The sequence below is a fragment of the Marmota flaviventris genome, chromosome 2 (genome assembly GCF_047511675.1).
Source record: "Marmota flaviventris isolate mMarFla1 chromosome 2, mMarFla1.hap1, whole genome shotgun sequence".
NCBI lineage: Eukaryota > Metazoa > Chordata > Mammalia > Rodentia > Sciuridae > Marmota > Marmota flaviventris.
In genome coordinates this window covers 96,670,323-96,931,201 of record NC_092499.1, presented here as the reverse complement: position 1 = coordinate 96,931,201, position 260,879 = coordinate 96,670,323, and the positions used below count along the sequence as shown (strand labels likewise).

Sequence of the window (260,879 nt, the reverse complement as noted above, 5' to 3'; positions counted from 1 at the left end):
AAATAAACTGAAATATTCACTTTTAAGTTATTTGTTCTCCTGTACTATCAATTGTTATCCCCAAATATTTCGTATGTGGTGCTGAGGATCGAACCCGGGCCGCACGCATGCCAGGCGAGCACGCTACCACTTGAGCCACATCCCCAGCCCATCCCCAAATATTTCAATATTACTTTGCCAATAGTATTTGGGGAAGTAGGGGAAGAAGATACATCCAATATAGGATGATGTGGTACAGAAAGAGAGCAGAACATTCAAAGAGTCAGACCCAGAACCAGGATCAAAGAATTCAGCAGAAAAGGATGATAGAATCAAAAGTGACTGGGAGAAATGCAAACACTGAAAGTCACTAGGAGGAAAGATGAAGGATGGTGCTCAGAGCTATTTGTACTTAATATTATGAAAATGGGCATGCCCAGAATGCTGGAAGACTTGGTGATATCTTCAGCTGGTATATTTTTCTAATTGCAAAATTAAAACCCATCTAGGTTTCAAGCAAATGAGTGCAACAATGAGGTCTAGTTGGTGAGCAGCAACCTCAAAGGAGATGCCAGACTTGACCCAATTAAAGGGAATGAAACTAGGATGAGTTGTATAAGCTCCAGTGTCTTAGGAAAAATGGTGGGAAATCTGGCTGATATTGAGCATCAACAACAAGGCCAAGTGTGACAACATGTGTATGTTGCAAACAGTGGAGGCAGAGTGACTGTGGGGGAGAATTGAGATGGAACATTATTAAGAGAATATGCTTACTCTTGGAATATGAGCCCCCACCTCCCAAGCCATGATAAGTTTAAATTGTTGATGTTTGGCTAGAGAAAACAACTCCCTCATCCCAGCAAGGATTTTTTTGTCAGTAACTGTGTAGCTCCACACAATAAGAAACATTATCTTTAGGTACAATCTGTACCTTGGTGCCAAGTGGCATCAGTGGCCAAACATAACACCAGTAATATAAGGAGAAGCAACCGTGACAACAGAGCTCTCTTTTTATAATAAATTAGCATGGGTTCTAAAATCCACCACTGCTTAACATTTTGAAAAGTATTGCCTTTGGGTAACAATTTTCATTTCCACTAGGAATAGAATAACTTAGGCTTTGGGGGAAGAAAGAATGAGAACAATGAGCACCCCTCCAATGCTTCCTTCAGTTGGACTGATTCGAAACCTATGCCTGTTCATAATGACTCTGAGAACACAATTGATGTGGCTCATGTTGGTACATGCACCTGATTCGAAGCAAACTTATTTAATAAGATAACCAAATTCCTTTTAGGTTTTTCTAATTGCAAAAATATACCCATCTAGGTTTCCAGTGAATGAGTGCAACAATGAGGTCTAGTTGGTGAGCAGCAACCTCGAAGGAGATGCCAGACTTGACCCAATTAAAGAGAACGAAACTAGAATGAGTTGTATAAGCTCCAATGTCTTAGGGAAAATGGTGGGAAATCTGGTGATAACGAATTCAATAAGACTTTCCTATGCCACAGCTGCTCTACACTCAGGTTCCTATATTCCTAGAAAGGACAGGACTCTCAAAAAAGGAGTCTTTGGAAAGATCAATTATGTGAGTACAGGAATGCTGAAGGTGTCCTGGATTATTTGATAATTCTGACAAAAACACCTCATGAAAAATATCATGAGAAAAGCCTTTGTTGATTATTGCAATATTATGCCATGCTTTATCCATTCACTCACTCGTTTACTCATTTATCCTGTTATACACTCCAAAGTATCCTAAGGCATGTATCCTCAATCTTCTGATACGATGCAACTCTTGGATCTTGGTGTCCTGTGAGTAATCCAGATCATCTGATATCAGGTGATGTGACCCTGTGGCATAAATTCTCGGCTTCCATCCAGCAGCATTTGAATAGTATGCTCTTTCAAGGTTGCCTTTCCTCATCCAGAGTCCACACTCCACATCTTTAGATCTGTGACTCACCACATCTTCCAAGACGTTAGCATGCCTGAAACATCTACAGTTCTTATAGAACATGCACTGTCTCAGCTGTCTCCATTTGTCAGTGTTTCTACCTACACATGAACTGAACAACCTTTAAGGAACACTTTGTCTCACTAGTTGAGTCCCTCCTTAAGTGTCAAATTTTAATTGCTGAGGTGGCACTACTGCAGGACTGGGAACTCCATGAATCTGGTGATCCCTTAACATCTCATCTAACTCTCTCCACTTGTGGCATTGAAATGAAGATCAGAGCTCTGCAAGATGGAGTACAGTAGGGAATGAATTCCTATTTTGAAATTCAAATCCCTAACTACTGACCAGTGGTGGTGATTAAGATGTGTCATGATAAACATCATCTTTCAATGAACTCCAGACTTGCTTTACAGTTGCCTACTTGGATACCTCAGGCCATCTCAATATGTCCAAAACTGAACACTGGATTTATTACCTTTCTCCCAAACCTCTAGGTTTTTGCTCAGGCTAAAAACCTAGAGGTGCTCTTGAATCATTTCTTTCCCTTATATCCAAATTATCATCATGTCCTTTTGTCTCTATCTATAAAATATATCACAAACAAGAGAGCCACATCCTCTCTTATTTTGACAACTCCAATAGCCTTCTACCTAGCTTTCCTTTTCCCACCCCTGCTCTCCTATATCTAAAATTTAACCAATTATGTTTCTTTCTGAAACACAAGTCAGATCATGTCACTCTTCTGCTCAAATCCTACCATGATTTCTCATCACATTGACAATACAATCCAAACTACTCGTGCACTGGGGATATAGCTCAGTGATAAAGCACTTGCTTAGCACACATGAGGCCCTGGGTTTGATTCCCAGGGTTACAAACAAACAAACGCCGAAATGTAGCCTGCTAGGCTCTGCAAATCTTTATGGCCACATAGGTTTGGCTTTCTTCCTAGTCTGTTCTAACCTGACTAACCTTGCTGTTCTTCAGACTCTCCAAGTCACTGCCATCTCAGGGCCATTACAATTTGCTATTCTTTCTATCTGGAACATAGTTTTCCCCCCAGTTGTTTGCACAGCTAATTACCTCACTTCTTTCAGGGTTCTGCTTAAATGTCACTTTTTTAGTGAGGCCATCCCTGACTATTTAAAAAAGCCTTCCGGCTTTTTTAAATAGTTTAAATCATTTTTCCATGTTTGATTTTTATTAATAGCTGATTATCACTTCTGACTTATTTGACTATGATTTACCAAGGGTGTTAAAGGTGATTTTTATGACCTAATGTTGCCCAACTTTGTACATAATATCCCTGCGTATTTCCCTCTGAATATACACTTAGAACATATTTTCCTCTGGCAATGAAAAGAATACTTTAATGCTTTTAAAACTGAGTCCAAACTAATCACATTGATATGCAATTTCAAGGACACAAAATTGAAAAAAAAATCCACCTTGATCTCAAGAAGGAATAAGAATAACAGCACTGAATCACAGATTCCCATAGCTTGCAAACGTCTTTCCTCTGCAGTAAGCAGTAGAATTGCAAAATGTTATACCATCAAAGGTTGCCACAGGGTTCTGGGTGGAGTAGGCAAGGACTCAGGACTAAGTTACATCACTGAAAGTGCTGCAGTGTTTTCAAATTCTGATCCAAGCAACTTGACCTCAGTGAGAATAAGGACATTGGAGTTCAATGTCTCACTGAATTCATTTCCCAGTACAACATAGTAGTAAGTCACACTATAGATCCAGGGTTAACAACTTTTTTTTTTTTTTTTGGTACTGGGGATGGAACCCAGGAGCCTCTTAACCACTGAACCACATTCCCAGCCCTTTTTTTTTTTGTTGTTGTTATTTTATTTAGAGACAGGATCTCACTAAGTTGTTTAAGGCCTCCCTAAATTGCTGAGGCTGGCTTTGAACTCGCAATCCTCTTACTTCAGCCTCCCAAGTTGCTGGGATTGCAAGCATGCGCCACGGTGCTCAGCAAGGGGCTAGCAACTCTTTTGGTGCTGCCTGCCCTGAGTAGGGCATTTACAGAGTGAGAAAATTGAGAGAAAAAGTGAATGATAGAGAGATGGATAAAAGAGTGGTAGAATGGGGAAGGATGAGAGGGAGAGAAACAAAGTGATACTTGAGCAGAGGTGGAGGAACAGGGAAGGGCAAGGGTATGTGGGGTTCTATTAGAATCCCCACCCTCAGCCACTGTAGACCATCCTGGTGTGGTCAAGCTTTGGTAGCAGGTTTATGTTGAGAATCAGGAGCATTTCACTCCCAGGGCCCCGGGTGCATCCTGAGGCTTCTCTTTTTACTCTCTGTACTTGATGTTCTTATTTCTTCTTTCCTTTCTTTGTTTTCTCTGCAAATCCCTTGCTCCTCAACTTTTTCCCCTCACAAAACAGCTTGTTTTTCCATCATTTGGAGTGGAGACATTAACTTCCTGCAGAGGAGACAGGGGTTTTCTTGCACCCTGGGAGAACACATTAACAGATACACAGACATCAGTGCCTCTTGAACAGCTTTGCTGCAGTGGCTGCTGCTGCTCTCTAATCCCAGTTGATCGGGCATCCAAAACCACTTCCTCATACTGTGAAGGGGTTTGTGAACTTGTCAGAATGACTTTTCCCCTAGATCCTTAGTTCCTCTTTCTGTCCCAGTTTGATCACTTCACTAGTTTGAGGTTCTGTCCTATGCCTAGGCATTTCCTGTTGGCATCATGAGCAAACAGTATACCACAAATCATGAATTGTGCTGTCAGGATGAGCTGTAGGGTCAGGGCACATGGAACAAGGTGAAGCATTTCAGAGGCCTTGCCCAGCTCAGGACATAATGGCCCAAGAGTTCCAAGGCAACCCACTATGTCCCTCACATTAGTTTCATCATCAGGAATGACTGGTCCTCTTCTGTACAAGATCCTTTGCTTGCTATATTCAAATTACAGTTTTGCCACTTCTAACTGAAAAGGAGTTTGTGTAAACCAATTAAGATTTATGTGTCAGTTTGCCCCTTCTGGGGGAAAAAAAGGACAATGATTCCTACCTCAAGAATTGTTGTGAAAGTTAAAGGAGATACCGTCTATAAAGATCTCAGCACTGTTTCTGGCAGAATTCGTAAAAGGCACTGTTATTGTTACTACTTGGTAAGAGGTCATTGTGAACAATCTCTTCCATTTGTTGTTCTTGACTGCCAGGTGCCACAGTTCCTGTTGTTTCTCTTTCAGAGATCTTTACTAGCTCAAAGCTTGTGAATTGTAACCTGGTGGAGCTGGGAATCCAGAGATCCTGTGGTCATCTGGCAAGCAGACAGCTCCCTCGTCGGTGGACATGAAGAAAGAGGGCGGGTCAGCCAGAAGCAACAAGCTAGGATTGCTACAGGAGTGTCTTTCTTAAGAGCTCTGCCAACTCTGATTGTGGAAGGACTGGGAAAGAGGCTGGGGGTTTTATAAGCAGATGTAGTGTCTTGTTGATTTTGTTGTTGATGGGTCTTGGATGAAAACACAACAGGGAAGTTTTGATGCTCTTCTCTGTCTCTCCCAATACAATTTTAGAATTTTATATTATTACCTTTTTCCCCCCCCTCACAATATTTATCTAATACTACCTTCTACCCTCAGACCCAGATAATACAGGGCCTAGAAAGCAAGGACTTTATAGAATTGTCAACATGAGATCCCAGCTGCCCTTTAAATGGATGGAAACCTTTTTCTGTTCTGGGGTCAATATTGGGTCTCTGGTCTTCCAAGTCATGCATCAGGCCGAGTGAAGCACATTTTGGGGTCTGTCATAGGCCTCTTCTCTCAGATTCCCCTAGGCTGTTTCAAGTTCTTCCCAAGTTCCAAGATCTTATTTGTATAGGCCCCAGAACTAGGAGCTGTGATTTCTTCCTACCCCATTTCTACAGAGCAGATACTTTGTTGTACAACAGGCCTGACACCTCCGTGTTACATGGAGGAAAAACTAAGTCATGTAGCTACCTATACATAGAGGTGAACAGAAAATGAGAAGTGGGGAGGGAAGTTATCCTCCTATTTGTTGCAAAAAACGAGTTGTGGGTGATTTTCTCTCTCTTTTTTTTTTTTATTCTTACTGCTGTGATGCTATTTATGTAAAAACATTTAAAACTCAAGAAAAGGAAAAACCACATTGTTATCTATAATGTATGCCTTTTGGGATGGCATTCTTTGGAGTGGGGATTTTTCAGAGGCGTTAGCTCTGCTGGTTTTAGTCATTTAACTGGCACTACTTATTTTCCCTCTGAAGCCAATGATCATGTCTTGCTCAGTCAGGTTAGTTGGAAGCCTTGGAGAAACCTGGTGATATGCCAAGGCTAACAAGAGTTATATATTCACAGGTAGGTGTAACTTCATAAGTTCCTGGTTCTGAAGATCAGGTCCTGCTGATGAAGTAAGTTCCTGTTAGTTCAGAAAGAACGTTCCAGAAAGTACCTAGATTTGGGGGGCTGTGGATATGAATCAATAACTTGAAAAATCTCAATGGATTGTTTACAAAGGCTTTTAATAACAAAGTGAAAAAACATGAACTTGAAAGAGATTTTTCAAGTCAGATTATGTGGCACTTCTAAATGAAGCTAACTATCAGAGATTTACTGTTTTCACTATCATAAAATAGTTTCCTATAATGAAAGATTGAGATTTGGAATAGTTCATGAAAACAATGCAAAGGCATAATAATAAATCTTGGAAGTTATTTCCTGTGTTTAGCTGGTCTGGCCTGATGACCTCACTGCCATAAAAAATGAATGCCCTGTTTAACTTTTCAACCTGGGTCTCAGAGTCCATTTATGTAATAAATCCATTCCAACTCACTGTTACCTAAACTAGATTATTCACAAGACGATTTTTTCTTGTGGTTGATCTTCATGTAGTTGATCTTTCTACCCACAAATCATTTTTGGATAGGATCATCTGTGTTAGTTAGCTTTTCATCACTGTGACCAAAATACATGTTAAGAACAATTTTGAGAAAGGAAGATTTATTTTGGCTCATGGTTTCAGAAGCCTTAGTCCATGGTCTACCCACTCCATTGCAGAAACATCATAGCAGAAGGGCATGGTGGAGGAAAGCTGCTCAGCTCCTGACTGCTGGGAAGCAGGGCCAGGAGGGCAGGGAAAGGATATCCCTTTTCAGGGCATGCCCCCAGTGACCTACTTCCTCCAACTAGTCCCACCTCCCAGTAATCCATTCAGTTATGCACTGATGGGTTCAGAGCCTTCATGATCCATCATTGCATAAAAGCCCCACCTCTGAACCTTGATCCATTGGGGTCCATGCTTTCAACACATGAACTTTTGAGGGGACATTCCATAACATCATTTTTTAAAAAAATTTACTCACACACAACCTGTATTCTTGAATAAGTCAGAGGGATTTCCATTTAAATTCACCATTTAATTACTTCTCTTTCTTCTGGTGAATCCACATCAGCTACCAAGGCAAGCTTATTCATTCATTCAACACTGTTAAGTAACAATGTTCTCAGGGAGTGTACACTCTTAGGAAAAAATTATATAAATAACTATACACAATACATAATTTAAGGCAGCATGTGACGCAACAAGCTAGAGGAATTTTGAGGATCCTTTTCATGCAGGAAATGGAGGAACTAATTTTTGATGTGGGAAGTGTATGCTAAGTAGTAAGAACTTCATGAACAGAGTCAAGGAGAGTCAAGAACATTTAAGGTAAGCAGTAACCCATCGCTGAAGTTTTTAGACTTGGTAAGGTGCATGCTCAGAGCTTCCATGTGGAACACCAACAAGAAATATATAGTAAAAACTTGACTGTATTAAGTAATGATCAGGCAGTGATCTAAGCTCTGGTAGTATCAAGCAGTGGGTTAAAAAAAAAAAGGAGTGCCTGCCCTCATGGAGCTTACATTCAAGTGGACATTGATAGTCAAGAAACAAAACAAAACATTTTAGATGGTGACAAGTGCCACAGAGAAAAAGCTGGAGAGGGAAAAGGAGTGTACATTTGTCTGCTGTTTTAAAGAGGGTGGTTAGGGAGGGCCTCCCTTAAAGTCACATTCAAGCAGAGGCCTCAAGTCATGATGGAGCCAAATGGGTTAACTGGGGAAAGAGAATTCCAGACAGCAGAAGCAGCAGGGCCAAAGGCTCCTAGATGGGAGTGTTCTTGGAATGAAAGGGGAATAGCAAGGAGGCCAGGGTAGCTGAAGCCCAGTGAGAGAGGGGGAGAAGTAGCAAATGAGGCTAGAGCATGGTGTGAACCTGATTATGGTGGCCTCACTGACTAATCTATGGACTTTGGCTTTTACACTGATATGGGAATCTCTATTGGAGGGTTTGAAGACAGGAGTGATATATTCTGATTTGAAATTTTATGGCTCACTCTGTTTGATTGGGAGATTTTTTACCTAAGGGATTCTGATTTAGTCTAAGGAAAGGCCTGAGCATCTTAATTTTAAGTGTCCCAAATTGGACTGGGTGTGTAGCTCAGTGGTAGAGTGCTTACCTAGCATACACAAAGACTTAGATTTGATTCCCAGCATCTAGGCTGGGGGCGGGGGAAGTACCCCAGACTGAGAGCTATTCCTCTGGAGCTTGCAACATGATCTTAAATTCATTATCTCAACTTGAACCTCTCAACAACCAACTGCCATGTGCAGATGGGGAAACTGGCCCAAGAGGCTCAAGTGACTTTCAAGCTTGCGTGACCTGTAAGGGGCATAACTAAGATTTAAATCCAAGTTGTAAACTCTTTGTCTAATAGTGCTCTTTCCTTCACATGATGATATCATCAGTGGGACTTTCTTTCCAATCAGTTTGCCACTGATATAAAGGAATTTTGTGATTTATTTTATATACTGAAAACATACAGGTATTACCTTTAGTATTTTTCCTATTTCACATTTTATTGGTGCATTACAATCATACATAATAGTGGGATATTTTGTTACATATTTGTACATGCACACAATATGACAATGTAATTTGGCCAATATCACTTCCCAGTATTTTACCTCATTTCTTCCCTCATCCCCGTCCCTGGTCCCTTTTCTCTAATTCATTGATCTCCCTTTGATTTCCATGAGTTCTCCTTGTCCTTTTCTTTTCCTTTAGCTTCCACATATGAAAGAAAACATATGATCTTTGACTTTCTGAGTTTGTCTTATTTTGCTTAACAATATTCTCAAGTTCCATCCATTCTCTTGCAAATGACATAATTTCATTCTTCTTTTTTGAACAGGGAGAAGAACTTTTATTGGGATTTCCAGAACACATTAGATTCAGGGGCTGATTGGAGCAGAAAGAAGGTGCTGTAGCCAGGTGCCATGACAAACTAGGAATGTGTCGTTTTCCAAAAAAATAGGAGAGTCAACACATGTTATGGAAGATGAGAACTAGTCACATGGCCTGTCAGCCCAGGAGTGGGCTCTCACCTCTAATCCTAGCCCAGGACGCTAAGGCTAGCATAGGGAGTTCCAGGTCAGCCTCAGCAGCTTAGCAAGATCCTGTCTCCAAGCAAAGCTCTTCCAAGGCTGCATTTGTCACAAGGTGTAATTTCATTCTTCTTTATGGATGAATAAAACTCCATTGTATATATGTATCACATTTTCTATCCTTCATCCACTGATAGACACCTAGGCTTGTTCCATTATTTGGCTATTGTGAATTATGCTGCTATAAACCTGGGTATGATTGTATTGCTCTTGTATGATTACTTTAATTCTTTTTTTGGAGGGGAGGGTTTCTGGGGATTGAATGCAGGGGCACTCAACCACTGAGCCACATCCCAAGCCCTATTTTGTACTTTATTTAGAGACAGTGTCTCACCAAGTTGCTTAAGGTCTCACAAAGTTGCTGAGGCTGACTTTGAACTTGTGATCCTCCTGCCTCAATCTCTAGAGCCCCTGGGATTATAGGCATGAACCACTGTGCCCAGTGGTGATAACTTTAATTCTTTAGGAGAGGTATAGCTGGGTCATATGGTGGTTGCATTCCTAGTCTTTTGTACCTCTAGTAATTTTTGATTAACATTATCTTTACTCATCTTTAGTATTTACCTTTAGTATGTTTTCCTGTTTCACATTTTATTGGTGCATTATAATCATACATAATAGTGGGATTTTTCATGGTCCATCACCTTAACTGCCCTCTTTAGATCATCTTATTCTCTCTCTCTCTCTCTCTCTCTCTCTCTCTCTCTATATATATATATATATATATATATACACACACACACACACATATATTCTTTTTCTCACACACACTCTCTCTCTATATATATATATATATTATATATATATAGAGAGAGAGTGTGTGTGTGTCTCTGTGTGTGTGTGTGTATGTATACACATACACTCAAGTTCAGCTGTGTTTTGGCATTTGTGATTAGCCAAAATCTACTCTTTCCAGCTTCAACTTCAGCCTTGACCTTTGGAGAGCCACATTGTCAAATTCCTATTTCACCTTCTAGCAACTCTAAAGTTGGTATGCCCCCCTCATTAGGTAAACTCATTGGGTAATCATTACATCTAATCAGTGTAACTAAATAAGTTATAAGAATAAAGTATGCGAGTCAGAGTTAGTGAATCTATGAATATGCACTTTCAAATAAGTAAGCATTTTGGAAGTAGCTCCTTATATTGAAACTCCATTAACTGTTTAAATATAGAGCAAGTTGCAATAATAATAATAATAGTTGCAAAAATTGTTATTTTAAGGAAATATTTCTGAATAGTTAAATAGAGAAATAATTAAAAGGCAATACAATTATAAGAAAGTTTGACTAAACAAATTTAGGAAGAAAATTATACCCTTTTGAGCCACAAAGTTACACATAATATAATTAATAATGAAAGTCATGCTGAAATAAATGCATATTAAATGTTAATTCACTAAGTGACAATAACAATCTTAAGTCTACATCTGAAAATATTTATAAAGGATCTTGAACCACAACACTAGCTTTAGATCCTAGGGGCTTTGGTGAAATTAAATCACCTCCATCAGCCAAAGCCAAAGGAGTTGAAGAGCAGATAAAACTTCACCTTATTCAATTTCTGTTAACAAAGAAGGGAAGAATAATATGTAGCAACATCACTATCTGAAGTATCCTATACTTAGCAGAGCTAGCCAAAAAAAAATCTTGCTCCTTATCTGACTTTAGCTAAAAGTAGACTTTTATAAAGATCACAGTATGCAGTATCTGGCTATAAGAACACCTAGGAACTAATAATGCTAATGAGTTGTTATAAGAACACCTAGGAACTAATAATGCTAATGAGTTGTTATTGCACTACAAATTTCTAAAGTTTGACTACTAAATATTTTTAATAATAAAATTATAATAATGACCCAATTCTTAAATATACATTTAGATTTATTTTTATATCCCAGAAGCATTAATTTTAACATTTGGTTCTTTAGTATTCAGACAAAATTTGAATTCAAAGCACCTATTCAAAGTCCTCCAAATGAGCCAGGTACAGTGACCCTTAACTGTAATCCCAGCTACTTGCAAGGTTGAGGTAGAAGGATCACAATTTTGAGGCCAGCCTATGCAATTTAATGAAACCTTGTCTCAAAATCAAATAAAAAGGGTTGAGGACATAGGTCAGTGGTAAAATACCCCTGGGTTCAATCCCCAGTACCAAACTACAACAACAAAAATCCTCCAAATAACTTTTTCCTTAAGATTAAGTTTGAATTCCTTATCATGGCCTAAAAATTCCTACACGATCTTGTTTAGTCTAGTCTCCAGTTACATCTATTCTTCTTTGCCTCTCACCATTTTTTCTTTTGTGTGTGATACTGGATACTGAATACAGGGCCTTATACATGCTAGGCAAATGATCTACCACTGAGTTACATCCACAGATCTTTTTATTTATTTTGAGCCAGTCTCACTAAGGGCCCAGGCAGGCCTTGAATGTGCAATCTTCCTGCTTTGGCTTCCTGAGTAGCTGGGATTGAAGCCATGTGCTACCTCGTCTGGCCCTCTTACCATTCTTTATTCACACTTGTGTCTTCTTTCTGTTCCTCCCATGGAAGATTTTCCCCTCCTGGGGTCTATGCTTTGTCTTTCCTTTTATATATATATATATTTATATTTATATATATGGTATTCAAATCAGGTATCCCCTTCTCATAGGTCAATCCATCTAAAGTATTCCACCTCCCTCTCCATCTGCAGCTATTTCATTAGCATATTTTACTTCCTTCATAGCATTCATTTTTACCTGAAATCATCTTCTTTTTTTATATGCTCAATGTATACCTCCTAGACTAAATTATAAATTCCATGAGAGCAGGAATATTGTCTTAGTCACAGCTGTATCCTCACTACTAAGACCTGTGCCTAGCACAAAACAGATGCTCAAAGTATTTGTTAATTAAATGAACATGTAATATGATATTCAATAAGGATGCTCTTAATTTTGAACAGGTACTCAAAAGACAATACATAGGTACCCCATGTTTATATCCTAAGCCAAATGTTAGTCTACCATGAAAGATAAGCTAAGAAATTGTGGTGTGGCATTAATCATCACTCACCTCCAGCCCATGGTAGCTAGTGGGGAGTGGACCTGATAACTCCTGAAGAGCATGGTTTTGGAGATATATGATACTTACCTAAAACCTCTTCTCCCACCATGGGGAAAAAGAGACTCCTCTCCTTACCTCAAGATATGTGAGAGGAGATTTCACAGAAACACTTAGAGAACTTGATAGCATATCTCCTGGAGTCTGGGAAGATAAAGGGACCAGGGATCTGATACTTTGCTGAGAAAACCAAAGGAGGTAGAAATATAAAAGAAAACAAAATTAAAAAGCCACACATAGTGGTACACACCTGTAATCTCAGAAACTCAGGAGGCTGAGGTAGAAGGATTAGAAGTTCAAAGGCAGTCTCAGCAACTTAATGAGACCCCATCTTAAAATAAAAAATATAAAGGGCTGGGATATAGTTCAGTGATAGAAGACAAAACAAAAGCAGATATGCCATATCCCTTATTTCAGGCATCTAGTCTAATGCAGAACTAAACTGGAGAAAAAGAAAAGCTTTGACCTGGAATAAAGTTTGTGTGACCTTCATCACATTTCACCCAGGGCAGAAAAAAAAAAAGAGCATTCAGAGTATGAGAAGGTACTGTGCAGTAAAAAATAATATTCTGTTTGCACCTTATTGAATCCTACTCAATCAATAAAATGCACATGCCTAACAAAACTCCAACCCTGGATGAAAAAACTCTGATTTGATATTATATCACATGATAATTTATTCAACATCTAGTGATTAAGCACCTACTACATGCTAGTAGGCATTAGTATAGGTAGTAAGAATACAATAGGTAGCAAAAATTAATTTAAAAAATAAATAAATAATATTCAAATGGAAAAAAACCAAATACATTAGAAATGCAATGTCTAACAATAAGGAGTGATTAAATTATGGTGCATTCAAATGATGCACAATTATGCAGACATTAAAATTAAGTTTTCAAAGACCATTTATTGATATAGAAAAATGATCATGAAAAGTTTTAAAACCTGAATTTTGAAAAGAATTTCATCTACCTAATTAAAGTGATATATACTATGAAAAACAAAACAAAAATAACAACAAAAGAATACAACAGTGTATAAGACAAACATTTGCTGTAAGAAGAGAAGTTTTTAAAATCCTTGGGGGTAATGGTAATATTCTGTGTCTTAATGGAGGCCATTTGAATTACATAGGTGTATGCATTTGTTAAAACTAGAGTTGGTTATGGTTTTTTCCTTTTATTGTAAATTTACACATGATGACATGTATAAACCTTAAATATGTCTGCTGAGTTTTAATAAGTACATGATCACAACTCTGCCTCCTTTCACTGTCAGCAAGTAACCTTGCCTCCCACTTCCTTTAGAGCACAGAAGTCATCAAACAGGCACTCCTCCAACTCTCAGCATCATACCTGTAAATGTATCTGCAGCCATACTTATCTTTTATTTCTTTCCTTCAATTTCAGTGGATTCCAAGTCCCTACTTTCATAGGAGGCCAATCTCTTCTTCTGACTTTTGTATTCTACCTCCTCCAAATTTCTCAGAGGACTTGCTCTATGACATCCTAAAACATGATGTTTTTCTCTTCCTGAAACAACTTTTCTACTACTTCTTTCACCCTTCATAACTCCCACTCCCCTTGTTTAGATGCTATTTATTCAGATGTGCCTTCTCTGACCTTCTCTCTATATACCTATTAAACTTCCTTTTTCATGATATTCACTCACTTCTAATTACTTGTTATAATGTGTGTCTTGCCCATAAGACAAACATGGCCTTTGCCCTCAAAAGTGTCTCCTTAACTGCTGTGTCTCCAGAACTTGGAATAGTACCTGGCACATTAAATACAATAAATATTTGTTGCTAAATGAGATAATTAGTTTTAATTCATTTATATGATCTGTAAAATGAATTATTAATGTCTTCATTTTCTTCATAGATTTAATTTTTTTTTAGAGAGAGAGAGAGAGAGAAAATTTTTTAATATTTATTTTTTTAGTTTTCGGTACAACATCTGTGTTTGTATGTGGTGTTGAGGATTGAATCCGGGCCGCACGCATGCCAGGCGAGCGCGCTACCGCCTGAGCCACATCCCCAGCCCCCATAGATTTAATTTTTAATAACTATTGCTATCCCTTTCAGGATTATATTAATAAATAAGGGCATTACAACGTTGTTTCTATAATAATTATAATTTTGGGGGGAGGGGTACTGGGAATTGAGCTTAGAGGTGCTTTATCAGTGAGCCACATCCCCAGTTCTTTTTTTTTTTTTTTTTTACTTTTTATTTTGAGACACTAAGTTGCTGAAGCTGGCCTTGAACTTGTGATTCTCCTCACCTCAGCTTCCCAAGTAGCTGGGATTATAGGTGTGTGCCACTGTGTCCAGCTTAATGACTATAATTTCTTATGATTCTCTTCTTATAATTTAAGTGAATATCTTATACATAAAAAATACGCTTTGAATAAAGTTCAGTCCTAAAAACCCTATAATGAGAAAGATTCTTGGATATTCTATATTTAAATGTCCTCAGATCATTCCTCAGAAGAAGGAAGAAACCTCAAAGTACTTTAGAAGTAGTATAATACTTTCATAACTGCATTATTATTATGCTTTTATCCATATGGGGGTATTTTATGGCTATTAACCACCAAATTTGGAGTTTGTTGTATCTTTTAATTGTGGAGAATGATCATCTGTTTACATAACTACTCCTTATAAACAGCTTAGTTTTTCTGAGCAATCTTAAATTCATTCAGCATTCATTGAATGATGACTAGGTGTGTAGAAGGCACTAAGGACTTAACATACATTAATTGCACATTTGTAACATTCATGAATATATGTGTAATTTAAATATATATATGCAGATAGATATAGTTATAAATCTTTTGCCTCCTCCTAAATTTAAGTAGAATTAATATAACCAAATGAGAGCTCTTTAGGTACAAGTACAAATCTTTCTCTTAAAAACTGTTTCTATTGCCAGTCTTGATATAAATCTTATTGATATCATATAGCTCCTTTTAACAGGCCAAAATAAAGTATCAACACAATTATAGTCAGGGATTTCACAGATCAGCCTCATTTTGGAGTGTTATTCAAACAAAATCAGACTAACAACCTAGACAAACTGAAAAGGCAATTCCAGTCTTTACTGACATTTCCTGAAGCATGACAGAGCAAATTTCTTACAATTCTCTTCCCCTTTCCAATCATGATTACCTCAGTAGTACCCAAAAAACAGTCACTCTACCCTTTCTTCACTTGGGTCTAATTTAGCTTATTCTGTTTATATTTCTTCTTCCTCGAAGAGCTTACCAGAAAGAAAGAACTCTTCAGGGAGGCTGTGTGTGTATGTTGAATGCTGTATCTGAAGAGATGCCCAGAAGGAACTGACCATCTTTAGGAAGTGGCTAGTTTAAAGGCAAGTTCTGCTTTCAAGGATATACAGATTAAAAGGAATAACCAACACGTGTAGTAGTGAAAGCAGCATACTTGCTGGGTAATATAACACAGATTCTGGATACAATTAGGGTTGTGAGATGGTCAACATCAGACTGGAAGCAAGCCTAGAGGTGGGGCTGGATCTAGATAAGGAATTAATTAATCAATAAATATTTGTGGAGCTTTCTAACAGGGCTTATTATCGATAGCAACCCTACGTAGGCATTTTTCTTGGGCAAGATTCCATTGTTTTCATTTCTTTCTAGTCATGACTGCTTTTATCTAGGTAACACGAAGGATGATATGTACAGTGGACGGCTAAAATCTCTTCTAACATCACTTAGAAGTGGTTTGGATCCTAAAGGGTCTCTGAGGTCCCCGACCACTGGCATCGGGTGTCCTGAGTCCTGAGTGGCCTGACTCTTCTCCGGTTTAAAGTCAGAAGAAGGAGCGTGTCTCGAGGAACCTACTCTTGTGCATATCCATCTGGCTTCAGCCCATAGGCCAGCCAGCGTTCTAGCAGCCCCAGCTCGGGTCATTTACGGCCATTCGGCCCACCTCCGTGCTCTGCCTTCTCCCTCCTCCCTGCCCTTCCGCACTCCTCCATTTCCGACTACGCCTCCGCCTGTTTCGGCCCTCCTCGGCTTCCGTCCCAGATGATCCCTCCCCGAGCTTGCCACCGCCTCCTCCATCTCCCGGAGCTGGAGCCGCCTCCTCGGCCAGTGGCGTAGCCGACTTGGTGTCGCGGATAACTAGATAGTGGTGGAGGTCCGGAGCACAGCCTGGACCTGAGCGGGGGGCCATGGAGAAAGCGGCCCGAGGCGCTCTTTATACCTACTAGAGCAGGCGTGTTGCGGCTGCAGGCGCCATGGACCGAGCCCCAACAGACCAGGTATGCGGGCTTAGGTTGGGCCCGCTTGGCTACGGGTTGAGGGTCGCTGCTGCTTCTCGGGCCAGGCCCGAGCCTCCGAACGTGAGGCCCGGCGGCTGGAGACCTCGGGCTCCTGCGGGAACCCACCCTGTCTCCGGCAGCCCGGCTGCGCCGTGCTCTTCTGCATTGTTGCAGCTGCTGCTCGGGTTCGGGGCTTTCCAGCCCTGCTCTCCCCGGGTCTTGGCCACAGAGGTCGGAGGGCTCCAACTCCTCCCTACCCTCCCGAGAAGCGGGGGTTGTAACTTCCAGTGAACCCCGCTCCTTTGCCTTCAGTTCTGGAATGCGTTTTCAAGGTGGAAAGGCTTTTGAAGGCTTTTCACCTAGGAAGACAGAATGTGCGGTAACTACAGATGAAGAGTGTCATGGGCCCTTTATGTCTGTGTTCAGTTGAGCGAAGCATTGTTTTTGTAGTGGCTTAGGGAAGTATTCTTTTTTAAGCAACGATAGCTATAGTTTCCCCATGTCCTCCTATATAATTATTTTTTTTAAAAAAATGTAATTAGTGTTTTTAAAAAATCAAGCTCATATTTTAAGGGTATAGGAAGATGAGTTCATTTCCAAGGCCGTTTTCATAGTCGCAAAATAGTACCATTAGTGTTCTGTTTTATTTTTAATTGCATCAGATCTATTATCCATGCTAGTAGGTGCTGGGAGGCAGGAACAGTGACAGTGTTAAAAAAAATTATCTAAGGTAATAGTTTTCCCCCCGGTATTTTCCAGTCTTAGGATCGCTTCGAAACGACTTAATTTGATGAAGTCTTAACGTTTATTCACTGTCCATTCCCTCTTCCAAGGTCTTGAACAGGGATATATTAGGCAAATGGATGAAAGAAGAAGAGAGGCTAGTGATTTGCTGTTTAGTTTACAAATTTTTAATTAGCAGTTGAATAAATGAGACAAGATTTCCTAAATTCCTGGTATATGTGTCTGGACCTAGTAAGAGCCAGTTTGACTTTGAAATCGAATTCTTAGTAGGCAAAACACAGCTTCTAAATTGTGCATTTTTTATTTTACACAAACTTTAATTTTTCCAAAAAAAAAAAAAAAAAGCTTTACATGAATCCAACTCTGAAAGCCCCAGAGTTTCATTAAATGGTGCAAGCAAAAAAAAAAAAAAAAATTGATGTGCTCTTTGCAAAAACCCCGGAGTTTTCTTTATATAGCCTGTATCCGATTTAATTTAAGGATTGTTTTTGTTTTTGAAGTTATCAGAAATACCTGAGATTTCAAAGTTCTACTGACCAACAGGAAAATTTCCTTGAATCATTTCCTTGTATGTCACTAATGAAAGGTTCTACATTTTGGTCCTTCACCGAGATGCTAGAACTGTAACCAGTAATGCCACCATATGTATACTTATGGTTCCTTTCATCCTAGAGGAAATGTAATTAACTATTTAGATGGTAACTTTTGACTTAGCTGTTTGTGTGTGATTATCTTAACAGCAGGTGTTATGAGCAATTTATTTAGCTCTTCATTTTTTATCCAACCTTCTTCTAAAGTGTCCAATCTATTAAAGCTTTATAGAAATATAAGATCTAGGGGCGGGGGTAGGGGGAAGTCATGAAGGAGATGAAAGTATTCTGTTGAAGATTTTTTTTTCTTCAGGGTCTCTTGCCTTTTCCCCAACCTAACCGTAAAGACATTAATTTGAATTCTCCCACTTACCTGTATACTCAGAAAACAGATCCAGAAAAGCGATGTGTCTTTGTTTAGTTAATGTATTAGGCAGTCAATTCCAGGATATATGGTTGACCTAGAAAGAGCACACTTCATTTTATATGCATTTTTCTGGGCAGGACTCCATTTTTTCTACCATATTCTCAAAAGGGTCTGTTCTTGAGAAAAAGGGTAAGAACCATTAATTGTAGATGAGGGGCTGAGATTTCTCAGCTTTGTGGAGTTCTTGATTCTTCTCACTATACCATACAGTAATGTGATGGCTTTTTCCAGATTATTTGGAATATACTTTTATGTTCCTACTATTGAAATTATAAATTGGGTACAAATCATTAAAAAGTTTATGTGGGGGCTGGGGTTGTAGCTCAGTGGCAAAGCACTTGCCCAGCATGTGTGAGACACTGGGTTCAATCCTTAGCACCACATAAAATAAACAAATAAAATAAAGGCATGCTGTCCATTTATAACTAAAAAATAAATTTTAAAAAAAGTTTATGTGGTATGTGCTGAATTCCCTTTTATTCCCCCCCCCCCCCTTTTAAACCAGTTTTGGCTTGTAGTGGTGAGCAATTTATAAAGCTTTATTATCTTTAAAGAAATTTCTTTGAGGTATTGGATATTGAACCAGGGCTTCATGCATGCTAAACAAGTGCTCTACCACTGAGCTACACCCCCAGCTAGATGTTTGATTTTTATAAAATAGTACTTAATGGAGACTTTCTGCATTTCATCTTGGTCTAATTAAGTCCTTGGAGTATTCCACAAAAATTACTTTTTAAAAGGTCTAATTATTTTGTGTCTGAGACATTCATGTTGCTGTTCTTGCAGATTTCCTTTTTGTATAAAATGTTTATAAAAAGGTACATTTTGTATAAATCGATCAAGATTATGAAAAGTAACTCATTGAGAGTACAGTGCTAGATGGATAATTTTAATTGCAATAATGACCATTTGAAAGAATGTTATAACTAACTAGAAGAGAATTTGGGGAGTATTCTCTTTTAGCAAAACTGTATTAATCGAAAAGGTAGCTAAATTTTAACTGCTAGAGTTAGATGTTCTAAAAAGGGATGTTACTTGGTATAATTTTATTTTTCTAAAAAGAAAGTTAAGGGATGTGAAGAATAAATCATTGAGTTCATTTTGTTTATAAATGTTTAGTGTCTCTATTTTTAGGAAATTTGGAACAGTGGTTGGAGATTTAATAAATCATGGGCTTAGAAGTGATAGAACACTTGCAGTTCTCTCCCTGACTCTTTCTCTGTTCTCTGGATACTGGGAATGGAACCCAGGGCCTTACACATGCTGGGCAAGCACTTTATCCCTGAAAGACATCCCCATCCCTTTATTTCCCCTCACATTTTTTTTTTTTTTAAGGGTGCATTATAGTTGTACATAATGATGGGATTTGTTGTTATACATTTGTACATGCACACAATATAACAATATAATTTGGCCAATATCACTCCTTCTGTGGTCCCTTCCTCTAGTGAACTCTTGCCTTTCCCCCAGCCTTTTAAAGAACAGTTTTATTTTAAAGACAGGGTCTTACTGAATTGCCCAGGCTGGCCTCAAACTTGCCATTCTCCTGCCTCTGCCTCCTAAATAGGTGGGATTAAAGCCATGTGCTACCATGCTTGGTTCACAGTCTCTTTTGTGTTATTACAAACAATTTAAATGTTGGCCTAATTTTTAGTACATTAATATTAGATAATTTTAAAATAATTTACAGAATTACTGATTTTACTTACATCTTTAATTCTTTTTTTTTTTTTTGAGAGAGAGAATTTTTTAATATTTATTTTTTAGTTTTTGGTGGACACAACATCTTTATTGTATTTTTATGTGGAGCTGAGGATCGAACCCAGCGCCCCGCGCATGCCAGGCGAGCGCACTACCGCTTGAGCCACATCCCCAGCCCATATCTTTAATTTTTAGAAGAACAAATATAATGAATACATGTAATATCATGCTATGTTGTTCACCAATAAGAATACAAAATTGTTTGACTTACAACTGTTCCCTTTAAATAATTTGTACACTTCAAATAATATCAGTACTTCAAACTTGTTGTACAGTTAGTTCTCTGTATCCATAAGTTTTGAATCTAACTTTGGACTGAAAAAATTGGGGAGAAATTTAAGTGTGTACTGAACATGGAGAGACATTTTTCCTTGTCATTATTCCCTAAACTATTTAACAACTATTTACAAAGCATTTACATTGTATTAGGTATTATAAATAACCTAGGGATGGTTTAAAATATACAGGAGAATGTACATAGGTTATATGCAAATGCTTTGCTATTTTATATAAGGGACCTGAGCATCCATGGATTTTAGTATCTGTGGTGAGGATCTTGGAACAAATCCCCTAGGTTATTGAGAGATACTGTATTCTAAGTAAGTTACTACAGAGCATGGTGGCCCATGCCTGTAATACCTGCACCTCCAGAGACCGAGACTGTGAAGTATTCCAAGTTTGAGGCCAGCTCAAACAAGCAAGACCCTGTCTCAAAATAAATAGAAAGGACTAGGGACGTAGCTTAGGATGTAGCTCAGTTGTAAAACTCTTCTGGATTTAATCCTCAGTATTAAATAACTAAGTTACTATAAAATGCTATTATTCAGTAATACTTAAACACTGTATATGGGTATATATGGGTAGATAGGTATAAATAATTGACCTATCTTAATAGATTTAAAAAATACTAGCTGGGTGTTGGTGCATACCTGTAATCTCAGCAACTGGTTAGACTGAGACAGGAGGATTGCAAGTTCAAGACCAGCCTTAGCAACTTAATGGGGCTCTAAGCAACTTAGTGAGACCCTCAAAATAAAAACTAAAAAGCACTGGTGACATCAGTTAAATCCCTGGTCCCCCCCCCCAAAAAAAAAAAAAAAAAACCAACACAAAACTTTTATGATCAGAAAGTAGATAAGTGAATACATGCTCATTTAGAGAAAATACCTGTTTTTAAATTTAAAAAGACATTTTCAAGTCTTAGGTCAGAGAGGAAATAAAAATATAGAATGGGGGCTGGGGTTGTGGCTCAGTGGTAGAGCACTTGCCTAGCATGCATGAGGCATTGGGTTTGATCCCCGGCACCACATAAAAATAAAAACAAATAAAGGTATTGTGTCCATCTACAACTAAAAGAAAATATTTAATATATATATGAAATATATATATTAAAACCTGTAGACATGGATGAAGCTATACTCTGAGGCAAATGCATAGTCATAAAATGCTTTCATTGTTAAACAGTTTAAAAGGAAGATAGAAATTATCCATCCATGGCAAGAAATTAGAAGGAAAGACCCATTAAAACAAGAGAAGATGATAAATATAAAAACAAATTAATAAATTAGATAATCTAAAAACTAATATTAAATCTAGAAAGCTGGTTGTTAGAAGGGTACCATCAAATTTTAACAGGATTAGATTTGCTCTGTTAAGGAAAAGGGCAAAAACGTGAATAAGAATGCAAATGAGCAGTCTGTTAAATACTTTGATTTTTTTTCCTCAGTATTTTCTGAAGTCTTGACAAACTGCACGATGGTTTGGCAAGTGATTTACTTTCAGTATGAGCCAATGCAATCATAAAACATAACCAACAGGTATCTCTTAAACATTAATTCTTTTTCCTTCAGAAGACATTTATTTTATCTTTGTGTATGGGATATAAAATATTTTAACATTTGATGTTTTTACCTTAACATAGAATATGGAGGGTTTCCATGATCATATTTTTTCTGTGGGTGTGTGGTACATATTCTGAAGTTTCGCTGTGGGAGAGTGTCGCATTATGTTCTACTTCAGTTTTAAGTGGGTGTCTTTTTTCTGTTGCTTAATCTGGGAAAATTATTTGCATTCTCTTGGAGGTTCTGTCTCTGAGAAGTTTAGTATGCATTGTCTGCTGATGTGTGTTTCTTAGTAATGTTTGCCCATTTCCCTTAAACTGCTCTAGTGCAGTTCTCTTTCCAGAACATGTGGTCAATGCATATCTGTTGAATTATATAATCTCTTGGTGATCAGAGTGCATTTGTCTAATAATCTCTTCTAAGCAAGGTTTTTATAGTTTAATGTTCTAAAAAAATTTATCGGATTTTTAGATTCACATCAAAGACATTTTATTTATTGACATTTGCTTACATATATACAAAACTAAAAATAAGTGAAACTGCTTAAATATGTGTTCAAAGATAGGTGTCTGAAAATACTTTAATTTTTTATTAATTTGGAAATTTCTGAAAGATAAAGATAATTTTACCATGTAGATAGTTGAAGCAAGCTAGTAGTACAATAATGACTAGACTGTATTCAGTGTAGTTTAGACTTATGCCATATTTATATTTTCTTTTCTTTAAAGAACTCCCTGATATAACATTTCTGATCCCTAAGAGAATAAATAGTTCATGGCAAAAGTAGATACTAAACATGGAAATTCAAACTGAGTAACTTGTCTTATATTTTTAAAACATTTTTCTGACTACTATGCAAAACATTTTTTCTCCATTTGTTCTAATGTCAAAATATTACCAGAATCTGTTTACCTAACATTATCTAAATGGGTTTTATTATATGGAATTTTAAGACTCATTTGGTATGTTACTATTGCTCTTCAGGTCTGAGAATAACAGATGGTGCATTTTGATGTTTTATAAATACTAAAGGCCTCAAAGTCACAATAAACAACTTTTGAGACCATACAGAGCTATAACTATAGGAGAAAGTTTGTCAGTCTGTTCCTACTAGTGACATCTTCTGTTTTTGTGCAGCTGTTGACTATAGCAGCTTCTCTCTCTCTCCACACACGCTCTCTCTCTTTTGCTAAAAACAAAGGGTCATTTCAGTGTTTGTTTTATTGCTGAACACTAGTATCTAGAATTGTCCTTAGAACAAAAACCAGTACAAACTTTAAAGATTTATGCTGTGTATATGTACAGACATTAGTTATAAATTACGCATTTCACTTTTTGAATTTGTTGCTACCAAAGTAATTGATAAATTGGGGATATTTTGGGGAAAAGGGCCCAGGAAAAATGTTATTTAAAAATTCATTTTGTTTCTATGGGTTTTTTTTCACTTCAGATTATTTGGTGTACTCACATTCCCCTTGCTTTAAAAAATGAATATAGTACAGATACTAGTCCAGATTTATAAAACTATTGAGAGAGTTTTCATATGTTAAAAAGAACTTTTTGATTTTTATAAGAAATCCTAAAAATTACATTTTTTAAAACTTTTTTTTAGTTATAGGTGGACACAATATTTTATTTTTATGTGGTGCTGAGGATTGAACCCAGTACCTCACGCATACTAGGTGAGTGCTCTACCTCTGAGCCACAACCCAAGCCTGTAAAAATTACATTTTTAATATAGTTAAAAATGTGAATTAAATTTCTTCCTTTTTTTGCATATGTGTAAATTTCATATAGCAAGTTTTCATTATCTGTGCATCATTATTGGAAGTCAATCTTCTTCCCAAATTGGGGAAACACTTATTAGTTTGATATAGTATACTCTATGCAAATAAATCTTGAGTTCTAATGAATATCACAGTAAGAATTACTAATTTATTAGCATTAGAAGGTGTTTTTTGTCTTATGTTAAAACACAAGGAGCCAACTTAATCTCACAAATATTTGTTATGACTGTAACTACTTCAGGTTTGGTTAATAGTAGAAATATAGACTTTAAAGTTATATCAGGTGGGGAGGAAAGATATTGAATCAATACTGCTATATTATTCAGATTTCTGTCTCTTCTTTCTATCCCCCTTTTTCTACAAGCATTTCTACATACAGAATGGTCTCTAGTATCTAGAATTGTGCTTAGAACAGAAACTGGTTTCTGTATAGATGATTTAATTTTTCTGAACAAAGGCTACATACTAAGCATATCAAGACTTGTCTTAAGTTTTCATGGATTTATTACTAACTACTTTTGTGAAAAATGAGAATTGTGCTTTGGTGGGTGCTTCTAATATCACCCTAGTGAGTTTATTGGGGAAAAGTTCTGCTTATGGCATTGCTTTTAATTATTTTAAGTGGTTAAAATGCTTGTATTTCACTAACTTGTTTCACTAAAAATTATTTAATATCTTTCTAGTATTTACTTTGTTTTTAACATTCTTATAATTTAAAATTTTAAATTTGTTAAAAATTTCCTGCAGAAAACTACTTAAAACCCTTATATGACTACTTAAAACTCCATACAGCTTAATAAATCATTGTAAGGTAAACACTTTGTAAGTTTCACCCCAGTCAAGGTACAGAACTTTGCTAGACACCCCAAAAGCTCTCTAGCTCCCTCTTTCCTAAGAGTAGTTCCAGTCCTGACATCTATGGATCTTATTTACTCTTCCTTATAGTTTTGTCATTCATATGTGCATCCCTAAATACTGTAATTTATATTTTATGTTTTTAATTTCTCTATAGATTTATAAAAAAGTAGAAAGGAAACTAAAATGGAGTACATTGTATAGTTTGCTCAGATGTCTACTGAGAAACTGAAGTTGTTCTCATTTTTTCCCCACTTAACTATGAACGAGGAATTTTTCCCCTTGTGTTAAGGTTTCTTTTGTTTGCTTCATCTTAGACATTTTCCTACCTTTTAATTTAAGGATACTAATATATAATTTCCTGAAATGGATAGAAATATGTTTTAGACTATTGAAACAAATATAATTATATTCAGAACTGTTTAATGATTTCTTTCTTCAAGCAAAATTAGTTAAAACCATGTTGTCCGAAGAGTTTAAAATTTCTTACTGTTAGCTTTGTTTTTTGATACTGAAGTATGACTTCCTTTCATTCTTGATTAACGGCTCCAGTTATGTAAGAAATTATTTCATTGAAATGTAGTAACCTATGATAAATTTTTCCTTATTTTATTGATCACTTTGTCTAAATAACTTTATCATTATTCGGTTATTTTAAATTGACATTGCTGTTCTTTTCTGATTAATGTTTTTAAAGAGGGATTGTTCTGTTGTTAAATTGTGAATTTTTATTAAGTTGTTTGCTTATTTGTTAATGATGTATTCTACCTTTTCTTTGAAGAATGTCAAGCTTTCAGCTGAGGTAGAACCGTTTATTCCCCAGAAGAAGAATCCTGATACATTTATGATCCCTATGGCTCTCCCAAATGATAATGGAAGTGTTTCTGGTGTAGAACCAACTCCAATTCCCAGCTACTTGATTACATGTTATCCATTTGTTCAGGAAAATCAGTCCAATAGGTAACTTATTTATTTTCTGTATTGTTTCCTGTGTGGGTTGGGGTCTAGAACTTGGCAAAACATACTCAGTTTTCTTTTGTAACTTTTAGACATTAATCCTTTGTTTATTTTTAAGAGGAATAAATAAAGCCAAATGATGTAGAAATTTTGAAAATTGTTAACATGAGTTATTTTCTCATTCTTTCTGTGAGAAAATGGAGTTTTTTTGATATGTTCCCTCTATTAAGTCATTGAAATTTATTTGAAATAAATTTCCCCAGAGGGAGGAATGCAATATTGAGAAATCTCTTTTTGAGATTAGGTATCTAATCTCATAAACTGGCAAATACAAGTTTTCATGGTTAGTTAGCAAATATTTCTAGACTCTGATTTTGGTTTAAACTTAGTGTTTGTGCTGTAGTCACAGGATGGTTTAGCAAAATGCCTGCAATTCAGACAGTAGTAGTTAGGATATAATTTGTAGTCATGATATCCTTGCTAGCCCTTCTGTGATGGTGTTTGGCACTTCATTGGAACTTCAGTTCATTTTATTGCTGTAAAGAAGTACGTTTAGTCTTTTTCAAGTTATATTACACACAGAAAACTGTATTTCCCCAGCACAGTGGGATAAATGCATGAGGCAACTGGTGGCTATGGGCCCTGCCTAGCTTTCCTTGAGAGCTGAAGCAATCAATATTTCCACACATCTATAACACATTGTGGCACACTAGTGTGCCAATGCACAATGTTTTGAGAAATTCTGGATGTATGATATATGAGGCCACTCAACTACCTTTTCAGATATTAAATGTTCATGTTAATATCCTGAGATTCTTAATAAAAAATCTTGAGGGTTGGACAAATAGTAGACACTAAAGGATCACTATTGATTAAAATTAGCATTATATTAAAAATCTTTGACCTACTGAAAAATGTGTGAGTTGATTTTGTAAACCAGTAATATTTTTCTGTTTGACAAAATGGTTGTATACAGTATGATAAATTTAACTGGTTTTCTTTTCTTGTCTTAGCAAGTAATCTGAGAATTCATGAGTAAGCCAGCCAGCATATTATTTTTAAATATTTTTAGAATTATGGTAGTGAACATTTTTCTATTTTTCTTTGCCATGACAGTAGTGAGTGAGGAAAAGCTTGTTTCAATTCTCCACTCTCAAGGATTCCTCATTCATCCACAGTGCCAGGGGGCTGTTGAGACAGGAAGAATTCTTGCTGGTTGTTTATAACAACTGCTCTACAAGAAGCTCTAATTTTGAGGATAAGATGTCAATGGAGAGTTTTGCCTCTTCTCTTTTTTGTACCTGGAGCCTGCTTCTGTCGATAGGGAGAAAAGCCAGGAAGACCTGGACTTAACCAAGAAGTTAGGGGAATATAGGAGTGGAGTTGGAAGCCCTAAATGGACATGAAGAATGAGAGGTGGAGAAAATCATCCCATGTAATGATCACCTTACACAATGATCACCTTACTCTGCATCTTGCTGAAGACTGTCACAGTTGTTAGCACTGGACAGGAACTTTGGACTGACATTGTTTACAGACCCAGTAGCTGGATGTTTAACTTTTAGCAGAAATGTCTTGACAGGGTTGAGGGCAGAGGTACAAATAATAATGGTATGTGGAATGTCATAACACTATCAGCATGGATTCCTTTCTACTGTCATTTAAATTGTTATAGGTACATGATGATTTCTATTTATAGCAAAGGAATTTATATGATTTGTCCTCTTTCTCAGAATTATTGTGAAGCCACATTTTTTTCTTTTATTAAAAAAGAGATGAAAGATTTGCTTTAGCATTACCTTTATACTTGTCAATAGATTTGTTCCTTTTTGATTTGGTTTTGCAGGCAATTTCCTTTATATAATAATGATATACGATGGCAGCAGCCCAACCCAAACCCTACTGGACCATACCTTGCCTACCCCATTATATCTGCTCAGCCACCTGTTTCTACAGAGTATACATATTATCAACTGATGCCAGCACCCTGCGCCCAAGTTATGGGTTTCTATCATCCTTTTCCTACACCTTACTCCAACACCTTTCAGGCCGCAAATACTGTAAATGCTATCACCACAGAATGCACCGAGCGTCCAAATCAGCTTGGACAGGTCTTCCCATTATCCAGTCATCGAAGCAGAAACAGTAACAGAGGGCCAGTAGTACCAAAAGTAAGTGACTGTCTTTGGCTTTTAAATTTGATATTTGGGCTGTTAATACTAGTATAAGTAATTTGTTACTTGGATTGATTGTCCTTTAATGCTGAATTAATGAAATTAACATTTCATTCACTAGTATAAAATGTAAAAGGTTCATGGTTTAAAAATTTATTTCTCCTGTGATAATTGTTTTTTAGACTTATAGTTATCTTCATGTTCCCTCAGAGTTTTATGTAAACATAATGCACAGTTATTTCCCAATTATTTTAATTTAGTGATAAAAATTACATAGTGATATCAATAATAATAAATGTATCTTGTACTTACAGTGTTGAATGGCTAATGCAGTTCAGGATATTCTAATCTTTAGACATCAGGAGACATTAGAAAAGAACATTGATGATTCATTAGATTCCTTCAACTTCATTGTTTCTATCCTGTGAATTTTTAGTAGAAATAACACTTTGTTATTTAAGAGGTGTTTTGCTATTATATGAACAAAGGATATCCTAGGACTGAAGAAAATGAAAGAAATATGTGAAACCACTTTAATTCAGGACCAGCCATTTGATTAAGTTAAAAAAAAATGAAGGCTTTGAAACTACAAGAGAATTAAGGTTTATTCTAGGCAGCTTTCCTGTTGAGGTCTTAAATATGAAAACTAAAAAACTAATAATAAGAAAAATCTCTTTCTAGTCAGCAACACAGCTGATGGACAACACATCTTGTGAGTATTACCATCAAGGAGTTGTTGCTTTTCTTAGATTCCCTTAGCCCAGCTTCTTCAGTGAAGTCTTTGCTGCTTCCTGCCATAATTTTTACAAATTAAAAAACAAACAATCAGCAGAGGTTACTTTGAAAAGCTTTTTGTCTTTGTTCATGGAAGCAGTTTGGGCCAAGGGAAATCCTTTTGGAACCTCTGAGAATGAAAAGAAATAAGTATTGAAAACAAGATAATAGTATATAATTTCCAGATGTTGAAAGAGTACGATTTCTCAAAATGCATTCCCAGTGGTTCAGCTTGGGTAGTTAAAGAAGTTAAATTCAGAATTCTATTGTGTAAATTGCTATTAAACAATAAATGCTCAAACTTTAAAAAGTGAAAAAAGGGATTAGCTTTTTAATGTTTTCTTTTTGAACTCCAAAGTAGAATTTTTTGCACATCATTGCTATCATGAAACTCAAATTTAGCCTTGGAGTAAGTTACCATGCTTTTTCTTGCCCTTTAAAGTAAAAATTTATGACCCTTTGTATGACATGATTTATACCCTTATTATTTATTGTTGATTGAGGAAATGAAAAATTCAAGTAACAGTTACATATACATTTTTTATTAAAAATAAAAAATGAACTAATAGAGTAGTATTAATAGTTATTTGAAAAATAGTATGTAAATGTGTATAAAGTAAATTATTTTGGCCAATTATGCTTAATAGCAGATAATTTCATGAAAACCTAGTAGAGTAACCTTTCCTCGTGGGTTCAGAGCCACTAATTTGTCAGATACATTTAGATGTGTTTTATAATGGATGTGTATTCTATAATGTTTAGTAAATTGAATAGGTTTCTTTTTTCTTTCTTTCTTTTTTGACTTAAATCAGCAACAGCTTTTACAACAGCACATAAAAAGCAAAAGGCCGCTGGTGAAAAATGTAGCTACTCAGAAAGAAACAAATGCAGCAGGTCCTGATAATAGATCAAAAATTGTGCTTCTGGTAGATGCCTCACAGCAAACCGGTAAGGCAGGGGTTCTACACATCACTGAGTTTTCTGCTTTCATGCATGGACTTTTTAATTGTGGACTATACTTTCTTCAGGGTTCTAGACTTTCATCCTTCCATTTGTCCTACCACTTTGTGAGAGTCTATAGGACACTAAAACAATCCAAGTTCTTAACATTCTTTAAACTACTTGCTGGCTTATGTACATTTTTGAACAGGGCTTAAGTTTCCCTTTCCCCTCCCTTGTCTTGTAGTAGAGGAACAGTTCAGAGATGGGATTTTGCAGGTCCTGGAGAAATTCAAGAAATTCATTTTGTTAGAAATCAAAATTGTATATGTTTTTATAACTGGGATTAAAGCTCTTCATAAAACATCCTAACTTCCTGTAACATCTTTATGTCAAGTTTTCTGTGCCATCTTTAAGCACAGATCTGGACCAAATCTATGCATGACACTTGTATTTTATCAAAAAGTAAATATTCTAGTCAAATTTTTAAACTAATTAGTTGAAAAATTTTTAAAGTACTGTGTAAGCATTAAATAAAAATGCTTTATCCTAACAATAGATAAGAATTAATATCCTCTCCCCCCCCCCCAATACTAGGGATTCAATCTGGGGTGCTGTACCACTTTGCTACATTTACATCCCCAGTCCTTTTTAATTTTGAGACAGGGTCTTATTAAGTTGGTGAGACTGGCCTTGAACTTATGATCCTTCTGCCTCAGCCTCTCAAATTTGTTGGGATTACAGATGTGCCACTGAATCCAACTCAGAATTAATATCTTGTAATGTTCTTATTTTCCAGTTTATATCATGAAATTCTAGTTTGTGTCTCTGAGCTCAGCCTATTGTCTATAGAGTAGATATGTATCTCTTTTTTACCCATTGTCATTGACACTGGTAAAAACAAGAAAAAAAAAAAAAAAGAAATCCTGTTAAGGATCCAAGGCCAAGAAAGAATTAGTTCTGTTCAAGGCACAGTAGTTTTTTTTTTTTTTTGCTTTTTCTTTCTTTCTTTTTCTGTGTGTGTTTGTGTGAGAACACTGGGGATTGTGGATGGGAGGCAAGTGCTTTACCACTGAGATATATCCCTACCTTCCACCTTCCAGTTACTTTTTTATCTCTTTGTAGTCTCTGATTGAAATGAATAAAATGGCTTACTTTTTTTTTTCATTTGGGTTATGCATTTTTTTTTAAATTAGTTATCTGTTCATAATATCCTTTTAAAATTACTTAGAACCCTTAGCAGAGAAAAAATCTGGGGATAGTTTAAAAGTATAGTTCTGGGGATTGTTATAGTATAGTTGAAGGGTTTGTAGGGCATAAAGCTGTAAGATTGATTAACAGACTCCAACAAATGCTTTGAGTTGCCAAGGAAAAGAATTATTGGGTAATGTATCCTGAAGCTTTCTGTATTAGTTGTTCTAGTCATAGTGATCCATTTCTACATCCTTTCAACTCTGGGAAGGCTTTTAAAAAAACAATTGTTATTGCTTCTTTAGTTTGCTCACTTAGTCACCATAATGGCAACCTTTTGAAGCTTAAAAATTTGAAAATGAGAAGATAAAGGCATCTGTTAACATTTTTATTCTTTAGTTTTTAATTTCTGAGCATTAATTGGTATCAATAAGATAATTAAATATTATAATTTGATGGGAAAATGGCATTATAGTTATAACAAATATACACTTTTGAATACATGCTTGTATTATCTGGGAAAAGTTTAATAAGATGGATAAATATATACAAAAGTTAAATGCATTTCAATATGCCACCAACAAATAAAACTCAAGAAAAAATATCACTTATAATAGCAAGAAAAATATAGTGTTTCTGGGAATAAATCTTCAGAGATGCATGAGACATGTATGCAGAAACTATAAGGCTTTATTATAAAATCTTTTAAAAAAGAAAACTAAATATCCTATTCATGAAGAATGATTTGATATTGCAAATGTCATTTTTCTCATAATTAGTCTGTAGAGTCAGTGCAGTTCTAGTAAATATTCCAGCAGGAAATTTTGCGGAACTGGACAAACTAATTCTAAAATAAAGGACAGTGGTCTAAGAGGCAAGATATACCTGGAAAACAACTTTTCTCTAGATATAAAAGACTTAAAATATCATTTTAATTTCTGTAGATATGTATTATCAGTGTAGTGTACAAGAATTTACAAAAAAAAAAAGAGCTCAGAAATGAACCCCACGTATATGTGGAAATACATATGTGGAAAACAACAGAGATCGCTTTGCAGATCTCTAATTTATATCCCTCCCAGATCTCTTCCAGGTAGATTAATGATTTAAGTGAGAAAACTAATGGTAGAAGAAAATACAGGCAGATCTTTATGACTGTAGGAAGAGAACTATTACTAAAATGAAGAATTTTAATTTTTTTTTAAATTGAACGAAAGAGCCATTTGCAGTGACACATGTCTATAGTCCCAGCTTCTCAGGAGATCACAAGATCTCAAGAGGATCACAAGTTCCAGGCCAACCTATTTCTCATTTTTATTTTCTTAAAACTTATTGACAATTTAATGGGAATTTATTCAGTCATCACAAAGAGTTGTCCCACTTTCCTTGCCTTGTAGATTTTCCATCAGATATCGCTAACAAGTCTCTCTCAGAAAGTACTGCCACAATGCTTTGGAAGTCCAAAGGCAGGAGGAGAAGAGCTTCCCACCCCACTGCTGAATCCTCTAGTGAACAGGGGGCTAGTGAAGCCGACATTGACAGTGATAGTGGTTACTGCAGTCCCAAACACAACAACAACCAGCCTGCAGCAGGGGCTTTGAGAAATCCCGATTCTGGGACCATAAATGTACGTAACATTGCCTTGATTTATCAATCATCGACGTCACTATTATTTTGTGTCCTTTAGTAAAGCTTAAGTATCTGTTTTCATTAGCAATTTCTATAGTAGTGAGATGTTAAAAATGTATTTGTATATTTTATTAGTAATAAAAATTTATAGAACAGTATTCTAAAATTGTAATAAGTATGCTTCTAACTGGAGTAAACTGTGAAATGTATTGCAAAATGTATAATCTCCACTATTAAGGAGAAAATAATTCCCTTTTTTGTTTCCTTTTTTTAGCACATGGAATCATCTGTATGTGCAGGTACTCATTTCTGAATATTGTTTTTGCTATATTTTCTTCTTTGTCCCTGTCAAAGTTTTCAAACATGAAGATTCTTGATGCCAGAAAAAACAAAAACAACTATAAATCTTTCAGATATTTAGATTAATTTGAAAGCATAGTTTGGCCCAAAAGAATTGGGAAAATGTCAGCTGGAGATATTCTGCAAGATGACATTTGGGTTACTGGAATACCACTTAAAGTTTATAGAAAAATTTTCAGTGTTACATTTATATTGCCTGGATTTCAGTGTGTGAAGTTAGGGGGCAATTTAGATTTTGGTTTCTTTTATAAGCAAATCATATCATTAAATATTTGTTGCAGGTGGTGTAAATTGGTCCAATGTAACTTGCCAGGCAACTCAGAAAAAACCCTGGATGGAAAAAAATCAGACGTTTTCCAGAGGTGGAAGGCAGACAGAACAAAGAAATAATTCACAGGTAATTTGAATTAGTTTGGAGAAATTTGGTTGTGAGGTGAATTCTTTTCCATTTGTTTTAATAATGGTGTAGTGATTATGAAGGACAGTATACTTAATTTTTGAAGATGCATAGTAAGTTATTTAGAAGTAAACTATTATAATATCTATAACTTTAAAGTGGCTTAGCCAATAAGACTTACTTAAATAATAAAACAAAACGATAAAATGTTGAATGAATGTAGTGAGTATATGAGTATATATTGTACCATTTTTCTACTTTTCTGTATTGTTGAATATTTCATAATTTAAAAAAGGATGCCCTCCAATACTGTTTTATCTGCCATGATTTTTCCTATCCATGTTAATATGTTAAAAACATTTTATGTCTTAAATCTTCTTTGAATATAAGGACTGGAACTTTGTTCATGTGTATGTTTGACTGTTAACACCCTTCTGTATATGGCATTGCCATAGTGATTGCTGCATTGTGCCATAAGGGAGAAGCTATAGACTGGGTTGCTTCCTGAAGGTCTTGAAGAGCAAGATTAAGCTGCAATATAGCAGAATGTGCTATAGACTACCACAGATTTCCAGTAACTTACATTGGTTGGCTATGAAATTAGGAAGTTGTTTATGGGTTGCTGTTTATCCTTTTTGTTTTTAGACAGCTTTCCTGGATTCCCTAAGTTAAGGATTTAAACCATCATATAAGTAGATGTGCAGATGGATCAAAGTAAGGGGCAAGTTTCTAGTGGATTAAATATGCCAACCACTTGCCTATTCTTTGCATCCCTGAAATGAAGTACTTCAGATATACCTTAACATTAATTAGGCTGTCAGGAAAACAGGCAGAATAATGTCCTCTTCTCTGTGGTTATTGCAAAAATGCCTTGCTCATTGCAGGTTTGTGAGGCTCTTTAGCTTTATTCGATTAAAAACAGAAGAACTACAGAGTCCTTGCACAAGGCCCTGGGTTCAATCCTTAGTACCACACAAAACAAAACAAAAACAAAAAAGCTAAAACATTTGTTTATATAGATTAGATAAAATCTACAAAATGTTTGTTTATGTGAGGAAATTTTTTGTTGATGCAGACTGCTAATCTTGCCAAGTTTGTAGCACTGTTATTTTTGGTATCAGTAGCTCACAGGAGTAGAAATAATCCCGAAATGAAAAAACATTTTATCTCTGTCTCAACTGTTGAGAAATGGTAAAAGAACAAAAAAAGGAAATTAAGCAAATACACATGGTATTGTTAACTTTGTTTATTTTGTGTGTCTCTTCATTCCTAAAGAACTGAACCAGATGTTAAAAATGTGTTTTCTTTTTACTTGCTGTTTTGTTATGTGCTTTTCCTAGGTTTATATTAAGTTTGATTTTTTGAGATGTAGAATCTTTTCTAAGTCAAAATATTTTCCCCTTTTGCAATTTCTGATTGTGTATAGGCTTTCACAGTCTTTTAGAAGTCAAATAAATATCTGTACTTTCTGTTTCAAGACATTTTTATCTGAGATTTATCTTGATGTTTGGTAAACATACTGATGTAAATTTTCAAAGTAGTTAACCAGTCGTCTTAACTTTATAACACATTTTCCCCTGTAGTTTGTGCTTCCATTATAGTAATATGATAACTTCTTTTTTCCTTCCTGGTACCAGGAACTGAACACAGGAATGCTGTACCACTGAGCCACAACCCCACCCCTTTATGTACTTTTTATTTTGAGACAAAGTCTTGCTAAGTTGCTGAGACTGGCTTTGAACTTGTAATCCTCCTGTCTCAGTTTCCCATGTCACTGGGATTACAGGTGTGCATCATGGTACTAGCTTAATATACTGACTTCTTATATCTTAGGTGCTGTTTCTCATCTGTTTATTCCATTTATTGATTTTTGTACTTGTACCATGCTTTTTAATTATAATTTTAAATATCTTTCATTTGTGTACTTAGTGTAGATTCAATTTTAAATTATGGAAAGGAGCTGGGCGCAGTGGAGTGTACCTGTAATCCCAGCAACTTGGGAGACTGAGGCAGGAGGATTTCTAGTTCAGTTCAGATCCAGCCTCAGCAATTGTGAGGCACAAAGCAACTCAGTGAGACCCTATCTCTAAATAAAAAATACAAAATAGGGCTGGGGATGTGGCTCAGTAGTTGAGTGCTCCTGAGTTCAATTCCTGGTACCCTCCCCACACCCCCCCCCAAAAAAAAAAACTTACGGAAAGGATCTAAAAATGTATATCTTTTAAAGTGGCTTTATGATCAAGTTGATAAATAAAGAAGATGAAAAAGATTGTACAATGAAATATCTCATTTTCAACTGTTTCTCCTTGTCTTTTGTCCTCACCTGTATCTGTTTCACCTTGATTCATTTTTTATATACTTCCAGAGTTTTTTCTTATCATTATAAGTATATACAAGTACTTGTAAGTATATACGTATACATTGTAAGTACATGCATATGAAACTTAGGCTTTGCCCCTTTCTTACACAAAAGATAGCATGCCCTCTCTTTTCTGTGCTCAGTAATATATCTTGGAGAGATTTTTATCATTTCCATATTACTACATAGTGGGCTTCCTTGCTTTTAATTTTTTTAAAAAAATTCCTAATACTGTATTCATATACCCTTGTTGATTTCTGTAGTTCTGTTCATAGGCACTTGAGTTGTTTTTTAACTATTGCTGTTATGAACTTGATACAATGTCATTTAGAAATGTGTGTACCAATAGAATCAATTCCTAGATAAGGAACTGCTGGTTAAAAGGTAAATTCATCTGTTGTTTTGGTAAATATCACCTGATCATACCAATTTGCTTTCTCAACAACCTTGAAGAGGGCCTGTTTCCATATAGTTTTAGAAATAATGTTTTCAGTATTTTGGATTTATGCCATGTATTTGTCAGCTATTTGTTACTGGAACAAAATACCTGAGACAGACTATTTTATAGAGAAAAGAAGCTTATTTAGTTCATAATTTTGGAGGCTGAAAGTCCAAACAACCTGGAAAGAATCTGTTGAGGGAATTCATGTATAGGAGAAAGGAATCACATCCCAATATAGAAAGCTAGAGAGAGATGGGGTCAAGGTTGTTGCTGGTGGAGGGGTAAGGCTTTTATAACAACTTTCTATTGTGAGAACTCACTTTAAGGAGACCAGTATTCATAAGAGCAGCTCCCTCAGTGACCTATGGACCTTCCTCTAGGCCTCCCAGTATTGTCACTCTGAGAACCAAGCTCCCAACACAAACCTTTGGGGGTGGGGGGGACAAACAATTTTCCAAACCAGTTAGCATGCCAATTAGGTAGAAATTTTATCTTAATGTAGTTAAGCATCTTTCCAGGTGCTAAAAGGCCATTTGAATTTCTCTTTCTGTGAACTTATCTGATCATGTATATTTTTTGAATGTTATCTACTTCTTTTCCCTTTTAGGGGTACATTTTAAAATACATTTGATCAAGGTTTATTTTTTCAAATTATTAAGGTTTCTAAGAGCCTTTAATCTGTAATTAAAGGTTTTTAATTAGGTTTAAATCTTTATTTTTTACTTTGCTCATTATTACTGCCATGCACAAGTTTATATTTTAAAAAACATTAAGAAAGTTAGTTTTATAAATTGACTTTTTAGTCTTCTTTTTTTTTAATGGCTTCTGAGTATTTATTTATTTATTTATTTATTTTTGATGTACTAGGCTTCAAACCCAGGGATACTCTGCCACTGAGCTACATTCCCAATTCTTTTTATTTTAAGAAAAAGTCTTACAAAGTTACTGAGGCTGGCTCAAACTTGCCATTCTCCTGCCTTAGCCTCCCAAGTGTCTGGGATTACAGTGTGTACCACCATGCCTGGCAGGCTCCTGAGTTTTAAATGAACTGAAAACAACTTGTCCTAACACCAGGGTTATAAAGGAATTTGCCTGTTTTTTCTCTAGGTTGTTGAGTGTCTCATTTTCTTACATTTAAAGCTAGCCAGGCCGGGTGGCACACCTGATCCCAGCTACTGGAAGGCTAAGACAGGATGATTGAAAATTGGGAGGCAGTCTGGACAATTTAGCAAGACTCTGTTTCAAAAATAAAAATTAAAAAAAGGGGGTGAGGCTGGAGATGTAGCTCAATAGTAGAGTACTTATTTAGTGTGTGTAAGGCTTTGGGTGCCATCTCCAATACTGGGAAGAAAAAAGATACAGAAAGCTTTATTCTACTTGGAGTTTTTCCACATATATGGTGTGAAATATGGATCCTATTTTGTATTTTTCTGGTAGCACCCAAATCTGCCAACACCATTTATTGAAAGATTCATCTTTTTCAGAGATATGAGACCGCTGTTTGTCACCTATTAAATTCCCACATGTATTGGAATCTACTCTGGTCTTTTCTCTTCTATTCCATCAGCTTCTATGTTAATCTATAAATTCGGGGAGAATGAACTACCTTGTGATGTAGCATTTTTCTATAAAATAAAGATATTTGTTCACCTATAACTAAAAAATAAATATTAAAAAATTAAAACCCCCAAACTAATGGAACCAACAAAGTTCATGTGACCCTAATATGCAAGTATTCCAATAACCTCATGATATCTAAATACTTTCTGTCAGTTCTAAGAAAGAGTTTTGTTGATAGAAACTGGGAATCATGCATATGTAAGGCATTGGGTTTGATCCTCAGCACCACATAAAAATAAACAAAATAAAGATATTGTGTCCATGTATAACTAAAAAAAATATTAAAAAAAGAAAAGGCTGGGTGTGGTGGAGCACACCTGTAATTCCAGTGGCTCAGGGGACTGAGACAAGAGGATCTTGAGTTCAAAGCCAGCCTCAGCAACGGCAAGGAATTAAGCAACTCAGTGAGACACTGTCTCTAAATAAAAATATACAAAATAGTGCTGGGGATACGGCTCAGTGGTTGGCTGCCCCTGAGTTCAATCCCCAGTACCCCCACCCCCCCAAAAAAGGAAAAAAAGTAATGTGCAGTCTCCTGAAGTGGTAATAACATCTTGCAAAACTGTAGTGCAGTATCATCACCTGGATGTTAACATTGAACATTTAAGTTATAGAAGTGATCCATCACAGGATCTCACTTTCTGTTATTTTGTTTTAAGAATGTTTTATGGATGGGCATGGTGGTGCATGTCTATAATCCCAGCAGTTTGGAGGCAAGGTGGAAGAATCACAAGTTCAAGGCCAGCCTAAGCAACTTAGTGAAACCCTGTCTCAAGATAAAAAATAAGAAGGGTTGGGGGATGTAGTTCAGTGGTTAAGCACTTCGGGTTCAAAAGAATGTTTTATGATTGTACTTGTATAATCCTTTGGGATTGGTTTTTTTCACTCATCTGGTTTTCTGGAGATCCATCATGTTGGGCTTGTCAGTAGTTCATACTCTTATGGCTGACTACTGACCAACTGTACTTTAGTGTGGATATACCATAGTTAGATTAACTGTTCACTCACTAAAGAACATCTGGTTTATTCTCAGTTATTGGCTCTTGTAAATAAAGCTGATATAAATAAATATTCATGTACAGGAAAAGGAAAGGTAATGATCGTTAATTGTCACATTTTTATATTTTCCTTTTAATTACCTTATTTGTCAGAAATTTTCAACTTTTTAAAATAAATTATGCACTTTGAACATTTATTGCATTGTACACTTTTGTATATTTTTCTGTAAGATGTTATATTTCAATAAAATATTTACTTAAAAATAATATTTTCTCTTTCCCTCCGGGGTTTATTTAAGGTTGGATTCAGATGTCGAGGCCACAGTACTTCCTCAGAAAGAAGACAGAATTTGCAAAAGAGACAAGATAATAAGCATTTAAACTCTAGTCAGTCCCATAGAAGTGACCCAAATTCTGAGTCTTTATATTTTGAGGTATTTTTTTCCAAAATCTATACATAAACTGTTATAGAAAATTTCTCATTAAGAAATTAATTTGTTGTACTGTAAATATTTCTTAGCATGTGACTCTACTATTAGATAGTAAATTATCCAGAAATATTGACTCATTTTTATTTGCCTTGGTTAGATATATTTAGTCTACATTAATTAACTTCATTAATGATTATTTTATAAATTTTTGTCATGTGTGTTCATTTTGAGATGGTATATTAAAGTAGAACTTGATTTCATTTGGATTTCATCCAGTATGAAACTTTTTCTCAAAATTTTTTGTTGTTGTTCAGTCCATTTGTAAGATTTTTCATATTTGAGTAGTTCAATCTAGTTGATTTGTGCTGCCATTCAGGTGAGTCTTAGAGAAGGAAGAAAAATGTACTCTGTAGTACTACTAGTACATGGCAACCTTCCTATGGAGAGTGTCCATCCACCTAGTAGAATGCAGAAATATAAACACCTAATACTTGGTTGAGTGTGGTTGGAGTTGAAAGTAGCCACAAGTCACTTTGGGTTTTAGGCAGGATAGGAATAACATTTGAAATGGATTTTAAGGAATCAGTATAATTTGCTTAAGTCATACATCCCTGATAATCCATTTGTATAACTCATTTTGGTTGGATCATAGATTCTATAAAATAGGCTAATAGATGGAGATTAAACTGGAATTCTTGAGGTTAAAGGATAAAGATGAAAAATATGATATATAAGCTTAAGTAATTTCCCCAAAGTACTTGAGAGTACATCTCAATTATTCTATGAAAAATAATTTTAGTGTCTACAAATATGGCAGTTTTTAAATATGCACTAAACTATGATTGGTTGCATTCTTATATTTAAAGACTTTAGATATATATTTTCAATGTAAAAATATATATTAAATATACATTTTTCAATATAAAAGATGATATTGATTAAGAATTAATTTGAGTAGAAAAATTTAAAAATTTTAAGCTTTTAATCTTGTAGTTGTGTATGTGGGATAGAGAATATATTAATAAAATTCATATCTTTTCCAAATGATCTGAATGTGATAAAATCCAATTTAATATTTTTTCAATTACCTACCTGTTTGGGATACCTATAATTACTAATTTGTAATTAGTAATCAAAATGGAAAATAGGTGCAGAAATCCAAGGATGAACATAATGTGGCTATGCTCCCATGCTTTAATAATTCATTTGGGTGGGATTTAGCATGTACAAAATGAGATTTCCTTTTTAAGGCTGATTTTAAGTAGTTCAATAGTACAATACAGAAAATTATTTCCCCATTTTTCATTACTCTTAGCCACTATAAAAAGTTTTTTTTTAAGAGTTTGCCCTCAATTGTTTTTATTAAAAATGTGAAATTATTTTAGGATGAAGATGGATTTCAAGAACTACATGAAAATGGAAATGCAAAGGATGAGAATATTCAACAGAAACTTTCTTCAAAAGTGGTAAGTGATTCTTTTTAGAAAAATAAGCAAATAGACTATCTTTTAAACCATGGCTATGTGAAAAGAATAATATATTAAAGGTAGATATAAGGAGAAATGGGCAAAGTAGTATACAGAAAACAGTATGTTTAGTATTTAACTTCAATGTTTCTTTTTGTATTTTGTTTTGTTTTTGGTACTAGGGATTGAACCCAAGGTGCTTTACCCCTGAGTAACATCTCATTTTTATTTGTTTTATTTATTTTTAAAACATTTATAGCCTTTGCTAAGTTGCCAAGGCTGTTCTCAAACTTCAGATCCTTCTGCCCCAGCCTCCTAAGTCATTGGGATTACTGATGTGGGCCACCATACCCAGCCTGAATGTTTCTTTTCTTTTTCTTTCTTTTTTTTTTTAATCTAATATTTTTTAGTTGTCAATGGTCCTTTATTTTATTTATTTATATGTGGTGCTGAGAATTAAACCCAGTGCCTCATACATGTTAGGCAAGTGCTCTACCTCTGAGCCACAATCCCAGCCTGTGAATTTTTTTTTAAGTTGTCAGTGGATCTTTATTTTATTTATTTTATAGGCAGTGCTGAGAATTGAACCCAGTGCCTCACACAAGCTAGGCAGTCTCTCTACCACTCCAGCCCCAGAATGTTTTCTTTTTAACATAGCCAAAACAAAGATATTTTCTTTCAAATCTACAGTTTCATTACAAGACCAGAAAATATCATTAATTACATAATGAAACATGTAACAATCTGTACAGAAATTTTCTCAATTAGTGAAAAATTTTACTTTGGAGATATTTTGTTTCATTTCAGAGGTCAAAGATCCAGACATGGGTCACTCATTGCAGTAAGCTGTTGTCCCTTTTTTCCAGGCTGAAATGGTCCACTTTCTCACTCTGTTTTATGATGTCAAATCCGTACGTTACAGAACATGTCTCATTCTGGATTTCTTCCTTATGATTAGACTTTTATGAGATCACTAACAAATGTTTTTCTCTGGTTATCAATAGTTGGATGATTTACCTGAAAACTCACCAATCAATATAGTTCAGACTCCAATTCCCATTACCACTTCAGTTCCTAAACGTGCAAAAAGTCAGAAGAAGAAAGCGTTAGCGGCAGCTCTTGCCACAGCTCAAGAATATTCTGAAATAAGTATGGAGCAAAAAAAATTACAGGTATATAGTGATTTATATGAACAATTATGATAATTTATTTTCTAGGTTTAATGGGATGGATAGGAGTAATAAGCATATAATAATGGTAACTTGTTATACTTTCATACCACAACAAAAAAATAAATATTTTCATATTCACTTTGCAGGAAGCTTTATCAAAAGCAGCTGGAAAAAAGAATAAAACACCTGTGCAGCTAGATTTAGGAGACATGTTAGCTGCTCTGGAAAAACAACAAGCAGCAATGAAAGCACGGCAGATTACTAATACCAGACCTCTGTCATATACAGGTAGTTATATCATTAGTCTGGGTAATTTGCTATTTGGCTTTGGCAATATATTTTGAATATTATTAATCTAAATTTATATTTATTTCTATATATGTGTATATACATGTATTTATGATCTAACTTAAATTGTATATATATATATATATATATATATATATATATATATATATGGATACATATACATATTATATATATGCAATTTTAGTTAGCACAAGCCACAATCCTCAAAATTGTCCATGTCTCTTCACTTTCCATATCAAGTCCAAGTTCTTCAGTACATCCTGTCTATTCTGTCTTCAAATATATTCATAATTTACTCACCAGATCCTTATCCTGTCATCCTGAGACTGTCCATCATTATATTATACTATTGTAGTTTCTGACTGCTCTCTACCCATCCCTCAGTTTCTCTCCCTCCCTCCCTCCCTTCCTCCCCCTTTCCCTTTTGGGTACTGGGGATTAAACCCAGTGGTGTTCTACCACTGAGCTACATCCCAAGACGTTTTTATTTTTTCTTTTGAGAAAGGTCTTGGTAGGTTTCCCAGGTTGCCCTCAAAGTTGCTATCCTCCTGCCTCAGCATCCTGAGTCACTGGGATCACAGGTGTATACCATCATGCCTGGGCCCCCCAATTTATCTTAAAAGAACTGGTCTTTTAAAGATATAATCCAGATTATATCTGGCTTCATCTCACTTAGAATAAAGCCTCATTCTGCCCCCTTTGCCTCTTCACCTTCATCACCATTCTCTCCTGACACATTCACCATCTCAGGTATACACAACATGCTTCTAGCTCAGTATCTTTGGGCTTGCTGTTCCCTTTTCCTAGAATGCTGCTTCCCTGGATATCAGTATTGTTTGTTCCCTTAGGTCCTTCAGATCTCTGCTAAAATGTCAATTGGGCATTTTGAACCAACCACATTTTTCTCTTCTTTAATGGTTAGAATAAAAATCACAAGTTATTTGGTTCTCCTGTTATATTATCCAGTTAAAATACCAAACAGAAGTTTTGGTCAAATTTTGTGTGTGTGTATGCGAAAATGATCTGATTTTCTACTGAAACAGTAATTTCTATTTTAACAAACTTTGTCAGTTTTAGAGCTCTCAGCAGTTCTAATGTGCTCCCTCATTTCTTTGTTATAGTCTTTGTTTTAGAGGGGAGGAATAGGACAAAAGGGAAGGGAAACGCATTAATAAAAAGCACTAAAGCTAAATGGTCGAATGAATTCTATGTGTTCTGTTCCAGTGGTGCTTATTAGAAGACTAAAAGATAAATAACAGTGTATAACTGTCATCTGTATGCAAAATGTTTAAACCTATAGCTAGTTACCATTCCAATATAAAACATTGCTTTGAGTCACTGTTAGTAAAAGTAATATTGAATGTGTGCTAAGCTTTAGAGTTACATGTTATTGAGATGGGGGAGTGGCAGTGACAACTCCCTGTAGTCTTTCCAGAACAAAGCAGTGTTGGGGAAGAGGCATGAACTTGTAGCTAAAAGCAGGAGCTCTGAAGTCAAACTGTCTGGGTTTGAATCCTGCTCTTCTACATATTTATTTGGGAAGTTACTGTGCTTCAATTTCTTTACATTAAAGTGGGGGTATTGATAATACTTACTTCAGGATTGTTTTGGGAAGTAAAGAGATGATGCATGTAAAGAGCTTAGAGAATTTGGATTATATCACTCAATAAATGTTAACTAATATTATGAAGAAGAGATTGTTAATCTGTAATATTTCAAATGAGTTATTACAACTTTGATTCATTTAGCAAATGTTAATCAATAGTAAATAACTTTGCAAAATATGCGGTCAGAAACTATTGGGATTACAGAGATGGTGAAGATAAACTTTTTTGTTCAAGAAGTTTAATCTAGTGAGATTAGAAAGACATACACAGCTAATCAAAAGCAGCACTTTAGGAAAGATACCAGCAAAGTTTTGTAAACCCTTGGAAGAGTGAGAGAGTGATGTATGTCAACGTGGAGATAGGGGAATGGTGTTATAAATCATTTCATATAAGATAATATTTGAACTGGGCTTAAAGAAGGAATAGCATTCTCTCTCTGTATTTTTTTACACTTTATTTTATTTTGTTATTTATTTTTATGATAGTAGGAATTGAGCCCAAGGGCAATCTACCATTGAGCCATATCCCCAGCCTTTTTATATTGAGACAGGGTTTCACTAAATTGCCCAGGTTGACCTCCAACTTTTGATCCTCCTGCCTTGGCCCTGGTGTTGCTGGGATATAGGTGTGCGCTATCATACCCAGCCAGGAGTAGACTTCTTGACAGATAGAAATGAGATTAACTTCTAACCAGTCACCAGTGTTTAAACTGGAAGTGTTGATTACAAAGAATGCTACTGGAAAGTTCAAGAAAAGAATGAGACTGCGGTAGTGATGAAAAAGAATTGTAAGGAATTGATAGGCTTTTTCAATGGTAGGATGTAGAAACAGATCAAAGATGATTCTTTACTCTGGCACAGAGTGTGTGGTGAAAAGAGCTATGATGGTAAAACACAAAGATCATGGAAGAATTTTGTTGGGAAGAATAGGCAGGAGCCTTGATTTAAAATGCAAGCAATAGAGGTCCTGTGGTTCTTATTTGACATGAGTTATGAACGAATAGTTTAGGTTAGAGATCAGTGACTTTCAAATAGAATTGTTGAAGCTATGGAAATAAGGTTGTTGGAGGAAGGGAAAATTGGGGAAAAGATGTTCAGGGATAGAGCCTTTGGAATGTGCAAATTTTTAGGACAAACAAAGAAGAACTAGAAAAATAGAATTGAAAAAGAGTAAAAAAAAAAAAAAAGTGGAAATCACAGAAGGCAAGGAAGAATTTTGAGGAAAACTATAATGGGCCAATGCCCAAGAAAATTAGAAGGGAGTAAAAAAAGAATTTTATTTGGCAATTGCAAGGTTATGTGTGATCTTTACAATAACAGTTTCAAGTGAGTGAGTAGGGCAAAGGCCAGATTGTAATGATTTGGAAAGTGATGATGGGAGAAAGACTGTTTCCAGGGAAGGAAAGAGGAGCTGTGGTGCCTTAGCTTGAAGGAAAGTTAGTCAAAGGAAAGACTTTGTCACCCTCAACAACCTTTTTTTTTTTTTTGGCTTGTTGTGAGGGGTCAGGGAAAAGAATCAAGGGTTAGGGAGGAAATTGAAAAATGCAAGGGGAAAGTGATAGAGCAAGATCCTAGAGGAACTGAGATGGAAGTAAGAACAGAAGTGGTTGGTGAGCCTTAGACAGGAGTGAGAATATCTGCCACTTCCTTTCTTGTGGTTAATAATTTATGTTAAATAGCATCCTTTCAGGGAAGTGGTAGAAAAGCTCTGCTAGAATAAAAAAAATGAGGTTATCATTTTTAAGGTTTAGGAATGTTAAAGGGTTGGAGGTAGTCATTGGAGAATAAGAGTATTGTTCAGTCATAAAAGAACTGCTATATGGTACCTAGAGTGTAGGCTGAGGGGGGAAATCAGCATTTTTGCTGACAGATTAAAATAAGGAAAGGAGCGATGGGCTACATAAGTTTCTTATATAAGTGTGAATAGGTGATTAAGTAGGAATGAGAAGAGGTTCAGTTTTGAAACTTCAAAGGTAGAATGGCTTTGACTGAAGACCGCTTGTAAAGAATAGCCGTGCATAAAGGTTGCTGCAGTAAGGTAGAACTAATTTATCCCTACTTTGGACCTCCAGATTGGCTAATTGCTTTGGCTTTATGCTTTTTATCTTATGAAAGCTAAAAATTTGGAGGTTTTTCTTAGGGACTCTGCTCCGAATATTATGATGTCTGTTTTTTTTTTCCTACAAGAAGAGGATGTTCTTGTTTTTGTGGATTTATTTTTGGAAACTTTGAAAGTATATTAAATTGATCATTATAGTAAAACTAATTTCTTTTTTGTTTTTAGTGGTTACTGCAGCTTCTTTTCACACTAAAGACTCTAACCGAAAACCTTTAACAAAAAGCCAACCCTGCTTGACATCTTTTAATTCTTTGGACATTACTTCCTCTAAAGCAAAAAAAGGAAAAGAGAAGGAAATTGCAAAACTAAAACGGCCTACAGCACTTAAAAAGGTAAACCAAAATCTGGGGATGTTTATTTTATGGGATGAATAAGGGATTTAATCTGTTTTTGTAAAATTAACTGTGATGTTTTAGCCACTAAATTATTGGGAAGTATTCATATTAATGCGTTTTTATAACTAGTTAATTTGAAGTCTGGGATATCACAATGATGATTGTCTTTCTGTGAGGAACAAGGCCCTAGAGAATGATTTTTTTTTTCCTATAAGATTTAAAAAAAAAAAAAAAAGTTGAATATCCCAAAGCATTAGACCCTAAGGATCAAAAGCCTGTGGGGTTTTTTGTTTGTTTGTTTTGTTTTGTGTGTGTATGTGTAAGTGTATGTGTGTGTCAGTGCTGGGGATTGAATTCAAGTCCTTGTGCATGCTCAGCAAGCTCTCTATCCCTAACCCCAACCCTGAACTTTAGTACTAACTTTATCTTAGTACTTAGTTTTAGGTAAACTTTTTTACTTTCATTTTCCTCATCTATAAATTGAAGGTGATATTTGCTTTGGTTAACTCTATCAGAAGGATTTGAATGACATAATCCATGTACAAATAATTGAAAATGGTGAAATGTAACTCAGTATATAAACTGGTTTCCAGACTTTTAAACTGAAGTTGCATTTTTGGAAACTCCAATTTATCACTCAGGATTTAAAGAATGAAGCAGATATAGTTTGATAGCTAAATGTTCTCAAGCACAATTGCTTCCCTTTATTTTTGTGTGCAGTATTTCCTTCAACCTATAGTGCATAAAATTATATTTACCTTTTCCCAGTTCATTTATATTTTAGCCATGTAAACACATAACCTACTAAAATCCTCATGTCCATGTATAAGCAAACTATATACCTCTGTTTTAGTGTACATTGTAATCGACTGGTATAATGACTTTTTTAGGTTATTTTGAAAGAAAGAGAGGAAAAGAAGGGACGTTTAACTGTGGACCATAATCTTTTGGGATCTGAAGAGCCAACAGAAATGCATTTAGATTTTATTGATGATTTGCCACAGGAGATTATTTCCCAGGAAGGTAAGGAGGTCTTTTTTTCTCCTCTTCTCATGGAATGGTCTAGAGCATTTTAATTGAAGGATGAGCTATTGCTGGTTATGTTCATATGTGGAGGATGTGCTCCATTATTTTGCATAAATTTCTTTGTTTGGGGGAGTGAATACCTTTGAAGATGTTTTTAGACTGAGGATAGCTGGAGGGTGGGGCAAGTGTTATAGTGAATCTATGACATTTTATTACAAATTTCAGAATTTGTAATAAACCCTCAAAATTAAGATCTCACTAGTTCTTCTGATACTGTCCCCTTTAAAAAATTTTCTCTTCTTTTGTATCTGAAACTCTATTGGTTATCTTTCTTCAAAGAGGTATTTTTCATTTTTGTTGATTTTCTTTTTGCTTTTAGGAAATTGCTATGTATGTGTGATAGAGAATTGCAGAGCAGAGCCCAGTTAGTCAATAAGATTCAGTCCCATATAATAAATACTGAACACATACGATTTTGCAGTACATTTAAATCTAACCGATACACAGATTAAGCATTAGTGTTTTATTTTCAGAGAAATGAATTTACTTCCATGGATTATTCATCTAGGGCATATTTGGTTAAGTTCCCCTTTATTCTCATATATCTCCCTTTGTATTTAGGATTATTCATCCATCTATTCATGCAGCAAATGTTTATTGAATCCTACCACATGTATTTTATTAACTAGCAAGAATAGGGAGGTTGGGGAATATAAAGAAGATACGTAGTAGGCAGGTCCTGTCATCAAAAAGTGATGATCCAGTAGGGAGATAAGATAGATATATGTGCAACTTTGCTAATGATTCTACTGGACATAGAAATATGGACTCATTTCCTGAGTTGTGAAGGAAGAAGCAGTAATTGAACAAAGGAAATGGTAGAGTCAAGGGATGGCATCTTAAAAATGCAGCTCCTTAAGCACAGAAGCAAATGCCATATAAGAGAATCAGGAGTGGGTGTGGAGAGAAAGAGTGAGGTAGAATTTATCATTGCCAGCAACAATTGGAACTTTAAAAAGAAAGATTTCTAAGAAATAGGTGGATAAGTAGAGATGGAGGATAGAGTAATATCTGAAAGTAAGTGCAGATTTTTGTTCTTTAATTTAAATCCCCTGAGAATACGTGTTTCGGATAATTTGGCCTTTTCTCATCTCGTTTGTGGAGACTTCAAGGCTGTGCTTAAATTTTAAGAGCATATTTTTATAGATAATAGGAAGACTTAATTTTTGTAGTTTTGTAGAGAATTTTTTTTTTGTGTGTGAAAGGAACAATGCCTAACTCATTAGTTTGCAGAGAATTAGGAAGTAGCCTAAAAGACAACTGCCATTCTAGATTATATAGATCAGTATAGAGCTTTTCAGCATTTGAGGTTTCTAAATTCTTTCCCCTCATTTCACATCTCCACAGATACTGGACTGAGCGTACCGAGTGATACTTCACTCTCTCCAGCAAGTCAGAATTCTCCATACTGCATGACACCTGTGTCACAAGGCTCTCCTGCCAGTTCTGGGATAGGCAGTCCAATGGCATCATCAACAATAACCAAAATCCATAGCAAAAGATTTAGAGAGTAAGTTTTTGTCTCTTTATTGAGGTTGAATAGTAGGATCTTTATTGTGGTTCCAAATCTAGTATTGTCATTGTTACTTCATGAGTTGAACATGCCAAACACCAAAAATATTTTTTTCAAATTTTGTTTAACAGCTGGTTTTGCTCTATTTGAAGCATTCCCTTTTGTCAGTGTTCATAGAGAGTGATGTGACACTAAATATATTCTGTTGATATCATATAGTGTTTCTACCCGGGACTACTGGCCTCTTACATCTTACATATATAATTTTGTGCTATGAGTTTTTCCCCTCCAAGTGCTTTTGCATATATACATACACACGTACACACACACACACACACACACACACATACACACATACACACGTGTGTGTGTGTGTGTATATGTATATGTGTATATATATAATTAATCCTTCAAAAATTTCTCTCATCAATCAATAACATGTAATAAAGTTCTGAAAACCCTATTTTGTGAAATTAATCTATTACATAAAGCTAATTTTTTCCGTTTTCAAAGTGCTAGAAATTGAACCTGGGTCTTGTGCATAGTGGGTAAGCGCTCTACCATTGAGATACATATCAAACACCACCTATTTGCTTTTGCTTTTAAGCAGATATTTATAGGTTTTTAGAATTGAAACAATTAGTGAATCACAAAATGATACCTTATCTGTGAATAACCTTAAACTAATGGTTATTGCTAGGAAACATTTTAGGGTTTTAACATTTACATAGGTGAACTACACAACCCTAATTACCTTTATTTATTTACTTACTTTTTGTTGTACTGGTAATCAAACCCAGTACATTGCACATACTAGGCAAATGTTCTACAACCAAGTTATATCCCCAAAACTCTTAATGACATATGAAAGAATCCCAGGGCAAAAGTATAGTCTGCAAGGAGCCAAACCGTATCAGTTTGTTCTTTTCCTTTTCCTTATTCCATTGTTTTTGAGCAAATACTTTTTGCCCAGCTTTCAGAAGTTAATTAAATGTCAGATAACAGATGTGGAGCAAAAGAACCATTTAGGAAATGTTACATATGTGTGAAATAACAGCTTGAAAGAAAAAAGAATGAAGAAAATTGTATTTTCAATATTCTATTCTTTAAATGCATTCCTTAATTTTAATATTTTATGATATTTAATCCTCCCACAGTGTGTCCAGTTTTATCTTCTCTTCTCAAGTAATGTTGTACTTATTTAAACATTTTTTATATATATAATAAAATTCCCAACACAAAAAATTTCTTTCTTTCTTTTTTCTTTTTGCACTAAAGAAGGGCAGCCCTGGATTTTCCCACTATATAACTTTAAAATAGAAGTCTTCTATTTTCCTTGCCTATTTATTACTAGATTAGAAGTTACACCAATTCTCATTAAATGCCTGCTTTTGGTAAAGATAAGGGATGAGAACTAGAAAAGATGGAAAGGGTATATAAAAAATATGTCTAGATGATTTTCTTATCCTAGAAATTAAGTACTATTGTGACATCACATTTTTTCCTGTTTTCCACATTATAACCATACATGATCTCTCAAAGAGCCTCATTCAGTTGCTTTGTCTGATACAAAGATATATGACTACTACCCCAAGGTCTGTTTGATTTTGGCCTCAGTTCAACTATTGAGTTTATCCTCAATAGCTGTTGATTTTCGGAGCTAACTGGGCCATAAAGGTCATCTCATCTGACTCATTTTTGTGGTTGAGAAATGCCCAGAGACTTATTCAAACTCAAAATTAATTGTTAGGACACTCATTTCTTGTAGAAGCATCTTTAGTATTCATTGAAAAGAAATAACTTTATATCTTTTCACCAGAAATATTTCATCTGTTTTAACCACATGGCAAGCAAACATTTGAATTTGATTTATATCTTTAGGAATTTAATAATTGGATACTTCATAGAGGTTATTAACCTATCCTTTACTAAAAGCCAATTTGTTGAAATTCATTATCAAAGATAGCCTATATCACTTTTATTTCTAGTTAACTGAGGGATTCAGAGGCTTTATTTATTTATTGGTTCTGGGGATTAAATCCAGGGATGCTTTACCCACACAGCTACATCCCTAGCCCCCCACCTTTTTTTTTTCTTGAGACAGGGTTTTGCTATGTTGTTTCCTACTTGTGATCCTCCTGCCTCAGCCTTCCAAGTCATTGAGATTACAAGCATTCAAACCACAATTCCCAGATAAGGATTTAAAAGTTTTGAAGACTTGACTTTTCATGAAAACTTTTTATTGAATATAGTTTCTCTTAAAGATATTTTCCTAATATAACTTTATAATTACAGAAAAATAGGGTGGAGTTTCCTGTTGTTTTTTATGTTTTTATTTATCTTTCCTTTATAGGTACTGTAATCAGGTTCTTTGTAAAGAGATTGATGAATGTGTGACCCTTCTTCTCCAAGAACTTGTCAGTTTTCAGGAACGCATCTACCAAAAGGATCCTGTAAGAGCAAAAGCACGAAGACGGCTGGTTATGGGTCTAAGGGAAGTCACCAAACATATGAAGCTAAATAAGATCAAGTGTGTGATAATTTCTCCAAACTGTGAAAAAATCCAGTCAAAAGGTATGTACACTTTGATTTTGAAGTGTTTTGATATTTATTTGGTATAATTGTAGGGTATTTAAACACAGGTCTTTCTCTGTAAAGCATACTATGAAACAAAATATTGAGCCTGAGAAAAGAATGAAGTATTTCAGAGCCTAAAATTAACTAGGATAATTGGGATTGAGTTACAAAGGAAATCCCCATGTATGAATAGTGGTAAAAGAATTCTCTTGGGCCCATTAAGTGTCCCTACTGTTGTGATGAGAATGGAGAATAGTCAGAGTGCATTGTGCCATGTCATGCTTCTTTACTTATCCTTTTTTGGTAGAAAAGCTGCTTTAGGTGGATTGGAATAGACAGATCTGTCCCAGTAGCAGTGGTAGGCAAATACACAGGATAGAAATACCAAATAAAATCAATAATGTGTTATCTGTCTCACTGCATTGTGAATAGGTCATTACTTGAGCTGAAAGATTGGAAAAAGGAGTTAGCTACTATTAACAAATAATTTCTTCATTAAAATGTCTGTTAAATTGAAATTTGATTCCTGCTATGCTAATCTGTATGGAGAGACAAAAATATTGGGTTTGAAGTAACTTAGAATTTAATTGGAGAAAAAGAAAATTGTGTGTGTGTGTGTTTTAAAAATATATGTATCCATATGTAACATAAAGTCAGATAGTATAATATGTAACAGTGTAAGTGCTATAAGAATTCTCATAGAATCCTTTGCTACTGTGTTTTATGCTTTTGCTGTTGCTTGCTAGATTAGCTCCATTTAGGAAATAACTAAATTACCTCCATATATGTTGATTTTCATAGGTGGTCTAGATGAGGCTCTCTATAATGTCATAGCTATGGCACGGGAACAAGAAATTCCTTTTGTATTTGCCCTTGGAAGAAAAGCTCTAGGACGCTGTGTGAACAAGCTGGTTCCTGTTAGTGTAGTGGGTATTTTCAACTACTTTGGTGCTGAGGTAAGAATAAGCAACACACACTCTTGTAGTTTTCCCTCCCCTCACATCCCCCAGATAGTACATTTTCTGTGGACACATACCAGAATTAAGTTTAAGCATATAAAGGAGTGAGTTGATGACTCTCAAAGAATATGTGGAAATTCTTGAGTATTACCTTTTCCTTTGAAATCAGTGAAAACATTTGTGTAGGTTATATTCAGTTTGAGAAGATCTTAGTATCTCTTCTGCCAGTGGTTTTTTCTTTTGAGCTCAGCTGTTTAATACTTGATTATTTATTCAACTGCTAGTTGAAGATATCCAGGATTATGCAATGTGAAATAGACACTGTGATGGCTATATTTTGTATACTAGGAATTAAGAGAGAAAAGAATCCTTTTTATTGAAGGAATTTTCCACTAGAAAATTAACTACCTAAACCAGTTGTCAGAATAGTTTTGCACATATGATACCTTCACCTCTGGCAGTTTCTAATACAGAGCTTACAATAGGATTGATAATATGAGAGTTATTAGTTTAGAATAATGCCTGTCAACTGATGGCATTTTAATTGTATATTTTATTTTTATGTGGTGCTGAGAATCGAACCCAGTGCCTCACAGGTGCCAGGCAAGCACTGTACCACTGAGCCACAACCTCAGCCCCCTGATGGCATTTTATGACTATCTTTTTATGGAGTTGACTCTTAAGTACTTTGTGATATCATGGGCAGATCATTTTCTCTTGCCAAACACACTATTTTTATGTATTTAAGTGTCTCCCCCTTTGTGTCCATTCACTGTGTTTGTATACCTCCCATTCCCCCTCCATTCAGTTTCTTTTCCTTTGCCTACAAAATTATCTACCCACCTACTTTCTATGAATATATCATAATTTGTGCTCTCAAAATTGCCTATGCTTTTCTCCCTTAGGTGTTATCGCATTTCTTTGCTATAATTTATGTGTGTTTCCCTTTAACTGACTTTTTTGAGGGTGAAAAGGCCCCTTGTCTTTGTGTGCCTGACATCTTTCACATTACCTGAGCGTGAGCAGGTGACAAATGTTTCTTGATAAATTGTGATAGATGTACATCTGCCTATGTTTAACTATATGAGGGAATTTGAGTGCTGAAAAAGAAGGGTCACATATAGATGTCTAATAAAAGTGTCCTCTTTTTAAATTCACTATTAAGAGTTTATCGAATAGGAACAGAGCTAGGGTCCAGAAAAGTGAATTTTTTAAAATTGTATCAGTTTCTTCATGAATTATATGTGTTAATTTATTTTTATAATTTTATATTATAAAATATTTGCCAGCTTTGCACATTTTTTCTTGCCCTCTAAAATACTAAGATAAGTAAATTATTATTTAAACTAAAATGTACTCTTAAAATAAAATTTTATAAAATATTGGCATATTATCAAGTATGTCCATTTGTGGTAATATGTACCTAAGTTATTTTTATTATCTGATAAAACCTTTGAATTAAACTTTTCTTATTCTCACATTTAAGACTTTTCATTCCCTGATCCTAGTTTTCTCCTTAATTTTTCTTCTCTTCCCTTATATTCTTTTATTCCTAATAACTTATGTATGTTGTAAAACCAATGTTAATCTCAAAATCATTTGTCCATATGCATATTTTCTTGTTATTGGTTGCACTCTAAATACATTACATTTGCATTTCTCTAATTGCTAGAGATGTTGAACTTTTTTTTATATATTTGTTGATTGATTATATGGCATCTTCTGAGAAGTATCTGTTCAGTTCCTTGGCCCATTTGTTGCTTGGGTTGTTTTGTTTTGTTTTTGATGTTAAGATTTTTTAGTTCTTTATATATCCTAGAGAGTAGTGCTGTATCTGATATGTGTGTGGTAAAAATTTGTTCCCATTCTGTAGGCTCTCTATTCACCTCACTGTTTCTTTTTCCAAGAAGAAGCTTTTTGGTTTGAATCCATCCCATTTATTGATTCTTGATTTTATTTCTTGCACTGTAGGAGTCTTATTAAGAAAGTCAGAGCCTAATCAGATATGATGAAGATTTGGGCCTACATTTTTTTCTATTAGGCATGGGGTCTCTGGTTTAATTCCTAGGTCCTTGTTCCACTTTGAGTTGAGTTTTGTGCATGGTGAGAGACAGGGGCTTAATTTCATTTTATCACATGTGGATTTCCAGTTTTCCAGCACCATGTGTTGAAGAGGCTATCCTTTCTCCAATATATGTTTTTGGCACCTTTATCTAATATGAGATAACTGTATTTATGTGGATTTGTCTCTCTGTCCTCTATTCTTCTATACCATTGGTCTACCAGTCTGTTTTGGTGCCAATACCATGCCGTTTTTGTTACTATTGCCCTGTAGTATAGTTTAAGGGCTGGTAAAGTCATGCCACCTGCTTCACTCTTCTTGCTAAGGATTGCTTTAGTTATTTTGGGTCTCTTATTTTTCCAGATGAATTTCATGACTGCTTTTTCTATTACTATGAGGAATGTCATTGGGATTTTGATTGGGATTGCATTAAATCTGTATAGTGGTTTTGGTAGTATGGACATTTTGGACAATATTAATTCTGCCTATCCAAGAACAAGGGAGATCTTTCCATCTTCTAAGGTCTTCTTTAACGTTCTATTATTTTGATTGTAGAGGTCTTTCACCTCTTTTGTTAAGTTGATTCCCAAGGGTTTTTTGTTGTTGTTGTTTTGTTTCATTTTGTTTTGTTTTGAGACTATTATAAAAGGGGTAGTTTTCCTAGTTTCTCTTTCAGAGGATTTGACACTGATGTACAGAAATGCCTTTGATTTATGGGTGTTGATTTTATATCCTGCTATGTTGCTGAATTCATTTATTAGTTCTAGAAATTTTCTGGTGGAATTTTTTGGATCTTCTAGGTATAGAATCATATCGTTGGCAAATAGTGAAAATTTGAGTTCTTTTCCTATCTGTAGCTCTTTAATTTCTTTCATCTGTCTGATTGCTCTGGCTAGAGTTTCAAGAATTCTGTTAAATTAGAAGTGGTGAAAGAGGGCATCCCTGTCTTGTTCAGTTTTTAGAGGGAATGCTTTTAATTTTTCTCCATTTAGAATGATGTTGGCTTTGGGCTTAGCATAGCTAGCTTTTACAATGTTGAGATATGTTCCTGTTATCCTTAGTTTTTCTAGTGTTTTGAACATGAAGGGATGGTGTATTTTGTCAAATGCTTTTTTTGCGTCTTTTGAGATGATCGTATGTTTCTTATCTTTACATCTATTGATGTGATGCATTGTTTGATTTCCATATGTTGAACCAACCTTGCATCCCTGTGATGAACTCCACTTAATCACAGTGCACTATCTTTTTAATATAGTTTTATATTCGATTTGCCAGCATTTTATTGAGAATTTTTGCATCTATATTCATTAGAGATACTGTTCTGAAATTTTCTTTTTTTCATGTGCCTTTGTCTGGTTTTGGAATCAGGGTGATATTGGCTTTATAGAATGAGTTTGGAAGTGTTCCCTCTTTTTCGATTTCATGAAATAACTTGAAGGTCTCATGGAACTCAGCTATGTATCCATCTGGTCCTGGACTTTTCTTGGTTGGTAGGCTTTTGATGGTGTCTTCTATTTCATTGCCTGAAATTGATCTGTTTAAATTGTGTATATCATCCTGATTCCGTTTGGGCAAATCATATGAGTCTAGAAATTTGTTGATGCCTTTGATATTTTCTATTTTAATGGAATACAAATTTTCAAAATAATTTCTAATTATCTTCTGTATTTCTGTAGTGTCTGTTGTAATATTTCCTTTTTCATCACGTATGTTAGTAATTTGAGTTTTCTCTCTCCTTCTCTTCATTAGCATTGCTAAGGGTTTATCAATTTTATTTACTTTTTCAAAGAACGAACTTTTTGTTTTGTCAATTTTTTCAATTGTTTCTTTTGTTTCAATTTCATTGATTTCAGCTCTGATTTTGATTATTTCCTGTCTTCTACTATTTTTGGTGGTGATTTGTTCTTCTTTTTCTAGGACTTTGAGATGTAATGTTAGATCATTTATTTGTTGACGTTTTTCTTCTTTGAAGTAATGAACTCCATGCAATGAACTTTCTTCTTAGTACTGCCTTGATAGTGTTGCATAGATTTCTATATGTCGTATCAGTATTCTCATTTACCTCCAAGAATTTTTTAATCTCTTTTTTGAGGTCTTTTGCAACCCATTGTTGATTCAGTAGCATATTATTTAGTCTCCAGGTGTTGGAGTAGCTTCTATTTTTTTATTTTAAAATTGACTTCTAATTTCATTCCATCATGATCTGATAGAATGCAGAGTAGTATCTCTACATTTTTGCATTTGCTAAGAGTTGCTTTGTGGCATAATATATAGTCTGTTTTAGAAAAGGATCTAAGTGCTGCTGAGAGGAAAGCATATTTACTCATTGATGGATGAAATATCTATATATGTCTGTTAAGTCTAAGTTATTGATTGTATTATTGAGTTGTATAGTTTCTTTGTTTAGCTTTTGTTTGGAAGATCTATCCAGTGGGGAAAGAGGTGTGTTAAAAGCCACCTAGAATTATTGTGTTGTGGTCTATTTGACTCTTGAACTTGAGAAGAATTTGTTGGATGAACACAGAAGCTCCATTGTTTGGGGTATATATATTTATAATTGTTATGTCTTGTTGATGTATGGTTCTCCCAGGCAGTATGAAATGTCCTTCTTTATTCTTTTTTATTAATTTTGGCTTGAAGTTTACTTTATTTGATATGAAGATAGACACCCCTGCTTGTTTCCACAGTCCATGAGAGAGGTGTTTTTTCCCCAATGTTTCACCTTCAGTCTGTGGATGTCTTTTCCTATGAAGAGGAGTCTCTTGAAGGCAGCATATTGTTGGGTCTTTTTTTTTTTTTTAATCCAATCTGCTAGTTTGTCTTTGGTGAATTTGAGCCATTAACATTCGGGGTTATTGTTGAGACATGATTTATATTCCCAGCCATTTTTGTTTATTTTTGGTATTTAACTTGACTTGGTTTCTCCTTTGATTAGTATTTCCTTTAGTGCAATACCTCCCTTTGCTGATTTTCATTATTGTTTTTTGTTTCCTTCTCATGGAACATTTTGCTGAGTGCATTCTGTAGTGCAGCCTTTCTAGTTGTAAATTCTTTTTAACTTTTATTAATCATGGAAGGTTTTTATTTCATCATCAAATCTAAAGCTTAATTTTGCTGGGCATAAGATTCTTGGTTGGCATCCATTTTCTTTCAGAGCTTGGTATATGTTGTTCCAGGATCTTCTAGCTTTCAGGGTCTGGGTTGAAAAATCTGCAGATATCCTAATTAGTTCCTCCTATATATAATTTGATTCCTTTCTCTTGTGGCTTTTAAAAATCTCTCCTTATTCTCTATGCTAGGCATTTTCCTTATAATGTGCCTTGGTGTGGATCTGTTGTGATTTTGTACATTTGGTGTCCTGTAAGTCTCTTTTCCAATTCATTCTTCATGTTTGAAAAATTTTCTGATATTATTTCGTTGAATAGATTGTTCATTCCTTTGGTTTGTGACTCTATGCCTTCCTCTATCCCAAACTTCTTAAATTTGGTTTTTTTATGTTATCCCATAATTCTTGAATGCTTTATTCATGGTTTCTTACCATCTTTACTGTGTGGTCAACATTCTTTTTAAGATTATATATTTTGTCTTCATTGTCTGAGGTTCTGTTTTCCAAGTGATCTAATCTCTAGGTTATGCTTTCTGTTGAACTTTTAATTTCGTTTATTGTTTCTTTCATTTCAAAGATTTCTGGGTTTTTTTTCAGAACCTCTATCTCCTTATTGAAGTAATCTTTTGCTTCCTGTATTTGCTTATGTAGCTCTTTATTGAAATGATCTTTTGTTGCCTGTATTTTCTCTCTTATATCATCCTTTAATTCACACAACATTTTAATTATTTACATCCTGAACTCCTTCTCTTCTGTTGTGCTGGCCATGGATCCTAATAATGTAGTATCTTGGTTTGTTGGCGGCACTTTCTTCCCTTTTTCTTTTTTTTTTTTTTTTTTTTATTGTTGGCTGTTCAAAACATTACATAGTTCTTGATATATCATATTTCACAATTTGATTGAAGTGGGTTATGAGCTCCCATTTTTACCCCATATACAGATTGCAGAATCACATCAGTTACACATCCATTGATTTACATATTGCCATACTAGTGTCTGTTGTATTCTGCTGTCTTTCCTATCCTCTACTATCCCCCCTCCCCTCCCCTCCCCTCCCCTCCCCTCCCCTCTTCTCTCTCTGCCCCCTTTACTGACATTCGTTTGTCCCCCTTGTATTATTTTTCCCCTTCCCCTCACTTCCTCTTGTATGTACTTTTGTATACCTCTGAGGGTCTCCTTCCATTTCCATGCATTTTCCCTTCTCTCTCCCTTTCCCTCCCACCTCTCATCCCTGTTTAATGTTAATCTTCTTCTCATGCTCTTCGACCCTACTCTGTTCTTGGCTACTCTCCTTATATCAAAGAAGACATTTGACATTTGTTTTTTAGGGATTGGCTAGCTTCACTTAGCATAATCTGCTCTAATGCCATCCATTTCCCTGTAAATTCTATGATTTTGTCATTTTTTAATGCAGAGTAATACTCCATTGTGTATAAATGCCACATTTTTTTTATCCATTCATCCATTGAAGGGCATCTAGGTTGGTTCCACAGTCTAGCTATTGTGAATTGTGCTGCTATGAACATCGATGTAGCAGTGTCCCTGTAGCATGCTCTTTTTAGGTCTTTAGGGAATAGACCGAGAAGGGGAATAGCTGGGTCAAATGGTGGCTCCATTCCCAGCTTTCCAAGAAATCTCCATACTGCTTTCCAAATTGGCTGCACCAATTTGCAGTCCCACCAGCAATGTACAAGTGTACCCTTTTCCCCACATCCTCGCCAGCACTTGTTGTTGTTTGACTTCATAATGGCTGCCAATCTAACTGGAGTGAGATGGTATCTTAGGGTGGTTTTGATTTGCATTTCTCTGACTGCTAGAGATGGTGAGCATTTTTTCATGTACTTGTTGATTGACTGTATGTCCTCCTCTGAGAAGTGTCTGTTCAGGTCCTTGGCCCATTTGTTGATTGGGTTGTTTGTTCTCTTATTGTCTAATTTTTTGAGCTCTTTGTATACTCTGGATATTAGGGCTCTATCTGAAGTGTGAGGAGTAAAGATTTGTTCCCAGGATGTAGGCTCTCTATTTACCTCTCTTATTGTTTCTTTTGCTGAGAAAAAACTTTTTAGTTTGAGTAAGTCCCATTTGTTGATTCTAGTTATTAACTTTTGTGCTATGGGTGTCCTATTGAGGAATTTGGAGCCCGACCCACGATATGTAGATCGTAGCCAACTTTTTCTTCTATCAGACGGCGCGTCTCTGATTTGATATCAAGCTCCTTGATCCATTTTGAATTAACTTTTGTGCATGGCGAGAGAAAGGGATTCAGTTTCATTTTGTTGCATATGGATTTCCAGTTTTCCCAGCACCATTTGTTGAAGATGCTATCCTTCCTCCATTGCATGCTTTTAGACCCTTTATCAAATATAAGATAGTTGTAGTTTTGTGGATTGGTTTCTGTGTCCTCTATTCTGTACCATTGGTCCACCCGCCTGTTTTGGTACCAGTACCATGCTGTTTTTGTTACTATTGCTCTGTAATATAGTTTGAAGTCTGGTATCGCTATACCGCCTGATTCACACTTCCTGCTTAGCATTGTTTTTGCTATTCTGGGTCTTTTATTTTTCCATATGAATTTCATGATTGCTTTCTCTATTTCTACAAGAAATGCCGTTGGGATTTTGATTGGCATTGCATTAAACCTATAGAGAACTTTTGGTAATATCGCCATTTTGATGATGTTAGTTCTGCCTATCCATGAACAGGGTATATTTTTCCATCTTCTAAGATCTTCTTCTATTTCTCTCTTTAGGGTTCTGTAGTTTTCATTGTATAAGTCTTTCACCTCTTTTGTTAGGTTGATTCCTAAGTATTTTATTTTTTTTGAAGATATTGTGAATGGAGTGGTTGTCCTCATTTCCATTTCAGAGGATTTGTCGCTGATATACAGGAATGCCTTTGATTTATGCGTGTTGATTTTATATCCTGCCACTTTGCTGAATTCATGTATTAGCTCTAATAGTTTCTTTGTAGACCCTTTTGGGTCTGCTAGGTATAGAATCATGTCATCTGCAAATAGTGATAATTTAAGTTCTTCTTTTCCTATTTTGATGCCTTTAATTTCTTTCGTCTGTCTAATTGCTCTGGCCAGTGTTTCGAGAACTATGTTGAACAGAAGTGGTGAGAGAGGGCATCCCTGTCTTGTTCCAGATTTTAGAGGGAATGCCTTCAATTTTTCTCCATTCAGAATGATGCTAGCCTGAGGCTTAGCATAGATTGCTTTTACAATATTGAGGTATGTTCCTGTTATCCCTAGTTTTTCTAGAGTTTTGAACATAAAGGGATGCTGTACTTTGTCGAATGCTTTTTCCGCATCTATCGAGATGATCATATGGTTCTTATTTTTAAGTCTATTGATGTGGTGAATAACATTTATTGATTTCCTTATATTGAACCAGCCTTGCATCCCAGGGATGAATCCTACTTGATCATGGTGCACAATTTTTTTGATGTGCCTTTGTATTCGAGTGGCCAGAATTTTATTGAGGATTTTTGCATCTAGGTTCATTAGAGATATTGGTCTGTAGTTTTCTTTCTTTGAAGTGTCTTTGTCTGGTTTAGGTATCAGGGTGATGTTGGCCTCGTAGAATGAATTTGGAAGTTCTCCCTCTTTTTCTATTTCCCGAAGTAGCTTGAAAAGTATTGGTATTAGTTCCTCTTTAAAGGTTTTGTAAAACTCTGCTGTATACCCATCCGGTCCTGGGCTTTTCTTAGTTGGTAGTCTTTTGATGGTTTCTTCTATTTCCTCAATTGATATTGGTCTGTTTAGGTTGTCTATATCCTCCTGACTCAATCTGGGCAGATCATATGACTTAAGAAATTTATCTATGCCTTCACTATCTTCTAATTTATTGGAGTATAAGGATTCAAAATAATTTTTGATTATCTTCTGTATTTCTGAAGTGTCTGTTGTGATATTGCCTCTTTCATCCCGTATGTTAGTGATTTGAGTTCTCTCTCTTCTTCTCTTCGCTAGCATGGCTAAGGGTCTGTCGATTTTGTTTATTTTTTCAAAGAACCAACTTTTAGTTTTGTCAATTTTTTCAATTGTTTCTTTTGTTTCGATTTCATTGATTTCAGCTCTGATTTTAATTATTTCTTGCCTTCTACTTCTTTTGCTGTTGTTTTGCTCTTCTTTTTCTAGGATTTTGAGATGAAGTATGAGATCATTTATTTGTTGGTTTTTTCTTTTTTTAAGGAATGAACTCCAAGCAATGAATTTTCCTCTTAGAACTGCTTTCAATGTGTCCCATAGATTCCGATATGTTGTGTCTGTGTTTTCATTAATCTCTAAGAATTTTTTAATTTCCTCCTTGATGTCTTCTATAACCCATTGATCATTCAGTAACCTATTGTTCATTCTCCAAGTGATATATTCTTTTTCCTTCCTTCTTTTATCGTTGATTTTCAGTTCCATTCCATTATGATCAGATAGGATGCATGGTATTATCTCTACTCCTTTGTATTGTCTAAGAGTTTCCCTGTGACATAATATATGATCTATTTTTGAGAAGGATCCATGTGCTGCTGAGAAAAAAGTGTAACTGTTTGATGTTGGGTGGTATATTCTATATATGTCAATTAAGTCTAGGTTATTAATTGTGTTATTGAGTTCTATAGTTTCCTTATTCAACTTTTGTTTGGAAGATCTGTCCAGTGGTGAGAGAGGTGTGTTGAAGTCTCCCATGATTATTGTATGGTGGTCTATTAGACTCTTGAACTTGAGAAGAGTTTGTTTGATGAACATAGCTGCACCATTGTTTGGGGCATATATATTTATGATTGTTATGTCTTGTTGGTGTATGGTTCCCTTGAGCAGTATGTAGTGTCCCTCTTTATCCCTTTTGATTAACTTTGGCTTAAAATCTATTTTATTTGATATGAGTATGGATACTCCTGCTTGTTTCCGAAGTCCATATGAGTGATATGATTTTTCCCAACCTTTCACCTTCAGCCTATGTATGTCTTTTCCTATCAAATGCGTCTCCTGTAGGCAGCATATTGTTGGGTCTTGTTTTGTGATCCATTCTACTAGCCTGTGTCTCTTGATTGGTGAGTTTAAGCCATTAACATTTAGGGTTATTATTGAGATATGGGTTGTTCTTCCAGCCATATTTGTTTATTTATGTTACTAAACATGGTTTGTTTTCCACTTTGATTATTTTCCCCCCTTTAGTGTCCTACCTCCCACTGTTGGTTTTCATTGTTATTTTCCATTTCCTCTTCCTGTAATGTTTTGCCAAGGATGTTTTGAAGAGATGGTTTTCTAGCTGCAAATTCTTTTAACTTTTGTTTATCGTGGAAGGTTTTAATTTCATCTTCCATCCTGAAGCTTAATTTCGCTGGAAACACAATTCTTGGTTGGAACCCATTTTCTTTCAGTGTTTGAAATATGTTATTCCAGGATCTTCTAGCTTTCAGAGTCTGTGTTGAAAGATCAGCTGTTATCCTGATTGGCTTACCCCTAAATGTGATCTGCTTCCTTTCTCTTGTAGCTTTTAAAATTCTCTCCTTGTTCTGTATGTTGGGCATCTTCATTATAATGTGTCTAGGTGTGGGTCTCTTATGATTTTGCACATTCGGCGTCCTGTAGGCTTCTAGGATTTGGGGTTCTGTCTCATTCTTCAAGTCTGGGAAGTTTTCTCGAATTATTTCATTGAATAGATTGCTCATTCCTTTGGTTTGAAACTCTGTTCCTTCCTGTATCCCAATGACTCTTAAATTTGGTCTCTTGATGTTATCCCATATTTCTTGGATGTTCTGCTCATGGTTTCTTAACAGTCTTGCTGAGCTGTCTATGTTCTTTTCAAGTTGAAATACTTTATCTTCATTGTCTGATGTTCTGTCTTCTAAGTGTTCTACTCTGCTGGTAGTATTCTCGATTGAGTTTTTAAGTTGGCTTATTGCTTCCTGCATTTCTAGGATTTCTGTTTGTTTGTTTTTTATAACCTCTATTTCCCTGTATAGTTGATCTTTTGCTTCTTGGATTTGTTTATGTAATTCATTGTTGAAGTGATCTTTCATTGTCTGATTTTGCTGTCTGATGTCTTCCTTGAGACTCCTGATCATCTGAAGCATGTATATCCTGAATTCTTTATCTGACATTCCATCAGCTGCAGCTATTACCTCTTCTAAAGTTGAGTTGACCTGCAATGCTTGTGGTCCTTTCTTTCCTTGTCTCTTCATACTGTTCGCGTTCCTTTCTTCTTGGTGAAACTGTTGTGCTATTGAATTTTCCCCCTATATATTTATATTGGTCTTGTATAGTTGCAAAGTCTCCCTCGCAGGCACGGGCGGCGGCTCTGCCCCTCCACCAATTGGGGCAATGTGCCTACCACGCCGGCAGGCCGCTGGGCCTGCTCTGCCAGTCGGTAGCAGGTCCGCCGTCCTTGCAGGCGCGGGCGGCGGCTCTGTCCCTCTGCGGGCCGCTAGGCTTGTTCTGTCGGTGGTCGCCGTTCTGCCTACTTTGCAGGCGCAGGCAGCGGCACTGCCCCTCTGCATGCCTCTGGGGCTGTACTGCCAGTGGGTCGCAGGTCCGCCTACTTTGCAGGCGTTGGGGGGGGCGGCTCTACCCTTCCTCAGGCCACTGGGCCTGTTCTGTCTCTCGGTTGCAGGTCTGACCTGTTCTGATGGTGGTCTCAGTTCCGATTACCTTGCAGGCGCGGGAGGGAGGGGGCGGCTCTGCCTCTCAGCAGGCCGCTGCTCCTCTTCTGCCGGTGGGTCGCAGGCCCGCCTACCTTGCAGGAGTGATTGGAAGCTCTGTCCCGCCGCGGGCCACTGGGCCTTTTCTGTCGGTGGTCACCCTTCCCCTACCTGGCAGGCGAGGGGGGTGGGGGGCGGCTCTGCCCCTCAGCAGGCCGCTGGGCCCGCTCTGTGTTTGGTCCCAGTTCCCTCTACTATGCCGGCGCAGGGGGAGGGGGCGGCTCAGCCTCTCAGCAGGCGGCTGCTCCTCTTCTGCCAGTGGGTCGCAGGCCCGCCTACCTTGCAGGAGTGATTGGAAGCTCTGTCCCGCCGCGGGCCACTGGGCCTTTTCTGTCGGTGGTCACCCTTCCCCTACCTGGCAGGCGAGGGGGGTGGGGGGCGGCTCTGCCCCTCAGCAGGCCGCTGGGCCTGCTCTGTGATTGGTCCCAGTTCCGTCTACTATGCCAGCGCAGGGGGAGGGGGCGGCTCAGCCTCTCAGCAGGCGGCTACTCCTCTTCTGCCAGTGGGTCGCAGGCCCGCCTACCTTGCAGGAGTGATTGGAAGCTCTGTCCCGCCCTGGGCCACTGGGCCTTTTCTGTCGGTGGTCACCCTTCCCCTACCTGGCAGGCGAGGGGGGTGGGGGGCGGCTCTGCCCCTCAGCAGGCTGCTGGGCCTGCTCTGTGTTTGGTCCCAGTTCTCTCTACTATGCCGGCGCAGGGGGAGGGGGCGGCTCAGCCTCTCAGCAGGCGACTGCTCCTCTTCTGCAGGTGGGTCGCAGGCCCGCCTACCTTGCAGGAGTGATTGGAAGCTCTGTCCCGCCCTGGGCCACTGGGCCTTTTCTGTCGGTGGTCACCCTTCCCCTACCTGGCAGGCGAGGGGGGTGGGGGGCGGCTCTGCCCCTCAGCAGGCCGCTGGGCCTGCTCTGTCTTTGGTCCCAGTTCCCTCTACTATGCTGGCGCAGGGGGAGGGGGCGGCTCAGCCTCTCAGCAGGCGGCTGCTCCTCTTCTGCCGGTGGGTCGCAGGCCCGCCTACCTTGCAGGAGTGATTGGAAGCTCTGTCCCGCCCTGGGCCACTGGGCCTTTTCTGTCGGTGGTCACCCTTCCCCTACCTGGCAGGCGAGGGGGGTGGGGGGCGGCTCTGCCCCTCAGCAGGCCGCTGGGCCTGCTCTGTGTTTGGTCCCAGTTCTCTCTACTATGCTGGCGCAGGGGGAGGGGGCGGCTCAGCCTCTCAGCAGGCGACTGCTCCTCTTCTGCAGGTGGGTCGCAGGCCCGCCTACCTTGCAGGAGTGATTGGAAGCTCTCTTCCCTTTTTCTTTTAATGATGCTCATGTGTCTTCCCTTCTAGCACTGTAGATCCAAGGCTTTACAGTTTTTACCCTATAGGCTTATAGTGTTTCTGCAGGTTTCCAATATCTCTCCTTTAAAGGGAAGAACAATGTGAACAGATCTCAATACAAATGATATACAACCTTAAACCAAAGAGCTGCTATTAAGACATTAACAGTTTTGTCACAATATACAGAAACGGTACCTTCAATTATTAGCTACAGTATAAACAGTAGGTTTGCAAAAGGGTCTTCAGTTTCTGTTGGTGGACAAAGAACCAGGGATGAGGTATAGGATGAGATGTTGGGGTGGGAAGTGAGGATATAGAGTATTAGATCTTAGAAAGCATGAAAGAGGAATCTAAAGAAGTTGGTGAATAGCAGAAGAGAGAGAAAGTGATTTGGGGGAGACAAGTAAGTGAGAAGACAGTAGAGTACAAAAGACAGACAAACATAAATATTAGGAAAAGTAAAAAAATGTAAAAATAGGAGATAAAAGAATATACAACACCACTGTATATGCTATTTAGACATCCGAGTCCTTAGTAGCCTAATTCATGAAAAGTACTTCTTTAATAAATGTTGGGGATGTGAGGACCAGAGGAGAGAGAGAAAGAGAAATCCCAAAGGAAGATACAAGGATTGTTTTTGTTGGAGATCAGTATCTTTCCAGCTTCCCTTCTCATCTAGTAGGTGAGGTTGTCTGTTTTTTGCTCTTATCTCCACCCTCAGGATGGTGAAGATTATTAGGGTGTGAGGATTGGTCTTGGGAGTGTAGCTCCTGGAAGTGGGGTATAGCACTTGCCAGTCATCGATGGGAGACTGTACCCCAAGGATCTCCTTTGGGGCCCACTTTTGTGATGTGGGTGCCTGGTCTTATCTCCTTATATTTCCTGTAGACCTCATTATTCCTGGTCTCTAATTTAGTCTCTAAACTGTGTCTCACCCACACCCTCCCTTTCTACTTCCCAATCAGGAACCTTTTTCTCCAGAGTCTTGTGGGATGTGCTCAGGGGACTGTGCACCTGTCTTAGAGAGCTGTTTTATATTGGGAAGTTCAGGACCTGGTTTTGCAGACTTCGGACTGACTGCATAGCCGCAGGCACTGTGCCAGGTTATCGGGCTGCTGGGAAGAGGGTGCAGTTGGGGACTTTTGGTACCTTGATTATGTTTCTAAACCTCAGCCAGTGTTCCAAGTTGGGAGTTGCCCCAACTAGAGATGGCGACGAACGTGTCCCAAGATGGAGGTGGCTGCTTTCAGTGATGGGGTATCAGATGAGGTGGGGCTGAACGGTGGTGTTGAGTGGTGTGTTCAGAGATGCAGCTCTGTGGCGTGCAGTATTGTGGCTAGCGGCTTTCATCAGACCCAGTGCAATGTCCCCAGGTGCAGGCTACCGCATGTAGAGAACTGTGGCAGTGGTTGCAGTGCCCCAAGATGAAGGAGACTGGAGGAGCCCATGTTGGTAGACATGGGTCCACACAGGTGTTACCGTCAGGACCTGCGCGGGTTGGTGGGCAGGAGTTCTGCATGGGTGCTGACGCCGGTGGTCCTACTTGGGCACCTGCAGGACCTGCATGGAGGAGTGGTCAGGAGTCCTGCATGGGAGCAGCTGTCAGGGGTTCTCTAATCATTCGCAGAGAAACGGTATTTCCACTACTTGAATCCCAGCTCCAGGAGTAACACAGAATGCAGCTTCCCTCTAGCACGCCATCTTGGATCTCCCCCTTGTTGTTAGTTTTTATTCATAATTATAAACTTAACTGTAATCCAAATAGAATAAGGAAAATATGGGAAATTTTGTTATTCATTTTTGTTCATAATCATAAAATTAATCCAGCTAAAATATTCTGCTTGTATAATTTGCCTTTGACCCAATAATCATGCTTACCTGTTTTGTAAATGTCATATTTTTATCATTTTCAAGGCCCTAGCTGACTTCCTTTTGGTCTTTTGCATGTTCTTCCAATAAATGAAATTACTGGGAATTTTTAATTCATGTGGAGACTACCCTCTTCTACATCTGCAAATGTCACCCTACATATAGTCATCCCTTAAATCCTAATCCACATAAGATTCCTCACTGCTCTCCAGATAAGCCCTGTGCTCTCCAGATAAGCCCTGTACTTTTTTTTTTTTTTTTTAATGTCTGTACCCTTATTCGTGGCTTTGTATGTTTAGCTAAGAATGCCCTATCTTTACCCCTCAAAATTGTATGGATATTAGGTGTCATCTTCCTTCATGAATTTCAGCAATTAGAGTTAATGTCTTATCTAAAAGCCATAATATGTTATACCTCTCAAGGGATTTAAGATATTGTGCCTGGAATTATAGCTGTTTTTTGTCTTTTTATAGCCACACAGAAAGTTCCACAAAAGCAAAGTTGGTTTTCCAGTCTTTGTACTCTCTGTGATAACAAACAAGACACAAAATGAAGTGCATTTAACTTGTTTTGTTGTTGAATTGATAAACTTGGGAAGAATTTTAAATATGTATCACAGTTAGTGGCTAGTGTTAGAATCAAGGAATTTTCTCAGACTTGTATAGTTCTATGGTTTGCGTACCATTCAGTTTTTTTTTTTATCTGAAAAGAAGGATAATAAAAAATGGACTAATTGGAATCTTCAGGGATTAATCAGAATCTCTGTTTCTTTTTAGAGCCTGTTTAATAAATTAGTAGAACTCACTGAGGAAGCCAGGAAAGCATATAAAGATATGGTTGCAGCAATGGAGCAAGAGCAAGCTGAAGAAGCCTTAAAAAATGTGAAAAAGGTACCACACCACATGGGGCATTCTCGGAACCCCTCTGCAGCAAGTGCCATTTCTTTCTGCAGTGTTATTTCTGAACCTATCTCTGAAGTAAATGAAAAGGAATATGGTAAGTTATTGCATACCATTTGAATGACTTAAACTTTAAAATAATTTAATTAATTAAAATAATTTTGTATGTAACTTTCCATTCTACCTTTTTTTCTTACCTTTATTTTTTTTAATCATCTAAACATTTCAATAACCCATAAATTTCTAAGTTTTCAATTCTGTATAGGACAATGGGACATAATGGGTTAAAACTCAGGAGAATTTTTGAAATAGGCATTCTATGAGACCCTGGAATTCAGTCACAGTTCCAAAATCTTAAAATAGCCAACGTAGATCTTAAAAGTAGAATGCATCATACATGTGACCTATCACTAAGTAAATATTAGGAAGTTTTATTCTAATAATTTATACTCAGTTATTGAATTCTATATTTACTAAGTAAACTAAAGAACTGAATACTGCTGAGTCCAATCTTATAAAACCTAGACACATGACATTTACTTTGAATTAAATCTAATTGAGATAAAAAAGAAATACAGACCCACAGTATTTGTGTTTAATGTTTAACATTATTTACTGCAGTCTGCATTTCAGTAGTCTCCTTGCCTTGTTTTATAATACTTGAACTCTTTAACTTCTCTTCCTTGAACTAGTTTCTGTTTCATGTATCCTGTCTTGATGTTCTTTTTGTTTATTGTTTTTTGGGTTTTTTTAAAGAATAACCTCCTCCTTCTTTTTGGCATCTTGCTCTTCTTTTTCTTATGTTAATCTTATCTAAGAGTTTACCAAATAGTTTGTTATCACCTAAAATTTAATATATAGAAATCTGAGTCCCCATTTTCTTCCCATTCCCTTCCGTGGCTTCTTGTCTGTGATTGTAGCTAAGTGTTTGATAAATCATCAGGCCAGAGGCAATTAACAAGTTGTTTTTGGTCTTTAGGAATCAGTTGGTCATAGACAGATGTTACTTGCTAGAGGCAGCCATGTTTCTTTTGCTGAAGTGATAGCTAGTTAAAAATAAAATGAAGTAAATAAGTTCACTCCTCCCTCTGTATATATATTTAGTAAAAGGCCAAGTCTCAAAAGCAGTCTGCAAGATAAATCTATAAAGCAAAGGATTTGGGCTAATGACAGATAGATAAATAATCTCCATATGGGGATGTATAGGAAAAAAACAGCATGAAAAGAAACTCTCAAAGATTTAGTATCAGATTTAAACTGTTCAAAGATTGAAACTTGGTTTTTCACTCTCTGCCTAGGGGATTTAGGTATAATCAATTAATTTCTGAACCTCAGATTTCTCTTTAGGATAAAAATGTTTGAAGGAAATGTAAATATGCCATAATATTTTAAGAAATTTAGTGCTTTTAAAGTTTTTTGCATAATTGAATATATCTATAAATATATTTGTAAACTTTTTCATTTTGAGTACCCGCCCCCTGTACTTAGTATATGGCAACCATAGAGGACATAGGATTGGGAGTGAGGAGAGTTGATGTGTGGAGCAGCAAATAGAACAAATGCTTTTTGAACTATGTAAAAAATGCTGTGGGAGTTCAGGTTAGTAAATGCCTCTTGTGGAAAAGTCAGGAAAGATTCACAAAGAAACTAACATTTAAGGGTGGATATCAAGGATGAGTAAGAGTCTGAGGGGTAAAAGAAAACACAATTTGAATAGAAAGAATGTTGTATGCTAAAGCATAGCTTATGCAGTGACTACAGGCAGCAGTGAGAATTCAGTGATACAAGATGACATGCATGGGTTGGGGTCAGGATGAAATGGTACTGGAAAGATAGATAAAGGTCTGTTTTAATCAACTTTTTTTGCTGCTGTGACTAAAGATCTAACCAGAACAGCTCTAGAGAAGGAAAAGTTTTATTTGGGGGCTCACAGTTTCAGAGGTCTCAGTCTATAGCACCTGGCTTCATTCCTCAGTGCTTGAGGTGAGGCTAAACATTATGGCAAAACAGTGTGGCAGAAGGAAGTAGTTCACATGATGATCAGCAAGAGAGAGAGTTCCACTTACCAGGTACAAAATATATACCCCAAAAACATGCCCCCAATGTCCACCTGTGCCAGCCACACCCTACCTGCCTTTAAGCTACACTTAGTTAATCCCACTAGGGGATTAATTCATTGCTTGGGTTAAGACTCTCATAACCCAATCATTTCTCCTCTAAACCTTTTTGCATTGTCTTACACATAAGCTTTTGGGGGACACCTCACATACAGACCACACAGGATTGGATCATGAAGGGCTTGGCTATGCTAAGCTAAGGGGTTTGAATCCTGTCCTAGGGTGATGGAAAGCCAGTTAGATAATGATATAGTCAATTCACAGAACCAGTTAAGAAGATATAAGGCATGAACTAAAGCAGTACTGATCAAATTTGGTAGTTTTTGAGCTAGAAGTGACAGGATGAATTCAGGGGAATGAAGATGTATCGTAAGGGAGAAAGAAGACAAGGATTACTCTGAGGTTTCTTCACCTTTAAGACTGTGAATGGTAATGTAATTAGCTGAGACTGAGAATCTAGGAGAAAATTTTGTTTTCATGAGGTAGAAGTGAGAATGGGAAGGATCTGTTCATAGGAAAGGCAGTTTTTTTTCTTTATAAACCATGTACCTGACTCAAAGTGCCATAAATATGGTCTGTGTCAAAGTATAGTCAGTCTATGGGTGATAATCAAATTGAATACATTAATATGAGTAGGTTTCTTATTTCACTACAACTTGATGAAAATATTATACTTATAAAATACAAGTCAGAGCTGGAGTGTAATTAAATATTTTTATTTAAAAAATAAAAATAGAGGGGTAGAAGAGCTGTGTTTCATTTACTGATTCCTGGTACATTTTTTGTTCTATATTGATTTCCTGATATTAAAAATAATTTTAGATTATCACCACTGTATTATATAATAACATTTGGTACTTCAGAATCACTGTGTAAGCCAAGCTACACATACTATCAAACAGATTTTCACAGTATTAGGAATACATGGACTGATTCATTGCTTATATATGGAATTACATTCCCCAAAATATCTTAGTAACTTGCTGACCAAATGTGATATAAACTCTTGAAATCAGAATATTTTTGCTGGATATTTTGGCTCTGCCATCTGTGAGTTGTGAGTACTTGAGCTTAGTATAACCATAACCTGCCAACTGCCCCCTTCAAAAAGAAAAGAAAAAAAAAAGTGTAGATGATCCATTGATTTTCATGAATATATGGATTTTATATATGAATGTCAGTTGGTTCCTGTTGGTGTAAGAGCTTTTGCTTTAATTTTTAGTTTTTCAATCAATTTCTGAGGCCAACAAATTTCAGTATTTTGTTCGTCACTCTTTTTGCATTTTAAGTGCCATGATTTTGAAACAGTGTTTTAGCTTTTAAAAATCTGTTTGCTATTTGTAGAAACAAATTGGAGAAACATGGTGGAAACTTCAGATGGACTGGAAACATCAGAAAATGAAAAAGAGGTTTCCTGTAAGCACAGCACTTCTGAAAAACCTATTAAACTTCCACTTGACACAATTCATGTTAGTAAGCAGCCATCATTAGTGTCTGTAGGCAGTACTACCTCAGCTACAGATCCTGGGAAATCTACAGCAGGGGATAAAGAGGAAGTGAAGCCAGATGACCTGGAATGGGCCTCACAGCAGAGTACAGAGACTGGCTCTTTGGATGGTAGTTGCCGAGATCTTTTGAATTCCTCCATCACCAGCACCACTAGCACTCTTGTACCTGGCATGCTTGAAGAAGAGGATGATGAAGAGGAGGAAGAGGAGGAAGATTATACTCATGAACCTATATCAGTAGAAGTGCAGCTTAATAGTAGAATTGAGTCATGGGTCTCAGAGACCCAGAGAACTATGGAAACCCTTCAGCTTGGAAAAACCCTTAATGGTTCTGAGGAAGACAATGTAGAACTAGGTGGAGAAGAGGAAGCAGAAGCACCTGAGGTGCTGGAGCCAGGAATGGATAATGAAGCATGGACTCCTGACCAACAAGCCAATCCTGAGCAACAGAAGTCCAGTAACTGCAGCTCTATGAACAAAGAACAATATGATTCTAATTCTGCACCCCAAAATATATAACTCAGGAAATGTCACCCATCTCCCAACCATGTAAGGGTTGCAGCCATCACCTTTTATGCTTCATCTCAACATTTAGCACTGTCCAGTAGTTATATGTGTTTAATTCCCAACAAATATTTTTGTAGCTTTTATGTATTCGTTATGATCAATAGCTTAGCTTTTAATTAGCATCAAAGTGTCTTTCTAAGGACTGTGCAGAAAATTCAGATCTGTTTCACCTTATTTTATAATGAAAATAATAATTAAAAGAGAAGACCAAGTTTTAAAGAAAATAAATTTAAAATGCCTATTTAAGTTCATTTTGAAAGCTTAAGATCAAGGTTCTAAGGATAAAAACAGCTGTCGGTGTTTGTTTCATGACTACAACTCCTTCACTCTTAATTTGTCTGATTAAAAAGTTGGGTTTTTTGTTGTTGTTGTTTTAAAAAGAGCTAAAGATAGGCTCAGAAAGCTTAAAGGCTGAGGTTAATGAGTCCACAAAGTGTATACATTAAGAAATGGATGCAACTTTTATTTGGCCCATAAATGCTTACTTCAGAAGTCACTGATCATTATAATCCATTAAAGTTGTGATGGGCTAAAACAGAGTCTCCAGAATTTAGCAGTGATGCCACCAGGATAGATTAGAACTGGCTGGCCTCATTTGTAAAAAGTGATAAATGTCATTTATGATAATGAATAGTCACCCAAGATAGGACCTGTCAGGTTCTATCATGAATTGCTTCTTACTTACCTCAGGAATGCTTTTGTACATAGTCTTATTTACATAAAGTTAGATAAATTTTGACAGGTGAATAACTGTAACTGATTGTATGACTGCATCACTTACATGTAAGCTATCCTGAAACGTCTATTCTGATATGTTCTCTTGCATGCTTGACACTCTTGATTTGAGATATGGATTTGATTGGGCATTCAAACTTGTCCTGAGTACAAAACCATTTCATCTTTTTTTAAATATACATTTCAAGCCTAGCCTTGAGAACCTTCCACATAGCGACCACCATAATTACTGAAAGGAAAGGGAATTTTGCACAATTCATAACATGTATCCTGATAATCAAGGCTTAGAAGAGGAAGTTTTAGAAGAACAGAGAAAGTTGTTCTAATTGTGCTGAACCTATTAGATGACTTATATACAGATATATGCAGGTATTTTTTATTCACTATTATTTATCTCTGCCCTTCTCTAGGAGTGTGTGTACTTGCTTGGGAGAAGTTACACTTACTGAGCTTAATATTTTATTTGCTAGTCAATCATCACCTGAACTTTAATGATATCTACAAGTTTATGTAATGGTAGGAGAATTACAAATTATTCATTTCTCTGTCTTCTCTCTACCGCCTCCTCCATCTCCAACTGGCTAACATGCACATGTTCAATCAGCTTTCTACTTAAAAGCTCCCATAGATGCAAAACAGAGGAGGGAGTGTTATTTCCCTACCCTGATTGTATGGGGCAAGGCATTGCCTCACAGAGGTGGGAGAGAAGAGTTGGGCAGATTCTTTACTGAACTTATTGGGACTACTGTGCTAGTGTTGATGTTTTATAATGCTGGCACTTAATTACTGGAGAGATTAGATTCTTGGTTGATAATATAGTACTTGTGGCTTACGAAAGTTTAGGAGCGTTGCTATATAGAAAATGTCAGTCTGTCAGCTTTATTAGTGTGCTAAAAGGGGACATTATTATATGTCCTGTCTACACTGTTCTCCAGTATAGACTTCCTAGGCACTAATTATTCAATACTTAAAGGAACACAGCGTGTAAGGAATGAAGCCTCTGAAATAGTTATCATGGATTTATACGTGGCAGATCTTACTGTCTCTACACATTTGGAAGTGTTAGTTTGTTTAAAGAAATGATAGAGGATTTGAACTACTGACAATCTTAAAAGTGAATTGAAAAACTTTTCATACTTTTTATGATGTTAATTTCCTTTATTCCATGTCAGTGATTCAGATAACTCTTGATCTTGAGGTAATGGCTTTTCAAAGGTTTCTTATATTTTGTATCTCTTCTGAACAGGAATCACCATTTTAGATTTTTGACATTTGTATCAAAAGAGAAGTTGGAGAAATCTTCAGAACACCAGTAATTTAATTTTGCTATAGACTTCAGAAGTATTTGATTATGTTTGATAAATGCTCTCACGCATGCAGTACCTCTTCTGCCAGCAAAACCAAGGGACCATAGCCTTTTTTATATGAGACAGGTCACTTCTAGAGGACAACCCAAGATTTATTAAAGAAAATGCTACTATGTTGAGAGTATACTTAAGTATGTATTAATGATGTCTTTATAATTTGTTTCTTTAAATTTTGAAATTTGTGTATATTGAACTATAGGCTTTGGATGAGGTATGAGAATCAGGAAAGTTTTATTTTTGGAAATTGTGTGGTTCACTCTTTGGAGACCTAGAAAGAGATCTCTTGGTAAGAGTAAGGGTTCATTAGCACAAGAAATAAAAACATAGTGACTTTTTTTCTTAGTGTATAGTTGTTTTACTGGCAATACTTAATGTTAGATTTCTATTTCAGTATATAAGTATATGAATTACACTCCCCAAATTAGATTTCTGCTTCAGTAGATTTGTTTGCTGTGAAGATTACTTCTCAAAAGACAAATGTTCATATTAGCTTAATTTTTTGGTTTAAATATGTTTGTAAATGATGTAATATATTTCTTTTGACTAAACATGGAAAAATAATGTGTGTTATATTGAAAAGTTTTTACAGGCTTTGACTGGAGGTCATTTTTGCAGAGATGGTATTTTATATGCTTCCAGTATTTGAAAAGAATTAGTCAAAAGGAATTCACATAGTTTAAATATTGATAAATTAATATCCAAATAATGTAATTGTTTGATTTCTTAATAAGCTAGGGAAGGTGGGTGGGGTGGGAATTATAATGTGCAAATGAGTAGTGATCTCTACATTAATTTTCAACTCTTTAACATAAAACTGCTAAACCGTAACACATTGTTACTTTAATATATGTATAAAAAAGTATTATTGTTTGTAAAGCTGCTGTTGGCTTTAAAAAAATAAAAAGAACTCATCATGTAAGTATTTTCTGTATGTTGTGCCAACAGGTTAGAACATTAATCTGCTAAAAATTTAATTAATTATCTTTTTTGATTTAAAAAATTTTTCTGTGAAGTAATTTATTTGTCTTCTTCCTCCCTTATCCTTTCAGTCTTTATACACACCACAATATCAACCAAATTTTTTCTAATCTGAAACTGAAATCTAAATCTTAATGATAAAAATTTAAAATTTGTTGGCACATCACACCTTAAAAGTATTTGTATTATTTTATAATGTAATTTCCAAATATACCATATGAGTTTATAATTTAATGTCTTAATTATAATGCTCTAATAAAAACTAGCAACATTAGTTGAGTTATAATATGAAGGGATTTTCATCTTGCTTTTTTGCTGTATGAAGAATAATTGTTATCACGTTGGGGGTAATAACAGCTTTTTTTGCACTATGTAAATTCTAGTGGGGGTTCTTCTGTACTAATAAAATGATTATTGAAAAGTAGTCTTATCATTTCAGAATAGGTACTCACCCAACATGTAGAGTAGTGAAAAAAGAAAAGCTTAATTTGTAGAGTTGTTCAGTGCTCACATAGATTTGCCAAAGAATATTGTAAAATCTCTAGGAAGGTATTAAAAATCTCCATATGGGATGGTTGGTGTGAGCTGTGGCAAGGGCTTAGGGCTGTAGCCAGAGACCATCCTATTGTTAGGAGGCTCCTGAAGAGTCGTCCTTTTTGTGAGTTCCTCTGTGCCAGACACTGTTCTAAGCCACTTCCCAAAAGTAACACATTTAGAGATGCCATTACTACTACTCACTTTTCAGAAGATGAAACAGTCATGGAGATACTGATTTGTCCAGGATCCCATAGATGGTCAGTAGCAGAACTCAGTTCCATTCCAGAGTGCTTGATTTTAATCACTGCTTTCTTGGGTCTCTGCACAAAGTGCTGAGGCTATACAAACTGAGCATACCTTCACTACCTTTAGGCATCTACTCGGTGTGAAACTTGAGGAATGAACTGATTGCTTTAGGGACTGGATTATTGAGCCTTACCTGATCACTTTCCCTAGAATAGTCACTGTCACAATGAAAGGGCAGGGAATCTGAAAGACTGGACTCTTCTCTATTCAGAAACAGTAAGATACTTAAACTTTCTTTCTTTTATGAAAATTTTGGTGATCACAAAGGAGGGATACATCATCAGTTGTATCAGAAATTTCCTTTCTTTTATTTTTAGTTATACATGAATGTATTTTGACATGCCATGCATATATAACTTCCCATTCTTGTGGTTGTACATGATATGGAGTTACATTAATCAGATATTCATATATGTCTAATTCATTCTACTGTCTTTCCTATTCCCATCCTCCCTCTGTTCCTCCTATCTCCCCCTGTCCTATCCAATGAACTGCCCCCCACCTATTGTGAGTCAACATCTGCATATCAGAGAGAGAACATCCAGCCTTTGGTTTGGGGGGAATTGGCTTATTTCACTTAGCATGATAGCTTCCAGTTCCATCTATTTACAACCAAATGCCATGATTTCATTCTTTATGGCTGAGTAATATTCCATTGTGTATATGTACCACATTGTCTTTATCCATTCATCTATTGAAGGGCATGTAGGTTGGTTTCATAATTTAGCTATTGTTTTAAGTCCTTTGGGTATATGCCGAGGAGTGGGATAACTGGGTCAAATGGTGGTTCCATTCCAAGTTTTCTGAAAAATCTCCATAATGCTTTCCAAAGTGTTTATACCAATTTGCAGTCCCACCAGCAATGTATGAATGTACCTTTTTCCTCACATCCTCGCTAACATTTATTGTTACTTGAATTCTTGATAGTTGCCATTCTGACTGGAGTGAGATGAAATCTCAGTGTAGTTTTAATTTGCAAGAAATTTCCTTCTTAATCAGTGCACTACTCCCTGTGTTTTTTTTTTTTCCCCTGATTATGATTGGTTTTTCTCGTAACTGACCAGAAGAGGGTGTGCATGGCACCTGAAAACAATCAAAAGCTACCATATAACATTAATTTTTTAATGTGGAGAAAGGAAGTGTCCTGAACTATAGGTCTTGCCATGAAAGGTGCTTAGTTCTAAGTTTATGCTCAGAGCTCAGGGAACATGTCCACAGCATATCTTTTTAGAAGCTTTCTAAAACTAACACTATCAAAAGCCATTTAGAGTAGTCAAGTTGTATGACATTTCTAAATTAGCAATTCAATCAGTTGTTTTGGCTCAATTTGAGTTCTGATGTTAAAGACACCAGGCTTATCCCATAATAGGCATCAGTGGCAGCCTGTGGATTGCTGATCCAAGGCATACTCCCCTAGAACTCTCAAGCAGAAGGTTTGGAGAACTGGGAGATGGTTCAGTTGGGGCTGCAGTCTCAGTCCCCACCCTACTCTTTCTATATTGACACTTGGAGTAATTATGTATTAACCCTGGGGCAAGAAAAGAAATGTTTACTCTTGCAGAAATGGGTTGGGTAATTCTTTGACTGTAACCAGTCTGTGACTCTACATGTTTCTAGTCTGGAAACAGGACTGGACCAGGTAAGAATGAGCTGCATAAAAGTTGGAGGTCATAGCAAGTGTTTTTTATAACACTGCCGAGAGCCAAAGAGAATGGCATTGCAACTCAGCAAGCTGTGCTCCTCGAGTCCTGTATAGTATAGGCTTCTATGGAAGGAAAGGCTGCTTTGTCTCCTTGGATGCATCAAGAACGGCCATAGCCTTGAATGACACAGAGGGGAAAGGTAATAACCACAGCCTTGCCTGGGTGGGATTCTTGATTTGAGGCAGCCTCCGTGGCACCCTTATCTACCAGGGATAGAGTGGTGTCAGTGAACCCACTACTTACTTATCATGAAGATTCTTTAGGTTATTGTTTCTCTGTTTTCTCTTTGCTTAATTGAATTGGAGAATTTAACTGTTTGTAAACCCTCAACTTGAGAAATGTATAATGAAGTTGAAATTTAAGCAGTTAATTTTGTTAACTCTAGATAAAAAGAAATGAGAAAGGTTTGAAAACAGGAGAAATGTCAGAGGTAATTCTCTTTGTCATTATTCTTTTTCCTAGCTTCCCCTTTTAAAGCCAGTATGGCCCACAAAGTCAAAAATATTTACTCTTTGGCCTTGTACAGAAAAAGGTTGTGAACCACTAAGTTGTGATGATGTCCACAACAATTTACACTCATGTGATTTTCCCCTTCAGTTCTTTTGTTTCTAGAGACGATACATCTGTTGTGAATTTACGTATTTTAAATCACATTCAGCTCTGCCAGCTGGTAGGTGTGTGGACACGTGGGAGGAGTGCCATCAGAAGCAGGCCTGGATGCTGTGATTGTACTGAGACTTGGGAAGCCCGAGTTCTCATTTCTCCATTCTTGCGTTAGCTTGAATGTGAACAAAACACCTGACAAAAACAACTTAGAGGAGGAAAAGTTTTATTTTGGTTCCGTTTCAGAGGTTCAATCCATGGTTAGCCAAACCCATTGCTCTGGGCCTGAGGCAAAGCAAAACATATGGCAGCAGGGAATGATGAGAAAAGCTGCTCAGATGATGGCAGCCAGGAAGCAGAGAGAAAGGGGAAGGAGCTACAGCAAAGATGGAACTCTCCCAGGGCACAGCCCCAATGACCCATCTCCTCCAGCCATACCCACAGGCCTATGATTAGTCCATTCAAACTAGGATGGACTGATTAGGTTACAGCTCTCTATCCAATCTCCCACCTCTGAATATTCCTGCATTAATAAAGAAGACTTAGGGGGACATCTCATATCCAAACCATAACAATTCTCTACTCACTCTAACATTAAGCAAGTTTTTTGAATCTCTAGTTCTTGATTTCCTCATCAACAAGAAACATACAAAAATTTGGCTTTTCCTTAGAGAAACAGGCCATTCTTTGGCCATGGGTGCTTATGAATTGGACCAGAGCTGGGCATGTCCCTAAGGCTGCCAGCACATTCAAGGTGAACCCAGTACCCAGCTCATGGTAATTAAGCCCATGACCCTAGTTCCCTCAAAAATTTGAACTGGAAGCCACTGAAAGCAGAATGAGTCGTTTGCACAGAAAGCAGTCTCTGAGGAACAATCCAACCATGGATTGAGCCTCGGAAACTGTGAGCCAAAATAAAACTCTGAGGAACAGTCTCTGTTCAAAGAGCTTTTAATGTTTTTGGATCCATGGGTACCTGGATTTTAAGAGAAATCTCTACAGTCATTGGTGGCCATGAGGAGGCAAAGTCTCCATCCCCTAGTGTTGAGCAAGTTTCCTTACTGTCAGACATTTTAGAGCTTCCAACATTCTAATGTATTTTTTTTCCTAATGCATTTTAACTTTCCACAAAGGGGTTTATTATATGTCGTTTTCCATGTCTTTGTAACTATTAAGCTGAATTCTACAGCAATGGTTTTGTATTTTTAGTCCATTCCCATGCCTTTGATCAACACTTCTCTAAATTGTGTAGAGCTTTTTGTGTTCTTGGATTATTTAGTTACTAAGAGCAGTTAAGAGGAACCAGCCAAACAAAAATGGAAGACAACCCTTTTTTATTCCAGCACTGACTTCACAAACTTCTCTAAGTCTGACTTCGACACATTGCCAAAGAAAACTAGTGGTAGAAATGGTACCAGAAGCCAGGCTTAAACCCTTATCCTGAACAATTTAGCAAATTGCTACTATTTGTTAAGTAGCCAAAAGCTACAAATATTATTTCTTCCCATAAACTAGAAACTGTCTCCCTTCTTCCTTCCCATGGCCACTCTTCACCTAGCCTAACCCTCTACCCCACAATGAGAATGAGTCCTATATATGACTTTTCCATCTGCTCATTAGCTAGGGCAAGATGCTTTAATCTTCATAGATTAATATTATGTTAACAACCTGAATATTTGGTTTCCTCAGCAACCAGAACACAATATTTAAACTGATGGCATCTCTGGCTCAGACTAGAAAGTGAATAAGCTTGATTGTGTGTGTCTGGTCTGCTCAAGGCTGCTTTATCTCTTCAAAGACTTCCTCACCTGATTATTCCTGGCAGCAAACTACTAAAGGGACTACAACCTGGAGTACAATCTTGGCAAAACCTGTGGACCTGCATCCAAAGCCAACTTCATCCTTGCCAGTTACATTGGTCCTTATCTTCAAGCCATGGAAATATTGATCTAATTGTCTCTTTTAATTTCAGTATTTAGGAAAATTTTTCCACGTCTTTGTAACTTTTGCAAAAATTTGGGTAAATTACCGCCAGTTTTCATGAAACCTGAGCAAGAATCTAGATGATGGAGCTGCCTGGGCATTTAGAAAAAAGCTTTTCAGGGAAATTACTATTAAGGAACTATTAAGTAGGAATCTGTTGTTTTGTCTGTCTATTTTGTCCCTTCTCTGGGAAACTGATTCCTGCTCCTTATATAATCTCTTAATCACAACCAGAGCAATAAGTTAACTGGTCCTAAGGCCATTGTTTAGTTTGGAAATCCTGAAACAGTTTAACCATACTGTGTCAATGGGTTTTTTCCTTGGGAATCTCAGACTTGGGGCTGAGAAAGAGTAGCTCAATTTGTTTTGGGTACTTGGATTTTTAAAAAATTTTATTTGTTTATTCTAATTTGTTATATCTGACAGCAGAATGCATTTCAATTCATAGCACACATATGGAGCACAATTTTTCATTTCTCTGGTTGCACACAAAGTGGAGTCACACTATTCATGTCTTCATACATGTACCTAGGTTAATGGTGTCCATGGGTACCTGGATTTTAAGAGAGAAACCTCTACAGTCATTGGTAGCCGTGAGGAGGCAAAGTCTCCATCCCCTACTGTTAAGCAGGTTTCCTTACTGTCAGACATTTTAGAGCTTCCAACATCCTAATGTATTTTTTTTTCCCTAATGCATTTTAACTTTCCACAAAGGGATTTATTACATATCGGGCAGCAGAAGGACCATGGAATATACATGAAATTCTCCAAATTTATTTGGTTGTGGAACACTTTTTCTTTGCAAAAATATGAGCATCCTGGGGAAATAGTTTTACATGTGTGCATCCAAACATGTTGCTTATACTGTGAAGGTCCAGAAGATCTGTACAAAAAAGGGACACCTACAAAAAAACTCAGAGGTTCTCAACCAGGAGCACCCCCTACACACACACACACACACACACACACACAGAGAGAGAGAGAGAGAGAGAGAACACTTTTTTAAATTTCTTTTTTGTAGTTAAGATGGACAGAATGTCTTTATTTAATTTGTTCATTTTTATGTGGCGCTGAGGATCGAACCCAGCGCCTCACACATGCTAGGCAGGTGCTCTGCCACTGAGCTACAGCCCCAATTCAGCTACAGCCCCAGCCCTGGAAACATTTTTACTGTTTCCATAACTGGAGAAGCTGCGGCTGTCATCTTCTGGCTTGAGACGATGGATAGGGCTAAACATCTTACAATGTGCAAGACAGTGTCACCCTCCCCAACAACAAAGAATCATTTGTCCTGAAATGTCTACAGTGCAAAGGTTGAGGCACCCTGCACTGACTCAATGCCAGGGTGCTGCATTAGACCTGTACACATTCAGGACCCCAAATAGGTGGCCATGTGTTCTTATGTTCAACGCTCTTGCGTTGTTTCTGGTGCAAGCTTAGACATTCTCTAATGTTCCACAGTGGGTTTAGCCAGACACATCCAGATCTTCTGGATAACACAGCCCCCCTCCACACACACACACACACACACACACACACACACACACACACGCTTCCTGGGGAAGAGAATGAGGAGAGCTTGACCTGGAGCTTCTGCTCACTCGCCAGTGCATCCTCCCACGTCTCCCATCTATTTTCTCTCATCACATGGGAAGGCCGGTGAAGAGGAAAAGGGCAGGGAGGCACCTTGGCAAGGCTCCCGAGGGAATGCTCCAAGAAAAGCGCCAGTCAAGTGCCAGGAGGAGGCCTGGGAAACGAGCTGGTCTGGCCTTGACCACACAATCTAATCAAGCAAGAGTGGCAAGGACTGCATTTTATAAGATCATAACAGAATCCAGCTATTGCCCTGGTAAGCAGAATCCCTGGGGCACACTGCAGTCCCTTCTCAGGGAAAGTCACTGGACTGAGACTTGGAAAGGCCTGAGCAACTCTGACATTTCTGGAGAAAGAATAGAACACAGAGCCCTGCCTATTAAGGATTAGCTCTCTTAAAGACATCAACATCCTGCTCTGCCCAGGAGGGAAGGGCTCCTGGTACACTGGGACTTAGTTTTAAAACTAGTTTTAAAAGACAGCTCTAGGTAATCTGGGAAGAATTGGACACCCTACTGTTCAAAGACATGGGAGACTTGCTAATCACAACATGAGGACCCTCTATCTCATTTTAATCAAATTCATGTTGGTTGGTGCTGATGATGGTAGAAAGAGGTGCCCTGGCAGAATCAAAAGAAACTCACACATGGCTGTGTCCTAAGACATAGGAAGCCATCGCTTGGAATGTGAAATGTTTTCTCAGAGAAATCATATAAAAATGTTCAGCATGGGCTAGGGATGTAGCTGAGTGGTAGAGTACTTGCCCAGCATGCATGAGGCCCTGGGCTCAATTCCCGCTTCTTATACTTCTAAACCTGGCAATCCTTCAATACAGCTCATATTGGAGTTGAAATGATAGGGAAAATTTCCACAACTTTAGGAAACAATGCTATTGGAAAAGTCATGTTTCAATTTCACAGGTTGAAACTGCTGTTGTGGGTTCCTTTGCTTCTAGGAGAAAATGTGTAACTCAGGACGGAGTCCCACATTGAAATCTCCTGGCCTCTCCTACAAATGTGCAGAACTTGAACACATACACACTGCATGCACACTATCTCCTACTCAGACTCCCACCCCAGTGGGGCAGTGTGCCAATCAAGACTTCCAGGTGAGGCACAGCTCATCTGCACTTTCCCCTGCTGGTTGCTGACCTCTTTGGACAGACACTCACCTGTCAATGGCCTCCAGACACCGATGACAGGGATAAGGAAACAGCACCCTCTCCCTGTCCAGCAGACACAGGGCAGGCAGCATGTGGGTAGGACCAACGAGAGGTGTGCCCAAGGCAGGATTCCCAGGATGTAGAAATTTTGGTATGAAAAGAACCACAGAGATGACTCAGTTCAAGCCCCAATGTGGGGATAATGGACGGGGAAACTAGGTCCAGGGAAGTGATGGGACATGCTCAGGATCACTAATATTTGGAGGAATATTAGGCTGCAACCCAGATCCCCCAGTCTCCACGCTGTCCTCTTACCACTCCATCTCAGAGCCTCAGGAACTAAATATCCCCATCCCTAATTTCACTTTCAAAACATACATTCTCTAAGGAAAGCTTTATTTTCAGGCCAAAATAGCTATACTTACTGAGTTAGGGTCATAGAATTCCCGTGACATGGGTTTGCAAACTTTGCCATCCATGACACTACAGATACCGTAGTGTCCCTGCACCTGGAATCTCCATTTTGTCTGTTTTTGCTGTGATGGTAATTTTTCCTCTTGTCTTCCTTCTTTCTTTCTTTTCTTCCCCCCCCCCCTTTTTTTGGTGCATTTTAGTTGTACATAATGGTGGGATTCATTGATATATATGAATACATCAATATGGCCACACACTTTAGCCAATATTATCCCCCTGCATGTCACCTTTCCCTCTTCTCCTCTCTCCCCCTGGTTCCTTTCCCCTTCTGTTTTCATGAGATTCCCCCACCTCTTTCTTTTCCTTTTTCCTCTCTAACTTCCACATATAAGAGAACACATACAATCCTTTTCTGAGTTTGAATTATTTCACTTAACATAATGCTCTCAAATTCCATCTATTTTCCTCCTGCACCTGGAATCTCCAACTGAGCAGCGATAGCAGTACCAACCACCACCAAACTTCTCCCATTCTCATCAGATTTCCCTCCACTAGTGGGAGAGGGGGGTTTCACTTCTGGCTATCTTCTGATCTCTGTAAATGTTCTTAAGTCCTCAGAGAAGTAAGATCACCTCACGTAGGTACATGATGGTGATGGAAACAGAGATCTGCTTCATTGAAAGATTTAATACTGATGCTTCTCCCTGCTCTGTGCACAGATGTCCAGGCAAGTAGTCAAACCTTACTTCTAATCTACAAATGTCAATTATCTCCCTCAAGACCATGCTTTTAGGTTCTCAGAGGACATGGATAGAGCTAAACTTAATGATACAACTAGGATCTAGTGATGTATCTTACGTATAGGGTTGTTTGAAACCCTCTAAGCATTTGTTCACAATGCTTTCCCACAGATGATCTCATTTGACCATGTGAGAAGGTAGGGCAGCTGGTATTCTTATACCCATTTTATAGATGAAGGAATTGAAAGTAAATTTGCCTTTCTTCAAATTCTTCCACTAGCAGAGAAAAGATCACAACCTCAGTCTCTTGGATCTTTCCACTGAAAATATAGGTCATTTGACCCTCATTGTGATTATATTTGGGAATAGGGCCTTTAACAAGGTAATTAAAGTTAAATAAAGTAACAAGGGTTATCCAATAGGACTGGTGTCCGGATAAGAAGAGAGGGAAAAGCAGACATCTCACCCTCTGAGTATGCATACAGGAAAGGTCATTGTGAGGACACAGTAAGGAGGTGGCTGTCCACAATCAAGGGAGGAAGGGCTCACCAAGAACCAAGCTTGACACCCTTGACACCCTGATCTTGAACTTGTGGCTTGCAGAAATGTAAGAAAATTAATTTTTTTTGTTATAAGCCACCCAATCTATGTTTTTTTTTTTTTTAATGGCACTCTGAGCAGTAACTAGCTGTATGAGTTCCAATGACCTCTACTTTCAGGCAATGAGCCTAGGTGAATTACCCAAGCCATACTCTCCAGCATTCTTCTGATTTACAGTATATTGCAAGATATTTACAGAGATATTGCAAATTTGGTTCCAGACCACTACAATACAGAAAATATTGCAATAAAGCAAGTTACACAAAATGTTTGGTTTTACAGTGCATATGAAGTTATGTTAAACCTATACTATGGTCTATTAAGTGTTCAATGGCATTATGCCTAAAAAAAAGTATGTACCTTAATTTTAAAATATTTAATTGCTAAAAACTGCTAATGATCATCTGAACTTCCAGGAGTTATAGTCACAAAAAGCTGGTAGAGGGTCTTGCCTCTATGTCGATGGCTGCTGATTGATTGGACTGGTGACTGCTGAAGGGTGGGATACCCGTAGTAATTTCCCAAAATAAGACAATGAAGTTTGTTACATCAGTTGACTCTTCCTTTTACAAAAGGTTTCTCTCTAGTGTATGGTGTTGTTTGACAGCATTTTACCTTCTACAGAACTTCTTTCCAAATCCTCTCAAACCCTGCTGCTGTTTTTCCAACAAAATTTACATCATATTCTAAATATTTTTAGTAGTATTGTCATGACAACAATGTTCAGAGCATCTTCCCCAGGAGTAGATTTCATCTCATGAAGCTATTATGTTGCTTATACTTAAGAAGCAACTATTCATCCATTAAAGTTTTACCACAAGATTGCATCATTCCAGTCACATCTTCAGGCTCAATTTCTAATTCTAGTTCTCTTGCTATTTCCACCACATCTGCAGTTATGTCTCCACTGAAGTCTTGAACCCCTCAAAGTCATCCATGAAGATTGGAATCAACTTCTTCCAAACTCCTGTTAATGCTGATATTTTGAACTTTTCTGATGAATCATAATTTTTAAACATTTATTTATTTATTTATTTTGGTGCTGGGAATTCAAATCAGGGCCTTATGCATGCTAGGCAAGAATTCTACCACTGAGCCATATCCCTAGCCCTTTTTACTTCTGATTTTTAGATAGGGTCTTCCTAAGTTGCTTACGGCCTTGCTAAGTTGCTGAGGCTGGCTTTGGACCTGCAGTCCTCCTGCCTCAGCCTCCTGAGCCCTGGGATTAAGGGTGCACACCACCACATCCAGCTCTATGAACATTCTTGAGGACATCTAGAATGGTGAATTCTTTCTGGAAGATTTTCTTACTTTGCCAGATCCAGAAGAATCACTCTCTGTGCTTTAGAAAATGTATACATTAGTCAGCTCTTTTGTCACTATAATGAATTAATTACTTATGAAGTAAAGAGAGGTTTATTTTTGCTCACAGTTATGGAGGTTCAAGTCCAAGACTGGGTGGCTCTATTGTTTTCGGCCTCTGGTAATAGTGGCACATCTAGTAGGAGTATACAGCTGAGCAAACCATTCACTTTTCCAATCATTGGGGAAGAGAATAGAGATCCCTCTTGAGGGCATGCCCCAATGACTTAAGGGTGTTCCACTAGGCCTCTCCTCTTAAAGATCCACAACATCTCCCAATTCATTGGGGACCCAGTCTTTACATGTCGACCTTTGGGAACACTCATCTAAACATTGCATTGTATTTCTTAAACAATGAGACTTTAAAGTTGAAATTATTCCTTTGTGAGCTGCAGAATGGACATCGTGTTACAAGGTATAAAAAGAACATTAATCTCATTGCACATCTCCATAGAGCTCTTGGTTGACCAAGTGAGTTGTCAATGAGCAGTAATATTTTGAAAGGAATCTTTCTCTTTTTTTTTCTGAGCAGTACACTGCCACATAGTAAGCCATGTTGTAAGCAGATGTGCTGTTATCTAGACTGCAATGTACCATTTACAGGCAGAGTAGATTTAGTAAAATTCTCAAGGGTCCTAGGATTTTGGGAATGGTAAATGAGCATTGGCTTCAACTTAAAGTCACCAGCTGCATTAGCCCTTAATAAGAGAGTTGGCCTGGGCTGGGGTTGTGGCTCAGTGGCAGGGTGCTTACCTTGCACATGTGAGGCACCGGGTTCCATCCTCAGCACCACATAAAAACAAATGAACAAAATAAAAATATTGTGTCCATATATAACTAAAAAAAATATTTAAAAATGAAAGAGAGTTGACTTGTCCTTTGAAATCTTGAAGCCACGTGTTGACTTCTCCTTTCTAGCTATGAAAGTCCTAGATATCATCTTCTCTCAGTAGAAGCTGTCATATCTGTATTCAAAATCTGTTCAGTGCAGCCTACTTTCATCAATTATCTTAGCTAGATCTTCTGGATAACTTCCTGCAGCTTCTACATCAATACTTGCTGCTTCACCTGACACTTTTACATTATGGAGCTTCTTTTGGCAAACCTCAGGAACCAAACTTCTGCTAGCTGCAAACTTTTCTTAGGCAGCTTCCTCACCTCTCAGCCTTCACAGTATTTAAGACAGTTAGAGCCCTGGATTAAGCTTTACCCTAAGGGAATGGTATGGCTAATCTGGTCTTCTATCCACAGCATAGCATCACTAAGGCTGTTTTACTTTTGTATCATTGGGCTGTTCAGTGGAGTAGCACCTTTAATTTCCAAGAAATTTCCCTCTGCATTCATAGCCTGGCTAATCACAGAGGCCTGGCTTTCAGCTTGTCTTGGCTTTTGACATGCTTTCTTCACTAAGGCATTTTGATTTCTAAGTTTTGATTTAAAGTGAGAGATATGGGCCTCTTCCTTTCATTTCAACATTTAGAGATTGTGGTAGGGGTACTAACTGGCCTAATTTCAATATTGTTGTGTCTCAGGGAATAAGGAGGACTCGTAGAGGGAGAGAGAGAGTACTAACTGGTTGGTACAGTCAGAAAACACATATTTACCCGTGTGAAGTTCTCTGTCTTATATGGGCACAGTTCATGGTAGCCCAAAATAATTACAATAGTAACATCAAAGATCACAGATCACCCACCATTACAAATATAATAATAATACAAAAATTTGAAATATTGGGAGAATTACCAAAACGTGGCACAGAGACACAGTGAATATACATGCTGTTGGGAAAATGGCACCAGTAGACTTGCTGAGCACAGGGTTGCTGCAGTCTGGCCTTCAATTTGTAAAAAAGTACAATGTTTGCAGAGGAAAGTGAAAGGAAATAAAACGAGGTATGTTTGGAACTGCTTACACCCTTTTGTCTCCTTTATTACCATTTTAGCTCAAATCCTTCACCCAGGATTACCTAAGCTGCCCTTATGTTTCTTATCAGCTTTTCAATGGCCCATTAAATATTATCATCATAAGGCTAGAGGTCTCTTACGTCTCTTTATAATTGCCCATGAGTTACTCAATGTTGGTGGCGCCAAGTATACAGGTGTGGAAATTTTTGGTTCAGAGTCTTGGCTCTGCCATCTTCTAGCAGTGGGCCTTGATGAAGTCACAGGACTGTGAGAGAATAAATTAATTAGTGCATGTAAAAAGGAAGTGCCAATTGTAAAGAATTAACTAAGCAGGGAGCAGTGCTTAGTTAACTCTTTACAAGTGAGGGTCATGGTTGTTGCTGACACTGTTAAGTGAGTGGCTTGGAGGCAGGCCCACATTGAGCTGTGCACCAGTGTTTGGCCATCTTGAAGGAGCATTAGGAAAAGTAACTCCATTCACCAGTACCATCAAGAAGAAAGAAAGAAAAAGTAATTCTGTGAAACTCATTCTGCTATTAAAGAAGGAGCATTGCTGACTGCATGTCCATGATGTAGTGTTTATCTTCACAAAAACTTCGTTCAAAATAAATTTCTAAAGAATAGCTGGTAATCCTAAGAACCAGTTTTGTTTTCACTAGTAAACTATGATTTATGAAAATGATCATATTCCCTCTTTGTCAGCCCTGCTTGGGAGATCAGAATTAAGTTGACAGTCTACTTCTAGCAAATTTACTTGTCCTTTGCCAAATACTTCATATACTATCACTACTGCTTTCTCCTAATTTTCTTTTTTTCCCTCTTTGCTTGGTTCTTAAATTCATTTATTTCATAAATTAATGGATTAATGCATTCTTGTCGTAAAAGAATTTAGGATTAAACAGAGCAAAACTTGAGAGCATTATTGTTTATTGTGGTACTCTATATTTGAATAAGTAGCCTCAAACTCATTTGGGACAATCTCAGGGAAAAAAAATCAAATTTATAAAAGCATAAGTAAATGGCTTTAATCATAAATAAAGCTAATTGCTGTGCTAGGAACATTCACACATGCTTTCTTTTTTGATTCTCACTGCAACTCTATAAGGCAGATATCATGCCCATTTAGAGATGAGGCAGTAGAATGAGACTAAGCTAGCTGTCCAAAGCCAAAGCTAGTAAGTGGCAAAGCTGGAATGACACTCTGGGGATTCAGACTGTTAGTTCAGGTCCTTGGTTTTTTGTTTGTTTGTGTTTTAGCTGTCTTGGTTGTCTATGAGAAAAAGCAGGATTACAAACCCCATGTGTGTGAATCACTCTTCATCACAGCTACTTTGCTGCAAGCCATTGGACTGACTTATCTTACTTTTCTTTTCTTCTCTCTCTCTCTCTCTCTCTCTCTCTCTCTCTCTCTCTCTCTCTCTCTCTCTCTCCCTCTCCCTCTCTCCAACAATAGTATGGCCCAAGACAGCTGATCTTTTGCCAACTCCAGAAGATTCAGCAAAGGTCAAGTGTAAGGACGGTAGCTTACTTCCCTCATTGACCTTCCCCTTCCCCTTCCCTGCTGGCCAGTGGACTGCAGCTATCAGGCCAGGGCACAGCATGGCTACATTTGGGGAAAGAGGCAAGGGCAGCACATGGGCAGCTGAAGGCTGGTTAGGGTCTAGTGGGAAGTAATCTGCACACCCCCTCTTCCCCCTTCCACTCCCCAACAGGGGCAGATTCTCACTGCTGTGTACCACAAGTGCGTGGGTCCCTTCTGGACAGACTGCAGTCATCTGTACTGGCTTCCCCCTTCTCCAGAGCCCTGGCCAGAGGACACGTCATTGACATACACTGACCGCTGTCCCAGCTAGCAGGCAAGCACATTTCTATTTTCACCCGAATTCCCAGCATCTTGGGGAAAAACTTGGCTTTTCCTACCCACCAGACCCCTGATAAGGGAGGAGAGCCTGCGGGCTCCTTCTGTAACCTTCCTTTGACTTAGACTCTGAAGACAAAGGTGAACTTGAGTGCTATCGAGACACAGCTTCCCTTTATGCTTCCACCAGGCCCCGGGGCCGCCTTCTCTTCAGCACTGAGGACCTTTTGTCCTGGCGGGAGATCCACGGCCTGACTGCCCACACTGTTCAAGCGCGGTTTCAGCGCCCTCTCCCCCTCCCCCGTGAGTCGTTGTGCCTGGAGAAGGGCTTTGGAGTTTCTCGAACGCACACTGGCCCTTTTCTTCTCCGAGTGCCTGCAGCTTTGATGCTGTGTGCCTGGCAGCCTGGTGTTCCGCGGGTCTTTTTCGGGAAGGCCGAGCGAAAGTTCGGAGCAGGCGCTCTCCCTGTCAGCGCGTCCTCCCGGGCTGTACCGGACTGTAGCAGCCGCGGCCAGCAGCTGCAGCCGGCGTGCCGAGGGGGCGCTGCGCGGGGCTGGGAGGCACCGCAGGAGCCGTCGGGAAGCGGATCCGCAGCTGCGCGCTTCAGTTCCCAAACCTGCAGCCTCTTGCCTAGCCACGCTGCTTGTAGGGTCGTTCTAATCAGACGTCTAGGGAGCGCTGCGAGGATATTTCAAAACATTTTCATCCAGATCTTATTGCAAAAATTTCAAACATTCAGAAAAGTTGAAAGAATGGTACCGTGGTCACTAGAATCTGCATTTTGTATGAAAAGATTTAGCCACGAGAGCTGTGACTGTCCTTTGTGTGTGTGTGTAGAAAGCTAATCCCCACCCCCCGCCATTTATTAAGTTGTGGCACAATAATACTTTAGTGACTTGGAAAAAATGCAGTCTCTCTGCTCAGTGGAAAAAAAAAATAGGTTAAAAAAAACTGTATATGCAATATTGTTATTTTTTGTTTGAAAAAAAATTATTTATGCATGGTTGTGCCGGTGGGGGCAGGGGTGGACACATCCTGATGTTTGTTTTTTGGTATGGAGGTTAGAACCCTGGGGCACTCAACCACTGAGCCATATTCCCAGCTCCTCCCCACTTTTTTTTTTTTTTTTTTTTTTAGATAGGATCTGGCCAAATTGTTGAGACTGGGTTTGAACTTGTGATTCTCTTGCCTCAACCTCCCAAGTCTCTGGGATTACAGATGTGCACCACCAAGCCCAGTTCCTGATGTGTTTTTTGTTGCTAAAATGTTAGCAAGGATTGTGTCTAAATTAGAGTATGGGCAAATTGAATTTTCATCTCTGGATTATTATTATTCTTTCTTTCAATGAGATACTGGTATGTAAAGTGAAGAAAGAGACTTGAAATGAATGGTCAACTCAAGAGGACAAATGGGCTTCCTGGGATTATTCCATCGGGTTTTACTTATCCAGGGGAAGTCCTGGGCTCTTCCAATCTGCCTGCAAACATGGCTCCATCTCTCTCCATTAGCAGCTCCACTGGCCCTACACAGGTTCCTGAAGCTGAAGACCAGAAAAATCCTCCTTTTTCTTGCGCCTGCTCATCTCCAAAATGTGAATTTCTCTCTCTTACTATTAGACCTGGAGAATCCTTAGTCTCTGCCGGTTGTTGGGGAGTGGGGATGGGGTTGACCATGGGACTTTCCCCCACTGGAAGTAAGTAGAATGGAAGTCCTCTCCTAAAGTTCTCTGACTTAACCCAGATGCAGCACTGATCAGGCCCTGAGTTCTCTCTCGGTGAGGCACTGTCCCTGTTAGTCTTCCAGGCGGAGCCTTCACTTTAATACAGGTTCTTCCAGAACATTTAGAAGTGACAGGATATTTTCATCACCATACAAAGGCACTTTGAAAGAGCACAGTAACCATAGCTCATTTTGTGCAGCACATATTTTTATTTTTATTTATTTAGAATTTTTTTCTTTTTAGTTATATGTAACGCTAGGATTCATTTTTATGCAGTTATAAAAGCTTGAAATATAATTTGCTTCAGTCCAGTCCCCAGTACTTTCCCTTTTCCTCTCTTCCTCCCTCCCTGGTTCCCTTCCATCTACTGATCCTTGAGATTTTTTTGTTTGTTTATTTTTGTAGTGTCTTGTACATATACATGATGATGAGATTCACTGTGGTATATTTAGATATGTACACAGGAAATTTAGGTCAGATTCATTCCACTGTTCTTCCCTTATCCCTCCTCTTCAACCCCTTTCATCTTGTCCATGAATCTTCCTTCTATTGTAATAGAATCCTCTCTCTTTTCCCCTCCCCATCTTCCCTCTTATTTTTGACTAGCATTTGCATATCAAAGAAAACATTCAACCTTTGACTTTCTGAATCTGGCTTATTTCACTTAGTATGATGGTCTCTAGTTCCATCATTTACCAGCAAATGCCATAATTTCATTCTTCTTTGTGGTTGAGTAAAACTCCATTGTGTGTGTGTATATGTGACATTTTCTTTATACATTCATCTGTTGAAGAGCACCTAGGTTGGTTCCATATCTTGGCTATTGTGAATTGTGATGCTATAAACATTGATGTGGATATATCCTATAGTATGCTGATTTTAGATCTTTTGGATATATTGAGGAATCTCCATACTGCTTTCCAGAGTGGTTGCATTAATTTGCAGTCCCACCAATAATATATGAATGTACCTTTCACCCTAATTCTTTTTTTAAATATATATATTTTTAGTTTCGATGGACACAGTACCTTTATTCTATTTATTAATTTTTACGTTGTGCTAAGGATCAAACCCAGAGCCTTATATGTGTGAGGCAAGTGCTCTGCCACTGAGCCACAATCCCTGCCCTCCTCCCTCATTCTTGCCAACACTTATTATTATTTGTATTCTTGATAATTGCCATTCTGACTGGAGTGAGATGAAATCTCAATGTAGAGTTTTAATTTGCATTTCTCTAATTGCTAGAGATGTTGAATGTTTTTTCATTATTTATTGGCCATTTGTATTTATTTTTTGAAGAAGAGTCTGTTTAGTTCTTTTGCCCATTCGTTAATTGGTTTGTTTCTTCGTTTTGTATTAAGTTTTTGAGTTCTTTGTATATTCTGGATATTAATAACCTTTCTGAGGAGCAGGTGGCAAAAACCTCCCATTCTGTAGGCTTTCTCTTCACTCTCGTGTTTCCTTTGCTGCACGCACATATTTTTAGTTCACAAAGTAAATCCACACACTCTTATATTAGTTCCTAAATCAGTACCAAAATTCATTTGTAAATGAATATAGGGTAAATAACTTTTATTTTGCCACGTAAAACCATTTAAAACATTACCACTGAGCTCAGTAACTCACACCTGTTGGGAGGTGTGAGATTCTGTCTCAAAATTAAAAAAGCACTGAGAATGTGACTCAGTGGTTAAGCACACCCTGAGTTTAATCTCTGGTTACCCCCCAAAAAAATCAAAATAAAAATCATCAGTATTTAAATATAATTTCTAAAATTATTACTCTAAGTTCCTCCTTTCTCCCCTTTATACTTTTAAAAAATGATACTATTTCTATACAAACAGGTGAAAACTTTTTCACAGACAAGCACTTGCCAGTAGGGAAACTGAGGTTCAAAGACCATGAGCTGAAAAATGTTTGAATTAGAAATAAAATTTAAATCTGTTTGCTCCAGAACCACTGGTTTCCCCCCATTCCAGATTGTCTCTGTGATTCTATGCAAGATGGTTAATAAACATAAAATAGGCCTGATCTGCTTTTCCGAGTCTTGTCTAGATTTGGGTCACCAGAGTATACCCAGTGGATCAAATTTTATTTTTGATCCAAAATCACTGAGCTCATCAGCTGGTATTAGCAGTTCAGGGAAATTCTTTCCTAATTTCATTTTTTTTATTAGAAAAGCTATCTTTATAGATGATTCTGGGAGAAGTATATATTAGGATTCTAATCTACCCATGTACACCTATTGATCAATGCCTGAAATTTCCTTCAGTTTGATCTTTGTGCCTGGGATTAAAGATGTGCTTTACTGTACCTGGCTCCTTCATTAATGTTTTTAAACATCATTAAAAACTTGGAATAAGACAAAAGGTAGACAGCATGTCTTTTTTTTTTTTTTTTTTTTAATTTATACTACCAGGCAACAAATCATTATTCATATTTCAAGTAGGTTCAGCTATTACCAAAACTGATAATGTCTAAACTTAAATTGGGGCAAATGGTTATAGTACATAGTAATGCAACCATTGGCACCATGACTGCACACTGAAGAATTAGAGCTGTCTCTCAGATGGAAGACCAGGTGCAAGGTCAACTCTTTGTGGGTGTTGTAGTCACAAAGAGTACAGCTGACCTCCAGCTATTTCCTTCTGAAGATGAGCCTTTGCTGGCCAAGGAGTCCTTCAGCCAGGCCCTTGGCCATCACATTCTCGGTGGTATCACGGTGTTTCATCTCCAGGCTGATGGTCTTGGTGGTGAGGATCTTCAGGATGATCTGCATTTTGGCCTATTATCAAATACAAAGAGGCTGCAAATCACCATTTACATGGAGTCACCCAAAAACTACCGTAGTGCCACTCAACAAGGCCACTGGCCCCTGAATCAGTGTATTCTTGCAGTGTCACATAGAAGCATTAACAGGCCTAGCCAAAAGCTATCTAATTATAGGGGGTGGGGGAATGTCACTGTGTTTGACTTTGGTTTTTACTATAATTAAGAGCTAAAACTCTGAAGTTACACGTTAACTTGTAGACCTTGTCTGGAATAGAGACAAATAATTTCTGTCTAGTAGCAAAGATAACCACTGGGTTATGGTGTTATCGCTCGGCAGAACACTAACCAATATGTTCCCTAACTTCACAAACTTATTTCATAATGACTTTCCTGGTAGCTTGTGGGACGCCACCTGTAAATTATTTAAGCTTATTTGAGCATCTTCATTCAACCTTGAGCCAGGAAGATTTAGGTTTGGCGTTGCAAACTATTTTGTGGCCCCTCCCATTCAATGGATTTTGCACAATGCACCTGACCTCTGTCTTCCCTGGGGTAGGAGACTGCGCTCATAGCTCTAGAGTGGGGCATAACCCGTTGGAAACTAGGCAGCTCACCTCCTACCTTATTTGGCAAAAGAACATTCCTTGGAAAACCTTTGATGCTTCCCCCAAATAAATAAAGCAAATGTGGGTTCTCGCTCTCTTCCCAGTATAGAAGATTGATTCCTAAGTTGGAAGAGCCATCCCATCCCCGCTTTCTAAAATTACTTCCAGTGTCCTGTGGTTTTTTCACCATTTTCTCTTTCTTAGCTTTATTTTGCAGCCAGCCCTTTATGTGCAGAGGAACCCTGGAATTTCATCACCTGCTTGGGACGTGGGCGAGAGTAGCCTATATAAACTCTTGTTTCTCTAATTCGCATTTAAACCAGACTTACCAGAGTACTGGTCCGTTCCCACTTTGACAAATTGAATAAAATGCATTTAAAGAAAGTCATGGATGATGTCACTATAATATGTTATCAATCATTTGACTTCGTGTGAATGAAGAATCCGGGAGCAGATCTTGAGAAGCTGAAAGATATAATATTTGAGATTTGAGAAAGAGGAGGAGGAGTTCATGGACTGAGAGTGAGGAGGATTACCAAACTTCTCAGGGCAGTTTGTCATATAGTTCCTTTGTCCTTGATCAGTGGTCAGTGTCATGATTTACTTGGTATGGCTTAATTATTCCTTGAAATAGGATTTTCAAGGAATGATGGGGGGAGAGATTGAAAAGCTATTTAGGGATAGCCTTGGTGAAGGATTAGAATTTTATCCTATAAATCTCAGGAGTCATCAAAAGTTTTAATCCAGGAATGGATGTGATCATATTTTTGAATGAGAAAGAAAAATAATTCTGACAAATGTATTGGATATGTGAAGTCTCACTGAGAGATGACCAAGGCCTGACCTGTGAGTGGAAAGTTCAGGATAAAATCAAAAGGCAATTCAAAGATAGAATGGACAGGTTTGATGAGTGATCAGATGTGGGGCATGAAGAGGGAGGCATCTGGGGTGACAGCTGGATGGGGGGAGGGGCACTAATGCTCTTAGTCAATCACAGAATGTCAAGGAGGAAAGCTCTAGTTTTGACCCTCTGAGTTTGAAGATGGACAGAAATTTGAATCTGGAACTTGGAGTTTGGATTACAAAGAAAATTTAAGGCTTATCAGTGAATTGGGTTTTCTTTCTTTGTTTACTTATATTTTTCTCTGTGGTTCTGGGATGGAACCAGGCCTGGAGTGTGCTAGGCAAACATTCTACCAGTGTACTTCATCCTCGGCGTAGTGCATCAGTTATTAATAAAAGCTATGGACATGTGTGTGATGGTTGCAGACAAACGTATCATGGGAAAATCTCCCCATGACTTTACTGGCTAAGGAACAGTGGTATGGTTTACCAAAAGGCATCTTCTTCAATTATAGTATATTACAGCCATGAATAATAATACCTCAGCAATATCCATTTTCCATGCCCATTTTACTGTTGTTAAATTGGAGGCTTAGAAAGGCAAAAAAAAAAAAAAAATTCTTAAATGTATGTTGCAGAAATGGAAGATTATATGGGAAACATCTGAAGCAAACTCTGCAGCCCTGACAAACACAAATGAGCTGTCTCAAATGTCATGCCCCCAACCCCATGTCTTCTTTTCTATTGACATGACTGACAAGGACCAAACTGAGTGTGGGATGACTTGCTGCTTTATTGTGTGCCTCTCCCCCACCTGACTTTTCTGCAGTGCCATATATATATATATATTTTTTTTCACACACACACATATACATATATGTATATATAATTTGTTGCTTGACCTCAGGTGGCATTTGTCGGATCACCGTTATTCCAAGGCTCTAAGAAAGTGGAGAGCAAAGTGCAATTAATTTTCATGCTTCCACCCTCCGCCTTCTTCCACAATCATCTACATGCCACCAATCTTGCTTCATTTGTGTCCCATTTCTCCCAACTTTTTCTCCTCTGCTTGATTACTGTAAATTTCCATAATCGCATTGCTTCATCCTTGAATAGTTCTGTATGTATCTCTAAAAGATAAAGATTCTTTCTCAAAACATAACTTAGGGAAACATTTAAAATGTTCTAGATCAGAATGTGTGGGCTCAGTATCCATTCAGCCTGGTGTTGGTTAGTTCTGCTCCTGCCTTGGGCCACTGTGCTACTGTTATGGTTTGGATGTGAGGTGTCTCCCGAAAGCTCATGTTTGAGACAATACAAGGAAGTTTAGAAGAGAAATGATTGGGTTATGAGAGTTTTAATCCAAGCAGTGAATTAATCCCCATGGGAATTAACTGAGTGGTAATTGAAGGCAGGTAGGGCATGGCAGCAGGAGGTGGGTCCATGGGGGCATGGCCTTTGGGGTTAAATCTGTCAATTGGAGTCTCTCTCACTTCCTGATCATCAGGTGAGTTACTCCCTCCCCCCACACTCTTCCACCATGATATTCTGCCTCACCTCAAGCCCCAAGGAACGGAGAATGCTGTCTATGGACTGAGATCTCTGACACGGTGAGCCTGCAAATATACCTTTCCTCTTTTACAATTGTTCTCATCAGATCTTTTAGTTCCAACAGCGAAAAAACTGACTAAAACAGCTAATAAACGTGACTGCCTCATAACGATGGCCTATTATGTGTCCTGTACTCATTTATTTCTTACAGTAACACTATATAGACATTGTTATCTTCATTGTACAGGTGAAGAGAAACTGGGGCTCAGAGAAGTGAAATAATTTGAGAAGGGAAGACACAGAGATAAAAACATTTTGAAAAGAAAAGTTGATGACCTCTTATGGAGGTTCTGCAAGGAAGCCCATCCTTTAGAAAGATCAGCTCACCCTACAGTTGGTATTTAAAGGAAAATCATGAGGTCACCAGGATTAGTACATGTGCAGTTAGTCTAGTTATGGCAGAAAAACAGCAGTTTTTCTCTCGTGATTGTCACATTTGCAGAGGTCAGCACATATTTTTCAGTTCAGCATCGCAAAACCGTTTGGTTAGGGAGTTTGTAAGTTTTGAGGGAGCTGGAGATGTCATTTCCTTTGGGGACTAAAATGAGCTGAAGTAGACTTATTCCCTATTTATCGATTCCCTTATTTATTTAGGTTTCTGTTGCTGCTTTGTTATCTTGAGCTGCAAAATGCTTCTTTCTCCCCCACTTGATTTGTAATACAGAGTGATCACTACTGTTGTCATAAAAAAAAAAAAAGCCACAAATTTAGCAACTTAAACAGCAACACAAATTTATTATCTTAATTTTGCATAGGCCAGTCCATCCTCTGGTCTCCAAAGATTCACATCTGTTTCACATGCAAAATAAGTTCACCTCATCCCAAGGTCCTTAAAATTCTCAATTTATTATAGCAATGACTCAAAGTCCAAAATCTCACTAAATCTTATCCTCTCAGACGTCCCAAATCTCATTATCTCAAGCATCTAAATTAGGTAGGGGCAAAGTACTGAGAATGTTCCATGTTCCATCCTGGGATAAAGTATTCTCTATCTGCAGATCTGTGAAACTAAACCAAATTATCTGCTCTCAAAATATAATGGTAGGACAGGCATGCAGTAACAGTTACAGATATTCTAGTTCCCAAGGGAAGAAAATTAAAAGCAAAAAAGCATTATTGGGTTTCAAGTAATTCACAAATATAGCCAGGAAAATATTCTAGGTTTCAAGGTCTCAGAATAATCCTTTGTGGCTCATGGTTCTATACCCCAGACTCATGGCTCTGTCCTCTGAGTCACCCCCACTTTCTCATGAAGGGTAGCATGTGGTTGCAGGTTAGTATTTCTCCAACTTGTTTTTTGCCCATAGGAATTTGGGGGTTTGACAGCCTTCTTTGGTTTTGTACTCTGTTGCCCATTTCTATTAAAGTTACTGGAGTTTCTGCTGATTTAACATTCTCAAGTACCTAATGTTGGGGCTGGGGTTGTAGCTCAGCAGTAGAGCACTCACCTAGCATGTGCGAGGCCCTGGGTTCGATCCTTGGTACCACATTAAACATAAATAAATAAAATAAAGGTATTGTGTCCAACTACAACTAAAAAATAAATATTAAAAGAAGTATCTAATGTGTCTTCCATGTATGTTATGGCAATTTACTCCATTAGACAAGAAGTGTATGCACAGATCTTCCTAGATATTCTGACCTCCATTTTTGGCTTTTCTTGCTGTAGCTAGAAACATATGCTTTTTAGTTTTATTGAGGGTATTTGTGCGTCATTCTGGTAATATCTTCTAAGAGCCTTTTGTGTGACTTATACCTTTTTATTTTTCTGAGGTGCCATGCCCCCTGGATTTTTCCTGTAATGCAAACTAGCCTGGACTCTTTTACTTTTAGCATCTTTCATCATCTGGATAATATGAGAGTTTTCAAAACCATCTAATCCTACTTTTGTTTTTTTTAATGTGTTTTCCCTCAATTTGTCTTTATCTCCCATTTTATTAAAACCAGCAAGAAGAAATAAGACCTTACTTTCAAAACTTTTCTTGGAACTCTCCTCTGCTAAAGGTCAAGTTTTATGTTGTACAAATTCTGCTTTCCATACAATTGCAGGACACAATTCCACTAACACTTTTTGCTTCTGTTTATCAAGGATCCTCTTTCCTCCAGTTTCAAATGACATGCTTCTCAGTTTTTCAGAGACCTCACTTGACAGCACCGGTTATAGTTTGAATCTGAAGTTTTCCCTAAAGCTCTTCTATTAATGGGGGAATATTCAAAGGCTAAATGATTACATTATGAGAGGAATTACCTAATTGGTCCCTTCTAATTAGACTGGACTGACAGGGTGGTAACTGCGGGCAGGTGGGGTATGGCTGGAAGGGGTGGGTCTCTAGGCACAGGGCCTGGAAGGGTGCATCTTCCCTGGGGCCCCCTGCCTTTCCCCTCTCTGCTTTCCAGCTACCATGAACAGAGCAGCACTCTGTCACACCCCTTCTCCCATGATGTTCTGCCTCACCTTGGGCCCAGAGCAATAGAATCAGCCCTCATGGACTAAAACATTGAAACTATGAGGCAAAATAAACTTTTCCTCCTGCAAATTGTTCTTGTTGGGTATTTTGGTCATAGTGACAAAAAGCTGACTAACACAGCAACTTTGATATCTGCATTTCTATTAATAGTCCACTTAGGCTTCTCCTGTTGTGCTCCTTCTAGCTACAGCCTGCTGACCAATTTCAAAGTCACTCCACCTTTTGTATTTTTTTATAGCAGTGTCACATTCCTGATGCCAAAATTTATATTAATTTTCTACTGCAGCCATAGCAAATTACCATCCATGTAGCTTTGAGGACACAAACTTATTATCTTCTTATGCTATAGTTTAGAGTAGAAGTCTCATACAGGTCTAAGTGGGCTGAAATCAAAGGGCAGGCTGGGTTGCATTCCTTTCTGCAGGCTGCAGGGAAGGATCCAAGGTCTTGCTCACTCAGGTGGTTAGTGGAATCGAGTCAGTGTTATGGTTTAGATGTTAGCTGTCACCCAAAAGCTACGTGTGACACAAAACAAGGTTTAGAGGTAAAATGATTGTGTTATGAGAGCCTTAACCCAATCAAGTGCATTAATCCCCTGGTAGTGATTAACTGGCAAGGTGTGGCTGAAAGAGGTGGATCCCTGGGAGCATGCCTTTGGGGTTTATATTTATTTTGCCCATGGAAAGGAGATCCTGATTCCCCCACCTTCCAGATGTGATGTCCTGAGCTGCTTTCCTCTGCCACATACTTCTGCATGATGTTCTGCTTCACCTTGGGCTCCAAGGAATAGAGCCAGCCTTCTATGCACTGAGACGTTCGAACCCGTGAACCCCCAAAATAAACTTTTCTTCCTCTAATTGTTCTTGTCAGGTCTTTTGGTCACAGCAGCAAAAAAAAAAAAAAAAAAAAAAAAAAAAAAAAGGAGACCCCTGTTCCTTTATTAGCTGTCAGCTGAGGGATTTTCCCAGTTTCTTCCTGGCCTCCTGCTTCCAACTTTGAGGCCAGAAACAGCAGGTTGAATTTTCTCATGCTTCAAATCTCCCCTTCTTTTTTTTTTCCTGCCTCAAATCTCCCAGCTCTTACTGCAGCTGGGAAATGTTGTCTGCTTTGAAGGACTCATGTGATTAGATTGCGTCCAATCAGATAGTCCACCATCTCAGGGTCTATAAGTTAAGGACATCTGCAGTATCTCTTTTGCCATGTTCCTGGGATTAGGGTATGGATGATTTTGAGGGCCTTTAATCTGCCTTCCATACAGCTATTGTTCTGACTTGAACTCAAGTCATTCTGATTACATTTGGATTCTTCCTACCAGGGTCCATAGTCCCCTGTCATAACTGGGCTTTATCTCATGTCTGGAGGGCCCCTCATCTCGTAGTCTTGTTCTTGCCACTGTATTTGTGTCAGATTAGTAATGCTTTGGGCTGTAAGTAACGGCAAACAGCTAAGATCTCCTTGAGCTCCTTGACTAAGTAGAAGTTTATTTTTCTCACATAACAACATGTCTGGAGGTGGTTGCTGGGCTCCGTTTAGTGATTCAGTGATGTCAAGCCTTTGGGCTGATAATTGTCGGTCTTTCTATCATGGTTGGAATGTGGCTGCAAGAGCTCCAGCTAGCACATCCACATTCAAGAGGGGAGGACATGGGGGATAGGCAGTGGGCTCCAGTTCTGTCTGCCTCTTTAATCAGGAAAGCAGATATCTTTCTGAAAGCCCCCATCAGACTTTCACTTGCCACCTCATGTGTTAGAACTAGGTCACATGTCCCATCCCATGCTATTATAAGGAGGTCTGAGAAAGTGAATCTTCTGCTTTTCCTGGTGGAGGTAGGTAAAGAAGCAGAAAATTGGAAATGAGGATTGGACCATCTGAGTTCCATTCTGGCCAGGATCCTGTCTTGGCTTTTTTTTTTTTTTTTTTTTAAAAAAAAAAAAAAAACAATTCACATTGGAATTGCCACCCTGCTCCTGAATCAGCTGCCTCCTGGTGATTGTGCTCAGACCCCCTGTCTGATCCCTACTCACTTTTCTGGCAGGATATTCCTGACCCCAACCATCTAGTTAAATTGCCATCTGCAGTGGCTGTGATATGCTTCCTGTCACTTTTTGCTGGCTCCTGGAAGCACCTAACCATCTTTCAGAGGTCAAGAGACTCCACCAGTCCCGGTTACCATGCAGAGGCAAGCTTTCATTTTGGTAGCACCTATTTTCCCATGGGTCTGTTTTAAACGCTGTGTGTGCACACTCACCCAGGGAAAAAAAGGGGGTGTGGGTGGTAGATTTAGGTCACATTGACCAAGGACATTCTTATCCTAACCTAGCTTTAAATTCTGAGTAGAAAATCTCCTGAAAATATCAACATGATATCAACATGATAGAGGTTACCATTGCCTACCATAATATGTAGTCTCCTCTTCTTCCCTAGTAACAGAACTGTGGTTTTATGTGCAATAGCCACACACCCAGACAAAAGATTTATTTATTCTCAGTTGAAGAAGACTTCTCTTACAACTAGGTACAGCCACGTAACTAAGTTCTGACTAAAGTGACATGAGTGGATGTTTCCTTACAGAGAGAGCATGTCCTTCTTTATTCTTTAATCTATTTTGCTATTTGGATTACTGATGAAATGGCTGGAAATCCATCAACCATCTTGGGATATGAAGAGGAAGGAATATGTTAGGGATGGCCAAGAGTTGACATTAGCCCTGTATTTCCCACCACCAGGTAAATAAACTTTGCATTTAAGCCACTATATTTTTAGATTTTTGTGTTATTTGCAACTGAACCATAAGTAATTACTGTGAGTAATTCATCTATTTTTTTTCTTCTGTGTGATATCTAATGCTTTACATGGCTCTGAAAGGTACAATATCTCATTTTCAACAGATGGAAAGATAGGCTTTTTTTTTCCTTCATTTCTAGGTGGTCATGGTTTCAGGAGAGCTAGTTCGGGCCAACAGCAGCCATCAGAGATGACCACCTAGCAGGACTGAAGACTGGAAAACAGAGAACATCCAGTTCAAGAGGCAAAGGAAAAGGTTGCTTCCAGAGTCAATAGTCAGTGACAAACCTGGAGCAAAATGGTCCTGCCTCCGCTTTTGTCAGATGAGACCCTGAGTCTCAGATTCAGCCCTTCTTCCCCATCTCACTTCCCCATTTTTTAAAAATCTTTATTTTATTTCTTTTTCTGTGGTGCTGAGGATCGAACCCGCACCTTGCACATGCTAGGCAAGCACTCTACCACTGAGCCACAACCCCAGCCCCCACTTCCCCAATCTTAAAATGGTGTTTTGGTCTCCATTGCAGAAGAGTAAAATATCCCACCTCAAATACATTTCCTTGGTATATTCTGAATTGTTTATTCAGAGAAATTATAGTCACAGGAATGGCTCTGAAAAGCTGTCCTTTTGTCAAAGAAATTGACATCTCTCTACACCAAAAAGTGTCAGATGCAGACAGAGCATTTCTTTTCTTTTAAGTTGTAGTTGGACACAGTATCTTTATTTTACTTATTTATTTATATGTGGTGCTGAGGATTGAACCCAGTGCCTCACATATGCAAGGAAAGTGCTCTACCACTGAGCCGCAGCCCCAGCCCCAGACAGAGCATTTCCATCTCATGTTCCCCTGTCTGCTTCAGAGGGACCTTTCCATGCACAAGAAGAGATCAGGGGTCTGACACCTGACCCAGACAGGTGGCTGTTCCCTGGGAGACTTCCTCTTCACACAAGGCCACCCTTGCTCACTGTATACATTGTCCTCCCTAGAAAAGAGGTAGATCAAGTTTTAGAATGATATGAAATAGGTGGGTAGTCACATTCCTGTGATAATCCCCCCAGACTCCCTCCTGTGACATGGCTTCCTTGAGAGGTGGGGGCAGATTTCTCTTTGCACTGTCAATCACTTTATATAAATATCGTTTCCAGGAGTTCTTCCCTCCTGAACTACAGCTTCAGCCACATTGCCACTGCTCACTGGTGGGCTCATCTTGCATATTGCTGGCTGGCCATGTGTGTAAGGATTCTCCATTGTAATGGAAATGCTGGTGGTGGGCTGGGGTGGCCTCTTTGTGCTATCGCATTCTGATGGCCCCTGTTCTACTTCATTCCAAAGTAGCAATCTGGCTACAGTCCTCCAGAGTAACTTCTGCTTTATTCTGCCTACACCTCCCCATACATTCCAATGCACCCTTCTTCCACCCCAAATTCCACACTAGATTAACTTCAAGCTCTGAGTGACATTGTGGGTTTTTTTGTTGTTGTTGTTGTTGTTGTTGTTTGTTTGTTTGTTTTGGGCCAGGTTCTCTTCTCTCCCACTACTCCTACCTGGCTAATTCTAGCAAGTCCCTGCCTGACCCACCTCAACCCACCAGAGCAGGCTGCCCCTTAGGAAACTGGTGTGCTGATTCACAGCAGGTACACAGGAGGGGCACATCTCAGAGCAAAGGAGGCACACCAGATAGCCTGAGTAATGCTGTCTCTGCCAAGGATGAGGATGTAAGGGGTTCATGGTTCTTTGGTCCTTTAATGACAATCACAGTTTTTCTTATCTGTGATTCATATTTTTCCTTATGAGGTATTTAGGGTGGATTTTCTTTAGGTCAGAGGTCCAAAGAGGAGAAGAGAGCAAAAACGAACATTTAGTGAACATGAAGCAGGAGTTAGGTCCTTGTAAACTCTGGACTGTAACACAGCGGTTAAGGGCCTGGGGTTGGAGTGAGTCAGTGCTCACATCTACCCAGATCTGCTAATTACTAGCTCTCTGACTTGGACAAGTCAGTGAATGATAAATAGCACCTGCTGCATGGAGTTGCTGGGAGGTTCACATATGAATTGCTTAGTTTGGGCCCAGCAGATATTATCTCTTACCAGGCTCATTTTACAGATAAGGAAACTGAGTGTCAGAAAACTGACTGAAAACCCTTCACCTACTCTATACCTCCTAAGCTCATGTTCTTTCTACTACACTATGCTGCTAGTACACACTGCTTGTGGGTAGTAGTCCAAGTACCAAAGTTTCTTGAGTCATTAAGTATCATCCTCACTTTGAGAGATTATCTTTGGGCTAAAAACACTTCCCCTGGAAATTGTGTGTGTGTATTGGTGGGGGTAGTGACAGGAAGAACAATAAGCAGGGGATATTCTGTTAGACCCCTCTGTCATTGATCTGTGAGGGCAGCATAAGGTTCTCAACAATCCAGGCACAGAGAGGTAAAGTAACTTTCTCAAGGTAGTACCTCATGAGATAGTCACTAGTGGCAGTGACCTCAAAGAACTCCCCAACTCTGTTTCTGCTCAATTGTGTCCCAGAGTCTTGGAAAACAGCAGGATGGTGTGGTCCTCAACATAGGCCCAGAACTTGGTCTTAGGCTCTCTGCTCCTGTGGGAGGCAGCAGAATGCAGAAGTTAGGACACTGGCTCTGCAGTGAGGCAGAGCTGCTGGAGGGGTCTTGGCATCATTGTTCAAAAGTGGGGAGACATGGACCAAGCATTCGTCTCAGCCTCATTTCCACATCTGTAAATGAACACAGTCACAGCCTCCAAGAGTTACAATTGGATAGGAATATAGGTGAACTGTCAGGTGTTTCATAAATAGTAGCTCTAATTCATATTATGTTTGTTATTACCTGTTGAAGAGGATGTTTTAATGTCCTGGAAGAAAAGCAAACCATCTACCTTGTATACCACCTACCTGGAATAGAAATCCACTTAATTAACAAGCATTCTCATGAGCTGTTGAGACATCTTTTCAGCCCTGTGTTTGGACTGAAAGCTGCCCAGCCATTCTGGCTGGCTGACTGGAGGCTTACCCCACTGCTCAGATGCAGATCTGAGCTCTTTCACTTTCATGAGCAGCCATGGCTGAGGTACCTAGGAGAATCAAGGTCTCCAAGGTTCCTGGGCAGTGACCTGCCTGCTTTCTTACTGTCCTGGTTCACCCACAGCTCTCCCAGAATTCCTTCTGAAGAATGGAGGTTGGTTTGGGCTCTGGAAGTCAATGAGTCCTACAAAAACAAAGTCCTCCATTAGGATTCACAACCAGCAGCCCTCTGGCCACTGTTCTCAGGCCCATATGATTGTTAGGAAAATGTTTCTTTGGACAAGGTTGGTTTTCTTGTTTTCCCCAATTTTGTGCCTTTTAATTGTTTAGGATGGTATAGGGTTAAGAATACCAGTTTTAGAGGGAGGAGCTTGGTTCCAGTAGTCTTTTAAAAATACTCTCTCTCCATCATGTACTTAAGTGAGGCAGCCATTCTCTGGAGCACTGTGCCAAGACCTCTCAGGGATTAGGATTGTCTCATAATCCCTCCTAATATCTCCATTAGATAGCTGCTCCTAACAGATGAGGACATCCAGGCACAGAGAGGTAAAGTAACTTTCTCAAGGCAGTACCTCATGAGATAGTCACTAGAGGCAGTGAGGAAGGAGCCTAGGGTAGGACAAGGCAGAGAAGGAAAAGACAGAAAAAGGAACAGGGAGGAATAAGAGATAACAATCTTATAGAGCCTATTTCCTAAGCCCCAGGGATATGACTTATTTACCTCTACCCTCAGCTTTGTCAGGAGGAGGTTTGGGGATGGATGAAGGTCAGCAAGGATTGGAAGGAAGATTCACAAAGATGCAGAAGGCGTTTGGGAGGATTGGGGTAGAGGTGGGGGGAGGACACTTAGCAGCAGACAAGATGCAAAAAGATTTATTCTTCCCGTGGAGGAGTAAGAAGCCCAAGAGGATGCCTTTCCCAAAGGGTCACCAGCAATCATCTAATTCCATACCTGTGTTTGCATTCCTGGTGAGCTCAGTCTATTAAAGTCGTTAATACCCATAAGCCTAATGCAGCCTGTGGTCAGTGAGACATCAAGGCACATCCCTGGTTCCCTTAGTTACTAGTTTGCTTTAATTTTTGAATTAATGAACAATTTCAGATACCAGAGCCTTGACCCACAGAGAAATGCAAGGTTTAGCCATTTTCTTATCTCTTCCACCAGGTGATTTTCATCCCCTCCCAGCCCTCAGCCCAGTGTCTCAGCACTTTCCTCTTCTCTGTTCCTGAAAGAACCTGCATTTCCTCTGCCCAGCTCCGGTCCTGGCTTCCTGTAGGCTAAGCCTCTTGCAGTTATCATCATGTCTTCAAATACATTTGATAGGTTCAGGAAGCTGCACCAGACGGAAGATGGAACCAGCAATCAATATTAAAAAAAAGGAACTATGTTTGTAAGAAAAATGCATCACTGGTTTCCAACAGGAGTTGTTTGTGTACCATATGCCCTAATATCCGGAACAATGTATCTAATCTTTATCTTTTGTGCTTGGATCTCCCCAGCCATCTCAACAAGAAAGAAAATAGATCTTTTAACCTGCTGTTACCAGCTTTCTGATATTCTATAGTAAAGACTGCCTTTCCTTTTAACCCATTCATTCATCAGACAGCACAAAATAAAACACACACCCCCCCCCCCCCCATCTATTTCTCCCGGCTACTAGTTTAGTATATTTATGGTGCATGAGTCATCGAGCTGCTGCCTGATTGGATAAAAACCAAGCACCCCTGAGACCGTCAGTCAATTACAGCTATTCTCAGCTTCATTCACAGATTTATTAGCTTGCACACACGGAGAGAAATTCATTCGGCAAAGTTCATTCATAAAAATTTCAACACTCTGCTTATCATTCTGCACATCTCAGCCTTCTGCTGCGAATGGGCTCCTGAAAGAAGCTCCAAGAGTCCGGGAGGGAGGGAAGCTCTGAGCCAGGGTGGGCAGGCTGGGAGGGAATCTGAGGAACACGGCGGGGTGGGGTGGGGGAGAATGGAGGGATCGGGAGTCAGTGAAACAATACGGAGCAGCGCCTGTCGCTAGTACTCCTGGCTTGTGGCCCAGAATGGGATGCAAGACCAGATCTTCCAAGAGAGGGCAGCCATCAGAATCAAAGAACCCAGACAGAAGGGCCTTTGACTCATATATACATTATATTTTTCCTCTTTAAATGAACAATCACTGGAACAGATAAAGGGTTAATAGGCCAGTCATTGCCCCGCCCTGTGGGAGCAGGTTTGAAAGTTCCTGTGAGCAGAAGGGGAGGCTGGGGGAAGGGGGGGGGGTGCGTGCTACATATTTCTGCTAGATTCCTGCAAGGCTAGAGATGCAGCTGGACCGGCTGGCCAGTGTTCTACTGGGTTCTGTTCGGAAGAGTTGGCGGTGAGGGATCCCTGTCGCTGGTAGCCTGGGTGCAGGCTTTCCCAGCAAGGAATCCGAGGCGAGAGCACCGGGCCCCTGCCTCGGTCAGGGAGGGACTGAAATCAGAGATGGGGAGGCGTTTCCCCCTGGGCTGTCATCCTTAAGCGTCCGGAGCCGAGGCGGGCAAGGGTTAGAGCAGAATTAGAGAGGTGGCTGCTACGGTTTGCGAATTGCACGGGGCGTTGAGGCATTTGATGTCCATACCGGTTATCTGCCAGACAACGAAGCGATTTATGCTACAATATCCTGTTTCAGCACTGCCAAGGCTATGCGAGAACGCGGCCAGGACAGCCTGGCAGGACTCGTGCTGTATGTAGGACTCTTTGGGCACCCCGGGATGCTGCACAGGGCCAAGTACAGCCGCTTTCGGAACGAGTCCATCACGTCTTTGGATGAAGGCAGTCCTGGAGTCTCTGTCGGGAACAAGGGCTCGCCGCAGCCACCCCACCCTGGTCTAGCACCTCACCTGCCGGCTGAAGATGCCACCTTGCCGACCCAGGAGAGCCCCACCCCACTGTGCACCTTGATCCCCCGCATGGCCAGTATGAAGCTGGCCAACCCTGCCACTTTATTGAGTCTGAAAAACTTTTGTCTGGGTACCAAAGAGGTGCCCCGGCTGAAGCTCCAAGAAAGCCAGGATCCGGATCCCAGTAGCCCGGCATCCCCTGAAAGCAGTCTGAATAAAATCGGGTCTGCACCTGCAAGGCAGCCGGACCTGTTGGGACACAGGGTGACCTCCTTAAGCCCTGATGCTTGCCCACTTCCTGGTCCTGGAGAACCAACCCCCAAAAGCAGGCAGGACAGACACTTTCTGCAGCCCCTGTTGGGGATGGGCATGAACTTCTGCGTGAGGGTAAGTCCATTTCCCTCTCTGCACTCCTGAGGACTCTGGGGGAAAGAGACATTTTCCCTGATTTCTGCAAGGGGCTGCACATTACCTGGCTGGGTTCCAGATTTGAACAAGACTTTGTGCAACTGGGCCAAGGGAGAGGGGAGCTGGCTTTACACATTTTCCAATAAATATCTGGCATGTATCAGAGTCAGAAAGACAACCTTTGGTTCAAGGGCATGAACTGGTGCAAACTTGTAGATAGTTGCTTGTGTAGGGACAACTTTTGATACAGACAGCTGAGGTGGCACCTTCTTGTCTCCATTGGACCTAACATTGTGGCAAAAAGAGTCAAGGATTTCAAATCTGAATAGTGATTGAGACTTGGTAGATTATAATGGCTGTTGTATTTTGGATGAATCCAATAGAAATTTCTGTTAAAGAGGAGCATGAGGTATATAAGGGAGCTTGAATTAGTTCTGAAAAAATTAATTCAACATTTAACAAACACTTCTCAAAATATGGCCGAGTCTCCAACCCTTGTGCTAGGAGGAGGTCTTAGCTCCTCCGTGCATATTTATTGCCTACACTGCAGCAAGTAGGCCTTGTCCATGGGCTACGTGCAAAATCAAGGCTCTCACTAGCCTTGCATCTGTCCTTGCCCAGTTAAGATCTGGCCCCTTGCCCTTTTAAAGCTTAGATCCCAATGAACACTTGTAAAATAATAAGAGAACAATGCTTACCTATTGATATCTAGTGTGATAATGCTGAGGGAATTCAGAAAAAGGGAAAGATGCTTGTGATCTGAGATTCATTCATGTGGTAAACCTTCAAGGGAAGGTGCATCTTGGAAAAAATATCATATCTAGAGGAGATTCCTGGAGGTGCAAGAATAGGAGCAAAGACATTGTGGTGGTGGCAGGGAACCCTACGTAGGACTTCCTTGAAGAGAAAGGAGGATGCTGGAAAGTGGAGATAGTGGGTGATAAAGAGAGTGGCTGGTATCACAGTGCTCAAACAAACATGAATAAAGACAAGTATAGATTCTGCTTAGTTTAGGGATGAGGGGCAGTTGTCTAAAGCTCTCCAATGCCAAATGAGAGGGTTGTAAACACTCTGAATGGTGAACAAGAACCCTCCCTGGTCTGTAGGCAAATCATGACTTGGTGGCAGTAGTTTTAAAAGATCAGACTATTGATTTATTGGACATGAATTGAAGCAGGGAAAAATTTGCGGCTGGAAGGCCAGTGAGAAATCTTGTTATTGCTTTTGTTTGTGAAGACTGAGGATGATTATTGTGAAGAGTGAAAAATTACTTTCAAATTTAAGTCATGGAATGACATTAGCAATGTCAATGAAAGAAAAGGAGTGAATTAGGGAGGGGGATTTGTGCTAAGTGTGCTTTTGAAAGATAACATTAAAATAATATTATCTAGTGGTGCTAATACATAGGTAGAGAGCAGAATAAGACTGGCACTAATGTGAGATTTTTGATCTAAAGGTATTGATTTGAGAACTACTGCAATAACTGGATCACAGACAGACAAGAGGGGATCTTGAGGAAGGCCAAATAATAAATTCTGGAAGGGTTGTAGAGGGAGCAGGCTCAGGGCATCCTCAACAGATGGGCACCTGCAACCTGAAAGATAAATGTATGGAGCACTCAGTTCTTGCCTTCCAGCACAGTGAGTGGCCCATATTGGAAACACTTTAATGTGTCTACTGAAAGTTCATTTGTCAAGCTTCAGTGCGTGCCAAATCCTCATAGGAAAACAAGTGACTCTCTTAACCCATGCTCTCTGCATCTGTCCTTCTGTGGCCTGCAGATCCTCTGCCCTCTGCTTCACCTTCCCTTCTGTCTTGTACCTCTTGCCACCTCCCCACACTCACACACCTGTACAGTTTTAAATGTGGAATAGTTGCTATGCAATCTCTATTTTCCCTGGGAAGTGATCTAGCTGGCATTTTAGGTTTTTAATGAGGTCACCAGCTGTCTTTTCATGACAGTGATAACTGACCCCAGGAAAAGTGCTGACCCCATGACCCAGATGCACACTAGATAATGCCAATAGCTGTGATGTGACTCCAGTTACTACCTCTCTTACAAAGTCACAATACATAGAAGAGCTTACTTGAATTTTTATACAATCCTAACTTTGCAATTTAGAAGGATCCTATTCACCAACTTATCAATATCAGTGCCTCTATGAGGAAACTGTACCCTAAAGAAGTAATTTTTAAGGCCACATGTTGAGTCCAAAGCAGATTGAGATTTGGAACCCAAGTCTCCCGTGTATCATTCTTGGTGCTCTTTCCCACAGGTTCTCATCCTGATCGATGTTCTTGTCCTAAGAATCCTTTTGAGACATGAACCCCTTTTTAAAAGCTGCAATGCCAACCTATTAATATACAGTGAAAAAATATCATACCAAGTGAACCACAATTGTGATCCATGTAACTCATCTGCAGGAAAAAGCACATAGGAAGATTTAAGTCAGTGCTTGCTTAATGATGATGTCTTTGGATCCAGAAGTCATGTTCTTAATGGCTAGTGGACTGGGCGGGAGGGGAGGGGCGGCAGAATTTTGTAGGCAAAATCTGCCTCATAGTCTAGTCTATATCCATGACATGTAACTGCTCCCCTCCCTGCCCAAACTTATTTGCCAACTCATCCACTCATTTATTCAACAAGTATGGACTGTGAAACAATTATGTGGTAAGAACTGTTCTAGTTTTTGTTCTGGGCATCCGTGAGCAAATCGGACCAGGTGTGAGCCCTAATGGAACTTTCATTCTAGTGCATGGAGTTGGGGCCTAATAAAACAAGAAAGTCGATTTTTCAGAGGGCAGTGAGTGCCACGGAGAGCAATGATGCAGGGTAAGTGAAATAGGCAGCACCTGGATGAAGAAGGCATATATTCCTTCTGGGTATAAAACCGGTAATGTTATAGCTTCTTTTCATTTTCTTGCATCTTTTCTCTTTGCAATAGGGACTGTACTTTTCATCTACTCTAAGTTAGCATTGACATTGGGTTAAATGTCTTTTTAGAAAAGGACTTCCATTGGTATTATGACATAAAATTAGTAACACAGTTAAGAAGCACTATGAATCCTAAGCACCTCCCACCTGCAGAGGGAGCAGGCTCAGGGCATCCTCAACAGATAGGCACCTGCAACCTGAGTAACTTTCATTTTTAAGCTTAGACTTTGAACCCCCTGAAGTCTCTCTGGAAAGACGTCCTGGCAAACCATTTTCTGAGAGATACCAAGCCAGGAATGAGACAGTCAGGCCCTGGTTTGGGCAAAGTAGTGAGGTGGCTGAAGTCCATTAAGTGGTGTCAAATGGTGACTTTCATTCTCATCATAAAAGTAAGTATTGTTTCTTAATGAGGTCTTCCCAAGGCACTTCAGTCATCAACAGTCACTCACTTAAAGGTCTCCAAGGTGCCCAACATAATCTGCAGTAAGTGTAGAAAATACATAATGTGATCAGCACTCTCACTCTAAAATGAGAGAATTTCCCTCTGTGTTCTTCAAAGTGTCTCCTATCATGAGTGTTTAATGACTCCAAGACTCCTTTTTTCACATGGGAGGTGTTTAAAATGTTTAGTTCCTTTTCCAACCACACCCCAACCCTGAACCTGCTTCAAAGACTAAATAAAGCAGAAGCAAAGAAACTGACTCTGACAGAGCTTCTCCAAGTAACCTCAGAGGTTCTCACAACAATGCTCTGAAGAAGACTGTATTCTCCAGGTCAGGACACTGACACCCCAAGGGTTTGGGATTTGCATTTACATTACAACTAGTAAGCAGTAGAGTGTGGATTCCTATCCAGGTTTGACTCCTGTGGTCTTATTCCTGCATTTCACCTACCTTTGAGCAAGACTGGAAGTTCATGAATGAAATAGTGTAGATGGAGAACCATACTAGGCAGGACAGCTTTGATGCAGAACCAGCCCATAGAACTTGGCATTTATTTGCACGATTCTATACTCTTCACTTCTACCCAACCATTTTCCCCAGACTGTATTAGTTTGCTATTGCTGCTATAACAAGTATCACAAACTGGGCAGCTTGCAACAACAGAAATTTATTTTCTCACAGTTCTGGAGGCGAGAAGTCCCAAGGCAAGGTATCAGCAGGGCCATGCTGTCTCTGAAGGCTCTAGGGGAGGAATCCTTCCTCACCTCTTCCAATTTCTGGTGGTTGTCAGCAGTTCTTGCTGTTTCCTAGCTTGTAGATGTATCACTTCATTCTCTTCTTGTCTTCACATAGCATTCTGCCTGTGTGTCCATGACCAAGTTTCTCTCTTCTTATAAGAACACTAGTCATTGGATTTGAGCCCATCCTAGTCAAACTTGACTCCATCTTAACTTGAATACATCTGCAAAAACCTATTTCCAAATGAGGTCACATTCACAGATTCTGGGGAGGTTAAGATCTGAACATATTTTTCCTGGGAGTTTTAGTTCAACACATAACAGTCCCCCAAAACATTTATTGCAATGTGTTTGCTTACATAGGTATCCTTGTGTTCATCAGCTTTGTGTGTAAATACAAATTTGTCTTGAGAGATTTTCTTACCTTCCTTTGTGAATATCACATTTACTCTGACAAATCACCTTGTTCTGTCTAGTGTTGTATCTTATTTCTGAACCAATAATCTTGTATTGTCAGTATTCTATTTTCAAGACTAGATATAGTTCACCAAACTAAAATGTTATGTCTACCTCAAATATCTTTTCCACAGGAGAGTGTAGGTCTAGAAGTCAGACAGGCTGGGTTAAAGCATGATGCTGACTGGCTGTGTGACCTTGGTGAGTCACTTCACCTCTTTGGGGTTTCATCTTCTCACATTTGAAATAAGAAGACTGAATAAAATGTTGTTTATTCTCTTGAGATTCCAAGCCTTCTTTTCCTCATGTCTGAAATCTCTTACTATTAGGATTTTTTTTTTTTTTTTTTTGGTTAGAAAGAGGTCTCTGGAAGAAATAATTTTTAGCATTATCTTGTGAACAGAGAGGATAAAGAATGTCCTTCAGTTACTCTTTGAGAAACACTGAGCTGGCTTCATTGTTAAGCCAGGAAGGGATGTGTTCTAATGGCATGGGTAAAGGTGGTAGATTTTAGAGGTGTGTGGAGAGGAGTCACATTGTGGAACAACACCCAGGTGTGGGACTCCAGGGAGTGGTGGAAGGTGGGCTAGTCTAGGGGAGGCCAGGGTTGGAAGAGGGGAGCGGTGGTGGCAGGTGTTATGGGAGTATGGCATTTCTCATGTGTTGGTCTACCAGAAGGACTGCAGGAGCAGCAGGAGTTAACCCTTCCCTGGTCTCTCTGGACAAAAGTGCTTAGAGAAAAAGGCCCTGCCAGACAGACAACCTGGTAATTCTAATCTTGAAAGAGGGAGGCTTGTAATTCCAAGAGACCCCTGGAGAGACAGTCCCATGGTGTACACACAGCAGGGCCAGGCCTGGCAGTGTCGCTCAGATGCCCACAGCTAAGGAAGGTGGCTTTCTGCCTCTGCCAACTTCCCACTTTTCTATGTGATTGGTGATTTAGTGGGAGGTGGTGAGAGTTGATGGAAATAATTCCAGCTAAACAGACAACTTGGCTTGAGGGTGTTGCATTTTCCTCCTGCTTCTTTGTAGGGTGTTTATGAAGTAGATTCTACTAGAACAATCTTAGGAAAATCCTGGCATGTTTGACCTGTATTTTCTTTTTTTAAGAACTTTCCATGTCCCTTGATCTGTCTAGTCCTTCCATACACCTTGACACCAGAGCAAAAAAGAATTTCAGATATCATTGAGTCCAAATGCTTCACTTTACAGTCAGCTCCAAGTTGTTTATTGACTTGCCCCAAACCATACATCTCCTTAGTGGTAGAGCCCAGAAAGTTTATAGTACTCTATTTTCTACTCCTATCATGCTTGTTTTTTTTCCATTCCCTGTACTCAATGTGCTATTCCAAATGTCAAAATGCTGGACATGCTTTTATAAAACCAAAATTCAAACTTTTTTCTAATAGGAAAATTGTCTTAAAATAGTAGCGAGAAGATATAAGAAAGAATTGGAGAGTGGCAAGGAGCCACTGTTTTCCATTGCTATTAGAAAATATCTGATGCTGGGTAATGTATAAAGAAAAGAGGTTTTTAGCTCACAATTTTAGAAGCTAAAAGTCCAAGATTGGGCAGTCCCATCTATTTGGTCTCTAGTGAGGGTCACTTGGCTGAATTATAACATGGTGGATAGCGTCACTGTGTGAGTGCATGGGAGAGGGCGAGATCACATGGAGACAGGAAGCTTGAAAGAGTCAAGGTCCAGGCTGAAATTTATAGCAACTCACTCTTGTGGGAACTAACTGGGACTCTGTGAGAACTACATTAATGCCTTCTAAGGGCACGCCCTTAATGACCTACTTACCTCCCATTAGGTCCCATTTCTTAAAAGTTCCACCACCTCCCAACACTGCCACACTGGGACCAAGCTTTCTACCTACCAGCCTTTGGGATACACACTAAGACCATATCCAAACTATTGCAGAGCCCTTAGAGCACTGGCTTTGACAATTTTTCCATTGTATTTAAGGAAGTTCCTGAGGGTGGTATGTGTCCATGTTGGACTAGGACTTGTACAATTATGCATGGACTGGCCTATTTCATTCATCTTCTATAACCTTCTGGGGGACATTTCTCCAATATGGCTTCTTTTCACTTCTGTTTCCTTCCTTTCTTTCCTCCTCCTTCTTTTCCTCCCTTTCCCTCCTCCCCCTCCTCCTCCTCCTCCTCCTCCTCCTTTTTCTCCTCCTCCTCCTCCTCCTTTCTCCTCCTCCTCCTCCTCCTCCTCCTCCTCCTCTTCACTGGGGATTAAGTTCAGGGATGCTTCACTACTGAACTACATCCACAGTCCTTTTCACTTTTTATTTTGAGACAGGGTCTCCCTAAGTAGTTTAGGGTCTCTTGAGATTTGAGCTAAATATTTAACTGTGGAGTTCAGACATTGGAGCAGAAGCACAAGAATGAAGTAACTGGAGGTGTGAAAGCCCACTTGTGAACCAATGCACTAACTTGGGACATTTGGCAATGCCTGGAGACATTTTGGAGTGTAATAACTGGGACAGGAGAGGGATACTACTGGCCATTAGTGGTTAGAAGCAAGGATGCAGCTGAACATCTTACAACACACAGGGAAGACCCCATAACAAAGACTCAGGAGGCCCAACATGTTAATAGTGCTGAGGCTGAAACCCCTTTTCAGTGAGATGAATTGCATAAACCTGGGATGTGGATCAGGAGGTAATGCTAATGGAAAAATAAACTAAATTCCTACAAATTCCTAAGTTGCTGAGGCCGACCTTGAACTTGAGATCGTTCTGCCTCAACCTCCTGCGTTGTTGGGACTTATAGGTATGCACCACCTTGCCCGGGTTATTTCCATTTTCATATTACTCTAAAGCCAATATTATGTAACCACATGGATGGGACTTAACCAACTCTGGAGAATGATCTAGATGATGCACACACACTCTTGAGTCAAGGCTGCTCTCTCACCCCTTCTACCCAGCTTTGCTTACTCACATCAGCTGTCTGCCCCCCGGGGTGGCTAGGTTTTCACACCTACCTGGGCATGGGAATGTGAAGAAATTTCTAATCCTTTGTCTTTCACTTTCCAATTCAGACTACCTGGTAGAGAAGTTGAGAATGTCTTCTTAGGTGAACATACTCTGGCTCCTTTCTTTTATGCAAAAGGACAAAGAGTACTGGGAGGGGGGTGCTGGGTGAGACCTCAGTGCATGAGACACTCTCAGCTGAGAGTGCCTTTTTACTATTCTAACAATGTTGCAGAGTTTTTCAGAGTAGGAGTACTCCAGGATTAGTACAGACTGTCTATAATTTGTGGGTCAAAAGTTAGTTTGTATATCAGTTCTTTGGACAATGAAATTTCCCAGAGAAATAATGATAAGACTTGATAAGCTTTCTCTTATGGTTAGAGAGAGGACCAAGCTAAGCACAGAACTTGTGTTATAATAGCTTCCAGATGGGGGGAGAAGAATGGATGTGGTCTAGGAGTGCTTTGGGGCACAGAAAAAAAATTTAAAAAGAAAAAAAAATTATGAAAGGCTAAATTTGACTTTGGCCATTCCCCAAGTCCCTTTGGCATACCTTCTCCTGGCCAGCCGTCCCACTCTGGTAGAGCCTTCTTCCCTAACCCTTTTCCATGGTCAGTAGGAAAGGCCTGCTTTCCTTTCTAAAGATGCCTAACATCCATGGTCAGCTCTCCTGTTCCCTCCATACAGAAGAATGAAAACCTTTGCATTTTGAAAAGATGCTTATCTACTTCACAGACTCTTCTTTGTAGTATTTTCCAAGTTTGCTGAGGAGCACCTATGTCAGTTAAAAATAATTATTAAATATATAAATTTCTAGCTTCCATCCTGGACTTATTGGATCATAGTAGTTGAGGCTTGGGCCCAGACATTTGTATTTTTATAAGCTATTTATGCAATTCTGATGCACAGAAAATTTGGGTAACTGCTGAACACAGTGCAGTGGTTCCCAAGTGGGGATCATTTTGCCAGTTGGGACATTTGGCAATGCCTGGAGACATTTTGGGGTGTCATAACTGGGACAGGAGAGGGGTACTACTAGCCATTAGTGGTAAGAGGCAAGGATGCAGCTGAACATCTTACAACACACAGGGAAGACCCCATAACAAAGACTCAGGAGGCCCAACAAACATGTCAATAGTGCTGAGGTTGAGAGACCCCATGTCAGTTGGATGAATTGCATAAACATGGGATGTGGATCAGGATCAGGAAAAATAAGCAACCACCCAGTAATTCCTATAAATCTAAATTAAGCAACTTCTAATTTTCTTTACCTTCTCCACCAAGACCCTAATATAGACCCTTTCACCTTCATCATTGTAGTCACCCTTAATGGGCTTCCACATTTCCAGTTACTTCTTTCTTGTGTCTTTGCTCCAATGTCTGAACTCCTCGGTTTGATATTTAGCTCAAATCTCAATATTATTATCAACCAATCTTTTTTAAGAATCTGGAATTCATATGAAATTATGTCCTCTTTTAAATGCATAAATTTTCTAAAGTTTATAGTTTGCCACCTGATTTTCCACCCCACCATACTCCTCTTGGCGTCCACTCAGGATCTCAAGCAATGGGGGTGAGAGTGGGGCAAAGGACCCTGAAGTTGCTGAGTCACCTGCAGCTCAAGACATCCATGAGCAGCAGATTCTACTTCAACTCAGGTGCACTCTGGGCTAAATGGCATCTATAGGCTAGCTGGCATCCCAATTGTGGCATTACACCATTATTGGTAGCTCATTTCAGCAGTAAGAATTTTAACAACTAACAAGTAAATTTTAAGAACAGAGCCATCTTGAGTTTGGAAACTTCTAGTTACAGGGGAACACATACTATGAAACCAGAGACTTGAGGAGAAAGACTAAGTACTGTGAAGATAGTTCCAGAAATTGGACCCTCCTCCACCATGTCTTTAGATAATAATTTATATGAAATATAATTATATGAGCTGGCTTGAATTCATTTAATTCAAGATCAAATATTTTAACCTACTATGAATTCTAGATTCTAAAAACATTATTGCTCCACATCTCCTCTCTTAACATTGTTTTTTAAAGGTGGGTCTCATAACTCATCTGTCCATTATAATATACCTTTCGGTTTCAAGGTAAATTCAGCTCTCCAAGGTCACAGCACTCATCGGCAGTACAGTAAGGACTGAAGTCCAGTCTTCCTGACTCTCACACCAGTGCTCTTTCCACTGTGTCATGGGAATAAGACAATTCTTGCATGAGGATGTTACAACAGTAAAGAAGAGCAAAGTTGTCCACATAAATTACTGTAATATGTCAGGTTATAATAAATGGCACCAGAGTGCCAAAGGAAAACATTCTGACTGTTCAGGGAGGAAGGGGTTGGAAGGCAAGACAGGGGTGCCAGAGCCATCCCAGACCCCTCACTCTTCTTATTCCACACAGCTTCTGTTGTCAAGTCCTGTTAATTCCACCTTTTGACGTTCTCCTCCATCCTCACGGTGGTTTCTTAGGTAAGGACTATAATATGCAGTGTTTCTAAACTTGTTCCATCAGCTTCTTATGGAACTAGTATTGTGTGAAACATGCTGGGAAACTGCTGTTGTAGCTTTCATTTGACACCAGAAGATGAATAATCATAATACAAGATAGAAAACAATATATGCCTAGAGAAGATAGATACATCAGCATCAGCGAAGTAGAAGTGACTTCTGGCTGGGTGGTCAGGAAAGCCTTTCTGGGCCTTTGAGATGGTCTCTAAGGACTGGATTGAATGTATAAACAAAGGGGTTTTCAGATGGGCAGGAAGTAGATAAGGAAATGTAAGTCGTACACAAGAGAGAACGTCACTTTTCATTTGGCCAGAGTAAAGGCTGCTTGGGAAAGACTGGTGGATAATAATACGAGATTTGAGCTAACTATCAAACTGAGGAGTTCAGATATTGGAGCAGAGGCATGAGATTGAAGTCACTGGAGGTGTGGAAGCTCATTAGGGTGAGTACAATGATGAAGGTGAAAAGTGTCTATATTAGGGTCTTGGTGGAGAGAATGAGAGAGTGGTAGAAGTATTATGGAAGAACAGTTTTATAAGGGGCACAAAGAAAGAAAGGGTAGAGTTCGCCCAGTAAACCTGAGGATTTGAGGTAGCTGGCCTAGGATAGGGAGAGGGAGCCAGTGAAAGACATGGGGACCCAGGAGGAGAAGCAGCTAAGTGGGACAACCAAGGGTTCCATTTTGAACAATTTGAGATCAAGGTGGCAGAATCATCCAGATGAGAGGGATGACCAGCAGGCAGGCAGAGATAGGAGAATATCTGGCCTGGTGTGTACTTTGTAGACCAAGCTTCTTTAGCTGACAGTATCTGACAACTATCCCATTAAAATGAGAGATTTCAGGTGTTTCTTAAGAGTGGTAAAAATTTTTGAGAGTGGTGTATCTTTTTTTAAAAAATTCTAATTTGTTATGTATGACAGCAGAATGCATTACAATTCATATTACACATACAGAGAACAATTTTTCATATGAGAATGGCGTATCTTAATACTAAATAATAGAAGTTCTCTTCTCTGTTACTATTGAGGCTTGTTATTATAGGATATAGAAATTACATATATAATTTTAACACTTAAGTTAAATTTGCCTAAGTGTGCTTTTGTTTTGTAAGGTCAAGGGGCCTTTATCTGAATTTTATACACAATGATTCTTATTCCTTTTCAACTTGGGCATAAATTCTACCCACAGTACCTTATCTACATTCCTCATTTCAGTATCTTTAAAGTGGAAGATGTCTTGGAGACATCTTCAGAGCAATCTTAGTTCTCAGTGAAGACCAGTTTCTTTTCTTTCTTTCCTTTTTAATTTTGTTGGTGGTACTGTGATTGAATACAGGGGTGCTCTATCACTAGGCTACACCCTCAGCTCTTTTTATTTTTATTTGAATTATTGAATGTCTTGTAAGTTGCTGAGACTGACCTTGAACTTGTGATCCTCCTGACTCAGCCTCCTCTGAGCCCTTGGGATGACAAGTGTGCACCATGTGCCTGGCCAAATTTGTTTTTTAAATCGTGTGTTTTAGAGTAGGTGTATCTACTTCTAACTTAATGTATTTTCAAAAGTAATTAACCTTCATAAAACTTTCCAAAGCTTTTGACTTATTTTCAATTGACTACCTTTTAAACAAACTTCTCACTCATGTTTTATCAGTGTGTTTAATATCTCCTTAGATTATGTGATTTCAGCAGCAATGATTTTCAGCAGCCAGATTCTTGGAAAGCCCACAGTTCAAATTATCATAGCAGGTGTGGACACACTGGTGGCCTACTGGTTAACAATCCAGCAACATGATGTGTTGATATGTTACACAGTGCATTTCTGATTTTCATCATCACATACTCCTGCTTGGTTGCATGGCTTTAATCCATGAACACATTTTACATTAGGTTTTTTTTCCCACTAAACCTGACAACATCTTACCAAGGATGAGTAGATAGCATTTAATGAATACTGTTGCATTTACTCTCAAAATGGTTTCTATTCAGGAAAAATGATACCAAGAGAGTGTCTCAGGGCATCCTAGAAAACAACCCTGCTAGGAATACAACAGACACCCTGAGAGCCCACACAGAATTCCATGCAAGACCCAGCTCCAGAGGTGAACCAAATCAGCAACTGTATCTCTTGGTATACAGATTTAAACTTAGAAACTTATCTAGAGATTTCCCCTTTATAAAGAAGACCCCAAACACGTCAGTTCTGAGTTCCCTCCACTCTTAATATTTTTACCACTAAGACTAAGTGAAGAGCCTTGGGTTTTGTTTTTCTTAAAAATAACTTTTCTGGGATACCCTTTTCATCTCTGTAGTGTTTTGTGAAAACTAAAGAAATTGTAGTAAAGTTTGCTACAAAGGGACATGTAATTTGTTGGCCATTCAGAGGAAATACATGTCCTTCTCAGGTGTGATGACATTAAATATTAGAAATCCACTCTACCAAAACCCAGTGTGGTTTTATATCTTTATTTCCCCAAAACCAAGACACTTTACCCAACACAATGGTTGTATTTTAGTTCTTATTTACCCTAATTTTCTAGGGACTCAAAGGCTTCCAGGTTCTTGGTGAAGGAGGTTTTTCTCTCATTTGGATTTTTTTTTTTTTTTTAGATAGAAGAGTCAGTTCTATTTAAATATTTAAATATTCATCACTAGAATAACAAGTGATGACTTTTCTAGTTGTTTTTGTCTAAGATAAGTTTTTCATTATTGTGTTTTCTGAAATGTCAAAGGTAATACATGCTAATTTTGGGGACAATTTAGATAGCACAAAGGGAAGTAAGTGAAAGTTCATTCTCTAGGGTAATTGAAACTAGTAACAGTTTGTTTTATATTCTTTCACACTATTTCCCCTGTACAATCCATATTTACATATACACACAAACAGAGCTGTGAACACAGGGAGATAATTCTGTGTGCTGGGGTTCACCATGTTTTTCCTCTGCTGACCCCACAGTGGTAATGCAGTGTCTTAAAATGGACCACACTTCTAGGTGTTCCTCTAGAGACCCAGAAATGCTAGAGGACCCTGACGGGAGGCTGATTTGTTTGGTTTCTGAAAGGATGTTAAAGATACATTTTCTGGCCAAATTAAGAAGTACTTGGAAAGCGTTTCTGATATCTTAGAAGTTCCAAACATTGGAAATAAATGTCAAAGACTTTTCAAGTTACCTCTATGCACCCCCTAACCTCAGATTCTCCCAGCATATCCATCACAGAAAGCTCATGGGAGCATGTCAACACAATGCTGGATTCTCAGGACCTATGTTATATCAAGGACCTCTTCTCAACCCTTCAAATACAGAGGTCAGTTTTTAAAACTATGTTAACCCATCTGAAATAGCTATAAGCGGTTCACTCAAAAACAAAGAAACCCTTATTCAACACCAAATCTTAATTTCTTTCTCTCTTATGACAAATAGCAGTAAGTTACAGAGTTTTGCAAAAAGACAGACAAGACTGCTAGTACCATATAATTGTGCCTAGTTCCATGATAGGAGAGTTTGGGGAGGGAATGTTCCGAATGTACTCCTCAGTGAGTAGAGAGGAGGGAGAGAGCCTTGCAGTGAAATTACCAACATGAAACAAATGGAAAGAGGTTTCACTTTGGAATGTGTGGTGGATTTCCAAATCTCCCTTCAGAAAAATGCAAGACTCAGATTGCCTAATTTAAGGCTGTCACCTATGGATAGAGAGAGGAAGAGGAGGAAGAAGGGGAAGAAGTTTGAGGAAGGGTAAGGCAAGATGTGGGCATAGCTCTGGGAGGCCCCTGGGCCCTAGCAGGGAGTGATAGTATGCATACTCATAGGTGATGTATTTATTTATGAGTTAAATCCTGACAGCTTCCAGAAAGGTCCTAGGTGGCCCACCTGCTAATGAGGTAATGCTTCCTACACACACTGAGCCACTCTGGGGAGTGAAAGAACAGAAATGTGAGTCACCACCCAGCTGTTTAAGAGGAGGCTGTTTCTTCTGAATAAAATGCCCTCAGATGCTACCAGCGCTCACAGCAGGAGTCCAGACAGCAGAAGGCTCACTTTCTTGACATTGCCAGCCAGTCATTGGGTTTTTCAGGTAATTGAAGATTCTCCTTTTAGAAGGCAACCTTTTTTGTTGTTTGTTTGTTTGGGTTACCAGGGACTGAATCAAGGAGGTGTTAACCGCTGAGCCACATCCCAGGACCTTTTTTTAAAAATTAATTTATTTATTTAAATTAGGTATATATGACAGCAGAATGCATTTTGATTCGTTATACACAATTGCAGCACAACTTTACATTTCTATGGTTGTACAAAATGTAGCGTCACACCATATGTGCAGTCATTGTACCTAGGGTAATGATGTCCATCTCATTCCACCATCTTTCTTGTCCCCATGCACCCTCCCTATCCTCACTCCCCTTTGTCCAATCAAAGTTCCTCCATTTTTTCCCATGCCTCCCACTCCCCATTATGGATCAGCCTCCACTTATCAGAAAGAACATTTGGCCTTTGGTTTTTGGGGATTGGCTTACTTCGCTTAGCATGATATTCTCCAACTTTATCTCTTTACTTGCAAATACCATAATTTTATTCTCTTTTAATGCTGAGTAATATTCCATTGTGTATATATACCACAGTTTCTTTATCCATTCATCTATTGAAGGGCATCTAGGTGGCTTCCACAGTTTAGTTATTGTAAATTGAGCTGCTATGAACATTGGTGTGGCTGTGTCACTATAGTATGCTGATTTTTATGTTTTATTTTGAGACAGTCTCTTGCTGAGTTGCTTAGGGCCTTGCTAAGTTGCTGAGGCTGGCTTTGAACTCACTATCCTCCTGTCTCAGCCTCCTGAGCTGCTGGGATTACAGATGTGTGCTACCATGCCCAGCCAGGGACATTCTTGTAGTATGTATCAGTACTTCATTTTTAAAAAATGATGAATATGGGTTGGGATTGTGGCTCAGCGGTAGAGCGCTTGCCTAGCACGTTCAAGGCCCTGGGTTCGATTCTCAGCACCACGTAAAAAAGGCCCTGGGTTCGATTCTCAGCACCACGTAAAAATAAACAAAATAAAACTATTGCGTCCAACCAAAGAATAAATATTTTAAAAAATTGCTCTATAATATGCCATTGTATGGATGTACCATATTTTGTTTATTTATTCATTCATCAATTGATGAACCTTTGGGTTATTTCTACTTTTTAGCTACTGTGAATAATACTGCAATGAGCATTTCATGTATAAGGTTTTTTTTTTTTTTTCACATTGTCGATGGACCTTTATTTTTTATTTATTTACTTATATGTGGTGCTGAGAATTGAACCCAGTGCCTCACACATGTTAGGCAAGCACTCTACCATGGAGCCACAACTCCAGCCCCTCATGTATCAGTTTTCATAAGCACATGTGCTTCTAACTTCCTTAGGCATATACCTAGGAGTGGATATGACTGAAATTTAATTTCCTTTTTTTTTTTTTCTGGTGGAAGTAAAACCTTTGTGCTGACAGTCACGGTGCTGTATCAGGACTAGGCAAGTCTTCAGGTGTGGAATGGATTTGTTGCCCCTGAACTTTGGGTCCCCCAAAGAACTGAGCTTTTTGAGTTTAAATATCTGCTTTTGAAAAGTTTTCAGATTTCTTCTGTTTAATCAGCTGTCACTTTTTGCTTTTGACAGTGAGTCTGTCTCCTGGAGGACCCAGCATTTCAACCTGGGCTTCTAAGCTCTGGAGTAAAAAAAAAACCTGTTACAACTGTTAGCTACATCAGAAGTAAATGGGAGTCTGGGGATGAAGCTCAGTGGTACCGCACTTACCTGGCATGCACCAGGCCCTGGGTTCAATTCCCAGCACCACAAAAAGAGTAAATGGGTTCTGAGTTAAGGGCTACGGTGTTTTCCTAGGAAAACACAAGCAGAAGCGTTAGTGTGGACTGGGTAGTGTTTTGGATGATTACTTTTTTGTGTTTTCTAGCATGCTTAGGACATTTGACATTGTAAGGTCTAGGATTTCCAGTAAGATTTTATCATATAAAGCCTCTAATTTCAGATAATCGGGATTCAACCGTTACTTCTGCTGGCACATAGGAAAGTCTGTGTAGTTAAGCTCTCCTTTGGTAGGAAAGGGAATGCAGAGATGTCCAGAAGTGGTGACTGCCATCTGCAAAGCACAGGTTAAAAATCCCCCTTATTATTTTGGATTAGGGCATCATAAAAGTTCAACTATGAAGTTTAAATCAAATAACTGGAGTTTAAACAAGGCAGAAGTTTGCCTTTTTGCTTGGTGAAAAAAAAAAAAAAGTCCATAGTTGCATGGATCAGGGGTGCATGATTATCCAGTCACCAATGACCCTGACTCCTTCCTTTTTTCCGTTTTGCCATCCTTAATGCATGGCTTACATCCTCAGGCTCACTCTAGATTGCAATATGGCTGCTGGAGCACCTTCCCCATGTTTGTCTTCCAGGCAGCAGGAAGAATAAAATACAAGGACAAAATGTTATACCTCCTGGCTGAATAAACCCTGTTTTCAATAGTTTTCCCTGAAGTCTTACCCAATGTCATCCTCTTACATCTCATTGGTCTTCTGGCTTCAAGGGAAGCTAGAAAAGGGTAGTTTTAAAGCTGGGTACATTGGGGGTTCTGTTAGTAAGGAGAAAAGGAATAAGGGGGAAAGATATTGGAAGAAAACCCAGAATCTCTGTCTTGGCTCCTTACAGCTCATGGTGTAAGATGGATGAGGCAAAGGAAAGTTATCGCAGTGTTATACACTGCACACACAGCTGTGTAGAGCTACTCAAGAGCCCATCCCAGGACCATTTCAAAGTTTGTAGGCTTAGATAGTTGAAAATGTAAAGAGACAGTTTCCCAGAGAAGACATACAAACAGCCAAAGGCATATAGACATCAACATCACTAGTCATCAGGGAAATGAAAACCCAATCCACAATGAGATAACACCTCACACCTGTTTAGCTGTTATCAAAAAGGCAAGCGGTAATAAGTGTTGGCAAGAGTTTGAAGAAAAGGGAACCTTGTATATTGTTGGTAGTGATGTACTTTGGCACAAGCATTATGAAAGACAATATAGGGGTTCTTCAAAAGATTAAAAAAAGAGCTACTATATGACCCAGCAGTCCTTCTTCTGTGTATGCGCCCAAAGGAAATAAAATCAGTACCTCATAGAGATCTGCATTTCTATGTTCATTATAGCGTTATTTAAAGTAGCCAAGATATATAAACAACTGAAGTATCCACAGATGGATGAATGGGTAAAGAAATTATATTATAGATATATGTATACGCACACACATATATGCAATAGAATATTATTCAGCCTTAAAAAGGAGATTCTACCTATTGTAACAACATGGATGAGCCTGGAGGACATTATGTTAAGTAAAATATGCAGGCACAGAAAGAAACAAATTGTATGACCTCACTTACATGTGGAACCTTTAAAAAATGGAATATATAGTAGTGGCAAATATAGTGGTGGAGAAGGCAAGGAAATCAGGGGGTGTATGTGAAGGGGTACAAACTTGCAGTTAAGTAGGATGAATAGGTCTATAGATCTAATAACCTGCGTGAGAACTAAAGCTAACAAGATTGTATTATATATTGAAAATTTGCTAAGGGAGTGGATTTTGGGCCCTCTTACCACAAATGCCAAAAAAAAAAAAAAAAGAAGAAGATTGTTGGAAGATGATTGAATTGTCCATCTCAGTTCTTCAGTGGGAGAATCACAGGATTTTCTGGAAGATATGAGATTTCAGAAGAATGTTAAAGGAAGTGATTCTGTGAATAAATCCCCTTAAGGTATAATGGGAATGGCTGGCTTGGAGCCAGGACAGTGTTACTTGCTCTTCTTTGTTCCCTTGTCATACTCATGAATGCCATTGGTCATGGGTAGCCAGGGCAATCGTGGGTGGTTCAGAGTGCAGTTGATAGCTGGGCAGGGAAGGAAGCTGCTTGACTTCCATGAGAATGTCAAACCTGAAACAGACTCCTCATTATTAGCTATAACTCCCTATCCTCTCCCTATCCCTAGAGTCTTATGTGAGCATTCTTATCTTTTTAATTTTCTTATGTTAAACTATAGATTCTTCTAGAAAGCTATTACTTAATGTCATAACAAATACTACTAGTAATCCACCTCATGCTATTGTATTATATCCTGAAAATTTGCTAAGAGAGTGGATTTGGGGTCCTTTTACTCCAAAGGTAACCACTTATATGAAGAGAAAATGTTATTTTTCACTTTGAAAGTTTCTTGATGTGGGCATTTGGGAGAATCTGACTCATTATTAACACAATTTATTTGAACCAGGACTTACATATCTCATGGCTATTTCCACTCCTACCTCCCCCAGAGACTGTGAACTCACCAATATTTCTCCTCCCTCCTGTTATTTTCAACCTTTTAAACACACAAACATGCTCAAGTCTGTTCCAGTCTTAAAATTACTTCTCTCCTTAGCTTGAATTTCTTCTTTTGTTAACATATAAATTCCTCAAAACAAAAAAAAAGCAAAAGCACTATACCCATTGGCTTGCTTCCTTGCCTGTATATAAACTTCTAAATCTCCTTTTGTCTGGCTTCTTCCTTTACTCCTCTATCACTAAAGCCAACAGAGAAAGCCAACAGTTGCTAGATTCCAGGGGATGTTTTCCAGGCCCTTGTCCTATTGGCCATCTGCACTGCCCTACATTCAGCTACCAGCCTCTTCCTCCAGGAGCTCTAGTGCCTTTGACTTCTCTGCCATATTGTGCCCTTCTGGTTCTTGTACATTTCTGGCTTTTGTTTTGTGTCTTTAGTAGACTTTACTCTGCCTACCTTTTAAATGCTGAGGGATATCATTTATTTTTTTTATCTATGAAAAGTAGAGGAGTTGGAATGAATAATTTCTAAGGTCCTTTCAAGCTTTAGTATTCTCTAAAGCCATATCAGGAGTTAGAATTCCCTGACTTGAATTACAGAATACTCTTGTGTTTCATGTAAAAAGAAATGTAGTGACAGATGACTTCACAATTGGGCTGTAATTCTGCAAAGGCATATTGTTGGCTGCTTCTTTTTGAGAGAAATCATAAAAGCTGGAAACTAGTATGGCATCATTCAGCAGTTTATCATCATGTGGGAGACTGACTAATGCAAGGCACAGTTTCACCATAATGAACACTGACCATTGTGTAGGATTTGAGTTCTGGGACTTGGAGGGAAGATGGTATGTGAATGAGTTCTTTGGCCACCATGGCCTCCAGTCATTGACCACACACAGGTCATGGTGAAATCCTAGATGACTGGGAAGATTGGAGCCACCATTGTACTGACACTCCCCCTGGAGGTATGATGTTTGACTAAACATGGCAAATGGTGACAAATATTTTGGCTTTTTCCAATTTGCCCTTTTCAATAAAGCTTAATTAAATGATAACTTCAGGTCTTAATAGTAATTTATTTATATATACTGCTATCCAAGATTTCAGATTGTTTACTCAAAGCAGGGTTTAATATGACAAGGAGGGGCAGGAGCAAAAACTTAAGGGTATTTGAGCCTTTTTTAAAGAGGGAAAGGTGTAGACACCTTGGAGGTGGGAAGAGGAATGGAAGACAGAGTTTGATGAAGCTTCTGTCATTTGTCTATCTTGCATAAGTACTTGCAGATGCTCTCATTTGTGAGTGTGCAAAATTCCTTCAGTAAGTATTTAATTCAGTCAGATACTCTAGATCCTAGGCCCTCAAGGCTGAGTTAGAAGTGTGTGATTTGGGGATGTAGGGTATAATTTTCTATTTTTGGAGTTCATGCAGAATTGAGATATAAGGTTATATAAAAAAGATTCCATTTTAAGTGAATTATGGGTTGTCATAATTCACTTAAAATGGACATTACCGTTATAGGTAATACGCACATTACCATTAGTAGGTTAGATTATATCCCCTACTTAATTAGACAAGGTTACAAAATATAATCAGTAGGTCATTCTCTAAGCCATGGGAGTGATTCCCTAAGTTGTGGCATTTCCTTGGCTACAGCAGAAACCATATTAAGGCTACAACCAATAAGATGGTGGACATGTTGGGCCATTGAGACTATGGACAGGGCTCTACTCCATTAGCTCTAGTGTACACCTATAGCACCCTTATTCAAAAGTGTTTGGGCCCACCCCTCTGCAGCTCTGTGATGAGATGCAGGGCTGTTGCACCTTGGCATCTCTTCCTGGAAGCCTTAGAACACCAGATGGGCTCCCAATGTAGGGTCTGAGAATTGCATTGGCTATCTACGCAATAGAGTTGCTGGCTTTTTGCCTAACCTTTCAGAGCAAAGGACATCCAGCAAGATTCTCCTGGGGAGCATATTAACTTCTGTGAGTCACTGCTTTTCCATCTCATTTATGATTCATGACTGAGGCTATATTTTTAGCTTTTATTTATTTGGGTCTGAGAAGTGGGCTGGGTGGCAGTGTAGTTCAGAATCTCACGGAAGAATGAGGAGAAATTGGCATTACACTTAAGCCAGGGTTGCATGAAATTTGGTTACAATACTCAGACATTCAGCAAACCTTAATTGAAAGCCTACTATGTGCCACAAACTGTACTGGACTCTAAGACTGTAAGGATAAATGAGAGAGACTCAGCTTCTGCCTTCCATGAGATCAATGAACTGTGTGGGCAGATGGCTTCCTGGATAATTAATGTAGTGTAACAACCGCCAATATGCCCAGCCATATCTCTAGACTTCATGTGTATTAAAGTGTTTGGAATTTTTGAAGCGCCCCTTATCCTTGCCCTTATTCTTGCACATGCTAGGTTCATTGCAGGGGAATTCCTCTTCCAACCTCTTGCTTGTTCTTCCTCACTCAGCATGCCTTCTGACAAATCTTCCCTGTCTCCCAGAAGCTGACCTGGAGTCCCTCCTATATAGTCCCATGGTCCCTTGCATCATGGCACTATCCCACTTCTATACAGAGTGCTCTTATTGAGGTCCCCTCAAAGTAGTTGAGGCTGATTCATCAGCTTCCCAAACTAAGGCAGGTGGAACTGAAGACAAGCAGGAAGAACAACATTGTCACCCCAATGTAATAACTACCATCTGCTGAGTCCTTTCGATATGCCAATCACCGTGTTTAACGGCACATGTTATTACCTTATTGGATCCTCATGATAACCTTAGGAGACAGATACATTTTTGTATCTGTATTACAGGTGAGGAAACCGGGGCTTTGAGATTTGTTGTTATTTGCCCTGGGTTTCACAGCTAGTCCATGCAAAGCTGAGATTCAAACCCAGGCCTGGCCGACTTTCAAAGCCCACGCTCCTAGACTCCATGCTGTGTTTCTTCTTCTTCCCTTTGATGGTTTCCATATCAGTCAAGATGGGCCAGGTCATTCTGTGTTAACAGATATTCTCAGCATCTCCGTATTTTTTGCTTTAGCCAAATGTTCTAGCACATTGGCTGGGACTCTGCTCTGTCATCAGTCACCTGGGCTCAGGACAGTTTCCCAATTGCAAGGAAAAGGAGATAGGCATGATCAGTCCCATCGTGATGTCATTGTCAACTGAGGAGCCTCGTCCAACTTCGGAGAGGCTAGAGAAGTGCGATCCTACTAAGTGCAGGGACACTAAAAAATTGGAAATATTTGTGGATCTGCACCAATGATTCCCACCTATACGAAAGAAAGGAGTGGGGGAAGTAGAAAAATGAAAATAAAAGAGAAGGATAAAGTGTCCAGAGGAATGAGAGCATTCCAGGAAATAAGAAAAGCCTCTTTAACCATAAGTCTCTGATTAAACAGCTGCTGGGATCAATTATTCAGTTGTTTCTCCTGTAAATAGCACTGTTAAGGCTGCCTCTCTTCTGAATGTATTAATGCTTTGACACAACTTGGGATTTCCCTGGGTCCATCAGGGGAGAATAGTCAATTGCTATCACAAAAGCAACTTAATCTGAGTAAGGCAAGCTTTTGCAAGCCAGTATTTCAGCTCTTGTTTTCATTATGAGGAACCAGTCCTACCAGGTTGGAGACTTTCCTCAAGAACAATAGAGAATATCATTCTTGGTCTCCTAGGATTAGGCTTCCACAGTGATAAAAATCTCTTAAAAGTTTACTTAGTTGAGTGGACATAGAACCCACATTTGCTTCTCCCTCAAAGACTTGAGTTAAGGCTATTAGTTGCAACTTTTGAATCTCAATAGCAACCTTAAAACTAAATATAAGATACCAGGCCCCAGGGAGTTTCTGCAAAGAGCACATTGAATATATTTTAGTGAGGGAGAGTTGACCTTTGTACCAAGCAGTTCCTGCTTTCCTAGAACACAAAGGGTGATTGAAGTAATTGGAACTCAAGACAGTATTTACTGTTTTAGGTGGTTGTCTTAGTCCATTTTCTATTACTATACAGAATACCTGAGGCTGGATAATTTATAAAGAATAGAATTTATTTGGCTTAAGGTTCTGGACTTTAGGAAGTCCAAAAGCAGGGAACTGGTATTTCTGGCATCCAGGTAAGAGCCTACTTGCTGTACCATAACACGGCACAAGGTGTCATGTGGTGAGACAGAGCATGTATGCAAGTGTGCTAACTTGTGTCTCTGTATCTCTTCTCATAAAGCCACTAATGCTATCATGGGGGCCCCACCCACTCTCATGACCTCATCTAATCCCAATTACCTCCTAAAGGCCCTACTTTCCAACACATTAACATATGAATTTGGATATTAAGTTTTCAATGCATGAACTTTGGGGGAACACACTCAAACCTGGAAATCATGGTTATAGAAATCTTAAAGTCATCCTATATAGTGTGAAAACATTTATATATATATGAAAACATTTACTACATCATTGATGTCTGGCTTTACCACTCTTCTTTCTCTTTACATCTATTTATCTGTCTATCTAACATGAGGATTTTGTGGGTAGGTAAATGAGAGACATAATGTAATATCTTTAATCAAGAAGTTTTTGGGTTCTTGAATTCATTTTCATTTTAAATATCTCCTCAGATTAAACCCACTGTGGTACATGGGGGAGTTTCAGGAGGGTATGCATCGCAAGGAAACCTCTTCTATCTAACCCAGGTGCTCTGGGGAATGCCTCTGGATCAGATGAAATACTCTTGAGTTTTAGTTAGGGCCCCCAAATCACTGTGTACTATCCTTTGTTTTTTCATAGATGCAAGGATTAAAGTCTCCCCTATGTGACAAACTTCTTCAGGGAAGGGAGGTAACATGGAATAGAGTAAACTTAAACATTGAAGGATCTGAGTTCTTCTGCATTTACCAACCCTGTGATCCTTTCTTCCCACTTTTTATTTTTTATTTTTATCTTTCCAGATTTTTTTGTGCACTATAATTGTACATAATGATGGGAATTGTTGTTACATATTTGTACATGCACACAATATCACAATGTAATGTGGCCAAGCCCTGAGATCTTTGAGTGGAACACTGAACCTCTAACAATCAGGTTTTCTATCTGTAAAAGGGCATCATTCACCTATTCAGGTCTTTCTTGTCCTAGTTCTACTGTTGGGATCAAGTCAAAAGTGAGATCAAAGTGAGATAACATTGATAAGACCAGACAGCATGTACGTCTATGTTTATGGAAAAGCAATGATCACACTGGGTGGTTTTTCTGGCCATGCTCAGCAGCAGAAAGAGCCACTTGTGGCTTCAAATACATGGATGCAAAGTTATTCCTTAGCCCTCCAAATGCTCTCAGTGTGATTTTTGCCACAAGGATAACCTCAAGCTGAGTGACTTTGTCTGTACGCAGGTCTGTAGGCAGAGATGAACTCTTTCTCAACTTAAAAAAAAAAAAAAAAAAACATGTGTAAGCTGTTTTCAATGGGAGTAGGATGTTGGAATGACACGGCATAGCAACCTCGTGGGGTGCAGATGGTTGTCATACTTTCCTTGCCCACAGACAACCAACTTTTTTTTTTTTTTCAGATGAATTAGACGATTTCTTTGGATAATTGTAGGCAGCCCATTTCCCAGTATAATACAGTGTCAACAAAGCACTAACCAGACCATGATCTTGATTGTGTAACTGGGTATCTGGCACAGAAGACACTTAATTTCAGGTTCCTGGGTTGCCCACTGTCAAAGAGACTTTTTTTTTCTTCAATCAGCTTAAAACTTCCCTCATTTAATTCTAAAACTCCCCAGGAAATTACACTAAGGCATTATCAGTTCTGCTTACATTAGGAGGACAGCAACAGAATCTCAGTGAGTAGAGACAATTGGTGCTTCTTCAGTGGCTGTGTGTGAAGGAGTGTACTTAGTGGGGGAAGGGTGTGGATGGAGACAGCTCCGGCCAGGAGCCACAGACCTTGCCCACTTCACAGCCCTGCCTTTTGGCATGAGCAGGAATCCCTGAGAGGGAAACTCCCTCTTGGAAGAACAAGCGAAGCACATAACTTACTTTTAGAAGGTTCCATCTTTGTAAACATAAGGATTTAGAAGGTTGAAATTCTCTGTTTGCCAAGTCCCCAGTTGTGAATGAATGAACAAATTTAGACTTTTAGGCTTTTGAACATGGACATAAGGAACAGCTTTTGGCTGATGTTTGGATTTTAAAAAAAATGTGTTCCATACAATCAACTCAACAGTATTTTGAGCGATACTGTGTGCTAGGCAGTATTCTAGGTGATCAGGAGAGAGCAGACCTGCCCTCTGCTGTTAACCTTTTCGTGGAAGACACAGACAGCAGAACAATAACAACAAACAAATAATATTTTCAGCAGTAAGAGTCTGCATAAAAACAAATATAAAAAGGTCAGGGATGCCTGTAATCCCAGCAGCTCAGGAGGCTGAGGCAGGAGGATGGCGAATTTCAAAGCCAGCCTCAGCAATGGTAAGGCAGTAAGCAACTCAGTGAGACCCTGATTCTAAATAAAATTTAAAATAGGCCTGGGATGTGGCTTAGTGGCCGAGTTGCCCTGAATTCAATCCCCAGTGCCAAAAAAAAAAAAAAAAAAAAGAAAGAAAGAAAAGAATGAATAGTGGAGAAAGCAGCTCTGTGCTGTTGGATGGGAGTTGGGTGTTTGCTATAAGTTCACTCCTAAGAGGAGTCAATGCTTGCCGAGACCTCCTGTGCCTTTTCCTTAGGGGCCTTCTTCTTCTCCTCTAAACTTGCTCCCCATTCCAGGGAAGGGGTCCCACTCCATTGTCCATCTGCCTGGGTTTTCATTTGATTGTTACACTAATAGGGAAGGGATTTGTTCATTCCCTTTTTACAGACCTCATTCCAACTCAAACCTGACATGAGGAAGGCTTTTGACCAGCTTGGCTTCAGGATTATTTTAACTGGAGATATATTCCTTTAAGAAGAAACACATTACAGATGGTCCAGTTAGGATGCAGGTTATTTTAGGACTTCCTGAACATCGTTTCTTGGCAATTCATTCAAATAAATCATTTATTGCACTGTAAGAGGTGCTGAGGATAATGATGAGTAAGATTCACTCTCTGTCCTTGAGAAGCCCATAGTCCAGCTGGGGGCATAGACATCAATACAGATAAACTGCACTAGATGAATGCAACCTGGGGGCATGATGAAGATGCTCTGGAACCCCAAAGAAAGAGCAGTGAACTCTGCCTGCAGGGTGCCGGAAAAGATTTCAAACAACTGTAATAATTTCTAATTCCTCATTGATTTATTCATTCATATCCATTCATACATATTTCCTGAACTTTTTACATCAAGGGTTACGTATTGCCTGTAGATATTGCTTATTTGGCCTCCTGTTGTTTCTTCTTGATAATTTTTTATCGAGGTATAATTCATATGTCATACAATTCATCTATTTAAAGCATACAGTTCATCTTTTAAAAAGTATATTTACAGAGTTGTGCAACCATCACCAATTTTAGAATATCTTCATCACCTCCAAAAGAAGCTCTGCACCCTTTAGCAATCACTCTGCATTCCCCCCCAAACTCCTCCTCTCCTTTTGCTATTGTTACAGATTTGTCTATTCTGGATATTTCATACTGGTTAAATTAGGTAATATGTGATCTTTTTTGGCTGTCTTCTTTCACTCAGGTTAATATATTCCAAGTTTATTTATGTTGTAGCATGTGTCAGTACTTCATTCCTTTTTATTGTCAAATACTGTTCCATTGCACAATTATACCACTTTTTATTTATTCATTCATCGGTTGTGGACATTTGGGTTGTTTTTCTACTTTTTGACTAGTATGAATAATGATGCTATGAATATTTAAGTGCAAGTTTTTATGTGGACATATGTTTTTAGTTTTCTTGAGTCTATATCTAGGAGTGGAGTTGCTGAGCCATATGGTAATTCTGTTTAACTTTTTGAAGAACTGTCAAACTGTTTTCCCTAGTAGTTACACCATTTTACAGTCTCTCAGCAATAAATGAGGGTTCAAATTTCTCTACACCTTTGTCAGTAATTGTTATTTTCTGTTTGTTTGCTTATTTTTAAAATTATAGTCATCCCAGAGGTTTTGAAGTGATATCTCATTGTGGCTTTGATTTGCTTCTCTCTAATGATGAGTGATTATTGAACATTGGCCATTTGTATATCTTTTTTTGGAGAAATGTCTTTTCAGATCTTTTGTGCATTTTTAAATTGGGTTATTTGTCTTTCTATTCTTGAGTTGTAAGGGTTCTTTATATATTCTAGATGCAAGTCTCTTATTAGACATATCTTTTGCAAATGTTTTCTACATTCTGTGAGTGGTCTTTTCACTTTCTTTTGTGAAAGTATTTAATTTTTTATGAAGTCAAATTTATCTATTATTTTGTTTGCTGCTTATGTTTTTGGTATCATATCCAAAAAATAATTGCATAATCCAAGATCTAAGGTTCTGATGATTTATGCCTGTTTAAGTTTGTAGTTTTAGCTCTTATATTTAGATCTTACAACCATCTTGAGTTTATTTTTGCATAGGTTATGAGATAGAGGTTCAACTTCATTCTTTTGAATATAGACAACTAGTTGCCCCAGCATCATTTGCTGAAGACTATCTTTTCATCCATTGAATTGCTTTAGTATCAAATTAATTAATAGTAAACTTGAACCTTTATTTCTGGACCTCTCAATTCTATTCTGTTGATTTGTAAATATATCCTTATGTCCAGTACCACACTGTCTTGACTGTGCAGCTAGCTGGTTAGTAAGATTTGAAATTGGGGCGAGTCATCCAACTTTTTTCCTTCTCAAGATTGTATTGTTTATTCTAGGTCCTTTGAATTTCCACCTGAGTTTTAGGATTGGTCTATCAATTTCTGTATAGAAACCATCTGGGATTTTGATAGTAGTGTGTTGAATCTTCAGATCAGTTTGAAAGCATTGCTATCCTAACAATATTAAGTCTTCTGATCCATGAACATGGTTTGCCTTTTCACTTATTTAGCTTTTGAATTTTTCAATAATATATTGTAGCTTTATAAATCTTTTGCATTTATTTTCTTAAATTTATTCACAAATATTTTATCTTTTTTTCTATTGTAAGTGAAATTGCTCTCTTAATTTCATTTTGGATTGTTCATTGGCTTTGTGAATAAAGTCTGACTTCTGAAAAACCAGAAGATCAATTTCCTAAATGGTAGTATAGGACTAGCGTGAGGAGTTTGGGCCTCATTCTTCTATAGGCTAGGTAGTTTCAAGTTAACTCTAACCTAGCTACTTTCTTAATATATGGATTAATTCACTCATTAGTAGTTTTATTATTAAGCATTGAGTTTTTGACCTTTATGATTGTTCTTTGGGGGGAAGTCTAAATTAGAGGTTTAATTTGGAAAGGGGGTTAATATTATCAAAATCTTTAATATGACTATTTTTATATATACATCCTGTTCGTTCTCAAAAGTTGCTTCAAGCCACATCTAACTTGCTCATCTCAGGAACATTGTTGAGTCAGGCTTTACACCAAGTAAACAATGAAAAAATAACCATTCCTGTTTTAAAACAGATACAAACACATTGACAAAAAAGTACCATATGGGCAGCTGAAGTTTATAAAAGAACTTCTATAAATTCAGACAGTATATATAAGTGGGCCCAGAGAAGTGAGTGGTCATGCCTGTGGGCAGAGAGGAGAGGAAGAGGGGAGGTTTCATAGAAGTGACTTTTGTCTTTCCTTGTGAATGATACGTAGGAGTTGCCAGATGGATGTGGTTAAGAAGGATATTTCAAGATGAATGGGCAGAGGAAAGCAAAGTTCTGGATCCAAACAAGTTGGTGAGTTCAGCAGAATAACTGGATGTAAGATGGAAGGGCAAGAGAGGAAAGAAAAGGCTCAAGATTTCAGCAGGGGTTGGACAATCAGAGGTCCTGGCTATCATGTTAGGGAAGCTGGATCTTTTCCTGAAGACTGATGTTTTTTCTAAACAATGAGCTGATCTCCACTCTGATTACCAAAGACATATAATTGAATTATTATTATTTTTTCTTGTTTTGTACTGGGGATTGAACCCAGGAGCGCTTTACCACTGAGCTGAGTCCCCAGCCCTATCTATCTATCTATCTATCTATCTATCTATCTATCTATCTATCTATCTATCTATTTATTTGAGACAGAATCTTTCTAAGTTGCTTAGGGCCTCGCCAAGTTGCTAAGAACTTGTTACCCTCCTGCCTCAACCTCCTGAGGAGCTGGGATTACAGGCATGCACCACCATGCTCAACAGTGGGTTTGTTTTGATAGATGTTAGGGGTATTAAGCAGTGGAGGCTCATGTACATGGAATAACCAAGTGTGAGTTCCTTGGTTACAACTGAGTGAAGGAGAGTGCCCACACTAGGATCATGAAAACTGGGGCAAGGTATGGAGTTGAGGATGGAAGACAGGGCAGATTCGAGCAGCTATATGGAGATTGAAAGGATGGGTTTAGCTCCACATTGGACGAAGGACTGGAAAGAAAGGGAGTTGAGTTTTCTGGTTTATGTAACTAGAGAGGCAGTGACACTATTGGCTAAGATCAGAAATGTAAATTCAGGAATAATTCAGTGTATTGAATTTTGAGATGCAAGTAGAATATTCATTTTCTTATACCTACCTAGAGGTGGAAGAGAGCTTAGGCTGAAAATTTGTGTGCCATCAATCAGCACTATGTAGCTCTTGTGGGCATGAGTCTACATGCTAGGAATTCATTTTCTTGGCCTGGAGTTGAACCTGGGAATCCGTTTTTAAAGATTCCCTAGTGATTCTTATATGCATTCAGGGTTGAGAAGTACTGGTAGAGGCTGAGAAGAGAAGGAAACATTGTTTAAAGAAAAGATGAGGCGAAGGGTAAGTTGCAAAGGAGACTGAGAAGGAGTAGGCAGAAAGGAAAGACGATAAATCACAGAAAATGTTCTCATAAAAGCCAAAGAAGGGGAGCGGTTCTGAGGGAAAATAAGAGTAGGTGGAGATCCACACTTCACTAGAATGAACCAGGAGGAAGTAGTTGGTTTGCTCAGGAGGTTTCAGGGGTGTTAAAGCCAAAAACTTATCTATGGTGAGTTGAGGAATGAATGGAAAGTAAAGAAATAGAGACAATGTCTCAAGGTTATGTAGGAATGTCCTTCCTTATTGGCCTTCCTTTAAAAAAAAAAAAAAGACAAGAAGTTATTTAAAGAAGCTGAAAATCCCCTAGTATATTCTTCCCAACTCAGCGGCCTCTACCATTGTTGAGCATTTATTGCATGATGGTCAGACCTTCATTATATCATATTTGATTATGTACTGTTATTCAGTATTTAATTGTTTCATAGCTGTCATTCTTCCTTATCTGATTACTCTTATTTAAAAGTGCATGGTCTAGACCTTGAACTTCTCCTGCATAATATTCTCTCATACTTTGAGAATGGGGAAGGTACATTCTTAGGAAGAGAACATGACATTAATAAAAAAGGATTCAACAAACTATGATTATATATTGTGTTCACTTACAAATATGTAACAACAAATCCCATCAGTATGTACAACTATAACATACCTGTAAAAATGTGGGGGAAACGGGATTTAAACAGGGTTTAAGGTGAGGTGGTAAGTTTGCTTGTTTATTTCATTTTAACTCTAAAAAATAATACTACATACTTATTTTTTAAAACATATCCGTGCAAAAGTGTGAAGAAAAAAATGAAAAGCTACCTCTTCCCAGCCCAGAGGCAGCCACTCTTAACAGTTTATTGTAGAGACTGCGGGCATTCTTTCTGAGGATTTGGGGTGTATCTTTTTCCATAGGTAATACCCTTGAAGTCACCATTCTCTGCGAGTCAGATGAGATGAGATGTTTTCATAAGTTAGTTATCACTCCTTTTCTCTGAAAATCCCAGTAATTTCACAATTGGAATGGATTGCCCCAGATATACACAACCATAAATTGACTGTTCACTTCTCTCTGGGAGCAAATGATTGATGCTCAGAAAGTACAAAAATATTATTATTGTGGTGTGCAGAGAGGGAGTGAGCTGGGAGTTAGGTAAGCCACCTTCTAGGTGCTGAATGGGAAGTTGCCTTTGCACTGCCAAAGCTCTGCCTCTTTCTCACCAACCCTACAACCTCTATGTAAAGGTCTTTAGTGTCCTTTCCTTGCCGCAAGATCAGGTATTAGGGAATGTTTTCTGTCTCCTGTGCCGCTCCTGCAGTCGCCAGAGCAGCCTGAACTCACAACCTCACAACTGCTATCACATTGTGGCCCTCGGTCTTGTCACTGTGTTACTGGGGTCGACCAAAGGAGGAAAGTGGGAGCCACTGGACAACCTCTTTTCTTTTCACTCCTGTTATACTGGGTCCCAGCAATGGGCAGTTGTCCCTAGAATAAACCCTAATTCAGTTTCAGTGAATAAATGAAACTGAGCCAGGCCCTTCCCTTGAATAGGCTTTAATTTCTTCTTACATTAAATGAAGTTAACAACAGTGACTCACCTCATAAAAACAGAAGTCATCTCTTTCCATGGTTAGCCTGTCTTTATGAGGCCAGGTTTCTTAAGAACACAGATCTGTTCTTAAGATCTTATGCAGATCTGCATTTAATAAATGAAATGAAAATTATTGTCATCTCTAGTTTGTACCTAACATATTGAACTTCTACTCCCTCAGGCCTTGATATTCAGTCACTCTGTTTATGCATTTATCAAGTATCTAAACAAAGAAGTGGACAGGTTATTTTCATGAACCCTACCTCCCTGCATCTTCACAGCAATGGACTATACTCGGAAGACTTCACCATTCCTGTTCTCCTTGTTCATTTCCCCAGATGGAGAGAACTTCATCCCACTCAGCTTCTTCACCGCCTTTACTCATTGTAAGGTTCAGTAGAGTTGAACACTAGATGCTTTCTGGGTTCTTTCAGCCAGTGTTATGGATACCCACTGGGTGCCTAGCACTGTCCAAGGTGCTAGGATTATGGCAGTGGTTATGGTCCTTCCTTTTAGGATGCTTGAAGTCCAAGAAATGAATAAGCAATTACAAATAAATTCAATTATCCTTCAATAACATAAAGGTCACAAATAAAGCTATGGAAAAGAGTGGCAGGAGGGAACCTATAAAATAGTGTCATTTAAATTGAAACCTGAAGGATGAAGAAGACTCAGACCTGCAGAGCAAAGGGGAAGGTTTTGAGAGAGCAGAGGGGTCAAGGCCCTGCCTTTGGGAAGAGTGGAGTGGATCTGAGGGAAAGGAAGGAGCCAGTGTGGCAGCAAAGTGTGTAGAGAGAGAGGGACAATGATGGAGTTGGAAGGATGAGTAGGGCCAGGAAACACAAGGTCTAGGGGCTATAGTAATGAGGGGATTTTGTTTATTTTGTACTGGGGATTGAACCCAGGAACACTTTACCACTGAGCTGAGTCCCCAGCCCTATTTATTTATTTATTATCTTATTTATTTATTTATTTATTTATTTATTTATTTATGACAGAGTCTTCCTAAGTTGCTTCCAGGCCTTGCCAAGTTGCTAAGAACTTGTGATCGTCCTGCCTCAGCCTCCTGAGGAGCTGGGATTACAGGCATGTACCACCATGCCTGACAGTGGGTTTGTTTTCATAGATATTAGGGGTGTTAAGCAGTGGAGGCTCATGATCTGGTATGATTTTTGAAAAATCATTGTGACAGAGAGTGGAAAATGCAGGTGCTTGGTCACCTTTTCAAAAAGTATACACTGATAAGCCTTGCCCGACCTTCATGATTTACAGCTGCAGGAAAAGATGGCATATACTTCTGCACCAACAAGGTATTCTGGGGGAATTAGAGGTGTAGTCTATAAGTACTCCCCAAATTTCATGGGGAGTGTATTCTTTCCAGGACCTGTACTGCAGGAGACAGGGCAGCAGGGGCTGAGTTGGGTTGTGGATCAGAAGAGGGTACTGAAAAGCAAAAGAAAACAAAGCAACCAATGAGGACACATAGATAATCTTTTTGATTTACCTTGATGTGGAACTTGAACCCTTGTTCTGAAATGGACATTTCTAAATTTAGCTTTCCTTTCCTAATAAGCCTTATGGTTCATTGAATATAAATCTCTATTTCTTGGAAAGCTGGGAATGGAGCCACCATTTGACCCAGCTATTCCCCTTCTCGGTCTATTCCCTAAAGACCTAAAAAGAGCATGCTACAGGGACACTGCTACATCGATGTTCATAGCAGCACAATTCACAATAGCTAGACTGTGGAACCAACCTAGATGCCCTTCAATGGATGAATGGATAAAAAAAATGTGGCATTTATACACAATGGAGTATTACTCTGCATTAAAAAATGACAAAATCATAGAATTTACAGGGAAATGGATGGCATTAGAGCAGATTATGCTAAGTGAAGCTAGCCAATCCCTAAAAAACAAATGTCAAATGTCTTCTTTGATATAAGGAGAGTAGCTAAGAACAGAGTAGGGTCGAAGAGCATGAGAAGAAGATTAACATTAAACAGGGATGAGAGGTGGGAGGGAAAGGGGGAGAGAAGGGAAAATGCATGGAAATGGAAGGAGACCCTCAGAGGTATACAAAAGTACATACAAGAGGAAGTGAGGGGAAGGGGAAAAATAATACAAGGGGGACAAACGAATGTCAGTAAAGGGGGCAGAGAGAGAAGAGGGGAGGGGAGGGGAGGGGAGGGGAGGGGAGGGGGGATAGTAGAGGATAGGAAAGACAGCAGAATACAACAGACACTAGTATGGCAATATGTAAATCAATGGATGTGTAACTGATGTGATTCTGCAATCTGTATATGGGGTAAAAATGGGAGCTCATAACCCACTTGAATCAAATTGTGAAATATGATATATCAAGAACTATGTAATGTTTTGAACAGCCAACAATAAAAAAAAAAAAAAAGAATATAAATCTCTAGACCTCACTTACTTCCACGTGGTACCCAAGCCTTGGGAAGGTAAGTGTGATTGGGCAGAACAAAATGTTTCTTATGTTGATGTTAGACTCCAAGAGGGGCATGATTAAAAGGGGTCTGGCTGAGAACATTCCAGTCAGTGTGTTCTCAGTGCAACACTTGTGCACTGAGCTGGTCTTAGGATGCAAATCTAGAAAATCTGCTCAGAATACTACATGAACTCTTTGGAGAGAAACACCTCCCCCACCCCCAGCTTCTGCCATCTTTCCACAGTGCTTTTGCCATATCCAAGCAGAGGGAAGCTGGAAGGCTTCCAAAGGAAAGCTAAACAGGAAACATATCATTTCCAAGGAGCTGACAGATCACTTTCAATCAGACTGCTTGGCTCTTATAACATTTCCAAATCACTTCTCAGAGAAACACTCTCCCTAGTCAACCAAGGCTCTGCTAAGAGGATTTCCTCCCACGGCCTCACCTGGCAAAGCTACATAGAAGACTAAGCCTGTATTTCTAGGCTTCTTTTCTCCACAGGATCCAGGATTCAATTTTCAAACTGCCAACTTGTTATTTCCTGGCTATCCCACCAGTGTCTTACAGTCAACGGGTCCCAAATGAATTCATCATCGTCCCCTTCCTGGCTTTCCTGTTTCTGTTGATGGTATTACTGTTCCCTCTGCTCTCCTGACTGAAAAAGTCTGAGTCATTCTTGACTCATCCTTCTCTCTTATTCTCTATGTCAAATCAACTACCGAACCCTGTAACATCTATTTCCGTGATGTCACTTGAATGGGTCTCCTCCTCCCTATTGCGACCATCCTTCCTCCATGTGGGTTGTCAGTACCTCCATTTTCCCACAGGAACATCCTAACTTATTCCCTCACTATTAACCCACCCACCTCCACACTGCTATAGGCTTCAGCCTCCTCAAACCCAGATTGCATCAGGCTGTTACCAGCAGCAAGACATGGTTCCCCACTGCTGCCACATTAAATACACACTGTCTTTTAGCTTCATATGTCACAATTCCTTTTCCAATGTTCCACATTCAAGTTAAACTTACTAATCATTGGTATGGGACATGACTTTTTTTTTCCTTGAGCTGCTTTATTATTTCAGTGGTCTTGCAAAAGATGATAAAATTGTCTTATGTTACTAATTTCTGTGTTATATATATATTTATGCTAGTTAGAGCTTCTTTGAAGATTGGACATTCCTATATTATTTGTCTCACATTTTTTTGCTTCCTGTAATGTTCAAGAAATTATGCATAGTAGGCATCTAGGAGCTTTACATGTGTGAAATATTTCAGCTTTTACAACAATTGTATTTCCATTTTACCGACGACAAAACTGTGATGCAGAAAAGTTAAGTAATTGGTTGTGATTCCCTAATGAAGAAGTGGCAGAGACAGGATGAAAATTCACCCCATCTGGCCCCAGAGCCCACACTCTTGACCACTAAACTCACATTTATCTCTTTTACCTGCATTCCTGGTATCAACTGTTTGCATTTTGCTAATGTTTTGAACTGAACCGAAGTGTAAGGCATGTGTCCATTAATGATCAGATAGATCAATGGCAGATGGAGTGTGCATATGTAACTTGACATCAGGAGCTGATTTAAGGTGCTTCCCAGGAAGTCAGTATTTAGCTAAGACACAGCTTTGTGGTATTTTTGTCCTACTTCTTCTTATTTTTTTTCTTATTCTAGTACATGGGCTGTATTGAAGTGCTGCAGTCAATGAGGTCACTGGATTTTGGAATGAGAACCCAAGTTACAAGGTAAGAGACTAAAAATTATGGGGAGGTTTAACATCTATAGTTTAACATCACAACAATTTCTCCTGCAGGAATTTCATGCAAGCTTTCAAAGTCATTATGGGTTTTTATCCATATGGCTAGAAGGTAGAACATACCCCAGTGACCTTGCATCTCAAGTGGCTTTATCTCATCATGTGAAAATTACCCAACTGTGTGGCAGAGCATCTGTGTTCCATATGAGGACTAGTAAGATGATTCAGTCTACAGAAATAGCTGGTTTCCCAGGTACCAAAGTACTTAAAATTGTGTCTGGAAATAGGACATTACAGAACCTCAGACCTGTCAAAGAGGTAGCTAAAAATAAGAGTAGGGAAGAACTTTTAATATAAAAAAATCCCAAGCTGTCTCCATTTATGCCATCCCTGACATGAAAGTCAGTCTGAGCTAGATGAAAGAGTTGAACCTGGGGGGGAGCCATCCAAGTGGCCCCAGATAGCTTATGGGAAGAAATCAATCTTTGTTATGTAGAGCTCAAGTAAAAGACTGAAATACAAGGCATGGTTCATTATAGCCAAGTTCAAAGCAAGGAAGTAAAGGAGAATATGTGGGGGTGAAACTTGTAACTGGGAACACTGTGAGATGAGAGAGATGAGGTGAGAGGACTAGGATTGACAGTGGTTTAGAATGGAGACTTGTGCATCTGTGGTAGATGGTGCTGTGTCTCAGGGGTGTGCCCAACTGGATCTGTGGGTGCTACCTGTTTTGAAGGTGAAGGTTCTTGTTGCAAAGAGAGGAACTTGTTCTAATGATCATTCCATGGAATTCTAGGCCTAGAAAAGGATCCTGTGATCAAAAATTTTGAGAAAGAACCTTATTGCTTTTTAGGAGAATCACAATGTACAATGATATATTAAGAACTCTGAGAGGTCCTGTGCAAAATTAACTTTATGCCGGGCATGGTGGCTCATATCTGTAAGCCCAGCAGCTTGGGAAGCTGAGGCAGGAGGATCTTGAGTTCAAAGCCAGCCTCATCAAAAGCAAGGCACTAAGCAACTCAGTGAGATCCTGTCTCTAAATAAAATACAAATTAGGGCTGGGTATGTGGTTCAGTGGTCGAGTGCCTCTGAGTTCAATCCCCAGTACCCCACTTCCCAAAAAAGAACATTACCTCAAATATTTCTAAACTTATTTGGCTCAAGAATCTTTTTTTTCCACATAATATAAATAAAAAGGGACTGGGGTTATGGCTTAGTGGTAGAGCACTCACTCGCCTAGAACATGTGAGGCACTGGGTTCAATTATAAAAATAAATAAAATAAAGGTATTGTGTCCATCTACAACTAAAAAATTTAAGAAAAAAATATAAATAAACAATCCTTGTATCCCTAGGGTTCCATGGGATGCACTTTAAGAAATGCTGATTTGATATTCTGCCTTATGAGCATTGAAATATGTCTTTGCAAACTTCTAACCAATCCTTGGCATTTGATCTAGAGTCAAAGAAATGAAGTAAAATCCTGGATTTTTGCTTGCTTGTTTGTACACTTGATACCTACCCCATCCCTAGAGCATGGAAGAGCTTTAGTGAAAATATTTATCAAATCAGTGCAAGTTCCTCTTGACTCTACTTGCAGTATTTGGAGATAGCTACCACTTTCTTCTCTATGTCTTCCCTTTTGCATTCTTAGCCCCTTCAATGATCCTTCAAGTGATGTGGGGTCTGGACTACTTTCCACACTGTTAACCCTATTTTGGAAATGTTTTAAGCTTTATATCATTTTGATGATCCTTAATCTGAGAAAAAACCTTCCTATGATTGATCTCCCAGGTGTCTGGGATAGGGGCACAGGACAAAGGAATGTCCATTTTCTGGACCTGAGTGCTATGGTCTAGGTGTACCTTTTCCAAAAATTCTTACATTGAAACTTAATTGCTAGTGTGATCATATTAAGATAGGAGGTCTTTACTAGGTGATTAAAGGCAGATCCCTGGTGATTGAGATTAGTGCTTTTATAAAAGAAGTAAAATGGAGCTGTTTGCCCCTTCTGCCTTGTGGAGATGCAATAAGAGGCTCCCACCTATGAAGCAGAAGCCAGACACTGATTCTGCTGGTGCCTTGATCTTGAACTTCCCAGCTTTCAGACTGCAAGAAATTAATTCTTATTATTTACCAATTATCCACTCTAATGTAGTTTGTTATAGCATCAGGAATGAACTAAGGCACTGACAGTGTCTTTTCTCAGTTCATTCATCCATTCATTCATTGACTCATTCTCATTTATTAAAGTATTTATAGTATGTCCATTAAGTGCCTGAAACTGTTCACGAACTAAGGATCCAGCAGTGAGTAAGAAAATGTCTGCTCTCATGAAATTTACATTCTGGCTGGGAAAATGAACTATGGCAAGGAAATAGATATGAAATAAACTTTTAGGTAGTAATAAGTGTTATTACTAAAACAATAATTCAGAATAAGAGAATAGATGTGTAGAGACTGGCCTTTTAAACTTTCTTTTATATCTTAGTTATAAAAACACTGCATGTTTACTCAGAGCATTTGGAAATTAAAAAATATGAAAGAGGAAATTACTTATATTCTCACCTAGAGATAATGTCTATTAACATTTTATGTTTTGGAATTTCTTTCCAGTGTTTTTATTCTATGCATGAACTCACAATGATTTTTTTGCAGAAAATATGAACCATATTATATATTTCTTCCATATTAATCATTTTCCTATTGCTCCAATTGTTTTCTTTACCTTTCTTTCTCTCTTTCTTTCTTTCTTTTTTTGTAACGGAGATTGAACTCTGGGGCACTTATTTTACTGAGCCATATCCCCAGCCCTTTTCATTTTTTATTTTGAGACAGGGTCTCACTAAGTTACTTAGGGCCTTGCTAAATTACTAAGGCTGGTCTCCAACTTGCAATCCTCCTGCCTTGGCGTCCCAAGTTGCCAGGATTATAGGCATATGCTACCATGTCCAGTCTTTAGCTCCCATTTTTATTATATATATATATATATATATATATATATATATATATATATATATATATACATACACACACACATATATACACACACACACACTTATACAGCGGAATGTAATATATAACAAAATTTACCATTTCTAAGTGTGCATTTCTGTGGCATTAAGTATGTTTATACTGTTGTACAACTAACACCATCATCCATCTCCAGAATTTCTTCATCCTCCCAAAATTAAATTCCATACTCATTAAACACTAACTTCCTATTCTCTGCCTTCTCACTTACCACAATCTCTGGCAACCACCACTTCTACTTTTTGTCTCTATGATTTTGACTAATCCTAAATACCCTATATAATTGGAATCATATAGTATTTGTTCTTTTATGTCTGGCTTACTTCATTTAGCACAATGCCTTTGAGGCTGAGTGCTGTTGTAGTATGTTTCAGAATATCATTCCTTATTAAGGCTGAATACTATTCTATTGCATGTATATACTGAAGTTAGTTTATCCATCCACCAATCAAAAGATATTTAGGCTGTTTCTTTAAAGAATTTTTAATGGCTGTATAACATCCTTTTAATTGTTGTAATACTGCTATGAACATCTTATCAACATCTCTTGAGTATTTCTATAGGACAAATTCTAGAATTAGAATCATTGATCAAACAACTTAAATATTTTAAAGGCTTCCGATGTGTATTGCTAGGTTGTTTTGCAAAACAACTCTACTAATTGAAACCTTTTCTCCTTCATCATGTATCTATGTATCTTCTAGAGTCTGGGGATGTAGCTCAATGATAGAGTACTTGGCCAGTATGCATAAATTATTTAGCCCTTGGACTCAGTCTCTAGCACTGCAAAATATAACATACAGATAAAACTTTATAAACTATGTGTCTATACTTTCTTATTTAGAAAATATAAAAAAAACTGACTTATTCCCTCTGCTATGAAGATTCAGCTTCTCACTAATGTACATACCCAAAGGAGAAGGTCTGGCTTTGCCTTTGGATATTATTCTTTATAGATATATCTATATGTGATACAGACATAAGAGATTATGTTTTGGGCAGATTTATAGAAGCTTGAGGGTGGTGGTCTTTTTCAGATTTGGTAGTGAGGAGGCCTCTCTGAAGAGAAGAAATTTGAGCTAAAACCTTAGTAAAGTGAGGGATTTAGCCACAGGAGTATTTGGGATAAGAGAGCTCAAGACAGAAGAAAATGGCTATGGACATTGTCTGTCCCCAGCATCAACATTTTGGCATGTAGTTTGGTAGAAGTATGAAGGAGTATGCACCTTCTCCCAAGAATGGATTAAAAAAAAAAAAAACATTCAATGAATCTCAGCCCAGGAGAGGGAGAGATTGATTGGAGGGGAGGTCTGAGTTTTAAGATACTCTTTGGTAGCCTGGGGATTTCATCTGCTATGGGGCTTGAAATTTTTTAAATTAATTTTTAAAAATTTATATATGACAGTGGAATGTATTACAATTCATATTACACATATAGAGCACAATTTTTCACTTCTCTGGTTGTATACAAAGTATATTCACATCAATTCATGTCTTCATACATGTACTTTGGATAATGATGACCATCACATTCCACCATCATTTCTAACCCCATACCCCTTCCCTTTCCTTCCCTCCCTTCTGCCCTATCTAGAGTTCATCTATTCCTCCCATGCTCCCTGCTCCCACCCCACTATGAATCAGCCTCCTCATATCAGAGAAAATATTCAGCATTTGGTTTTTTGGGACTGGCTAACTTCACTTAGCATTATCTCCTCCAACTCCATCCATTTACCTGCGAATGCCAAGATTTTATTTTCTTTTATTGCTGAGTAATATTCCATTGTGTATAAAAGCCACATTTTTTTTATTCATTCATCTACTGAAGGGCATCTAGGTTGGTTCCACAATTTAGCTATTGTGAATTGTGCTGCTATAAACATTGATGTGGCTGTGTCCCTGTAATATGCTGTTTTTAAGTCCTTTGGGTATAGACCGAGGAGAGGGATAGCTGGGTCAAATGGTGATTCCATTCCCAATTTTCCAAGAAATCTCCATACTGCTTTCCATATTGGCTGCACCAATTTGCAGTCCCACCAGCAGTGTGAGTGTACCTTTTATTCCGCATCCTCGCCAACACTTATTGTTGTTTGTATTCATAATAGCTGCCATTCTGACTGAAGTGAGATGAAATCTTATGATTTGCATTTCTCTAATTGCTAGCAATGATGATGAACATTTTTTCATGTATTTGTTGATTGATTGTATATCATCTTCTGAGAAGTGTCTGTTCAGGTCCTTGGCCCATTTGGGGCTTGAAATCTTGAGGTTGATTTCCATATGAAAGGCCAACCGTCATTCACCTTACTTCAGAATCTTGTACTAAGCTTCCCCTTTCCAGCTTCCTGAACCCATTCACTGGGATTCATCAGGCTCCTCTCACCTTGATGTCAGACTGGCGCATTCAGTAATGTGCCTATCTCGAAGCCATGAAAGTTGCTGCCTCTGAGCAGATGGCTTCATTGTTCAAATGTGATCAGGTTAAAAAAAATGGTTCACTCTCCCTACAGACTCTATTTCCCACCTTACTTCCCAAATGTTTAATCTTTTTCATTTTCTTTTAACTTTTCCTTCTTTCCCCTTGTTCTACTTCTTTAACCTGTATGTGTTTTGACATTCAACACATATTTAATTTACTTTATTATGATTTTCATGGATGTTATCATTTAAACATTATTGTTAAATCAAGTTTCAAACTTTTTTATTTAAAATTTTATTTGTTCTCAAAGTTTTCTCATTTACCACATTGTCCTGTTCAGTACAAGACAAAATTTTCAGTGAGCCAGTTATAATTTCGAAAGAAAGAATTTTATTTTGTGTGATCACACACAGCTATCTCCTCACATTTTCTATCAAAATGATAATTCAGATGTGAGTGCTGATAAATTAGTGTAGCTGAAAGTCTCCATTATGGGTACAAACAAATGGGGGCTGATGTCCCTCCCATAGTAAATGTCTCACCATCTCTAGGTTGCATATAATAGACAACAACGTGACGTCCTGGTAATGAAGAGGAGCCACAGTTAAGATGTACCAAGAGGATCCCCATCTGAAACAGGAGAGAGATGGAGCAGAATTCCTGTCTTTATGATGAACTTTTTGCCAATTGTCTAAGTGGTGAATCCATAGGAATCAGAACTCAGAAGGTACTCACACGAGAGCAAAGAAAAAGAAAAGGACAAGAGGCCATTTACTTTCTCAGTAAATTACACCCCATTCAAACCTCTCATCACACTTCTCTACCTTGACTTCAGGTGGACCGCCAGGAAAATGAGAAGGTAGACAAGTGGAAGACATGCTGAAGATGATAGAGACATTGCTTTCTCCTGGAAGACTGTCCTCGTGATTTTAAAAGCAAAATTAAAGAAAGAAAACAGCCCTCATTTGATCCAAGTTGAGAAACACACACACACACACACACACACACACACACACACACACACAAAATCAGGTGGTTGAAACCTAAAGCCCAGCTTCCCTCCCTTGAGTAACCCACCACATCATGAAAAGATGCCTCCTTGGTATGTCCAGGGGGGACCTGTCTTAGACACTGAAGGAGGAATAGACACATCAGGGTAAACCCAGTAAATGAAGCAGTGTGATGAAGCTTGACTTCCAACCTGAAGAACAGAACCTCGTATTTTGATGCCCAAAGAATCGTAGAGGAAATATGTAATCCATCACCACATCACCACAGTGCATATTCTACCCCAAGGTGCAGGGCCAACTGTTAGCAAAGGGAACTCCAGACCCTCACTTTACTCCTTTGTCCTCTTTCAGTATTTGGTGACTTTGTAACTCATATTTATTTGGTAATAAAATCAGCCAGGCTTAAGTGCAAGGCATGCAGCACTGGCTCCCAGGACAGCTAGGCACAAGTGGCTCACAGTGGCTTTGCTGTATTTGCACACTTGCCATCCCTGGGGTTCTGTGAAGGAAAATGGGGAGCTTCCAGAGAATAAGTGGTGAGTGCTCCCTTTTGGGGTTCTGTCTTAAAATTCATTTTCTCTAGCTGATCATCTCAGGCTGCACATTGTGGTTTATCTGCCCCATTATGCCATGGGGAGAAAAATCTCTTGAGTAGTGTTGTTTTTTTGGAACTGCTGCTATAGACAGTAAGTAGGCTGTTTGGGTGATTTGGTACTAGGTAAGGCAACAATGAAGCAGAGATCATAATTCAGAAGATATTATAATTGGACTAATTTCCTGTTTGTATGTAATGTTATTGCTCCTGAGCAATGATTCTGAAAATTCAATTCACTAACTTGAAATTTTTGATTCTTTGGCTTTAATAGGACATTAAAGGTAGCTCTTCAGGGTGTCTCTCTCTCTCTCTCTCTCTCTCTCTCTCTCTCTCTCTCTCTGTGTGTGTGTGAGAGAGAGAGAGAGAGAGAGAGAGAGAGAGAGAGAGAGAATAACCTTTTGATGCAAAGCAGCTCCAAGGTACAGTTGAACATTTCCATAAGGTCTGGTGCATGTGGCTTTTAAGAGTTGTGAACATTAGGAAGACAGGTATTCTGTAGAGATCAAATATTACATTAAGGTGATTACATTAAGATACCCATTTGTTTGAAAACAGCCTGGCATTTATCTAAACTTCCTGAGTGTTATAGGATCAGGATTGTTGAGTATGTATATCTCTGCCTAAACCCTGGAGTAGTTGAACAGCATATGGTATATTGATTCTGTGCTGACTTAGGATGAAACCTAGGAGTAGGAGTAGGGTTGCAGTTCAAATGGCATGCTAAATGAGAACCACCAGAGTGGAGATAAAAGAATGAACCTGTCAGGCAGGGGAACACACCCCAGGGAAGACTTTTAAAGTTCTAGTTTACACCAAGGATTGGAAACAGGCATTGTGGCTAAGATGGAATGTACATGGCTGGTTAAAACAAGTCCCATTGTTCGTTGCTCAGAAGAGTATTGCGACTCCAGTAAGGATCTGGAGTCCCAGGGTCAGGTTCATGACCTTTATCAGCCTTTAGAACAATAAGCCATGCAATGAAACATAACATTCATAATTAGTATTTCCTAGGTGAGCACTGGTATAAGTGGATATATTTAGTTTCACACGTTTAGATGTCAGGAAGCCTTTGCTGGATGTTTGACGTGGCACATGTGTGAGTATGCAGACAGTGACTGCTTCCCACCCCCCCCCCCCCAAGTTTCACTGTCCTCCAATTCCTCACAATCTATTTAAGGCTAAGATCTCACTTCTCAAATACTTGAGATAAATAAAACAGCCCATTAAATTTCTTTTAGAAGTCTTCAAAGACCTAACTAAAAAAAAAAGTATGTCTCCAATCAATTAGAAAAGATTCTTACAGTATGATGGAGTTCTGTGCAGAGAGAAGGTATGAAAACCAACTGTACCCTTGTCCTCTACTCAGTGTATTCCACATGGCAGGTGCACAGTGATTACTGGAATGAACAGATGTAAGATTAAGAAGTGTACTTAATTATACTTCAAGTGTAAATGTGGTACATACACACCATGAAATACTATTCAGTCATAAAAGGGATGAAATCCTTTTATTTGCCTCACCATGAATGGAACTGGAGATCATTAGGTTATATGAAATAAGCCAGCCACAGAAAGGCAAGTACCATATGATCTCACTCATGTGGAATATGAAAAATCTAATCTCATAGAAGTCGAGAGTAGAATGGAGGTTACCAGAAGAAAAGCAGAGTAGGGAGAAGGGAAGGAGGGGTGGGGAAAGATTGATCAATGGGTACATTGATCAATAGTTATAGTCAGATAGGAGCAAGAAGTTCTGGTGTGCTGTTGTTGCATAGTAGGGTGAGTATAGATAACAATAATGTACTCTCCATCTCAAATTCAGAGGAAAGAATTTTGAAAATTTTTATCATAAAGAAATGATACATGCTTGAGGAAATAGATATGTTTAAGCTGATTTAAATATTACCTACTGTATGCACATATCAAAATGTCACCTCATTAACATGTCTAGCTTGTTTTTCTATAACAGTTAAAATTAAAGTGGAAAAATTATTTTCAGTACAATAACAACATCACCCTGATCATCATCATTGCTAATGTAAATCCTATGGGGTCATCTCATTCTTAAAAGTTTTTCACTTTTTTTTTCTGGTTATGGAAAGTAAATCTGGTTTATTGTGGAAATCAGTAAATGGAATTAAAATAGAAGAAAAACAGACAAAACACTGAGATAACCAATAGTAACAGTTTGAGATATAGTTTTTCAACTCACATCTACAAGCTCATAGGGGAGCATGTGGTGCATATTAATTGATAAGCTGTTTTTGCCATTTATTGTGCTCATTTTCTAAAGCATCAAGTCTGAGTAGTAATTCTTTGACCTCAGCTTTAAGGTAAAAGGAATGATTTTAAGTGTATCCATTTGCCATAAGTGTATATTTATTGATTATTTTTGGTTTTGAGTAATAGAAAAATGATGGCCTAGTTTAAGCAAAAAGAGAAGTTTCTCTTTTTTACTTATTTATTTATTTATTTATTTTATTTTTTGCTACTGGGGATTGCTGTACCACTTAGGTACACGCCTGACCCTTTTTATTTTGAGGCAGAGTCTTGCTAAGTTGCAAGGCTGGTCTTAAACATGAGATCCTTCTACCCTCGGCTCCTGAGTCACTAGAATTAACAGGTGTGCACCTCCAGGATTGCCCAGAAGAAATTTCTTGGAAAGGTTATTGGGGTAGCTCATGGAACCCGAGAAGCAGTGAACAATCAAGCAAATAAGGACCAAGTTCAGGACTTCCAAGGCCTCCTCACATCCCCATCTCTGACTCTCTCAGTTCCAATTATCAAATTCTCAGGAAGGCTGCTGATAGTGATTGGGGCCAATTTCTGAACCATTCACCTTTGTCCAGGATGGCGTTGTATTGTGGCAATATGGCAGTTCTGTGATAATCATATACTGGGCAGGGTGGAAGAGACAAGCTGTAGGAAGAAAGGGAAAGGGAGGGGAAGGAAGAGGAGTAGTAGGAGGGGAAATGCTAGGAAGATAAAAGTCTTATAAAATAGAAGTAGTAAAAAATAATTTCCATCTCAAAGGGAAAATGAGACATCATATCAATTTCTTTGGGCACTTTAAAAAAATGAAAGAAAGAAAATTGAGACTATTTAAATCATCCCTAAATGCTCCACTAAAATCTCATGCTTGCAAAATAGTTTACTCAATATTTAATGTTATTATAGCAGTGCATTAATTTTGGAACATACATCAACTTCACTGCATTTTTATGTGGTGGTTGGACATTTCTGGAAATTTTGAGAATCCATGTCTAGGTACTGTGTATATTTATGTCCCTTTTATAGGACTTAGGGCATGGCTTTAAATATTTTTAGAAATTTATTAAATGGTCATAGTTTTTGTTCCATGACAAACTATTTAAAGTATATCTTTATTTTACTTGTTGAGGGACTCCTTGGTCAGGAATGAAACTCCCAATTATAGCATCTTTTCCTTGGAAAATATGATGCACTTTATGGAGTGGTTTCTAAAAATATGTTGCAGCTAAAAACAGGGCTGCTGATTTATCCATGTACATCTCTAGAAATCTGTAGATATTTATCTTACAAGTACATACCACAAGCAGGTTATATACACACATTCGCCAGCCTAAGGCAGAGAGTTATATACCTGTCCAAGTCCATGTATGGATAGGCAATGGATGGCCTCAAGAGCTTGAAGGGAAACAAATTAATTCAGAGGTTAAAACACATGAATGTTAAAGCCCATGCATGTGGAAGAGACTCCAGTATTCTTATACAGTATTGCTGAATGAAACAGGTTTCTTCATTAATGTCTTCCCAGGCCTCCCTTAACATGCAAACCAGATGAGAATGCATTCTACTATTTTCCTTTTGTGGTCCTTTTGGCTTCCTTAAGGCTGAATTTCTAGTTTTGATTTTGTCAGTGGCCAACCCCTCATCAGAATCATTTTACAGTGCAAGTAGAACAGGCCTTTTGAACCACTGTTCCTGGAATCACCAATGCTATAGTTGTGTCAGAGCTTTCTGAGAAAGCCCAGTGTGCCCCAGAGTGTGTACGGCCTGGATGGGATTTGGTTCCCTAAGGTCCTATTTCAATGAAACAATCATAAGGGCATCCTTTGTCTTTGGGCTTAAAGGTTCTCCCTTGGAAGTTTGAGTCAGAGACTGGTAGGTTTCAAAACCACAGTGCCTGAAACATAGTTGGATCAATGAGTATTTGTTGATTAATGGGGAAGTTTCAATGTTTCTCAGACCTAGATCACATATTTGGAAATGACCCTGGAGGTTTTGAAGTTTCCATGGTTATTGCTGGTTAGAGAAAAGCAAAGACCAAAAGAATCTAAAACATGGGATCTGGAATTCTGAAGCTGGCCAAATTGCAGAATGAGAAGCTCATAGACAATTGGATCAGGTAACTTGCTCCACAATACAGTGTTTGGCTATGGGCACTATATATACACACACACACACACACACACATACACACATACACATACACATATGTATGTGTATATATATATATATATATATATATATATATATATATATATATACACACACACATATACATTGTATATATATATACATATGTGTATATATATACACACACATATATATACATATGTATATATACAAAAGAATATATGCACAAAAGAATAAAAATAAAATCACTGAAGATACTCAGTTTGGTTCAGACAGCCTTGAGGTCCAAGTTGATTCAGAGGAAGAGTTTCTCGATCCACACGAAACTGGCTGAACTTCAACTTATTTGTAGTTAAAGGAATAACTTCAACTGTTAGCAGACAGTTGACAGAGAAGTTCATTATTAACTAATAGCTACTACCATTAACAGTTTCATCACAAATTCGACATTTAGAAATAGTAATCCTGTTGTAAAAACAGGATTATTGAGATATAGAGAAATTAAGGAATTTATCAAGGTCGCCTGGCAAGTCCAAAAGAAGTAGAGCCAGAAACCTGCCTCACTCTTTTGCACTATGCCTCAAAGTGAGAGAATTTTAAGGAACAAATCTCAGGGAAATGCTAAAAGCCAGAAGTAACAGAATAAGAAGACGTTTAATCCTCAGTTTTGAATTTGGCCTTGGTTTAAATGCCAGATTCCTCATTAGTAAGTTCTTTCTGAAAGGGCTTCATAAAGAAACTAACAAATGTATAAGTCAGGATACTTTAATGTCCTTTTCTCTACTAAGGGAAAAAACAAAGTCTCCAGTTCTCATTCTAGTATGCAAGGACTCGTGAGAAAGAATGTTGGATTCTACTCTGGAAGTTTTGAATCAGGAATATTCATGTCTAAGTTCTCAGGTGATGCTGATGCTGCTGGTATGAGGACCACACTTTGAAAAATCACAGGTACCAGCCTATCAAGTATCCAAATGAGGTCTCCAGTTAGATCATAAATCACATGGAAATCTTTTATTTTTTTAAACAAATCACCCCCCGAGAAAATCCCAAAAGCATCTTGAAGTTTTTATTTTTAGGAAAGGAAAGCAGGATACCAGGGGAATGCTAGAGCCATTTTTAATTCTTCTACTCTCTAAGAACACAGAGAAATTAATGATATAGTTCTGTTTTAGTCAGCTTTCTGTCACTATGACCAAAGGCTTGACAAGAGCAACATAGAGGAGATGTGTATTTGCACATGTTTGAATAATAAGGGGACAGGTCTTTTTGATTTAGATTACCTGTGCCACTTATGAAACATTCTCTGACAATGACTTTTTTCCCTGTTGTCTGTATAGCATAGATTCTTTTTTTTTAACCAAATATTTTAAATTGAGGCATGGTATTTTCACATCTTCATGGGACATATTATAATTTGATACATTTATGCAATGTATAATCATCAAATCAAAATAATAAACATTTCCATCTCTTCAAACATTAATTATTTTGTGTGTTAGGAATTATTTTTACTTTATTTTTAACTTTTTTTGTTAGTGCATTATAGTTAAACATAATAGTGGGCTTCATTTTGACATATTCATATGCACAAAACATAACTGGCACCATTTCAATCCCAAATATTTCCCTTCCCTTTCCCTACCTCCCTCTCCTGATCCTCTTCTTCTACTCTATTGATTTTCCCTCTATTTATTTATTTATTTTTAATTGGTGCATTATAATTATACATAAAAGTAGAATTCATTGTGATATATTCATACATATACCTAGCATAGTTTGGTCAATTTCATCCTGTAGTTCCTCCTTCCAATTCTTTCTCCTTTTCCCTAAATCCCCTTTCTCTTCTCTACTGTTCATCTTTCTATTTTCAGGAGATTCCCTTTTCTTTTAATTCCTCATTTTTTTTCTAGCTTCTGCGTGTGAGAGAAAATATTTGACCTTTGATTTTTCTGAATTTGGCCTATGTTTCTTTTTTTATAATTTTCTTTTTAAAAAAACTTTAAAATTTCTTTGTTCTAATCAGTTATATATGATAGCAGAATGCTCTTCAATTCATTGTACACAAACGGAGCATAATTTTTCACTTCTTTTTTTGTACATAAAGTAGGGTCACACCATTTGTGCAATCATACATGTACCTAAGGTAATAATATCCATCTCATTCCACCATCTTTCTTACTCTCACTCCCCCTCCCCCTTCGCCCCATCCAAAGTTCTTCCACTCATCCCATGCCCTCCCATTATGGATTAGCATCCACTTATCATAGAAAACATTTGGTCTCTGATTTTTTGGTTTTAGCTTACTCCACTTAGCATAATATTCTCCAGCTCCATCCATTTACCTGCAAATGCCATAATTTTATTCTCTTTTAATGCTGAGTAATATTCCATTGTATGTATATACCACAGTTTCTTTATTCATTCATTTATTGAAGGGCATCTATTGAAGGGTTGGTTCCACAGTTTGGCTATTGTGAATTGTGCTGCTATAAATATTGATGTGGCTGTGTCCCTGTAGTATGCTGTTTTTAAGTCCTTTGGGTATAGACCAAGGAATGGGATAGCTGAGTCAAATGGTGGTTCCAATCCAACTTTTTTTAAGGAATCTCCATAATACTTTCCAGATTGGTTGCACCAATTTGCAGTCCCACTAGCAATGTATGAGTGTGCCTTTCCCCCCACATCCTCACCAGCACTGATTGTTGTTTGTATTCTTGATAACTGCCATTCTGACGGAAAGAGATGAAATTTTTAGAGTAATTTTTATTTGAATTTCTCTAATTACTAGAGATGTTGAACATGTTTTCATACATTTGTTGATAGTGGGCTATCTACTAAGAGACTTTATTTATTCCCTTAGTAGAGAAAAGGACATTATATCTTCTGAGAAGTGTCTGTTCAGTTCCTTAGACAATTTAATGATTTTTTTTTTTTTGGTGTTGAGTTCTTTGAGTTCTTTATATATCCTAGAGATTTGTGCTCTATGTTATGTGCATGTGGTAAAAATTTGCTTCCATACTATAGTCTGTCTCTTCACCTCATTGTTTTTTTGTTTTGTTTTTTGTGTAAAGAAGCTTTTTAGTTTGAATCCATCCTATTTATTTATTCTTAATTTCTTTTTGCGCACTTTAGGAGTCTTGTTAAGGAAGTCAGAGTCTAATCTGACATGATGAAGATTTGGGCCTACTTTTTTTTTTTTTTTTTAGCTTTCTGTAAGCATGGGATTGTCTTTTATTTATTTATTTATTTATTTACATATAACAGCGGAATGCATTACAATTCTTATCACATATATAGAGCCCAATTTTTCATATTTCTGGTTGTATACATAGTATATTCACACCAATTTGTATCTTTATACGTATACTTTGGATAATAATGATCATCACATTCAGTCATCATTAATTACCCCATGCCCCCTCTGCCCTATCTAGAGTTCGTCTATTCCTCTCATGTTCCCTCTCCCTATCCCCCTATGAATCATTCTCCTTATATCAAAGAAAACATTTGGCGTTTGTTTTTTTGGGATTGGCTAACTTCACTTAGCATTTGGCCTGTTTCTTAACATAATGTTCTCAAGTTCCATCCATTTACCTGAAAATGAAGTAGTTTCATTCTTTTTTTTATGGCTGAGAAAAACGCCTTTGTGTATATATTCCACATTTTCTTCATCCATTCATCTGTTGAGAGGCACCTTGACTAGTTCCATAACTTGGTGATTGTGTAATTGCACTGCTCTAAACATTGGTATGTGTGTATAGCTATAGTATGCTTATTTTTGTTTTTTTTGATAAATACCAAGGAGTAGTATTTATAGCTGTGTGATGTGGTAGTTTCATTCCTAATCTTTTGAAGAATCTTCATACTGCTTTCCAAAGTGGTTATACTATTGATGCAGTTCTACCAATAATGCATGAGTGTACTTTTCCTCCCACATTTTCACCAGCATTTATTATTTGTGTTTTTGATGACTGCCATTCTAACTGGAGTGACATGAAATCTCAGTATACTTTTGATTTGTATTTCCATGATTGCTAAAGATATTGAACCCTTCTTAATGCATTTGCTGGACATTTATATTTCTTCTTTTGAGAAATGTTTGTTTAGTTCTTTTGCCCCTTTATTGATTAGGTGGTTTTGGGGTTTTTTTTTTTTTGGTGTTAAGTTTTTTGAGTTCTTTATGTATACTGGATATTAATCCCCTGTTGAAAGAGTAGCTGGCAAAGATTTTTTCCATTTTGTAACTTCTCTCTTCACACTCTTACTTGTTTGCTTTGCTGTACAGAAGCTTTTTAATTTGATGCCAGCCCACTTATTAATTCTTAGTTTTATTTCTTGAGCTTTAGGAGCCTTATTAAGGAAGTCAGTACCTGTGCTGATATGTCGGAGTGTTGAGACTATGTATCTTCTAGAAGTTGCATACTTTCTGGTATAATTCCTATATATTGCTACACTTTGAGTTGACTTTTGGATAACACAGATTCTTAAAAATAAAAAAAAAAAGACGTCCTCTAGTTAAGTGTATATGCAAATCTAAGGCGACATATAATTCTGGCAGCAACTAATTGGCAGTTCTTAGGTAAATGGAGAGTTTAGGGCAAAAGGTTTCCTGGAGTACTCTCAAGGTTAGCTGCTGAGGGAGTGAGGGAAGCAGGCTGGACACAAGGAGAGGCTGAATATCAATGAAGTCACAACAAAGGTCTCTGCAGATACCATGGGCAATTCTGGAGTTAGGATAGCACTTTAGAGTTGTTCCAAATTGAGGCAAGAGGACAAGATCCTCCAATCCCATAGTGACCAGTAATTGGATGCCTGCTACCTCTCAGGGTGAGACATATGCATGGGGAAGGTGACTTCTCTTGGGAGAGGACAATTTCTGGGGAAGGAACCCAGTCGTGTGCAGTCCACTCCAGCAACTGAGGAAATGAGTACCTCCACTTTGAAGGAGTGGGGAGAGTCTTGTTTATACAGGGAGACAAGGTCCACACTTTGTTTCAATGTCATGGGGACACCTAAACTTTTATATATTGAACACATTTTATGTCCATAGTAGTCTGAGAGATTACATGGGTTATTTAAAGAAAATCATACATGCAATCTGCCTTTATAGAAACTTGTACTATGAAGTACTACTAATTATAGACATAATTTTTACTATTATCGAATGTATTATCTATAGCATCCCAGTTATATCACATAGAATACTTTGCTGGTACTGGGAACTGTATAAAATAGATTTGATCCAGTTAAAGCAGAAAGCCATTAGAAGGATAAAGCAATAGCAATGATTGGCATTTACTGAAAATTGTTCAAACACTATCCTACTTTATATATTTAAGGGATTGAGACCTAGAAAGCTTTAAAAACTTGTTCAGGGTCACAGAGACTTTAAGACACAGCTAGAATTTGAACTCTAGCTTGCTCTAGAGGAAAACGAAGCAACTGGGGCCAGTCCAAGATCTTCTGGATCCTGTTTCTCAATAATAATGTTCAGAGAATCATAGTCTGCAGGCCAAATTCAGCCAGTGGCCTGATTTTGATTTTTGTTACCTTGCTGTCCAGGAATAGTTTTGATATTTCTAAGTGGTTGGGGAAAAAAGAAGATATTGTGACATGTGAAAATTATATAGAATTCAAATTTCAGTGTCCATAAGTGTTACTGGCATCACAATCGTGCCTGTTCATTCATAGACTGTAGTTGCTTTTCAAGCCATAGTAGCAGAGTTGAACAGTTGTGACACAGACTGTATAACCTGCCGATCTTAAATTATTTACCATCTGGTCCTTTTCAGAAAAACTTGCAGAGTGATTCTCAACCTAAGCTCATCTGGAAACACTTGGGAGAGATTTTAAAACTTCCAGTCCCTAAGTCCTATCCTGTACCAATTAAATCAGAATCTCTAGAGATAAGACTCTGTCTTCAGTACTTGTTAACACACTCCTTGGAGTTTCTCCAATGTGCAGTCAAGACTGAGAACAACTGCCTCGAGTGGGAATGCAGTTTGAGGTACAGATGGACCCAGACTCTCTGCCCCCAGACTGCCAGATGGAAAGAGAATGCAGGTCACTCTTGCCACCTGCGTGTGCTGGGAGCAAAGAAGTTCAAGACCTCCAGATGCCCGCTGGTAAAAGCATTCCCCAAGAGCAGGCAAGGCAGGGAGGCAGAGGGGAGAGGAGTGGATTTGCCACTCCCTCCAGCACAGAGTGACTAAGTTGAAGACAGATTTTCCCCAAAATGGAAATCATCAAATATACAGGGAGTGTAGCCTTCCTTATCAAGCCTCTAGGAACAGTTAACCTCATTCCTTAGCATCCACTAAAGAAACCATCTGGTCAAAGCTGTAGAGCACAAAACCAGTTTCCCTATGTAGCTGAGTCCAAGAGACTTTTGAATCCATCATGTGAACCATCAACTCTGCTTCAGGATTGGCTGAGAGGCTTGTCAAAATGAAGATCCTAGCCCCATTACAGACTTAGAGAATCAAAATCTCTACAAACAACCCTGGAAATCTGCATTTGAACAGTTACCGGTTGATTACTGAGAACTTGAAAGTTTTTTGCCACTTACCTGAATGGTTATGCTGGCAAATTCCTGATGGATGTGCAGGTCCAACTGTCCTTTAGTCATTTGCCACTGTGGACTTAACTGGCTAGCCCAGGAATGATTCCTTTAAGAGCACACACCCACATTAAAAAATGAACTTTTCAGATAAAATTGATAACATATATGCCAAATGGCCTTTTAAAGAACCAGTTATTTTTTTTTTTTTAATGTGACGAAAGTTGTTCTTTCCAACATTTGCTGTCTCACGCAATGTTATTAACACCTTTGCAGCAAATTGGTTTAAATATTAAACAGGGCCAAATCTTCCTTCTTTGAAAAAAAGGCCAAATTTTTGTAAACAGATACATATCATTGAAAATGAAATGGGGTGAATAAAAAGTGGTTGATCAAGTTGGATCTGTTCTTTTTTTTTTAAATGGAAGAACTTTGACTTTTAAGTGATCACATTACATGTCAATGCACTCTTTAAAAGCCACACCTTCATAATATTTTGAATATTTTCTCTCTAATAGAGTTGTTTTAAAGAAGCCCAGATTATCCCAAAGTAAAGGAAAACAGAGTTTGGGCCTGAAAAATTTATTCATATTTTGTATGAAAACAATTCTTGTCATTTTCATAAGGCATAACCACTTACAAAGGCTACAGACTTCATTTTGTGGGTGTAAGTGTCTGAATATTGAAATACATGATCCTATTATAGGAAATTATTGTGAGATAGAGAACATTAGCACTTACTTTCTGTTAACTAGGGAGACTTGTAGGGGAGAAGTGATACTTGGAATAGGATGGTCATTTCACCTCATTCCAGTGTGATTAATGGTCCACATTTGTATCAGAGCCAAAGGACAGAAGAACAGAGTAGACAGAACAACCTATGTCCTATGGTGGCTGAGCTGGGTCGAATTGCAAATGTACTTCAGAATCAGATTTTCAATATAATTCAGGAGGACAGTGGTAGATAAGTCAGTGTGAGGGTAAATGCTATGGCAGCGCTGAAAGGTTTTGTTTGACCACCTGGGACCTGAGATGCATGTTTCTAAAATGAAAGGATATATTTATAAGCTGGGTGTACCCTCCTTGAGTGAATGGGTGATGCCCCTTGATAAAAGCACAAAGGGAGTCTGAAGTTTCCATTTTTAACTGGTCTGTGGACACTGACTCTGTTCATTATGCCTTATCGCCATGTTGGCAGGCTCATGTTCTAAAATGTCCTGTCCAAGGGCTTTCACAAGTCCTTGGATGTCTTTAATTTCACCAAGCTGAACAAAATTGAACACATAGATCACTGAGACTTGATGTCCTGAAGGCAAAGATTTTGAAAAAGATGGCACTGGTTTCCCTAGTAGAACAATTGGAATAACATAATACCACACCGAGGTGGAGTCTGAATGACTCACAAGTCCCTTCATTCACAACATGAAGGCAATTCGAGACTTTCAGGTGACAACTTGACTCTTAGACATTGTTAACTGTTTTCTTTAAGGATCATGTTGGAGATGAGAAGTAAGGGGAAGTCCCTTGGGAAATAGAGGCAAATTAGTGTGGCCGGAATCTTTTCAGTTTGGAAAGGTTCTTTTCTACTGCCACAAAACTGAAACCACTCCTTCACTGTGTGTGTGGACATGTGTGTTATGTGAGACAGTGGCTGTGACTGAGTGTGTGTGCAGGGTGGGGGATTGCAGGAACATTGCCTGCAATCATTCCAGAGGAATGATTTTTTTTTTTTTTTTTTTTTTTGCCTGGTTTCATGTGACACATTTTCTGGCTTTTCTATTTACTGAAGAACTGCATTTTCACTGGGAGAAAACTGCCCTGCAGCCCTTCCCCCCATTAAATGTACCATTTTGTCTTGGATTGTGATATTGCCTTCCAAACTTGGGGGGAAGAAAAGGAGAGGGGTGTTAGGCAACATTGCTGCCAAAGGAGCTTAACTGTTTAAGGGTTAAAGACACAGAAAAATTATAACTTAAGTACTGCAGTGGGCCTGGGGTTAGTGAAGAAAGATGGCTTTGTTTAGATGATTGGTTTGGACTTTGTGAAGGCAGACAAAATATCTTTTTTTGGTCTTATGGCGTAGGCAGGGTTTTATAGTCTTAAAAGCAAATCTTCAACTGCATTCTCCTTCTCTTACATCAGCCCACTTCTCCCCTTCCTTCTCATGTGGTGAAACAATAAACAAAGTAGCCACTGTTGGTGTTGTGGGGTGTTTCTCTCTTTTTCTAGAACAGGCTCCCAGGATAGAAATCTTCAGCCATTTAAACTCCAAAAATTCTGCTCCTCTAAGAGAAGACAAGTGCCAAATGTTTGCTAGCTGCAGAGGATCTCATGGCAAGACAGCTCCAAAAGGCCTACGCAGAAATGCAGACTGCTGGCAGCCAGGAAGGCGGGAACCCTGGGCCCTGGGAGAAGTCGCCACTGCAGGCTCCCAAATGTGTTTTCTTTTTCCGTAGCATTTGTACAGTCAGTGTATTAGGCTGGAGGGTGTGGCTGAGACTCCAGAAAAACTCTGAAAGTACTATTTGTTCTTGAAAATATTACAGTTAATTTCTTGATCCCACTCTCAGGGAAAGAAAAGATCTTTGAAAGAAAAGCAACAAAAGGCAGGCATATATCTGTTTTCCATGCCTGAAATTTCCAGATCTGTTAACACTGACATCACCAAAGAAAGTGAGTTTCAGAGGTTATTTTTAAGCAGTGGTTTACAAATGCTTTGGGGGCAGTGCGGTGGGAAGTGGGCCCTTTGAAATTGAATAAAGGTAGCCTGAACACATTTTTTTTTGGGTGGAAGGAACCCATGATTCACTTTAGAGTTTCAAATCCAAAACAAAACAAAAACCTCTCCATTTTCAAAGTAAGTTCATAAGCACAAGTTTCCCCCTTGTTTTCTTTTGAGGAGAGTTGTATATCCAGAGATTTTCACACTGTAAAGCTGCAGGCACCTCAGTTGGGGTGAGTGTGTGAGTGTTCACATGCCTCTGCCAGAAGACACTAGCAGCCAAGGGACAAAATGCAAAGGCTGGGGAAGGGTTGGGGCTTCAGCAAGAGCCTTTTCAGAGCTGATCCTAGCCCATTTGCCCTTTTCCCTTGGCAGTTTATCTCAGCCACATTGATGTGAATGTTGGCTAAAAGTTAGCCCTCTCTCTGTAGGGGACAGGGGACATGAGGAAAAGAAGGACAATCAATATCCCCCCACCCTCACCCCAGCCTGGGCCTCCTCCTATCCACCTGGCCATGTTGCTCTTCCCTGGCTGAGTGAGAGTTTTGAAGTCAGACCTGGATTTGTATTCTGTGTCTTCCACTATAGGCTGCCTTGTTTGGAAGCAGTAAAATTTAAGTTTTTTGAAACCCAGTTTCAATTCCTTTTTCCTTCCTTCCTTCCTTCCTTCCTTCCTTCCTTCCTTCCTTCCTTCCTTCCTTCCTTCCTTCCTTCCTTCCTTCCTCCCTCCCTCCCTCCCTCCCTCCCTTCCTTCCTTCGACAGGGTCTTGCTATGTTGCTCAGACTGGCCTCAAACTTATGGGCTCAATGGATCCTCTTTTCTCAGCCTCCCGACAATATTTAATTTGGCATATTTTATCTCTACATCACAAGCTTTGGGGTTGGTTTTCTATTCTAAAATAAATGTTCCTTTTGCTTACACACTCTTCCAATATAAGTTCTTGCCCTGTCAAACACTTTGATAATTTTTATATTTGTCATGCTTTATCAAATTACTCTTTAGAAAGATTATGCTAATACTATTTAGGCTCCTAGCAATGGATAAGTATGTCTGAAGTGGTAATGGACTTCATATTTGTTTTTTTCCTAATGTAAATGAAGTATCATGTAGTTGTTTTAAATCTAATTTTAAAATGATAATGTATAAGAACAGTTTCCTCTTTTTTAAGATTGAACTTTTCTCTCTCCTTCTGTGTGAATTAGCAAACTATGGTCTGTGGGCCAGATCTCGCCAACTGATTGTTTCTAGAAATAAAGTTGTACTGGAACACAGCTATGCTCATTTGTTGGCATATTGTCTAAGGCTGTTTGTTTGCACTACAGTGGCAGAATTGAGCATTTGGAACAGAACAAAGACTAAAATATTTGCTATAGGGTCCTTAACAGAAAAACATTTGCCACTCTCATCTCATCTCTTATCTCTTATCCACTCCTGCTTTACCACATTTTATTCTCTAGCAATGTCAAAGTATTTGTTCCCCTTGTATACTTCATGCTTCTGCTCTTCTCTTTCTGGGATTTTCAGTCCCCATCCTGCCAGGTAGATTCATCCTTTCTTGAGAGGTGCCCATGCTAAAGAGTCCCCTTTAATTCAGATTTACCATGTTACTTTTGTTAGAAGATAGTAGGTGTGTGAGAAATTAAAAACAAACAAACAAACAAACCCAATACCTGGGAAAGCACTTTGTAAAACTATAAGGCACTATATAAAAGTAATACCTTCTTCTAAAAATAATTCTAATAATACTTATTATATTTGGTAGCATCAGGGTCCACCTTTCTTTATACTTTATTTTGAACTACTTACAAAGCACCCTAATTGATTCTTATGGAGTAAAGGTCCTGCCCTTTCTTATAATACTGTATTAAATTCTATGGATACAGTGGAGTTCCTGGACTAATTATTTTGGCAGTTTTGGAAGTCAATTTGGATCAATTATATGAGTCTCATCAATTATTTAATAATCACTAAGGTGACTCAGAACATTAATCAACCAACCTTCTGCATGATCCTTCTGTTTGACTCAGAGAATAAAGGTTGGAATACTAGAGGAAACAATATATGAAATCTTGAGAAAATATGCTAAACCAAGGAGCCATACTCTTCTTTGGTTGAAGGTAATTATGCAAAATCAGACAAGATAATACCTTGGAAAGAGTTTCATTTATTCAGAGGGAAAAAAGAGATCCTAGGCTAAAACATATATGTTAATTCTGAAATGATGTGTGTGAAATCTTTGGGAATTCAGCTCACCCTTCCAAAGTGTCTTCTGGATCACTGATATGCACTATTACCTATCCTAACTGTAGCTTCTTAGTAATGGGTCTGAATTCCTTTCTCTGGTGGCTCCCCTCTTTCTGTGGAAATCAAAATTATTTCAGAAAATATTATAAAAAACTGAAATACAATGTTGTATTATCTTCATACACAATTTGTTACTTTAAACAGTGATCTCTGGGGAGACCCAGGAAGGAGCATAGAGAATTCCATTTGCCTTGTGAAAAGTTAAATGTGTGTGTTGAAAGCAAAAGGCTCAGGTTCATATTACCCAGAGTGAGGAAGGGTAGGTTATGAATGTTCATCGTCCCAGACACAAAAGCTTTTAGTTATAACTGCATTTCTGGAGAGGAGGGTGCTTCTCCTCCACCACTTCCATTAAGGAGCAACTACTTATTTTAGTGGTGCTTTTCTCTCAGGAAGTGCAATATGTAGTAAGAGCAGAAAAATAAGCAAAGGAGGAAATTTGATATTGATTTTCTTTTTCTTCTGTGAAATTACATGAAAGCTCAATGGTGTGTAGCAGTTACTTAGTCAATAAGCCTCCATTTGAGCCCACCTTGAAGTCCAATGCTCTCCCTATCCTTTCAAACTTCTTCTAGTGTTGTATTTGTTTGTTTTTAATTGTCTTTAGTGCTGAAATAACCATGAACCACAGTGAGGATTTTGCTAGAGGAAAAATTGTGAAGTATTCCCAGAAGACAAAGGTTGGCCCCTCCTTTTTGGTTAAAAAATCAACGACAAAAAAAATCAAATCTGGTTGTATACAAAGTATATTCACACCAATTTGTGTCTACATACATGTACTTCAGATAATAGTGATCATCATGTTTCACCATCATTTCTAACCCCATGCCCCTTCCCTTCCCCTCCAACCCCTCTGCCCTATCTAGAGTTCGTCTATTCCTCCCATGATCTCTCTCCCTATCCCACTATGAGTCAGTCTTCTTATATCAAAGAAAGCATTTGGCATTCAGAGATATGAAAAATTGTGCTCTATATGCGTAACAAGAATTGTAATGCATTCCGCTGTCATATATAAATAAAAATAAATAAAATCAAAAAAATCAAATCTGAAAATCTAAGGAAAAAAATTAATGAGTAAAATGATTAGTAGGATTCCTTGTTGGAAAGCAGTTTTTCAATATTAGGGTATTGCTAGGTCTCCCTGAGTTTGAACTAACTGCAGATGAGACTAAGCGCAGTGTTTTCTCCTGTGGGGCCACAGGAAGGTCATTTATGGCAGCCTCACTGTTTATGTCTGCATACTTGCTGGTCATAATAATGCTAGCATTTCTTGAATGCTTACAGTGTGTAGGTGATATGCTAAGTATTTCTATGGTTTCTGTTCTATAGGGAAGCAATAAGTCGCCTGTGTGAAACTGTCCCTGGGACAAATGGAGCTGCTAAAAAGCGAAAGGTAAATATTGATGTGCTTTGTTTTACATTTCTCTAATTACAGCAAAGAAGGTATCAAAATTGTTGTTAGTTCATTCCACCACGTGACCCAAGGTCCAGCCTGGACTTATTCAATGGCACGATATCAAAGCTGCACCCAAAGTCGCTCTTGTCCCTCAGAATTTTCGAGCTCAGCGGACAGTGTCTGAAATGGTGACACCTTGCTTGGCAGAGTGGAGGAAGTGCCTGGGTTTCAGGGCAGAAACCCTGGTTCCCCGGCGGGTCTGCACTTGCTTTTGAGTATGATGTCTCTTCTCTCTGAGACACTGTGAAGTTAGGGAATTCAAACACATGACAGTTTGGGGCCTTCCAATTTCAATATTTTATACACATATGCATTTAAAAATGTTTTAGAATTTTATACTTCCTGGTAGAGATGAGTTAATAACACCTGGGTAGAAGGAGATTACCATGCTGAAAGAAAGCAAAAATTTTGAGGTTAGACAGACCTGGATTGAAATCCTGCCTGTACCACCCAAGAACTATATGATCTTGGATAAGTCATTTTCCTCTTGGATCCTTGGTTTTCTTATCTGTAAAATGAAAGAAAATAGTACTTTATAAGATCATGGAAACATTAAGTGAAGTGATACCTACAGAGTGTCCACCAGTGTCTGGCGTATATGAGACTTTCTATTTCTACATATTTTCTATTTGTATGTATTTCTATTTCTAGTATAATTGCTATTAATCTGTTAATCCTGAAATGCATAATTGCCTTGAAAAGTCTTAATTTAACAAAGAGGTGAAGTCTCTTTTTTAGATATGTATATGAATCATGGAATTGTGAACTGTTTAAGAGAAAAGGGATGTTTATTGATCTCGTTTTGCCAATTGCTAAATTGAGTCTGAGAGAAGAGATGATCTTTGGGACAATTATGGTCAGAGCCACCTCTCAAAGCCAGGTCTCCTGATTCCTAGCTGAGTGATCTATTTCTATATCACCCTGCCTTATTTTTTCTGTTATCACTCTTCATCATTTTACATAGGGCTGAACCCAGTATCCCAGAGTGGCTCAAAGGAGCCATATATCATGGTAACCCCTGACAAATGGCCCTGGAATTCTATAAAGGACTCCCTATTATTGGCTTCTTTGACAGAACCCCTTGCTCCAAAGTAGCCACTAGACTCTTCCTTCTCCTCATCTCTGCTTCAACTGGATGATCTCAGTAAACAGGCTCATTCATTTAAGGTTTTCTTGTTTCAGGAGTACTCCCAAATAAAACAAACCTGGTTATTATCTCTCCAGAAAGTATACCTATAAAGAAAAATAAATTCTTGAGTTAATTCCCCTTGATAACTAGCATTCTTAATATATACCAGGGAATCTTCCTGGAACTTCATTTTTGAAATGCTCTTCATTTCCAAAATTTTTACTGTGATAAAATACATATAACAAAATCTTTTATTTTAACCATTTTTAAGTGTATGGCTCAGTGGTATTGTTTTTCTAGTCTCCAGTTCTTTTCATCTCTGTTCTGATGTTTATTACTTTCTTCCTTCTGCTGACTTGGGGTTTAGTTTGTTCTTTTTTTCTAGTTCTTAAATTGTAAAGTTAGGTTTTTTTATTTGATATCTTTCTCCTCCTCCCCCTGCTCCTCCAATGTAAGGGTTTATAGCTTTAATTTTCCTCTTGGCACTGTTTTTGCTGTGTCCCTAGTTTTGCACGTATACTATGTTTTTATACTTTGTGAATCGTCACAAAAAACCTAAACAGGTGCTATTTCTTATCCTCATTTTACAGATGAGGAACCTGGGACCCAGAGAGGTTAAGTAACTTGCCCAGTGACCCAGAGTTGCCAGATTAAGCCCAGGCAGACTGGATTCAGGATCCACGTTCTTAACCACTGTGTTCTCTGCCTCTCTGGCCTTGCATATCTCCCCAGGTTAGGGAGTCAAAAACTAGTAAGGTCAACTAAATATGCTTAGGATCTGTTTTATTCCTTTAGGTCTGTGGAGTATTTCACCACAGGAAATTTGGAGGGCTGAGGTACTTATCCATTTGTGTGATATGATGAGTTTCTAAGTCTAAAAGTCAATGAATAACAAAAAAGTGTGTGTGTGGGGGGGCGGGGTTCCTGAGAGACTGTGACATGGAGTCAGTCTGGTGTCAATACCAATAAGTTAATTAGTTTATATCAATTAAGGTCTCCCTATCTTAGAAGTTTTCTCATTTATAAAATATGATAAAAATCACTCCTCCCAGCCAGCCTCCACTTTCTTTGTGAAAGTTGGGAAGTATCCTAGTCTCACTTTCTGAGCCTCTTCTTTTTGTTCCCTTCTCCTCTTACTCCTGTAACTGCCTGTCTCCGGGCCAGGACCTGCACAATTTTCCCCCTCTTATCAAAGCAGAAACACTGTAGCAAAATTGCCAGAATTAATTTAAAACATGGTAGTCACAATCACTATAATCTGTTAGCATTTCCCTGGGTACTGTGCCTTTCCATGAACTTTATTACTGAATTTGATTCTTCCAAGAATCCCATGGCTAGAAGTAGAAGGACAGAATCAATGTTATTATTCCTGTTTTCTAAGTATAGAAACAAGGGGTTCAGGGAGTTTCCTAAGGTCCCCCAGCTAGTTAGTAGCACCCTTAAGTTCCCTTAACTAGTTAATAGTTTCCTAAGGTCCCCTGGCTAGGTGAATCCAAGTTGCCCTCCACCAGTCCTGTTTGTTTTCTATTCGGCTATATTTGCCTGAAATCTATGTGCTTTCTCTTCCATGGGTTATTGGAAAGTTTCTAAATAATTTCTAGTAAGTAATAATAATAATAATTATTATTATTAAATTATTTCTAAATAATTTCTAGTAATGGAATGAAATACTTTGACTCCCATACTCCTTTTTTTTTCTTTTTTCTTTTTTTTTTTTTTGTAATGCTAGGGGTGGAACCCAGGGCTTCATGTGCACTAGACAAGTGCTATGCCACAGAGCTGTGTTCTCAGCTCTGTCTTCTATGCAATAAATACATTTGAGCATTTCTCTCAAGGTTAAGGTTATTGGGAGGGCAAAATTAAGATAATATACATAAATGATTTTTGTAAATAACAAAGTGCTTGTCAATTATGAGAGAGTATAATTATTTAATTTGAATTTAATAAAAATTTTTAACATTTAGCATGCAAAAGAAACTCAGAAGAAGCAAGGAAGTGGTTCACTCTCAAATATAATCATTTTGGGTAATAAAACCCCAAATATAATCACTTTGGATAACACAAAGTCCCTGGATTTATGGCTTATCTTGCCAAGCACTATACAAAGAGCAAAGAAAGCAAACCAAGAGTCAACTTTATGATGGAAGGATACCTGTTTTGGGGGGTATCTTAGTTACACCATCACCATATTTTAGAATGTACTTAGAATTGAAAATAAACTACATCAAATTTCAATGATGTATATTTAACAGTTTGATGTGGTTTCATAAGGATTCAAATAAAAGTAATATACAAGAAAAACTATGAAGAAACCAAAGTATGTATTAATTGATTGCTTCAAAGTATTGAACCAGCCTGGTGTGGTAGCACACAACTGTAATCCTAGTGGCTCTGGAGGTTAAGGCAAGAGGATCACGAGTTCAAAGCCAGCCTCAGCAGCTCAACGAGGCCCTGTCTCTAAATAAAATATGAAAAGGGGCTGGAGATGTGGCTCAGTGGTCAAGTGCCCCTGATTTCAATCCTCGGTACCAAAAAAAAAAAAAGTATTGATCCATATGTTGAGGCAATCACTCATTTTCTATCCTCAACTGGCCCACTTTCCAGCAGAGGATTTCAAAACTTAATCCAAGATTCCATCAGAGTATATAAATCCTTCAAACTATCTTTGAGGATCTTGGAGTTGGAAGAACAATAGCAATAGCAATAATAGTGCTCATGCATGCAGCCAAGCACTATGCTAAATGCTCTCCATTTATTACCTAATTCAATCTACAACAGCTCTTATAAGGTGTAGCTTCTATTTTTTTTTTTTTTTTTACTTTTTATACAAAAGGATATTGAGGCTTAAAAAGGGTATTTCTTCAAGGTCATACAGCACTTCTGGTCATAAATGGCACTTCTGCTTGAGAAAATTGGCCAACCCATCCCAAAGAGATACCCTGTATTGGTACTTCTTTCTCTGCTTTATGACCCCAGGGCCTAGTATAAGTTATAATGAAAAGTCATTTCATCTCATTTGATATGTGTAAAGTGAAATAGAGAGGAAGAATATGGGCTTTGCCTCATTTTTAACATTTAAAAAACATTACCATTTATTCTATAACAAAATCCATAACTTGCAATGTTGTTTTGTTATTTTTAAAGCCCCCAGTTAAGTTCCTATCAACAGTTCTTGGCAAAAGTAACCTTCAGTTTTCGGGAATGAATATAAAACTGACCATCTCAACGTGCAGCCTCACACTGATGAATCTTGACAACCAACAGGTGAGACAATGAATATCATTTATAGTTTATATGTCATCTATTGTTTTGGAGAACTGGGGGGTAGAGGAAAATAAAGTGTCCAACAGAGTATGCCTATCATTTAATAAGGCATAAAGGAAAAAATCTGCCCAAGACTTATGTATATTTATATATGATAATAATTAGAATAATAGTATTACTAAGCCATCATTTAGGCATTTAACTGCCTACATACTTGCTATTCTCTAATAAGCTTTGTATAAAGAACTAAGGTTCAAAGAACACAGTAAATACCATTTATTAACTAATATCCTTCATTTGGTCATTGATTATTTTCCACCAGCTCTCCCTAAAGGGAAAGCATTTCCATTATCAGAATTAATGAAGTGTGTATTGGACTGGGGTGCAGATGACAGACCAAGGAGAGGGGTGATGTCAGGGTTAATGTTGTAGCTAACAGAAATTTAAGCAAAAGACATTTTCTTTCAACTCCTGTGGTTGAAAGCTTTCTACAATTTTATTGTGTGAACTTATTTTCTCTCTTGATGATTTATGATACTACAATATGCCCAAGTTTTCATTATGAACCTCATTTCTCATAGAACAGCATTGCTGAAGCAAATATAAAAGATATATAGGTATGGCTAATTATGTACCTACACTAGGATATTCTTTTTGACTTGGTTTTAATTTTTAAGCTAAATTACTTGTATCAGGTTGTTTATATGTATTGGTATTTGATTTTTCTCTGTTATCTAATATATAGTGCACGGTTCAAGGTTCTTAATATTTAAGGTTTTACTCTATGGAATGCTCAAGGATTTGTGGAAGGCTTAATGTGCACTGGTAATGATAAAACACTAAGTTTAAGGTTATGTGAGGGTGAAATGATGGCTTTTCCATTTATTATCAAGTCATCCTTCCACTGTGAGCTTCAGTTTTCCTCACCAGTGAACTGCAGAGCACAGTACCTATCATAGGGGATATGTGTGTGTGTGTGTGTGTGTGTGTATGCAAAATGATGGAAAGTTTCTAAGTAATTTCTAATAATAATAATAATTAAATTATTTATATATAAATCCATATATATATATATATATATATATATATATATATATATATATATAAATTCTGGAGGATATTTCTGGGTATTTAGATAGGACTTTGAGATGTAGATCCTGCTTTTTTTTCCAAATGGGTCTAAAATTAATTCATAACTTTGCCTTTACATAATTCTATTTGCAAAGAATCATAACTACCAGTCACAATTATGGTCAGATATTAACTCCCAAGTAAGTTGAAGAAGGAGGAAGGAAAATTGAGGAATCTTTCTGAGATATCTGGGAGAGATGTGAAGAGAACAGAAAATGAAGTTGACAGGACTATCATAGGGTTTCTGAGAGCATGAATTTAACAATATCTCACAGGGCTAGAGGATTAAATGAGGTAATGGGTGTAAATCATTTAGTACAGTGCCAGTCACACGGTATCTAGTATTGTTATTTACTCATTCCTTCTCAGAGATTTTTTTCATATATGTACTAAGTACTTACTGGGAAAAGCATAATACACAAAATCATAAAATTGTCAGTAATTTATAAGTACATGTTTTGAGGGCTGTTTTATTTTCTAAACTAAAAAATGGAATAAAATGCATTGCTGATGCATTAATATAAAATATCTTAGAGGAAAATACTTGATATGAAATAATTCAAAATAGCTTCCCATCTAGTTGGTTCTTGACTGATTGTCCAAGAGAGGTGATACCATTGGTATAATGATAGCATAACATTTTGTCCTGTACCAACCTGGAAGATGCAAATCATCTGGGTGGAAGATGAAACATTCATTAAGTCATTCATATGCTTTGACCTCAAGAGTTCTGTGGCTATAAAATTTAGTTTTAGTTTTCACCCTTGTACATGATAACCATAGAGACTCAATGCTTTTAGTTATGATATGAATTTAGAAGCTCTTGAATTATCTCAGAATTTTGTAAGGCAGGAAGAACAGGAAAAGCTGGAAATATCATGGTGACGGCCTATGTGCAGAATTGAATGATCAGTTTTTAGAAATGTCCCTTTGAATAGTGCTTGAAAGGAATTGAATTTATGAAGAATAGAATTATTATTCATGTGATGGGCATAATTTATTTTCAGCCTCTACTTCTCCTTTACTATCTTATTCAATTCACAGCAGTTAGAGGTGGCATAACTACATGCCCATCATTTTTTTTTTTTCAGTCCAAACAAAGGTAGGAAGAATGGGCATGGGTAACTTCTACTACCAGTAGCTATAGCAAGGATGTATCTCTGAGAATAGCTCACATATTTTCTACACTGGTAATAGCATTAAGTGGGTTTGTGTTCAGCCTGCTGCTGGAGTGGGGACCAAAGTTAGGATCTCAATGATCTCAGACTCAGGGGCTGATATTGAGTTATTCTGCAGTGGTGGGAGATGACTAGTGGAAGAAGGTAGAGATATACCAACATGAATGCTTCAATTCAAGAAACTTTATGTATCTCATGGGAAAGGCAACTAAAATGTTCAAAGAATGAAGGCAGTAAAGAAGAGAGACCTTATAAATGTAGCATGATAAAAGGATTTATTAATTAAATCTTTAAAGAAAGCTCTCCCTGGAAGTTCTAAGATAAATAAATAAAAAGAAATGCTAATGCCTCCCCACTCTTCTCAGCTTCTAAAGATACACTATGGAATGAAAACATAAAGATATATGAATAGATGATAACACCTATTGTTTAGGTGGCTCCATTTATCTTCAGTCACTGAGATCATTAAGAATATAAACATTTACTCCTAGAAGATGTTTCATAGTGCTTCAGAAGCAGAAAATAAAATTGTATTAAACGTGTAATGTTTAAACAACTACCATATTTGGGGGTGAGAAAATACATTTTGGAAAGGCAAGTTATATGAGTTTATATATTCCTTGTTTTAAAATTTAAGCAACAGACTTTATTTTTTGTTTTTGTTTTTGGTACCAGGGGATCGCACCTTTGTACTCAACCACTGAGCCACATCCCCAGCCCTTTTTTGAAAAAATTTAGAGACAGGGTCTTCCTGAGTTGGTAAGTGCCTCACTATGTTGCTGAGGCTGGCTTTGAACTCTCAATCCTCCTGCCTCAGCCTCTTGAGCCGTTGGGATTACAGGCATGAGCCAACCACATCTGACAAGCAACAGTCTTTCTTGACATACTTTAATACAGTAGTTCTTCCTTATCTGTGGGGGATAGTTCCAAGCTCCCAGTGCATGCCTGAAACCCCAGTGCAAACCAAACCCTATATATACTGTTTTGTTCTTAAGGTAGATCATAGCAACCTCAGAATAGGATTTTTTCTTTCTTTATTAAGTCAAAGACTTTCAACTTTTCACTTAAAGGAAGCACTATATGAATTCTCTTTGGCATATCCAAATTGCCTATCTTACTACTATTTTGTTTGTGGCATTAAGTAAAAGAAGGATTATTTGCACCAAGATACCATGATAGTGGATTCACTGATAATGAAAGGGCTAAGTTACTGTGGGGCAGGTAATGTATACAATGTGGATATGCTGGGTAAAGGATGATTGAGGTCCTGTATGGGATCAAGCAGGATAGCATGAAATTTCATCATGCTAATCAGAATGGTGTGCAGTAAAATTTTGAAAGACTTATTTCTAGAATTTTCCAGAAATTTTCAGACTGCAGTTGACCACAAGTAACGTAACTGAGGAAAGTGAAACTATAAATAAAGGAGACTATAATATTTTAGGACCTTAAACAAAAATGTGAGTCTCAGTAGTTCCCACTCCCATCAATTCTTGATTCATTTCTAAAACTGTCACTAACTCTAATAGCTATTAAATTGAGAAGAGTAATAAACAGATTTTTTTAAAGGTCATTGAGAAATAGATATATCATTTAGTCTCTACGAGAAAAAACAACTGCAAATATCTAGAGGGCAGCCAGGCAATGCAAACTGTCTGGGCACAAGAAAAAAATAGGGGTGCAAGCATAATGATAAATGGTGAGTGCTACTTGCCACTATAATGGGGAGATGACACTGGAGAACCTGGCAAACAGAACACCTTTCCTAAAGGTGAATCAGATGTGTTTTGCAACAGAGGACTATTTAAGGGCTGGCATATATCCCACTTTGGGGAAAATAAAAATTGAAAACCTGTGTTTTTAGCTGCTATCTCTGAATTGAGCTATTGGTCTTTCATTAAATTATTAGCATGAGCCAAACAAAATAGACCTGGGTGAGCCAATGTGGGACATCTGATGTAAGGAAACATAATACATATAGGGACACACATACACACAATCTGGAAAATAGACAATCCCAATCACACTCTGTATGTTTAAACTCCATTAAATTCTCTAATCTCACCCCAAATCCCCTCCCCCTTGCAAAATCAGAATACCCCAAAACTCCCTTCTTTTTTCCACTATATGAAGATATATATATATGTGTGTGTGTGTGTGTATAATATATATACACATATATATATATATATATAATATGTATCTTTTGTATGTGTATTTTATACATACATATAGATGCATTTAATCCTCACAATTTGTAAGGCACATCCAATTACTATTTTCAGTTTAGGACCCAACCAGAGAGATGAATTTACTGTTACTGAAGTAATTTAGTGGAGCCCAAATTTGAATCAGGCAGTCTGGTTCCATTTTGCGACCTTAACATTAAATATATATATATTTATTTATTTATTTTCAGTAAATATGAACAACTATTTCAGTGGTCTCAGCTTGTGTGTTACTGAGGATTGAAGCCAGGGGCACCTTACCAGAGCAACATCCCCAGTTGTATTTTTCATTTTGGGACAGTTTACTAGTTGCTGAGGCTAGTTTCTAATTTGGAATCCTTCGTCCTCAGTTTCCTGAAGTCACTGGGATTATAGGCCTGTGCTACTGTTCTTGGTTCTTTTTAAGAGCAACAAACCATCAGTTTCAGAGCCTAGGTCTTTCTCCCCAAGATGAACCTACAAATGCAACAGGAAGCCTGGTGTCCTGGCACATGTCCATAATCCCAGCAGCTCTGGGGGCTAAGACAGGAAGATTATGAGTTCAAAGCCAGGCTCAGCAGGTGCGAGGTGCCAAGCAACTCAGTGAGATCCTATCTAAAAATAAAATACAAAATAGGGCTGGGGATGTGGCTCAGAGGTTTAATGCCCCAGTTCAATCCCCAGTAACTGCCCCCCCCCAAAAAAAAGCAACAGGGAGTAGTTCCCTGCACCCCATCCCTTGCTCTGTACTCAGTCCCAGAAACAATTTCAACTTGTTTGTAGATTCTTTTTTTGCGCCTGTCTTACTTATTGTGTTTATTGTACACTGGCATCCCTCCACCCCAAGTCCCAGACTCATCTGACTGTAGCTACAAGTTAGATGAGAAATTAATGGAAGACCCAAGGTATTGGGGAGGCAGTAAGATTAAGGACCAACATTTACCTCTTTTCTGTCTTTCCTCCATCTTTCCCTTCCCTTTCAACCAAGCCAATGTTTGATCTTATTATCCTTGTCAGTCCTCTATTTTATTGGACTCCCCCACACCAAAAGACAGGATGGCTATAAAGTAAGGATATGAGTGGTCCTATTACACTGAATCTGTATTTAACTGCCATCTGTGGAACCCTTTTATTGTTCATGGTAAGACCTGCTGGTATACTCATATTGCTTGGCATAGCCTTCTGACAACTTACTTGCATGGAACTTCTGGCTTTTGATAACCATGCAACATGCTCATTGATGACAGGTTTCCTTAGGTAGGCAAAATTTTATAGGTAGTAATTGTTTTATTTCCAGAAATTAATTTGTAAATTTGCAGATGGGTAATTTCCTCTTAAAATACTGGCTGTTTAAACCACAAAGTGGGTGTAGTGATACATACAATAAAAAGTAGTGTACAAAGTACATATGCAATACTAATAGCCAAACAAAATACACAGAACAACAAATTTTATTATCTCCAATGCTGGTGCATAAGGAATAACAAGTTTAATTAGAGGAGGAGACAGAGGGAAACTTCAGATACTGAGGTGAATTTCTGAGCAGGTTTAAAACCTTCAAAGGTTGACAGCATAATTAATGTCCATACAGTCTTTTTAAAGTAGAGGGCTTTCCTTTCACTTGACAATTTTCACCAACAGTTGTTACAATACCAAGTTCAACTAAAGTCTTTCACCTGTCAAGTTAAACGAAAATCAGCAAGCAAAACAAAACTTCCCTAGTATATAAGGGTATTAGAAATAATTTGTCTTTTTGGTACTTTCACATACATTTCAATGTCAAAATTTGAAACTTTGTAAAAAGACATTTTTACTTTAAAAATCATGTCAATAGATTTTCCTGAATTAATAGATCACGGTTTTATAAATGATCAAAATACACGTACAAAATTTCAGATGCTCTTGGAAACACATTTTAAGATATAGTATATGTGATACATATATTTTAATTCACTTATCCTTTCGTAAATGAATACTCAATTCATCTTACACTCCAAATTTAGCCTTTGATAACCATGACTTGGCTAGATCACGAAGTAGAATTTTGAGTTTCTCAACAGGTTTTTCAGTCCAAATAACTTGTATGTTTTTTTGTTTTTCCCCTCTTAGAATTCGTATCAGTGGGCTCCTGTATTGGCAGTTTGTCTTGGTCATGATTTACTCTTGTAAAACCTTCTTTACAGACTAGATATCTTCCCCAGTGGAAGGAAAATAATCTTGATCAATAACAAAGTCAAAGCCATAGGTGTTTCAGGACATTCTTGGAAAACAGATTTCAACAGTCTTAAGACCCCTTTTGTTTCATGATTCTTTGTCTTTTCACAACTGTGCAATCACTGTCCTATTGTCCTGTATTCTGAAAAACAAAAACCAATTTTTTTTTTCCCCGAATCAAGTTTTTCATTGCCACAGAACGATTTGGAATGAACCCAAAGAACAGCGGAAAGTTGGGTCTCTCCTCAAGTAGTTTCCTCCTCTTATCTGCATTAAACTACTCTCTATCAATAATCTCATCACAACCGAGTTCTTCGGTTAGACGATTGACCACCATAAGTGAAAAAAGCTCTTCGATAAAAGCTAACTGATCAAACGGGGTTTTCTCATAATGCATCTGAAACCCGCCATCCAGGGCTGCCTCCCGTGCTCGGGATGTTCTCAGAAACATCTTGTTGGCTTCTTCAAGGGCGGCTGACACTCTGTAGCCAGCACCACTCAGCTGCTCCTCTTCGGGATAGTCGTAGTCGTCCTCCCAGTCATCAAATTCCTCGCCCTCATCCTCGCTCTCGAAGTCTGGGCCCGCGATCTGGCCCGGCTGTTCCCCAGGGTTGGGCCGGTTAGCCAGGCCGCGTTTCCCCTTTGGCGCCGCCATTGGCTGGGCCTCCTCCGCCTCCATTGGGCCTTCCTCCTCGAGCTGTGGCGGGGCCCCATTGCGGGAGGGGCTCAGGGATGGCTCCCGGTTCCCGCTGCCTACCTCCATCTGCGGAAGGTCACCCTCGCCAGGCATCACATCCATCTGTAGGTCATTGCACTCTTCATACAGCTCGGACAGCTCTGCCATTTCCGACATTGTTGAAACCGCTCAGTCTCCTGCAAAGCGCTTTCGGCAAAATAAGAGATGCGAGGACGAGCGATTGTGCGCGTGCGCAAACGCTGCGCGCTTGCGTAATCTATTGCGCACGCGCGTTGCCCCAACGCTGAAGCAGTATCGGCGCGCAAATGGGGTGGGGGACGCTCGCGTTCCTCGGGGAATGTTTGCTGGGTGGGTTTTGATTTGACCGTTTCAACTCTGCCTTGAGACTGTATCCAAGAGCATCACGTAGTACTTCAGCTTATGATGCTGTGAACTGTAAAATACGTGGCCTCCGTAGCAACACTTCAGACTCCCATCCCACTCCCTCCCTCTCCCTCCCCCTGGCAGTCGCATCAAGCTTTTAGTTTACCTTTAATCCATGCTCAAATGACTTGTGAATCCACGTCTCCAGGCCAGACAATATCCGCAACCACTGGGCAACATATTAACAAATGACCAAGGCTGCTTTTTAAATTTTTGTTATTTAAAAAAGTTAAATTCGCAAATAACGCTATTTTCTTTAAAAATTGTGAAGAAATGCTTGGTTCTATATCTTTTTCCAGGAGCTGACTTTCCACGATTATCAATTTGGTGCTTATTTTTTAAGAACCCCCCTCCCCGCCAACACACACTTATTTTGTATTTACATGAATCTCTATGTAACTTGTAGAAAAAAAAGGAGGTTTTGCGATTTTTTATGTATTTTAACCCGTCTTCCATTTAAAGGGAAAATAAGCCTCAACAATGTCATAAAGATTTAACTTTTTGCTTTTTTTTCTCATTTATGTAAATATACTGTAGTTGACCTTATCAGGGACGGATAATTTATGTGTGTGTGTTTTTTTTTTTGATGTTATAAACAACGGATAAATGAACATCTACATGTGCCAATGTTTTTCTAGAATAAATACCTAGAAGTGGAAATGTGGAATCGTAGGGTATGTATATGTCATTTTAAATATGTCAAATTGCTCTCTGAAGTTTCTCCACAAATTTAAGTTTAGCTACCTTCGTTTGAGACTATCCACAGCCTTTGCACACTTGATATTGTTGGACTTCAAGATTTTATCAACTTAATGGTGGTATCTCGTCTTATTGTTCATGACATTATTTTATCTTAGAAGTTGGTTATCTTTCAGTATGATTCATTGAACATTTGTATTCCTTCTGTGAATTAACTGATCTTATTTGGGATTTCTTTTATTTTCTTACTAAATCATGAGAATTCCTTATAAATTCTGCATGTGAATACTCTCTTTTTTCATTTTAGAAGTACATTCTGTGACTCTTGTTGGTCTTGTTTAAGGGTCTTGTATAAACAGTTTTAAATTTAATCTTTATGTAATCAAATTTAAGTTTTTTTCTTTTTCTTCCTGACTTTTATATGTCAGTAATGCGGTCTTGCTTTCTGATAAGGAAAATCTTGTTTTTGTTCTTTAAAAAATTGCCTTTAAAAAATTAGCTCTTCTTGCACATTTATTCTTCCTTTGAATATTAGAAGCAGCCCGAGTATGTCTTTTTATACTATATCTGCTATCTGATGAGGGAAATTTTGTGTACTTGTTATTTTAAAATTGCTTTAGCTGTTTTTCCACATTTATTCTTCCATATTAGTTTAGAAGCAGCTTGAGAAGTTCTATTAATGACATTGGTAGCATTTTTATTAGAATTAGATGGAATTTATAGCTTAATTTAAGGGAAGAAAATTGACCTTTGTTATCTTTTCATCTATAAGATGATATGTATCTTTCTATTTATTCAAATCTTATACTCTTCAATAGAGTTTCTAAAAAGATTTACATGATTCTTATTAGTTTTATACTTAAGTATACCTTTTAAAAATGTTCCTCCCATTTTGCCCCCTGGATACAGTGTCTAATCAACTGTTGTTGATACATGATATTGACATTGATCTTTGTATATTGATTTTGTTTTACTGAAATATATAGAAAAGCAAATAAATAATGTATGTAATTCATCACAAAATGAACATATGTATGTAATCACTACCCAGATCATTTGTACCATCCCAGTAAAATCACTTTACCCCCTTCCTGTGCTTCAGAAATAGCCACTGTCCTGACTGCAAACACAATAAGATAATTTTGCCTGGTTTTGAACTTAAATAAATTATATTATGCAGTATATATTCTTTGTGTTTGGCTTCTTTTGTTTAACAGACACATCATTGCTAAGTAGTAGTCTGTTGTTTGAATATCATAGGGATCATCATTGGAATTTTTTCCAGTTTAGAGCTATTTTAAACAGGGAATTTATTATCTTTCTTGAGGTTATCTTTTGTTGCACATATTTACTCAGTTCTGTTGGATATATGTGTAGGAGTAGAATAGATTGGTTATATATATGTAATTTTAATTCTGTCACTCAGTTCTGAAAACAGGATTACTCATTAGTCTATAGTTGGTATTTTAATGAAACTTTAAACCTGTGTAACAAATAATCTCTGCAAATTGGTTATTTATTATACTAAGAATGCCAAACCAGCAAACAAACAGAATCTCAAGTAAAAGAGACAATCTTCTTGACTAATTAATGCAATTTACATGTTGAGTCTTACTTGACTTACTGGCAATCTTAATGTTCTTAGTGCATATCCACTTGATGGTAAATGACTGAAACCAAATTCAAACTATGCAAAAAACAATAAATAGAAACAAAAATATAAATGAAAGGGAGAAAATATATTGGTTAAAGTGATGGAACAAATGTTTCCACCAGACTTTTTTCTATCTCTGATTTTCTCCAGATGGAAAATTTGGTCTCCAGCAGGCTTTTCCCATGTGGTAGCAAAAGATGATCCCCAGAAACTTTGGGCTTACACCGTCCTTAATGGCAGAGAGAGATGCATTTTCTCTTATCAGCCATCTCATTTCCTTTCAGAAAACATTGATTGGTTTTGCTATGTCTGATTGGATATACCTGAATCTTGTTCATCTAGGTAGGGAGGGGCAGTGAGATGGGCATGTCAAAACCACCTGACTCTAATGGTTTGAATTAGATTATTTGGGAGAGGAGTTGTGTGGTTCAGTGGCAGAACATGTGTTTAACATATGCAAGGTCTTGAGTTCAATTCCTAGTATCAAAAAGCAATAAAAAATGGATTATTATGGAATATGGTGGGGTGTTTTCCAAAGGAATGCCAAGAAGGTAAAAAACAGAATGGATACATGTATATCCATTACTGTTAGACTATACATAACTAGGAATAATAATTTATAGTATTATATATGTTTGTTTATGTTTTTCAGATTATTGCAAATCATCATATGCAATCAATTTCATTTGCTTCTGGAGGGGATCCTGTGAGTATGGCTTCATAAGTTATTTTTACAAGTTAAAAGAACTTTCTTGTAAAGCCTATCAGTCACTATATGTCTTTTCCAATACCTTTTTATATTTTGAATAGCTACATGTAACAAGTAATACAAATTTGGCTTGGGCAAAATATTTTCTGTTACAGAATATAAAAATATTTGGATTAGTAGATGAGCTAACAGTACTTCATTGTGTTATTAGCCATGAAGTTGTCATCTGGTAAGCTTCTTGTTGATAGCATTCAAGACTATGAAAAGCAAGTATGTCTATTTGTGTTGCCAATCTGCTCTCAGAATTCTTCTCAACACAAAGTTCTAGGCAGGCTACTAATTAACTGGACTTGGTATATGTGAAGCCTATTTGCCATCCTGGCCATCAACTAAGGCTTAATCTAGAATGGTTTTGCAAAAACCCATGGAGAAAAACCTTAGCTGGTCAGAGAACTTATAATTATGTTCTATCAAGAAACCATGTAGGGCTGGGGATATAGCTCAGTCGGTAGAGTGCTTGCCTCACATGCACAAGGCCCTGGGTTCAATCCCTAGCAACACACACACACACACACATTTCCTACAAATTATGCTTAATTCTCTCTCCAAGCCTACTTTGTGGATTGGAGTGTCATTCCTTCACTCCCTCCTGCACTGTTACTGGACCTAGAGTCTTTGAATAGGGGCATTGAAGTTATGGAGTATGTGACTGAACAAGGAACAAACCTTTAAACAAATGTTTAAACTGAAAACATTTGGAAGGTTAAAACAGCGCAAAGTATTACCTAAATAATGAACATTGATAACATCCAGAAAACTAATGGAGAATACAAATAGACAACAAATACTTTGCAGAGGAGATAATACATTCTGGGTGGGTAAGAATATAGTATTATTAAATATTATATCTTTGAGAAATGAGCCAATTAAATGCAGTTTAACAGTTGATTTTTATTTATCCATTCCATTCAGTTTCTTACCCCTCCCTTTTTATTTAAACCAGAGATTGAAGCCAGGGGCACTTAACCACTGAGCTCCCAAGCTCTTTTTATTTGTTTTGAGACAGTCTTGCTAAGTTGCTTTGGGCCTCGATAAGTTGCTGAGGCTGGCTTTGAACTGGTTATCCTCCTGCCTCAGCCTCCTGAGCTGCTGGGATTACACACAGGTGCCGCCACACCTGGCTCAGTTTCTCGCTTTTAACTGAGGAATAAAACTTAGAGTCATATATGATGAGCCATAAAACCTGGAAACCCAAGATAGCTATGAAAGGGTAGTTAAAAAATAAAACAATACCTAAATATGTCAGATGTTATCACTTCAATATTTTGAATTTGTTTAAACTCTGTGATAGATATGTAAAGTTTGGAAGTTACTGTAGGTAGATCATTGATTGATTTACTGGTTACTGAAGTATTTGAGCAGGTTCTTCCACTTCGTTGTTTATGTAACATTCTTTTGTGTAAAGTATATAGCTAAGTGCCATTTAAATTAATCCATTAAAAAATATTCAGAATTACTTTTCTTCGCTTTGGCTACCAGTGACTCAAAAGTATTTAAGCATATAAACCAAGACAATCTGCCTTCGAATTTCTTTGAAGCATATAAAAGAAAAACAGCCTTTATAAGATTATTATTTATTTGTTTATTATTTTTTTAGATATGCAATTTTTCCTTTTAGGCTTCACTGCTTCCTTACTTTTGGGTGCATTTATTTTCAAATGACTATATTAATTCCATGATGATACCAAATATAAATGAACCAAATTTTAAGAGCTCCCCCCACCACCCTGCCAGATGCCATGGGTGGCTAATTATTAGCAAACAGAGGGCATGCAAGATGGCTGGTGCTTCACAGCTGCTGTGTGAGCCCAGAAGTAGCTCTGGACTTTGATTTACCCAGCCTTTTAATCTATCCTCAGAAATGACATGAAGGGTTGTACAACAGAGATGGCTCAGTGAATCCAAACTGAAAACCACCAGCATAAGCTCCTTTCTTTAACCTATTATAGCTTGGTCATCCATGAAGGAACTCATACTTTTCTTGTGTCTTGTGTTCTGTAAGTGTAATGTGAAAAATAACTATTAGTGTTTGGTCTAATATACCCTTTTCAAGTTTTAAGGGTTGCTATCATTTTAGGATTAGTGTGTAAACCCTCATTTATACTCAGGTGTGCCCTGCATGATTTCTGTTCTTGTTCTCCAGAATCTTAAGGCTTTTCATCTATTCTGTATGTGCCTTTGTTCTTTAGTTCTTTTTTAAAGTATATTTGTTAGTTATTTATGGATCTTAAATTTATTTATTTATTTATATGTGGTGCTGAGAATTAAACCCAGTGCCTTACATATGCTGGGCAAGTGCTCTACCACTCAGCCACAACCCCAGCCCTTCTTTACTTCTTTAAATTCACCAAAGCACTGTCTGTACCAAAAACAAACAGCAAAAAATCTCTAGCACACTGTGAAAAAACGTGTACCTGTTGAATTGAGTGGAATCCTTATGCTCTCTGTGGCTGTAGAGAAAGCTTATTGATTCAGATTTAAATAGTAATATGGATCCATCCTAAGCATCAGCACTAACAAACCCCCACTGAAGTTTTACCCTTATGTCTCAGAGACAGTGTGGTGTAGTGCTAGGTGTTGGAATCAGGTTACTTGATTTATTTAACCTAAGGTTCAGGGTCCTTGGCCGTATGATTGGGAATGATCCCTATTGCCTCACAGTGTTGCAAAACTTCAGTGAAATGATATGTAAAATGCTAGCACAGTGCCTGGCACATAGTCACAAAGGTAACTATTACTGACACATGTCCATAATTGTTTTAGGATTCTCAGAGCTAACTGGGTCCAAGAGGTAGGAAGCTGAGTTATACTTATAACTCAGCTTATAACCCTGTGGTCTAACATAGCCATTTTCTTTCTACCAGATTTTCTCCAAGTTTCAAAAATACTGAGTGTTCTTCCTTGCCTGTGGCCTTTGTTCACTCTTATATTTTCTGTCCTCCAAAAAAAGGTTTATTTTCCTTCTATCAGCTCTGAATGGAAATGCTTCTAAGCCTTATGTGCTTTCTACATTTAAAAAATTCATTGCGAGTATGTCAAAAATTAAATACATTTTAAAATATTTTCTGTGCTATTTGTGTTATTCTTTTGAACATTCTTCAAATTCTCCTAGATGTTTGTGCTCACAGGATTTTAAAGTTATTACAATGTTGAGGACTGTTTTGAAGATGAGGAAAACTGAGGTCTGGAGAGGTCCCATGACCTCTTTCCCATCAATTGCACCAGACAACATTGCTGGCATCGTGCCATTTCTTCAACTTAATGAGAGTGTCTTCAGCAGTTTTTATTCTTCTAAGTTAATATAAAACAAAGCTCATATATACAACCTCATTTACTTAGAATATATTTCAAATCTTTTTTTTCTTTTTGCATGAGAAATTTATTTAGGTGTATGTTATTTTTAAAAATAACCCAAGACGAGTTATGCTGACCCTGCTATCTACTTCCTGTATGAATCACTGTGAGTTATTAAGTGATTGTCCTTGAGGGCATTACAAACATGGATTTTTATTTCCTGCCAGTTGATTGCATCTTTCCTCTAGAGAGTCATACTTTTAATCTGCAAAGGGCATTGTACGTATTTTTTTTCCAAGAATAGAGATAACAAAAAGCATCTTTAATTATTAAAATCTTACCATTCATCAGGTTACTGTTTTCAGTAAAAGCTGGAATTGTGAAGTAGCTTTTTCTGTGTGTTTATTTTTACAGTTGGTAGCACATGTCTTTTTGAACTTAAGTTTTTCATGCGTTCTCTTTTTTTAAAAAAGATTTTTGTCTATGTATTGATCAAATAAATATATTGTATTCTTGTTTTATTATTCCTTAAGTGTTAGCTGCATACATGCAAGCTAACAGACACAAAACTCAACATGTCTTTTAATCTGTTTATTTTCTGATGTACATCATATCTATTTGGACAACAGAGAAATCACAATGCTACATCCTCATTTATGACACCTTTGTGATTGAATAATCCCTAATATTTCAATTTTCAACACAGGAGTTATAGCACCCAGATATTTTCAATGAATATGTCCTAACATAACACCTATCTGAATTCTTTTTTTATTCTTAATGACATAATCTGCCTCTAAATTTTTAATCTTCAAGTTCTTTCCCCAAGGGACAGATAATATGGGCTCCATAATTGTTAAATTGTGTAGTATATATTGTAGTCACTCCTGCAATGCTTTTTTTTCTTGAAATAAAAACATTCATATTTAAGTCCTTGCTTCAGTATCATGTCCTAAATGTACTCTTATCTTTTGATGGTACAATTCATTAACTTAAAATGTAATCCTTTTTTTTTTCACTGTTGAACTTTGAAGTTTAATGATGGGCCTTATGTAACCATAAACAATGAGCTAAAAGTTGAGTCCAGATGCAGTTATATCTAGATGTGCAGGCACTTCAAATATATGTATGCAGCATATCATTTAAATAAAGTAGAAAAACTGTTATGGTGTTCTTCACATGATATAGAAGAGGACATACAATTTAATAGCTTTTTTTCTTTGAATATATTTTGTCCATTTTTCTTCATGTTGTATATATATATATATGTCAAATTGCTTATATTGTCCAATATTCTTTTCCTTTCCACATACAGTACATGCCTAAAATCAATCTATAATCTATACAATAATAGGCTATTATATCTATTTTTCTCTAAAATAAAAAAATTATTTCTTAAAAAAATGTTTCCCATTAAAATGTAATCTTTCCCCCCCTTTTTTATAGGATACTACAGACTATGTTGCCTATGTAGCTAAAGACCCAGTTAATCAACGAGGTAAGGAAAGCATTTTCTAGATTTTGTTGAGAGCTGTTATATACCATCTTGAAAAAGTAAAAGGCAGTTATTTTTAATATGCAGAGTTATGAGTATCACTAGAGTGCTATATTGTATTTTAGAAATATTATGTATTTAAGTTGGAAATAAATAACTTTGCTAGCAAAGTAGAAAAAAATATGTAGGTAGGATTTAAATCTTTGTCACTGAGAGATCCACAAACTAAAAATTTTAACTATAACTAAAACCATAAACTATGTGTATACTCAAAAGGGAAGCTGTTTTGGTTATGATTGCATGAGCTGGATGCATGTCCCCAGTGGGCAAGTAAAATACACATAAGACCCAAGCCATTGAAGTTATCAGCCTGCATTGGCGTTGATGTGTGTGTGTGTGTGTGTGTGTGTGTGTGTGTGTGTGTGTGTGTAAGTGCATGTGTGTATATGTGCATGTGTGTTGAGCCTGTGTACTTGCTATTCAGGAGTCTGGAATGTCACTTTTATTTTTCATAAAGAGACCTTTGACTGATAGTACCTCCTACTTCCAGTAGCACATCTTACTCTGGTGCATTATAACACTTTATTTCTCTTCTTAACACCCATATTTTTATTATCTTATTTACTCATGGCACTTGTTTATATGCTATAAGGCTAAAATTCTTATGAGGGCAGAAATCTATTTCTCTTACTCATTCTTGTTCCCAAGTACTCATCACAATGCCTAGTATATAGGTGATGCACAAAAACTGTTTTGTTGATTGAGTGAATGGAAGAGTTGATTGGATCTCTCATTCTGGGACTTTAGCGAGGTTGCTTAAGAAACTCATTATCCAGCCATACTGTGGTTTAAGGGCCTGAAGTTCCTCATGTAGTTGGACATTGCTGAACAGATGTGGTTAGCATTGTTTCTCATTCCTAACTCTAGGACATTTAGCCTCCTCTTAGAGATGAGATTAGGTCAGTTCTCCTCCTTAACTAAAACCTGTTAGTTAAGGAACCTTTGCCACCCCAGGAATGGAGTTTGCTCCAAACCACATAGTAAGTGAATATGGAATAGGATTTGGAAATTTTTTAAAAGAGCTCTAAGTCACAGTGGTGGAAATACATATGGCATGCTAGGGGGCGAATGAGTAGAATATACTAAACTACAGAATGTATGTGAAAGAAGAAAAAAAAAAACAAAGTCTAAGAAGTATCCAGAGGGCATAAAGAAAAGAGCTAATATATAGGGACTTAATCCTGTGAAGAAATGGGTAGATGTGCTGTTTGTTAAAGCAGAGCTTTATAAAGAATGGTTTGGCAACAGGCTGAATTAGGTGAATTCAAGGAAAAACTTGAAGCAGGGAGATCCATTTGGAAGTAATTATGATTGTCAGAAGTGAAATGATGAGAATCAGCTGCTGGCACAGAACTTGACACACAGTAGATGTTCAGTAAATGCTTGCCAAAAGAACATGGCAAAAAATGAAGAGGAAAGAAATAGATGAAAAACACTACAAAATATTCCATTACAATCAAACCACACTAAGGTAAATAATGAAGAATGGTTAATGGTCAAAGGGTGGGCAGAAGAGACAGGAACAATATGGTGTAGTAACAGCATATGGCAAAGGATTCCAGCAAAGAGCAACTTCTTTTAATCCTGCCTAGAGAATAATGGCTTGTTATATTTATATTTGGAAAGACCTCTGAACAAGAAGCTTTTTTTTCTCTTTTCCTAACATGAAAAGAACAGGATGAAAGGAAAAAAAATATGTCAGGAAACATAGATGTGTAGTAACTTTGCCACCAGTCACTGAATTTATCTGGACAGGTTATTGCTCTTAAGTGGTGAGGCAATCAAGAGTCATAGTTGGTTGCTGAGAATAATGGCCATGAAAAATGAATCCATGTGCTTTCAGATCCCTTCTCTTGCTTAAGTGAAACAGGAAGAGAAAATCATGCAGCACATTCACTTAGAAAGCTCCCATAGAGCCTGAGTAGTATGTCAGAGATGAGATGCATGAAAGGGATCTATAGGGATCCTGGCATGTGGATTATGAGAAGGCATTCATGAGAACTCTTGAGTGAGGTCATCGATGGGCTTTGAGAAACAGCCTCAACAGAGCTTTCAGTTTTTCTTTCAGCCATTAGCCTATATATATATGAAATAAGATCAATGTTGGGATAAGCAAGACTGGGTTAGAATAATAATTTTTCCACCATTTCATTATATAATATTAGGCAGATCGTCACATCTTCAAACCTCGACTTTTTAATTGTGAAAGTGGGAATAATAGCGACTACCACCTGGTGTTGTTGAGATGAATAACTGAGATAACATTATGGACAAAGCATAATTTTATTTCCTCCTTCATCTCATCTTTGTTTCTTCTTTAGGAAAACAGGCCTCTATTTAGAAGTTAGGATATTTTTCTTAGATTTGAAAGTTAATTGTCTCCCCATCACTTGTTTCTTGTTTTCCTGTCCCCTCACCCCCTCTCTTACTTATCTTGTTAAAAAAGACCCATGAGAAGCTACTGTGTTCTTAATTTACCTCTGCTTGCACACTAATCTAATGTTAAATCTTTCCCCCTCATTTAAGCCCCTGGATTCATGGTATCTGCAAAGAGATAGTGACACAGCTTTTGAGGCCACAAATAATTATTAGGTATCAGTTGCAGGTCACTAGAAGCCATCAAAGATTGTGAATTTTATACAAATTATATGGCTTCTGTCATTCTACTGAGGTTATAATATAATTTTTTGGCAGTTTTATCTGTAAAATGATATTGGAGGGCAGAAAACCAGTCTGGAGTTTGTGAGTCCAATTCCAGGGATATCTCATTAGTTCTAAACTGCCTTGGAGAAGCTAGGGACAGTTTTTTAAAAATTTAATTTTTTATTGGTGCATTATAATTATATATAATGGTAGGATTTATTATTGGATATATAAATGGACACAATATAACAATTTGGTCAATATACTTCTCCAATATTTCCCCTTCTCCATCCCTCCTCCTTCCCCAAGGTCGCCTTCCTCTACTCTACTGGTCTCCCTTCACTTTTCATAGGACTCCCACCACTCCTGCCCTTTTATTTTCCTTTTTCCTCTTTAGTTTCCACATAAAGAAAGCATACAGCCCTTGTTTATGAGTTTGGTTTATCTTGCTTAACATAATATTCTCAGGTTTGTCTATTTCTCTGCAAATAGACATAATTTTATGTTTCTCTGTCACTAAATAAAACATTATATATATATATATATATATATATATATATATATATATATAAAATATTTTCCCTATCCATTCATCAGTTGACAGATATCTAGGCTGTTCTATAGTTTGGCTATTGTGAATTATATCAATGTAAACATGGGTATGCATGTATTGCTATAGTATGATAACTTTAATTCTTTAGGACAAATACCAAGGAGTGGTATAATTGAGTCATATGATGGTTCCTTTCCTGGACTTTCCAGGAACCTCCAAACTGATTTCTATAGTGGTTGCTATAATTTACAATCTCACCAACAGTGTTCATATTCTCTCCAGCATTTGTTATTGTTTGTATTCTTGATTACTGCCATTCTAATAGGAGTGAGATGAAATCTCAGTGTAGTTTTGATTTGCGTTTCCTTAATACTAAAGATGTTGAACATCTTTTATATATTTGTTGGTCATTTGCATTTCTTCTTTTGAGAAGTGTCTGCTTAGTTCATTTGCCTATTTATTAATTGGGATATTTGTTTTATGGTGGTTTTTTTTTAGTTTTTTTATATACTCTTGATATAAATCCTCTGTTGGAAGAGTAGCTGGCAAAGATTTTCTCCCATTCTGAAGGTTCTGCACATTCTTGTTTACTTTACTGTGGCTTTTTAATTTCATGCTACCTCGTTTGTTAATAAGCTTTCTTTTGTATTTCCAATATATTATTTCTTGAGCTTTAAGAGTCCTATTGATGAAGTTGTTACCTGCACCTTTATGTTGGAGTGTTGACCCTATATTTTCTTATAAGTGTTGCATAGTTTCTGATCCAATTCCTGGGTCTTTGATCTATTTCTTAATGTCTTGTAATGCTTCCTTTATTATTATTATTATTATTATTTAAATGATTTATTTATTTATTTTAATTAGGTCTATATGACAGAAGAATGCATTTTGATTCATTGTACACAAATGGAGCACAGCTTTTCATTTTTCTGGTTGTACATGATGGGGTGTTGCACTATATGTGCAGTCATACATGTACATAGGGTAATGATGTCTATCTCATTCCACCATCTTTCCTGCTCCCATGCCCACTTCTCTCCTTTCCTTCCCCTTTGTCCAATCAAAGTTCTTCCATTTTTTCCCATGCCCCCCCATTATGGATTAGCATCCATTTATCAGAGAGAAGATTAAGCCTTTAGTTTTGGGGGATTGCCCTTCTTGGCTTAGCATGATATTCTCCAACTCCATCCATTTACCTGCAAATGCCATAATTTTATTCTCTTTTAATACTTAATAATATTCCATTGTGTATATATACCACAATTTCTTTATCCATTCATCTATTGAAGGGCATCTAGGTTGCTTCCACATTTAGTTATTGTGAATTGAGCTGCTATGAACATTGATATGACTGTTTCACCATAGTATGCTGATTTTAAGTCCTTTGGGTATAGACTGAGGAAGTGGGATGGCTGGGTTAAATGGTGTTTCTATTCCAAGTTTTCCAAGGAATCTCCATACTGCTTTCCAGAGTGGTTGCACCAATTTGCAGTGCCACCAGCAATGTATGAGTGCACCTTTTTCCCCACATCTTCACCAGCACTTACTGTTGCTTTGTATTCTTGATAATTGCCATTCTGACCGGAGTGAGATGAAATATTTAAGTAGTTTTGATTTGCATTTCCCTAATTACTAGTGACGTTGAACATTTTTTTATGCATTTGTTGACTGATCTTTGATCCATTTTGAGTTTGTTTTTGTGCAGGTTGAGGGTGAGAGGTAAGGACCTAGGGAAGGGAAGTTTAGACCAAATTTGTAGGTTGAAGTTTTTGATGATTATTTAGACATGAAGGTTGATGTAGAAATAGAAATCAAATATTCTCAGGGACTCTATGAGAATTGTTTGCAATGCAAATATCTCAATGTTTGACTTATTGTAAATAAGTAATAAATTGTAGCTATTTTTATTATGCTGTATGATTTGGAGTGGTATCACTAGAGAAATGGGAATTCTCAACAAAAATAGGAAAAAGACAAGCAACACAATGGAAAAATAGGGCAAATAAAATAGCTACTATGTGTTGCACACTCACCATATGTCAGGCATTTTCAGAGTATTTTGTCCACATTTAGTCATTTAATCATAACAATAATCGTATTAAGGTAGGTCACAACACTGTTCCTTTTTTTAAAATTTTTTTCTTTTTCTTTTTTTTTTTTTTTTGTGGTGCTAGCTCTGAACTCAATGCCTTGGGCATGTGAGGCAAGCACTCTACCAACTGAGCTATATCCCCAGCCTATTCCTTTTTTTACAGAAAAAAAAAAAAAAAAACCTTGGACTTGAGAAAAGTAAGGTATTTTCTTAAGGTAACCAGACAATATGAGGAAGGACCAATTCCAGATCCTGAGCAAAAGAACATTACAAGGCACTAAGAAACATTTTGGGGAAAAAAAATTTAGTCTCAGTATCAAAGACACATAAATTATAATTAACACCATATTTTATTTTCAAATTTCAAACATTGAAAAAAAGGCAAAATGTGAGTAGTAATTAACATTTGAACACTGCTGATAAAAAGTATAAATTCAAGCATTTTTCAGAGCAATTTGACAGTTTGCATCAATGAAGACATGTTCAAACCAGCAGTGTCACTTCTGAGGAAGTAATTAGGACATGCACAAAGATTAAGCAATACAGATCATTGTCATATTATTTATATAACAGGACAAATAAAAATAATTAAATATTTATAAATGGAAAATCATTCAGCTGGATCCATATCATATATTATTATGCATTAATTAAGACTATTTTGAAGAGTAAGTGATGATGTGTGGAAAATATTCTTAATGCTATTAAGTACAGAGAGCAGGATCTGAAGCAGTATGATTAGTGTGACCCCAGGTAAGTTTTGGGGTGAAGATACACACACAAAAAAGGTTGAAAGACACATTCCAAATTATGAATAGTGGTTGTCCTTAGATAGTAAGATTTTGTGCAATTTTTATTTCTTTTTAGTACTTTTTAAATTTTCTAAAAATTTTACAATGAACATTACAAACATTAGAAAAAATGTTCTAAATCCTTGATTAAAAATAATGAAACCATAAAGATGATGTTATAAAATTACCTAGTGAATTTGGTCCATCTAGGTAAAAATGGCAGACAGGAGAAGCCCAAGGAGTGGGTCTTGAGAGTAGGGAGACAGAGGAAGAAAAAAAGGTAAAGAGGGGAGGGATCCAGGGAGAGAGAAAAAGAACACCTTCAGTGCAGGTTTGTAAAAGCTAGAATATAACTATAAGAGTTAATGAGATCACCAAAGAAGGAATCTAGAAAGAAGAAGGCTGAGGATTTTAGGGAATGGGAGAAGTCAAAGATAGTATGATGCTCCAGAGTAGTCAGGAGCAGAAGAGAAGGAAATCAGAAGATGAGTGCTTCCCAAGAACAAAGAATGGCAAGTTTCTCCCGGAGAAGACATTAGGGAAATTTAGATGGCAAATGCAATTCAGTCCTGAAATTAAATTCACCTTGGGAAGCAGAATTTTGGTGGACTAGTGAAGCCAGGAGCCAGATGGCAGGGATGAGGCTGAGAGTATGACTGACAGGAAGTGGAGGTGGGCAGAGGAGACCAGGCATCCTGCTAGTAATCCTCAATGTTCCCACTGTCTCCCATGTGCTTAATTCATCTTTCACATTAGTGCATGCAAATCAGACAGTTGTCATTTTTTCCCCCATCTTAGCTAGGACCCTTTTGTGAACTCTTCATTTTATAAAAGGCCCTTTCTGTTGAAAAGGCAATTTCCAGTAAGAATGTTTTGAGTTTACCTAGTGACTAATACAGCTTTCCTCTGTAATTGCTGTCAATGAGGAAATCCATATTCTTCTAATTCTACTCCAAGTGTGTAGCAGTCCAGGAAGGTCTGAATATTTTCTCTGGATTTAGTCTGTAAGAGGCCCCAGTTTATCAGAATTATATGGATATAGGAAGACCATAGTTCTGAGTCTCTGAAGAAAGTTTAAAAAACAAACAAACAAACAAACACTAAACAAAACTTAAAACAATTAAATGGAGACTTAATTTATATTTATGTCGCGGTTATGAAGTACATGGACTATCGCACTGGTGACATCCCTTAACCATGAACTGACACCAGGCCGGCTTCTTTGAGCTCCTTTTTCCTAAGGTGTAGTACTCCCTGTTGCAATCCCACAGCACCATCTGGTGGATGACCCAAGAAGCTAAACTTTTGAATTTAGAATTTTCTAACAAAAACAAGTAAAACTGTCCAAAACAAGTAAAACTACCAAAGAAGGATCTGTTGTTCCGTAAGAATCAGTTCTCATCCTCTTGCATGACTACCCAGTTAGGAAACCAGATGAAAATGAGAACAACAGAAGATGAATCTTTTAAATCTTAGTATCGTGCTTGATACCAAATAGTAGAACTGTGGGTCTGCCTGGAATCAAAGTGGGATGAAAAGAATCTAGATCTGCATCTGAGATCTACAGATCTGGAGAGCAAAGCTTAGATCTCATGCCAAAGTTATGTCACTAAAAGTCACTTTTTTTTTTTTTTTTTTTTGGTAACAGGGAATTGAAGCCAGGGGTGCTTAACCACTGAGCCACATCCCCAGCCCATTTTTGTATTTGATTTAGAGACAGAGTCTTGCAGAGTTGCTTAGGGCCTCATTAAGATGCTGAAGCAGGCTTTGAACTCATGATCCTCCGCCTCAGCCTCCTGGACGTGCTCCACTGCGCCTGGCAAAAGTCACACTCTTTAGGGGGATTGGGAAGTTTTATATATTGTCTTTCTTTCTTCCCTTTAGCTGTAGGTTGGGCAATTCTTAGCCAAGCTTTTGGAGATACTGAGAAATGGCATATTTATGTGATTTAAAACCCACCCTATACTGGTTCATGACCAATTTTATTTATCTTATTTTTTATGTTCATTTTTTTATTTATCTTTAAATGAATTTAAGAATAAAAGTATGAGAGAATATTTTGGTAAAAGACAACCAATATGATTTGCCATTTTGAAATGCTAAAATTACTTCTACAAGTTGGGTGTGTTCCCAAAAAGTAAGCTAAATGACAGTCACCTGCTGACTATTACTATTACCAAGAGTCACTATATCTTTCCTAAAGAGTCACAAAGAATAGATGGATTTTTTACAAGGAAATAGACTTTTTTGTGTGTTTTTTTCTTTGTTCTTTTATTAGAACTTTATAGTTATATGTAGTCATGATCAATTTTTAAAAAGACTGTTTTCACACACATGCTGAATGAGCAAGACTCAGGGTGTACCAATGAAACCAACTAACCATTTTATTCTCCAAATGGCTAGTTCTCTTCCCTGGGATAAATCCTTCTCTTACTCCTGAATAAAACTTGGACTAGGAGCTGGGGTTGTGGCTCAGTGGTTTAGCGCTTGCCTGGCATGTGTGAGGCACTGGGTTCCATCCTCCGCACCATATAAAAATAAATAGTGTCTGTGAGTGGTGACAGTATCATTTTTTAAATACTTGTGCTTCCTGAAGGAGGTAAGACTGAGTAAAGTATCTGCACATAGTCAGTCTATTTGTCCATTGTCACTTATTTTATGTAAAGGAACATGAACCACTGTTTGGGTTTTTTTTTTTCTGTTAATCTCCTCAAAAAGTAATATGCCAGTAACAGGGTTATCTGAAGAAATACAGAAAATTATATTCTTAGAATCTGCCCAGGTATCAGAATCAAAGAAGCTGAGATAAATAAATCATTTTGAAAATATGTTAGAAATAACAGAGGATGGTCAGCCTGTTTGGTTTATTCATTCTTCCTGTAGGCCCACATGCATCGTCCTTGTCCTCAGTGGATTTAAGAACTATGACAATGTATGTTTACGGTGCCTTTGTCTAGTATGAGATAATTGTGTCTATATGGTTTTGTCTCTGTGCCTTCTATTCTGTACCATGAGTCTACCTGTCTGTTTTGGTGCCAATACCATGCCATTTTTGTTACTACAGCCCTGTAGTATAATTTAAGCTCTGGTATTGTGATGCTTCCTGCTTCACTTTTCTTCTAAAGATTGCTTTGGCTATTCTGGGTCTTTTACTTTTCCAAATAAATTTCATGAGTATTTTTTCTATTTCTATGAAGAACATCATTGGAATTTTAGTAGGAATTGCATTAAATCTTTCTAGCTCTTTGGGCTGGGATTGTGGCTCAGTGGTAGAGTGCTTGTCTAGCATGTGCGGGGCCTTAGGTTCGATCCTCAGCACCACATAAAAATAAATAAATAAATAAATAAAGATATTGTGTCCAATGACAACTAAAAAATAAATATTAAAAAAATATTTCTAGCTCTTTTGGTAATATGGCCATTTTGACAATATTATTTCTGCCTATCCAAAAACACGGGAGATCTTTCCATTTTCTAAGGTCTTCTTCAATTTCTTTCTTTAGTGTTCTGTAGTTTTTATTGTAGAGGTCTTTCACCTCTTTTGTTAGATTTGATTCCCAAATATTTTATTTTTTTATTTGAGGCTATTGTGAATTGGGTAATTTTCCTAATTTCTTTTTCAGTTGATTCATCACTTATATATAGGACAATAGTTGATTTATGGGTGTTATTTTTATATTCTGCTACCTTTCTGAATTTACTTCGGAGCTCTAGAAGTTTTCTTGTGGAGTTTTTTTGGGTCTTCTAAGTACAGAATCATGTCATTGGCAAACAGGGATAGTTTTTGAATTCTTCTTTTCCTGTAGAAAAGATAGCCTCTTCAACAAATGGTGCTAGGAAAGATGGAAATCCATATGTAGCAAAATGAAATTAAATCCCCATCTCTTACCCTGCACAAAACTCAACTCAAAGTGGATCAAGGACATAGGCATTAGACCAGAGACCCTGCACCTAATAGAAGAAAGAGTAGTCTTAAATCTTCATCATGTTGACTTAGGAACCAACTTTCTTAACAAGAAAGTACAAGCAGTAAAATCAAGAATCAACAAATGGGATGGAATCAAACTAAAAAAGCTTCTTCAAAACAAAGGAAACAATAAAGTATGTGAAGAGAGAGCCTACAGAATGGGAGAAAAATCTTTGCCACCTGCACCTCAGATAGACCATTAATCTCTAAGATATATAAAGAACTCAAAAAATTTAACACACACACACACACACGCACACACACAAAAAAACCTTAGTCAATAAATGAGCAAAGGAAGTGTTCAACATTTCTAGTGGCTAGTGGTTAGAGAAATGCAAAATGAAAACCATACTGAGATGTAATCTCACTCCAGTCAGAATGGAAATTATCAAGAATACAAGTAACAATAAATGTTGGTGAGGATGTGGGGAAAAAGATACACTCATACATTGCTGGTGGGACTGTAAATTGGTGCATCTGGAAAGCAGTATGGAGATTTCTCAGAAAATTTGGAATGGAACCACCATTTGACCCAGTTATCGCACTCCTTGGTGTACACCCAAAGTACTTAAAATCAGCATACTATAGTAACATGGCCACATCAATGTTTATAGTAGCTCAATTTACAATAGCTAAACTATGGAACCAGCCTAGGTACCCTTCAACAGATGAATGGATAAAGAAAACGTGGTTTATGTACACAATGGGATATTACTCAGCCATAAAGAGAAATGAAATTATGGCATTTGCTGGTAAATAGATGGAATTGGAGACTATCATGAATAGTGAAATAAGCCAATCTCCCCAAACGAAAACTCTGATATTCGGATGTTAACTCACAGTAAGGATGGGTATAGAAAAATAGAAATACTTTGGATTAGACTAAAGGGAATGAAGGGAAAGGAGAGGAGTTGGGAGTAGGAAAGTTAGATGAATGAATCAGACATTACTTTTCTATGTTCATATATATTCATATATGAATACATGACCAGTGTAATTCCACATCATGTACAACCAGATATATGGGAAGTTGTACTCCATATATGTATAATATGTCAAAATATATTCTACTGTTATGTATTAAAAAACATAAAAAAGCTACTATGACAGAAAAAGGATAGGATTTTTATAAAGCAAAAAGGGACTTCAAAGATAAGCTGGTGGGGCTGGGGTTGTGGCCCAGCAGCAGAGCACTCGCCTAGCACATGTGAGGCACTGGGTTCGATCCTCAGCACCACATAAAAATAAATAAACAAAATAAAGGTATTGTGTCCAACTACAACTAAAAAAAATATTTTAAAAAAGATATCAGTCAGTGCATTGTCTTGGTAAGCAAGGACCTTGCCACGAAGTGGCTTGTTCAGGGTCACAAAGATGGTAGCATAATTGGAACTTGAACTCAGATCTGAGTCTTTGCACAGAATTCTTGTAAATATCCTTATTCTCTTTGCTCTTTCACTGGAAGTGCAATTTTGTTTTTCTTATTTATTTACAACTGAATCTCTTGTCTCTCTCATTATTTCCTCATCTTCACTCCTTAACATCTTCAACCTTAAGAAAAAATAAAATTACAAAAATTGTTCTCTGATATAATTTCTGATTTTATTTTTAATTGGATCATGAACGTATACGATTAAAAACAAAATGAATTACCTTTTTGTAGAATGTAACATGACTTCTCTTGGTTCAACTGGAGGATATATCTCAAAGGGTACTTTGTAGATCTTAGTATATGAGCACTGGCTAGGAAAGAAAGACTATATTTCCAAAAAATGACTCAAGCAATCATTTTTCATTCAATGACTATAAAAACATGCCTTACTATGGGGATTCATGGTAGATTTCACTTCAATAAAATCCAAGTTAATTTCTTAAAGTAAAAATATAGATGTGTTTCAGGGAAACAAGTATTTATTCAACAAGTATTTTTAAGTCCCTTGTAAGTCCCTTATGAGTTTGTCACTATGACAAGCTGCTGTAGAGAAAACTAAAGGGACAGTATAAAATGGCAATCTAAATATAGACCAAATGTTTTCTTTTGGTGAGAAGGTTGTGTATTTACAGGTATTCTTAACTGAGTTTTACAAGCACACATTCTTGCAAAAGTGTTTATAGAGAAATAATTCCCTTAAATAAAAGTCACATTAATTATGGAATGAGAATATCTGAGATTCCATGAGATGATTATCAATATCAGTATAAGAAACACTGTTACGGGTTCTATAATTTACTGTTTATCAGCTCTATGAATTCTGTAAGATGGGAATGGGTTGCCTTTTAATTAAACGTGATATCCTTTCCAAGACAATACAAGGCATAAAATCTTGCTTCCAAGTTAATGCCATTAAACCATTCCACAAAGACAGTTATCTCTTCTTGCCTCATATTTCCCTTGTAGTAATTGTTTCCAGTGTTGGTTTAAAAATTCTGAGACCCAAGATGCTTTCCCTGGTATTTAATTTAATTTTCCATGCACTCCCTTAAACTTATCACATTTTTTCTTTACTATTCTGAGAGCATAGCTGACATTTTTAATAGTATTCTTATGTATATTAAACTGATATCAAGTGTCTTCTTCATCCCTCAATTCTTCAGGCTATACAAAAGTTCTTTTTTGCCCCCTCATAAGATTTATTGACTCAATCTTTAAATCATTCTAATGACTCTAAGTCATTGTTATGAAACTCAGTCCATTATATTTTTATATTCAAGGCCCTAAATTTGACACCATACTCCAGCCAAATCAAGAATGTTGTTATATGTGGTGGGGAGATAAATTTATAGTCTGTACTGTAAACACAAGCTCTTGTTTTTACATAATAGCAGCAGATTTTCTAACTCATGTAATTTTGAGATGCTGGTGGATGCCTCCACCCCTTATTTATTTTACATGTAAAAATTAGCCTCTTCCCAGTAAAAGCTTCTCAGAAAGGTACCCAGTAAGAACTTTAATATCTTCTGGTAATGATAGCATCACCAGATTTTGATTTTAATGCTTATTAGAGAAATTCATTGGTGGGATTTCAAAGATGGCCATGATTGTACTTACCACTGCTTTATAATAATAGCAATGCCAGGGCAAAAAGGGTGACTAGAGAAAGGGATATTCCAAAGCCCCTATTTTTACCAGCAACTCATCCCCCATGTTTGGAATAGGTTTGGAAAGTTATCTTTTTTCTTCTGAAATATGCGATACAAACACGAGACCTCAAATTCCATCTTCTTGTCAGGTACTATGTTAAGATCTCCTGCATTGAATTCAAGAGATAGTATATAAATATTTGTCATATCATTAGTCATGACAGTCTATTTTGATTAAAATGTGGGCCAAAATACCTGTCTTGGGACCAAAATTTGTGTTTGGAAATCTTTAGATATAAAACTGAATATTATTTTTCTCATTGATTTATATGAAATATGAAGTATTCCTCATTATTTCTCTCTGAAGAGAGCTGTAAACCTATTGCTGCCTTTTGTTCAATTACCAATTAATATTCTGGAAGTATTTTAACTTTATATAATCTTACCTGATTGGAAATTTGTTATAATTTTTTTTGTATCTCTTCTCACAGCCTGCCACATATTAGAATGCCGCAATGGAATGGCCCAAGATGTCATAAGTACTATTGGGCAGGCTTTTGAACTCCGGTTTAAACAGTACTTGAAAAATCCTTCTTTGAATACTTCTTGTGAAAGGTCAGCCAAGAGTTCTGTGATTATTTGACTTGCTTTCTATTTTAAAAATTAATATATTTTAAAATTGACTAAGGAAATTAGTAATTATTTTCTTATAATTAGGTGCAGTTTCAGTACAAAATTATAGTGACATTTTCTGTTTTCTTCCATTCATATTTATAAAGATATCTCCTCTTGTTTTGTAACAAGATTACAGGAGACAATAAAAGTAATAAACAATCAGCCCTGTTTCTCTAGTGTAACAGAAAGCTGTGAATTACATACAATTATAAAATAATAAACATCAACAAGTTCTTTGGATTTTTTTTAAACCCCAGATCTCTTATGTAAAAACAAGAACCAAGAACAAAATAATAAGAATCAAATGTCTACTATAGAACTTCTTGCTTGCTAATTTGCAGTATAAATAGATCAGCTTTCACTAAATTGTGGCAGCGGGTGGAATAGTACATGACCCAATGATCTCGTTGTACTATCTAAAGCACAGAAAGTTCAGAATGAAAGCTGAACTCTTTTAGGTGTCTTAGACTCCACCATGTATGGAATGCAGCAAAGCCTCTGGCTTGCAAACACTAGGCTTGGAGATGTCCCTTAATGAGGTAGTCTAGGGTAGCAAATGAGAACCCTTACCAGAAGCCTTGATGCTGAATTTTTCCAGAATAGCACATTGGTCTTAGTGCTATCATTTTGTTTTATGTATAATGAACTCAACAAAACTTTGTGAGTTGTCAGTAGAATCTGCTTGTTCCAAATAGTCTTGATATATTCTTTTTTATAACAAATTTTTATTACTTCTAATTTGAAAGAAAAGCCTATTTGTTTCTTCTTTACCCTGTTTCAGTTTTAAAACCAATTGCATGTTTATATAAATGTACCCACTTACTACATATGGTTCTAATATTTCCTTATGAGTCCCATATATTTGTCTGGATCTGTGAAGACAAGATAGCTAGCCATAGTGTTCTTAGTCTTTTTCCATCTTAGTTTAATAAACTGGGCCAGGTCTTCTACCCAAAGAACAATATCTAAATTTTCCTTGAGCAAAACATTTCCAAAATGCAACAATTGAAGCCTGCTGGAGATACCCAGAAAGCCTTTGCATTTTATGACAAAAATGCCTTATATTTAGAGAGTTTATTATTCCTGAGGGGAGACACAAAGCATCACCCTTGGCACTTTTTTTTTTTTTGCTTACTCCACTTTGATTGTCTACAAAAACTAAACAACTCAACCATCTGGTTGCTTCCATCCAGAAGTTTGCTATCACGTAGCACAGCTATACACTTAAAACACAAATGCAAAGGTTTTCAGGATGATTTGCTTGGTTCTACTCCCTTTGCATCCTTTACATCACTTGAATTCCTGCCCAACCTCTTAGGGTTTCTTTTCTTTCTTTCTTTCTTTTTTTTTTCCTTTACAGTGAGGAGGTGCATATTGATGGTCTTTCAGAAGAGAGAGAAGATCATGAATACTACAATGAAATCCCAGGGAAGCAGCCACCTGCAGGTGGCATTTCAGATGTGCGGATCAAAGTTCAAACTACAGAACAAATGGCTTATTGCCCAATACGCTGTGAAAAGTTATGCTATTTAGTAAGTAATGTTTTATTGTTATGGAACCAGCAGCGTAACTATGGCCCTATCACTACAGCATTTCATTTGAGGGTTTCCAAATGCCAATTTAGGGAAAGTCTCATCTTTTTCAAATGGTTGGTGGGAGAGTGAATCATAGTCAGAGCCTGTACCAGATCATTTTTACTCCCAGTCCACCAACCACAGCCTCAGCAGTCTCATATCTCACTTCACTGGAAAGACCAGGCCATCCAACATATTATCCTCAATTTCACCCTTTCCCATCCCCAAGTCTTCCTGTGTTCTCCTTGCTTCTCTTTCTTAGCAACTGTCTCCAAAGCTAATTTTCCCCCTGTGTTTTTGATCCAAATCTCTTCAATCTACCCTTGTCCTGTCCATTAATTTCTGTCTCAGTATTTATCCTCTGTCAGTTCTTTCTCTTCTGCAAATAAACTTGGACTCCTACAATCCAACTAATAATGTCCTACCTCTTTCTTACCTTCCTTTCACTCACAAACTTCCGGAAAGAATTGCCTCTGTCTTTGCTTTCCTATCTACATTATACTGTTAGGATTTGAACTCTGCTTGACAACTTGAAATAAATTACTTTTACAATGATAATCTGCTTTAATTTTAAATCTGTTTTCCTCTCTGTATTTTGCATCTGTCTACAGCATTTGGCATGTTGGCTACCTCTTCTTTTTTAGAGATCTCTTATCTTAGCTTTCAAAGCCCTTCCATCTTGTCATTTTTTTCCCACATTTCTAGTTACTGCCTGTCTACCTTTCTGCTTGCCTGCCTACCTACCTTCCTTTCTCCAACATTTTATTATGAATGTTTCAAATGTACAGAAAAGTTAAAAGAACTATATAGTGAACACTCACATAATCAACATCTGGTTTCTACAATTCACATTTTACTGTATTTGCTTTATCACATGTTGCCGTTTATCGTTCATTGATCCATCTTATTATGAACACATTTCAAAGCAAGTTGTATCTTCTTTTCATCTCTTATTTTCTTCTATCGTCTCTCCTGAAAATCCCAGCCCCACCTTTCTACAATGTAAGCACTCTTTGAGGCTCTACCCTCGGCTCTCATCTTACCTCTAGCAGGCCACCTGTGCACATACTTCCTCCACCTTCTGTCTTCAGCCCTTATTTACCTCTCCAGCTGTAATGCCAAGTTGTATTACCAAGCTTATTTATATAAAAGTTGAATTTGGCATTTTCTCCTCGACTTCAAACTCAATTCTTGCACTGATTTATTCATATTTATTATGGCTTTGCAACTTTTTCATGAATCCATTGTCTTTTGTTTTTATCACATTTTTGGTTCCATATTGACTTTGTTTTCAAGACAAGATTACTCCCATGAAAATGTCTTTTGAAGATACTTAAAACTTTTTCATTCCTGTTATCCTTTTAAATTCTGGTCCTCTCTTGCCTAGATGGTTCTGAAAGCTCCTTTCCTGTCTCCAGACTCATTCCTCAAACCCTCCTACACAGTATTGCCAGATAAATATTTCTTTTTAAAAAATATTTTTTAGTTGTAGGTGAACACAATATATTTATTTTTTTATGTGGTGCTGAGGATCGAACCCAGTGCCTCCCACATGTGAGGCAAATGCTCTGCCACTAGCCACAACCCTAGCCCTCCAGATAAATCTTTCTAAAGCATAGACATTACCCTTCTCAAAGGCATTAGTTGATCCCCATTCCATTGCTGAAGACAGCTACATATATAGGAATGATTGAAGCCCTTTTATTGGGTGAGATTTTTAAGAATAAGTTTGCTTGGTTAAAAACCTCAGTAGAATAGGGTTCCAGTCTGTCAATTCAAAGTTAGGTGGAATGTTGGCTGCATGGCCCTTGTTTATGCAATGTCCTGAAAGTCACTTTCTGTCTGAGACTTTAAGTCCTAAAATGTGAACTCCCAAACAGAAAAGGAAGCACAGAGGACACAGGACATTAGCAGTCTTTATGATCACCCCCCTACACGATCAGACCCACCTCTCTAACTCCAAAGCAATACTATGAAAAGAGTATGCTCTCCCCATCCAGAATCTCAGTTTCTGACCTGGCATTTCTTGTGTTAGAAAGTGAAGTTACCTATTATATTCCTCTGGGAGTATTATAAGTATTTTTTCTTTTTAAAATTTATGCATGTGTACATAAATGTTTCACCATTTAAACGCACCAATAAAAATGTGGAAAGAAGAGAGAAAAAGAAAAAGAGAAAAAAAATAATGTTTCACAATTTGATTTTCATTTAGCCTGGAAACTCCAAGTGCAGCAGTGTATATGAGAACTGTCTGGAACAAAGCAGGGCAATAGGTAGGTACAGAGTCTTTTCCCATCTGCTACCTCCTGATCCCTTTTAAGTCATATGAATGTGTGTGGCCCTTGCTCTTAAAATCTTTATGGAAAAGTCGTGTATATATAACTAAACACACAATCCTTTTGCTGAAGTCTTCCCAGAGAGGCCCAGAATGCACAGATGTATTACTAGAAAGGCTTGTGGTTCCCTCTTGTTCTTGTGTGATCCATCATGCTGATGATTTTGCAATATGGAGTCTATCACTTCTCTGACATTATGAAAACTTTGTTTTCTGGAACGGTGCTGTCTCTGCTCAAAACTCAAGGGATTTTCATTTCAAAGACCAAACAGTAAACTAATATTATGAAAACTGCCTGTCAAATTCTTTAGGATTAAGATAAAACCTTTGTTCCAGGTTGGCAAAGGAAACAAAAGGGTACTTGAAATGTGAGAGTACCAATTAGGGGCCCATCTGCTCCATACTTACCAGGGTACTACATGTTTTTGTTTTATTTATTTGTCTATTTATTTATTTATTTTAGGGTACTACATGTTTTATTGCTGTGTGTGATCATTAATGTTAGGCAAAACTTGTTCACAATGCAAACAGGACATCAGCCGTCAGATTGGAAATACATTTTCATAAAACAAGTTATATTGCCAGTTAGTCCTTTCATTCTTAAAGTTGTATAAAATATTTATATGGGAAGGAAAGTTTTGCAGCTTTAGAGGGGGAGATGACTGAACAGTATAAATAATGCAGTGGAGGACAGAATTGGATAACCAGATCTAAAGCTAAGGCAGTATTTTAATGTATTTAAAAACATGACTCCTGATTAAAATATCATGGCATTCTTCAAGATTACTTAAAACTCTAAACATAATAATAGGAGATTGCCATCTACAAAGTAGTCACTTCAAGGATATATTTTATATTTATATTTCCTATGCAATTATGCCAGTGCAATCTATTAATTTTATTATTTTTACACAGTGGAGGGACATATGAGGATTTATTGTTTCTAGTGTAACTGATTATCACTCTCTTCCATCCTAAAAAAAAAAAAAAAAGGAATAATAAGGGCTGGGGTTGTGGCTCAGAGGTAGAGTTCTTGCCTAGCATGCATGAGGCACTGGGTTCAATCCTTAGCACCACATAACAACAAAATAAAGATATTGTGTTCACCTATAACAAACAAACAAATAAATAAATAAAGGCATAGTAAGCTAAGGCAGTATTTTAACTTATTTAAAAACATGACTCCTGATTAAAATATCATGGCATTCTTCAAGATTACTTAAAACTCTAAACAGATTCTTAATAATATGACTAATCAAGCTAATAATTGTAAATGTGAATGTCTTTTTAAAATTATGCTAAGATCTGTAATTCCTCCTACCCTCTTTCTTTTCCTTCACCCAGGAAATTCTTAACCCAGGGATTTAACAGTTAGGGACATACCATGGATAACCTGTAATATTGTAAACATCTCCCTGTGCTGAGCTTCCTTGAAAATATTTCTGTGTCCTTTTTAATCTTATGTATATATTCTTCACTTATTCAGCAGTTCATTCAGTGATATTTATTGAAGACTTCTCATGGACCAGGCACTGTGCTAGCTGCTAGGGATAGACAAAACTAGCACTCATGTACTTTGCAGGTTAGTCAGAAAGACACACATGAACAGATGCTAACAAATGTAATGAATGTCACAAAGCCCAAGATGATATGGGAACAAATAGTAGGAAACCTATTTAATCTAGGGAACTACAGAAGGTCTTCCAAAGGAAGTGACAGCAAAATCAAGATCTGAGGGATAAGTAGGAATTATCCAGGTACAGTGGAAAAGATAGGGAAAGAAAGGGAGGGAGAGAAAAAGACAGGGAGAAACAGAAAGAATGAAAATGAATAAGCTTCAGAACTAAGTGTGCTGGCACCCGGACTGTGGGCAGAGACAGCATGGGGCAGAGAAGAAAAATGAGTCTTGAACCTGTAACAATATCCTAAGGAACATGAAAGTTTTTACTCCTGCCCAGATACCTCCCTTTTCAGCTTGTTTCCCTCCTCTCCATTAAACAGTCATCATGATCATATCTTGCATCCTCAGTCACCCAGCTTCTGAAGAGAACTCACTGAATGAAAATTATCAACTTCTAGAATTAGTACAGTATTGTAAATCACAATACAACTATTGGAGGAAAGTGTCATGTTTCCCTCCTCTTCCACCCCTCCCCCTTCTTCTCCTCCCCCCTCCCCCTTCTCCTCCTCCCTCTTCCTCCTCCTTCTGTTTCCTCCGCCTTCTCTTCTTGTTCTTCCTTTTCCTCCTCTTCTCCTTCTGCTCCTCCTCCTCCCCTTCTCCCAAGAGCTCTCATCTTGATTTTTATTTTTTACATTTTATTCTTCGTCCAAAAGAATAAATTTATGAAGGAATTAACAGAGGCATCATTTTAACCTTGTTCAAGATTTTTCTTTTTGTAAGTAAAGCTTAGTTATAGAATCCAAAATTGATCGTTTTTTATTATCTTGGTTTTATTTCTTACTTAAACCAACAGTGTAACTTCTTATGTCATATGTGGCATTTATATGCCCTAAGCCACCATAAGCAGATCCAAACACACAAGTAGTCTTTATAATAAAAGTTTGTTTAGACCTGGGATGTTTTTCCATAGAAATAATTTTAGCAATGATGCCTCTTACACAATTACACTACATGATACTATTCTGGTTTGCTTAAACTGGAGCATAAATGTATATTTCATTATGAAAAATACAGTTAAAATTCTGTTACTGCCTTTCATCATGGTGGCTCTATGGTAATGATTAACTGCGAACCTTGCAGAGTCTTGGGGAAATGAGAGATGGTGTTTGTAATTGAAAAAAGTCCTCCACTAGATATATTCTTCCACGATTAGTCCCTAAACTACAACATTGTTTTTGATGAGGAATCATAATATTAGAAAGCCTTCTTGCCAAATCTTAGCCACTAGCTGGGTGCAGTGACACGCCTGGAATCACAACAATTTGGGAGGCTGAGGAAGAGGATTGCAAATTTGAGACCAACCTCAGCAATTTAGTGAGTCCCTGAGCAACAAGACCCTGTTTCAAAACAAAAAGCAAAGCAAAACAAAATAAAATGGGCTGGGGATATGGCTCAGTGGTAAGGGCCGCTGGGTTCAATCACTGGTACCAAAAAACAAACAAACAAAAAAAACCAATCTTGGCCACTAAAATCCTGGTGGGATAGAGGAATTCAACCCATGCTCCAGAGGCTACAAGAAAGGTCCCTTCTATTGTGGCAAAAGGCATTTTCCTACTGTAATGTCCTTTCATCCCTAGATAACCATAAGTCAGGTTCACATTTCAGGTTTATATCACCTTCCTGTGACTCCTGGGCATGTGTTTAAAAAGTGATCTGAAATTCTTGACCAACGAGCAAATTAGCCAGTTGCCAGAACAGCAAATATATAGTTTTTATGGCATTTTCCAGAGCTGCATTTGTAAGCATTTGAGAGACACCTATATAAATATTTTTAATAAGGTTTGGATTTTTCCTCCCAAGACATTTATTTATTCAAATATTGACTTAAAACTTGAATTTTGGGAGTATTATAAATATTGCAATAGGTTATTGAAGGATTTAATTGTATTTGTTCTAAACACAGAAATAATCTCTATCCTTAGCACTAAATTTTTTCCGCATGGAAAAAAAATAATTAGCAAAGTATAATAATGTTTCCCAAACCTTCAAGTTAAATGGAAATGTTGATATTCTAAATCAAAATGGTGTTAAAGTTCCATAAACCTTAAGGGCTTACACTTGAAAATTTTGTTACAGTACATATATGGTGTATATATTTATTTTCTGCCACAAATCTTCTCTTAGGCAGGTTGAATAGGTTTTCAGAGTAATATTTGGCACAGAGAGCTTTTGGAATGCATAATGGCTGGCATATGTGACTAAGCTCTCATCAACCATATACTTTAGCCTAGAATGATGTTAAATTTGGGTACTGGGTGGGGTGCCTTTTTTAAAAATTTAAGACAACATTGCCAACTTCAGTATGATGTTGCATTTTAAAAAAAAAAGCAATGGTAGTTTTCAGGAGAGACTGTATACAGACATCAAGGCTTCTGTGTAATCCTTCTGAATGGTATATTTGATGTGGTCAACTCAGGCTAATACTTTGGGAAGAAGCAGATATGTTAAAGGTTGATTCAGGATCCTCAGAACATGATGGGGTAAAATATGCTAAGATAGGAAAACAGAATAGACATTCAGTCATTTGTTCATTTAGCTATTTTTCTTCTGAGTAATAAACAGGTAATGAAGATGCAAGATCTACTTAAAAAAATTTTTGTTCTAGTCTTTCTTCTTTAGGACTCAAGGAATTTGTGACCTGGAGGGGAAAGATAGACAAGTAAACAGATAAAACATATTATGGAGTGGCATCTAACCCAACTTGAAGGAAGGAAGAACTCAGGAGAAAGCTTTCTGAAGGTTCAGGTTTTAAATAGTTTCAGGGCGGAGTTGTACAGGACAAACAGGAGTTAAAGAATGGGGAGGGTTATTGCAGTAAGAGATAAATATCATGTATAGGGGCTTAGCATCTATGAATAAATAAACAGCTGAGCACTATGATAACTATTTATTGATTGCCTACCAAAAGGCAAAGTCTATGTTCAGTGTCTCACTAACATTAGTTCCTTTAATCCTCATGACTCTAGTTTAAAGATATGAAAACTGAATCTTGGTGGGTGTGGGGTATGGGGTGGGGTTACTTAACTTGCTTCAGGCCACACAGTAAGAGGTACCACAGGGGTGTGAAACAGGTTCATATGAATTTAGAATATTTGGTCATATTCTAATTTCAATAATTTTTTATGAGCAGCAACTCCTAAACAAATGATTATTCAATCATTTGTTATAAATACATATGCCAGTGTATTATGCAGACATTATAAAATACACATAGAATACTTTGAAGTTGGAATTTATGGTAAACAGTTTTCTAACAGTCTTGCTAATCAGAACAACTAGATGCTATCATTAGATAACATTTTGAGACCCAGTATGCGTTTAGAGCATTTACTGATAAAGAAAATAGATGTAGATCTTCATTTTAAATCTTGGTAATTTTAACTTTTGGGCACCAAAGTCTCACCTGATTATATTGTTATTATTCATAACCTCATAATGCAACCAAGAAGAAGTTTGTACTAAGAGTAAAAGATTGATCTTCAATCCTTGATTTCTTTGCAGTGATCTTTTAGTCACTTTCCATTTGTGAAAGTAAATTTAGTTTAAAGTAGATAATACAACTCATAAATCCTCTTAACCAAGCAAATGGAAACTGTAATATGTTGCAAAATACACAAACAAAAGAGGTGCTCTGTTGACCTCTCTCCCTACAGAAACCCCACTCCTCTCTCAGGAGATCCTACATATGAAGTATACCACTTGACCAGATAGCATGAAACAGCTGACAAACAGAAAAGGAGTAAAGGAGGAGCAGGTAGTAAGAATGTAATCTGGCTGGGCTTCCCCTACTTGGTGTACTCTTAAGTTTCTATACTGTCAGTTAACAGAATCATAGCACTTAACTCACCATGAGGTGTGGTCCACTATGCGTTAAATTTGTTGTAGGGGACAGATGAGACAAGGCACTGAAGATAGCAGGAAATATTATTTGGCTGCAGCCAGGTTCAGAGTGTACAGCTTTCACTGTAATCAATTAATCCCCTGAATCCCAAGTTCAGGTGGTTTCAGAACTTTATGCCCAGAATGGAAGGGGAGGGGCTCAGAAGTTCATAGTCAGCAGAAGTTCACATAAAAGCAGCTTTTTCTTTCACTGTTTTGGGCAAGTTAACCCTTCAAGGACAACACCTGAGAAGAGGAGAGCTGCTTCTCCCCTTTCTTTCCTCCCCCTGCCAGCTGTTACTGTGGAGCCCAATTGGTAACTTATTTTATCTTAGAAATGTAGACATCTCTCTGAAGCTCCAGCTCATGGCCAGAGCCCTTGTTAAAGGATTTGTCTTTTTATTATCATATTTTGCATTTGCAAGCACATTTTTACAAACTACTATATTGGATAAGTGTTTGTGAAAAACTAGTAAAGGGGTGTTCAGCACCTGCAGTGCTGATTTCTCCCAGGTCACTAAAATAGAGCAACAGGAAAATAGGAAATTTATCTACATTGAACTTTTGTAGAGACTCTTTTCTGGTAGTCTTAAAATCAATTATGGTGAAGATTTCTGAAGAAGCTTAGTTAAGATTTTCTGTGGAAGAAGGGGTGTCACTACAGGTCCTCAGAGGAGTTCAATGACTGAAGCAATAAAGAACTAATGCTGTTTTATGGCAAAGCAATGGAATGTCACTACTTCATGTGCACCTCATGGGATAGTACATTTAGCTAAGATTTAAGCATATTTGTTTAAACAGAAAAGCAAAATATCCTATCCTGGCATTCTTAGTAAAGAACTATCTGGATGCCACAGAGTACTTCACGCCATCAGGTAGTGCTAATGTCCATGAATTCAGTATTATATGCCAGGTATGTGCAGGGTGACAGCTGTGAAGCAGACGTCATCCCTGTTTTCATAGAGCATATGGTTGAGATGTGTGCAGAACTCCAACAATTAATAACAAATAAAAAATGAATTGTTCTTGTGGTATGGGCTTCAGTGGTTAAGCACAAAATACTAGGAAAGAAGAGATCCAATCTAGTTTGAAGGGTCAGTGAATGCTTTCCTGAAGAAAGGAGTTTAAACTGACATCTGAAGGGCAAGAGTGATGGATAAGGGGAGAGAAGAGCATGTCAATCAGAGAAGAGGGGCCTTACTATGGAGACCATACTGCAAGGTCAGTGTGACCCCAAGCAGAGATCTGGAAGGAGAAAGGAGGAAGGGGAGCCAAGTACAATAAAACAGGGTTTACGGCTTGTCAAAGAGTGTGGGAAGCAATCAGAAGGTTTTTAAACTGAGAAATATGTCCAGATTTGCAGTTTAAAACATAATTGTAGGCACTATGTATAAAATAGAGTGGACGGGAAGAGAATAGCTTAAGAGGGAAGAAGGAGATAACCTGAAGGTAGAGTCCTATCCATTGAATAACAGAATGAAATATTGCAATTGGTGCAAGGCTGAGGTTGGCAAGAGAAAACTTTGAGAGTAAAACCGATACCAAACTTCCCATACTTAAGAATTTTAATTTATTAATTCATTTATTATTTTAAAAATATACTTAGTTCACAAGAAGTAAGAATTTTGAATTAAGTAATGAAGCTTTTGAAAAAGAGTTTAACAAATAGATATTCAGATTTTATATAATATGTGTGTTTTTCTGATTGCTATGCTACTACTACAGCCAAGCCATGGATTGGAACTGTTTGCTGAGACAATTGCAACCCCACCCCTCTTGTTTTTTCTCCAGCCATTCCTCTTCAGAATCTTTTTGCTTATCTTTGGTCTGCTTTGGGGATAATGGGTCAGCTGAGGGACAAGGCAGAGAAGGAAAGGAAGGCCGGAGAAAAAGTGTCTTTTCCTTGAAGATTGGTGCATGTCTTGATTTTATGAGTGAGACCCTAAAAATCAGTGTTCAGTTTTTGTTTAGAGTAGGCATGACTTAATAGCTTCCTGTCATTTCTCTACTTAAACATGATTTACTGTTACCAAAAATATAATGAATTGATCACTGCTAATCACTATAGGTAATGCCCAGGAGAAAGGGGTGCACTGTCAGCGAGATGCCTCGTTAATGAAGCACACATGTCGAGTGGATCTTTTTGATGACCCTTGCTACATCAATACGCAGGCTCTTCAAAGTACATTCAGCTCTGCTCAGAATCAAAACCCATTTCAGCCACTGGGGAGCTCATGGCACTGTGGAAGTAAGTATCTACTCATTGTCTGTTTGGTTTCCTGGGGGCCATGCTAATGAATTACAAACCTTGTATCTGAAAACAACAGAACTCTTCTCTCACAGTTATGGAGCCCAGAATTCAGGTCTTGTATGCTGAGCTTTGAAGTGTTCTCTTCCCTATATGGATCTGATTAAAGACCTTGCCCCGTTTACTCCCATTGGTTACCCTATTTTACCTGATTAGAATACTGTCCAATTTTCCTCCCATTGGTTACTTTAGAATACTGTCTACTTTATGCCGCAGTCTGGCTGGGCACAAAATCACGAGCCACTCAAGCAGGAACAAAGTTTATTTTTTGAAACTGCCGCCAATGTCCGGTACTGCCCGGGAAGATTTTTTCCACCCACGCCGCCTCCTCCCGGACCCGCAGAGAGAGCTCCTCCCCCGGAACTCCCTCCTACTGTACTTCCCCAACCAATGGGAACTCTCCAGGAGTCCCGTAGCCGCCTAGGTGAACAGCAGGAGTCCAATATCCATATGAATGCAAATCTTAACATAATCATATCATCTCAATGGCTAGCTGGCGTCACCTTTCGACCAAAAATGCCATGCATCATATACTTGGCTCTTAGCATCTCCCCCCTTCTGTTTAAGTAACAAGCAATCTGGCTAGGGACCGTGCCTGTTAGGTTTGTCCAATTCAACATATGGTTCTTACCCGTCATGGGAAAACTGACTTTTAGGCGTCAGCCTCCTGTCTTAGGTTGATACCACTGCAATTGGATCATACCCGTCACTGACTACCGGTCCAGCATATAGCCATACTTGTGGATAGGCCTATGTACCAGTGGGGGGGTGAGGTTCTTTGCCTCACCTCTGTTGGCCCCCAAAATTAGACCATCACTAGTAGAAGGGAGGAGGATACAGAAATGTCATGACACCAAGTCAATTAATGGCTCCTAGGAAAAATCACTGGTGACACATTAGCAAAGATACGCTAGCACTACCATAATTTGCTGCATCAACAAATAGATCACAAAGCATACAAGTGATACATAGTCCAGGCAAGTTCTGTAAGCAGTTCAAAGCAGAGGAATCTATCAATATGTCCATATCCTCCCAAAATAAAGCATACAAGTGATACATAGTCCAGGCAAGTTTTGTAAGCAGTTCAAAGCAGAGGAATCTATCAATATGTCCATATCCTTCCAAAATAAATCGACTCATTGATTGAGCATTACTTGTTGAGTTATAAATCATTGATGTATCAGTTTACACGGTTTGTTGTGATAACTCTCGAAGAAGTTGTAGTTTGGTTTTATCTTTGTCTTCACCAGCACTGGGATGAAAATAGGAATTTTGACAATGATGCTTAAAAAAAAATATGTAACATTTCAACAGGTACTAAGAAAACAATATTTAGAACAATTTACATTATCCTGAACAGAATTATTAAATATAATGAAAAGGAAAGGTGAAAGTAAACAAACAGATCTGTTAACCTTCTATTTGTTCATATATTAAAACAATCTTCAACAGCTGTTTACCCAAATTAAATTAAACTATTAAAATCACGTGAATAATAAAAAAAAAATTTTTTTGGATCCATGTGCATGAGCGCTCCTCATATGTGATATATGGACATACGCACATACAGACATACAACACAAAACAGAAGTGTGCACACGTAACATATAACACATAAGACAATAGTAAAGGCCTTGTAGCTTTACCTAGGTGAAATCTCCATTGCAATGTTCAAAAACTCCACAGTCAAAAAATAAAACTGATCAGAAAAAACATTAACCTAGGTCTGTATGAGCTCAAAAATAAAATAGAACTTTATGATGTGGGAAAAAGCAATAATAAAATAGATATTGAAAAAAGCATCCTGGTTAATCACTGTCGCAGATGTAAGAATAGCCAAGCTGGAGATCTGGATATCAGCTGTTATGGATTTGAGTCGAATCATCTTCCTTTTGGTCTGTAGAAATTGTTTTAGTTAGTCTCTCTGGAATCCAAATCGGCTGCTGTTCTTCCTGTGGAAAAACACAAACAGAGCCCCGACTCCAGACTATCACTGGGTCAGGACCTTTCCATTGTCCTGTTAGAATATCTTTCCAAAGTACCTTAGGCTTATGTACATTTTTTGGATACAAATGTCTTTCCGCAGCACTAAGCCCTGATGAATCCAGATTTAAAAAGTTTAGAGTAAAAAGGGTTATTTTAAGTTTATCTTTGGGGGATATATACCCCTTTCCAATTCCCTCCTTTTGTTTTAATAAGTACATTTTAATAGTTTGATGAGCTCTTTCAACTATGCCTTGTCCTTGTGGATTGTATGGAATTTCTGTTATGTGAGTAATGTCAAATGATGAGCAAAATTGTTTAAAAGAGGTGGACGCATAACCAGGACCATTATCGGTTTTTAACTGTTTTGGAACGCCCACAGTGGCAAAATTTTGTAAGCAATGAGCTATAACATCTTTAGTTTTTTCTCCGGCATGAAGGGAGCCCATCAGAAATCCGGAAGAAGTATCAACTGTAACATGTAAATATTTTAATTTTCCAAATTCTGGCAAGTGTGTGACGTCTATCTGCCAAATATGGTTAGGTATCAGTCCTCTAGGATTGACTCCAAGATTAACTTGTGGTAAAAATGTCACACAATTTTGACATTGTTTTATTATATGTCGGGCTTGTTTTTTAGTTATTTTAAAACGCTTTTGTAAAGTATTAGCATTGACATGGAACCTTTTATGAAAATTTATAGCTTCTTCTATTGTGGAGAAAATATGTATGTCATGTGTAGATTTATCTGCTAACTCATTGCCCAAACTAAGGGCTCCAGGCAATCCTGTATGTGCCCTGATATGTCCTATAAAGAATGGATCTTTTCTGTCCCAGATTAGACTTTGTATAGTGGAAAACAAAGAGAAAACAGTAGAAGAAGGGGAAATCCTACCAGCATCTTCAAGGGATACTATAGCATTAACTACATACTGACTATCAGAAAATAAATTAAATACAGAATCTTTAAACATCATAAAAGCTTGTAATACTGCATTAAGTTCTACCTTTTGAGCTGATTGTTTGGGTACTAAAAATGTAAAAGTTTGATCAGGGGTAACTACTGCTGCTGTACCATTATTTGACCCATCAGTGAATATATTTGGAGCATTTATGATAGGGGTTTTTTTTTGTCATCTTTGGAAAAACTACAGGATGTTTAGACCAAAAAGACAACAAAGGATTAGACGGTAAGTGATTATCAAATGAAACATTAGATTTACACATGATTATTGCCCAAGTATTTAACTCATTAGCTAACTCATCAATTTGATCTATAGTATATGGAGTAATAATTTTATTGGGAGAAATCCCAAACACTCCCTTGGCTGCTTTTATTCCTTTGAATATTAATTGTCCTATAGCCTCAGGATACCTAGTAAGAATAGTGTTAGGAGAATAAGATAAATGTATCCACAATAATGGACCTTCTTGTCAGAATAATCCTGTAGGAATATTTTTTGTTGGCAGTACAATAAATAATAAAGGCAAACTTATATCAATTCTATCCAAATGCATATTTTCCATATATGTTTCAATGATTTTTAATGCCTTTCTTGCTTCAGGCGTCAACATGCGGGGTGAATTTGGATCTGATGGACCTTTTAGAATATCAAATAAAGGTCCCAACTCTCCTGTTGGTATGCCTAGATAAGGCCTTATCCAATTTATGTCTCCTAATAACTTTTGAAAGTCGTTAAGTGATTTGAGTTGATCTACTCGTATTTGAATTTTGGGTGGACGGACCATGGTTGAGGATAATAAAACCCCTAAATAATTAATTGGAAGATTTAATTGTACTTTATCTATTGCTATCTCTAGATTATAATTTTTTAATAAATTTGTAAGTGTGGCATAACATTCTAGCAATGTGTTTTTATCTTTATGTGCCAATAACACATCATCCATATAGTGAAATATTTGTAGTTCAGGATTTTGATTTCTAAGTGGCTGGATTGCTTTGTTAACATAAATTTGACACATAGTTGGACTATTAGCCATCCCTTGAGGGAGTACTTTCCATTCATATCTCTGATCAGGACCTTCATGATTTAGTGCAGGGATAGTAAATGCAAAATGTGGACTATCCTCGGGATGAATTGGAATTGAAAAAAAACAATCTTTAATATCTATAGCTAAAACATACCAGGTTCTTGGTAAAGCAGACAATTGGGGAATCCCTGATTGAGCAGGTCCCATAATAACCATCTCATTATTAATGGCTCTTAAATCTTGCAATAATCTCCATTTACCAGATTTCTTTTTAATGACAAAAATGGGAGTATTATGGGGAGATACAGAAGGTTGTATATGTCCCTCCGCTAATTGTTGTTTGACCAGGTCATGGGCTATTTGTATCTTTTCTTTAGTCAGGGGCCACTGAGGAACCCACACTGGTCTTTCTGATTTCCAAGTAATTTTGATTGTCTCAGTGGCCCTTTCTGAAAACCCAATCCATGTCTATTTGTTTCTTGATCTATTTGAATTGGTGCTGTCATACCTTGTTCTTGTTCTCTTAATCTTTCTTCTTTCCTAAAGCCTTGTCTAGCCCTAGTAGTGGGCGCATTAGGATTGGTGTTATTTGTTAATGTCAAACCTAATTGATCTAGGACATCTCGTCCCCATAAATTTATAGGAAGATGATCCAATACATAGGGCTGTATAGTTCCTTCACATCCTTCAGGATCCTTCCAATCTAATACCATTGCACTTCTATGGGGATTAGTTGCCACTCCTAGGCCTCGAAGCGTTTGAGTGGCTTGTTGTAATGGCCAATGTTTCGGCCATTCTTGATGAGATATGATGCTAAGGTCTGCACCTGTGTCAATTAGCCCATTAAAGTCATGTCCTTGAATATTTAGTTTTAGCATTGGGCGAGAATCTAGATTTAAAGACAGCATAGCCCAATCTACACCTGTGGAGCCTAATCCCCTGGAACCTCTTTCTACAGTACGACTGGAAAATTTATCATGTAGGCTGGGTACTATTAATAACTGTGCTATTCTATCTCCTGGTGAAATTACTGATATACCTCTTGGAGAACTAGCTATAATTTTTATTTCACCTTCATAATCGGGATCAATTACCCCAGGACTTATCATAAGTCCTTTTAGTGTTGAAGAACTGCGTCCCAATAATAAGCCCACTGTTCCTTGGGGAAGAGGTCCTTTTACTCCTGTGGGAATGATTTGAACTCCCATCTCTGGAGTTAGTACTGCTCTGGCAGAGGCGCAGATGTCCAACCCTGCGCTCCCTCTAGTTTGTCTGATGAGGGATTTAATGGATAATGCGTCCTGGGCACTACCTTGATGGTGTTGCTGGGTTCCTCCACTGCCCCGTATATTTGTGGTTTTGGGCCCCGGAGCATTGGGCCCTCCAGTCCGTTTTTTGGCAATGGAGCCTGATGTCTTTCTCCACGATATCGTGGGTAAACACTTGGTCCTTGTCTGTTTTTTGATAACGGAATACCCTCTATGGTGGTTTGAGAACGGCATTCATTAGCCCAATGTTTCCCTCTATGGCATCGTGGGCAAATACCCGGTATTCTATTCCTTTGATACCTAGCCTTGTTAAACCCTCCTCCTATGGGGCAACTCCTTTTAAAATGTCCTGTTTGATCACAGTTATAGCATGTTTTTGGCCTGGCATCTAAAGCCTTTTGTACTGCTGCTAAGACTTGCCCTTGTTCATTAATGTCTCTACATAATTTAATATATGTGTTTAAATCTTCATGTTTCCATGGTCTGATGACCTCTCTGCAGCAACGATTTGCTTGGTCATAAGCCAGTTGTTTTATAAATGGCATTGCCTGTTCTGTATCTCCAAATACTCTAGATGCTGTCTGAATAAGCCTATCTACAAATTCAGCGTAAGGTTCATTAGCTCCTTGTATTACCTTAGATAATTGTCCTTGTAAATCTCCATGCCCCTGTAAAGTTTTCCATGCCTTAATTGCATCTACAGCAATTTGTGCATATACGCCAGGATCATATTCAATTTGTTGCTGTTGACCCTCATAAGGTCCTTTTCCTAATAACATATCTAGATTTCTTTGAGGGTAACCGGCTGCTGCATTTCGCCTAGCTGTCTCCATGCAAAATTCCTCATTGGCAACCTTCCATAACAAATATTGTCCTCCATTTAGCACAGATCGACACATGTTAGCCCAATCTGCTGGCGTCATGTCTAAGTTGGTAATGGATTCGACCATGCTCACAGTGAAGGGTGCTTGCGGCCCGTAGGTTGTTACAGCCTCCTTTAATTGCTTCACTGTTTTGAAATCTAAAGCACGGTGAATTCGTTGCCCTCCTGCCTGCTCAAGTACAGGGCATGCCAATCTTTGGGGTCCTGCCTCAGGGTTCCGTCCATCAACTATGGGAGTTGAGGGCCGCTCAGCTGTAGATGGAGCTGTTGGTTGAATTACGCCCTCTGGTGATAGAACGGGGTTAGTAGCAGCCTCCTGTTATAATTCCCCGCCTGATGGTTGTTTTTCCTCTAAGCTTTCTTTCTTCAAATCTTCCTCTGTCTGACTAGCTTGAGAGACCTTCTCTTTCGCTTGACCTAACATGTTTTCTACCATAGTCTGGACCTCTAATAATTTACTTAACAGTCTTTCGGTTTGTTTTTTACTAGTTTCTAATCTACTATAAAGGTAACGCAACCCAATAAGATAGCATAAAACAAAACCGAAACAGAATGAAACAAAAACCGAACAAAGAATAGTTGTATCAATTTTCTCTTTCTCAGGGCCGAACAACTTCAAACCTTGAGCCAACCATTTTTCCCAGTTTGCCTGAGAAAATTCTAGGGATAGGCAGCTTGAAACAAAAACAAGATAAATCAAAACGAGAACACATTGTTTTTTGAAATGGTCACCCATTTTGTTGCCTTCCCTCAGGGGCGAGCAATTTTACTCCCTCCAAGCTTCAGGCGTTCCCCGTGCGGGCCGCCAGTTGCCGCAGTCTGGCTGGGCACAAAATCACGAACCACTCAAGCAGGAACAAAGTTTATTTTTTGAAACTGCCGCCAATGTCCGGTACTGCCCGGGAAGATTTTTTCCACCCACGCCGCCTCCTCCCGGACCCGCAGAGAGAGCTCCTCCCCCGGAACTCCCTCCTACTATACTTCCCCAACCAATGGGAACTCTCCAGGAGTCCTGTAGCCGCCTAGGTGAACAGCAGGAGTCCAATATCCATATGAATGCAAATCTTAACATAATCATATCATCTCAATGGCTAGCTGGCGTCACCTTTCGACCAAAAATGCCATGCATCATATACTTGGCTCTTAGCATCTCCCCCCTTCTGTTTAAGTAACAAGCAATCTGGCTAGGGACCGTGCCTGTTAGGTTTGTCCAATTCAACATATGGTTCTTACCCGTCATGGGAAAACTGACTTTTAGGCGTCAGCCTCCTGTCTTAGGTTGATACCACTGCAATTGGATCATACCCGTCACTGACTACCGGTCCAGCATATAGCCATACTTGTGGATAGGCCTATGTACCAGTGGGGGGGTGAGGTTCTTTGCCTCACCTCTGTTGGCCCCCAAAACTTTATCCCCATTGGTTATTTTAGAATACTGAACCTGTGGAGGGAATTGCCATGGTCATGGGACTCATCTCCCTGTCTTGTCCTCCAGTGGCATTTTTCTTATACCCTGCCTCTGCCATCTTGGTGTCCCCGAACTCCTGCTTAACATTTCTGCTTAACATTTTCCCCTGAGAGATATAATCTCAAAATTCTTTTTGGGTGGCTGAGAAGCTGAGATCTTCTTACAGCTGCTTCAGGCTGACAGTGGACTGTTGTTCCTCTCTATTTGGGATTCACAGAACTCTTGCCCTGTCTGGTCAAGAGGAGACAGCGGAATGCTTGGGTCCATTTGTGGGATCAGTTTGTAGCCTTGTTGTAGTACCAGCTGGAGTTTGATTGCCTTTAAGTGAGAGGAGAGAAGTCTCATTAGGTAGGTTTAATAGGCAGGGTCCAAATAACAAAATCAAAAGGAGTATTAAAAGGGGTCTTGCCAAGGATAGTAACCAAGACATCCAGTTCTATAATTTTGACTATGACTATGACTTTGACTGTGACTTTACTTTCAAATTTTGGAGGCTTGGTATGTTAATTTCTTTGCTGCACCCATAATTATCTCAGATTGATTTGCATAAAAGCCACATTCTTCTTCCAGTAAGAGACATAATCTCCCTTTCCCAGCAGTTAACAAATCTAGTCCCATTCTGTTTTGGAGAGTGACTGCTGCTAATGAATCTGATTTTGAAGGGAATTATGCTTTTCACTATTTCAACTAGGCCACGGGAAAGATCTTTAGACAAGCTCTGAAAATTAAAAGGGAGGTGGTTAGCCCCTCTACCCCTGTGCCAGTTGGCTCCTGGCAATTCTTGATGTTCCTTGGCTTGGATGCACTCCATTCTAATTTTGCTTTGGTCTTCACATGGCCTTCTCCTGTGTCTCTGTTTCAGATCTTTCCTTTCTTGTAGACAACAATCACTAGATTTAGAGTGAAATGAGATGATTGTGTGAAATAAGATCAGCTCATCTTAAGATCCTGGATTTAATGATATTTTCAAAGACCCATTTGCTAAATTAGATCACATTCATAGGCATCCAGGATTAGAATTTGAAATTATTTTTTGGGGACATTATCTAACTCATTATACTGTCTCTTGTTTTTAAAGAAGACTATTTCCTTGACTTCATTTTTAAGGGGTTGTAAAGATTTTTTCTTAAGTTCCTCCCCATGGTTAATAATAGATTAGAACTTTATGGAAAAATTTTGGGTTTCAAGTTTTGAGTACATTAGTTTTGAATATTCTTTCAAATACTTTGAAATTATTCTCATTTTTTGGTTTCTGTAATGTGTTTTTACTCAAGGAAGGATTGTCAAAACTAGAATTTTGAATTTGTTTATTTGCATGAGGTACAATTGATACCATTTATGGTCTGTTTAGTGATGTCATTTATATTATTTTAAAAAAATCCTTGATAAGTCATCTCTATAGCACTAAAATGAGCTGGCTCCTTTCTTCAACCATATACTGTAGGTAAAATGTAATAAGACAAATATCAGTTTGCTGATAAATTGCTACCAGGAGCAAATGCATAAACAAGAACATAAATAAAAGCAAAATAAACCAGACACCTACAATCAACTGAAAAATAAATAAACAAAAACGTTTTTCATAAAATATTGAAGCTTGTTGGTTTTGGAGATTGGCTTGATGTCAAATTTGGTTTGCTCCAAAACTAGAGAACCAGTCCCTGAGAAAGTCCTTTCACTAGCCCAGGAAGTATCTCCAGAACTGCCAAAAGCAAATTTCCAGCTAGTGTGGCTGCAATGGTAAGAAAAAATTTAAAAGGAGATTTTGTTGAGCCTGAACTTCAACAGACTACCTTAACTCTCTAGACAAAGAGAATTCTTATTGCCAGCCAGGTGGCAAGCAGTTTGTCTTTTTGCACACTTTCTTAGATCACTTTTGGCATCCAACCCAACCAAGTAGGGTTCTCTGGAAGCAGACACTAAGATGGACCTTGGCATGCAAGGTTTTTATGGGGATCAATATCAGAAAGCAAAGAGGAGAAGAAGGAGAAACTGGGCAGAGGGGAAAGCAGAACTGTAGAAGTACAGGCCTAATAAAGCCTTAGCCAGCCTGTGTGTTTTGTCAGAATTGTCCTACATTGAGCCTAAATGGCTGGGACTTTATAACCCCATGTATCTCAGTCTGGATGTGTACCACTCTAAGGAAGATAAAGCCTTGGGGCTGCTGAGACGGATCCTGGAGGGCTGGTTAGCTGGTAGCTTACTTCTACATGGGAGCAATTGGTTCTTCCTTGAAGGGGAATCTAGGCAGTATATCTCTGTCCACCACAGAGGGCATCTTGTAAGATGGATGATGGGAAGTGAAATGAATTCAGATTTCTACAGTAAGTTCACTTGATTGTCCCACATATAATATCTTGGGTGGATAAGATAATATTTGTTATAGGGTTGGTTTTAAAAGTAGCTTTATGAGAGATGTACATTTGATAGAGACACAACATATCAGAAAACTTATTTAGTGAGTTGTCCAAATTAGGTGATCTGGGGTATTCTTTGATTCAGAACTCTACTTTCTTTATAATTGAGTCTTTGGTATTAAAAATACTTAGAATTTAAGCAAAGAAATTTTTTTGTGTCATAGATAATTAAGTAATATGAAAAGGCAGAAATAATTCAAAACAAAATTTCTACCAATAGTTGAAAATAAATAAGGCCTTCCTTGTCTGAAATTGCAATGTCAAGGTATATTTTCCCTGAAGAGCTTCTTTTTCACCTTTTCTTATTCTCCCTACTTTAGTGGCAGCATGTTTAATAATTTAGACCTCCAGTACTTTCTTGTTCTTTGTTTCCTATTAGAATGTAATGTACCATGACCTCCTGGGCTTCTTGTTGCTCTCTTGAGGTAAATTTCAGCCTTCTGTGACTCCCTCCAAAAAAATTAAATCCAACTCCAAAAGCATCAATAAAGTTGATTTAAGAAAATTTTAGGAGAACATGGGATGAGGTAACTTCATGCATATTTTTCTATAAAATGTTGTAAATGAATCTTTAATCTTTCCTCCATAATATTTCTTCCTGTTTCCTTCCTTCCTCACTAAAATACTCTTTAGCTATTTTAGGCATATTTAGCCTCTTTTATCCAGACAAAAACTTACTGATCTATGAAGAACTAAAAACAAAACAAAAATCCATAGTTATGAACCTGTTATTGTCCATGCATGCTCTCAGGGCTCTTCAACTCATCCTGTCACACTATCAATATAAGAAAAGTTCTGACACATGTTTATTCTTACTGATCATGGCAGAAGGGCATCTTTCATTCTTGAACTGATTTTCTGTCTCTATATTATTAATTTCAGTCTAAGCTGCCATAAGCAGGAAATGCCTCAAAATGCTCATATAAAAAAGACCAACATTTTATTTCTTTTACCCATTGGTTCAAAGACTGGGATATAGGGCTGGTATAAGGTTACATTGCTGTTCTTGACATCTAGCTTCCATCTCTGGTCTAAGGTGGTTGTTTGGATTCTCACATTTGTATTCAGCCAGTGGAAGAGACAGGCAAGAAGAGTGCTGTATATTCCTTTGAAGGATATGACCCAGAAGTGGTGGATATTATTCATTCTCACTGGTAGAACTTGTTGTTATACCCACCTGCAAGGGGAAGCTAGAAAAGTTACCCTAGCTGGGTGCCTAGCCAAAACTTTGGAGTTCTATAATGTAATGAAAGGGAAGATAGACATTGTTAGACAAGTAATTGTCTCTGCTATGGTATATTTCTGCCTCTCAAATATGAACTTTTATTTTCTCATATAACATTGTGCCCTCTTCCCAAGGGAGATCCACAAATACCCATCCATTTATAGCATCCAAGATTGGATAGGTAGCCCTATTATCTGCCAAGTTATCTGCCTTCCTTTACACCCAAACTTAATAGTGGAAAAGGGATAAGATAACTGTACTAGAAACACACATTTGCAAAGGGAAGATTGTAGCAGCAAGTCATTGCAACTTCCAAATCCTGCCAGCAGTGGAAGCTCCTTGAACTAGAAGTGGAGAATGTGGTTTGCTTGGACCCTGGCTCAGCTATTTGAGAGGACTTTGTTATCATGGATCTAGACTGTGCCCTTTTCGTTGACCCTGCTATTATCTTCTACATGTACACCTAAAGTAAGTGTTGGAGAATGTGCTTTTCCTGGAGGCTCTACCACTTTTGCAGCCTGTATCAGTTTGCTGTCAAATTGCTACCAGGAGCAAATGCTTAAACAGGAACATAAATAAATATGTTTTGTGTTGGTAGAGGCATATATGAGGCATTGTGATTTCTTTGGCAATGTGATTTACTCAAGAACTTAGTAGGATTCTACTTTATTTGATTAGAGTCCTTACTATGTGAAGTTTTACATAATATTCCTTTATTGTCCTTTTATTACCTAAAGGACATGTAGTAATATCCCTTCTCTCGTTCCCATTATTGGCAATTTTCTCCTTTTTTACTTGATAAGCCTTCTTTTAGGTTAATTAACTTATTGATATTTTCAAAGTACCCAGGTTTGGGTTTAATTTTCTCTTTTGTTTTCTATTTCATTGATTTCTATTTTTATCTTTATTATGTCTTCCTTTTGCTCTCTTTGGATTAAATTTTCTCATCTTTATCCACCTTCTACTACGTTTTCTTCTAGAGACTTTACAGTTTTATTTCCATAATAAAACATTTATTCCACTTAACCCTATATAATTTATGTCAGATAGAGGGTATAACTTAATTTTATCCAGTTTAATCAGTTTTTCAAACACTGTTGATTAAATAATCTCTTCTTTTCCTCCATGCTAGGCTCTGCTTATCTACATAAATCAATTTATGGGCTTTTCATTGCACTTTTTCTATTGGGTCACTTATCTGTTCTATATCAGTATATGATTTGCCATGTACTAATTGCTATGTCTTTGTAATATGTCTTAATAGACATGTAATTCTTTCTCTATAAATAATTTTCTTTGAATACTCACTCAACCTTTTGCTTATGCTTAACCTTTTTTGTTGACATTTTCTGCCAAATTTTCAGACAATTTTTGTAAGTAAATATATTTTTCTTATCAATTATGCAAATAAATTCCAATTTTATAATCTTCATCAAATAAATTCCCATTGCACATTTTTTATGTGCCCAGGAATCCATACTAACAAGCCATATATGGTCAATTTTTATTATTTATATGTTTTCATTACTTACATACTTGAGAATTAGCTTATCTGCTAAAATTTCATGGTTACCCCAAAATTAGTGATCTGAGTACTTTCATAGTCATTGACAGATGTGCACAGAGCAACAAAAAAATGAGTCATATAAATGCCACATCCCCAGATAAGGTAAGATAAAGAAAAGCTCTTCCTTCTTGTTCACTTCTCATACTGTAAACAAGTGTTCTTTTGTGGTGTATTTAGTGTCATGTTTTGCACATTTGTGCTATTTCTTGGTAATTTTATTGTTTAAAATGTTCCCCAAGCATAGTACTGAAAAACTGTGTAGTGTTTATAAGTGCAAAAAATTTATGATTTGACCAGTGTAACTCCACATCATGTATAACCACAAGAATGGGTAGTTATACTCCATGTATGTGTGATATATCAAAGCATGTTCTAGGGACTGGGGTTGTGGCTCAGTGGTAGTGCACTTGCCTAGCACATGTGAGGCACTGGGTTCAATCCTCAGGACCACATAAAAAAAAATAAACAAATAAAACAAAGGTATTGTGTCCATTTATGATTAAAAGTGTTCTTTTTTTTTTTAAGACACCTTCTACTATCAAGTATAACTAAAAAGAACAAATTAAAAAAAAAGAAGTAACTTGCCTAAAATTATCAGGAGTCACCAAGGTGATCTTGGTTGATAAAAATACATGTAAATTAAAATAGAATGATAATCCAAGTTTTCAAAGGGGATATTATCCCATATCCTTGTAGTGTATGAGAGTCAATAATTATAATTTTAGCTACTCTGACAAGTATATAATGATATCTCATCGCATGTTTTGTGGTAATTTCCCAGATTTGCAGTGAAGTTGAACAACTTTATGAGCATCTAATTTAGTGTACTTTTTAAGTAGCTTGTCTATCTTTTTTAAAATTACAGTATTACTCATATATCCTGTATGTGTCAATTATGTATACTATAAATATATTTCCCATTCTGTGAAAAAAAAAAGCTTGTGATGTGTTTTAGATAAACATTGACTAGGCATGAATTTTAGCGAGTTCAGTGTTAATCAAGATACATATTAAACAACTTGTCTTTAAATAGAAACCCATACAAAATAAGATTGTGTATTGACTGATTGATAAAAATGTTGTGACCTGAAGCTTGTAGGAACATAAACTCTAAAGAGTAATGCACTTCCCTTAGGAGTTAATGGTTGCTTTCACTACTTCAGTGTTTATGGCTACTTTATAAAACATAACTTGTGCAAATACCCAGAATCCACTGTATTTACAGTTCTCTTTAATAGGAAATGGAGTCATCATGACATGTTGTAGTGAGAAAAGGGTAGGCTTCAGAAAATTGAGGATTCCTCCCAGCCCTGATACTCTTCTCGTATGCTGTTATCCTTCTTCTGATTACATCCTTAGTTATGTGGCTATTCTGACTTTTACATACATTTTACTCTATAGACAGGTTTTTTAAAACAATTCAAACGTAATACAAATGCTCACAGAAGAAATTAAAATGATAAAGAATAGTATAAAATGAAAGGAATAAAGATTCTTTCTTGTGCCCCAGCACTTCATCTGAATCTCTAGATGTTAACGACTTCTTTCTGATTACTTTCAGAATGTTAATGCTCATTTTAACTTCTTATTTTAGAAATTTGTCTGTATTAGCACATTATCTCCTTTATTATTTCCCATTTCTCTATAGTAGTCTATTACTACATCACAACAATTAATATAATTATTCCTCTATTGGCAGACATCTCAGTTTTCCCAGTTCTTTGCTAATATAATAATCAGTGCTACAAAAAGCCTTTTATTTGTGCTCTTGAAAAATTGAATTTGTTAGTGAGCCATCTTTTACAGTTCACATTGATTTCTTTAAATGTCACATCCTTCCTTTTTCATTGGAATTACTTGCAATTATTTGATCCATATTTTGTAAGTTAGATTTTTTTCCCTTAGGCTGTATTCTTCCTTTCAGAGGCTTTGCCCATCAGATAGATATGGGCGTGAATTTTCATATCCATCCTGAGTTTTCCTGAAGTTCTGATAATGAACAATATGTTTTTAGTTCCTAAGTGGAGCTCCAAGATGAGAGGATTACATTCTTCTATGATTTGTAACACTTTTGAGGGGAGGGGTGTCTCAATTAAATATTGAGTGTCCTACTTGCTACTTCCTAACCTTCTCTACAATTTATTAAATATCATTTATAAATTATATAAATAACTATATTAGATTATGACTATCATTCTCAAAGTCAACTTTACATAAGAAAAGTAGTAAGATAACAAATGATGCACCATAATATTGAGAATGGTTATATTTAGGGATGGAACTACAAATGACTAATTTCCTATATTTAAAAAATAGTATTTAAAACAACATTTTAAAACATCTGTCATATATTCTGCTTTTGGCAGAATTAGATTTACAGCAAATGTTCAAATGACTTAAATTTCCCAGGACAGTATATCTTGTCCTGGTGCTAGCTTCGGAAACTGTGTTAGGAAAACATTATATCCTCTGGCTGGCCTGAGATCTGTTGCCTCTTTTCAAGATGATATAATGTCTGTTTTTTTTTTTTTTGTTTTGTCCTTGTCCAAAAGCTCTTCACCAAAATCTGAGAATAAACTAAAAAGAGACATCCACTAAGATGAGTGTGCCCCCACACCCTCCCAAGGTATGCTTCACATTCATGCAAACATTGCTCAGTTACACAAACACACACAAATACTCATTAGAACTAATCCAAATTGTGCCTGAAAGCAGGCAGCACTGAGGCCAATCACAAGTATTATTCATCAAATCTAAACACATTTCACCAAGCTTTTTTCTGGCAACAATAGGAAGACTTGATTATTTGTATAGGAGAATTATTTCCAGTCATTAGATTTAGACTAAAGATATTTTTTAAAATGTGAATCCTGCATCTTTTGTTATGCAGAAAGAAATTCTTAAGGAGGGACAAAATTATAACATATTAACAAGAGAACTGGATTATGTCCACAGAGTGCTATTTGTCCTATACCAGTGATTTCATGGTATAGTTATATTTGAGTTATAAAATTCTGTCAAATTAATTTCTCATCTTACATAAGAACATGTAAACACTCCATCATATTAATAAAATGAGAAGTATTCTTTTTTATTGGTTTTTCAAAACATTACAAAACTCTTGACATATCATTTTTCATACATTCGATTCAAGTGGGTTATGAACTCCAATTTTTACACCAAATACAGATTGCAGAATCACATCAATTACACATCAACATTTTTACATAATGCCATATTAGTAACTGTTGTATTCTGCTACCTTTCCTATCCTCTACTATCCCCCTCCCCTCCCCTCCCATCTTCGCTCTCTACCCCATCTGTTGTAATTTAATTCTTTCTCTTTTTTTCCCCTTCCCCCTCAAATTCTCTTATATGTAATTTTGTATATCAATGAGGGTCTCTTTCCATTTCCATGCAATTTCCCTTTTCTCTCCCTTTCCCTCCCACCTCATGTCTCTGTTTAAAGTTGATCTTTTCCTCCTGCTCTTGCTCCCTGCTCTGTTCTTAGTTGTTCTCATTATATCAAAGAAGACATTTGGCATTTGTTTTTTAGGGATTGGCTAGCTTCACTTAGCATAATCTGCTCTAATGCCATCCATTTCCCTGCAAATTCCATGATTTTGTCATTTTTTAGTGCTGCGTAATACTCCATTGTGTATAAATGCCACATTTTTTTTATCCATTCATCTATTGAAGGGCATCTGGGTTGGTTCCACAGTCTAGCTATTGTGAATTGTGCTGCTATGAACATAGATGTGGCAGTATCCCTGTAGTACGCTCTTTTAAGGTCTTCAGGGAATAGTCTGAGAAGGGCAATAGCTGGGTCAAATGGTGGTTCCATTCCCAGCTTTCTCAGGAATCTCCATACTACTTTCCAAATTGGCCACACCAATTTGCAGTCCCACCAGCAATGTACAAGAGTACCCTTTTCCCCACAACCTCTCTAGCCCTTGTTGTTGTTTGCCTTCATAATGGCTGCTAATCTTACTGGAGTGAGATGGTATCTTAGGGTGGTTTTGATTTGCATTTCTCTGACTGCTAGAGATGGTGAGCATTTTTTCATGTACTTGTTGATTGATTGTATGTCCTCCTCTGAGAAGTGTCTGTTCAGGTCCTTGGCCCATTTGTTGATTGGGTTATTTGTTATCTTATTGTTTAATTTTTTGAGTTCTTTGTATACTCTGGATATTAGGGCTCTATCTGAAGTGTGAGGAGTAAAAATTTGTTCCCAGGGTGTAGGCTCCCTATTTACCTCTCTTATTGTTTCTCTTGCTGAGAAAAAACTTTTTAGTTTGAGTAAGTCCCATTTGTTGATTCTAGTTATTAACTCTTGTGCTATGGGTGTCCTATTAAGGAATTTGGAGCCCGATTCCACAATATGTAGATCGGGGCCAACTTTTTCTTCTATCAGGCGCAGAGTCTCTGATTTGATATCAAGCTCTTTGATCCATTTTGAGTTAACTTTTGTGCATGGCGAGAGAAAGGGATTCAGTTTCATTTTGCTGCATATGGATTTCCAGTTTTTCCAGCACCATTTGTTGAAGATGCTATCCTTCCTCCATTGCATGCTTTTAGCCCCTTTATCAAATATAAGAAAGTTGTAATTTTGTGGATTGGTCTCTGTGTCCTCTATTCTGTATCATTGGTCCACCTGCCTGTTTTGGTACCAGTACCATGCTGTTTTTGTTACTATTGCTCTGTAGTACAGTTTGAAATCTGGTATCGCTATACCTCCTGATTCACACTTCCTGCTTAGAATTGCTTTTGTTATTCTGGGTCTTTTGTTTTTCCATATGAATTTCATGATTGCTTTATCTGTTTCTACAAGAAATGCTGTTGGGATTTTGATTGGTATTGCATTAAACCTATAGAGAACTTTGGGTAATATCGCCATTTTGATGATGTTAGTTCTTCCTATCCATGAACAGGGTATATTTTTCCATCTTCTAAGGTCTTCTTCTATTTCTCTCTTTAGGGTTCTGTAGTTTTCATTGTACAAACCTTTCACCTCTTTTGTTAGGTTGATTCCCAAGTATTTTATTTTTTTTTGAGGATATTGTGAATGGGGTGGTTGTCCTCATTTCCATTTCAGAAGATTTGTCACTAATATACAGGAATGCCTTTGATTTATGCGTGTTGATTTTATATCTGCCACTTTGCTAAATTCACTTATTAGCTCTAGTAGTTTCTTTGTAGACCCTTTTGGGTCTGTTATATATATTATCATATCATCCGCATACAGTGATAATTTAAGTTCTTCTTTTCCTATTTTTATGCCTTTAATTTCTTTTGTCTGTCTAATTGCTCTGGCTAGTATTTCGAGGACTAAATTGAATAGAAGTGGTGAGAGAGGGCATCCCTGTCTTGTTCCAGATTTTAGAGGGAATGCCTTCAGATTTTCTCCATTCAGAATAATGCTAGCCTGAGGCTTAGCATATATAGCTTTTACAATGTTGAGGTAAGTTCCTGTTATCCCTAGTTTTTCTAGTGTTTTGAACATAAAGGGATGCTGAACTTTGTCGAATGCCTTTTCTGCATCTATCGAGATGATCATGTGGTTCTTATGGTTAAGTCTATTGATGTGGTGAATAACATTTATTGATTTCCGTGTATTGAACCAGCCTTGCATCCTGGGGATGAATCCTACTTGATTATGGTGCACAATTTTTTTGATATGCTTTTGTTTTCGATTCGCCAGGATTTTATTGAGGATTTTTGCATCTAAGTTCATTAGAGATATTGGTCTGTAGTTTTCTTTCTTTGAAGTGTCTTTGTCTGGTTTCGGGATCAGGGTGATGTTGGCCTCATAGAATGAATTTGGAAGAGCTCCTTCTTTTTCTATTTCTTGAAATAACTTGAAAAGTATTGGTATTAATTCTTCTTTGAAGGTTTTGTAAAACTCTGCTGTATATCCATCCGGTCCAGGGCTTTTCTTGGTTGGTAGTCTTTTGATGGCTTCTTCAATTTCCTCCTTTGTTATTGGTCTGTTTAAATTGTGTGTATCTTCCTGACTCAATCTGGGCAAATCATATGACTTAAGAAATTTATCGATATCTTCACTATCTTCTATTTTATTGGAATATAGGGTTTCAAAATAATTTCTAATTATCTTCTGTATTTCTGTAGTGTCTGTTGTGATATTGCCTTTTTCATCCTGTATGTTAGTAATTTGAGCTCTCTCTCTTTTTCTCTTCATTAGCATGGCTAAGGGTCTATCTTATTTATTTTTTCAAAGAACGAACTTTTTGTTTTATCAGTTTTTTCAATGTTTCAATTTCGTTGATTTCCGCTCTGATTTTAATTATTTCTTGCCTTCTACTACATTTGCTGTTGTTTTGCTCTTCCTTTTCTAGGGTTTTGAGATGAAGTGTGAGTTCATTTATTTGTTGGTTTTTCCTTTTTTTAAGGAATGAACTCCAGGAAATGAATTTCCCTCTTAAAACTGCTTTCATTGCATCCCATAGATTCCGATATATTGTGTCTGTATTTTCATTCATCTCCAAGAATTTTTTGATTTCCTCCTTTATGTCTTCTGTAATTCATTGATCATTCAGTAACATATTGTTCATTTTCCAGGTGATGCAGGATTTTTCCTTCCTTCTTTTATCATTGATTTCCAGTTTCATTCCATTATGATCAGATAAGTTGCATGGTATTATCTCCACACCTTTATATTTACTAATAGTTGTCCTATGGCATAATATATGGTCTATCTTTGAGAAGGATCCATGTGCTGCTGAGAAGAATGTGTATCCACTTGATAATGGTTGATATATTCTATAAATGTTGGTTAAGTCTAGGTTATTGATTGTGTTATTGAGTTCTATAGTTTCTTTATTCAGCTTTTGTCTGGAGGATCTGTCCAATGGAGAGAGCGGTGTGTTGAAGTCACCCATAATTATTGTGTTGTGGTCTATTTGACTCTTGAACTTGAGGAGAGTTTGTTTTATGAACGTTGCAGCACCATTGTTTGGTGCATATATATTGATAATTGTTATGTCTTGTTGGTGGATGGTTCCTTTTAACAGTATATAGTGTCCTTCTTTATCCCTTTTGATGAACTTAGGTTTGAAGTTGATTTTATTCGATATGAGTATGGCCACTCCTGTTTGCTTCTGAGGACCATGTGAGTGGTATAATTTTTCCCAACCTTTCACCTTCAGTCTGTGTATGTCTTTTCCTATCATATGAGTCTCCTGAAGGCAGCATATTGTTGGATTTGTTTTTTTTAATCCAGGTTATTAGCCTATGTCTCTTGACTGGTGAATTTAAGCCATTAACGTTTAAGGTTACTAGTGATATATGGTTTGTACTTCCCGTCATGCTTGTTTATTTATTTATTTTAATATGGCTAGTTTTTCCTTTTTGGTTATTTTTTTTCCTTCCCTTTACTGAGTTACCTCCCACTGTTAGTTTTGGGTGCTGTTTTTCAATTCCTCTTCTTGTAGTGTTTTGCTCAAGATGCCTTGCAGTGCTGGTTTTCTGGCTGCGAATTCTTTTAACTTTTGTTTATCATGAAATATTTTAATTTCATTGTCAAATCTGAAACTTAATTTTGCTGGATACAGTATTCTTGGTTGGAATCCGTTGTTTTTCAGCATTTGAAATACGTTGTTCCAGGATCTTCTCGCTTTCAAAGTCTGTGATGAAAAATCAGTCGTTAACCTAATTGGTTTACCCCTGAATGTAATCTGCCTCCTTTCTCTCGTAGCTTTTAATATTCTCTCCTTGTTCTGTATGTTCGCTATCTTCATAATTATATGTCTTGGAGTTGGTCTATTATGGTTTTGAATGTTTGGGGTCCTGTAGGCTTCCAGGATTTGGCAATCCATTCCATCTTTCATCTCTGGGAAGTTTTCTAGGATTATTTCATTTAATAGGTTGTCCATTCCTTTGGTTTGAACCTCTATACCTTCTTCTATCCCAGTGACTCTCAAGTTTGTTTTTTTATGACATCCCATATCTCTTGGATAGATTGCTCGTGAGATTTAAGCATCCTTTCTGTGTTGACTATATTCTTTTCAAGTTGATAAACTTTGTCTTCATTATCTGATGTTCTGACTTCTACTTGATCTAGTCTATTTGTAATATTCTCGTTAGAGTTTTTAATTTGGTTTATGGTTTCCTGCATTTCTAGGATTACTGTTTGGTTTTTTTAAAAAATCTCTATCTCCTGGTAAAGCTCATTCTTTGCAGTTTGAATTTGTTTGTTTAACTCGTTTTCAGAATATACTTTTGTTGCTTGGACTTGCTGTCTCATGTCTTCTCTAATATTCCGTTCCATCTGAATTAGGTATGCCTTGAGTTCTTTCCCTGTCAATGTTTCTGATGCTTCTAGGTCCTCCTGTAGATTTAAGTTGTCCTGCATTGTTTGTAATCCTTTTTCCCTTTTTTTTTTCATTTTGTTCATGTTACTTTCCAGTTCTATTTGACTGCTGTGTAACTGCTTTCTCCTATAAATTTGTTTTGGTTTTGTATATCTCTGTTGTCTCTCCTTTGTGGTGGGAGATTATGCCTAGAAATGTTGGGCTTTATTGTACTTTAAAGCTGATTCATTCAATTCATAAAAGGCTTCTGGGTTCTGTTTGTTTTGGTTTTTATAGTTCCACTATCTCTCCTTTGTATTAGGAGACAATGTTTAGAGATGTTGGATTTAATTGTGATTTAAGGTAAATTCATTGGTTTCATTAAAGGCCTTCAGATTTTGATGGCATATAGAGAACTGAGGTTTGGACTTAGGATTTTATGTTAAGGTCGGGCAATTTGATGGTATGGAGGTTAGTGTATGTTAGCTTCTTTGGGGGGTCCTGCCGGCAGGACTCCACTCAAATGCAGGTGGATATTAACAAGAGAATAGACAGGAGTACTTGGGGGTAGTTAAGGGCTTAGGCGGACTATAGACCTATTCGTAGTATTCATCTATTTGCATTTATTAAGTTATATGTAGTCTGGGTGTTCATGCTTAAGAGGAAAGATGGGGAAAAGGTAAGGATGCAAACCAAGAAAGAGAGAGGGAGAGAAGAAAGAAAGAGAAAAGTATAGAAAAGAAAAGAAATGATAATAATAATAATAATAATATGCAGTAAAATAAAAATTACAATTGAAGAGAAAAAACATTACAATTGAAGAAGAAAAAAATAATTAACAAACATACAAAAAATTTAAAATTAAAAAATTAAAGTATTAAAAAAATTGAGAAAAGAGAAAAAAAAGGGTGGGGGCACTGTTAGGCTTCTATTTTCTGTGCTTCCCGTAGGTGGTGCTCTGCCTTCTGGGCCAAGATTTTGCCCTCTGGCTGTAGGATACAGTCCGTGTAAGGCCGCTCCCTCCTCCCCCGCTAGTGTCTCTCAAAAACCTGTTAGCTTAGGTTTATTCCTGGCCTCTCGTCCCCTGGCTTCTCCTGTTAGCCCGGCCTTCCCCAGTGTGATGCCTCTCGGCAGTTCAAACTGTACTCTGGGCCTGCAGTTTGCTGGGTGTGGAGGGTGGCTATTGGGAACCGGCACCCTATTGTTTTGATTTTTTCCGCTTTCCCCTCCCCCAGAGCTGGCAAGACAGGTTTCGTTTTAGCCGCTGATGGGAGGGGGAGTTGGAGGTCAGGTGTCTTTACCCTTTTGCCACATCTCTATGCAGGCTCGTTCTGATAATCCCTCCCCCGGAAAGCCTGGGAGAGATTTTATGCAAATTCCCCGCTGTATGGGAGATGGGCTGAGTAACACACACCTGTTTTATTGTTGCAATCTGTCGGAAACTGGTGTTGGTGACGTCAGCTCTCCAAGATGGTGGCCGCTGGCTTCCTTGGTGGACTTTCCCTTGCGGGGGATAGAACTGTACTGCTTCCTTCCCCGTCTCAGACCCCGAACTCAGCCCGGAGCTCAGTGAGGGCACAGCCAGCAGGACTCCACAGAATCCGTAGCGCCGTTTCTCTCTGCTTGCTGGTCGCTTCTCGGCGGTGCCCCGCCGTCTGTAGCCGCGAGGCAGGCCTCGGGGCAGGCGGCGGATCGGTCAGCCTGGATCTCAGGTCGCACAGTTGGCTCGCGTTTGAGACTCAGTAACCGGTCCTCGGTGATGGAAATCCTTCCTCTAGGTTTCGGTGCACCCCAATTTTGCTGGAAATTCATAACAAGATAGCTTTTTGTTGTTCTAACTTGTTTCACCTGTGCAGTGACGCGGTACATGGGGTATGATGCACTCTATTCGCAGCCATCTTATCTCTCCCCCTTGAGAAGTATTCTTTATATTTAAAAATACAGAGTCTGTTTTTTGGGTTTATTTTCTTGGTAAATTTGCCAGAAAACATACAACTATTACCTGAATTCAGATATAGGAATTTATGCTGTTACTTCTGGAGATCCTTTGCATCATTCTGATATCTACTAGAGACCTTTGTGGGCACTATAGAAGTAGAGTTGATAGGCCAGTTTTAAATGGAAAATTTTCATATCCAAAGCTAGGGCCTTAGAGTTAGGTGATTAAAAGCCTGGGCTTTGAAGTCAGGTTTCGAATCCCAGATTTACAACATATTAGCAGTGTGACTCTAAGTTAATTAGCCTTTCTAAAGATTCACTATTTTGCCTGATTTAAAAGCAAACAAGCATAAAGTGTGTTAAGGATTTAGCAGTGTCTATTATGATAAGTGGGAACTAAACAATAATTATTATCACTCTGCGTATCAATAATAACAAGAGCTAGCTGATGTACATTCTCATTCCCAGTGTTCTCAGCTCTGCACAATACTGATTCTGCAGGGCCTTAAGGAGCTGCTTTAAGGCTAATGCCTCATTGATGTTTTGCTTTGTTTTACCTCATCAACTCTGTTTTGTCCAGGCAGATGAATGGTCTAACTAATAGAGAGTTCATTTAATATAAATGTTATAAGGTTTAGCAAAGCTTTGAAGTTTTTGGTCAGAAGAATGTCTAGAAGCACATTAATAATTCATAAATTAGTATAAAAAAGGAAAAAGAAAATGCTAAATGTTAAACAGTGGGCACAATTCAAAGTTTCTGTTGCTATTTTAAAAGAATTGAGAAACATTTTGGAAGTTATGTGTAGTCCAGGTATAGCGTAAGCCTCTTTCTTTTTAACACACAGCCCTTGGGACACAAAGAGCCTCTCTCTACAGTTATAAAAGCAGTTCTCATGGGTTGGTTCTGTTTCTCATCTGAAAGGAAAACTCCTGTACCTGGGAAAGCCTTTTCTGGTAATAGAAGCCAAAGGCAATGTTTGGATCTACCATTAAATTAGAGCCTAATGGGAGTTTTGGAAAAGAAAAAAACACCTCATTTGTTCCAGAAACAGTGTTAAACACTGCCTGGCTCATAGTAGGACATCAAGTTATGTTTGCTGAGTAGTTGGATGAGGAGATAACTTAGAGATGTCTCTCTATGTGTTCTGACTTCAGAGGCACCAGAAACTGTTCAGCCGGGTGCCACAGCCCAGCCTGCCAGCTCACATTCTTTGCCACACATCAAGCAGCAGCTGTGGAATGAAGACTGCTACCATGGCAAGCTGAGCAGGAAGGCAGCTGAGAGCCTTTTGGTAAAGGATGGGGACTTTTTGGTTCGGGAGAGTGTGACATCCCCTGGGCAGTATGTACTGAGTGGACTACAGGGAGGCCAGGCAAAACATCTTCTCCTGGTGGATCCTGAAGGCAAGGTATCATTGATTTTTCATTACACATTTCACAGAATATTGTCTATTAAGGTTACTCTGAATGGTATCCAAAACTTGAGATTAAATAGTGTTTATGTTTAAGCATTTACTTTTTTTTGAACCTTCCATCTGGAGCAAGAGGTGCTAAGTAGAGACTAGTGGAAGAATTAGAGTGGGAGGCCAGGCTGGAACATTAAGTTAAGGATAATCTCTCTCTGTCCTTCTCATTCAATCCAATGAACAGCTACTACATGAAAGTACAAGGATTCAGCTGTGCTCCTATTGACTCTTGTTCAGTGTCACATAAGTAGTTCTTGCTCTCAGGAGGCTTATAATTTCATAAAATAGTGTTTAAATAATCATAACATAAAGCCAAATGAGATAAGGATGGTTCAACCAAAACATTATAATGTTTCTCAGTACAGAGAGATCATTGTGGTTGAGACAAACTGGGAAAACTTCTTATAGGATATGACATGTTAGGTAAACTATGAAAGAGTGAAGAATTTAAAAAGGGCATTTGGAGTACAGTGAAGGAGTGATAGGAACAGATGGAGTAATAGAATGGTATTAAGCCAATAGAAGATGTATGGGTGGAGCAGAGAATAACCTGTAGACATCTGGAAACGTTCTTTGGAGATGATGTATAGGGTGGAAATGCCTAATTTTCTAGACATTGGGGAGGAATTAGCAGTTTTAGAAGAAGGGAATGAGGCATGAAGAGGTGACATCAACCACAATAACAGCAGTAGTCCCAGTCCTCATTCTCCAACAGAAACACTGATTTGAAAATTCTGTATGGACCAAAATACTTTTATGAGAATCTTGGAATCCAGTTAATAAGTTAAAGTTGTCAAGGTGAGCATAAAACTGGGAATTATCAAGTTGAAATTGCTAAAAAGAGCAATTCCACTTTACCTATGGCAGTTCTCTCAAGCCAGCATAGCTTGGTATCAGGAGAGAATGCTCTGGATCATGACTTCTCCCTTCAAGGGTGAAAGAGAATGCATGGGATGGGAAGCGTGCATCCCATCCATTGCTCCAACTTTTCAGAGGACTGCCTGAGGGACTGGTTTCTGTCTTGCTCATATGGAGCACCTATGGACTTGGCATAATGGGATGCATCAGAGCTGATGAGAACAAAGAGCACAAAGTAGCTTGCTGCAGGTATTCTTTGCACAACCAGGAGACAGTGTACAACATGAGACTTCTCCTTCAGGAAGGGGTAGAACAAAATTTACATCCAGCATTCTGACTCTTTGGAGGGGCTCCTAATGGCCTGGTATCTCTCTTGCCTGACTTGGGTTGCTGATGGGAAGTCAGGATAGCTTGGAAGTCCATTGGCTACTGAGAGCAATAGTGAGAGACTTGCTGCTATAGAACAAAGGAGTTTGCAGTGCCATAAAAAGATACCAGAAAGAGGAAGAGAGTTCTAAAAACTTGGCCTCTGTAATTGAGAAATTGAGTACACAGGCCCAGAGAAGTTTCATCTCCCCTCCATAAAAGGTTTTAGAGGCACCCAGAATCTCTAGCTGGTCTGATTGGTGAGTATATTCCCATATGTGAAGATAGTCTGTAAGGATTGATAGACGTAGCTGTTTTTCATGTGTGTGAATCCCAACACAAAGTTATGAGACACAAGAAGAGGCAGGGAAACATTGTCCTAACAAAGGAACAAGGTACATCTGCAGAAGCTGATCCTAAAGAAATAAAAGTATGCTTGCCTAGCATGTGTGAAGCCTTAGATTTGGTCCTCAATGCTGTAACAACAAACCTTGCTGATTATTTGAAGCTGGGGACGTAGCTTAGTGGTGGAGTGCATGCCTAGCATGTGCAAGGCTCTGGATTCAATCCCCAGCATGCACACTCACACATCCACACACCCAAACACCCACAATTAATTAATTAATTTAAAAAGGGAAATAGAGTTATCTGAATTACCTGACAAAGTAAAAGAGGTACCTGAATTCAAAGTAACCATCATAAAAGATGCTGTATGAGCTTAGGAACACAAACCATGAACAAAATGAAAAGCCAGCAAAGAGAAACAAAATATAAAAAGGAATCAAATAGAATTTTTGTAGCTAAAGAATATAACTGAACTAAAAACAACAAGTTTCCTCAAACAGAAGTAAGAATTAGTGAATAAGTGATCTTGAAGGTAAGTCATTTAATATTGTCCAGACCCAGGTACAAAAAGAAAAAAAAAGATAAAGATGCATAAAGGACTATAGGACACCATCAGATGGACAGGAATCCAAAAAGTCAAACACAGAAAGGGAATAGAAAGCTTATTTTAAAAAATAATGACTGAAAGTGTCCCAAACTTGGGGAAGAAAATAGACATCGGACTCAATAAGCTCAAAAGACTTCAACTATGAGAAATTCAAAGAAGTATACACCAAGACATAGTATAACCAAATCATCAAAACAGAGAGTTCAAAAGCAGCAGGAGAAATGTTCATCATGTACAAAAGAACTCACTTAAGATTATCAATGGATTGCTCATATTTTCCACAAAACAATGAGTGGATTTGGTATATTTAATATTCTGAAAGAAAAAAATTTTACCATTCAAAACTACTACATCTGGCAAAAAAATGACAGATGAGATAACCAAAATCTGAAGGTGTTCATTATCACTATCCATCCCTTACAAGAAATGCTAAATGGAATTGTTTATGATGAACCAAGCAACATGAAAATTTAAAGGTCACTGGTAAAGGTAAATATTATAGACAAAGAATACTGTTACACTGTAATGGTGGTGTATAAATAGCTTTTAATTCTGGTATAGAAAATAAGACAAAACTATAAACAATAACTATAAAAATATATTAATGGATATATGGTATGAAAAGATGTAATTTGTGAAAGCAATAACAGTATGCATGTATAGAATTTAAAATGTACAGTATTTATATGCTGTTGAAGTTGCTACTAATAGCTTAAAATAGATTATTATCATTTAAGATGTTTTTTGTAAGCCCTATGGTAACTACAAATAACATACATAAAGAAGATACACTAAAGAAATTGACAGCTATTGGTACATGCCTGTAATTCCAGTCGCTCAGGAGGCTGAAGCAGGAGGATCACAAGTTCAAAGTCAGCCTCAGCAACTTAGTGAGGCACTAAGCAACTTAGTGAGACCCTGTATCAAAATAAAAAATGGGCTGGGGATGTGCATTAGTGGTTAAGTGCCCTGGGTTCAATCCCTGGTACAAAAAAAAAGACAAAGAAGTCAAAACATGTCACCACACAAAAAAATCAGTGAAATATAAAGCAAGACAGCAAAAGGTAGGACAAAAAAGACAGAAAACAGTTAATAAAATGGAGAGTTTTTTCCTATTAATAATTACTTTAAATGTAAATAAATTAAAATTCACACTCAAAAGACTAAGTGGCTGAATAGATTTTTTTAAAAAGTTGCAAAGATATGTTATCCACAAGTGGCTCACTTTAGATTTTTTTTGGTGTGTGTTGGGGGGAGGTACTAGGGATTGAACCCAGGGACATTTGACCACTGAGCTGCATCCCCAGGCCTATTTATTTTTAATATTTATATTTTAGTTGTAGTTGGACATGATACCTTTATTTTATTTATTTTTCTGTGGTGCTGAGGATTGAACCCAGGGCCTAGTCCATGCTAGGGCTACACTCTACTGCTGAGCCACAACCCCAGCCCTCCCCAAGCCTGTTTTGTATTTTATTTAGAGACAGGGTCTCACTGAGTTGCCTAGTGCCTCAATTTTGCTGAGGCTGGCTTTGAACTCTCCATCCTCCTGTCACTGGGATTATAGGTGTGTGCCACTGCATGTGGCTCACTATAGATTTAAAGACATATGTAGCTGAGATTAAAAGGATAGAAAAAGATTTACCATGCAAATGATAATCAAAAGAGAGCAGGAGTGGCTGAGTTTATATCAGACATAAATAGACTTTGTCAAAAACTGCTAAAAGTGTCAAAGAAGGACATTATCTATATTTTTGTGCCACTTTTCCCCTCTTTCTGTCTTGCTTTGTGTATCTCTGTCTTTCTTTCTTTTATTTTTTTGAGGTAACATCTTTGATTCCTTTCATTTTCTTTGTGTATTTTCTATAGGGATTTTATTTGTAGTTACAATGGAGCTTACATAAACAATTTATAGTCATAATAGTTTATTTTGAACTGATAATTCATTAGATTGTTAATTATAAGTGTATATAAATCCAAGAGCAGAGTACAAATATGTGAAGCAAACACTGGCAGAACTGAAGGGAGAAATAGAAAGCAGAACAGTGTTATTAGGGGATTTCATTACCTACTTTTCAATAATGAAAAGAATATCAGAAAGAAGACCAATGAAGAACAGAACTTGAAGACACTATAGACTAAATGGATCTAATAGATGTATACAGCAGCAGAATACACATTTTACTTAAGTATATACATAGTAAATTCACCAGGATAGGTCACATGCTAGGACACAAAACAAGTTTTTAAGAAATTAAAGATTGAAATAATACCAAATATCAATGGAAGAGACTAGAAATTGTAAAAGGAAAACAGTTATTTTTATAAATATGTAGAAATTAAACAACATACTCTTGAGCAAGCAGTGGGTTAAATAAAAAATTTAAAGGAAATTAGAAAATATCTTGACAAATGAAAATGAAAAATACTGTATTAAACTCACAGAATGCAGCAAAATCCTTACAGAGAGGGAAGTTTATAGTGACAAATGCCTACATTGAAAAGAAGAAAGATCTCAAATGATCTAAATTTCAACCCCAAAGAATTAGAAAAGTAAGACAAACTAAGCTCAATTTTTATAAAAAGAAAGAAAGAAAGAACTAAGATTAGAGTATGTATTGGTTAGCTTTGTATTAATCCAAGGGAATACCTAAGGCAGCTGATTTTATAAAGAAAAAGTTTTGTTTAGTTCATAGTTTGGAGACTGAAAATCCAAAAGGCACAGTGTAGGTTCGATGGTCATCCCTGGGTCACATCACTTCATAACACAGATGCAATGGTGGCTGCATGTGCAGGAGAAGTAAGTTATTACATTTTGAACCAGGCATAGAGAGGAGGCTGGGAGCCAACTCAGGCTCTCATTATAATCCTCTTGAGAACTGCCAAGGAGTTCTACAAGAACTACTTTTTGAGGGCACACTTCTAATGACTTAAGGAACTATCCTTAGTCTTTACCTTACAAAGGTTCCACAGCACTTCCTAGTAATGCCTCTGTGAGGACCAAACCTTTAGTCATAATGAACCTTTGAGAGTCACTCAGACTATAGACAAACCAGAGCAGAGCATAAACAAATGAAAAAACAATAGAAAGCAATAGAGAAAAATCAGTGACACTAAGAATTGTTTTTTGAAAACATAAAGAAAATTGAGAAATCTTTAGCCAAGATAACTAAGAAAAATAAGACAAGTAAAATAAGAAATGAGGATACTACATAATTAAAAGAATTATAAGATACTACTATGTATAATTATCTGCCAGGAAATGGATAAATTCCTAAAAATCTAAACCTACCAAAACTGGATCATGAGGAAATAAAAAATCTGAATATACCTGAAACTGGTAAGGAGATTGAATCAGTAATCAAAAATCTCCCAATAAAGAAAAGCTCAGGACTAGTTTTTTTTTTTAGATTCAATGAAATCCCAATGACTTTTTCAAATAGACATAGGAAAAATACTCCTAAAATTTATATGGAACCACAGAGAACCCTGAGTAGCCAGAACAGTCTTGAGAAAGACAATGCTGGAGGCCTTATATGCCTGATTTCAAAACATATTACAAAGCTGTATTAATCAAAATAATATGGTTCTAACACCTAGATTAATAGATTGATAAAGAGAGTTCAGGATTGAGCCCATTTATATGGTCAAATGACCTTCAACAAGGGTGCCAAAACTACATCATGGGAGAAGGATAGTGTCTTCAACAAATGAGGCTGGGAAAATTGAATATTCACATGGAAAGAAAGAAAGAGAGAGAGAAGGAGGGGGAGAGAGAAAAAAAAGAGAGGAAGGAAGGAATGAAGGAGTGAGGGAGGGAAGGAAGGTAGAAAGGAAGGAAGGATGGATAGACAAAAATCAACTCAAAATAGGATTAAATGGGGGCTGGGGTTGTGGCTCTGTGGTAGAACTGTGAAGAACTGGGTTTGATTCTCGAATTGTGAAGAACTGGGTTTGATTCTCAGCATGACATAAAAATAAATAAATAAGATAAAGGTATTATGTCCATATACAACTAAAAATTTTTTTTTAAAAAAAATAGGACTTAAATGTAGAATTTTAAATGAAAAAATTTCTAGGAGAACATAGAGGAAAAGCTTCTTAACATTGGTGTTGGCAGTGATTTCTTAGGTAAGATTCCCAAAGCACAGGCAGAAAGAAAGAAAGAAAAAGAGAGAGAGAGAAAGAAAGAACAGAAGTGGGACTCTATTAAACTAAAATGCTTTTGAATAGCAAAGGAAACAACAGAATAAAAAGGCAACCTTTAGGATGAAATAAACTATTTGCAAAGCATATGTCTGGTAAGAGATTGATATTTAAAATATATAAGGCAATCCTTCAACTCAACAAGAAAAACAAAAAAATATAAAAAGACAACATGATGAAAAAAAGGACAATAAGACTTGAATAGACATGTCTCCAGAGAAGATAAGCAAATGACCAGTGGGCATACGAAAAGTTGCTTAACATTGCTAATCACCAGGGAAAAGCAAATCAAAACCATAGTAAGATATCACCTTAGACCTGTTAAGATGTCCAATACTAAAACAGAGAGAGAGAAAATAACAGCTGCTTGCACAGATGTGGCAAAATTGAAGCCCTGTATACTATTGGCAGGAATGTAAAACTATATAGCTGCTATGGAAAACAGTTTGAAGGTTCCTCAAAAATAAAAAATATAACTACCTTATAATGAGTTTACTTCTCGGTAGTTATCCAAAAGAATTGAAATTAGGGTCTTGAAGTGTTACCTGCATTCTCATGTTAATTACAGCATTATTTACAATAGCCAAGAGGTGGAAACAAAAGAAGGGTTCATTAACAAATGAATGAATAAAGAAAATATGAAATACCTACAGTAGAATACTATTCAGCCATAAAAGAAGGAATCCTGTCATGTTACCATATGCTCAAGGATCTTGAGAGCATTATGCTAAGTAAAATAAACCAGTTCCAGAAAAACAAATATTACACCATTCCACTTTTATGACATATCTGAAGTAGTCAGACTCAGAAACAGAAAATAAAATGGTGTTTGCCAGTCCCTGGGGAGAGGGAGAAATGAGAAGTTGCTGTTTTATGGGTATACAATCTCAAGTCATCCTAGAGAAAGTTCTAGAGACCTGCTGTACAACAGTGTGCTTCTAGTTAACAATACATTTTAAAGTGTACTATATATTTGAATCTCTTGAGAGAGTAGATCTCATGTGTTTCTTTTTTATCACAATTTCTTAAAAAGCCTACGTGGGTGGGATTGTAACTGTAAATGTCTTCAGGGTCCAACCAATACTATAAGTGAGTAAAAGTGGGAAGATGATGGAGTGAGCATAGGGTGCAGTGGGTCTGCTGAACTATAAAACACCCAGTCACCATTCAATTCCAAACAGTTGCTGCCTAGTAGGGCAAGATTTGATTTTTCCAAATAAGCCACAAAACCAGAGTTTTATATAAACTCTTCCCATTTTCAGTTCAAAATACCTAGAACTCTCCTACTTAAAAATGCTCCCTAACCTAATCCCCAGCAAACTATAACATCTGGTGTTTTTGGCCAGAGAATGGAACCTTTACAATCTCCATACTAGGAGGATTAATTTGATATTTATATGTTGGATCCATTATAGCGAAGGGTAAGACCAGGGAAAGAGAAAAGTAATTAGGAGCTTCTAGGTAAGAAGCAGTGAAAGGCTGAACCAAGAATGGAAGCAGGAAAAATACAGAGGGGAAGCAGAATGATTTTGAATTAACACTACTGGTGGGGCTGTAAAATGGTGTAGCCAATATGGAAAGCAGTATGGAGATTTCTTGGAAAAATGGGAATGGAACCACAATTTGACCCAGCTATCCCTCTCCTTGGTCTATGCTCAAAGGACTAAAAAACAGCATTCTGCAGGGACACAGCCAATCAATGTTTATAGCAGTACAATTCACAATAGTTAAACTGTGGAACCAACCTAGATGCCCTTCAATAGATGAATGGATAAAAAAAAAAGTGGCATATATGCACAATGGAATATTATTCAACAATAAAAGAGAATAAAATCATGGCATTTGCAGGTAAATGGATGGAGTTTAGAGAAGATAATGCTAAGTAAAGTTAGCCAATCCCAAAAAACCAAATGCCTAATGTTTTCTCTGGTATAAGGAAGCCGATTCATAGTGGGGTGCGGGGGGGAGCATGGGAGAAACAGAGGAACTCTAGATAGGGCAGAAGGATGGGAGGGGAAGGGAAGGGGTATGGGGTTAGAAATGATGGTGGAATGTGATGGACATTACTATCCAAAGTACATGTATAAAGACACACACACACACACACACACACACACACACACACAAAAGAACATAGCATGGCAGGATTGGTTAGCTGAATTGGTGTGAGGTGGGGATGAGAAGGAAGAGATAAAAACTTCTACAAGGTTTGGAGCCATTTGAGAGTTAGTTGAAGTCATTGTGCCCTTTTCCTCCAAATCCTTGAAAGTGTATGTATTAAAACTAGGGATATTATCTTTTGTAGCTATTGTAAAATAATAATCAAAATAGGAAATTTAATATGACTATAATACCATTATCTAATTTATAGTTCCTATTATTTGAATTCTGTCCATTAATAAGTATATGTATATTTAATATGCCAAAACCCAATACCTTGGCAGAACTCAAAAGAATCCCTTGTAGGAAAACTAGTAGAATTACATAACAAGGTACTCCCTGATTATACACCATCCTCCCCTGGATGATTCTTCATCTACCTTCTGAACAGGAGCAGATGTATGCTAAACTGCCAAGCTAATAGCAATGATGAATAGTATTGTATGTCTTCTGTCCTTGCATAGATTGAGGATGCAATAATACTAGGAAGGAAATTCCACAGAGGAAGGCCTGGCATAGGAAAATAGAGTTCCTTTGGCATGCAGACAGTAAGTTCTGTGCAGAAAATATTTATGAATCAGCTACTTTATGAAGTCTGCTGGAAGGAGACATGAATGCCTATTAAAAAAGGTCTGAGGAGGTTTCTTGGAGGAGACAGAATTTGTGTTCAGCCTCCAAGGAGAGGTCAGACTTCTCTTCCTGTAGAGACAAGGTAATATGAAAACACACAGCTTAATGGAAGATAAATTTAATCCTGGGATTTACTCTTGAATATAAATCAGTTAAATATTTATAGTATTGGCAACAGGATAGAGTATATGAAATAATAACAACACAAAGAGACTGGTTGCAAATTTGAATTGAGTGACAAGTGCTTACCATTTCTTCACTGTAGTATGGTTTCTGTAAAAAGGTAATGAGGCATGAGAAAGTTATTTATTAGGGAAAATAGAGTTGAAAAGTGATTTTTATACTTTCTTCAGCAAAATTACTACTTTAGGGATAGGTCTGGAAAACACACATTATTGTCATTATTCTCTCACCCTCTCTACCAAAAAAATAAAAGATGATTTAAAAGATGGTAATCAGAAGTACTGTTCTTCATATTCAAAATTCAAATTGGTTCCCTTCTTACTGAAACTACACAGTTTATTTGCTTTCCTTTCCCCACCCCAACTATCTATATCTTTCAGAAGAAGTACTCTTATTTAACCTAAATATATTTATACTTGCTCTTTAAGGTGAGGACCAAGGATCATGTGTTTGATAATGTCGGCCACCTTATCAGATACCATATGGATAATAGTTTGCCAATCATCTCTTCTGGAAGTGAAGTAAGCCTTAAACAACCAGTGAGGAAAGATAGTAATCCGGGACTTTCGCATTCCAAGAAATGACAACACTGAAACATCATCACAATGGTATTTCAAGAAACTCCATTTTTTGTTAGTCCACATTAAAAATTCAAACTTTGTTCCTAAAAAAAAAAAAAGCACAAACTGTGAAGTGCATATTTCCAAGAACATCATGGACAAAGTCTTTTATAAAACAAAAAACTAACAGTATATCTTCAGAAAATGAAAATCAGAGAAGAGGAAGAGGATTGCTTCATTTATAAAGAAATTATACATATGCACGGATGTCACTTTTTAAGGTCATATTGCATTGACAACAAGCTAAAAGCACAATTAAAATATCACATGCTAAAGACAACTTGAACTGCTGGGATAGTGTATGTGCCTTTTAACTTGATAATTTGGGGAAGTTTTCATATGGGGCAGATAGTCCATTTCATATGGACTGATAGTTCTGGGTGTTTTCATGTTCTATAACTACAGAACCATTTGCCAAAAATGTTTTTTCTTGCTAAAAAAAGAAGCAATTTGCTTGATAGTTACTGACTTTATTTCATTTTTCTGCTTAGTAGCATCTTTCATGGCAATGTTAAAATAAATATGGCATTGAATTCAAACTGTGTCTATGCCAATGGAGTCAAATCAAAAGCCCCTGAAACTGTTAGTCTTTTTCATTTGTCTGTCCCACTTGCTGTTTAAAAGGTTGTAAAGGATCTAAATTCTTTGGCCTAATATTTCTCAATCTTTGCTATTTGGACTGTTTTTATACATTATGCCACAAACTTAAGAGGCCAAATCTGTCAGTCATTTTTTTTATTTTATCATTATTCTCTCACCCTCCTTGCCAAAAAAATAAAATGTGATTTAAAAGATGGTAACCAGAACTACTGTTCTTCATATTCAATATTCAAATTGGTTCCCTTCTTTTTGAAACTACAGAATTTGAAAATATAGGGAAATTATCTTTTGACTTACTGCCACTGAATCATAGTTTTGTACCTACATATGTCCTAGCACCTTTTCTAGATATGGTTAGACAAAATGCAGAAGGGTAAAAACATTGAATGAAATAGTAGATCAACTGGTAAACTGATAATGTAATTAAGCATTATATAGGGATAAGTATTAGGCTGTGACCTTGAGTAAGTTGCTAAACTCATCTGAATTCCAATTTTCTTGTTTATAAAATGAGGGAATTTGACTAGGAGAGTCTAGTCCTACCATAGTATGAGTCTATAAAAGGCAAGTCTTTCCTTTGTTAAAGGTCAATATTGATAAACAGTCTGTATGGTCAAGGTTAAAAATTCAGAGTTTTTTTTCCCTTTAGTCTGTGTCTATATTCAGGATAAATGGCTAACTGAGATTAACATTCACATAGTTCAGACCCCACGCCTTTTAGTGTAAGACAGTGAAAGTTTAGAATAATATAGGCAACGTAGTACAAATGGATTTAGTTTGCTTTCATTAGCAAAAATGTACTGCAGTTCTTTACTTGCCTTTGCATATATAGATATGGCAGTGTGTGTGTTTAATCCTGAATTATCTCAATAATTGCCTTAACTCTGTTTCATTTTGGCTAAGTAGATATAACCTAATATTTGTGATTGTGATACATTTGGTAAATTTTCAATATGGGAGACTTTTTTAAATAGAAATCATCAGAAACCAAACATAATGAACTCTAGTATTGTTATGGAAAGACTTATGATTTTATTTCTGTTGCCATTGATTTCTTAGGTAGGTTCATTTCTTTTTCTACAACTAGGAAATAATGTATCTTTCATTAATTTTCTGTACATCTTAGTTCTTGATCACTTTTCCTTATAAAGGGCATCAGTATGGCTACAGATAACAGAAATTTATGGGTAATCTAACCACCTTTATCAGAGACAGGGCAGGGCTGTAGTTGGACTCAATCTTCTGAGTAGAATGTTGACTGGGAAGCAAGAAGTTCCTGATACAAATGAACACAGATAGCAGTAATCGTGTGAGCAGTACATGTGGGTAAGCAGTATTTGACTATAATGGCATAGCAATTAGGCAAGCAATACTGTATTTATAAATACCACAGGCATAGTAAAAGAAACACAATAAATGTCTGCATGCTATTTTAATCTCACGTTCTTCATCCATTTTATAGTGAAAACCTATTATAAATATCTGTAAATGATTTTTTTAAAAAAATAAATGACTATTGCTTTGTGACAACTGACAATATATGCCTGGTGTTTGGGAATTGGAAAATTTTACCATTTGTAGGATGTATCAGGGTCCTGCTACAAAGCAGATGGCTCAGATTGGGTAATTTGAGATGTGGGCAGAATACAGGGAAACCACAAGGGAAAATTCAGTGCTCTGGGGCCCAGTGGAAAGGAAAAGAGAGGAAGCAGTTACAGAATCCAGAGAATTGTGTGCAAGGGCTGCCTTTGTGAGCTATGGTCTATCCTGGAGGAATGTAACCAGCCCTGATATCTCAACAGAGAGAAGGTGAGGGGCATTTTTAACCTATTTTCCCCCCTCTCTGAATTCCAGATAAGATCCTCCCCTGGTCTAAGTAAATTGAAGACAGAACAAGACTTGATGTAGTCCTCCTGAAGGACTTGAAAGTTAGCCTCCTCAGGCACAGAGGAGGATGCAAAAGAGTAGAGAGAAAATCTGAAAGGGTAAATGGAGCATATCCAGCACAGACTTGGGAAATAGTCAAACTTCTCAAAACATCAGAGAAAGTTTCAATTTGTCATTAAGGCAAAGCTAATTTGCACAGAAATATGTATAAATATTTGGGTAACTATATATGAATCACGGCAAAATGTCAGCTTTTTACTATTAATAAAAACTGAATAAGCTGTATTTTGAGTGTTGGTTATTTTGCTTAAGAACAACTTCACATACATTTAAGTCTTAACATATATACTTTTGATCCTTGACTTCCCTGTTTCTTGAAAACCCCTCTGCTAATTTTGCCATTTTCTTACTTGTAATTATATAAGGAAAAACAATGTATCTGACTCTGCTACTTTTTATGATTGGAATTATAGATCTACATAGATTACAACATGAGATAATTTCTTACTATGTTGAACACATATGTGAAACATACCATTCTATATCTATGGAAAATATTTAAATACACACATATTAGTATTAGAAATGAATTGGTACTTTTATCTTTTTGAGATTCTTATATATAAGATGGGATTTTTCCTTTATTTATATGCTTGCTCCTCCTTGCTCCAGTTTTAGGTAATTTTATTGTCTTACTAATGGGTCAAATAATCTTATTAGTGCGGGAATAAAAGAGAGTTTTGCCTATGGACCTTACAAAGAAAGAGCAATAAGGGAATGCTACACACAATTTTCACATGTAAATTTGATAACTAAGAAGAAACAGACCGATTTCTTTCAAAAGTACAAGCTATCACAATTCACCCAAGAGGAAATTGATGTTTGAATAGCAACATAACTATTAAGAAAAATTGAATTAATGATTAAAAACCAACCTGTGATGGTACTCAAATATCAACTTGATTGAATTGAGATATCCTTAGGAAATACCTATAGTTAAGAGATTTCGGGTGTGTCTATGAAGATGTTTCCAGAGTCATGTAGGCATAGCATGGCACTGGGATAGAAAAATAAAGAGGATACCCTCCTTGTTTGTTGGTATCACTGTTCAATACTCTGGGTTACCACATGGAACAAAAAGTGGAAAAAGGAAATAAGTGTGGGTACAAGCTCAATTTTTATTGAGTGGGTGCATCTATTGCTGCTGCCATGGCCCAGGAACACTGGACTCCAGCTCCTTTACTCTTCCAACATGAACTCTCACCAGCAATCCTCCAGGGAGCTTCTAGGCTTTCAATCTCCAGTTGGGGCTACATGATTGTTCCCTCTTAATCAGAGGCTCCAGCTTCTTGGACTGAGCAGCTATTAGTTCCTCTGGGTCTCCAGTATGCAGATGTGGAACTATCCAATTTTTGATCATGTAGATCCCCTTTTATAATCATTTGTGTGGGTACACACACACACACACACACACACACACACTCCCCCCACCCTCTGTTGGTTTCTGTTCTTCTAGAAAACCATAAGACTATCCCCAAAAGAAATTTTAGATAATTTTAATAGAGAACTCAATCATTTAAAGAATAGTTAACATCAGTGCTATGCATTCACTTCTTGAACATTAAAGAGAACATTGAACTTATATATAGGGCTTTTCCTTCATTGATAAGCTTGCTTCTCCTTGCTCCAGTTTAGGTAATTTTATTGTCTTACTAATGGGTCAAATAACCTTATTAATGTGGGAATGCAAGAGAGTTTTGCCTACAGACCCTACAAAGGAGGGCCAAATAAGGGAGTGCTACACACAATTCTCACATGTAAATTTGATAACTAAGAAGAAACAGACCAATTTCTCTCAAAAGAACAAACTCAATCATTTAAAGAAGAGTTAACATCATTTTTTGAAGCAAATATTACTCTGACATTAAAACCAGACTAAGTGAAAAAAAGAAAAATATCAATATCCTTGTGAATATAGATGCAAAAATCCTTTAATGTTAGCACATAGTATTTCAATATATAAGAATAATCATATAGTGAGATTCATTCCAGGGATGCAAGGCTAGTTCAGTGTTTGAAAAGTGATGACTATGAGCTACCACATTAACAATCCCAAGAAGAAAAATCACCCAGATCCATCCGCACTGCCCTGTGCGAGTCCCAGGCTCACAGTAGGCCTGGTCCACCTCTCCCCCAGTTGGGCAGACACCTTCCAGAGCCTAGCCTCTGGCGCACTACCTCGGAGGTCAAGCCCAGCAGCCTAGATCCGCCCACACCAGCCTGTGTAGGTCCCAGGCTCACAGCAGGCCCAGTCTACCCCTCTCCAGGCAGAGCAGACACCTACCAGAACCTAGCCTCTGGTGAAGAACAACCCCTCCAACCAGCAGACTGGGAGGTCAGCTAGGTGACCCAGAACCACCCACCCTGGCCTGTGCAGGACCCAGATCCAGGATGTAGTAGCATTCATTTTGGGACACCAGCAGGGTCTGGAAGCCCAACATCAAGGTGAGGTACAGACAATCTGCATGGGTACTACAAGAATATAGGGAAGAAACTGTAATATCTCAGATCCACACTGCAAGAAAGGAAGACACACAGACAACATGAAAAAAACAAGGGAGGAAAGTACCCCAAACAAACCAGGACACTATAATAACAGAACCCATTTTCAACCCAACAGTGAAGTTGATGAAATGTCAGAGAAGGAGTTCAGAAGGTTCATAATTAAAATGATCTGTGAATTAAAGAATGACCTAAATGAGCAAATATAGGAAAAAATTGATCACTCCAACAATGAGATAAGAGAGCAAATACAGGTAGCAAAAGATTACTTCAAGAAAGAGAGACTCTGAAAAAAAAAACAGTAAGAAATCCTTGAAATGAAGGATACAATAAATCAAATAAAAAAACTCAATAGAAAGCATAACCAACAGACTAGATCACTTGGAAAAAAGAATGTCAGATAAGGAAGATAAAGTATACAATATGGAAAATAAAGTTGATTACATAGTGAAGATAGTTAGAAACCATGAACAGAACATCCAAGAATTATGGGACAGCATCAAAAGACCAAATTGAAGTGTTATTGGGATAGAGGAAGGCACAGAGTTTCAAACAGAAGGAATGCACAATCTCTTCAATGAGATAATATCAGAAAATTTTCCAAGCATGAAGAACGAATTGGAAAACCAAACACAAGAAGCTTACAAGATACCAAATGTACAAAATTACAACAGATCTACACCAAGGCACATTAAAATGAAAATGCCTAGCATACAGAATAAGGATAGAATCTTAAAAGCCGCAAGAGAGAAGAATAAGATCATATATAGGGGGAGACCAATTCGAATCTCAGCAGATTTTTCAACCCAGACCTTCAAAGCCAGGAGATCATGGAACAACATATACCAAGCTCTGAAAGAAAATGGATGCCAACCAAGAATTTTATATCCAGTAAAACTAAGCTTTAGATTTGATGATGAAATAAAAATCTTCCATGATAAACGTTAAAAGAATTTAAAACTAGAAAGACTGCACTATAGAACATCCTCAGCAAAATATTCCAAGAAGAAGAAATGAAAAAACAATGATGAAAATCAGCAGAGGGAGAGATTATACTAAAGGAAAATCTAATCAGAGGAGAAACCTAGTCACATTAAATACCAAAAATAAACAAAAATGGCTTGGAATACAAATCATATCTCAATAATAACCCTGACTGTTAATGGCCTAAACTCATCAATCAAAAGATATAGACAAGCAGATTGGATCAAAAAAAAAAAAAAAAAAGACCCAACAATATACTGCCTCTAAGAGACTCATCTGATAAGAAAAGACATCCACAGACTGAAGGTGAAGGGTTGGGAAAAATCATACCACTCACATGGACTGTGGAAGCAAGCAGTGGTTTCCATCCTCACATCAAATAAAGTAGACTTCAACCTACAGTCAATCAAAAATAATAAAGAAGGATACTACATACTGCTCAAGGGAACCATACACAACAAGACTTAACAATCTTAAATATATATGCTCTGAACAATGGAGCATCTACATTCATCAAACAAACTCTTCTCAAGTTCAAGAGTCAAATAGACCACAATACAATAATTTTGTATACCCCTTCCCTGACTTCCACATGTTTTGCTTCTAACTCCCTGCACTGTTGCTGTCTTGCCACCTTCACTAGTGCAAGAGTGTGAAATCTCAGGTCCTTTGCCTTTGATTACACTTAGGGGTTCCATGTCGGATCAGGTGGGGCCCAGTATTTTTCCTGAAGTCACACCATTGTTTGGCCCTTTCCTGTCCCTCTTCCTCACTTCCTTACTGGTTTCGCCTGAAAGTGTTTCCTTAAATCATCTGCATCTGAATTTTCATCCCAAAATTCACTTCTTATAAACTGACCTAAAACAGATGTGTATCAAACAACTTTACACATGTGTCCCATTATTGGCCCATATAAGTATTAAAATGCATCGATATTTTTGATGAATCTTGTAATATTCTTATGAATGGTATCATTGTATTTTGTTAGTGTGCACTGAGTGCCTTGTGTGAGCAGTTAAAATATATACTAGTTTTATAAGTTCGTCTTGAGACTTCTTTTTTAACCTACTGAGTGTTTCAAGAAACAGAAGTGGAATGGTCTGAGCATCTCTTGGCATTTGGGTGGACTCTTATTCCACAATCAAATATAATTCTTATAGATTCAGACCTTTTTAAATGGTCAACATCACTTATAATAGCTTTTACTGATTTTCTGATTAAAAATCTTGTTGTGATTGAAATATTAAACATTAAATACAAGCAATTGGCCTTTCAGAACTTAAAGAAGCAAAAGACCTATTGTCCCATGATTTTCGTCCTTTTTTTTTAAGTTGGGAAAAAAAGGACTCTGTGACAATATAAAACTGAAAAGAACAATAGAAATTGTTTATTTACTTTTAAGAAAGAAATATGATCTAATTCATATGATTTCATAAAAAATAGAGCCCCATAAATTTTCAAATAAACAAGTAATTTTTCACACTTGCCTTGGTAATATGTTGTGAGTTATTTAAATAAAAGAGATTCATAGCACATTTTATAAAGTAGAAGCAATTTCAGAGGAATTGGATGCCTTGGTTATAGATTTTTAGTAATAAAGATTTGAACTTTAAAATGTGTGTTATTTTACACCTCTCTCGCCACTGGACAGATCTTCCAAACAAAAGTTGAATAAGGAAACTATAGAACTCAATAACACAATTAATAACCTAGACTTAATTGACATATATAGAATATACCACCCAACATCAAGCAGTTACACTTTTTTCTCAGCAGCACATGGATCCTTCTCAAAAATAGATCATATATTATGTCACAGGGAAACTCTTAGACAATACAAAGGAGTAGAGATAATACCATGCATCCTATCTGATCATAATGGAATGGAACTGAAAATCAACGATAAAAGAAGGAAGGAAAAAGAATACATCACTTGGAGAATGAACAATAGGTTACTGAATGATCAATGGGTTATAGAAGACATCAAGGAGGAAATTAAAAAATTCTTAGAGATTAATGAAAACACTGACACAACATATCGGATTCTATGGGACACATTGAAAGCAGTTCTAAGAGGAAAATTCATTGCTTGGAGTTCATTCCTTAAAAAAAGAAAAAACCAACAAATAAATGATCTCATACTTCATCTCAAAATCCTAGAAAAAGAAGAGCAAAACAACAGCAAAAGAAGTAGAAGGCAAGAAATAATGAAAATCAGAGCTGAAATTAATGAAATCGAAACAAAAGAAACAATTGAAAAAATTGACAAAACTAAAAGTTGGTTCTTTGAAAAAATAAACAAAATCGACAGACCCTTAGCCATGCTAGCGAAGAGAAGAAGAGAGAGAACTCAAATTACTAGCATACGGGATGAAAAAGGCAATATCACAACAGACACCTCAGATATACAGAAGATAATCAAAAATTATTTGGAATCCTTATACTCCAATAAATTAGAAGATAGTGAAGGCATCGATAAATTTCTTAAGTCATATGATCTGCCCAGATTGAGTCAGGAGGATATAGACAACTTAAACAGACCAATATCAATTGAGGAAATAGAAGAAACCATCAAAAGACTACCAACTAAGAAAAGCCCAGGACCGGATGGGTATACAGCAGAGTTTTACAAAACCTTTAAAGAGGAACTAATACCAATACTTTTCAAGCTACTTCAGGAAATAGAAAAAGAGGGAGAACTTCCAAATTCATTCTACGAGGCCAACATCACCCTGATACCTAAACCAGATAAAGACACTTCAAAGAAAGAAAACTACAGACCAATATCTCTAATGAACCTAGATGCAAAAATCCTCAATAAAATTCTGGCGACTCGGATACAAAAACATATCAAAAAAATTGTGCACCATGATCAAGTAGGATTCATCCCTGGGATGCAAGGCTGGTTCAATATACGGAAATCAATAAATGTTATTCACCACATCAATAGACTTAAAAATAAGAACCATATGATCATCTCGATAGATGCGGAAAAAGCATTCGACAAAGTACAGCATCCCTTTATGTTCAAAACTCTAGAAAAACTAGGGATAAAAGGAACATACCTCAATATTGTAAAAGCAATCTATGCTAAGCCTCAGGCTAGCATCATTCTGAATGGAGAAAAACTGAAGGCATTCCCTCTAAAATCTGGAACAAGACAGGGATGCCCTCTCTCTCCACTTCTGTTCAACATAGTTCTAGAAACACTGGCCAGAGCAATTAGACAGACGAAAGAAATTAAAGGCATAAAAATAGGAAAAGAAGAACTTAAATTATCACTATTTGCAGATGACATGATTCTATACCTAGCAGACCCAAAAGGGTCTACAAAGAAACTATTAGAGCTAATACATGAATTCAGCAAAGTGGCAGGATATAAAATCAACACGCATAAATCAAAGGCATTCCTGTATATCAGCGACAAATCCTCTGAAATGGAAATGAGGACAACCACTCCATTCACAATATCTTCAAAAAAAATAAAATACTTGGGAATCAACCTAACAAAAGAGGTGAAAGACTTATACAATGAAAACTACAGAACCCTAAAGAGAGAAATAGAAGAAGATCTTAGAAGATGGAAAAATATACCCTGTTCATGGATAGGCAGAACTAACATCATCAAAATGGCGATATTACCAAACGTTCTCTATAGGTTTAATGCAATGCCAATCAAAATCCCAATGGTATTTCTTGTAGAAATAGAGAAAGCAATCATGAAATTCATATGGAAAAATAAAAGACCCAGAATAGCAAAAACAATGCTAAGCAGGAAGTGTGAATCAGGCGGTATAGCGATACCAGACTTCAAACTATACTACAGAGCAATAGTAACAAAAACAGCATGGTACTGGTACCAAAACAGGCGGGTGGACCAATGGTACAGAATAGAGGACACAGAAACCAATCCACAAAACTACAACTACCTTATATTTGATAAAGGGGCTAAAAGCATGCAATGGAGGAAGGATAGCATCTTCAACAAATGGTGCTGGGAAAACTGGAAATCCATATGCAACAAAATGAAACTGAATCCCTTTCTCTCGCCATGCACAAAAGTTAATTCAAAATGGATCAAGGAGCTTGATATCAAATCAGAGACACGCCGTCTGATAGAAGAAAAAGTTGGCTACGATCTACATACCGTGGGGTCAGGCTCCAAATTCCTCAATAGGACACCCATAGCACAAAAGTTAATAACTAGAATCAACAAATGGGACTTACTCAAACTAAAAAGTTTTTTCTCAGCAAAAGAAACAATAAGAGAGGTAAATAGAGAGCCTACATCCTGGGAACAAATCTTTACTCCTCACACTTCAGATAGAGCCCTAATATCCAGAGTATACAAAGAACTCAAAAAATTAGACAATAAGAGAACAAACAACCCAATCAACAAATGGGCCAAGGACCTGAACAGACACTTCTCAGAGGAGGACATACAATCAATCAACAAGTACATGAAAAAATGCTCACCATCTCTAGCAGTCAGAGAAATGCAAATCAAAACCACCCTAAGATACCATCTCACTCCAGTTAGATTGGCAGCCATTATGAAGTCAAACAACAACAAGTGCTGGCGAGGATGTGGGGAAAAGGGTACACTTATACATTGCTGGTGGGACTGCAAATTGGTGCAGCCAATTTGGAAAGCAGTATGGAGATTTCTTGGAAAGCTGGGAATGGAGCCACCATTTGACCCAGCTACTCCCCTTCTCGGTCTATTCCCTAAAGACCTAAAAAGAGCATGCTACAGGGACACTGCTACATCGATGTTCATAGCAGCTCAATTCACAATAGCAAGACTGTGGAACCAACCTAGATGCCCTTCAATAGATGAATGGATAAAAAAATGTGGCTTTTATACACAATGGAGTATTACTCTGCATTAAAAAATGACAAAATCATAGAATTTACAGGGAAATGGATGGCATTAGAGCAGATTATGCTAAGTGAAGCTAGCCAATCCCTAAAAAACAAATGCCAAATGTCTTCTTTGATATAAGGAGAGTAACTAAGAACAGAGTAGGGTCGAAGAGCATGAGAAGGAGATTAACATTAAACAGGGATGAGAGGTGGGAGGGAAAGGGAGAGAGAAGGGAAATTGCATGGAAATGGAAGGAGACCCTCAGAGTTATACAAAAGTACATACAAGAGGAAGTGAGGGGAAAGGGAAAAATAATACAAGGGGGACAAATGAATGCCAGTAGAGGGGGCAGAGAGAGAAGAGGGGAGGGGAGGGGAGGGGAGGGGGGATAGTAGAGGATAGGAAAGGCAGCAGAACACAACAGACACTAGTATGGCAATATGTAAATCAATGGATGTGTAACTGATGTGATTCTGCAATCTGTATATGGGGTAAAAATGGGAGCTCATAACCCACTTGAATCAAAGTGTGAAATATGATATATCAAGAACTATGTAATGTTTTGAACAGCCAACAATAAAAAATTAAAAAAAAATGTGTGTTATTTTAAAGTCATGTTGTAGGAAAAGTATAAATAATTTAAACTGGTTAACAGTACACAGAGTTGGATTAACCAAACGACTCATAGCAAACTTACTGAATATTGATGAA

The 260,879-nt window shown here is 37.6% G+C and overlaps 3 protein-coding genes across 3 annotated transcripts; 2 read left to right on the top strand and 1 right to left on the bottom strand.

Moving 5' to 3' along the window:
* Nucleotides 1-16,603: 16,603 nt before the first annotated feature.
* Secisbp2l (SECIS binding protein 2 like) lies at nt 16,604-75,867 on the top strand. The gene is made up of 18 exons (XM_027925999.2): nt 16,604-16,807; nt 25,594-25,772; nt 27,616-27,940; nt 29,530-29,665; nt 32,245-32,474; nt 32,751-32,775; nt 33,118-33,233; nt 38,952-39,086; nt 40,469-40,549; nt 41,554-41,721; nt 41,868-42,009; nt 45,921-46,087; nt 46,981-47,113; nt 48,524-48,686; nt 51,043-51,263; nt 52,068-52,222; nt 68,052-68,271; nt 71,636-75,867. The coding sequence occupies exons 1-18, from the start codon at nt 16,784-16,786 to the stop codon at nt 72,316-72,318; spliced, it is 3,303 nt and encodes a 1,100-aa protein (XP_027781800.2). The 5' UTR covers nt 16,604-16,783; the 3' UTR covers nt 72,319-75,867.
* Nucleotides 75,868-108,733: 32,866 nt separating this feature from the next.
* Nucleotides 108,734-251,962, top strand: Shc4 (SHC adaptor protein 4). Its single transcript, XM_027924891.2, has 12 exons — nt 108,734-109,318; nt 144,404-144,474; nt 168,858-168,921; nt 173,258-173,377; nt 184,233-184,286; nt 189,090-189,141; nt 202,817-202,940; nt 204,361-204,532; nt 206,787-206,847; nt 214,538-214,717; nt 238,983-239,236; nt 249,077-251,962. The coding sequence occupies exons 1-12, from the start codon at nt 108,734-108,736 to the stop codon at nt 249,230-249,232; spliced, it is 1,893 nt and encodes a 630-aa protein (XP_027780692.2). The 3' UTR covers nt 249,233-251,962.
* On the bottom strand, nt 179,327-181,031 carry Eid1 (EP300 interacting inhibitor of differentiation 1). Its single transcript, XM_027926082.2, has one exon. It carries the CDS (start codon nt 180,958-180,960, stop codon nt 180,385-180,387), a length of 576 nt encoding a protein of 191 aa, XP_027781883.2. The 5' UTR covers nt 180,961-181,031; the 3' UTR covers nt 179,327-180,384.
* Nucleotides 251,963-260,879: the final 8,917 nt, after the last annotated feature.

Bases quoted from the DNA above. Each gene is read 5' to 3' on its own strand.
- Secisbp2l (XM_027925999.2), top strand. From the start codon at position 16,784: ATGGACCGAGCCCCAACAGACCAG. The intron at 39,087-40,468 runs GTATTTTTTTCC...AAATTATTTTAG, and splicing joins CTGAGTCTTTATATTTTGAG to GATGAAGATGGATTTCAAGA. The intron at 51,264-52,067 runs GTATGTACACTT...TGATTTTCATAG, and splicing joins TGAAAAAATCCAGTCAAAAG to GTGGTCTAGATGAGGCTCTC.
- Shc4 (XM_027924891.2), top strand. From the start codon at position 108,734: ATGCGAGAACGCGGCCAGGACAGCCTGGCAGGACTCGTGCTGTATGTA. The intron at 109,319-144,403 runs GTAAGTCCATTT...TTCTTATTCTAG, and splicing joins GCATGAACTTCTGCGTGAGG to TACATGGGCTGTATTGAAGT. The intron at 144,475-168,857 runs GTAAGAGACTAA...TCTGTTCTATAG, and splicing joins ATGAGAACCCAAGTTACAAG to GGAAGCAATAAGTCGCCTGT.
- Eid1 (XM_027926082.2), bottom strand. From the start codon at position 180,960: ATGTCGGAAATGGCAGAGCTGTCCGAGCTGTATGAAGAGTGCAATGAC.